The 240,578-nt window shown below is 44.1% G+C and overlaps 1 protein-coding gene and 1 pseudogene across 4 annotated transcripts; one reads left to right on the top strand and one right to left on the bottom strand.

The window, feature by feature from the left end:
• Positions 1-7,376: 7,376 nt before the first annotated feature.
• On the bottom strand, positions 7,377-156,828 carry BCAR3 (BCAR3 adaptor protein, NSP family member). Of its 4 annotated transcripts, none has more exons than XM_023558398.2 (12): positions 156,749-156,828; positions 126,500-126,827; positions 94,688-94,727; positions 38,512-38,640; positions 35,363-35,805; positions 31,245-31,348; positions 29,504-30,156; positions 22,820-22,935; positions 16,837-17,008; positions 13,968-14,079; positions 13,473-13,685; positions 7,379-9,245 (listed from the first exon to the last, which is right to left on the bottom strand). In XM_023558398.2, the coding sequence occupies exons 2-12, from the start codon at positions 126,814-126,816 to the stop codon at positions 9,067-9,069; spliced, it is 2,478 nt and encodes an 825-aa protein (XP_023414166.1). In that variant the 5' UTR covers positions 126,817-126,827; positions 156,749-156,828; the 3' UTR covers positions 7,379-9,066. The 4 variants fall into 4 exon arrangements, with proteins under 4 accessions (XP_023414167.1, XP_023414166.1, XP_010596399.1 ...); XM_010598097.3 differs by lacking the exon at positions 156,749-156,828 and adding an exon at positions 135,725-135,863; XM_003418457.4 differs by lacking the exon at positions 156,749-156,828 and adding an exon at positions 135,395-135,499 and having other exon boundaries at positions 7,380-9,245.
• A 35,141-nt stretch (positions 156,829-191,969) lies between these two features.
• On the top strand, positions 191,970-200,154 carry LOC100656814 (GTP-binding protein SAR1b-like; annotated as a pseudogene).
• Positions 200,155-240,578: the final 40,424 nt, after the last annotated feature.

Below are 240,578 nucleotides of genomic sequence, written 5' to 3'. Positions count from 1 at the left end.
GTGTATTTCAAACAAACAAAGCCCATACCAGTTGTTGCGCGGTCGACCCTGACTCCTGGCAGCCCCGGGTGTGCCGGAGTAGAACTGTGCCGTGTAATAGCTGGAATCTGTTGGAAGTAGATGACCAGGCCTTTCTTCTGAGTGGACTCCAACCTCCAACCTTTCGGTTAGTAGCCGAATGCTTACTCTTTGCACCACCCAGGGACTCCTAGAAAATGTAAGAGGTGCCAAAGATGAGGGAATGGGCAAACACAGTTTGAAGCGTAAATTCTGGGAAGTTTTAAAATACTAGATAATTTTGTCAGCATTTAGGGGAAAGTGTAATGGGGGGACCTCTGGGTCCCTAAGAATGACTCATGGAAAATTAGCCTCATTCCTATTTTTAGATATAAAGTGAGAACTCTGTAGACATAATTAATGTCTTGACTTCATCATGATTTCAATATGTGACAAAATTTCCTATTTTTTTGAGTAAAATGGTGACAGCATTGTCGTGGAGAATTAGGGCTTGCAACAAGCTGATTTGGTAAGCCCAGAATGTCAACCCAGAGGAGAGTTTCTTGTGGAGACCTTCAGGGCTCTGACCTCAGCCTTTTTCTTTTAAATAATGATTTAACTTAGGTAAAAACTAGCAGGCATGCTGCTAGTCAGTTGTAGTTGATATTCTATAATTTTCTCCTTAGGTTAAAAAGTAATTACATAGTTGACAAAGACCTTGTTATATGAGAAGAGCTGGGTTTGTTTTAGGTAATATTCAGTAAGTATAACAAAATACTTACACAATTATAAACTATAATAAACAAATTTATCATCCAATTTAAGAAATAGAAAATTACCATTTCCCTCTCCTCCAAAGGTAAGCATTATCCTTATATTTATTATTTTGTTTTCTTTGTAGTTCTACCACATGGGTAAATTTTCCTAATCCTAATTAACTTGTTTTTGAACTCTGTAAAGTTGGTGTCATACTCTGCATGGGCAGGGCTGATATCAGCCATCACACACTGATATTACCACATTGTTAGTTGCCGTCAAGTCGATTCCGACTCCTGGCAACTCCACGTGTGCAGGGTAGAACAGCTCCATAGGGCTTTCAAGGCTGTGACCTTTCGGAAGCAGAATGCCAGGTCTGTTTACTGAAGTGCCTCTGGGCAGGTTTGAACTACTAACCTTTTGGCTAGTAGTTGAGTGCTTAACCATTTGTGCCCTCCAGGGACTCTGATATTGCCATATTGAATGTTAAATATTGAAAGATTTCCATACTTTTTGGTGAATAAAACCAAAACCAAACCCCTTGCTCTCCAGTTGATTCCAACTCAAAGCAACCCTATAGGACAGAGTAGAACTGCCCCATAGGGTTTTTCCATGGAGCAGCTAGTGAATTCAAACTGCAGACCTTTTGGTTAGCAACAAAGCTCTAAACCACTTCGCCACTAGGACTCTGGTTGGTAACTGGTAGTAAATAGGGTTTATCTCAAACCACACTTGACACTTTGTGATACCAATTTCTAGTTTGGACAGTGGGAACAAAGCTAAAAGGCTTAATGTAGATTTACAATTATTTCAGGTAATGGGGAGTCTTCTCTAGTGTCATGAGCCCTTGGGTTGGAGAACGGCCTGGACAACCAAGCTGGGGAAGATCTCCGTTCATCCCACAAAGAAATGCCCAAACCTTGGTCAAGGAGAGAAGAGAGGCCTAAACTGGGGAGACTGGAAGAGAGCACGTGGGTAGACAAAGGTGTTTGGGGCATAGGCCGTCATGATGCAGTAATGGCTCCTTAGATGGTTTTTTAAAGTTTTGCTTCATTTGACAACTTACTCTGTAATGGGGAGTGGCCTGCCTTGTGCATTGTGAGGTGTGAGGAGGACCCAACTGGGACTCCGTTTAATACTCAAGTGTGTGCTTTCTAGGATGTGACAGCGCAACTGCTCTGTTCTCTCCCCGCCTCCCTTTGCTGGTCTCCAGACAAGAGAATCACATTACCTTCCCTTTCCTCCTCCATGAGTCTACCATTCCCCGCACTTCCCTGCGTAGAGTAGACCAAGCCACACTGTCTCGGGTCAGCAAGAGCCCTGGCACACTTTCCCCATTTCTTTTTATTCTTCTTCCTTTCCCCTTCTGCTTTTGTCCTGCATCATAACTGACATCAACCAATCACCGTCTTACTGATCAGTGCTGGTTGTTACTGGCTTATGTGGGGGACACAGTCTTGGGTGTGGAGTGAGACAGACCAAAAATACAACTCCCAGTTCTGGCAACCAAGATCAGCAGTCTCCACTTATCTCACTCCCTTTTTGTCCCTTTCTCCATTCTCTTTAACTGGGAGCACCTGCTTCTGGCTCTTGGCATATAGCCAGCACCCAGATGGTGCTATGCTTTCTGATGAGGGGAAGAGAGGTGAGATGGGAATCAGCTGCATGACTCCTCTCTTCAGGTGTCAGGCAGGGTATTAGTAAGCAAATGACTATCAACTTTATGGGAAAAGTCACTGGAAGAGTTTATGAAATAGTGGAGGCATCAATTAGCTGGTGATAGCGATGTGTAGGGTAATGCTATTCAGCTATATGCATCCCCTCCCTAATGGAATCAGTTTTGCTCTTCCCCCAAGCATGCTGGGGATGAATTCCGGATGGACTTGGGCTAAGGTACCAGGCTGGGAGTGGCATGACTGGGCCAGTGGCCAGCGCCGAGAAATGCCTTAGCAACAAGAAGGAAAACATCTGGGCCTGGACGTGAAGTCCCTGGGAACACTGACTACCCAAGGATGTGGGAGAAGAACAATGAGCCTCGGGCCCAGCTGGAATGGCGTATAAGCTTGGGTCCCTTGCTAGGTGGTTGCGGGAAATACTCTAGCTGGACACCACTGGAGAGCAGCTGCTTGCCCGTGTCAGTAAGTTTCCCTGAATGCATGAATCTGGAAAGGGCTACATGCCAGCTCTTCGGATTATCGGCCAGGAGGCACAGTGAGGGTCTTTGCTTGCCGGGGCTGTCCCCCGACACCATGTCAAACAAAAGATTACGCCAAACCAACCATTTGTTTAAACGAATGACTTGAAACTATTGATGATTGGTCAAAGATTTATGCTATACTTATCACTTGGTTTATCAGCTTCATTATGTAGTTCATTAAAAGAATAAAAAGTATTATTTCGCTTGTTTTGCATATTGGCTTATATGTTAATTTATTAGTACCATCTCACTTGTTAAATATTTTAAATATTGCATGGTATCCTCTGAGACTTGGATTTTTTCACTCAACGTTGTTTCTTAGGTTCAAATGCATAATTCTCCTTTTACTGTGTATAGTGTTCCATCATATAGATATGCACAGTTTATCCATCCTCCTATCAATGGGCTGGATGTTCGGCCGTTTCAGGACGTAGCATATGATCAAGAGCTGCTGGTGCTAAAGGAAGAAGTCCAAGCTGCACTGAAGGCAATGGCGAAAAACAAGGCTCCGAGAATTGACGGAATAGCAATTGAGATGCTTGAGCAAACAGATGTAGCCCTGAAAGTACTCACTTATCTATGTCAAGACATTTAGAAGACAGCTCCCTGGCCAACTGACTGGAAGAGATCCATATTCATTCCCATTCCAAAGAAAGGCAATCAAGCAATGTGGGAATTATTGAACAATATCACTGATATCACATACTAGCAAAATTTTGCTGAAGATAATTAAAAAATGGCTGCCACCATACATTGACAGAGACCTGTGAGATTTAGAAGATGATGTGGAATGCGGGATATTGCTGATGTCGGGTGGAACTTAGCCAAAAGCTGAAAACACTGGAAAGATATTTACCTGTGTTTTATCGAATACATGAAGGCATTGAAATATGTGGACCATAACAAGTTATGGATAACATTTCGAAGAGTGGGAATTCCAGAACACTTAATTGTGCCCTGGCATAACCTATACATAGATAAGAGGCAGTTCAAAAAGAACAAGGGAATACTGTGTGGTTTAGAATTGGAAAAAGTATGTGGCAGTGTTGTGTTCTTTCACCTTATTCAATCTGTAGGCTGAACGAATAATCCAAGAAACTGGGCTGTATGGAGAGAAACTTGGCATCAGGATTGGGTAAAGACTCATTAACAACCTGAGATATGCAGATAGCACAACTTTGCTTGAAAGACAACTTGAAGCACTTAATGATGAAGATAAAAGACTACAGCCTACAGTATGGATTACATCTGAACATAAAAATCCTTACAACTGGGCCAGTAAACATCATCATGGTAAATGGTGAAGAGATTGAAGTCAAGGATTTCATTTTACTTGGATCCATAATTAATGCCCATGGGAGCAGCAGTCAAAAAAATCAAACCACTCATTGCATTGGGCAAATCTGCTGCAAAAGACCTCCATCAAGTGTTAAAAAACAAAGATGTCACTTTGATGACAAAGGTGTGCCTGACCCACGCCATGGTGTTTTCAATCACTTCATATGCATGTGAAAGCTGGACAATGAAAAAGGAAGATCGAAGAAAAATTGATGCATTCCAATTATGATGTTGGTGAAGAATATTGAATATACACAATGGACTGCCAGAAGAATGATCAAATCTGTCTTGGAGGAAGTACAGCCAGAATGCTCCTTAGAAGCGAGGATGGTGAGATTTCATCTCACGTATTTGGACATGTCATCAGGAGGGACCAGTCACTGGAGAAGGATATCATGCTTGGTAAAGTAGTTTGTCAGCGGAAAAGAGGAAGACCTTCAACGAGATGGATTGACACGGTAGCTGCAACAATGAGCTCAAACATAGTAGTGATTGTGAGGATGGCACAGGAACGGGCAATGTTTAGTTCTGGTATACATGAGGTCAATATGAGTTGGAGTTGACTTGATGGCACCTATCGACAACCTGGAACCCCGCTGGTGCAGTGGTTAAGAGCTATGGCTACTAGCCAAAAGGTTGGCATTTCCAATCTACCAGCTGCTCCGTGGAAACTGTTCTACTCTGTCCTTTAGGGTCACTATGAGTCGGGATTGACTCAACAGCAATGGGTTTCGGGTTTTTAGCCACAATCTGTTGATGAGCATTTGGACTGTTCCCAGCATTTTGCAGATATAAACAATGCTGCTATGAACATCTATGTGTGTGTTTTTGATACAAGTTTCTCTAAGATCTGTACCTAGGAGTGGAATTGCTAGGTTGTAGGATATAATCATGGAAACCCTGGTGGCATAGTGGTTAAGTGCTACAGCTGCTAACCAAGAGGTCAGCAGTTCAAATCCACCAGGCGCTCCTCGGAAACTATGGGGCAGTTCTACTCTGTCCTTTAGGGTCGCTGTGAGTTGGAATCGACTCGACGGCAACGGGTATGGTACAGGTAGGTTGTAATCATACTCAGTTTTAAAAAATAATACCACATCCTACTCCCTCCCCGCAAAGTGATTGTAACATAAAAACCAAACCTCTTGGCGTCGGGTCGATTCCGACTCATAGCCGACACTATAGGACACAGTAGAACTGCCCCATAGGGTTTCCAAGGAGCCGCTGGTGGATTCGAACTGCTGACCTTTTGGCTACCAGCTGAGCTCTTAACCACTGCTGACCTTTTGGCTACCAGCTGAGCTCTTAACCACTGTGCCACCAGGGCTCTGTAACATTTATACACTCCTACAAACTGGATAGGATTATTCGTCGTCTGTATTCAGGCTAACAGTCTTAATTTGCTTTTCTCTGATTATTGATGAATTTGAGCATCTTTCCATATTTACCATTTGTGTTTCCTCGACTGTGAAAAGCATATTTATACCTTTAACCTGTGTTTTTTTATCTTTTGATTGTTTTTTCATCTTTGTTCATGGGAATTCTTTATTAAGGATGCTAATTGTATTAGTCATCTCTTGCTGTGTAACAAATTACGTAAAAATTTAGCAGCTTAAAACAGCAATCCAGGATTCCAGCAGTGCCTCAGCATCTCTAACGAGGTTGCAGTCAAGCTGTTGGCCAGGATTGCAGGCATCTCAAGGCTTGGGTAGGGCTAGGGAGTCCACTTCCAAGCTCATTCATGTGATTGTTGGCATCCCTCAGTTCCTCGCGGCATGTTGGCCAGAGGCTTCATTTCCTTGTTACGTGGCTCCCCATAGAAATGCTCACAACATGACGTGGAGCCCTGGTGGCGCAGTGGTTAAGAGCTTGGCTGCTAACCAAAAGGTTGGCAGTTCATATCCACCAGATGCTCCTTGGAAACCCTAGTTCTACCCTGTCCTGTAGGGTTGCCGTGAGTTGGAATGGACTCGACGGCAACGGGTTTGGTTTTTGGTTTGAACGTAACATACCACTTCTTCTGCCATATGCTCTTGGTCACATAGACCAACCCTGGCACATTGTGGGAGAAAACTGTGTACTGGTGTGGATACCAGGTAGAAGGGAACATTGGGGGCCATATTTGAGGCTTCTTACCACACTAATCTTTTATCAGTTTTATGTGTTCATAACGTCTACCCTGGGCGATGCCAACAGTTAATGTGCTCGGCTGCTCGTTGAAAGGTTGGACGTTGGAGTCCACCCAGAGGCTTTTCAGAAGAAAGGCTTCTCTGGCAATCTGATCTGAAAAATCAGCCCTTGAAAGCCCTATGGAGCACAGTTCTACTCTCTCACAACATGGGGGGTCACCGGGAGTCAGAATTGACTAGTAAAAAAAAAAGTGGCAACTGGAAATACCTGTTTTTTTGCTTATGATGTTATTTTAATGTAGATTGGTCAGCCTTTCAGAATTAGTGCCTTTTTTGCCTAGTTTAAGAAATTCTTCCCTGATTCAAAGTCAGAAAGACATTCTGTATTTTCTTCTAAAACTGTTAAGGTTTTGTCTTTTACTTGTAATTTCTTAATTCATCTAGATTTTACTTGGTATATGAGGCAAGGAACACTTTTTTTCTTTCATTTCTCAGCAGTTGTTCAAGAATCATGTATTAAAAAGTCATCCTTTCCCCACTGATCAGCAATGCCATTTCTGTCATGTCAAATTTCTAATGACAGTTTCTTAATGATGGAGCTTAATAATGAGCTTTTATATGTGGTAGAACAGATCCCACCCTCCAATCTTTTATTTTCCTAAAATGGTCTTGAATATTCTTAGCTATGGAAAACCTGGTGGCGTAATGGTTAAGTGCTACAGCTGCTAACTAAAAGGTCAGCAGCTCGAGACCCCTAGGCGCTCCTTGGAAACTCTACGGGGCAGTTCTGTGTCCTATAAGGTTGCTCTGAGTCGTAATCGACTTGACGGCAGTGGGTTTGGTTTGGGTTTGGATTCGGATTCTTAGCTATATAGGTTTTTGAAAAAGCTTATCAGGTTACGTGAAAACTCTTGTTAGGATTTTGATTGGAACTGCATTGCTTTAAAAAAACTTTTTTAATTTATTATAAAATGCACATTCGGAATAATGCATAATGTGCAGCTTAAGTGATTAGAAAGTCAACACCCAAGGCAGGAAATAAAGCATTGCCAACACCCCAGAAGCTGCCACATTGCTGTTCAAAATCACACCCTTTTCCCTCCCTTTACTCTCCTCTTTATGGACTCTCAATCTGTCTTTATGCTTTAACTGTGTTTCTTGTAAACAGCATAAGGTTGTTTTGTTTTAAATCTAGTTGACCATCTCTTTTTATATATATATAGTTTTAAGTGAAATTTTACAAATCGTTAGTCTCTCATACAAAAATTTATATACACCTTGCCGTGTACTCCTGGCTGCTCTCCCCCTAATGAGACGGTATACTCCTCTCCACCCTGTATTCCCCGTGTCCATTCAGCCAGCTTCTGTTCCCCTCTGCCTTCTTATCTCCCCTCCAGACAGGAGCTGCCAACATAGTCTCATGTGTCTACTTGAGCCAAGAAGCACACTCCTCACCAGTATCATTTTCTATCTTATGGTCCAGTCCAATCCCTGTCTGAAGAGTTGGCTTTGGGAATGGTTCCTGCCTTGGGCTAACAGAAGGTCTGGGTTCCATGACCTCTGGGGTCCTTCTAGTCTCAGTCAGACCATTAAGTCTGGTCTTTTTATGAGAATTTAAGGTCTATATCCCACTGTACACCTGCTCCATCAGGTTTTCTCTGTTGTGCTCCCAGTCATGGCAGTCATTGGTTATAGCTGGGCACCATCTAGTTTTTCTGGTCTCAGGCCGGTGTCTCTGATTTATGTGGCCCTTTCTGTCTCTTGGGCTCAAAATACCTTGTGTCTTTGCTGTTCTTCATTCTCCTTTGCTCCAGGTGGGTTGAGTCCAGTCGGACCATCTCTTATTTTTAACTGGCAGTTTCAGTCATTTACATTTAGACTGATTATTGGTAAGTTTGGACTTATTTCTGGCATCTTACTTTGTGTTATTTGTCCCACTTTGCTTTTTTCTTTAGACGAGATTATCTTCACCAAAGTTTGTAATTGCCAGAACTGGAGTTTGAATCCATCCAGGTCTTCTGAAACCAACTCTACTTTGTCTCACCATTCACTCTCTACCAAGCCAGAAACCTTGAATTTTTGATACCACTTTATTAATTTTGGTTTATCCTCAGAATAAGGTGTCTAGGGAAGAGGCGAGGAGGTAGAATTACTGTACTGGGATAAGGTGATTAATATTAAAGAGGCTGCATACAATCATTTCACAAAAAGGTATATTTTCATTCATGACTATTTACATTTTTCATATTTAAAGAATATCATACAACTGATACCTTCTGAAATGTGTCATGCTTTAAAAAAAACTCTTCTTTTTACACTTATCTGACATGGAATCAAAAACTAAAAATGGTCAAATACAGTGATAATAGAAAGAAACCAGCCAACACAGCTAGGTCTCCTCTTAAAATTTGCCAATCAATATTAGCAATAGTTACCTTCATAATAAATTATCATTTATTTAAAAATCAGTAGTAATTTTAAACAATTCATAAATAAGTGTGTTCTGTGCAATTTACATGTTTAATATCCTGTGGATACTAAAAGCTTGTATATTGTCAGATTTATGCTTTATGACTTTATCAAATGATAAGCTTTCCCAAAGAAGAAACTGGAGAAGCTTGAAAGAATATCCTAAGGTTCTCTGGAGGTTTGTCAGGGCTCCGCCTGCTTTACAGGAGGGGGTTCCAGTTTACGTGAGAGCGCAGTTAAAATCTGGTTGAATTTCTCATATCTCTCTGTCTGATTGACTTGTGCACCTTTGCTGCCCCATAACAATCTCATTTGAAATTCAGTCTTGAAGATTTCACTCATTTCTTCATCTGGCTGAAAACCTAATAAGGAAAAAAAAAAAAAGTACAGTTTCTGCCAAAACATTGTGTTAGAAACAACCAAAATCTCACTCATTTCAAGTAGGATCAAAATGAACTTCATCTCTCAGAACTTTAAAAACGCCCCCAAAGAAAAAATAGAGGGTCTCTTCTACGTAAGGGAGGACAGAGCCTACCCTCAAGGACCTGAGCACCTTCAGAGAAGGAATAACAAATTCACTAAAACAAGACAGAATGAACTGTTGTGTGGACAAGCCACATGCTGTGGGAAGAAATGTCCATAGTATCTTTTTTCTTTTTTTTATAGCTTTATTGATGTATAATTTTCATGCCATATGATTCACCCGTTTTAACTGTACAGTTCGATGTGTTCCAGTGAATTTATACAGTCATACAACCATCACTACTACCTGTTTTAGTTTTAGAACACTTCCGTCACCTTAGAAGCTTCCCTGGTACCTCATTGCAGTCAATCCCGGTTCCTACCTCAGACCCCAGCCAGTCACTGATAATGCCGTCGTCATTTTGCCTTCTCTAGAAATTTCACATACCTGGACTTGAACAATATGTACTTTTTTGGGTCTGGCTTTTTTAATTTAGCATGATGTTTTTGAGATTATTCTCTATCGTTGCTTGTTACCAGTCATTCATTCCTTTTTATTGTAGAGTAGTATTCCGTTATATGGACATACCGCATTTTGTTTATCCATTCACCAGCTGAGGCATATTTGGATTGTTTCCAGTTTCTGGCGGTTATAAATAATGTTGCTGTGAACATGCGTGTACAAGTATTTGTGTGGACACGTGTTTTCATTTCTCTAGGAGTGGAATTACTGGGTCATATGGTAAATATGGAGACCTGGTGGCACAGTGGATAAGAGCTGGGCTGCAAACGAAGAGGTCGGCAGTGTGAATCCACCAGCCACACCTTGGAAACCCTAGGGGCAGTTCTACTCTGTCCTGTAGGGTCACTATGCGTTGGAATTTGACTCGATGGCAATGGGTTTAGTTTTGGGGTTTTTTGGTATGGTAAATGTAAGGGGCTCTGGTGGGACAGTAGGTAAGCTCTCAGGTCAGTGGTTTGAACCCACTAGCTGCTCCGTGGGAGGAAGATGTGACAGTCCGCTTCCATAAAGATTAAAAAAACTAAAATTTACAGCCGTGGAAACCCTATGAGGCAGTTCTACTCTGTCCTGTAGGGTCACTATGAGTCAGAATCAACTCGACAGCAATAGCTTTATGGTAAAATATGTTTAACTTTTAAAGAAACTGTTGTCAAGATGGCTGTACCACCGCTGTATTCCCACCAGCAACATCTGAAGATTACAATTCTGTACATGCCACCAGCACTTAGTATTGCCATTCTTTTTAACTGTAGTGATTGTATAGTGGTATCGCACTGTGGTTTATTTTACATTTTCCTAATAACTAATAGGAGCCCTGGTGGCACAGTGGTTAAGTGCTCAGCTGCTAACTGAATAGTCGGTTGTTCGAACCCACCAGCCGCTCCACGGGAGAAGATCTCCCATAAAGATTTACAGCCTTGGAAACCCTACAGGGCAATTCTCTGTCCTATAGGGTTGCTATGAGTTGAAATCAACTAAGGGCAATGGGTAATGACTCATAATGTTGAATGTCTTTCGCTGTATTATTTGTGTACCTATTCTAATGTGGAAACCCTGGTGGCGTAGTGGTTAAGTGCTACGGCTGCTAACCAAAGGGTCGGCAGTTTGGATTCGCGAGGCGCTCCTTGGAAACTCTATGGGGCAGTTCTACTCTGTCCTGTAGGGTCACTATGAGTCGGAATCGACTCGACGGCACTGGGTTCACTGGGTATTCTAATGTGTCCATGCAAAGATTTCGTTTATTCAAACTTTGTTCTCTCATTATTGAGTTGTAAGAGTTCTATATATATTCTGGATACAAGTCCTTTATCAGATACATGTTTAGCAAATATTTTCGTCTGTGGCTTGCCTTTATATTTTCTTAAGCAAAAATTTTTCACTTTATCAATTTTTTCTGTTGTTTCATGCTTTTTTGTGTCCCAAGAAATCTTTGCCTAACCCATGGATACAAAAAATTTCTCCTAAGTTATAGAAGCTTTACACTTTAGCTCTTATGTTTTGAGTCTGTGATCCATTTTGGATTAATTATTGGGTATGGTATGAGGTAAGGATCAATATTCCTTTTTTGCAGTTGGATATTCAGTAGTTCAGCACCATTTGTTGAACGACTATCCAATGAATTAATTACCTTGGTACCTTTGTTGGGAATCAGTTGACAGCCATATGTGTGGATCTGTTTTTCAACTCTGTTCTGTTCCGTCTAAGAAAAGATCTAGTCTACTTAAGGCCAGGAATGCTCAGGCAAGTCTGTTAAGAAGAGGAAACCTCTAGCCAAAGAGCTATAAGGAGTTGTGGTTCTCATCGTTTATTATTTCTGGAGTAGCCTTCTCTGTCATTAAATGTATCCCCACTACTGGATCATAGGATCTTGGTGGCAGACAGGACATTAGAAGCCTCTTAGTCCATCCTTCCTAGTATGACAGAATATCCTTGACAGAGAAGCAGCCAGAGGCCAAATGATGACTTCCATTCAGTCAGGTAACATGCTTACAACCCTTGCCCTGGGCTGGGTGCTGGGGATATGCTGGTAAATTAAGCAGATCTCTGCCCTTACTGGGTCACAGTCACTTCCAGCAATGGAAACTTGCTATATAAACTTGTAGCAGGATTGACTGAGAAATACCATTAGATTCGTCTAAAGAATAGCGTAGAGCACACTTCTCTCAAAAGCCAGCCTAATATATTGGCTTATGTAACATCCAGTGTAATAAACTGGCTTTACATAAGTAGGTATTCTAATATCTGTTGAATTGAATTCTGTGCTGTCATTGGCTGAGTCCCCACTGCCAACCCTGGAGAGCTTTTCTGAGGGAAAAACTGAAACAGGTATGTGGTGCTCAAGCCTACTCCAGCAGACACAGTACCAGTTGTTCCAGTCTCTACATTCTGGTTCTGATGCAACAGCATTCTTTTGGGGGTGAAATGATTAGGCCCCTCCTGCCCCATATAGTTCTACCCCGCCCCATATAGTTGACTTCGTGGGTCAAACTGTGGGCCCTTGAAGAATTTTAAAAATTATATAACCAGGAAGAGAAAACAGCCCTGAAGACTGCCTTGGTACAGCATTCCTTCTCGCACTTGCTTCCTGACTGGTCTTGCCTGCAAGCCTTCGGCCCTTCAGACCGTCACACAGATACCAGAGTAATTTACGTTAAATCTGACCATGTGATGCCTTCCCTCAAAACCCTTCACTGGATTTTCCTCAGCCACTGTCTTTGATGGAAAGATCCTTCTCATGCTGCATCCACCTCCTTCTTCAGCCTACTCGGCCATTTCTTGTCACACTTTACATTGAGTCCAAACCCAGATACTTGAGGTTCCCCATTTTTTCCCAAGCTCTTACCTCAATGCCTTTGCTCCTAGTGTACCCTCTGACTGAAATCCCCATCTCTAGTTTTCTGGCTACCCATCTTTTGTCCTTTACCAATCAATGGAGGTGCTCTCCTAGGAAGTTGTTTCCAGGTGCTTCCCTGCATCTCTCACCAGATGTTTTGTTTCCTAAGTGCTCCCATGGTCCACTGCACGTACCACAATGTGCTGAAGTGTCCATTTTATTTCATTCCATTGCCTGTAAGCACCTTGAGGACATTCATCTAACACGGTGCTGGGCACATACTAGGGCTGCGATAAATGTTTATCAAGCTGAGGGAGCTGCTTTCGTTACCATAGTACTTGTGGCCACTGTATACAACACTTTGCCCAGCACTTCCCAGGGAGCTCACTCCCCATTGTTACAGGGGAGAGAACAGGGATGCAGGGAAATGAAGCCTAGATAAAACTCCAACTTCTAGTGTTGGCCCATCCCCTTTCTAGTAGGGCTTATCAGAGATACCAACAATACACAAGCTGACCAGTTTTCTTGACCCTTCCTCTCGTTTATTCTACACCACTGGCACAGCAGAAGACATAGAAGAAAGGAAAAACAGGAGATTGGAGTCTGTTAGGAATTAGGAGGAAGCAATGGATCAGTCACATAGGAAATGGAACACCCAGGCCTTAACCTTTCCTACTTGGTCTTTTTCTAAATGAGGACATCCATGCTCTTTTATTCCTTCAATTCGCTTCAATTATAACATAAACAGCAGCTTAAAAAAACAGCCCTTACCTTCCAGGATCTTCTCAGCATTCATCCGGTAGGTGTCCGCAGCCTCCACCATGAGTCGGGCTGTTACCAAATGGTTCAGCATGATCTCACAGCTTTGGTCATTTTTTTCCCACATGTCAGTTCCTTCGAAAGTGACAGCCTGCCGCTCCATTAAGGTCACAAGAGGCATCAGCAATGGGACTGATATGTTGTTTGGGGGAACACATGTGGATTCTGAAAAACAAACAGGAGGGAAGTTTTCCCTACCATATTTTTCCTCAAAGTTAAGCACAGAATGAGGCAATTGGCAGCCAGTGTCTTGTTTTAGCCACTGCAAACCTGCAGCGAACAGTGCAGAGAAAAGGCTTGGTGACCTGTCAGCAATCCTGCAGACAAGCCCGGGCCTCCTCACATGCCCAGCCAAATGCTTTACTCAAACCAGAACAGACACGACCTAACGCACTTAACAGGCCAGCGGGCAGCCGCCGGGGCTGTGCGCGCTGCCCCGCCGCTCACCTCGGCCTTCGTGCAGGAGTTTGCTGAAGGGCTTCAGCTGTTTCTCGTAGAGGATGGCGGTTTGGGTGTACTGGTGCCGCAGGGCGGTCCATGTTTTTTCTAACCTTGTGATCTGGAAGAAAGCAAGCTGTTACCATTTTTGGAAAAGGTTCTTTTCAAAATTGCCTTTTTGCTTAAATTTTGGAATAAGTGAGAAATGGACATAGTGAAATAATGTCAAAGAAGTTCAAGGAGTGTACAGAGAAAAACTCATGTCAAACCCTGCCCCCGCCACCATCCCTTTAACGGCCCATCTCAGAGACAACTCCGCTCATCAGCTTCTCACACGTGTGTATCTGTACACACACACACACATCTTTTGAAAATAAACACCACATTACTTCTTGGAACAGCACTGTTCCTTACTTGGAAATCGTTCCATTTAGTACATATAGAACAGCCTCATTTTGTTAACTGTCTGCATGGTGTTCCACTTTATGGATAAACCATAATTTAGTCTTCTATAGGTTTTTTATAGACAAGAGTTTTACACATATTTTGCTATTACAAAATTACCACAGTAAAGATTTTTGCCAGTGTGTTCATGTGTGGAAATATCTGGAGGATGCATTTCCAGAAGGGGCACCGCTGGATCAAAGGGCACATGTCCTTTAAATGCTGATGGGAATTGCCAGCTGTCCTCCCTAGAGGCTGTTCTGATGTAAGAATGTAGGCATGTAATGTAGAGCAGGTTAATGTTACTTGTAAGTAATGTCTGTGCCACATAGAAGATTGCCCAGACCCCATGATGCCACTCCTCATTCCTTTTCATTTCTTTTGGGACAATTTAGTCAACATCAGTATACTCAGCTGACTGTGACTGCCATGAGATACATGATGCCCCCCTCACACCATAAAACCAGCAAGCCTAAGTGTCTTATGTTCTCTACATGAAATAAGGGAGGGAAAAAGAGCACTAATATTCACTTGGCACCAGGTACTTCACACGAGGAATCTCATTTAATCCTCACAAAAGCCCCATTTTACAGAGGAGAGGGGAAAAAAACTCAGGGAAATTAGGCAACTTGCCCAAGGTTTCACAGGTGTTAAGTGGTAGAGCTGAGATTCATTTCCTGGGCCTCTAGGAGCTCCCCATGTACACCAAGAGGAAGGTGAGAAGGGGTTCACACTTGCAGACTTGCTGGGAGGAAAGGCTGTGGCAGGTCTTCTCTGGCCACCCACCGTGGTGCCCTCTTTCCCCAGCCTCCTGCTCCTTTCCCTCTCTGCCCCTACAGCTTCCTCTTTTCTGAAAGAAGCCCTTGTTCCTCAAAGCAGAGAGAAGAAGGAGGCCCATGTGGCAATAGTATATGTGCAGGTTTGGATGATGACGTCTGGAAGGGACACGAATCTCACCTTGGGTTTCCCCTGCCAGCCTTCCAGTTCTGCCCACTTCCCTCCCGTAGCAGCGCCCTGGCTCATTCAGGCCCTGAATGTCCTGGAGGACTCTAGAAGAGTCTGAGGCTGCTAGAGGGAGCTGCCAGTGAAGGCGCATGAAGGTGGTTTGGAATAAGTCCTTAACCACTGAGTGCGATGTCACGGACGGCAGCCACAAAATGATCCCACAAACCATTTCCCTTTACTGCTCAGGAAGCTCTGGGCTGGAGGGCTACGTAGTCAGCTTCGCCTGCTAGCTCAGCTCTCAGTGTGACAGCCGGTTTGGGATAATAGGAAATAAACACGGTGCAAATTAGAAATACCTGAATAAAATATTATGACTCCTGAATAGCCTATTATAGCAGAAATCAGTATATCATGAAAATATTTGTGAATTTATAGGTTGCTGATTTCAAATACTGGTCCTACAGAATTCCAGTACACCTAAAGATTTAGAAAGCTATAGCTCTTGAGATATATGTTAATTGGAATTGACCCCCCCCCAAAAATTCCTGTTATAATTGGAATTGACCTCTCCCCTAAAAGCCGTGAAGCCGTTCAGCTTCTCATGTTTAAGGTGATCTTGCTTTAATGCAGGAAAATTGTGTTCCCACCATGTTGTGACACGATGTCTTCCCAGTGGCAAAGGTAGATTATCAGCAAAGGCCTGGCAGGATTTTGGGTACAATCTGGGGCTATGAAACTGCCAAGCTCAATGACCGGTGTTTTTGGAGTTACTGGTTGCAGATTCAGCTGCAAGACCATAACCTTGTCCTCAAGTCCTCAAAGCCCCTAGGGCTTGGGAGAACGGAAAGAGAGAGCCCACTGTGAGCAACGAGAAAACAGGAAGGACTTCTGTGAGGCCCATTTGATTTCAAATGCATGTTTTCATGTTCGATGCCCACCCTGTCAAAGCAGATAAATTTAAAAGTCTGACTTCAGAAACTCTAATAAAAAAAATTAGGGGGTTATGTGTCAGGTGGGCCTGGAATCGGAATATTTTTTTACCATGAGAGTCTGTTTTAGGTGACCCATATGTTAAGAAATACCTCCCTAGGGATTCTCAGAAGCTCTCTCCATGTCTCTGATTCCCAGACATTCCCCTAAGCTGCCCACATGCCTGGTGATCCAGCCTCTTGGGCAACACACTTTACCCTGATGCATCATGCTGATTGGTTCTTTGGGGGCATCGATATTCTTGAGGATGACTCCTCTTCCTAGACATCACAGAGCAAGCGTGGGCCACCGGCAACTATCCACTGAAAACAAAGCCAGAATACTCAGGACGCTGCGCTCAGTTGCCCCCTAATCTAAGCAGCGCTCGTTGAGATTCAATTTACCTTTTGAGATGGACTGAAACAGTTTGTGATTTGATACACAGGGGCTCAAAAACCTCTTTACAGAACAATAACTATGCACAGGCCTGTGGGGCCACACAAAGCAAGTGGTCTCGTACCTGTGGCATTTCCAAGGCCTTCATGATGGCTGAGAAGGAATAGAGGTCCCCCATGGAGTCTTTCAGTTCCACTGCCACCTGGATGATCCTGTTGAGAGTGGCTGCTCGGTCTTCCAAAGTGCCCGTGCAGCCCAGAATGTCCACTGCAATGCCAATCGCCATGGTGTTGTGTCTGAGAGGGAGGAGATCAGCGGTCAGGCCCAGGGCCAACGGGTCTTAGAGAAAAGTAAACCAAAGGCCAAACTGACCACAAAAAGGGCTGACTTTGCACTATTTGCTGCTATCACTATGAAATGTGCCAGCAGGTAGAAGGTTTGGATAGCTGGTCTCAGCAGAGAGACTGTCCCCACCAGGCTGGCTGCAGCAGGACCTCAGAGACAGTGCCATGTACGGGCAGAAAGAACACGACAGGGCCAAGTTCAGGCCTAGACTTGGGGGCATGAGGACCCTCCTGGGATGAAGCTGCTCAGGGTGCATGTGGTTCCTTGCACCCCTGCCATGAGCGGTCCAAGGAGACACCAGACCACCCCTCCCGCCCCCGCCAACACACACATACCGGGAATCCTTTGGGAGGCCCTGGGCCACTCCATTGAACCCCCTGGCCTGGGGAATGATGGGGCAGGAAAATGAGAGGAGATGCCTGACCCAGGAAGACGACAGGGCATGGCATGGGAACAAAGGAAGGAAAGAGAAGATGAGGATGGGGTGTCTCCGCCTGGTCAAGAGGCTAAAAGGTGAATGGAGATGCAGACAAAGACTGAATAGCTGACCAGCCAGAATGCGCCTATAGGGCCAGACCCTAATAAAATCTAAATCTCATTTCTAACAATCTGCCCTTTTCTCCTCTTGAACTACATGGGTCAACTTCTTAGACCCAGGACAGGAAGCAGGGTGATCTTTACATGACAACAGGACCAATATTAATGGGGTCGGAGAGTAGTCTCCTTTGTTGGTGGCTGACAGCACAGACCAGGGAGTTTGCTGCACTGGCCAGGATCATCTCCAGGAAATTTCTTCCAGGCCGTGGTACAAGTGCTACAGGCGAAGCCCCAATTCATAGCTATGGTTACTAAAATACAACATGCTCTGTGGCCACATTGTCATGAAAGTTCAAGCTAAGGATGTTCTCCACTCCAAAGTGTGTTGTGGTCTCTATCCTGGAGCAAAGGGCAGCAGTGATTCAACCAGTGCCTAGCATTACTTGTTTTTCTGTTTGTTAAATGAGTAATGAGCATTATTGCCTGCTGTCTCTGAGAGTGTTTGTATATGTTTGTATGTATGTATGGTGCTTACACTGTGACCGTAGGCTGTTACTTAACTGCCTCACTCCTCAAGCTTCTTCATCTGTAAAATGGGATCAAGGGTGGTTGTGAGAAATAAGAGATTGTGTGGGTTTGTAAAAACAAAGTGCCTGGTACTGGCAGGCACCTAGTAAATCGTAGTTTTATGTACATGTCTCTCCCTCTATATCTTGCTTAATTTTGCCTGTTGGTCTTCTTAAGCCTGTCTTTTCCTTTTCCTGATTTCTTATCTTTCTCAATTAGTCATAATAACAGACTTAAGGCGTGAGTGTGTGTTTTGGCCTAACATATTTTTTTTAAATAATTTCTATTTTGCTTTAAGTGAAAGTTTACGAATCAAGTCAGTCTCTCACATGTAAACTTATATGTATATATATATACACACACACACCTTACTACATACTCCCATTTACTCTCCCCCTCATAAGTCAGCCTGCTCCCTCCTTCCAGTCTCTCCTTTCGTGACCATTTCACCAGTTTCTAACCCCCTCTACCCTCCCATCTCCCCTCCAGACAGGAGATGCCAACATAGTCTCAAGTGTCCACCTGATGCAAGTAGCTCACTCCTCATCAGCATCTGTCTCCAACCCATTGTCCAGTCCAATCCATGTCTGCTGAGTTGGCTTCGGAAATGGTTCCTGTCCTGGGCCAACAGAAGGTTTGGGGACCATGAGCGCCGGGATTCTTCTAGTCTTAGCCAGAACATTAAGTCTGGTCTTTTTATGAGAATTTGGGGTCTGCATCCCACTGTTCTCCTGCTCCCTCAGGGGTTCTCTGTCGTGCTCCCTCTCAGGGCAGTCATCGGTGGTGGCCAGGCACCATCTAGTTCTTCTGGTCTCAGGATGATGTAGTCTCTAGTTCATGTGGCCCTTTCTGTCTCTTGGGCTCATAATTACCTTGTGTCCTTTTGTGTTCTTCATTCTCCTTTGATCCAGGTGGTTTGAGACCAATTGATGCATCTTAGATGGCCGCTTGTTAGCATTTAAGACCCCAGACGCCACACTTCAAAGTGGGATGCAGAATGTTTTCTTAATAGATTTTATTTTGTCAATTGACTTAGATGTCCCCTGAAGCCATAGTCCCCAAACCCCCGCCCTTGCTCCGCTGACCTTCGAAGCATTCAGTTTATTCAGGAAACACTTCTTTGCTTTTGGTCCAGTCCAGCTGTGCTGACCTCCCCTGTATTGACTGTTGTCCTTCCCTTCACCTAAAGTAGTTCTTATCTACTATCTAATCAGTAAATTACCCTCTCCCACCCTCTCTCCCTACCCCCTCTGGTAACCACAAAAGAATGTGTTCTTCTCAGTTTAAACTATTTCTCAAGATCTTATAATAGTGGTCTTATACAATATTTGTCCTTTTGCATCTGACTAATTTCACTCAGCATAATGCCTTCCAGGTTCCTCCATGTTATGAAATGTTTACAGATTCATCATTGTTCTTTATCGATGTGTAGTATTCCATTGTGTGAATATACCATAATTTATTTATCCATTCATCCGTTGATGGACACCTTGGTTGCTTCCAGCTTTTTGCTATTATAAACAGTGCTGCAATAAACATGGGTGTGCATATATCTGTTCGTGTAAAGGCTCTTATTTCTCTAGGATATATTCCGAGGAGTGGGATTTCTGGGTCATATGGTAGTTCTGTTTCTAGCTTTTTAAGGAAATGCCAGATCAATTTCCAAAGTGGTTGTACCACTTTACATTCCCACCAGCAGTGTAGAAGAGTTCCAATCTCTCCGCAGCCTCTCCAACATTTATTATTTTGTGTTTTTTGGATTAATGCCAGCCTTGTTGGAGTGAGATGGAATCTCATCATAGTTTTAATTTGCATTTATCTAATTGGCCTAACATATTTTTATCTGTTGTATTTACTGAAGAGTTTTGTCACCTGTTTTCCAAATGCTAACACTGAATGAAACATTTTAGATATCTCTTTTTAAAGCAATCGACTGCTAATCGAAAGGTCGGTGGTTCAAAACCTCCATGGGAGAAAGATGTGGCAGTCTGCTTCGGTAAAGATTTACAGCCTTGGAAACCCTATGGGGTCACTATGAGTCGGAATCAACTTGACGGCATTGGGTTTGGCTTTTTGGTTTTGTTTAACTAAAAGTAAACTAACTTCCCATGTTTCATTCAACTGATTCATTCACTACTGAGAGTTCTTTTTCTATGTTTTAGTGGCCCTGTAGGCTCACTTTGAGTCAGAATTGACTTGATGACAACGGGTTAGTGGTCCTTAATAAATGACAGGTTCTCCTTCTTTAAAACCTGGTATTATGTCAGTGGTTAATGGGTAAGTCTATCCATTCATTCCAGCAGCCTTTGCCTAAGGCTCCTGTGTGCACCACAGTGGGGTGGCAAGTCTTTGGAGTGAGCTTGCTCCAGCGGCCACACATGGGTGGCACGCCAGTGCTAGTGGACGCCTCCAGCTCAGTGTGCTTAGAACGGGCAAGGTGGTATGTTAAGAATAAAGGTGGTTCGTATCTGACTTGTCAACATAAGAAGGTGATGTCCATTTGACACTTCAGGACCCCTACAACCTTGAACTTTATTTAGTAGACACACTGTAATCAATAAAACCACCACCCAGATTCTAGTAGGTAGATCCCACAAGCCAGCCTTGGGTGGGAGACAAGCTAAGGAGCCAGATCCTAGCCAAGCAGCAATCAGGAGAAGGAAGAAGCAGCTGCTGATAGGAGTGACAGCCAAGAGAGAAGCCCCAGGCCTTCAGTCTGAGCTTAGAACACCTGCCCCAGCATACCTAGTGATGCTGATAACTTAAGCTTTGGCCTGGAACTTAGGGAGTTTTCAGGCTGAAGGGTATGTTATGGCATGAAGAATGGGGAAGTGTGAGCTCATCTCTGTGGAAACCATGACCGCTCAGCCCAGACACCAACAGGGGAAGTTATGGGAGCTGAGAAACCAGGCCCCTGGGACATGAGGAGGCAGGGGATGCCTGGAGAGAATCTAAAAAAGTCTCATCAGTAAGAGGAAGAAAATTCAGAAGTGGGACCTCCTATGATTCCCCAAAGGCATTAAACAGCAAATGTGCCTGAACGGAAGTCCCAGAGTGGTGCAAATGGTTAACGTGCTAGGCTGCTAACCAAAAGGTTAGCCGTTGGAACCCACCCAGAGGCTCCTCAGAAGACAGGCCTGGCGACCTGCTTCCCAAAGGTCACAGCCTTAAAACCCCTATGGAGCAGTTCTACTCTGTACACATGGGATCGTCATAAGTTGGAATCGACTCAATGACAAGTGGCAACGGGCGCCTGAACAACCATCAGCATGGTTGCTTCTTAACCTTCCTCCTCCCAGAAGTCTTCAGTTCAGCAGTCTGGGTGCTTTCTATGGGATGCATCTGTGGCTTTGAAGCCACAGCAACAGTGGCATTGGAGTCGTTTTACCAAAATCTGCTTTATCACCAACTAACCTCAAAAGCAGCTGCATCACATCCCACGCCCCACCCCCACCCCCAGTGCTATTTGAAACACCATGTTTACTTTCCAGGGGCTGACATCCTAAGACCGAGATATCCATCAGCCGTATGTGGCTATTCAAACGAAGTAGTAAAATAAAAAATTCAGTTCTCAGTTACATTAGCCACATTTCAAGTGCTCAGTAGCCACATGTGGCTAGTGGCTACCATAATGGCCAATACAGGTAACATTTTCAGCCATCACAGAAATTGCATTGGACAGTGCTGTCACCTAGGACATTCTGGAAAGCCATGGGCGGGCAGTCATGGCAACTGGAAAATTGTTGGAAAAAAAAAAAAACTTCAGATAACAAGGTAACCCGTTGTCATTGAGTCAATTCCGACTCATAGCAACCCTACAGGACACAGTAGAACTGGCCCATAGGGTATCCAAGGAGCGGCTGGTGAATTTGAACTGCCGACCTTTCGATTAGCAGCCATAGCTCTTAACCACTGCACCACCATGGCTCCAGATAACAAGGTAGTCTTGTGCAAATCAACTGTCATTTTTTGGTGTGTCAGAAAGGCCAGCTTTGGTGGTAGTATGAGACTTTAGTGCATACTTTTTTCCTTAAAAACATGCCTCACCGTGTCTTATTTCACACCTGTGTGTTTTAATAGACAGCGAATGTCCTAGCTATTCAGGAGAAGAGGGTGGGGGCCAAGTACACGAGAGCACCCTACAGGCAAAGCCACCCCTGGCCTCGACTCCCCCATGTGTCCAACCCTCAAAGAAAACATTCGGACCCTGTCCTTCCCCCACCTTCCCACAAACTCTGGCTTAATTCCTAAAGCAATCTTAAACTCCAAAGGGACAAAGCCGTTGTAGCTCAAGAACTCAGAGTGTCCATCTGTCTGCCGAACCCCCTGCTCCTGCCCCAGACTCACAGAATTTGTGACTTCTGTTCACACGGGCAAATCATGCCCGGCCTCAGATGATGGTTGTTCTCTTCATCCAGCCCCTCTTAGAGCAGGGACAGAAACGTGTTCTTTGTTCCCTGCCTTCCTCTGCGGAGTCTCTTTGTACATCTCCAGGAATTCTCTGGCTAATGCTTCTGGGAAAACTACCCTTGAGTGACGTGCCGGTGGCTTCTGGGGCCAGGCTGGTTCTGTGCCTCTCTCCCCCTCTGAAGCCTGCTGCTCTGCGAAGCCTGCCACGAGCTGAGAGGGTCTGGAATGCAGGCGACAGGAATGCTCACCTTTCAATTATGTCCAGGCGCAGCTGGTGTCCAAATGGCAAGGTAATGAGTTCCAGCCCTGAGCTCACGCCCATGTTCCTCTGCATCTCTTCAGAGACCTCGAGTATCCTAGCAACCTGTCAGGAACAAAAGTTCAAATATATTGTTCAGGAAGTGGGCTTGCTGCAGCCACTAATTTAGCACGTGAAAAGAAGTATACTAAACTGGAACAGTGTGGATACCCTTTACTTGCTGCATTTATTTTTTAGAGTAATGGCATCTGCAAAAGCTGTTTTTATATGACAGTTGGGGGATTTTAATACACACACTGAAATAGAAAACCCAGGGTTAAAAAGGAAGATTGGGGAGGGGAAGCTTCTAAATTAGTCTACAGACCCTGCAGATTTGGTGTTTCTGCTCAGCCAGAGAACAGCTGAGTTCTTCCAGCCTTTGTCTAACACAGGCTGGATCCTGCTGCCACGTTTTGTTGCCAACAGCAGGGCTGCATGTGTGCGGAGCCCAACGATCCCCTGTGGTGGAAAAGCAGAAATGAGTCCAAGCTTTCCTCTCCTGTGGGCTTCGCCATTCATGTTCTCACTTAACAGCCACGGCTGGCTGCTATTACCCGTAATTACGCCTCTCCTGGGCTCAGTGAATACGCCAGGCGTATGGAAACTATTAAAAACGTATACAGTGATTTGAAAGCCGAGCTCTCAAACACAAACACACTCTTCTGAGAGGTTTTCCTTAAAGAAAATCTTTTGTTTGTTTGTTTCTCTCCCCATCTTATTATGTCTCACCCCATTCCATTCTAGTTTGTAATCACAGTTTACGGGAATCAGGTTAGTTGACAATTTATAGCTACAACTGAATGTGCATTTCTGAAACGGTACTAAAGATGCCTCTAGAGACCCTGATGTAATGCGACTAGCAGATACAAGGGCCCAACCAACACATGGAGGACATGGGACAATTTTGCTCCTTAACCTGCTGGAGTTGTCCTCCTGACTGTAATTATTTCTGGTGTGTGAGCAGTCCAGATGTCTTCGTAATGGGCCACAAAAATCTGGAAGTTTAGATGGTATTATTAACCCTGACCCTTAACTTCTGCAGTTAAGCAAAGGAACCACTGTCAGCCCTGGGGGAACAGGCATGTGGGAATTAGCTATCCAGTGGCAGACCCCAGAACAGGATGTGGAATTCATACTGTGGTCTCAGCTATGCTCTCTGGGCCTCAGTTTCCCCTTCTCTAACACAACTGCTAAGTTCACCTTTTTTCACGGACTTTGCAAAGGATCAAACAACCATAAGAATTCCAAAAGCCATTTGAAAACACCAGTTGTGAATCAGAGGCCATGTGGAAGGGAGGAAGATTCTGGCCCAACCTCAGGAAATTGGTTTACACCTTGTCTGTGGCAAGGCAGCCCGGGGCAGGCCATCCACACCTCCCCTGTTTAGACAGCTGCCCTCTGTCAGAGACTCCAAACCCAGTACCTCTGCGGGGCGTCCTTCAATCAAGGCACTCTTGTATGCCGAGACTGGAAGGCTCTTCATTCATTCAGCTTTGCTCTGGAAGCACTAGCAGACATTCCATGCTCCCTGCTCTGAGAGAGAGGCCGCTCTGTTTTTCTTCAGTGTAGACAACAGTCACCCTGGTCACTTTTCTGGGGCATTACCAGCGCTGACACCTGCGTGCTTCAGGACTGAGCTACAGAACAAGGGGGCCCTGAGATCACACTGCAGGGCCTGGATTAGGTCCCCGGGAAAATGCCCGAGGTCATGGGGCTCACAGACCTGGAGGAAGGACTAACACAGAGCATTCCTATGAGCTGGAGCCAGCAGGGCAGCATAACTGCCCTGTGATGAAGCCTTCCAGCCTCCCTCTGCCCACCAAACATTAGTCGTCCTAGCTCTGGAGTATTTCTGGAATCTGCCCATTCTTCCCCATTCCACTTCCTTGGGGGCTGTTGCAAGGGAAGCCTTGATAGAGGTCTGGTTGGTCCCTGGTCACTCTCCCTGCAGGTCCCAAGGGGCCTTCTAAAACATAGGGAAATGGCCTGGCCCCACTCACTGTCTCTCCCACCCTCCTACCACGCTGTCTCCCTCACTGAACATAAAGTGCTTTTTTGTTGTTGTTGTTGTTGAGAATATACACATCAAAACATACACAAATTCAACAGTTTCTACATGTACAATTCAGCGACACTGATTACATCCTTTGAGTTGTACAATCATTCTCACCTTCCTTTTCTGAGTTGTTTTTCCACTGTTAACATAAACTTACTGCCCACTAGGGTTCCTATCTAACTTTTGAGTTGCTGTTGCCAATTTGAGACTGTAAAGTGTTTTGAAGGCAGAACCTGGCCCCAGCCTGCAAGCTGGGATTTAAAAACACTGAAGGAGAGAACCATCAGCCTTCCCCTACCCTTGCCCTATCCCCATCATCTCTCCACAGAATGAAGTGCCTCTGTTAAACCAATCCCTCCCGCCATGGTTTCTGACATGCAGTTGCACGCTGCCTGGAAGATGCTTTCTGCATACTTCATCCAGTCAGCTCCAACTCAGCCTTCAAAACTCATCTTACATATGCCATCCCAAACCCATGGAGGCCCTGCCTCAAAGGCCCAACAGCTCCCGTGCTTTCCCAGCTAAGCATTTTCCCCGGGACTGTGGTCCCCATTCCTGACTCACTACCCACTCCACTGGAGCCTTCCCCTACCAGGCAGGCAGCGCCTCCAGGGCAGAGACATGGCCTGGCCTGGCCCACAGGGTGCACTCAATCAAGGCTAGATACAATACACTAATCAACATTTACATACATAAACATCTGGCCAGGCACAGTGCTGAGGGCTTTACCTGCATCATCTCATTCAATTCTCAGAACCACTTCAGGGAACCGGTATTGTTAACCCAGTTTTATAATAACATGGGGAGAGAAAGACCTGGAAAGGAAGGTAGCTTTCTCAAGCCCTCGTAGCCTTATGGTAGGCAGGGTTCACACTCAGGCAGTTCAAACCCAGAGGCTGAGCTCTTAACCACTGGGCTGGCTCCTAGCTATGAGCGAAGAAAAGTAGCTTAGAGAATGGATGTGTACTCTGGGAATTGGGTGAGGGAAGCCAGGGCATTGCTCATTTGTAAATACTCACTGGACATTCCACCCCAGCCCTGACCCTAGCCAGTCCCTTGGGTGGGATAGGGGGGAGGGCTGGACCCTGTACTGGGCAGTAGCCCAACACTACCCACTGTCCCAGTGGCCTTTTTGGGTATCAGCCCTGGGCTCCCAAAGGGTTCTGTCTGAGCTGCTGCTGTACTGGGGGTGGGGAACAACCACTCTTGTTTTATTTCCCTCTTAGAAAAGCTGGTTGTTAGCAACGTCCTAAAGCCAGCGGTTCCAGGAAGAAAGTAAGGAAATGGTGGTGGACTGGAGAGAGGAGGAGGGAAGACTGAACACAGCCCTGCCCTTGGGGTCTCGGGGAGGCAGAGTCCAGCTGCTCCTACTCCAGGCTCTGCCTTTATGCCTGGGGGCTCCGAGTGCAGCCCCTCTCCCTGGGGTTCTCCAGAGCAGCAAGAGGACTGGCTGCAGGTCTTTGAGTTGAGAAGAGACTAGGGCTCTGGCTTCGTGGCTGCCAAAGGAGGTGGGAAGGTTCCAGACTGTCCTGCCAAGAGTGGGCAGGCATCTTACCTCCTCCTAACGCCAGAAGGAAGAATGATAGGGGCACCTCTGCAAGCCTCCCAGGAATTACACTGTTTTATAAACCTGGGCCCACGTTTCTACGATGGGCATCTGATGGTGAGAGCCCAGGCAGGTTCATGCTAGACTAGACTCTCACTCCTGGCCTGCTGGCTTGGTTCTTTCTCAGATCCAAGGCCCAGCATGATTTAATCCCTGGAAGAGAAATCCTCAATCCTCTCACCGCCCAAGCAGGTTTAGCTCACTGTAAAGTGAGGTAAGGATTTAACCACGGCAAGTTATCTGACCACCTGTGAGCCCTGCCCAAGGACGCCCAGCTGATCACATGGATGAGCCCTTCTTCCAGTGCATCCCCTTACCCAATAAGCAAGGTATGTGCAGACCCAATTGTGCCTTCCCACCAATCTGCAGTACACAATTTCACTGGTCTCCCACCACATAAAAACAAAACTAAAATTGCCGTTGAGCCAACTCTGACTTATAGCAACCCAATAGGACAGAGTAGAACTGCCCCATATGGTTTCCAAAGAGCACCTGGTGGATTCGAACTGCTAACCTTTTGGTTAGCAGCCATAGCTCTTAACCACTACGCCACCAGGGTTTCCAATCTACCTCCCTACATCCCTGGAAGAATCTTTTTAACATGTTGTCATCATGTGACTCCCTGCTTTAAATGTTTTGATGAAGAATTGGTTTTAACTCACAAGATATAGAAAGCCTTGACTCAGTGGGTGTAATAATAAGGACATTTATCATCTCACCCCACAAGTAACCTGGGGGAGATGGCTCCTGGGAGGCCAATTCAGTGGCTCAGTGGCTACAAGAAGCCCAAGCTCTTCTCAGGTCAGATCCCTTCAGGGCTGCAAGGTGGCTGCTGCATCCAGACACCACACGCCCAGCAGAAGAGACACTCCTTCCCTCTGTGTGTCTTTATAGGAATGAGAAGTTGTTCCCAGGACCCCCAGCTGACTTGTCCTCAAGATTCTCGGGCAAGAATTGAGCTGGTGCTCCTTCCTTCATCACTGGCAAGGGGACAGGATTTCCATAATTGCCTCTAAGAAGCGCAGAGCCACGGGGAGGATGAATCTCCTGATTTTAAAAAAAGGGGCTCTGGCCCTGAAACTATTGCCCTGAGATAATCTTTAAACCTTAAACCAAAATATCCTCTGAAGTCTTCTTAAAACCAGACAATAGTTTTTAGCTTAACTAGTAACAAAATTGTGGTGAAACCCATGTGAAATTGCTCACTAGAGATTAGCAAGTATGGACCTTGCTCAGTGCAAGCCAGCTGCACACCGTGTTTACTGGTTAATCCGCCCCTGCCCTTCCCTGATTCTCTTCTGGGGACCTACCTGGCAGAGGAGCAACAGCCCTCATCACCACCTCCCCCACCCCCTGCAGGCATGGACCAGATAAGCTGCCTAAGTGGTCCCTAGTAGTCCCTCAAGTTCTTGTTCTCAGGACACCTGGCAACTGTCTGATCTTCTAGGCTCAAGACTGTTTTGGGGAGGCCTCCATGCCCCCTCCCTGTGAACCCTTGATTCCCTAGGGACCTCCCTGGGGGAGTGCTCAAAGACTGGACTTCCTGCCACGATTCATGACCTAGGAAGGAAAACCCATTTCCTGAGCAAGCCCTGACCTTTGGAGCTAATTGACTTAACCGAGCTAAAGATGAAAAAGTTTTAAATCTCACTAAGGCCTGATCTGAGCCCTGGCGGCACAATGGTTAAGCACTCAGCTACTAACCAAAAGGTCGGTGTTTCAAACCTACCAGCTGCTCCTCAGGAGAAAAGACCTGGCGATCTGCTCCAATAACGATTACAGCCTATGGGACAGTTCTCTGCAATACAGGCTCCCTATGAGCCAGAACTGACTCAGTGGCACCCAGCAAGGCCTGATTTTTCATTCAAAAGCCTCTACCAAGCCCACTCTGCCTGAGATGCCAGTGATCAAGAATTATCCCTCTGAATGGTGAGGCTGCCTGGGAGCCACCTATGAACAAAAGCCATCCTCATCTAAATGAAATGCTTCCTATCAAAAATGATGGTGATGTAAACATGTATTTATTTAGTTGCATGGAAAGATAGTTCAACGAAAGACTTGGTGTTGGGAACCGTATGTACAAGTCTGGTGCCATTTCTGCACATACATATGCAATTATTTACATGTATCAATACAGGAAACCCTGGTGGTATAGTGGTTAAGAGCTACGGCTGCTAAACAAAAGGTTGGCAGTTCGAATCCACCAGCCACTCCTTAGAAACCCTACGGGGCAGTTCTACTCTGTCCTATAGGGTCGCTATGAGTCGGAATAGACTTGATGGCAACAGGTTACAGTTACTGTTATTTGTAATACATGTAACATTGTTTGCATACAACAAAATGTAAACCTAGTTATCATCAGCAAAGTGGTTTTGTGTGATTTTAATTTTTTCCTTTTCTTTGAATCTGTATTTTATGATTTTCTAAATTGAATAAGTATTCTTTATTTTAAAAAATCAAGATAACTTTAAAAAATGCTTATTTATACCAGAGATCATTTTGATAGCAATATAAATAAATATAAAATAATGAAATTAAAAATAAACCAGGCTCCACTACTCCAGAAACGACATTTTCACCTACAATCTGCTGTCCTTTAGACTCAGCTTTACCTGTTCTGATGGCCAGAGGGGAATTTTTAAACTAGCACCAAGTAGAAGAGGAAGGATTCTGCAGCTACTCCTGACACCAGTGGGTGTGTGTGGGTGTGTGTGTCTGTGTGTGTGTACCTGTGTGTATGTGTGTGAAGCAGGTGTGCCCTCTGCCCAAGGTGAATTTCACAAGCTTCCTGCCTGGGTGAAGGTTGTCCTGGCCTGTGGTTCCCACCTCTTAAATAAATCCCACACCCATGTTATCTTCAGATTTTTCCTATGAGCAAAGTACTCAAAGGGTAAGGCTGAGTGAGGCCCAGACAGATCCCTCTTCCAGCCTTTCCAAAGCCAGAGCAAAACCATGGCTGCCCCTGCATTTACCTTGCAGTCCATCTGCAGCACGTGCTGGGCGATCACCTTGGGGTCGCGGTTGCTGAACAGCTCTTTTACACGTTTCAGCATTGCTGTTTCCAGGGGCTTATTCTCAGGAGGAAGGAGCTTCGACTCAAAGTCGTTAGGCCTGAACGAGGAGTCAGTCTCCAGGATGGGCTTCACAAACTCGCCCTTGTCCTCCTGTCCCTTGTCCGTCTGTGCTGCCAGTGGCTCCCAAGGTCTTGCCCCATCATCGTCATCAAGGATCAAGTAGCTGATGCCAGAGTTCCGGGGACCCAGGGCGCCATTCTGCCTGGCTGCCAGCAGCTCCACGTAGCTGCCCTGGGCACATGAGGGCAGTCTTGCTGCCGTGTCGCAGGCTGTAGCAAAGGCTGGGTTCAGTTCACAGTAGTGGGCCTCGGGGTTGAGCCAAGTGGATGGGGATGGCGGAGCCTTGAGGAAGGGTACTTTGCAAGGCTTAGGGGGTGGCTTGGGGCACAGCTGGCTGTCTGAGCCCCTCAGTGCCTCCCCTACCCTAGCATCCGAGGAGACCCTCCGAACCAGTGCCGGGCTAAGGGTGGGTTCGCTGCCCGTCCTGAACACGGGTGAGTTTGGGCATGGGCTTGTGTCCACACCTGCGGACTGAGGGGGCAGCTTACAGCCTGTGAAAGACGAGAGGGGCAGAAACAGCTCAGTTGTGTGGAGGACACAAAACAAACAAAACTAGAGTGACAGGCCCTCAGCCCTCAATACTGCCTTTGCACTTTCACACCTAAAAGAAAATTCTTAGTATGATTTCCCCACTCCCAATCTAGAGCAATTGAGAGGTTCGAGTGGGTCCCACTCCACTTCTGGGGCGGCTTCAAATCCCAGTGACTGCCGGAAGCTGGGCTGTAACATCATCCTATGGTCACTGAAGGCTGACACAGTCAGAACAGAAAAAGACATGGCTTAGAGCATAGTGAATAATCTCATCTTGCCCAAAGAAACACAAGTGTTGAGGCAGATATTGTAAAAGGCCCTGAGTCACTTTCAAAGCCAGGACTGATCCCAGCCAGCTTTAAAGAGACAGCGAGAGGCAGAGAAGGGAGAAAAGGACATTGAGATAATCCATATAGATGTCCAGCAGTAGTTTACAAAGAGGCACCAGGAAACTACTTTGTGGTCCCCAGCAAGGTCAGTTATAAAAATAATGAAACACCCTCACTGCCCTACTAATATAATCGCTTCCCAGATGTTCCCTGCACCACACCGCCACCACTCTCCTACCGTGAGAGGAGAATGGAGAGAAGGGGGGTAGGGGTCTCTCTAGCCGGCTGCTCTGCCTGGAGCCCCACCCTCTGCCCAGGAAGGGGGCTATGAAAGTGGGCTCATTGGTCACGACGACCAGTTAGCAAATGGGCGTGGAATCGGAAAATGTAGGTTCAAATGCTGGCTCAGCCACTTACCAGCTGGGTGCCTTTGAACAAGTGACTTAATCTCCCTGTACCTCAGTTTCCTCAGCTATGAAACGGGGATAACAACGCCCACCTTGAAGCCTTGTTTTGAGGATTAGCTGTTAGCATACACAAAGCATCCACCTCAGTGCTTCGCATCTGGAAGTGCCTCTACAAAACCCTTGCCCTCCAGCCTGCAGATGTAGAACCGGATACCACTTTTAAATTAGCTGACTAGATGGAGCAGAGAAAGAGTGTGGAGGAAACCAGGGTCACACTGTCCTCCTCCTCCCCGAAAACCCCTAAAGACATACCAATGGGCAGGTAACTTTCCGACTGGTGGGCTTTGAGGGATAAGGCTCTTTTGTCCTGCATGTGGTCGAGGCAGGCTGGCTGGCTACCGCTCTTCTCTTTATTCCTGAAGCAAAAGACAAACGGAGCAGAGACTTGTCATTAAATCATAAAGCTTTTAGGCAGCGTCACGGAAAGTTAAAAACATTGCTCAGGATGAGAGTGCTACAGCATACCCTAACCATAAAGGAATGTCTGCTGGAGGAGGAAATGACTGACGGAGGCGATTAATAACAGGATTGAGCCGTGGGCTCCATCTCCGATTCCCCGTGACCAATCGCATTTAGCCTCAGGATGCCTCCTCTGAGCCTTTCCATCCTGTCCAACAGAGCTGGGTAAAAATTTCCCTATACTCTCAGGAAAATCTGATGAACTGGAATGTGTACTTTTAACGGAGCCTAAAATTACTTACAGACCCCAGAGGAATGACTTGTTTAACTAACATGAGTTTCCCACAATGGCTTCACAGTGTCATAGTTGTCCTACTCAGCGAAGAAACTGTGGGGAAATTTCCATTTCACTGCAAATCTCAGCATTGCCCAAGTAAGCTACAGGATCACCCCAGGAAGCTGACATACCCATACTCCAGGCTGCACTTGGGGGGACCCACAGGAAGCCTCCTGCTGAGCTGGGAAAAGGAAAGACCTAGCACCATCACTAAGCGGTAACTGAGACACAGTGCACAGTCTTCAGAGGAACAGGTGGGCCGTAACTTCTGACACATTCGCTATTATTCCTTGTATTCCCTTCCAGTTCAAACTGGAGTGTCTCTAGCTAGCACCAAGCAGCACAATCTCCCTTTTGCTAGAGGAGAAAGCACTGCCCCAGCAAAGGTGTCAAGAACTTTAACTCCCACAAGCTTAAAACATTCTTATGTTACAGAAATCGGGAAGTTCTTTCCTACCTTTGCAAGCATCAAAGGGGAAAAAAAACCTCCCAGCAACAGAGAAATTCCAGTAAACCCTTCAGAGATAAGGCAGGACAGAGGGCAAATTCCAAAAGGAAATGGCTTCTGAGAGGCGATATTTAAGCAGTGATCAGCACAGGCGGTCAGAATCCACGGGCCCAGAACTGCCGGGCCTGGAATGCAACCTGGCTGAGCGCGCACACCTGGGCAGGGGCAGCCTCCACCAGCCAGCCAATCAGCGGGCCCGACGTCAGGGCGGCGGCGGCCAAGTGCCCCGAGGCCCGGAGCTTACGTGAGGGAGCCACCGAAGGGCTGCGGGGCAGGGCGACGGGCCATTGGGGCAGTCGTTCTCCTTGAGCCCACCTCTCCCCCACGCTCAGACATTTCTGGGCTGCCTGCCTGTGCTAAGTAGTGACAGGGCTCAGAAGGCTCTGTTTTGCAAAGGGCTGCAAGAAAAGTGGCTCTGTTAGGCCTGTTTCCTCGACTCTCTCGGTGTTTCATTCCGTATCTTAAAAAAAAAAAAAAAAAAAATTTTTTTTTTCCTTTCTTTTAAACCAGGGTCGCTGAAGGCAGTATTCTGCCGCCTTGCTGAAATATGCCCTGGCTCTGAAATTCATGTCCTTAACTCCCGGCTTTGACAGTTGAGCAGCCAACCCTCACTTCCCAAAGAAACAGAAGGTTCCCTTTTATATTTTTAAGTCCAATATACCTCAAGTCTAGTCTTAGTACTATGAAAGGGAGAATTTCTAAATATCAGTTCTTGCCTCCCTTCCTGCAACTGTCCTGAGTCTAACACTCTACTACCCTCCAGATAATAAGTTATTATTATCATTAACGTTTACCTAGTGATAAGGAGCCCTGGTGGTGCAGTGGTTAAGAGTTCGGCTGCTAACCAAAAGATTGGCAGTTCGAATCCATCAGCTGCTTCTTGGAAACCCTATGGGACAGTTCTACTGTGTCCTATAGGGTTGCTAGGAGTCTGAATCCACTAGACGGCAATGGGTTTGGTTTTTTGGTGTTTTATGTAGTTCCTGGCCCAAGCGGTGCAGTGGTTAACAGCTTGCTGCTAATCAAAAGGTCAGCAGTTCATATTCACCAGCCACTCTTTGGAAACCCTATGGGGCAGCTCTACTCTGTCCTATAAGGTTGTTCTGAGTCTGAACCCACTAGACGGCAATGGGTTTTGGTGCTTATGGAGTTCCTGGCTGGGATGCCTCGGAAGAAAGGTCTGGCAATTTTTTTTCCAAAAAATAAGCCATTGAAAAACCCTGTGGAGCATAGTTCTACTCTGACACACATGAGGTGGCAGAACTTACTATGTGCTGGTGCTGTTCTAGGGCTTTGGCATAACTTACCTCATTTAACCCTCTCATCTTTATAGACGAAGAGACTGAGGTACAGAGAAGTTAAGTCTCTTGCCCATGGACAAACAGCTGGTCAGTGGTGGAGCCTGGATTTGAGCCCAGGCAGCCTGGGTCCACAGCAAATACTGATCAAAACGTACCAGAGCCTTACAGGTAGCGCACAGACAAACAATTTGTGCTACTCATAGAGCTTTGTATTTTGCTTCTGAATTTTTATCATCTAGAAACTACAGGTCATGACATTTCTTCCCAGTCCCAAAAAGAAAAGCAGTGAGTAGAGTAAACATGTTGGTTTAAGTGTATAAGCCTAGAAGCTGGGGAGCCGAAGAAGGGGAGCTGGGGTCCTCCCAAACCTGTTGACATCAAGTCTATTCTGACTCATGGAGTCCCCATATGGTAGAAAGTAGAACTGCGCTCCATAGGGCTTTCTTGGCTATAATCCTCACAAAAGCAGATCTCTAGGTCTTTCTCCCGTGGCACTGATGAGTGGGTTCAAACCTCCAACCTTTAGATTAGTAGTCCACACTAAGTGTTTACATCACCCAGGGACATCTAACCAATTGCTGAACAGTTGATTCCGACTCATGCTGACCCGTGTATGTCAGAGTAGAACTGTGCTCCGTAGGATTTCCAATAGCTGATTTTCCAAAAGTAGATTGCCAAGTCTTTCCTCAAAAGTGTTTCTGGGTGTCCTCAAAACCACCAACCTTTCAATTAGCAGCAAGCATGTTAACTGTTGGCACCACCCAGGGACTACCCATGAAAGGCAGGTCCTATAAAAATTCAGGGCATCGTCACTGATATTCAACAGCAGGATGAGGGCTCTTAACTCTGTGATGTTGTAAAGCCCTGGTTTTCCTCCCAGTTCTCTGTGCCCTTTTCTCTCACATTCCTCAAGGTTCACACTGCTTCTGTCAGGCTCTCTACATCTTCTATCTTAGAAATACCATCTGTTTTCATGACTCAACCTTTCCATGAAGACCAAGCCCGAATCCAAGCTTTAGTCCTAAATCCCTCCTGAACCCCAAAACTGTTTGCTGGACACTGGCTCTCACCAAGGCCACAGTTGTATCTCAGATGAAACCACTCATTTTTCCTGTTAAGTCCACCCGCTCCTGGACACCCCTGTGGGCCCCTGTTTTCCCTTCCCGAACCGTCCTAGTATGCAGAATGCTGCTGGGAAGCCTTGTTTCCAGAATCTCGTGACCCTCCCTCCTCTCTCCTCTCCAAGCCTGGGCCCCTGGGACTCACTAGCTGGCTTTCCTGCCTCCTCTCTCTCTCCTTGCTCCTCTTGCACATTGTTGTTCATTTCTCTGGACACCACGCTCACTAGGTCAAGTCTCTGTGGCTTCCTCAGACCCCTACACCTGGCATTAAGGCTGCTATGATCAGGGTCATCAGGCCAGGGTTACCTGTCCCCTCCCACTCCCTTATACCCAATTTATTCACTGCAAGCTCCTTTACCTTTCTGCACACTTATGCTCATGCCGTGCCCCCCGCCTGGAACGCCCTCCCCTTTGCAGCTTCTATCCAAATTTTCCCCAGCCTTCAGACCGCTCATTCTCACCTCCTTCACAAAGTCTCTCCAGCCATCTGGCCTCCCCCTTCCTCAGCTCCTGCACCATTTATTTTTTGCACAACTCAATCACAAACTGATCGTGCACTGCCTCACTGGACAGAACTGAACTCTTTGCCTTTTAATCAGTATCTTTTCTTGTTTCCCTGTTCTCGGGTGAGATCTTCACCTGCCAAACTAAACTTGGGCATCCTCACAGGGTCCCTCACGGTCCCAACAGCAAGGCTGACCCACCTGAGGAGGTTTCCCCTGCCCAAGCTCTGCTCTCGGGCAGGTACACCGCCCATGGTGAGGCTCAGCCTCTTGGCCACCTCCAGCCGTCCCTCGGCGAGGCTGCCTTCGTGAGCCCGGCCCGGGGAGGTACCATAGTGCTCTTCCAGGCACCGCAGGGGCACCGTCCTGTTGATGGGCTGGAAGATGATGGCTCCACTCTGCTGGGAGATGGGCCGGCGGTTGCCCACGTAGCAGCGCACCAGGCCGGGGATGGAGTCAAAGCTCTCCATCTCAAACTGGTACTGCACGCGGCTGTAGGCCTCACTGAGCCGCAGGACCGTCCGGATGATTTTGAAGTGCTGAGCGAGGTTCTTCCACTGGCAGGTCAGGACGAAGTTTCCGGGGCTGGATAGAGAGTCACGGACCAGGAAGTCACCATCTCGCTGCACGAGGTTTTCTGACACCTTGGGGACAAAACAGCGAGCTGGGAGTCAGAAGGACAAGCTTACGCTCACTCCGTTTACCAAGTTGTATTGCTGCCCACTTTTCTAGAACAACAAGGCAATGCTCTCACAGCTCTTCTTCAATTGGCTCTATTTTCTCAACTGTCAAATTCTTAGAAGATCCAATCATTCACGCAAGAACTATTTACTGACCACCTACTATGTGCCAGGTAGTCTTTTAAGCACTGGGGATGCTAGGGTCCCTACCCTCATGGAGCTTCTGTTTCTAGTGAAGCACTTCTATTTGAATAAGAATAAATAAGCAAAATGTATGGAATACCAGATGCTGTAGAGTTAAGGAAAAAGTAAGTTGGGAAGGAGATAGGAAGTGCTTGGGAGGGGGGTGGGGACTGTCTTTTAAACAGGGTGGTCAGGGAGAGTGTCACGAGAAGAGGACATTCACGCAAAGACCTGAAGGAACTAAGGTGGCAGAAATGAGTCATGTGTGCCTGGTGGTTCTGATCTTCCCTCTCCAGCACGTGGAGTAAGGAGAAGGAGGGTGTTTGCTGGATTCTATAGGTCATCCTCAGAACCCACCCCTAAGACCTCCCTCTCGAGGCCTGGCTGATGGGGAACAGGGATGCCACACACAGGGGAGACCAGGTACTGTACGTGGATCAGAGATTCCTGTGTGGATTCTGACCACACTGCTCACTCTCTGGAGGGCCTGGAACAAAGTCAGTCAGGCTCCCTCCTCTCACAGAGTTATTGTCAGGATTATGCAGCATAATATATGCAAAACACCTAGTACAGTGTCTGGAACACAGTCAAAAACAAACCAAATCCATTACCGTCAAAAATAGTTGACTATGATGATGGTGATGTTTACAGTCTAAGGAGAATCTATACTGTGGTGTAGCACGGTTGTTATGTAGCCAGACTACCTGGGTTGGCATGCTGGCCCCACTGTGTGACTTTGGACAAATTATGTAATCTCTTTGTGGCTCAGATACATCATCTGTAAAGTGGGGATAATAATATTACATATAGTGTAGCTAGAAGGACTTAAAGGAGTGAAGTGTTAGCTATAGCTATGATTATTACAATCTCCAGTTATACATTCCAAAATGCTGTGTAGATAAAAATGTACACCAATGGCAAATGGTAAAAAAAAAATTTTATGATCATGGTAATGAAAAACAATCAGTCTTATAAACTTTGACAAGTTTTCAAGACATTCCAGCATTCGATCAATAGTATATGACTCTGTTACCTTAGGATGGTATGTCACCATGGTTGTTTTAAAATTGTGTCTTTGCCTGAAAATATGTTTTCGCTCAGAAATTCCATTTTCTTGGAATTTAGCCTGAGGAAGTAAGTACAGGTATGAACACAGTAGTTATCTTAAAGGATGGCGGTTAAGGTGTTAGAAGCCTCCCAAATGCCCAGGAATTAATTGTGGTATGTGAGTTCTACAGGCACACATACAACATAGAGTACTGTAGAGGAGTAATTTTTAACAGGAAAAAATTCTCAGGATGTGAAGAAAATTCCCATTAAGGGAAGAAAATGGTCTACAAAAACAGATCAGGCAGTGAACATATTTAAATCTCCCTGAACTGTATATGTGAAGGTTGTCGAAATGGTAAATGTTTTGCTACCTATATATTTACCACAATAGAAAAAAAGGTGCGGGGGGGGCGGGAGAATACGCAATATGATTTCATAATTGATTTAGAGAAGTCTGGGAGGATATATATCAAAATATTCATCATGGTTATCTCTGGGAGGGAGAATTAGGGGTTCGGGTTTACTTTTCTTCTTTCGTGCTCTCTATAATTTCCACGATAAATTTCAAGCTTAAAAAAACAAGGCCAGAATAAAAATGATGTCTTCAACAATGCTGAGAAGTCTGCCACTGTAAACATCTTTTATACTATGAAGTCCTTCCTCCACCCCACACACCCTTTCCTATCATGTTGTGCTGGGTTAATGATTGGCTAAATCAGGTTTACAATAAAGCCCTAGGTAATTCTATATCTCAATTCTTTGGGCTTGCTCTATTTTCAATTTCTAATACTATTAAAAGAATTATAAAAAAAAAATTATTCACGGAAATGAGCCAAATGACAATTACGCAATGTACATTCTAGGCCAGGAGTCTGTGGTCACTGATATAATTCCCTCTTCTTCCCCATCCCTGGATCTGGGGTCAGGTAGGGAAGGGATGGAGAGAGTAAATAAATTGTTGGCCTCACTAGGGCAAAGGCAACTTTGTTGTTCTGTGCCATCTGCCCCTGTGATACCCCCTCTTCACCTGAAATTAAGCCACTCCCTTAAAAAGCAAGCTGGCTCCTGCAGGTATAAGGCTGTAGGCTGCTGGCCAAGGGTTCCATTATCTGAACGCAGCTCTGGCCTCCTGTTTCTTCAGGTTACCAACCCTGTAGCTGCCACCTCCTGTGACTCAGTTTAGGGGCACAGTGACACTTGCTTGTCCTTCAGCCACTTAACGAGTGTGTGGAAATGTACTTTAGATTCCTGACCTTAGCTCTTCCCATGGTCTCCTTAGAGACGAGCCTAAGTGAAGTCACTGCAGGCCACTTTGCAGTGTTTGTTACTGGATAAACACAGGCTCGCTCCCACGTGGCCTGGGAGTGTGATCCGTAGTGTCCTCAACCTAGGCGTTGCCAGAAGAGTGTGGGCGCTGGAGGGGAGGAGAGCAGGTACCTGTCGGGGGATGCGGCCGTGGTACCAGGCGTGGCTGCGCAGGTCCTCGCTGCTCAACAGCAGCTCCTCCTCCAGCTCTTTCTTCAGCCTCTCAGGGGTCCTGTCCATGGCATGCCTCTCCTTGGAGAACTGCAATAAAGAGTTAACAGTGACCTCACCCTGCCAGGCCAGGCCAGGCTGTGCCAGCCAGTGGAGACAACTGCCTGCCTCGCTGGTTGACTGCTATGCTAATCAAACCGGTATAGACTGGAAGCCGTATCCAGGTAGGGGAGCCTGGATAATGATTACAATTCGCAGTGAACTTTCATTTCTCTGGCTGCAAGTGTGTAATAAAATTTCCACCAGTGCATGGGGATGATGATAGGAGAGATGGCTGAGCTGTTCCTTTTATCATTCTACTCAGGTAGCAGTCACAAACACAGGGATACACCAATGTGCGTTGCAGCAGTATTCACAATAGCCACACGGTAGAAACAACACATCAGCAGATGAACGGGTCAACACAATGTGGTATATCCAAAGAATGGAATAGTATTCAGCAATTAAAAAGGACTAAAAGTCTGATACATGCTATGAAATGGATGAGCTTTGAAAACATTATGCTGAGAGAGACAAAGGGGCAAACACCGTACGATCTCACTTACGTGAAACAGCTACGACAGGCAAATGCACACAGACAGAAAGTAGATTAGTGGTTAGCGGAGACTGAAGCGGGGGCAACGGGGGGTTACTGTTTAAGGAGTGCAGAGCTTCTGTCTGGGGCGATGAAAAAGTTTTGGAAATAAGATAGTGGTGATGGCTGCAGGGTATGGTGAAAATGGAGCTAATGGCATTGAATTGTACACTTAAAAATGTCAAGATTTCTCTTGTATATATTTTACCACAATAAAATTAAAAACAAAGACAAAAAGCCATGGGGGTGCTGGGCAAGGCGGTGGGGGGGGAGGTGGGGGGCAGCCACAGAGAGATATCTGGGGCTGTGAGGCACGTCTCTCAGACCGGACTGCTCTCTCCCCAGGAAGAGCTTCCTCATTCTTGGTCAGAATCGTCCTAGCGTGGGGCTGGGAAGGACGGCAGTCCCTGCCAGGCCTTCAGTTCTAGGCTTCTAGGGCGGTGCTGCCCAAAGTGCCGGCCCTGGGCTGGTGGTGAAGGCCCTGAATTCTTCACTGCTGGCAAATTCAAGTACTGGAGCCGGGTTAGCCTTTAGAAACTTTTGGAGCAATGTGACAGAGTGATTTCACCTCTCTTGAACCTAAAAACAGAAATCTGAGTCGATACTTACGAATGTCTTTCTCATTTCATTTTTCTAACATTTCATTTTTATGACTGATCGGGAATTTAAACTTAAAACAGAAAAGTGGTCCTTCATCTCAACTAGTTTGAGAACCCTTGGTCTAGGGCATTGCATGGTGGCCAGGGCTGGGAGTTCTGGGTGGGCAATGTTGTCTCCAGGTTTAATTTAGAACCTACACCCACTTACAACATGTGAACTGAACTGGGACACCAGCCCACTTCCCAGCCAAATCAGGCTCAGGAGCAGCTCACTGAGGGTCGCATGAATGAGAGCAGGAAGAGGCCCTGACCCTGAGTTGTCCCTGTGTTTTCCCAGGTCCCTCACCTGGTCCTCCAAAAGCCTGTAGGAACAACAAAATTATTCCTCATCATACTGCTTTGTACCTCAGCAAGAATAGAGCCCCCAATCCTTCTCCACCAAAGAAAATGAAAATAAACTTGGGATTTTACCACTGGATTCTTATCCTCTAGACTCTCTGTGCACGTTGGCTGAAAGGGGTGCAGGGACCACTTTCAAGGTGGGGCTCTGGGTACTAGTTATTACTTCTCCCCCTCCTCCTCCCACTCCTCTTCTCCACACTGCCTCATACACGGCAAGCACTTCAGAAGTGTCAGCGGAGCTGAATTCAGATCAAAGAGACACTGATGTTGACTGCCCAGGATGCTTGGCTTGGACAGCAATGCTTGCCACTGTCTGCACGGATGGTTAATTACATACAGGTACATCTGAAGGCAGCCCTTGGGAAAGACTTGAGTATGGAATGTTGATTGTCAACTGGCCACCTTTATTGTTGGTTTATCGTTAGTCTTGCCTTCTGCTAGACTGTAAGTTCCACGAGAGCAGAAACCCATCTGCTTTCTTCACCACTGCCCTGGAGCAACGCCTGCACTTACCAGGCACTCACTGTTTACTGAACGAACAAATACCCTGAGATGAGAAGCGTCTATGACTTTTCTTAGGTATTAAGATCCTCCTCGTCTCTCTCTAATGAACAGAACCCCTACTTTTAGCTGGGCATGTTGCCCTACAGCTCTAAGACTACATTCCTCTTACAGGGTGATGTGGTCACATGGCTAAGTTCTGGCCAGGGATGGGTAAACAGCAGCGTTGGTGAGACTTTTGAGGTAAGATGTGATGGCGGGAGCCCCAACACCATCCTGGGCCATGAGGGTGAAGGCCATACCCCAGCAGTGGTGGAGAAGTGACTGGAAGGAGCCCACAGAGCCAGCGCTCTGGCCCTGGATTGCCTGGCTCCAGGTTTTCTATGTGATCTGCCATCTTGTTTAAGCCTGTTATTTTGGACGTTCCTGTGTCTGAATCGACTCCAGGGCAATGGCTGTCAGAAGCAGCTGACCTAAATCCTATTTGATATTGCAGCACCCTATTCCCTGTTTAAGGAGCCCTGGTGTTGCAGTGGTTAGGTGCTCGGCTGCTAACTGAAAGATTGGTAGTTTGAACCCACCCGGCTTCTTGGTGAAAGAAAAGATCTTTCCCCATAAAGATTACAGTCTAGAAAACCATATGGGGCAGCTCTGTTTTGTCACACTGGATTGCTATGAGTTGGAATCGACTTGATAGCACTCAGCATCATTCTGTGTTTAGTCACTCTGATGGTTTAGTCTGTCTGCCTCGTCTAAATCCCTTGTGCTGCAAGCTGGGCCCACTTCTTGGTTTGAGTTCTGAAAACCTGGAGATCAGAAGATCCTGTCTTCTGACTAGTCCTTCACTGAGATTTTATTCACTCATATCCAAAAAGCTATTCCGTATTTACCTTTTCATTTTTCTTCCTGCCTGAGGTAATTTAAGACACCCCAATACCCAGGCCACCTCTCCCAATCTCTCTCTCTTTCTTTCTCTCTCTCTCTCTCTCTCACACACACACACACACACACACGTGCTCTCTTGCTCTCTTAGCATCTCTCATGAACAGCAAGGTTTTTAGCATTTTATATGTAACAATCTCACCCCAAATTTTGAGCTAGTACTCTTTTATACTTGTTATCAAAAATATAAAATCAGCCACATTGTTATTTCTGTCCTAACTCCTTAAAGGAAAAATCCACAATTACTGCTCTTTCCCCTGTAGACCCTGCAGATCTGTAAGGTAGTACCTAGAGAGAAGAGAAAAGGAGATTATTAAGACTAACTCTCTCAAACAGTTTGGGATGGAAGACCAGACTTCAAAAAATGTGCCCTTAAGCTCTGGCATAATTTGTGAAAGGTTAGGAGGTCACGGAATTGCCTAGACTTGTATTAGAGAGGTGGATGGGAAAGGAGAGGAAGAGGAGGGAGAGAGAGAGGTGGGAGGGAGGGGAAGACAGAGAGAGAAAGTGCAAGTGAGCAAGCAATGGCAAAGGGCTTTTCATTTGAGGCCTGCGAGGGCTGGCTCTAATATATTAAAAAGAGACAGGTTTGGTGCCGCGCAGATGACGGCAGCAATGCCCCCCAAACAACTGAAGAAAGCCATTCAGAAAGGTCACTCACATGTGGTCACCCTCATGATTAAACAGGGGTTATTTTGGGAGTTAATGCATTCCAGAACTTTCACTTACTGTTTTTAACCCCACATATAAATACAACTTTTATATATATATTTTTATAGCTGCTTATATTTTAGGAAACCCTGGTCTTGCCAACTGACTCTGCCACTTAGCTTGGTACTTTGATGGGCTGTAAATTCCAAGGTTAGTGAGGTGCAACTGTACAAGAAATTTTGGCAAAATGCATCCGTTTGTATTTTCGAGAGCATTGGCACTGATACCTCTGCTCCCTGGGGACCAGAAATAAGATTCCCGCTTCACAGGAACGGTCACATTGCTGCCACACTTGGCAGAATTCTGTTGGCTTCCCCTAAACAACCTGAATTTTTTGTAACAGTGCACCCTTCAGCTTCTCTGCCACCACCTGGAAGGAATTTGCTTTTTCCCTGAAATGCAAATATTTCAGTCATGGCCCTGCCTCCTTTTCAATTTAAGGTAACACACCAATACTTCTACCCTTGGCAACAGTTTCATCACATTTGTGTGGTTATCAGTGTCCTCTGAAATTCTGATTAATTCTACCAATATCCTATAACTCCCACTACTGCCCTTCCTTTTTGTTGTTTGTTGCCACTGAGTCGATTCCAACTCATGAGGACCCTGTGTATGCAGAGTAGACCTGCTCCGTGGGGTTTTCAAGGCTGCGACCTTTTGGAAGCAGATCACCAGGCCTGTCTTCTGAGGTGCCTCTGATGGGTTGGAACTGCCAACCTTTTGGCTAGTGGTGGAGCGCTTAACCATTTGCACCATCTAGGGACGCCCTGCCTTTCCTTAGACTATAACATTTTTGGGGGAAAAGACAAGTATTTACTCACACAATATTCACATGCACTGCTATATGCATTGGCCAGAATCAAGCATGAGAAGAGACAGAGTAAGGTGTCGGGTCCTAGGACTCAAAAAGCAAATGATCTTGGGAAAATAAAGAGGACACAAGAACTTCACCCAAATCTATTCCAGTTCCTATAGCCTTTTTGTCCTAACTCCTGTTTTCTAACTCTTTCACGTTTGTCTGTGTAGAACCAGTCTCTGTCAAGTCGATTCCAACTCAGGGTTGACTCCACATGTGTCAGAGTAGAGCTCTGCTCCATCGGTTTTCAATGGCTGATTTTTCAGCAGTAGGTTGCCAGGCCTTTTTTCCTAGGTGCCTCTGGGTGGACTTGAACCTGCAGTCTTTCAGTAAGCAGCCAAGCACGTCAACCATTTGTACCACCCAGGGATTCCTGACTATGAGAACATCTTCTGAATTCAGTGTACCTCAAAGCCTGGCCAGACCCAAGTCATCCTCAATCCTGAAATCCCAACAGCATCTCTGTCTTGTTAGTATGAGACTGTGGGCACTGTAACAGCCCAGAGCAAGTCACACAACTATGTTTACAATTAGCCCTTTGGATTTTATGTTCTTCAACTGCCAGTCAGAAAGAGATAGCAAGAAAACTCACAATCAATCTCTCACAAACGCTATGTTAACAATGACTACGCTATAGTAATAGGGCTTTTTCTCCAAGAAGCTCAAATTCTCTATTAGCCCCTGAAGTGGAACCTCATTTCTAGAAGGCAAGTCTGATTCCTTGTTTTCCGAGCATCTTCTCTGGAGGTTTTTGTCTGGAGGAGTGAAGGTGTCAGCTAGAGAAGGGGTAGGAGAGGCAGGGCTGGTCTTTAGCTGCCCTTGCCTGGGTGCCAGCCATCCTGAGCTCCACCCAACTCAGCAGCCATGGGTTCAACCTCAGCAGGAAGGGAGGCTGCTCCGCTTAGGATCAAGAAGCATCTGGGTCTTTGCTAGCTTCATTCCAGGGACTAAATCCTTCCATGGGGACCACGAGAGAATGCTGCAGCAGGGCCCAATCCATACATTCTACCCCAAGGCTTGCCTGAATGTGACCCATTGAAATTTTTAGAGCAGTCCTTTTTTGTGGGGGGAGAGGGGCTGGCCTGACAATGGCCAACAACAACCTTCCCTCCCTTCCTTTCTCTCCTGCTCCAGGTATATTTTTTACTTAATTTATGCACATGCACCCTTTTTTTTAACCACCCCTTCCCCAGAGACTGGAGGAATCCCCGAGATTATGGCCCCTGGATACCCTGCTAAGTCAGAACTGAAGCCACTCCCAAAGTCCACCTTTCAGCCAAAGATTAGACAGGCCTATAGGATCACTATGAGTCGGAATTGACTCCACCGCACTGGGTGTATAAAACAAACAATAACACACGTGAGGAAAGTGCTTCTTAGTTCTCGCAAGTATTTGAGACCAAGTGGGCGACACCTGCCCAAAAGTAAAGCAGAGAAGGCAGGAAGGGACAGGAATCCTGGACGAATGGACACGGGGAGCCCGGGACACAAAGGGAAAGGAGAGAGTGCTGACACATGGCAGGGACTGCAACCAATGTCAATTTGTGCAGAAAATTTTGAATGAGAAACGAATTCATGCTGTAAACTTTCACCTAAAGCACAATAAAATTATTAACTAAATAAATAAAATAAATTACGCGCCTTGCCTGCACCTAAGGTTGGGTCACGAGGCCAGGACTGGTCTTAGCTTGCTGAGGCCGGCCCAAAAACCATGACTATCATTCTGAATCTGGAAAAAACATCTCTCACGAGGCCGGCAAGTCCAGTCTTGACAGGCCGGAATAGCCCGAGCCTGGGATATGGCTGGAAATCACATCCTGGAGGCACAGAGCCAACTCCGCAGATGTGCTGCAAACCTCGATTAACAAGGAAACCCACACTTGAACAGCTCTCTGAGGAAGAAAAAGCCATGGCAGCCGGGAAGGAACAAAGCGCAGAGTCTTGGGAGCATTAGCGCTTGCATTTTAAATCAGGGACAATGGAGGCCTGGCCTCGCAGGCAGGACAGCTCTGTTCCTGAGTAAGGAGGAGGAGGGAGGGTGTGCACGGAGGCATCTGTTGGACACCCCCCCAGCCCCCCTCCACCCCGAGGCTGCAAACACTCATTTGCATGGAGAAGACAGTTGAGATGATAAAAAGAGATGGCATCAGCATTATAATTAATATTTATTTTACTCCGTCCCTGCCTCTAAGAAAAGCTTCCCAGCTCCCACAGAATTTTAAATTGTGCAAATGGCCAGGAAAGGCAATGACCCCAGGCCCAGGAGATACTAATTCATGACCAAGCAATTTGCCAAGCACCGGTTGGGGCTGGGCTCAGGGGATAAAGGTCTCTTGTCCTCACCCTCAAGGAAGGCACAGTCTTAGTTGGAAGACCACACACAAAGGAGCAGCTTAATGCATCCCAGTGGTTAAGAGCTCAGGCTCCTAACCAAAAGGTAGGCAGGCAGTTTGAATCTACCACCTGCTTCTTGGAAACACTATGGGGCAGTCCTACTCTGTTCTTTAGGGTCACTATGAGTCGGAATCGACTTGACGGCAATGGGTTTGGTTTTGGTTTTGGGCTCTGGAGGCTGGCCCCTGGCTGGCGCAAATGGTTAACAGCTCACTAGTCACCGAAAGGTTAGCAGTTAGCAACCACCCAGGGGCACCTTGGAAGAAAGGCCTAGCAATCTGGCTTCTGAAAGATCATAACTTTGGAAGTCCTATGGAGCAGTTCTACACTGCAAATATGGGATTGCCATGAGTCGAAATCAACTCGATGGCAACTGGTTTGGTTTTGGTTTTGCAGCTCTAGAGACAGACTGCCTGCAGCAGGATCTTATCACAGCCCCTCCCAGCCTTGGATAAGTTTCTCTACCTCCTTGTTCCTTGGTTTCCTCCTGTGTCAAAATGAGGATCAAAACAAAACCCACTTTCATGCTAAGACATGGATGACCCTTGAGAATGTAATACTAAGTGAAATAAGCCAGGCATAAAGGACAACCATTGTATGATTCCATGAAATATCAGAATAGGCACATGTGCAGAGACAGCGAGTAAGGGCTGGGAGTGGGGGTGGGTGAGGAGTTATTGTCACTGAGGACACAGTTTCTGTTTGAGGGGGACAAAAAATTCTGGAACTAGATAGTGGTGATGGTTACACAATATTGTAAATGTAATTAATAGCACTGAATTGTACGCTTAAAAATGGTTAAAATGGCAAATCCTATGTTAAATATTTATTTTTTTCTTCTTTTTTTTTTTTAAGGAGCCCTGGTGGTGCAATGGTCAAGCTTATGCGCTTGGCTACAACTGAAAGGTTGGTAGTTTGAACCCACTCAGCAGCTCTGCTGGAGAAGAACCTGAGGGATCTGCTCCCATAAAGATTCCAAACCCCCATTGCCATCTAGTCAATTCCGACAGCATAGCGGCCCTATAGGACAGAGTCTATTGCCCCATAGGGTTTCCAAGTAGTGGCTGGTGGATTCGAACTGCTGACCTTTTGGTTGGCAGCTGTAACTCTCACTCACTGTAGCAGCAGGGCTCCTGGTGCCATGGCAGGGATGTTTATATTTACCAGAAGTGGCTTCTGAGCTCGGACATCAATATGGATAAACTGACCTCATCTTTCTAAACTCTGCACTTCTTCCCTTTCCCCGTCATTGGCATCTCCTCTGCCTTCATTCATTACCCAGTTAGAACCCTCGGAATTATCTTCAACTGATCAATAAATCCTTGATTTTACCCCCTAACCAACACCCCCCACCCCATTCTAACCCCCACTGACTCTGCTCTATTCCATCTTCCCACTTCTTACTGTCTACAGGAGCCTTCTCATGGTTTCCCTACCTTCACCTCTGGCCTGCCACCTACAATGCCACCAGACTGAATGAATCCCTCCTAAGCTCAGAGACTGTGTCAGGGGGTGCCTCAGCTAAGGCTGGCATGACAGCCAGAGTCTCTGTGCACAGTGGTGGGCTTTTCATGTCTAGATTTCACTCTCCCCAGGCTCAGACCTGGTCATGGAGGGGTGCAGAACCCCCATCCTGGCCTCTACTCTGGGACCGCTGGACTTTTAACACACTCCTTGCAGCCCCACCGAGTGGAACACTGGCCATACGCTGAAAATGCATACACACTGGGCTCTAGCTCTGAATTCAGAGGAGGCCTGGATCATGGGGGATTGTGGGTGGCCATATGTGAGGTCTCCAGGGTCTCCAGAAATAACTGGCAGGGGCTTGGTGGGAGAGACAGGCCAGCATTCTGCAGGTGTGGTCCCTTAGCAGATGTGGGGCATTAGAGTTTTCAGACCTCATATGTGTTCACATGCTGGTGATGCCTGGGGAGATACTGGTCATGCTCTCATGGGCTCACAGACACCTACAGATATAGGTGCCCAAAGCCTTCATGAGGCCTGCAATGGCCCTGAGCTACTTTCCTAACATGCCTGACGCTCCGCTAGCAGCCCTGCAGCTCCAGTCACAGGGACCTTCCACTGCTCCTTGTACACACTGTCCTGCATGTCCCTGCCTCCCAGCCTCCTGTCGAGGGGCCCCAGCACAGTGACATGCCCGGAGAAGTGCCCACTGCCCAGCCCAACTACAGATCAACAGGGAGTCTTGACAGGACTGGCAGGGGCCTTGATGGCCAGCTAAGCAAGTTTGATTTTATCTGAGGGCGTGGAGAATCCACCTGACTGAAGCAGTGGAGCGGCAGGGTCTGCTGGGCATAAGCTCTTTGAGACAGAGGTCCTGCCTTATTTTCCTTTGTCTCCCAGAGCCTTGTCCCATCCTGGCACACAGCAGGTACCCGGTGAACACTTAATGACAAGAAACAAGCTTACCTGCTTGCCTTCCATTTGGCAGCTTGCTCATCACCAGGTGGGGAAAAGAGAAGAGAGTGTGGGGGATGGCCATGAACAGGAGAGCTTGGGCACGTTTCCAGACATCTCTGAACCCACTTCTGTATTCACCAAGAGGGCTTACAGTTTCTACCTCACAGGACTAAATGACCAGGTGCATAGAAAGCACCTGGCACTGTACTTGGTACATGGTAGGTACTCACTTTAGAAAATACAGAATTTTAACCCTTTTCCAAAAATGACTATTAGAAACAAAACTGGAAAGTTACTTCACTAAAGAATTAACAACAACAATAACAAAAAAGAATTATATAACCCATCAGAAGGTTTTAGAGATATCTGGCCTTTGATAATTTAGTTCTGATGAAATAAACAAAGCCAGAAGTTGGGACAACCAATTTCTACTTAGACACGGGTTTATTTTGCTTATTTCAGTTTAAAGCCGGCAGTTCTTGAGGTTTTGAGTAGTCCTAAATGGCTCTGTCTATGCAGGGTGAATCTGACTATTTGTCAAAAGGCACGTTTTTACCTGGTGGCAAGCATTCTGTATGCATATACCTCAATATTAACGATTACACACACTTAGCTCTAGCTGGCTCGCGTATCCACAAGTACACAGGGGACAGAGTGACAGAGGGGGACTGCAAGAAATTTTTGTGTTTTGCACAAGGCTGAGAGGTACCTGTACATAGATCACATCTCCTTTGTCTTTATATCTTCAGGGCCTTGGATACTTAAGTCATACTGGTTTCCTAGGGCTTCTGTAACAAATGACCACCAACTATATGACTTAAAACAACATAGATTATTGTTTCACAGTTCTGGAGGCTGGTAGGCTGAATTCAGGGTGTCAGCACAGCCATGTTCTCTCCAAAGCAGCTAGGGGAAGACTCTTCCTTGCCTCTTCCAGCTTCCGGTAGCCCCAGGCATTCCTTGGCTTGTGGCAGCAGCACTCTAATCTTTGCCTTTGTTGACACATGGCCATCTTTTCTGTGTCTGTGTTTTTCTCTTTTTATAAGGTCACCAGTTGTATTGGATCAGGGCCCATCCTACTCTAGTCCTGCCTCATTTTAACTAAACTAATTACACGTGCAAACACCCTATTTCCAAATAAAGACACATTCACAGATGCGGAGGGTGTTAGGACTTCAACATGTCTTTGGGAGGACACAATTCAACCCATAAGAGTTATCAAAACATTTTTTGTTGCATTTCAAAAACTGAGATGATTTTTCTAGTTATTCATTCATTCTATGATCGGAGTTGGCAATTACCTTGCTCAAAATAAAGAAGAAAAAGGAGGAAGGAAATGTGTGCATGTGAAGAAGGGGTTGAGAGGGGGGGAAGGGGAGGGGAGGAGAGGAGAGGGAAAAGGAAAGGAGAAAGGATGGAGAGTGAGCCAGCGAACACGCATCTGGGCTATTTCATCCTAGCTCAGACTGTCGGGCCACAACACCCAGAGCTCCAGCAAGGCTCTCAAACAAACACGTCCTTTCTTCTGCCCTGGAACCGTTTATTAGATTGAAGGAGGAGCCAACAACAGTCCAGACCTCTCATCAAGTTTTACCAAGCAATTCCACAGGACAGCTTTCTCTAGAAATCTCATCCAGAAATTATGATCACGAACAAAATTATAAGTCTGGCTGGAGCTGTGGATCCTCACGTAAAATTGGTTTGATTTCTGAGCTCACATAAGCTTTTCTGATTCACATAAGCTCAGGACTGGAAACCCCGCAGGGTTGTGCCCTGAACTGCCACCAGGTGGCCCAAAACAACTGGCCCCTTGCCAATGTGGGGCAACACAAGGGCCCAGACCCTCATTTCAAATCCACTGAACTGGCAAGACCTGCGATGGCCATCGCAATCCATAATAAATATTGTGAACATATAAAATAAAGAATTTGTACCCAAGAGAGCATACTTTTGAAAACTACTACATAAAGCATGCTGAAGCGTCATTAAGGTGTCCCTACACCAGAGAACACCCCGAATCCATCTAAAACTGAGGGTTTTTTGAGACTTTGGATACTTATAATGAGACTTACAAGAAATCCCTGAGTTACACTGAATTTCAAGCAGTAGAACAGTTTACAACCAAATTCCGATGTATATCAAGGACTTTTAGAGAACCAATTGGTATTTATATCATTGAAGACCCAAATAAATTGATCATAAACCCAAAGCAAGAATAAATCCCAATTGTTTCTGCCACTCTGAACCCTGCCCGTAGGCCAACATAAATAAATAAATAAATAAAATAAAATCCGGTTCTCCGTAAGTTACAAGGTCAGCAATTTTTAGAACAAGCCCTCGGATGTTTTAAGCTGAGGGGAACAGAAGGAATAGGGGTAGTGTTATCAGTTATCATACTGACTTCTCTTTCACCTTTTCTGGACACTAGCAAGGCTTGCCTAAAAATATTTTATTATAATCCAAAGATAAATGAAAAAAGGTTTGAATTCACCAATCCTATATTGGTCATAGTGGCACAGTGGTTAAGAGCTCAGCTGCTTACCAAACGGTCAGCAGTTCAAAACCACCAGTCACTCCTTGGGAACCCTATGGGGCAGTTCTACTCTGTCCTATAGGGTGGCTATGAGTCAGGACCAACTCGACGGTACCTAACAACAGCACATTTTCCTCATGGGGGTGCTAGGCTAGATGAAGTACAGTTTCTTACACTAATAACTGTGTTTAATGCCAAAGTCTTTACTTAAATAAACAATTTACTTTGTAAATAAGAGCCCAAAGAGAAAAAAAAAATCATATTCAAGTTTTATATCTCCTATTTGGTATACACAACCAAATGGGGGCATGAGCAATTAGACATTTCTGCTGGCCCAGCTGGGGCACCACTGGGCACACAGCAGGATGACCAGTGAGTCCAGGATGTGGATGTACAATGGCACTACATCTAAGGAGGTGCCTTTCATACAGAGCCATCATAGATATACGTATTGATTACAACAGCTGTCCGGTAGATGGCAATAAAGTGTCCTAAGGAAAGGGTATGTTATTCTAATTCACACAAAGGCACTCTGTGGGCTAGCAGTGAGGCCCTGAGTGTGTCCTAAGGGCCTCTTTGCCTTTTAGGGGTTGGGCTCTTGACAAATGAGGATCTTCAGGCCTCACTAGGCCTCTTGTGTCTGAGCCTGCCCCTTTAAATCCTTACGTTAAAGCAGCCATTGTGGGCACCTTCTTAACCCATACATACTTCACCAGGTTCGCCAAAGTTCTGCAGAAACAATCAGGTGGATTCAAAATATAAGAGTTTGATATTCACTGGCACATTGTGATTTTGATTAAGCCCAAGGTCTTAATGAGTGCCTGCTGTGCCACTCTGCCCACCCCTCTAGAGCTGAGGGGAGACCAGACATGGTATAAGAAGGAAACTCTATGCCCTTGACTGAGATGACAACTTCTTTGAGAAGATGAAACATCTGAAGAGAATGCATAGCAATAAACGAGAAGAATACTGCTAAAGCTCTCAGTGTTCTTACCTCATCCGAGGTCAGCGAGGGCTTCTGGCCTCTTCTGAGAAAGGCATCAGTAGCAAAGGCATTTCATAAAATCTCAGTTAAGTTTTTGCCTTCTAGAACACGTCAATTAATTTGATGTTAATGTTAAATACCTTGACGATATAAATTGATCTTTTCCAAATCCTACAAAGAATCTCATGTGCGGCGAAGATTCTGCAGATGGGTCTCGATGCCGTCCTGCCATCTGATAATCAGACCTGTATAATCTATCACACTGCACCGGATTCTCGCTCCAGGACCATTAAAAACTGATCCACCGTTTGCTGTTAAATTAAGATGCTTCATTTTCCTACTGTATGTGACTTTCCTTTTCACAGACAAATGATACAGGAGCCACTGGACCCAGTGCAGACAGGAAAGTACCACTGAAACTTCAGAGAGCCCAAACCTAGAGACTGTATTTTAAGTCTTATCAAACTCTTATCAAAAGAGCCTCAGAAACCATGAGTAGGAAACGTGAAGAGGATATCTGTGGAACTCCTTGCATATAACAAGGTCCTGAGAAATTCCCATTAAAATCTGCTCTCTGTGTGTGCGAATGGAAAAGACTGATTTAATTTTAATTTGTGCAGACTGCAGCCTTAAAGCAGAGCTCCCTCTAAGCAGGCTGCGGTAACTTAATCCTACTTGCCAAACTAATTACATGAGAATCATTCTGATCAGTACCCACAGCTCCCTTTGATGTTCAACTCTTGCTACCTTTTATCCCCAGTCATTCTCTGGGCAAGGTCTCCTTCACACATTCCCATCCCGCTGGATCATGAAGCGATTGCTTTTGAAGCTCAGTTTTATTTTGATGGAACACCAAGGAACTGAAAATGATTTCTTACTGAAGGAGTCTGATTTTGGTTTGAAAATTCTGGAAGAAATTCTAAGCTTGACAGAATGCAGCACATCCAGCACTAACAGCGTGGCTTCTTTCTTGCACAAAGGTTAGTTACCTCCATGCTGGAGGAATTGCCTAATGTACTCATTATGCCATGAGATCTCCTTCCATCCTGACTTGGCCCCAGCGGGTTTGTCTGTTATGTTTCTTAACCTCTTGAACAAGCATTATTTACCCAAAGACTCACTCAGTGCTCAGCTCCAAGGGGTCTCACCATTCCTTGTTAATAGTAAACTGAAACCCAGTGAGATTTTCACTGGGCCATTTTTTAACATCTTGTCCTGCTGCAAGTCCCCAGTGGGGATCTTTCTTCTAGATCAAATTTAGATGATGACTGCCTGGAGCAGCCTGCAGAGGAGCAGACATCTAAATCACCCTCACGAGGCAGCCCTGCATTTTGATTCCTCCCAGCTGGAAATCGGAAGTGGCACACTTATGATGCAGGCCTGAGGTCACTGGATGCACTGAATCATTTACTGGGCTGGTGAAGTGACGGGCTTCCAAATAAAAGCTAAGCATCCGTTTGACACATGAAAACTCTCTAAACGGCCTTGTACCCTTTAACCATGTCCTCGAGCAAATTCTCTCTCACACAGGATTGGCACACGGGTTAAACGAGATAATGCAAGTGAAATACTAATCACTGGGTCTGGCGGCAAGACTACCCTCAGGAGTGTTTTGTTAACATCTATGGAGAATGAAAAAGCAGCCCCTGCCCTGGTGAAGGGAGACCCTAATAAAAAGATTTGAAGGCTATGGCTGACCAAACTCCAGAAGGCAAGGAGGTCCAAGCCTGAAATCTTTACTGCTGGTGACTCAATCTTGTTTATTCAACATCTTAATTCAAATTATGAGTGATTTGGAATACAGCTGCTCACCAAAATAGGCACCCTATTTGCTCTTCAATTAGAATATCAGAGTCAACTAAATTCAAATATTATTATTTTCTTAAGTCTTCTTGGATGAATGAGACACTACTGAGTCAATAAAATGCATGGTGGTTGAAAAAACAGTAGGAAATGTGTCTGGAAAGGAAAATGAGATATGCCAAATGCAGAGAGGAAAAACCAAGATGCAGAAAGCCTTCCATCCAGGGGTGTGGAATAAATGACTTTCTAAATTCTCTCTCTCCAAAATAGTACTGTGACTAACAACTGTCTTAGAAATCTGCTCTGGGACAAAGTGCCTCCTATGCCAGTGCTAGTGCATAGTAAGCTCTCAGTAAAAATTAAATGATTCATCACAGAGTGGGTTTTGGCCAAGTATCAACTCCACCACTTTCAATGTACAACTCACATGACACTTTAAAGGTATATTCCCCCAGGGGAGTGCAAAGCTCTTGACACCCACATATTTCATTTAACAAGCTCCTAAAAATCCCCACAAACACCATGCTAGTTGCCATGGGAAGAAACAGACAACTGGGAGCTGAGCTTAGAGGGACAAGGCACCCCCAACACAGTCCAACTCAGATCTCATGAGCCTGTAAAATGTTGCTAGAAGTTAAATAGGTAGTAAGAATATTTATATCTCTAGAGAAAACATGACCAAAGCCCAGTACTTCCATGATTTGCTCAGACTTATGGAATTAGGGATTGACTGAATAGTAGAATCCAAGTCTCCCAAAGTATGGAAAGAACTAGAAATGTTTAGCCTGTACAGAAAAGACTTAAAGGGAACATGAAGTCTGTGCTGAAATATCTGAAGGCTTGGGCTGTTATTGTCCTAAGATGGCGGGTGAAATATTCTTGGTTCAGCTCCCTAGGGAAACTAATCCAGACTCCTTCCTGTCCTATTTCTAGGTGTCCATTCATACCAACGATTTTGACCTCAAAATAGACATGCTCACAATTCGGAGAGAAAAAAAATGCATCTGAAGGGGTATTATGCCCAATTAACTACAGAACAAGGTAGAAATTGCAGGTGCATAGATTTTGACTCAAAACAAGGAGAGACTTTCTAGCAATTAGAGTTGTTAAAATATGGGAATGCATTGCCTTGGACCCAGCACATTTCGCACCTCTAGAAATGTCAAATAGAAGGGTAATGACCTCCTAATAAAGGAGGCAGAAGAAGCTATTGCAGAATTACAAGCAATAGATGATGAGGTCTGAATTAGTGCAGTGGCGGTAGAGATGGGAAGGAAGGAGCAGATGAGAGAAATGTTCAGGAGGAAAAATCATGACGAATTAGTAACTGATAAGACATGGAAGAGGGATGGGGGGAGAGGCATGGGAGCTCCTGGAAGTTGGATCATATAGTATTTGTGCTTTTGTGACTTACTTATTTCACTCAGCATGGTGTTTTCAAGGTTCATTCATGTTGTAGCGTGTGCCAGGACATCATTTCTCTTTATGGTCGAATAGTATTCCAACAACCAATAGAAACATGAGAGATGAGCAGGTTTGCGGAAGAAAATGCAGAGTCAGAGGTGTCTGTGGGCCATCGGGATGGAGTTGCTCACCAGGCCATGGGGTCCAGGTGCTGTGGAGAAGTGTTGGACTGGAGATACAATTTGGGAACCTCAGTACAGACAGGGTGTCCTATCTCACTGCCACTTACAGATAGTATACAGCATGAAAAGAGGGCTGAGGGATGCTGGCTCTTAAGAGAAAGGCTAGAAAGAGGAACGCAAGAAGACAAGGCAGGACTGGTCAGAAAGGATCCAGGAGAAGAAGTAGAATGAAGTGTTCTTGAGGTTGAGAGAACCTCAGCAGAGAGTACAATAAACTCAGAGTTGGAGAGCAAGGACTGAACTTGGTGATACGGCAAGTCCATATGCATGTAATAAAGGGGCTTCAGGGTAAATGGGAAGTGAGGAATTAGAAATGGTGTTAGCTAGCTGTCGGGTGGAGGAAGACAGGCACTGGGGGGAAGACATAGAAATTAGGATTTTTTTAGTGTGGGAAGATTGGAGTATGTTTATAAGCTAAGAGGAAAGTGCTGGTAGAGGGATATTGAAGATCCCAGGGAGAAGAGTGGTCAATGGGGCCGAGTCCTGGAGGAGGTGGGCGGTCATGGGCACAGATGGCAGGACTGACCGTGGTCAGTCAGAGGGACATTCATTGTCGGAGGCTGGAGGAAGGAAGCAAGGATCAGAGTGGATGTTAGATATAAACTGTTGCGTGTGGGGGCAGGGAGCGGGGGATGGATAGAGATCATGCCTGGTGGCCTTAGCTACACTGTGAGGTAAAAAACAAGATCTTATTATGAGTGTAAAAAAAGGACTGAGCAAGAAGAGAAGGTGGAGGGAGGAAGCTGGAAGGGAGCAGGGCAAGGACAAGCAGAAGAGCTGATGGAGGCTTCAGGGCCCAGCTAAAGACACAGGCCAGGAGTTAGGACAGAAACTGTTTATGCTTCTCAAACTCATCCTACACACAAAGGGGACAACCCCAAGCCTTCATCTGCCTCCCCATCCAAACCGTTCACTGGTTCCTCACTGCACCCGGAAAAAGCCCCATCGCTTCCTAGCACAGAGGTTGTGTTCTGCTCCCCGACTGGTCCCAACTCCTTCCACGCCTCAACTTCAGCCTGAAGTTCCCCCGTGTAGGATGCTTTTTCTTCCCCTATGTCTTTTCTGTCCTCTGCCCCTTCAGGAGATACGCAGGTGTTACCTCCTCCAGGAAGCTCCCTGACCCTGGGGCAGGGCTAGATACCCTAACCTGGGGACTTCACGACATGCTGTGTGTGCTTCCTACACTGACCCTACTATATACCACACAGACAGCTGCTTGTATGTCTGTCCCTCCACTGACTCGGACATGGGGGCTCCTTCAGGACAGGGGCAGGGCTTTCACCTTGGTATTCCCAGGACTTGGTATGCCCTCCACACACATGCTGAGAGGGACGTTAGATCAATCCCATCTTACTAAGAATCTACGTTTCTACTTGTCACTTCTTTCTGGTTTTTCTCCCATTTTTTTTCAGGGGGGGTATTTAGGAGGGCTTGCATCTTTTTTTTTAATTGAGCTAAAAATACATATAACAAAATTTTTGCCAGTTCAACAATTTTTATACATACAATTCAGTGACATTAAATTCATCATGGTGCACAACTATCATTACTATCCTTTTCCAAAAAAGTCTACCACTAACAGCAGAAACTCAGCGCCCTGTAAGCAAGCAACAACTCCCCCTTGCCCCTCTCCCTCCCACCCCGGTTACCACTAGTAGGCTTTGGTCTCTATACATTCGCCTGTTTCATATAAATGGGATCATATAGTATTTGTGCTTTTGTGACTCACTTATTTCACTCAGCGTGGTGTTTTCAAGGTTCATTCATGTTGTAGTGTGTACCAGGACATCACTTCTCTTTATGGTCGAGTAGTATTCCATTGTGTGTATAGACTGCACCATGTTTACCTACTCATCTGTTGATGGATATTTAGTTTGTTTCCATCTTTTGGCTAATGTGCATAGTGCTGCAATGAACCTTGGTGTACAGGTTTCTGTTTGCATTCGGTATAATTGCTTTTGTAAAAGCACACACATATCTAGAGTGGGCACCCCGGGTCTCCTCTGCTGTCCCTGGGACACCCAAAATACCCATCAGCTAAAAGGCCCCAGGGCTGTCCCTGATGACATCTTTAAGCAGGTGAGAGAAGCCCAGGTCCTCCATATCTTGCTGACCCCTCACACTGGCTGGAGCAGAAGACCTCTAGAGCCAAGTGATCCGACACCCCAGCGGTCCTCCCAGTGGTGGGCACAGGCCCATCTCTGCAATCCTGGAGGTGCTAAACTCACTAACAGAACTCTCCCAAGACCCCAGTCCTGTCTCTGCTTCCCACTCTTGTCTCTCCAAAAAAAACAAGGCTTGGGCCGGCATTCAAGCTCCAGGGAATGCTGAGGAGGGGGCTCTGGGACACGGCTTCCATCAAGTCAGTGTCCTTCCCAGATCCCCGGGCTGAAACCTGATTCCACTCCTCACCCCCCCACCCCCGACCCCTACTCTTGGATGCGTAGGTGCTCTAATGAAAAGCTGCCCTGGGTTTTTTTTTTTTTGGAAGTGGGAAAGATAAATGAGCAACTAGCAGCCACCACAAGGAGGGGCTGAGTCACTCGGAAAGACATTTCTCAGTGGTCTTGCACGGCTCATGCTGAAGGTGCATCCACCCTGCTGACAAAGGCAGCTCAGGCCATCCCCAGTGAGTGGTTATGTCACTAGCGGCCAAGCTGTTGGAAGGGCAGACTATTGGACCAGCCACAGGGAAGACAAGCAGGACCTCCACCTACCACGCACCCCAACGTAGAAAGGCAGGTTCATATGAAACCAAGTTCCAGGGAGCCAACCCTCTGAGGCAGATACGCCACCCCAGGCTGTAATGTGGATTCAGAGAGGCTCAAAATAGTTTTTTGGAGGGGCAAGCAAAATGATTCAAAACTAAACAGAAAAACAACTACCACAACAGCAACAAAAACAATTTAAAATCTCCCTACTACAGAGCAATCGATGGCTGCAAATACATCAAATATATGTTTGGGAAAGCAGATGCCTAAAATCCACTGCCTTCTAACCCTGGCTTCTTGTTGACAAGATCACTGCCTCTGGACTGAATGACCCTGCTTAGCTAGGACTCACAGATTCATTTATCCAGGGACCCTATACACAAACAGAAACCTGCACACCAATGTTCATTGCAGCACGACGCACAGTAGCCAAAAGATGGAAACAACCTAAATATCCACCAACAGATAAATAGGTAAATACGGTGCTTTCAGAAAGACAGCTTTTCTGCAGGTGCAATGTAATCCTGTCTCTTATGTTCTCTTGCAGTTACCTGACAGGCCACATCTGGCCTTCTTCAGGAGTAGCCAATGGTAGAGCAGCAGGGTTCATTTCCCTTTTCCCTGTCCACAAAACAGGCATCAAAAACAGAAAAAAATGAGGGACCAGAAGAGGTGGGAGATTGCCCCCAGAAACCTGGTCTATTGTGCTTTTTGTCAAATTCCTTCTGTAGTTTGTTAAGGACCTAACAGTCTGCTCCATGCTGACTCACTAGCCCCTTCCCAGGCTGGTTCTTCTCTCACACACTGGCTGTTCTACATCCCTCTGCCTTTGTGCAAGCTCCTCCCTCTACTCAGAATGCTCCCCTCTTCCTCTTTTCTGGGTAACTTCCACTAATTCTTCCATACTCAGCACAGGGTCTACCTGCCTGCCCCAGGAGGCCTTCCCTAATCATCCCTGCTCCTACCCAGTCCACATCAGGCATGTGCCTCTGGGGATCCATTGTTGTTGTTAGGTGCTGTCCAGTCAGTTCTGACTCATAGCGACCCCACGTACAACAGAATGAAACACTGCCTGGTCCTGCGCCATCCTCACTACCGTTGCTATGTTTCAGCCCATTGTTACAGCCACTGTGTCAATCCATCTCCTTGAGGGTCTTCCTCTTTTTCACTGACCCTGTACTTTGCCAAGCATGATGTCCTTCTCCAGGGACTGATACCTTCTGATAACATGTGCAAAGTACGTAAGATAAAGTCTTGCCATCCTCGCTTCTAAGGAGCATTCTGGTTGTACTTCTTCCAAGACAGATTTGTTTGTGCTTCTGGCAGTCCATGGTATAGTCAATATTCTTTGCCAACACCACAGTTCAAAAGCATAATTCTTTTTCCGTCTTCCTTATTCATTGTCCAGCTTTCACATGCATATGAGACAATTGAAAAAAATCATGGCTTGGATCAAGTGCATCTTAGTCCTCAACATGACATCTTTGCTTTTGAACACTTGAAGGAGATTTTTTGCAGGAGATTTGCCCAATGCAATGCACTATTTGATTTTTTGACTGCTGCTTCCATGGGCATTGATTGTAGATCCAAGTAAAACAAAAGTCTTGACAACTTCAATCTTTTCTCTGTTTATTATGATGTTGCTTACTGGTCCTGTTGTAAGGATTTTTGTTTTCTTTACGTTGAGGTGTAATCCATACTGAAGCTGTAGTCTTTGATCTTCATCAGTAAGTGCTTCAAGTCCTCTTCACTTTCAGCTAGCAAGTTTCTGTCATCAGCATAACACAGGTCGTTAATGAGTCTTCCTCCAATTCTGATGCTCCATTCTTCTTCATATAGCCCAGCTTCTAGGATTATTTGCTCAGCATCATACAGATTGAAGAAGTATGGTGAAAAGATACAACCCTGTTACACATCCTTCCTGACTTTAAACTGCGTGGTATCCCCTTATTCTGTTTGAACTAGTGCCTCTTGTTTTACGTACAGGTTCTGCATAAGCACAATTAAGTATTCTGGAATTCCCATTCGTAGCAATGTTATCCATAATTTGTTATGATCCACACAGGTGAATGCCTTTGCATAATCAATAAAACAGATAAACATTTTTCTGGTATTCTCTGTTTCAGCCAAGATCTGTCTGACATCAGCAGTGATATACCTGGTTCCCTGCCCTATTCTGAATCCAGCTTGAATTTATTGCAGTTCCCTGTCAATGTACTGCTGCAACAATTTTTTAATTATCTTCAGCATGTGACATTAATGATATTGTTTGATAATTTCCACATTCTGTTGGATCACCTTTCTTTGGTATGGGCACACATATGGATCTCTTCCAATCAGTTGGCCAGGTAGCTGTCTTCCAAATTTCTTGGCATAAATGAGTGAGAGTTTCCAGTGTTGCAAACATTTGTTGAAACATCTCAACTGGTATTTTCTCAATTCCTGGAGCCTTGTTTTTTTGCCAACGCCTTCAATGCAGCTAGGATTTCTTCCTTTCATATTATTGGTTCTTAATCATGTGCTACTTCCTGAGATGGATGAACGCCGACCGATTCTTTTTGGTAGAGTGACTGTGTATTCCTTCCATCTTCTTTTCTTCTGTTGTTTAATATGTTGACCATGAAATCCTTCAATATGGCAACTCAGGGCTTGAATTTTTTCTTCAGTTCTTTCAGGTTCAGAAATGCCAAGCATGTTCTTCCCTTTGGCTTTCTAACTCCAAGTCTTTGCACATTTCATTGTAAGAGTTAACTCTGTTTTCACGAGCCGACATTCATTTTTTGATGTGGCATGACTTAAAGTAGAAGAAACAGCTCTAAACATCCATTAGTAATTGGAAATGTGGAATATACGAAGTGTGAATCTAGGAAAATTGTAAGTGGTCAAAAATGAAATGGAATGTTTGAAGATCAGAATCTTATGCATCAGTGAGCTGAAATGAACTGGTATTGGCCATTTTGAATCAGACAATCATATGGTTTAACTGTGCCAGGAATTACAAATTGAAGAGGAATGGCATCACATTCATTGTCAAAAAGAACATTTCAAGATCTCTCCTGAAGTACAACACTGTCAGTGAGGGAATAATATCCATATGCTTATAAGAAAGACCAGTTAATATGACTATTATTCAAATTTATGCACCAACCAGTAATGTCAAAGATGAAGAAACTAAAGATTGTTATCAATTTCTACAGTCTGAAATTGATCAAACATGCAACCAAGAAGCATTGATCATAACTGGTGATTGGAACACAAAAGTTGGAAACATAGAAGAAGGATCAATCAGTAGCTGGAAAATATGGTCTTGGTGATAAAAATGGCACTGGAGATCGCGTGACAGAATTTTGCAAGCCCAATGACTTATTCATTGGAAATACCTTCTTAAACAACATAAACAGCAATTACATGTGTGGACCTCGCCAGATGGAATACACAGGAATCAAATCAACTACATCTGTGGAAAGAGATGATGAAGAAGCTCAATATCATCAGTCAGAACAAGGCCAGGAGCCCAGCTGCAGAACAGACCATCAATTGCACTTATGCAAGTTCAAGATGAAGCTTAAGAAAATTAAAGCAAGCCCACGAGAGCCAAAGCACAACCTTGAGTATATCCCACCTGAATTTAGAGACCATCTCAAGAATAGATTTGATACACTGAACATTAATGACCAAAGACCAGACGAGTTGTAGGATGACATCAAGGACATAATACATGTAGAAAGCAAAAAGTCATGAAAAAGACAAGAATTAAAAAAAGATCTAAATGGATGTCAGAAGAGACTCTGAAATTTGCTCTTAAACGTAAAGTAGCTAAAGCAAATGAAAGAAATAATAAAGTAAAAGAGCTGAACAGGAGATTTTAAAGGGTGGGGATCCATACGGCCCTCTAAAATAACAAAGCAGGTGCTGTCGAGTTGATTCTGACTCATGGCAACTCCGTGTGTGTCAGAGTAGAACTGTGCTCCATAGGGTTTTCAATGGCTGATTTTTTGGAAGTAGCCGGACCAGCCTCTCTTCTGAGGTGCCTCTGAGTGGACTTGAACCTCCAGTCTTACAGTTAGCAGCCACGCATGTTAACTATTTGCACCACCTAAGGACTCCATTTTTCAGAACGGTTGTTGTTGGATGCCGTTGATTCAGTTCCGACTCATAGTGACCCCACCATGACAGAGTAGAACTGCCCCATAGGGTTTCCTTGGCTGTAATCTTTAAGGAAGCAAATTGCCAGGTCTTTCTCCTGTGGAGCTGCTGGGTGGGTTTGAACCACCAATCTTTTGGTTAACAGCTGAGCACTTAACTGTCGTGTAACCAGGGCTCCTACCCTTTACAATAGTACCACCAAATCATTAACAAATGATGTTTTCTTTCAGTCAGTTGATAAATATCTATAGAATGTCCACTAAGTATGGCACTGCAGTGGATTTCCCAACTAGATTATAAGCTCCTAGAGGATAGGGACTGGGTCTTATTCACTGGGCCCCCAGCACTTGGCAAAGGCCTAGCACACACTAGGTACCTCAATCAATGACTGCTAAGTTGAACTAAGGATGTAATCAGGCTGAAGGTCAATCTACCTCAAATAGGGAGGCCTGGCTGGTGGGATAATATCCTAACTCCTCAGCCTGGACCCCAAAGTCCTTCATTATTTTTTTGACTGTGTCACCCCTAAACCTCCTTGTGAACCTGCTGCTCTGATCAGGTGTGAGTCTCAGTGCTTCTGTGAATTAACCATCTTTTCTACCTCTGAGCTATTGGGTCTGTTGTTCCCTCAGGCTGGAATGCCTTCCCCACACCATCCCCTCCTTTGTGCACTCAAATCCTGAGTTACAAAAAAAAAGAAAATTAAAACAGGGTTATGTGTCTACAAAGGAGCCCTGGTGGCACAGTGGTTAAGTGTTCAGCTGCTAACTGAAAGGTCAGCTGTTCAAACGCACTAATCGCTCTGTGGGAGAAAGATGTGGCAGTCTACTTCTGTAAAGAGTACAGCCTTGGAAACCCTATAGTGCAGTTCTATTCTACTCTATAGGATAGTTCTGAGTAGGTATCAACTTGACGGCAGCAGGTTTGGACCTATCTACCAGACCCTAAAAACTGAGGCTCACTCTATTCTCTTCCAGCTGAATTGCAAAATAAAGTATTAGCATATGCACTATCATTTTGCTTCATTTTTCATTCGTCTTAACATGGCAGAGTAGAAAGACCATTGGGTTTGAGGCTAGAAAATTTTATTTCTACTCCTGATCCCCCACTAAATGACTCTGGGCAGGTTGTTTTTCTGAGGTTTAGTTTCTCCTCTGTGAAAGGAGCCAACTATTGCCCTGTTCAATTCATAGAACTAGTTTTGAGACACAAATGAGATAACATATGAAGGAACTCAGGTATTAGAAAGCCTGCAAGTGGAATGAAAAGATACTATGATCTAATGTTCTTGTGGCAAGCCCTTTGAAGGCAGGAACCCTGCCTCGGTTGTGATTTATTCCCTCCCGCAACCTACCAGAGTGCTTGCACACGAATAGGGCTACACCTGACATACAGGGTCTCTCAAACGTGAATGCGCTTTACTAATGATACGGATCTTAAATGTCTTCATTGAAACTCTCTTCTGTCAGGCATAAACAAAATACCCTTTCCTTTTCTCAACCTGTAAAAAGATCCAGGGGTCTTTTGGGAAATAATTGCCTAATGTGAACCCCCCTCAGGATGTTAAGGTCATGACCCTGAATGTGGCCGGAACATCTCATCTTTGGCCACAACTCCACGAGGGCCAGCTGCCTACGCACACCCTTGATCCTCCTCTCCATTCTCAGCCTCTCATTTAATTCCTTCCCAGGACAATTGTATACAGGTCCACACAAGAACAATTAAATCCAAGTCCACTGAGGCCTCTAAATATATCTAGATTCTGCAAGACCTCTGCAAATAAAATCTTATTCCCTGTAAGCACCAGTGTGATTGGTCTCCTATGTAACAAAGGAGCTTTTATATTTTTAGTTTTCTTCCCATACAACAAACACTATTAATAACATTCTACTTTCTCCAGAGATGATATGGATTAGACCAAATGGAAAGTTACCATGGCTACCACAGTGTTATTTTTGGCATGAGAAATACACGCCAAGTGAAGCCACATACATGGTCAAGAAGTGGAGCTTTGTTTCCGCTTTGCTATCAGGCAATCAATCCCAATTTAATTTTGAAACTCTAATTGCAACAGAAACTAATTATGAGCAGCAAGACCTGAAACCCCCTAATTAAAGTGGAAGTCAATAAAGCGATACAGCACTATCATTGGGGCAACCTCAACAGGATGAGGCACTAAGCAAAAGCAGATTTCTTTCCCAGGTAATTAGCTAAGCAAAGCAAGACAGGGAAACCCAGCTGGAGGGTACAAGTGGGAAACCCTGAGTTGGGGACTGAAGGCTTCAGTTTCCGGTGAACTGATCATGTCCTCTTCTGCTCTACAAAGACTGTAACAAACTGGGGGTGGGGTAGGAACCCTGGTTGGAGGGGAGGGTGGTTCTACTAAAAGTCAACCACCCGGAGTGGCCATGGTGGGGAGATCGCTGAGGGACCTTGGTGGCATTGAGGAGGAATAAACTGAAGGATGGCTGGTTGAGACTAATCTCATATGTTGGCATTGTGTGACTCATAGTGATCTCATGTGACAGAAGAGAACTGCCCCATAGGGTTTTCTAGGCTGTAATGTTTACAGGCGCAGATTGCCAGGTCCTTCTACTGCGGAGCTGCTGAGTAGGTTTGAACCGCCAATCTTTTGGTTAGCAGCTGAGCGCTTAACTGTTGCGCCACCAGGCTCCTTCCCATATGTTACTGTGGCCCTTTCTGTTCAGGCCTTGGGGGCGGAACTGCACAGGCACAGAGGTACCCAGAGTCTGATTCTTCAGATCCAGATAGGTACAGGATGTTTCCTCACATACCAAATGCTGAGCTGCACTTTTCTGACTTAGCACAAGTTGGCGTACAGAAGGGTTCCTATTACAGTGAAAACGTACTGCCAATCCCTGAAGTGCATGACTCCCTTTGGGACCGCCTGGTCTATCTTTGACAGCTTTAAAATACTATTAATGGCATGACTTCATCTGACCTACGATAGAACGATCCATTTTTAGGCCAGAAACCACATGGTCCTCACATCACCCCCAGTGGGCTGGAGGATAGAAAGGGGATCTTAAGTCAGGGAGGGAACAATTTAACTGATGATTGGTTACTCGTTCTCCAAATTTCTTGACGAAGAGACAAAAAGGAACACTACAGAATGGTTAGGAAGCCACATTTCTAATGACAACAGGGCAGAGAGTCAGAGGCAAATATTCAGTGTATATTTTTCTACAGAGAGGTCTTTCTCCGACTCATAGCGACCCTACTGGACAAAGCAGAACTGCTCCATAGGGTTTCTAAGGAGCGGCTGGTGGATTCAAACTACCGACTTTTTGGTTAGCAGCTGAGCTCGTAACCACTGTGCCACCAGGGCTCCTTTCTCCCTTTAACATGCAATTTTCTTGAGAGTTTTAAGGTATTATTAAAAAGCAAGAAGCAGAACACCATAACCTTTTTGTAGCTTTTTCTGTGGCAGTGAACAAATCAGCCCCTCCAGAGAAAGTCAACTCATCAGGGTATGAAGAACTCTTTGAGGGCTTTCAGACTCCTGTTTCCCATGAAGTTACTAAGGTCCAGTCACACTGGGGCTGACAGGATTTTTCTGAGGCCCACAAGCCCCCACATCAATGACAGCCTGTATTAATCTTAGTTCTAAGTGTGTCACAGGCAGGCCACATGGAACACAGGCCCTGACTCGAATTAGCCAAATGAAGTTCTCTGGACGCTCTCATCAAAATAGTGTATTAACATATTACGCAAAACCTTTGGCATTAACATTTTGTAACAAAGGTTAAAATGGGAGCGGTAAAGAAAAAGACAGTTCTGAACCTTGAAATATTTCGGAAGCTGGTTATGATTTGAAAGGCAAGATTTTGTTGTTTCTGAACATTGCTGACATATAATGGGCCAGGAGGTCAAGTAGAAAAGAGGTCTCAACCTCCTTACATCCAACACAAGCGAGAGAGAAAGAGACAGTGACAGTGAGAGAAAGAAGAAAAATAGCTCCATCTTGTTGAGCTACTTGGGCATAAAATTGCAGCCCAAGGAGACAGAAAGTGCCCTGAAAAACAGCTTCATCCCAAAACCCAGACAGGGAGCCCTGGTCCGTGCTCTGCGTTCCACTCCCAGGGAAGGAGACGGCTAGGGGGCTTATGAAGATCCATCAGTCAAAGAAAGCACGGCTGTTTTTATAGTCAGCAAGTGGCAAACTTTTTTCCAGTGTTAATTAGAAAAGGAACGCTTTCAAGGCCCCCAAAAGAATTATGGGTGTATCTTATCTCAAAACCACACCTACCTTGACTCCAATGAAAGACTTGCGGTGATAGAAGCAGCACAGGGCTGCCGAGAGGGCGTGGAAAGCATTGCATTCCTTAGGCATCTTTAATCGTCCTTCCCCGGGACCACACACTTTCCTTAGGGTTAAAAGAAAGGAGGCTTAGGGCGTTAGAGCCTCAGTCCTGCCCGCAGTCGCCGGGCTGGGAGGGAGCCGGCTCTTTCTCCCAGGCCAGTCTGGGACTTTTCCCCTCAGCTCAAGCCAACACGATGCACTCACTCAATTCTGGCAGGCTGGTGTCCAGCCTGCCATACACACGGGTGCCAGAAATTCTCATGTGACCAGCCTTGCTTTCTGATGAAATTCTAACCCCTCTCAGCAGAGGCTCTGGGCTTTAGCTGTCCCCTCAGTTTAGAGACTGAGCAGAAATCATTAACCCCCCAGGCGGCCTTTCCTTCTCAGGGTTGAAGCACACCATGCAATCTGCTCCGAGTGGCTTTGACTGTTTGCCGGTCACCCCAGCACCTGGCAGATTACGGAAGCAGGGGGAGTTGTGCACATCACACCAGCTTGCTACGGGACAGAGACTCCTTTGAGGAAAGGAGGTGGCCTAAAAGTGACCAGGGCGTGACTCTCCCTAGGAGCACTCCTGAAGAAGCCCTAAGGATGCAGGCACAACCTCTACCCCCACTCTCTCACGCCCACCTCCAGAGCTGTTTATTTTTAATTAGGATGCTTCTGGCAGTCAGTTTGCAGCTGATAACGTTGGCACAGCCATCTCTACTGGCAAAGCAACATTGCCTTTTGGTGTTTAATTAGCAAGTCTGTCAGCAAACACTCTGAACGCCCGTTCCCTCCCCACCTGGCCCTACAGTCTGTTGGGAGGCTGTGTACCCTCTTCTGACTCAGCTGTTTGTCCCACTCCCCTGTCACTTTAAATACTTCACTGTAATTACCCATCTTCACTGTAATTACCCACTCTGCCTAACCAAGATCTAGCGCACAAACCTTCAGTCCACTGCAGCCACGCATGGTCTTTCTAGATTCCCCTGCGGTAAGAGGCCTTTACCCCTACCAAGAGGCCCCAATACCTTTATTTAGGGGAAGGTAATTGCTTTTCTTCTTTCATTCCAGTTACGGTGGATACACAACAATTCTGTTTTTTTATCAAACCCAGATTTTTGCCTGTAGCTCTTCCCTTCCTACAGTTCCAAATATTAACTCGCTGTGGCTTCAGCCACTCAAAAATGGAATGTGTCCCAAAGTCTTCTAAAACCTCACACAGGCAGAAACTTGCAACTGGGAAGAAACAGAACCTATTCAGTCCAGAAAGGAATAACACCAGATGAGGCCTGAGGGAGGTATGAGAAATATCCAACAGGATTAGTGTCAAATCCTTGGGAGACCTTGGCCTTTCGATTAGGTCAAGTCAGCTTGAAAAATAGGAAATTGTTCAATGTCCAGTGAGAAGTTCTGTGCTCAGATGAGGGGCTTAGGGGCCACGGATTTCCCATCCACCGGAAGGGGCAGAAACTCAGCCTAATAAACACGTTGGGAGTGGGGATGAAGCTACAAAGGATCTACTGCCACAGGAACAGATGGGAGAACTGGCATTCTTTCTCCTCCTTCCACTGGTTTTCTCCTCACTCCTCCTCCACCTAAATTCATAATTTTAGGAGGTCAGATTTGTAGTCTTGGGCACCAGGAGAGGACCTGGAAGCAAGCACGAAAGGTGGTAGAGCTCAAAGCGTTTTTGAGCTGGAAGAGCCCTTGGAGATGATCCAGCTCGTGGGTCAATACTGTCCTCCAAGGTCCATGTACGGGGTCCATGGGAAACTTTTCTTTGTTTGCCTTCATTTCCTTTATATGGGATTCAAAGGGTACATCCACATGAACAGCCCTAAGTTCATATGGTTTCAGCAGCTTATGACTCACCAAGCAGGCCAAGAGCCACCAGGTAAGGGGCCTCATTTTCACCTATTTGGCAGGAAATAACAAGCTCCTTCAGTCCCTGATGGTGCAAATGGTTAACAAGCTTGGCTGCTAACCAAAAGGTTGGAGGTTCAAGTCCACCCAGAGGCACCTGAGAAGAAAGGCCTGGCGGAAAAAAAAATGAGCCATCAAAGACTCTATGAAGCACAGCTTTACTCTGACACACATGGGGTCACCATGAATCGGAAATGGCTCAATGGCAACTGGTTTAACAAGCTCCTCTAAGCTAAAAAAAAAAAAAACTCCCCAAGAGTCTAGAAAAACATCATCCCAGGCCCAGGGAAGGAAGGGAAGCATTTTATTAAATTCTGCACAGAAATTCAAACCAAACTAACCCCACTGCTGTCAAGTCGATTCGGACTCATAGCAACCCTGTAGGACAGAGTAGAACTGCCCTTTGAAGGTTTCCAAGGCTGTAAATCTTTGTGGAAACACACTGCCACATCTTTCTCCCATGGAGTGTCTGGTGTCTGGTGGGTTTGAAATGCTGACCTTCTGGTTAGGGGCCAAGCACTTTAACCACTGCACCACCAGGGTTTAGTCAGCCCAAGGCCTCTGAATTCCCGATGCCTTCTCCCCAGAAATCGTGAATGAAATGCATTCCTGAAAGTAAATATGCAAATAACTCAGACATGTAAATTACATAGAATTATGTAGTCAACTGCTCCAAAGTCAGGGCAAAAGCAAAACAAAAAGACATTCAGGTCACTGTTGAATCACAGCTCTTGTCACCTGAGGCTTTCCCTGTTTACTCTAAAAAATGCCTCCAAAATCCCCAAGAATTTGTTCCCTCAGGACTAAAGAATGGACTAATCTTATTAGGTAACTGTTTCTTAAGCATCTTTTATTTTTGTTGCATGCTGAAAGAAATTTCTGAAGGAGCACTCAAAAGTTTTAATCAATTTTCTCCTGAGACAGCCAAGGAGAGAGACTAAAATAGCGTGCTGTTATTGCAAGCAAAGATGATAATGGCATGAATTTGCAAAGTGCCCTTCACTTGTTATGCTTTTAAATGCATCCTACCCACACTGATCAATTCCCTCACATTCTCCCCACAATTATTATTCTATTCTAGTTACATGGAGGACCAAAACAGCGTGTCACTCAGCAGAGGACAAAGGACCAGGGGCTCCTGCCTTTGATTGCAAAACCCATTATCTGATCACGTGGGAACAAAATCATGCTGTGGGCCCAAATAAGAGGTTTTTTTTTCTTTCAAGTTTTATAATTAAACCTGTTACACAGCCCCCATGGAAAGGCTGTGACTTGGGCAGGGGTCACATTTTGATGATTTGGTACATGTGATTTAGGACCAATCAAATTTGGATTCAGGCTTTCCTAAATACCACGCCCTTCTGGGGACAGGGATCAGTGTTTCCAATGCAATCTCAAGAAGCCCTGGTGGTGCAATGATTAAATGCTCCGCTGCTAACCTAAAGGTGGGCAGTTCGAACCAACCCAGCGGTTTCACGGGAGAAAAGACCTGGTGATCTGCTTCCGTAAAGATTATAGCCTAGAAAACCCTTTGGGGCAGTTCTCCTCTGTCAGGGGCGCTGTGAATCGGAATCGACTCCAAGGTACCCAACAACAGGGCAATCCCAGGAACTGGAAGGAGTGAGAGGCGGAGGGGGCAGCACTGAGCTCATGAAAAGGTCCTGCTGGGTGCTCTCCAGCGACCCCCTCTGGCCATCTGAGGGGATTGCTTCTTCCACCTGTGAAAAAATCCATGGCAATCAGTTGAACCCTTGAAGGAAATTCCCATAGCCCCGGGTCAAATATGTTGGCCATTCCACCTGGTGGTGCGGGGGAGGACAGTTAAAGCAGGCGGGAGGAAGACCCCCTGCACAGGCGTTGGCCTCAATGCCAGTTTTTCCTTTTTCCTTGGGCAGCCCTAATGCTAACCCGTTCTACCGAGTAACCATAGAAACAGGAGCCGCCTGTCAGCCATTTTCACAGGGACATGCTTCCTTTCAGCAGCAGCCCCTCTGCTGAGAGGTGTAGAAAGAGAGCACCGAGCCCCTTTCCCAAAAGTGCCATATACCCACTGACATGGCATGGTTGGGGGGCATGGGGAGAAAGATATGCCTACCAGGTATCTGCTTTTCACTGCTTCAGGACAGCCAGGGAAACCATGCCGCCGGTACCCTCAACTCTGCTCACCAAAGCCACCCCAGAATCAAGACATCAACCTTGCAGGCACTGAGCCACTCGGGGTCATCAAGCAGTCCTGCAGGCAATGACACTGCCGGGGGGTGGGGGCAGGCTTTGAATCAGAGGGCACTAGTCCAAGGCTGCAAGGTCTGGCTCGTCCTCGTAGCCACAGTGAAGAGACTGTCAGGGGGTGAATACCAGGCATCATGATCAGCACACAGCCACCCCCGAGATTCTTCATCCCCCAGAATGCTCGTTCCTTCCTGGCTTTTGGTCTCCACTAAACCCCAGTGATCTGACTCTCGGTAAACAAAAGGCAGCTTTAACGAACTAGGGAGTAAGGCTGATGATGTTGTTGCTGTTAGCTGCTGTCGAGGTGGCCCCTGACTAATGGTGAACCCACCGGCAACGCAAGGAACATGGCTCAGTCTTGTGCCATCCCCCTGATCGGACCACTGTGATCCACGGCTGAGTTCTGGAAGCAGATCGCCAGGCCTTTCTTCCTAGTCTGGCTTAGTCTAGAAAATCTGCTGAAATCTGTTCAAGCATCACAGCAACCAGATCTCTTGCATGGAAGAGGAGAATTTTGCCACTGCCCCCATTGCCCCAGGAACTAGGGAAAGACTAAATTCATATCTGGACTCGCTCAGTCGGGCACCAGCCTCGTATGACAGCGAAGACCTAAATATCTGAGGACACCCGCTGCAGGCTCAGAGCCTTGAAGAGCAACGTGGCAAGTGCCTGGGAAGCTCTGGGCAGAGGAAAAAGAAGGATGAGGTTTCTCAGCAACCCTGCTTCCCCAGGCACCTGCCCGGTCCCTGCATGATCCTGAACCCAGTAAACCAGGAGGCGCAATGGCAGGTGAGAAGCTCATGTATCTCCAAGCACACACCTCACATAAAAAGCAGCAGGGCTCAAGGAGGAAGAGCTGAGAAACCATCAAAGAAAGCAGGAGAAGATTTCAGGGGAGAGGTCACCTCCTCTTCACGCCAGACTGAGCAGCTACAGAAGCTGCCAAAGACAGTGCAACACATTTTCCTATATGCAAATTTGATTTATTTCCTGCTCCAGAAGGAATGCAAACTGGACTCCAGGCTGATTTGTGTAGTGCTGTAGACAAGACGTTCACTTGCACTGGCGAACACAGAGGCTGCATTTAGGAGGGTTTGCTGCACAGATCTCAGTCTGACAGTTTCCCCCAAATTCCTCAAGGGGATGAAAGAGTATGGCTGTTAAATGGTCTCTGTCCGGAAGGGATATCGATCTGCCCAGCACAGAAACAAAGAGACTAAGTGTTGCCTTCACAAACAGACTTCACTCCACTGAGCCTTACATCCCCCTCCCCTACAAGTTCCTGTCTCTCGCAGCAGCTATTAAAATCAGACAGTTGAATAAGGTGGCACAAAATCTGGGGAGCACCTGGTCCTGATTTTTCTTTCTCATATTATTACATACATTCTGCCCCACGCACACCGCACCACTGCTGCCTTATTTCCTGGATTCACCCCAGAATTCCTAAATTATAGAAGCTCCATTCTCTGTTTTTAGCAGTAGGGGGTAATTAAAAGAACACGCACAGGGCATAATTGCAACCTCTCAGACAGATTCAGACTTTCCGGCAGTCTCAACCTTCTTTCGGGATTCTGTGAAAACCACGGACTCACCTCACAGAACAAAAAGCACATCCTTGTAATGTTTTACATATAATCTCAGGAGATTTCTGTATCGCCTGAAGCCCATCTATACACCTCTGGGAGTCTTATGTATCTGTTACGGGTGGAACTGTGTCCCCCCCACCAAAAGATATATTGAAGTCCTATCCCTGGTACCTGTGATTGTGACCTTATTTGGAAACAGCATCTCTGTAGATGTAATTAGTGAACGTAAGGTCACACTGGAGTGGGTGGACTCTAATCCAATATGACTGCTTATCCTTATCAAAAGAGGGGAAAATTCACAGAGACACAAAGACACATAAGGAGACAGACTTAGAGTTAAGCTGCCACAGGCCGAGAAATGCCTAGGACTACGAGAGGCTGGAAGAGCCAAAGAAGGATTCTCCCCTAGAGCCTTCAGAGAGAGCCGACACCTTGATTTCAGACTTCTAGTCTCCACAGTTATGAGAGGATAAATTTCTGTTTCAAGCCTCCCAGCTTGTGGTACTTTGTTTCAGCAGCCTCAGGAAAGTAATATACTATCTAAGATGGTTCGCCATCCACCTGCCAGCTTTTCTTCTATACTCACCAGTGCAGGCAGTGTAATAATTTCTCTTGTCATCTTTGCTACTAGTTTTTCTTTGCTGTATGCTTTTCTCCTTCCCCTTTCTTTCACTTTTGGTAAGTAGGGGCTAGGTAAACAACTAATAGGCATGGACCACAAAGCCCCTCAGAGGCCTCTCCGTGCTGCAGAAATGGGTCAAGGGGCACTACAAGGCCAGACAGCTATGCTGTCTCCCATCTCCACTGCCACTCCCCCATCTCACAAGCACTTCTGCAAAATGACATCTTCCAAAACTGGGCTGGGAGGCAGATCTCTGCATGTCTCCAAAGTGGTTTGGGAACACAACCTAGGAGGTAGGAGAGTAGAGGACAACCAGAATAGGTCCAAGTCTCCACGATGCCACTAACTGGCAGGGTGACCTTAGGAAAGTTCTTAACCTCTCCGAGCCTTCATTTCTGCCTCACGCTTACCAGGTTTTGAGGATTACGTGAGCTAACACATAAGAAACCTAGTGCCGGACATGCAGTAGGCACTCAGCAAACGTGAGCAGGGACAACACACCCTCTCCCTGCACCTGCAGGCTCACGTGCCCAGCCACAGCCTAAATGTCAGAGGAAGGTCTGGCCTGCAGGAGCCATGCTTCCACAACGGGAGTGTGGATAGCCGCTGACCGCTGACCACTGACCAGCTCCCAGCTGGTACTTACGGGGCTCTTGAACCTTGAAAGCAGTGAGAAGTTTAAAAATTTTTTTCTTAAGCTTTATGCTTTAAAACAGCATATTAAAACCACACACACGGTTTTAGTCACACTTGTTCAGCTGTCTCAGATGATTTTCTACTCCAGAGTCCTTGTCATTTTAGGAGCTGTTTGTTTTAACAGGCAGCATGTGTGTCTACTGCACCTGCCCACCTGGCCCTCACCCAGGGGACTCCTGAGGTCCATCCACAGTACCAAGTTCTCATGTCACCACGTATTGTCCCAGCCCATCTGCCTGGGGATCTGGGAGGCCTGCCACACAGATCTGAGCTGCACCCCTCCTTTTCTATTGCCCCCATACCCAGCTGGCTGCAAAACTGGGCTATAGCCTCTGTTCTGATTGGATGTCCTGCAGCCCCTCCCCTTGCCTAGCCCTCCAGGCCCCTGCCCTGGGGCCGGATCTTCCACGTGTGTCTAGATTCCCCAGAGAAACGTGTCCGGCGTGCCTGACTCCATTATTCTTCACTGGCCCATTATTACTGGGTACCCTGGTACCAGCCATTTCTAGAATTAGAGCCATGCCTGGCACAGCCCCTTGGATCCTGTGTCTGCTCTGCCCAGCTGCCCTCTCCGGTGCTGCCTTCTGTCTGGACCTCCTCCTCTCTTGCCCCTAATGGCAGGAATCCACCAGAGTTACAGAGTTACAGCGCATTTTTCCATAGCCGCCCCGCCCCCATCTCCCACTGTGCCTGCCTAGAAAGGCTGCCAAGTGTCTGAGTGGATGAACAAGCCTGCAAGGAATGCCCAAGGAGGCAGAGGCCCAGGGGTGGAAGAAAGAGCCAGCACCAGCAGAGGGGTGGAGTCAGGACTAACTCTACCATTCTAGCCTTGAAAGCTGACCCAAGTAAAACAGAAAAGTGATTTTATTAATCCCTGTGTATCTGTTTTCCAGCAAACTCCAGACACCTAAAAACTAAATATTTCATTTGGAAAATATCCTTTTTTCACAGTCATAGACTGCTTATGGGCATTATCTTCTGAGTGACATATTGGATGATTCAGCACCTGAAAAAGAGCTACGAGAATCAGTCCAGACCAGGGGTTCATAACTTGGACATGGGGCGGGGCTTCCATGAGCCGCTGGGATTGTAGATATATTGTATATATAAATGTATATAAACCCTTGTGCAAGTATCTGTTCATGGAAGAGGCAGGTCCAAAGCTTTTACCCAGTTTTCAAAGACTTCTTGTTAGCACATGATTTCTACTCGTGGCAACACCGTGTGTGCAGGGTAGAACCGTTCCGTAGGGTTTTCAAGGCTGTGACCTTTCAGAAGCAGATTGCCAGGCCTGTCTCAAAGATCAAAAAACCTGCAGCGGCTCTTAGAGGTGTCTTCCCGATGGTCTTACTCGGTCTTTATAGTAGACAGAGAAAGGAGGCAAATACTCTGTTTGTCATGGATGCCACTAAGGACTTACAAAGCACTTGGCTACAAGAAGCCCTGCGGGGTGCAACGGTTAAGCACTCAGCTCTAACCAAAAAGTCGGTGGTTGGAACTCACCCAGTGGCTCCGAGGGACAAAGACCTGGTGATTTGCTCCCTTAAAGATTATGGTCTAGAAAACCCTATGGTGCAGTTCTACTCTGTCACATATGGTTACTATGAGTAAAAATCAACTCGACGGCATCTATTAACAACAACCTTGGATAAGAAGTCTCTGGGTAATACACTCAGTTAATGGGCTTGGCTGCTTACCAAAAGGTTAGCAGTTTGAGTCCACCCAGAGGCACCCTGGAAGAAAGGCCTGGCAATCTGCTTCTGAAAAATCAGCCATTGAAAACCCTATGGAGCACAGCTCTACTCTGACACGCACAGCGTCACCGTAAGTCAGAATCAACTCAAAGGCAACTGATTTTTACCTTGGATAAGATCAGGCCTTTTCAGGGCTGTGGCTGGTGAAAAGAAGAAATACATAGCCTTGAGGCAAACAGTTTCACCTTTCCTTACAGTCGTTTTAGTGGCTTTAAACACCTGTGAGAGGAAGGGAACCACTTCTCCCAGCTGGTAGAAGGGCCTTGTTTGCGCACAATAATTAGTAAATGCGTAAGAGTGACAACTTTTACCCTCAGCTCCTCCTCCCCAACCGGAGACTTCAGGGGTGTGTCCCGAGGAGACTGCAGTAAATCACCACAATCTCTTCCCCTCTCAACCTCACCCCATGAGCAAGGTACCCCACAGCCAGCATTTAGACAGTACATTACAGAGAACTTTGACCACATTGTCTCATTTAATACACGAGCAAACAGGTATTATTATCTTCGTTTCTTTCACATGTCAGATCAAACTGTTCTTAGAGTGAATAATTAAAACAATGAATCAGAAGGGCTGGCCCTGTTGGATGTGATCATGGAACCATGGAGAACACCTGGTTGCCAGGAGTACCTTATCTTGTGCAAATCCAAAAGGTAGCATCGTGGCTGTTGCAACAACCCCCTCCCTCCAACCTAGTGACAGATATTCTTGGCAACAGAGACAGAAAGTCTGGTCTGAAAAATCCCAGCCCGTTCATAACTGATGCGAAAGGGTAGGGGGGTACAGATGGGCGCTGAGGCCAGAATCTGGGAAGAACCAGGAATCGGCAAAGCCGTATTGCACATGGTGTTGACTGGCGGGCAAGGGGAGAGCCCTTGTCATACATGATGTCATGAACTGTTCCTGTTTCTCCATAGGAAGAGGCTGACTCTGATGGCTGTGTTACATGGAAAGGACAGTATTGGTCACCAGCCAGTTTCTTCACTTCCTAAGGCAGTCAGCTGCCATACACAATGCTGCCTGTGGAAGTGACATCCAGAAGATAAGCCTTTGCCCAAGGTAAGGACGATGGATTCCTTTTGCCAGTGGTTCAAAGGACAATGCAATGCCTGGCCTTGCAGCGTGTACCCAAAGAGGTGGGAGGGCTGGATGGGGAAAGGGGGAGATACTAGGGAGAGCAGCAGGAACCCACAGGGATTATTCTCCAGGAATACCAGGTCTCAGGGTTGGACCAGGTCCCAAGGCCAAGCTGTAAATCACAGGGGGCTCCACAGCCCCTCTGGAGTCTCCCCACCTATAACTTGTCTGTAATGGCAATGGATCTGACAATTAAACTGGGAGGCAGTGGATATCCAGCACATATAAACCATGAAGGAGACAAACTAGAGAAAGACGGGTTTAAGGGTTGAAAAGATTAAAAACAAAAACCCAGCATTCACGTGCCAACTTTCAGATATGTATCCTGAATGGCACAGTTAAACACTCAACTACTAACTGAAAGTTTGGCAGCTCGAACCCACCCAGAGGTGCCTCGGAAGACAGGCCTGGTGATCTGCCTCTGAAAAGTCACAGCCTTGAAAACCCTATGGAGCAGTTCTACTCTGCACACATGGGGTCACATCAGGCCACCAAGAGTCACAGGTGACTTGATGGCAACTAACAACAATAACCAACCTTGGGTAACCTTGGGTAGACAGAGGAAATTAGAAATATAACCTAATGTACTTCTGATTCCTGAAAATTCTGAAGGAAAAATGATGTAAGTAGCATGTGGTGGTTATTTTATTTAAAAGCTTTACTAGATAGCATGTATGTTCATATATGTAATGGACATGTGAGCCAATCAAAATACTGACCACTGAATAGCCCAGGAGCAGACACGTGACCTAAGTCAGGCCAATCAGAGTCCTTCCCTGGAATTTTTCAAACTAGAGCTAATAGGAGAGGTCTCCTTTTCCCCTTGGACCATATACTTTAAGATTATAAGCCTAGCGCAGACTACTACCATGTGCTCCTAATGCATGAAAAAGCTGTTCTGAGAGAATGCAGCCAACACGATGAGAGAAGCAGATGTGAGAGACTGAGAGTCCTAAAGATGTTTTCCTTCTTGGAAACAGCCATCAACTCAGGTGACTCCACTCCTACCTTTCCCAGCAGTGTAAGATTAGGTAAAATTTGAGATTGAAAAGTAACACAACATATTGGGCTCTTTTATACACGTAAGATGTGTTCCTTGTACCTGAGAAATTCTAAAACAAGAGCCAACGTAAACTGATGCAACACGAAAACATGTATAATATGCGCCCATTCATAATAGAGCTGTATACTCATGTTTCAGTGATGGGTGAAAATTAATTGTGTTTCACAACCTATTTATTGCAGGGAAGTTCCATGAAAGAACTGAATTATCTTGAGTTTTCAAGGGTACAATAGACACGAGTTTGCCTCAAGGAAAAAGGAGAAGAAATCATGAAGTCGGAATGTCCTATGCCATTGAGTGTAGGTGCGACTTTTGCTTCCACACCCAGCACTCCTCCCAGGCTATGGGAACCCACTAACAAACAGTTCATTCAGCCCTGCTTACCCAAGCAACAGTGCCATCCTAAACTCCTGGAGGACATTTCCGAAAGGCTATTCTGTTATGTGGAAAGCCATAGATAGAACCTGATTCAGAGGACTGGCGAGATAGTCCCTTAATGAGGGCAGGTGAGATTTAACCAGGCAGGATTACCTATTGAGGAAACTCTCATTATTTCTTTCCAGAACAAAAAAAAATTGTGCCATCCCCAAATTATGTTCAGGTCTTCCCAAATTTGCTCCTTAGATAGTCCTTAGTTGGACACAGTCTAAAGGAGCTTAGAAACACCAGTTCTCACTGTACGTAGCCCCATAAGGACTCTTCTTCCATTGTTATTGATCTATTTACCCTAGTGAGGATCCTAGCTCTAATCCTGCCTTCCAGTATTCTGCTATCCAAACATCCATTAAAATGACCCATGTCTTTGTCTGTCAGCCCTGGGACCCATGTTGGAGTCATCTTCATCACCCCAGTGCCCAGCTCAATGCCTGAATGTGATAGGGGCCCTGTGAACGTTTGCAGAAACACGGAGATTCTCCATCTGAGTTCCACAAACACCTAGGAAATTAGAAGTACAATAAGTCTGCATGTATATTTCTAGGGGGAGAAGTCGTAGTTCATATTTGCAGAAGGGTAGGGACCCCTCCTAAAAAAAGTTCAGGACCACAGAGGCATGAGGCATGACATGCCGCATTAAGGTTACACTCCTCTTTGGGGTCACCAGCCTTGCCACCCCTTGACTAGATTGAGCTGGTTCCAGCTTCAGTTCTAAGGATCGTCTCACTTTCCCAAGCAGTGAACCACCTGGGAAGCCAAATGGGGAGAGGCTCACAGAATGCAGGAATTCCCAATTCACACCACTTACGGTCTGCTTAAGTAATCCTGAGATGCTCTGCAAAGCAGGAGGCAACATGACATGACCCTATTCTGCCCAAGCTCTTTCCAGAGAAGACCACGAGAAGATAGAGGAAGCTGGGGAATGATGGGCTCAGCAGGATCACACAGTCCTCTTTGGGAAACGCCCACCTGAGCCTGGGAAAAAGAAAAACCCAACTGCAGTCTGGTGGCCACAGGAAACAGTCCATCAGCTTCGTCATTTCTTCTGCACAAAAAGCTCTTTTGAGAGCATGAATGGGGGCTTTATAAAGTACATTCTCATCCACAGGCTAATAAATATGTGAAATGGCCTCTGAGACCAGGTTTCTGCAGCCTGGACACTGAGGTCATTCAAGAAACAATTAGATGCCATCTGGAGAGAGCCGGGACTCGAAAGGAAATTGCCTGGAAGGGCCAACAGCATGTTCTCATTCCCAGGGCCTGACACATCCTTATCTTCATTCACATAAAGGCCGGGATGGAGCTCCCCAGCTACTCCACACTGGGAGCACAGAACGAGTAATTAATGAAACCTGAATAATCAGGAGAACGTTCACTTTCAGCCTGCCCCAAGTAAATTTGTCCCTTAAATAAATCTCTCTCTTGACTGCAATTTAACATCCAAACAGCATCTTTGCCATAATCCAGGCCTTGGACTCACCAAGCCTTGGGGTTTTCACGGTTTTAATAGAAAGCAATTAGAGCAGAACGACAACTGATTCTGGTCCAGCTCTTCACAGTATATAAAGAGCAACAACTCAATTACATTAAATAGAGTTAGTATTTATTGAGGTTTCGCAACCCACCGGACTGTATAGTTCCCCAAGCAAGAGCCCTTTCTTCTAAGGCAGATTCTCAATCTTTTTCTGATTTTTAAATAAAAATTTAATGACTTTTCTATATTAATAATCAGTATCTTCAAAGGCAAAAATACAGTTACTGGGCAAGCTGGGTTAAAAAAAGATCTTAGCTGGAAAAAAACATGCATTTAGATAAACGGGGTGATTATTTGTGTTCTATGTGTTTCCACAGCTTTATTAAGGCTCATAAGTCACAGGAGAAAGACCCGGAGATCTGCTCCCATAAAAATTATAGCCTAGAAGACCCTATGGGGCAGTTCTACTGTCACATGGGGTTGCCATGAGTCCAAATCAACTCAATGGCTCCCAATAACAACAAAGTAGCATAACCCTCTAGCACAGCAGTGCCCAAAGAAGGTTCTGAGGTTCCACAAGGGTGCCGGACACTTTTCAGGGGGTCTGCGAAGTCAAAATTATTTTCACAATAATATTGAGACATCTTTTGCCTTTTCTCCTGGGTTGACATTCGCACTCATGGTCAATGATGGGTAAAACTGCCAGTGCCTTAGCACAAAGCATGGCAGGGACACCAAATGGCAATAGTAGTTGTATTTTTCTCTGCCATGCATTCACAGTAAAAGATAAATAAATAAATAATCCGGTTCCACTTAAAAATGTGCTTGGTGAAGCAGTAAGAATTCCTAATTTTATTCAATCTTGACCTTTGAGTATAAACCAAACCAAAACCAAACCCACTGCCGTCGAGCCAATTCCGACTCATAGCAACCCTATAGGACAGAGTAGAACTGCCCCATAGAGTTTACAAGGAGCGCCTGGCGGATATGAACTGCCAACCTCTTGGTTAGCAGCCGTAGCACTTAGCTACTACGCCACTAGGGTTTCTGACCTTTGAGTATAGGTCTCCTTAATATTCTGGGTGATGAAATGGGACATAGGTATACAGAGCTTGAGCTGCATACCCAAGCGCTGTGGTTGTCTTAGGGAAAAGCTGAACTAGCTACTTTTTCCCGGAACGCCATTTTCACTTGAAAGAATGTCTGACAAATGATGGTTATTCAGACTTCATTATCTGGCAGATATTTTCTCGAAAATGAACGAAGTAAGTCTGTCACTTTGAGGAAAACAACTGACAGTATTCATTGCCAATGACAAAAGCCGAGCTTTTCAAGGAAAAATTAGACTTCTGGGAAACCTGTATTCACCACCATGAATTTGACACATTCCCAGTACTTTGAAAACTTTTTTTTTGAGGAGACTGGTGGTGATATTAGCGAATTTGAGTTTTTGATATTGTATAGTGAACTATCTTAACATTTGGGAGATCTGTGTAACTCAGTACACTGGTATTTTTCAAATGATGGTACAAAATCATGCATGAATCTGTTCAAATTGCAAGGCAGATCAATGCATTGCAAGGTGCTAAAGCAAGAAAAGTTCATGGATACAGTTTCAGGTTCCATCCTGCAATTCACCTTAAAGAATTACTACCTTTGGAATTTTTAGTATCTAAGAATATCTATAAATATCTGAAAAGGTGATGAACATACTCCTCCCTTTTTGAACTAGATTATCTCTGTGAGGCCAGATTTTCTTCAGACTTCAACCAAAACGACATACTACCATAGACTGAATGCAGAAGCAGGTCAGAGAAACCAGCTGTCTTCTAAAGAGATTTGGAAAAATAAAACAGCCTACTCCTCTCACAAAATTTTGTTTTGTATTGGAAAATGATTATTTTTACAGAGATATGTTATTTATGTTTGCATATAATGCACTTAACCCTTTGCCCTTGAGTCGATTCTGACTCATAGAGACCCTGTAGGACAGAACAGAACTGCCCCATAGGGTTCCCAAGGCTGTAGTCTTTACAGGAGCAGACTGCCACCTCTTTCTCCCAAGGAGCCGCTGGGTGGGTTCGAATCATCGACCTTTTGGTTAGCAGCTGAGTGCATAACCACTATACCACCAGGGCTTCTTTATGAGTTTATGATTGTTTTCTTTTTTTAAAGTGAATTAAATAAACATTATAAAAAAATTCTACATTTTAATTTCTAATACAGTAAATACCCATAGCTATAATTCATATAAATAATTCCCTTTCCGGTCCTCAGTAATTTTTAAGAGTGTAAAGTGTTCTGAGGAAACCCTGGTAGCGTAGTGGTTAAGTGCCACGGCTGCTAACCAAAGGGTCAGTAGTTCGAATCCACCAGGCCTCCTTGGAAACTCTATGGGGTAGTTCTACTCTGTCCTACAGGGTCGCTATGAGTCGGAATCAACTCGATGGCACTGGGTTTGGTTGGTTTTTGAAAGGGTTCTGAGGCCAGAGTGTGAGAACTTCTGCTTTAATATATCTAAGCCACTTATTTTACATAATTTTGATTGAGACACCAGTTTTCGGCATCTTACCTATGGAGTAGACTAAGGTATACAAATAGAGGGATGTTTTTATTTTTAGAGTCCCTGGGTAGTGCAAATGGTTAACACTCTTGGCTGCTGACTGAAAGGTTGGAGGTTCGAGTCTACCCAGAGGTGCCTCAGAAGAAAGGCCTGGCATTCTACTTCTGAAAAATCAGCCATTGAAAACCCTACAGAGCACAATTATATTCTGACACACATGGGGTCATCATGAGTCAGGGCTGACTCAACGGAGACTGATTTCTCAACAAGTAGCTCTCTAGAGTAAATAAAGCGGCTGTAACAATGGGTTCAAACATAGCAACGATTGTGAGGATGGCACAGGACCAGGTCGTGTACACAGGGTCGCTATGAGTCGGAACTGACTTGATGGCACCTAACAACAACAACATAGTAAAAACAATAATGCTTCTTGGAGAAAATTTGGAAAGTGAAAAAATTAGGAAAGAATGGGGGAAAAATACACCTAATTGTCAAGAAGTTTTATTTTGTCCTATTACCCAACACTCAATCATCCTACTCCTAGGTGTTTATCTTACAGACATTCTTGCATAAATGCACACTAAGCTGTCTCAGTTGACAGCAACTCCATCGTTTCAGTATCGTGCTTGACTCCTTTTTTCTCCTAACCCACATCCAATCCATTGGGAAATCCTGATGGCTCTCTCTACCTTCATATTACATATGCAAAATCCTCCTTCCTCACCACCTCTACTGCCATCACAATATCTGAAGCACCACCATCCTTCATCTGGACAACCACAATGGCCTCCCTGCCCCTTGCCCCTTGCAGTCTGTTAACAACATGCTGGCCAAAGTGATCCTGAGATGGCTCTCCCTGTCTCTCAGTAACATTAACGTCCTTACTCTGGCATACAAGGCCCTAGGCAATCTGCCCCCTTATCCTTTTCACTACTCTCTCACATCAGCTTCTCCTACCCTCACTCATGTCCACTCCCTTCAGTCCCTCTGGCCTCCTTGCTGTTGTCTATGCTGCTTCCTCTTCCCCTAGACATTGCACACAGCTCACCCCTTCACTCAAAAGTCACCTTCTTGGTGAGGTCTTCCCTGGCTACCCTACCTAAAATTTAATACCTCCTTTCCCCAACATTTCATAGCTCCTTGCTCTGATGTATGTTTTCTGCTTAGCATTCATCTTTATCTAACATTGACTAACTAGATTTAGCTGGTTGTCTTTCCTACTGTTTCCCCTTGTCCTAGTTATCTAATGTGGCTATAACACACAATTCAATCCATGACAAATGACTATCCAGTATTTCATTGTATGAAATAATATATTTAACCTCCATGATGTGAATGAGGCAGGATTAGAGGCAGTTCTGTTAATGAGGCAGGACTCAATCTACAGGATTAGGTTGTATTTTGAGTCAATCTCTTTTGAGATATAAAAGAGAGAATCAAGCAGAGAGGAGAGGGACCTCACACCACCAAGAAAGAAGCACCGGGAGCACAGCATGACCTTTGGACCTGGGGTCCCTGCGCTGAGAAGCTCCTAGACCAGGGGAAGCTTGATGACAAGAACTTTCCCCCAAAGCCAACAAAGACAGAAAGCCTTACTCTGGAGCTGGCGCCCTGAATTTGGACTTCTACCCTCCAAGACTGTGAAAGAAAAAATTGGTTAAAGACATCCAGTTATGGTATTTCCATTATAGCAGCACTAGATAACTGAGATATCGTTCAAAAGAAGGAGGCGGAGCCACATAGTTATTATGGAACAATAAAAAAATGGAACAATGGCCAATGAAAAAAGCAATTTGCAAAGCAGTAGGTAGTGACATATTATTTTGGCAGTAAGTAAATAACTCTTCCTAAATTCTGCCTCCTTGATCTCTTAACAGCTTGACCATCTTCTCAGAACTTCCAAAAAATATGTGAAGCTTCCTCACTCTTTTCCCATCCAAGAAATATGACAGTACCTACTGCTTCCCCCTAAGACTCCCCTGCTGCTCTCTTCTGCTGCAGTCAGCCCAGGCGCACTCTCTCCCTTGTCAGTCTCTATTATACTGGTATCAGTGTTCAGCCACACTTAATACTGGCTTCCTGCCTGCCAAGCAGGAGCCCCTGGGTGGTGCAGATAGTTAATACACTCAGCTGCTAAGCACAAGGTTGAAGGCTCGAGTTCACCTGGAGGTAGGTGCTGCAGAAGAAAGGCCTGGCAATTTACCTCTGACAAATCAGCCACTGAAAAGCCTATGTTCTACTCCGACAATAGGAGGTGTCTGCATGAGTCAGAGTTGACTTGATGGCAACCGGTTTTTTCTGCTAGGCTACCATTTTTTTCTGCTGTCAAATCAGAGTTCGAGTACAATTTCTTCCAAGGAAATGCCTTGACTACTGTAGGTAAAAATTCAGACCAAATGCCAACCCCTGCCACCTCAAAATCTACATACAGTGTCACAGCATTTTAGAGCTTTTCATCCAAGAACATTAGACCAAAAATTCTAATATTAAAATAATTTATCTAATAGAATTTAATCACCTGTCATATAGCCAATGAAAAGCACTTGCCTGTTTATATATTGTAAACAAAACCCTTCATTCTGAAGCTGTAAATATAATGCCACGGCACAATATCATGCTTAATATCTGAAAACCGAATTGTAGCTAGATGCTGCATTGTTGTGACGTTTGATTACCACTAGAGGACAGAGCTTAACAGCAAACAGCTCCAACGCTAAAAATCCCTGCCTCCCATTTTGATGCTGAACAGTTCCTGGGACTCTATCGCTGATAACAAGGTCTCCTTAGGAGTAGACTTGTCTGAGCCATAGAAGTTGGCAGAACTACACTTTAAAAAAAAAAAAGTGTACATCATTCCTGAGGTTCACCCTTCAGCCAAAGATTAGAGAGGCCCATAAAACAAAACCAGACTAAATGGACATATCAGCCCAGGGGCAAGGACGAGAAGGCAGGAGGGGACAGGAAAGCTGGTAATGGGGAACCCAAATTGGAGAAGGGGAGTGTTCACATGTCGTGGAGTTGGCAACCAATGTCACAAAACAATATATGTATTAATTGTTTAATGGGAAACTAGTTTGCTCTATAAAACTTCGTCTAAAGTACAATACAAAAATTAAAAAAAAAAGAAAACTCAAGTACAAAAAAAAAAAAATAGTGTACACCTCTGCCTAAATATGCAAGTGCTTAAGGCAACAACAGTGAGCCCATAGTTTTTTCCCTGTACCAGACTGGCAAGAGAAAGTAGAGTGAGGTTAGGTATGGGAACCTCTTTAGTGTCCTGACAGAACACTGAAGTATTTCTGGAAATTTTTTTAGAAAGACATCTCAGTGTCATTTGCTTTGTGAAACAGAAGACTCTTTGGAACAATCTTGTCCCCCATTCCCTTAATTTAAAGGCTCTTAGCACTTGGTTAGAGCCCTGGTGGCACAGCAGTTAAGAGCTTGGCTGCTAACCAAAAGGTCAGCAGTTCAAATCTACCAGCTGCTCCTTGGAAACCCTATGGGGCAGTTCTACTCTGTCCTATAGGGTCGCTGTGAGTTGGAATCAACTGGATGGCAACAGGTTTTTTTTTTTTTGGTTTTAGCACCTGGTTGGAGTCCCTTAGTTGGGCAAACTGTTAACATGCTTGGCTGCTAACTGAAAGGTTGGAGGTTTGAAGTGCCTTGGAAGAAAGGCCTGCCAATCTGTCTCTGAAAAACCTCCGCAGCAGTTCTACTCTGACACACGTGAGGTTGCCACGAGTTGGCATTGACTTGACAGCAACTAGTGCTGGTAGCATCTGGTTGCAATGTGGTCTTCAGTCATCACGAAATAACTATCAAGTATCTCTAGTAACAGCAGTAAGCAAGAAAAGACCCTTAGCCTCAGAACCGCATCCTAGTGGGGAAAAGTTTTTTAAAAAAGTAAACAAAATTTGAGATAAGTGCTATGAAGATAAATACAGGGTTTTGAGATAGTGACTGGCAGAGGCTGCTGTTAGCAGTGAGGTCAGGAGAGGTCTCTCTGAGGCACTGCAATCTGAGCCAAGATGAACCAACCATGTAGACAGCTGGAGTAATCCCAAAACAAAAAAAACACACTTGTTGCCATCGAGTCGATTCCCACTCATAGTGACCCTATAGGACAGAGTAGAACTGCCCTGTAGGGTTTCCAAGGAGTGGCTGATGGGTTCTCAAACCTCACCTCAGTCTACCTTCTCTTGCCAACCTGATACAGGGAAAGAACTATGGGCTCACTGTTGTCACCTTAAATGCCTGCATATCTAGGCAGAGGCGTACACTGTTTTTTAAAAAGTGTAGTTCTGGCAACCTCTATGGTTCAGACAAGTCTACTCCTAAGGAGACCTTGTTATCAGCTAGAGTCCAAGTAACTGTTCAGCATCAAAATGGGAGGCAGGGATTTTTTGCGTTGGAACTGTTTCCGGTTAAGCTCTGTCCTCTAGCCAAGCTCTTAACTACTGCGTCACCAGGGCACCATAAAATTGGTATTTATTAAGGGCTAACTATGTGCCAGGCACTGTGCTAAGCACTTCACATCTATTAACTCCTTTAATCCCCACAGTCTCCAATCTACTGTTAAGGAAATTGGGCTCCAGGGAATTTCAGTAACTTGCCCAAGGTCACACAACCAAAAAATGGCTAAGATGAGGCTTTGTAACCCAAAGACTGGCTCCAGCACCCACCCAGCTGTACTGCCCCAAAAGAACCTTCCAGGCTAAGGGAAAGGCAAGGACCCAAGGGCAGTAAAGGAAGGCAGTGTGGTGACGTGTAGTGACTAAGGGGCTCGGCAGGAGATGAGGTTACAGGTAGACGAGCCATAACGGGAGTGCTTTGACATTTGAGTGTGGAGCCGAGTCTAGTTAGAAGCCATAGCTTCCATTTTTGTTTCCGTGTTTGTTTTCCAGTCTCTCTGCTGCCTCTCATACTGTTTGGGGCCTCAGAAAAGTTCTCTTCACTGAGCCAGGGAGGATGGTGCCTTGGTTTCAAGGCTGAAGCCTGAAGCACAGAATATGCACGTGAATCTGGCCTTATTCCATTCACAGGCCCAACTGGACTCCCTTAGAACACCTCCAGAGGGCAGCTCCAGGGCTTGAACTTGTCTCCCACTGTCAAGTTCAGCAGGCCCTGGACTCAAGGGGTCTGGGGATTAATTCACTTCACTTTTACTTGGGACACTGAGAAAACTCACCTCAGGCTGCAGTGGCAGAGCAATATCTGGCCTGAGGAGTTATGTAGACAAGTTATACAGGCAAGAGCAGTCAGGATCCAAGTCCTTGTGCTGTCCCAACACACCTGTTCGTCCAGCAGAAAAGAAGATGCCAAATGTGACGTCATCAGCAGAAAGAGGCTTTTCAGACCAGACACGTCTACACCACAAGATGCCAAGATGTTTCTAAATCATGCATAGCGTTGCAACAGCATTATCTCTGTGATTATGCAATATCGCAAAACTTGCATAAGGACTCACTGTTTCGTCATCAGGTGAGATAAAGTTGATGTCAGTGACAGTGGTACAAGGTTCCATCATGCAAGCATCACAATGAGAAGACAGAATTTTCTGTTGAGAGCCTACTACCCATTATTGGGGAAGCAAATCAGGAACAGTGTAGGTCTAGAAGTTGTAGTTATTAGCTGCCATTGAATTGGCCCCAACTCCTGTTGACCCCATGTGGCTGTAATCTTTATTGAAACAGGACACCAGGCCTTTTTCCACAGCGCTACTTGTTGCATTTGAACTTCGGTTAGCAACCGATTCCAAACCACTTGTGCCACCCAGACTCCTTAGGTCTACAAGAGGGGCCAGAGAACCTTTTCTGGAAAGGACCAGAGAGTAAATATTTTAGGCTTTGCATGCTGTCATTACTCAACTTGGCTGTCGTAGCCAGAAAGCAGTCATGGATAATACGCAAATAAATGAGTGTAGCTGTCTGCCAATAAAACTTTATTTATGGACATTGAAATTTGAATTTCATATAATTTCCACGTGTCATGAAATGTTACTCTGCTTCCTCCTGGGTTTTTAGAAACCATTTAAAAATATAAGACCCATTTTTAGCTTGTGGGTCAGATTTGATCCAGGGCTGCATTTTGCTGAGCTACCAGGTCTAAATACATCTCCAAATGTTCATGAATTAACTTAATGTCATTGTGGTAACAAGGTTTCTAATTGGAAACCTCCTTTCCTCCCTAAAATATTTACTGACATCTGGTAAGATGCCAGGCACTCACAGGCACTCTGGAACTGTCCCAGCTTCCCGTCCCTCACCGCCTCTGTTTACGTCCTGCCAGCATCTGTCAACTCGCCTAATAAAATGGCTCTTAATTCTGTCTCTAAAAGGCCTCCAGCACCTGCCCAACCTTCCACTTCCACTCCCACTGTCTTAGGTCAGGCCATTGATAACACTTTCCTCCTGCTCGAGCTGACTCAACTGAACAATTCCTAACCCACGGTATAGGCTTTAAAATATCTGTTAAATGAGCTCATGAAGTGAAAAAACAAAACAGTCTGTAAGTCCAGCACTCTTCGTCTGATCAGAGGTCTGGCTTCACTGTGTGGCCCATCTCAAAACCAAAAATATCCTCTACGGAGGTGGCAGCACCTAGGGGCTAAAATAAGATAAAGTTTTTGTTTACTACTTTAAAGTCAGGCTCGTTGAGGTATAACGTGCACAGAATAAGATTCACTTTTTTTAGGGTACAGTTCTATGAGCTTTGACAAACACTTACTATTGGATAACCATCACCAAAATCAAGGTATAGAACATTTCCTTTATCCCTTAAAGTTTCCTCCTGCCCCTTTGCAGTTGATCCCTCTCCTAACCCCTTTATAGCCATTATCTGCTCTGCCTTTTCTAGAATGTCAAACAAATGTAATTATAGAGTATGCAGCCTTTGGAGGCTATCTATTTTCACTCAGCTTACTGCATCTGAGAGTCGTCCATGTTGTTGGAGTATCAGTAAGTCTTTTCATTTTCACTGCTGAGTAGTAGTCCATTGTGTGGGTGAAGGTCACTTGGGTCCTTTCCAGTTTTTATCAATAAAGTCATTACACATATTCACATACAGATTTTTGCATGGACATGTTTTTATAAGGTTTTACTTTTTATAACTAGCTACACTTTCACAGGCCTGAAGGATAAGATTCCATTGAACCAGGGACGGTCCTTTCATTCCTAGCCTGCTGTCTTCCCACCCTGCCCCAGCCATGTTTTTATCGTAGTAACATTAAACCTCCCAAGAATAATTGCAGAGAATGCTTTTGGGGTGGAGTGAGAGAAGCTGGATGGGGGCTCCTCTGACCGCGAGCCCCAGAGTGAGCTAGGGCTGTTTCACATTCACCGCTGGTACTGTTTGATCTCTGGTCCCACGGGGGACAGAGCTGGCTCTGTGGATGTGCACACTCAGGCAAAAATCTGCAGAGCCAGCCAATTGGGCCATTATTTGGTTCGTATAACTTGTTAAAATCTCACGGAATGTACAACGTGCCATTGTTTTTATAAGTCCCTTTCATGACATTGTTAGCTGGCTAGTTCAGAGCAGACTGGCCTGTTTTCCCTGCTGGAAGAAAAGACTTCCCTCAAGGCAGCTATTTAACCGTGACCATGACTGCAGCCATCTTGAGCACAAAGGGGAGTTGAAGTCATGCTGCCCCTTCACCCACTGAGGACTCTGGCAGCTGGGCCACTTATTCTTGGTGCTGGAATTCGCATAATTACTCCTTTTTTAATTTGCTGGGTGACTTAATGTATCCACAGCCAACTGCAGGAAATGGCCTTATTGAGATCTGAGCCTTGAGCAGTCTATAATAGGTCTATATAAGATCCTCTCAGAAAGAGCATTTTCAGAGCATTAACCCCATAAAAAGGAGCCCTGGTGGTGCAACGGTTAAATACTCAGCTGTTAATGAAAAGGTTGGCAGTTCAAGCCCACCCAGTGCCTCTTCAGGAGAAAGACCTGGTACTCTGCTCCTGTAAAAATTACAGCCAAGAAAACCCTATGAGACAGTTCGACTCTGTCCCGCGGGGTTGCTGTCAGTCAAAATCGACTTGACAGCACCCAACAACAACCCCGTAAAGGACGGGTTTCTGAGTCTCTCTGGGCTCGTAAGTTTTCATCGGCACCCTGGAGAAAGAAGTAGTTGAGGGTTCTGGTTTCACTTGGGCTCAGAAACTGGAAATTTCTCACAAGTGGTTCTAGCAAGAATCCACCAAGTGCTGACTACAAATAAAAGAGGATGTTGGTTTCCTAGGAAGCTGGCCAGGAACAAAGAGCTGCATTTTGTCTTGACACTTCCTTACTAGGGTCGTCTGGAGAGCAGGCCTTTGTCCACGGGGCGGGCACTGCACTGTTTACAGCCTAGCCATTAAAAAGTGCTTGCCTACTCTAGGCTAAAAAAAAAATCGCCAAGCCGATTTTCTTTTCTCCTCTATAATTTCCAATTTATCTTTCTTGAGAACAATTTATTTTAAAATGAAAAATCTATAATAAGCATCTCCTCTAAAAGAAAAATCATTCAGCTCTCCCCTTGTCAATCACCTCCTCCCCTCAAAAAAATATACTTTTAAATCTTTCATAGAAAGGAGGCTCTTCACTAAAATGGTGTAGGGCTTATGTGTGAAGAACCTTCAGCCCCAAAGGAAGGTAGGCATAAAGAGGAAGTTGGTACGAAATAGTAATATAAATTTATAAAACTGTGGGGGAGGGGACACATGGAGCGAGCAACACCCAAAGCTTAAAGAAGTAGCTCTAGGAAAAAATGAAAATAAAAGTAGGTTTCATAGGTTCAAGAAGGGTCACAGAAAAATGAAAGCATAATGAATAATAATAGTAACTGTAGGAGTATTGGCAATAAACCTCCAATCATTTGAGGTAATATAATGGGTGGGTGATTATTATCTGCCAGGTCCTTATTCTTAATATCTGAGATACAAACTGAAATGCCACTCTGATTCCAATAAATATGGCAATTTTATGATCAAGAGTGATAGAATAATTAAGAGCTCCTTCAGCGCACAGTGAATCCTAAAAATGTTAAACTAGAAGGGATCCTAATTGTGGGGAAGATGGAACCCAGAGAGGGAAGGTGATGAGCTCAGGTCACACAGCTACTCAGAGCCAGAGCGTGGACCAGGCTCAGCTCCCTTATTCTTAGGGATTCTTAGGGGTTGGATAATTTGGAGTTGCCTATTGGAATGCTATCTGGAAGGAGTAACTACACTGTCGTTATTGTTTGCCATTGAGTCGATTCCGACTCATAATGACCCCATGTGACAGAGTAGAAACCGCCCCATATGGTTTTCTAGGCTGTAATCTTTATGGGAGCAGATTGCCAGGTCTTTCTCCCGTGGAGCCACTGTGTGTATTCAAACCATCAACCTTTCAGTTAGTGCCCAAGCCAATTAACAGCCAAGTGTTAACCGTTGCACCCCCAGGGCTCTCTAGTTAACACACCAAAATATTATAATTTATTAATATTTCAGTGCAATTTTTTTGTCAAATTTTCTAGGCAGTTACTTGACACAGGTCCAAGAAACTGAACACAGAATAAATGTGCTTTAATGGGGAAAAACAAGGCAAAACCAAATGGTGGGCCATAAACAGAACAGCCCAAAACATAAACTCTACTTCACAATTTTGCCTTGGGCTGTTGCCTCTGAAAGCTATTTTCTCCTATTAAAAAAGAAACATTGGTTTTATCTAGGGTAAGGAATGCTAGGTACGCAGAGGAAAATTCTGGAGCTGCACACCACTAACCCAAGTCCTGAAGGACATGTTAAACGGTGGGAAGAAGGTGAAAATCGGTGTGGACATTTCTGCTTTCCAAGCTGGAAGAATGGTTTCTTTCAGAGAAGGTAAATCAATTATATGTGATTACATAAAAGCACCTTACGAGTATAGGAAATAGTTAAAATCAGACCTTCGAGATGATCATGTTTTGACTTACAGTGGGAAAAAAAAAATTGTGGGGGAGGGAGAGAGTCAGGAAAAAAAGGAAAACGTACGAAAAAAAAGAAAAAGAAAACCCCCCCTCTCTAAAAACCAGAATTAGAGATAGTGAGGAACGAGATTCTCAAACCCCCAGGCTACTTTGGGATCTGCTCTAACTTTCCTATCACATCCAAACATCAAATTCAGCATTCAGGTCTTTGGTGGTGTTGGGAGGTCCCACCAAGAGGCAAGACTGCTGGGTGAGTTAAAAGAAACACCAAGGAGCCCTGGGACTTCCCACCATCACCCGATTTCCCTTTATCCCAGGCACAGAAGAGCTACTCGTTGCTAGGCAACCACAAACTGGTCCCCTTTCACACCATATTAATCCACCGCAATACAAACTGCACCTAGTATTAGGAGGACGCAGAATACAAACTGGGCTGAACGGAATTTTGTATTCATTCTCTACTCAGCTCCCACCTCCCACAATGCGGCGCTCCCAGCTTCCCTCTAGTTATGGGTCAGCCTCAAGGCCCTGGGCCCCCCAGACCCAAGGATGCAGGAGGCAGTCCCACATGCCTGTCTCCCCACACTTCTCTTCTGGCCGAGCACTGTGAAAACAGGTAAAGATTGTTAAAGTCTCCACTGGAGGAGAGAGCAGCATTGAAAGGGAGACCTAGGCCTCGAGCCCTTAACAGGGTCAGGACTGCTGTCTGTCTGTAGGCCACAACAGTGTGCTTTCTATGCCACACGAGTCTCAGTGGTCAGGCTGTCCCCCATCTTGGGGTCATAGTAAATCCCTAAAAATCTGGCATCTTGACTCTTCTTTTTTGAGGCTGATCCATCTGACTCTACCAGGAGGGCCGCTCATGACATGAGATACTTCACAGACTCTCTGCTTTTCTCCGTGCCCAGGTGGCATTAAGTATACAAGGGAATTGTAGGGAAGAAACAGCTCAAAGTCAGGGGGCCAAACTGCATCCCACTTCATCCGACAACACTCTCACCTCCCCTCAATTATAGAGATCTTTAGACATGGACTCCTCAGCTTGGCTTGAGAAGGAACTAAGTCTACGAATGGACCATGTTGACCCAAGAAGATTGTTATGTGGGTCTGCTGGGACCTTTAGGTCAAAGGCCTCCTATGGACATGTTTTCAAAGCTTTAGTGCCCACAGCCAAACCATACCCATTGCTGTTGAGTCAATTTCCACTCATAGCGACCCTATAAGACAGAGTAGAACTGCCCTACCAGGTTTCCAAAGCTTTAATCTTCATGGAAGCAGACTGCCACATCTTTCTCCTGCAGAGTGGCTGGTGGGTTTGAACTGCTCACTTTTCGGTTAGTAGCTGAGCATTTAACGATCGTACCACCAGGGCTCCTTTAGTGCCCATAGAGGCAAATAAAAATGCCCCACGGTAATAAACAGACCCCTATTCCATCCCACCAAACCAAGGGCCAAGTTCAGAATTATCTAAATTATTGCATCTCGTTCATGAATATCGATGGACATAAGCTGAATTGTATTGACTAAGACAAGACATTGGGGTTACTGGTGGCTTCTATTTATCTGGGATCTCCCTGCCTCCCCTGAGCAGTGAGATTCTATGGAACTGCTCCTTGGTTGCTCACAAGTTACTCCTTTTCAAGGACTTGTTGAGGTGTTCTGAAAGTTACTCTTTTCTTCTAATCTTGTCTGAATCTGGTCAGAACTTTATAAATGGTGCCTCTGTGTCCTCTGACCTACAGAGGGAGGAAATGCCTAAATTCTGGGGGAAAGCATGGGCACAGAGGAAAGCGACAGGTTTAAATAATCTGAAACTGGGATGCTGCCCTTGGAATAAGGACGGTGGGATATGGATCCTAGGAGGTAAGCACCTTAAATCCTAATGCATGCCATGATTTCTTCCAAATATTCATAACACATGTTGGAACAAATCCAAGAAACAAAGTGTGACAAGGTCTTCAGGTCTCTCTTCTGTAGGAGATGAGCAGCTTGAATTACAGTACTCAGTAAAATAAAATAAAATAACACACACACACACACACACCCAAAAATAAGGGCAGAGGGAAGAAGAGAAAAGCATCTTTCTTTCTACTCAGAAGGGAAATATTGTTTAGAATCACTGAATGTTTAGAAGCACTGAATGTCATCCCTATTTGGAAAGTAACACATTACTACTGTCGTCCCAGATCAGCCACTGAATAAGAGCGTGGCTGTTGAAAAGGAAAAAGTAGCTCACAAAACCTCCAGGATCCAGTCCTCATCTACCATTCCAAAATCCAAAAACCTCTGGAACTGAAATTTATTATTGTTTTTTTATTTTTGTTATTAAACTCACTTGGCAATGAGACAAACCCAACCTCATTTGACTTGAACTGAAATAAAGTTATTAAAAGTCTATTTATACTAATTAGTGTGAATATTCCTATATTTCACTGTGGAAATAATAAGTTTGATTATGGGTTCTGATCCCAGGCCATTATTATTATTATTATTTGTTATTAAACTCATGTGGCAGTAAGACAAACCCAACATCGTTTGGTGACTTGAACTGAAATAAAGTTATTCACAGTCTATTTATACTAATTAGTGTGACTATTCTTACATTTCAATGCAGAAATAATGAGTTTGATTATGGGTTCTGATTCCAAGCCTCTTTGGAGGCTCGCCATATTACCTTTCTAAAAAAATTCTGAACTTTAAAACACACTGGCCCCAAGTGGAAAACCCTGGTGCTGTAGTGGTTAAAAGCTACAGCTGCTAATCAAAAAGTCAGCAGTTCAAATCCGCCCGGCGCTCCTTGGAAACTCTATGGGGCAGTTCTACTCTGTCCTTTAGGGTCGCTATGAGTCAGAATCGACTTGATGGCAGTGGGTTTTTTTTTTTTTTTTTAGCCCCAAGGGTTTCAGACAAGGAGAAAAGATTGTAGACATGAACTAGGAATGACGTAAGATCCCACAAAGGTTACCAAAGGCCTTAGAGAGTCAAATTACGTCTCAGTTATTTCAGACAATCTAAGCAGCTTCTATATAAGCCAGACTGCAGCATGATTTGGCAACACTGTGTTAGAAACGGGAAATGTATTACACAGGCTCATGACTACATGCTGAGTCCTGGTTTCCTACCTTCACATACTCCAGAGTTGGGTCCAGAAGATGCTGATCCCTGAGAAGAGAAAATACAAATATGAGAAAAAGTGAGAACAATGCTTTACACTGAATAAAGTGTGTCCAACCTTATCTGCTCCTTATTTATAATACCCACAGCAGGCAGATAGGAAGCTAGAAGAGACTCAGGTTCTTTTCATGGTGTGTGTGAGGCAGTGGAGGGACATCTCCATGACCTCAGTGTAGAATTGCCATATGCTTTTCTGTCAAATTCAGAATGTTAGAATATTTATATGTGGTAATTCTAGGGTCATCCAAACATGAAAAACTAGGCTAAGAGTCTAAAGCAAAAGGTTCTGAGAAGGACAGAGGTGAGTGAGGCAGGAATGGGAGTTCTAACATGCAGCACATTCTTAGATCGTCTGGGGTAATCCTCACACAACCCCACCAGGCAGCAGGGTCATGCCTACTTTGACACTAAGAAACCAGGGGCTCACGTAGCGGAGCGGCTGCCAAGGTTGCCCAGGATGGAGTCTTATATCCAGCTCCACTTCTAACCTACATCTTTCTCTGTTTGAATCCACCAGCCGCTCCTTGGAAACCCTATGGGGCAGTCCTACTCTGTCCTATAGGGTCGCTAGGGGTCGGAATCGACTTGACGGCAATGATTTTTTTTTGTTTATTTACTACCCACTCACTCCTAGTGTAAACCTGAGCAATTCATCCTGATCTTCTCTGATGCCAGAGTGTTTTGTTGTTGTTGGTTTTGTTCCCATCTAATACACGCTATGGAGCACTGGTGGCACAGTGGTTAAATGCTATGGCTGCTAACCAAAAAGGTCGGCCGTTCAAATTCACCAGCTGCTCCTTGGAAACGCTTTGGGGCAGTTCTACTCTGTCCTTTAGGGTTGCTATGAGTTGGAATTGACTCAACAGCAATGGGTTTAATATATGCCATAGGGGGTCCCTGGGTGGCACAGTTAAACATCAACTACTAGCCAAAAGATCGGTGGTTCAAATCCACCCAGGAGACAGGCCTGGCAACCTGCTTCTGAGAAGTCACAGCCTTGAAAACCCTATGAAACAGTTCTACTCTGCACGCTTGGGGTCGCCATGAGTTGGAATTAACTGGACAGCAACTCACAACAACTACAACAACATTAGAGGTCTATCGTAGTATGTTAGAATTAATTAGACAATGAAAAATAAACAGCAGCAGAAGACACTGAGGAGGGTGACTTATTACGGAAGGTGGAAAGAGGATCTGACTAAGGCAATGACAAAAAGAGAGGAAGGTGGGATTTGAGAGCTAATGTTTTCAGTGCCTAAACGGGTTAACGTGAGTCCCGCCCCCTCACCCCAACACAGAGTGTGAAAAGATAGTTGGTGTCAAGGTTTAAATTTCAAAAAATCAACACATCATCATGGCGAGAAGCAATGGTTGTAGAAGGACAGAACAGCTCCGGAGCCTGAAGGGGAGTCTTAGTGTATCTACTGAAAGAAAGTGTCCATTAGAAAGGAGAGGGTCCCCATCAGCAACCAGAAAAGGTAGAAGTCACCTCCAGATGGGTGCACTAAACTCCCAGAGAAGCGTCCCCGGCAGGCTTGGGCACTTCTCTGGAGAGAGCTCAGGAGACGTAAGACTATGGCATTACTCCACTGAGCTGTGTGAGAGCAGCAAGGCCAAGGCCTAGGGCCCAGGGTGTGCCCATCCACAGTTCAGGGCACCACCACACTTGGGATGGACATGGAGCCTTGAAGTGGCAGGCTCATTTCACTCATTTTTGAGAAAATACCTGCCAAATGTCAATATCGAATAACTGTAGTCGGTCTGTCAGTTGTTCTTTCAAGCAAAAATGATGTATTATGAAAAAAGTGGCTAGTTCAGACTGCGATTCAAACAATAGCACAAGAGCTTTTCCTCCCAGATGACCATCTTACTTCCTATGCAGCAGTACTTTATACCTATCTCGCATTTCATCAAAAATATTAAAAAGATGTTTATCCAAGGGGTTGAAATTTAATAAAATGAAAACATTTTTTACTAGCCTGTGAGTGGCCATCTAGGATACTCCACTGGTCTCACCCCTTCGGGAGCAAGGAAGAATGAAGAAAACTAAAGATACAAGGGAAAGATTAGTCCAAAGGACTAATGGGCCGCATCTACCACGGTCTCCACCAGACTGAGTCCAGTACAACTAGATGGTGCCCAGCTACCACCACTGACTACTCTGACAGGGATCACAACTGAGGATCCCAGACAGAGTTCGAGAAAAATGTAGAACAAAATTCTAACTCAAAAAGAAAGACCAGACTTTCTGGCCTGAGAGAGACTGGGGAAGCCCTGAGCGTATGGTACCTGGACACCCTTTCAGCTCAGTGGTGAAGTCACTCCTGAGGTTCACCCCTCAGCCTAAGACTGGACAGGCCCATAAAAGAAAACGAGACTAAAGGGGCGCACCAGTCCAGGGTCAGGGACTGGAAGGCAGGAGGGAACAGGAAAGCTGGTAGTAGGGAACCCAGGGTTGAAATGGGAGAATGTTGACATGCCATGGGGTTGTTAACCAATGTCACAGAACAACGTGTGTAGTGTTTAATGAGAAACTAGTTTGTTCTGTAAACCTTCATCTAAAGTACAATAATAAAAAAAAAAAAAACAGTAAAAACAAACATTTTTTACTGTTTCAAAGACATTCTTAGGTGAAACTGATGTATTTTTTTTTTCATTGGGCATGCATGCAAGTGAAGAACACAATGACTACTAGAATGGTTTGGTGGCACTGCCTTGCTTTGCCCTGAAGCACCAGCAATTTTATCCACCATTGCTTCTGCGCCATCGGTGTAAATGTCAACACAATAAAAAAGGCAAATAACATCTCAGTATCATTACGAAAATAGGTTAGAACTTACAGATACCCTGTCAGGGTCTCAGGGAATCCTAGGAGTCCATGGACCACACATCAAAAACCACTGTTATAAATAAATAAATACACATATATTGGCTGCAAGCTCAAATATTTATACCAATAGAAGTGCAACCAAGACTACCAACAAATAACCAGTTGTCGTTAGGTCGATTCTGACTCACAGCAGCCCCATGTGTGTCAGAGTAGAATTGTACTCCATAGGGTCATCAATGGCTGATTTTTTCAGAAGTAGATAGCCAGACTTTTCTTCCAAGGCACCTCTGGGTAGACGCAAATCTCTAACCTTTCAGCTAACAGCTGAGTGTTTGCACCATCCAAGGATTGTGCCAAGGATCTAGAAACCCCTTTTTCCACGGTGTTGACCGTTTTTCTTTGATTCTCCCTGATGAGTCGTCTATGCAACAAGGCTACAGTATTTTACACAGGTGTGCTTCCTCTTTGTCCTTTGAAATCCTTCCTGTTGTTAAATGATCCAATACATTATCATTTCCTCACTCCCTGCAACTTGTTCTCTCTTTACTTTCATCTTTCTTAATAGCATTTTCAACACCTCTAACACGTGTCACACCACACCTATCACACTCAATGGGTCTGTTAATGTTCTAAGGACTCCTTAAAGTCAGGCACAAACTCGGAAACTACCATGTAAGCATCACAACAGCCAAGACAAAACCATTCACCATACCCTCCAAGGTACAGCTTTGTCCTTCCTACTTACATTCAAATTAAAAGTTCCTAAGTTAAAAGGCTTCAATGTTTCTCATTCTGAATTAATAAACTGGCATTCTAATTAAACATAAAAAAGGACCTCAGACAAATACCTTAAAGGTATTATAAAGGTACCATAGCTGAGCAAGGAGCTCTGGTGGCTCAACAGCTAAGTGTTTGGTTGCTAATGCAAAGGTCAACAGTTTGAATCCACCCAGCAGCTCCTTGGGAGAAAGACCTGGCAATCTGCTTTCCTAAAGACTATAGCCAAGAAAACCCCATGGGGTAGTACTGCTCTGTCACATGGGGTCACTATGAGTTGGAATTGACTCGAAGGTACCCAACAACAACAACCATAGCTGAACAATGAAACCCACCTGTTCTCCCAGAAGCCAGGAATATATCTGTTGTTGTTGTTAGGTGCCGTTAAGTCAATTTCAACTCATAGAAACCCCATGTGACAGACTAGAACTGCTCCATAGGGTTTCCTAGGTTGTAATCTTTACCTGAACAGATCACCAGGTCTTTCTCCCACGGAGCCGCTAGGTGGGTTCTAACAGCCAATCTTTTGGTTAGCAGCGAAGTGCTTAAATGTTGTGCCCCCAGAGCACTTTAAGAATCATCTATGTAATATAAACTATTTCTTTCTAGAATTGCACTGTCCAACAGGATAGTCATTAGCCACATGCGACTATGTAAATTAAAACTAAATAAAAATTTAAAATTCAGTTTCTGTGTTGTACTAGTCACACTTCAAGTGCTCAGTAGCTACATGTGGCTAGTGACCACCATATTCGACAATATGATTATAGAATATTTCCATCACTGCAAAGGGTCCTGGACTAAGAGGGACAGAGACAGCTCAGTGCCTCCTGGTTTCCATCTCTTCTGCTAAGTGTGTTGTGGCAGAGGATCAAATAGGAGCGTAGACTTCACCCCAGGGTGGGTGTGGACATCTTAGAAGAATACCCCAGGTTCCTGGGCGCTGGGTCTCTGGGCAGGAGAGCAGGGTGGTAGGAGAACACAGGCCAGCCTGGCCTCGAGGTGAATCCCAGCTTGGCTCTCTAAGACAGGAGGTCTCATCTCTGAGGGAGGATGCTGCTAACTGAAGCCAGGAAGCACCTCAGACACAGGGCCCAGCCTGGCCAATGTTAGCTATCCCGGGCCCTCCCAAGACGGTTTGAGCGATTTAAGTGCATTTCTAGAGAAAGGGAGAGAGGAGTATTTCAGCTTTCAAAAAGTGAAAGAAAAAGGATTTTATAACCTGCAAGTCTGGTGAAAAAGGCAAATCATAGGCAAAATTTTACTAAAATAATGATGTGGCAAGCATTTTTCAAAAACAGGGAGTTAAAAATCACAAATCCTGACATTTCCTTTTGTAATATGATGACTAGACCAGTAGATTTGAGAAATGCTATAAGTAAATTGTATCTGGGTTCAGCAAGGAGGTTATAGCTGCATGACCAAACAAGTTATAGGAAATTCAAGTTATTTAATAGGTAGATTAGTATCCAACTGAACAACCACCACTGTATTGCCACCCTCCTGTCTCCAAAAAGACCCCCAAAACGCTGATGACCTAGAAAGGTTCCAACAGGTAAGGCAGAAGGCTCCATCCCAGCCCCCATTCTATTCATACTATTATGATGATTTGAATGAAAACGTTGATGGTACAGTGATCAAACTCACAGATGAATAAAACCCAGAGGGTCTAGTTAATCTAACAGGCCCCCAGGCGGAGGGGTTGTGAGCACATTCTACGAAGCCACAGTGTAACTCAAATACTGCCTCTACCACTTATTACTGTGTAAACCTTGATGGGATGCAGTTCACCATGTGAACACAATCTCTCTGTGCCTCAATTTTGTCATCTGTAAAATGGGGATAATAGCATGTGCATCATAGGATTGTGTGGAGGCTGAATAAATTATCAAAAAATTTAAAACAGCACCTGGCTCCCTGAGACTATGGCCCCCAGATACTCTGCTGCTAACTCAGAACTGAAACCACTCTCGGAGTCAACTTTTCTGACAAGGATTAGACAGGCCTGTAAAACAAACAATAACACACATGAGAAAAGTGCTTCTTAGTTCAAATATATGAGACCAAATGGGCAACTCCTGCGCAAAAGCAAGACGAGAAGGCAGGAAGGGACAGGAACTGGGCAGATGGACACAGGGAACCAGGGATGGAAAGAGGGAAAGTGCTGTCACATTGTGGAAATTGCAACCAATGTCATGAAACATGTGTATAAATTTTTCAATGAGAAACTAACTTGAGCTGTAAACTTTCACCTAAAGCACAATAAAAAAAATAATAAAGTGCTTATTAAGCTCTCAACTGCTAAAAAAATTAAAAAAAAAAAATACCTGGCATACGGTAAGCACTGTAAGTGTACGTACTAAGAGCTGTGTGAGCATGTGTTAAATGACATTATTTGGGCATTTCCCCCACCCCCAAATACTTTAGGTGATGGGCAAAATCTAATCAGATGAAATGGAACAGGAATAAATTTTGAACTTTCAATGAAAAAATCCCACTTGTGCAAGTAGAAGACAGGAGAGATGAGAAACACTTGGGAACTCTAGCTGACCAAGTGCAATAGTGAACATGCTGGTGGGATCTTAGGTTCCCTGGTGGTGCAAAAGGGTAAGCACTCAAGTGCTACCTGAGAGGTTGGTGGTTCAAACCCACCCAGAGGCACCTAGGAAGACAGCCCTGGCAATCTGCTTCTGAAAGTTCAGAGCCTTGAAAACCCTATGGAGCAGTCCTGCTCTGCACACATGGGATTGCCATGAGTTGGAAATGACACAACAATTAACAACAACAGTGTGATCTTAGGTTGCATTCATAGATTAAAACCCAGAACAAAAGGAGGTAAGAGCCACTTGTCAGAGCATAATAAATAAAACATTGGCACACCAGGCCTGCCCAGAAAGCCAGCAGCCAGGGTCAAAACCACATAAGGTGTAGAAGAACTGAAATGAAGAACATTTAGCCTGGAGAGGAGTGGACTCGGGGAGAAAGGGGACACAGAGCATTTGTTGTCCAACTGCTTAGGGTTTCTGTGTGGAAGAAAGATCTGATTTATTCTATTTAGGTGGGTTAGGGGATGGCAGGCAGAACTAGGGTCTGTGGGGAGGAAGATTTTAACCTCACTGAAGCACTTTTCAACAACTAACACCATCTTATAATGGGATGAACCTCCCTGAAGTGGTGGTCAACTTCCATCACAAGACAGATATGAAGGTTGATGGTCATTTGTCAGATACAAAAGCTGGAAGGTCCTCTGTCCAGGATATGAGGGTAGACACTTCTTTTCTTTTTTCTTGTTTTTGACATTTATCTTGTGCTACAGTGATTTCCATAAGTTGGAAGATTTAATCCTCACAACCCTTTGGAGATGGCATTATCTCCAGTTCACAGATGACAGAAGAGGACACCTAGCTAGGAAGAGGAGAAGCTGGGATTTGAACCACGTCCTCTGACTAACGATATTATACTACATCTCCAGAACCTAGCCAAGTGCCAACACATTATCAGGCCCTCAATAAATACTGGCTAAAGGATGGAACTGGATGTACAGTTGATCGTTCAACCCTGAGGCTCTGAAAAGGTACCAAAAAGTTGCCAAGTAATTGTCTCCCACCCTCGCCTCAGGCAGCTCTTCTGCCTGATTCCTAACTCTCCTGCCTCACCTACCCCCTCTCCCCCAACTCCCACTTTTTCTTTTGGAAGGTGAAGCCAAGAGATGCCACAGGATGTTTAGGAAAGCAGAGCAAATCTCCCAAGCCCTTGTCACCATTGATCTAGGCCTATGTGGAAGAAATCAGGGCCAGGGCCTCCCCACGTTCACATGTTAACTACCCAGAGGAGACACTCTCTGGAAGGGAGAAGAGAAAAAGTAATGCAGGCAAACCACCTGGAGACGCTCCTGAGGAGATACTGGGAGATTCCCACAGGGTTATTTCGCTTTAAAAGGCCTTGAGAGTGGAGAAATGGAGAAAACTAAAGTCTGCTATTGACCCCACCCCCAAATGAACTCTGCAAGGTCTGCTAAGGGAACCTTGTTTGTTTCCAGTTACAAGAGCAAACGGGAAATCTAAGTGTTCTAAAATTCTAGTTTCAGTATTCTAAGGGGCAAAAAAAAAAAAAAAAAAATTTTTTTTTTTTAAGGGGCTCCCTAGTGTATCTTCATATTCCTCTTGTCCCTTTTTAAAGAGGCAAGGGAAAGAATACAGAGAGAGCAAAACCAAAGGTCCCAGGTGGTACAAATGGTTTGCTCCTGGTTACTAACCTAAAGGTTGGCAGTTTGAACCCACCAGCAGAACCACGGAAGAAAGTCCTGACAATTTGCTCCCGTAAAGACTGACCTACTCTGTAATACACGGGGTTGCCATCCGTCAGAATCAACTCTATAGCAATTTTTCTAAAAATATAAAATCAAGTTAGCGTGTGCATTACAAATCCGAAAGCTTTAAAAATCACTGCCCTTTGTAAACGTTCTCTTGAAGCTTAATAAAAGTTAATAATAATAATAATAATAAACACTGCCTTGCACGGAATTAAAATTATATTTAAATGCAGAAGTGTCGAGTCTCCTTCTTGCTCAGCCAGCTACCCTATCCCAACAAGCCCGAAAGAAGACTTTCTTAATGTACAAACTCCCTTCCTGGTGGGCTAGAAAACACAGCAATTGGCCCTGTCGCCCCAGCTTCTAATTTGAAATGGAATATCTAATTATTCATACAAGACTGTGCAGCAAACAGTCCTTGAACCATAGATTTACATTCTCTAAGACAGATCACTAGAAAATAAACAGAGGAACTTGGCAATATAAAAGAAAGAGGCTTTTTAAATAGTTTGTTTGGCTTATGCCCATTACGAATCCCCACCTTGCGAGTCCTTGATGTTGTATGTGTCTGTATTCACAACTGGAGGCCTGGCCCCTCCTCTCAGGCAGGCTGCCCAGCATCAAGTGGTCAACAGTTTGCATGGAGGCAGCGGGGTGAAACCGGACTCCCCTGTTATTTTGTTTTAAGCTTGTTAGTTTTAAGTAACATCACTGTGTCCACTCTGGTTAATTCATTCTTCCCAATGTTCCGCTTTCTTAAGCTCATACTGAGGGATGTTTAGTTGAAAACATCATAGAAATGATACATTTACTCTTTTAGTTTGTTTCTCCTCAGTAACCAGATTAATAATTTCCTCCCTCTTAAAAGGACACTCGATCTGTTAAGTTTTGCTATTTTGAGTGAAGGGGTTCTCCATCTTGGATACACAAGCAAAATTTCACTAACAGAGGCCTTCTTTTCTATGTGGTTGGAATACAGATGGGGAAGGAAGCATCCTGGTGTCTGCCTCAAATTACAGAATTTTAAATCAGTGAGGGTTTACTTCTTCAAATATTATAGAATAAATTAATGGTTAACAGTGCTGCCAAACAAATGTCTTTTTGGAAATAACATAAAAAGGAATCTTTTGTAATAAGATCATTATTTCATGCAATGGAGAAATGTGAGAAACTAGATCCAACGACTCCAGACTAAGTAGGACAAAATTCCCTTTAAACTTCATGCACACTAGCAATTTGCAGGGTTGGCCCACCTCCTTTGTGCCCATGGAGTGGAGTTTGTATTCAGGTTCACTGTATTGTGTATTTATTTACATATGTGTCTCACCCTCTAGACAGTGAACTCCCCAAAAGTAGTGATTGTGTCTACTTCATCCTAGCATCTTCTATAGTTCTTGCCTTCATCCCAAGAACATTATCAATTATCTGCAATATGCCATGCACTAGGCTAGACCCTGAGTAGCACAGTTAAGTCTCAACTACTAGCCGAAAGGTTGAGTGACGGTTTGAACCTCAACTAATAGTGGAAAGGTGCCTCGGAAGACAGGCCTGGCAATCTGCTTCCAAAAGGTCACAGCCTTGAAAACCCTATGAAGCAGTTCTACTCTGCACATATGGGGTTGCTATGAATCAGAATCAACTCGATGGTAACTAACAACAACAGACTAGACAATGAAAATATAGGAACCAAAGACAATGTTCCTGCTCCCAAAGAGGTCTCAAGCAAGTGGGGAAGACAGATCAACAGGTCCAACACAACTCAAGTCTGTGAGAAAGTGTCAGTGGGAGAGAAAGAAACCATGGAGGTGACTTTCAGGCAACAGCTGAACTAAGTTGTGAGGGCTGAATAGGGACTTTCCTGGTGAAGAAGCTGGGGTTTGGTGGTCATTAAAAATGTTCCAGGCAGCGAGAGAAGCATGCGCAAAGACATGGCAGGATGAGACAGCACAATACATTTGGGGAACTGTGAGCAGTTGAGGAGTTAATACCACCCTAGTCCAGTCTGCTCTCCTCACAGCCGCCAGGGTGATCTTACTCAGATCACATCAGTTCCCTGCTCAAAATCCTCTAAGAGCTCCCATCTCATCAGAACGAAACCCCGAAGTCCTCACCGTGGCCTACAAGGTCCTCATGCGTGTGGCCTCAGCCAGCTCTCCAGCCTCACTGTAGTGGGCAGAATTCTAAAGATCTGAAAATTCTCATTCCCTGCTTAGTCCATCAAACACTAATCTACACTGCTGTGAAAGGATGTTTTGAATGTAATTAAAGATCCTAACCTAGTAACCATTAAGATATAGAGATTATCTGGGTGGGCCTGACTTGAAGCATGAGGGGGGTTCAACATAAGGTGAGATGTTATGAGTGCTTGTGAGAAGGCCCATGGCAAGGGACTGGGAATGCCTCTAGAAGGTGACAGCCGCCCTGGCTGACAGCCAGGAAATGGGGACCTCAGTCCTGCAACCACAAGGAACTGAATTCTGCCGACAACCTGAGGGGTTTAGGAGCAAATTCTTCCCCAGAGCCTGAGTTGGGAACGCAGCTGGCCAACACCCTGAGTGTAAGACTCTGAACAGAGAACCCAGTTGAGCCATTCTGGACACTTCTGACCTATGTAAACTGTGAGGTAATAAATGGGTGCTGTTTTAAGCCGCTAAATTTGTAGTAATTTGTTACGCAGCAAAAGAAAGCTAATGCACTTTTTGACTATTCCATTCATTCCACCCCAGCCACAATGGCTTTTCGTTCTGTTGCTCAAACGTGCCAAGGGTGTTCTTGCTCCAGTGCCTTGGCATTTACTGCTCCATTGCTGTGAGGTAAAGAATTTAACTTTACCCAAAGGATTTGGGCTTTGTTCTTGGTTCCTGAGAGATAACCTCTAAAACCTTGGAATTTCCCCAGTGACTGAAGTGTTTTTGCTAATTAGGTGACTTAGGTGAGGGCTTGCCAGGCCAGAAAGGCCACCAGGTGATATCAGCTGGGGAGGGGGGATGATTCAATCAGTCGTGCCTACGTAATGAGGCCCCAGTAAAGGCTCTGGACACAGGAGTTCCATGGGCTTCCTGGTTGGTGAGAGACTTCGATGCACACAGGAGGATAGCATGTTCCTTTTTGGGACATGAAAGCTCCACATTGGAAAGCTTCCCAGACCTCGCTGTATGTGTCTCTTCATTCATATCCTTTGTACTATGATAAAACTGCAATTGTAAGTATAGCATTTTCCTGAGTTCTATGAGTTGTTCTAGCCAATCATTGAACCTAAGGGAGTAGTGGGAGCCAGCAGGTCAGAATTGAGGGGGGCTGAGGTGCCCTGAGCTTATGGCTGGTACCCTGAGAGTTGAGGGGATCCCCGAATTTGTAGCAAGCAGGTCAGAAAGTGAGGGGGGCCAGGGATCCCTGAGCTTACAGCTGGTATCCTGAGAGTCTACAGGGTTTCCAAATTTGTAGCCAGCAAGTCAGAAGTGAGGAGGGCCTTAGGGACCCCCAAGCTTGCAGCTGGTGTCTGAGGTCTTGAGCAGACTCAGCAGTCTGGAGGACTGTGTCCTTTAACTTTTGAGCACTGACCTAGCTCCAGGTGGTCAGGGGAAAAAGTGCTGCCTGTGCAGCTCATGCTGGAACAGAAGTGGAACAGCAGGGAACAGAATTGGTAACTTGATGTCATTTTTCCAAGCAGTTGCCTAAAATATTCTTTCCCTAAATACTCACAGGCTCACTCCCTCAAACATGGGCGGATTATCCAATAGGCAAGGTAAGCACGGTACTTACCTTCGTTACCAGATCATCTATAATGAATAATTCCACATTTTTTCACCACATCAAAGATTCTGCTTCTAGGTATGGCTGGCATCTGTCTCTCTACTAACCCCACAGCACCTTCCTACAGAATCAAGGCCTCTTTTAAACTTTACAAGCCCTAACAGGGACGCATGATCCAGTGAGCAAGGTAAACATGGGCTTACTTGTGCGTACTTACTCATCTGTAGTGAACAGTTCTCCTGGAATAGAATCCTCTGAGGATAAAGCTTTGTCTGCTTTTGTCATCTCAGTATCCCCAGTGCTTTGCACATAGCAGCTGCCCAATAACTATTTGTAAATTAACGAATAAGAGAACAACTGACAAAAGCATAAGATTGTGGGGAGAGGGGCAGCAGGAATGGTGAAGTATTGGGAGATGAGGGTGAAGAGGAGGCAGGCCCAGATTATCAGGGGCTTGGATGCATGTAAACACGTTTAGATTTTATCTTCACCACCTTTAAACTTTATCATGAAAACAATGAACCAGACCAGAAGGAAAACCAAAGGAACTGGTAAACATGCAAGGAACTTTAACCAGCACTGACGGTATAAACAATATGAATATCTAATCTGTGGAGCTGAAAAAGAAAAAGAAATAAAATATGGGGCAATAAAGGTGTACAAGCCAGGAGGAAGGTGACCAGAGTTTGTGTTCAAAGGTCCTTGCATTGTTCAGAAAGAGGTAAAGATATCGTTTACTTTGTATTTTATAAAGTAATGCAAACGTATTTCAAAAGTACTCACTAAATGAATAGGAATAGAGCAGATATTACAAAAACAACAACAATCAATCCAAATCAAGGCAATTAAAAAAAATTTTTAAAGTGTACGAATAGTACAGAAATACAGAATAAAATGCAACGATAAACCCAAATATATTACTACACACAGTAACTGTAACTAGCTTAAACTCACAATCACAAGGCAGATTTTCAGAATGTTGGATACAGTACATGTAGGATATGGTAAAGGCGGTATTTTGAGGGAAATGTATGGCCCAATGCTTATTTCAGAAAAGAGATTAAAGATTAATTAAGTATCCAATTTAAGTTACGAAAAGAGAACAAGCATAAAGAGAACAATGGAGGTGAAGTTGGAACATAATTAAATTAAAAAGAAAAACAAAAAAACAACGATATAACAGGAGAACAATAAATAAATGCCTGGTTCTTTGGAAAGCCTAATAAAATAGATAAACCTCTGGCATATATAATACAGAAGGAAAAAAGAGAAAGGACAAAAGAATATAGAAATGAAAGGGGGAAACAATTCACGGATACAAGAGAGCATTGTAAGAGAATACTATGAACATCTTTATTCCAGTAAAATCCAAAGTTTAGGAAGAAATGAATAAATTCCTAGAAAGTAGCAACAAAGCAGAATAATCCTGTGACCATTAAAAAACTTGAATTAGTAGTTAAATATCCCTACTCCCCACCCCACACACACACAAAACAGGCCTGGATGGTTTTACTAGCAAGTTTTACAAAACTTTGGCATTATTCGTTACTTTGAAAATATATAAACTCAGAGACTAGACAAAGAGGATATTATAATTTTGATACCCAAAGCAAAGACAGTAAAAGAAAGGAAAATTATAGGCCAATCTCACACACGAATAATAAAATATTACACATGAATAGAGATGAAAAATTCTAAACAAAATATTGACAAACCAAATTCACTTAAAAAAAAAAAAACCTCATGATCAAATTAAGTTTATTCCAAGAATGTATGGTCAGTTTAACATAAGAAAATCTGTTAATATAATTCACTCCATTAACATATTGAAGGAGAAAAATCATTTGAGCATCTAACTAATGGAAAAAATACATTTGAAAAAATTCATCTTTTCATGATGGGAGTGGAGGCTAACACTTGGCAAACTAGAAACAGAAGAGAACTTCCTTAACTTGACAAAAACCTCAGCAAACGGCATTCTTAATAGCAGGTGAAGTATTAGAAACATTACTAAAATAAATATACCAATTAATCAGAAGACAAGAATGTCCATTATTATTGCTTCTGTTCACGACTGTTCTGGAGGTCCTAGTCAATACGGTTAAATAAGCAAAAGAAATAAAAGGTATAAGGACGAGAAAGGGAGAACAAAACTGTTAGGATTCGCAAACGATGATTGTCCACGTAGAACACACAAAAGGCTCTATGCACAAATTGTCAAAGCTTATAAGGAAGTTCAGCAAGATTCCTGGATATGAAAACACTACCCAAAAATCTTAGATTATTATTGAGGGCAGGGACTAGAAGGCCTGTATGTCTGTGATGGATTTCTTCCTTTACAGGCTGTGATTCCTAGATTCCTTTATTCATCACGGATGAACTCATTCCTAGAACACTGAACTGAAATGCAATACAAAATGACTTAAAACGAGTGTGACTAGACACTTAGACTAGTAGAGTATATTCTGTGTACCTGAAGCAGTGGAGTCGAGGAGGAACAAACACTGCAGCGTTGGGGTTTATCGTTCTTAACCAACCCATGCACTACAGCATGTCACACGATCAAGAAAGGTGAACGCAACAGCCAGGAGAAACTCTGTTCTCCACTCACAGCTTTGTAGCTTCAGTCTCTTTGGGTGTGGATACGGCCTCCAAATATCTAGAGCCTTCACTCCTCATTCTGGAGGCCGTGCATTAACTGGACCTCTCCAGCATGAAGCTCCAGTGGAGGTAGGTGGATAAGGAAAAGGAAGAGACAGCAACAGGCTAATAAATTTACTAAGATTTTGGGTCCACTGGACAATATTCCTTACAAGGCCACATATTCTATTAGGCAAAATTAATATATGGGGCAGCCTAGCACTCTTATTTTATGTTAGATGATACTCATGGTTCTAAGGCCTTGCCCATCTCACCAGCCTCATCTCCTCACCTTGCTCCTTCTTATTAGGTGCTGTCAAGTCGGTTCCCACTCACAGTGATCCTATGTACAACAGAATGAAACACTGTCCGGTCCTGTGCCATCCTCACAATTGTTATGCTTGAGCCCATTGTTGCAGCTACCATGTAAATCCATCTTGTTGAGGGTCTTCCTGATTCTCACTGACCCTCTACTTTACCAAGCATGATGTCCTTCTCCAGGGACTGACCCCTCCTGACAACATGTCCAAAGTATGTAAGATGCACTCTCTCCATCCTTGCTTCTAAGGAGCATTCTGGTTGTACTTCTTCCAGGACAGATGTGTTTGTTCTTTTGGCAGCCCATGGTATATTCAATATTCTTCGTCAATACCACAATTCAAAGGCATTAATTCTTCTTCGGTCTTCCTTATTCATCATACAGATTTCACATGCATATGAGGAAATTGAAAACACCATGGCTTGGGTCAGGCATATCTTATTCCCCAAGTGACATCTTTGCTTTTTTTAGCACTTGTAAGATTAAAAGGTCTTTTGCAGCAGATTTGCCCAATGCAATGTGTCGTTTGATTTCTTGACTGCTGCTTCCATGGCTGTTGATTGTGGATCCAAGTAAAATGAAATCCTTGACAACTTCAATCTTTTCTCTGTTTATCATGATGTTGCTTATTGGTCCAATTGTAAGGATTTTTGTTTTCTGTATGTTGAGGTGTAATCCATACTGAAGGCTGTGGTCTTTGATCTTCATCAGTAAGTACTTTAAGTCCTCTTCACTTTCAGCAAGCAAGGTCGTGTCATCTGCATAACACAGGTTGATAATGAGTCCTTCTCCAACACTGACGCCCCATTCTTCTTCACAGAGTCCAGCTTCTTGGATTATTTGCTCAGCATACAGGCTGAATATATATGGTGAAAGGATAAACTGTCAAGCACACCTTTCCTGACATTAAACCATGCAGTATCCCCTTGTTCTGTTCATATGACTGCCTCTTGATCTACGTACGGGCTCCTCATGAGCACAATTAAGTGTTCTGGAATTCCCATTCTTCGCAATGTTATCCATAGTTTGTTATGATCCACACAGTCGAATGCCTTTGCATAGTCAAAACACAGAGGTAAACATCTTCTGGTATCCTCTGCTCTCAGCCAGGATCCCTCTGATGTCAGCAGCAATACCCCTAGTTCCACAGCCTCTTGTGAATAGAGCTTGAATTTGTGGCAGTTCCCTGTTGATGTACTGCTGCAGCCGCTTTTGACAGATCTTCAGCAAAATTTTACTTGTGTGCGATATTAATGACATTGTTCAATAATTTCCATATTCAGTTGGATCACTGTTCTTTGGAATAGGCATAAATATGGGTCTCTTTCAATCCGACGGCAACGGGTTTTTTTTTTTTTTCCAGTTGGTTGGCCCACTAGCTGCTTTCCAAATTTCTTGGCATAGACAAGTGAGAACTTCCAACACTGCATCTGTTTGTTGAAACATCTTAATTGGTATTCCATCAATTCCTAAGGCCTTCTGTACAGTTTGGACTTCTTCCTTCAGTATCATCAGTTCCTGATCATATGCTACCTCCTGAACTGGTTGAACATGGAACAATTTTTTTGTATAGTGACTCTGTGTATTCCTTCCATCTTCTTTTGATGCTTCCTGCATCATTTCATATCTTCCTTGTAGAATCCTTCAATATTGCAACTTGAGGCTTGAAGTTTTTCTTCAGTTCTTTCAGCTTGAGAAATCCAGAGTGTGTTCTTCCCTTTTGGTTTTCTAATTCCAGCCTTCGTACATGTCATTATAATATACTTTGCCTTCTCGTGCCACCTTTTGAAATCTTCTGTTCAGCTCTTTTGCTTCATTATTTCTTCCATTTGCTTCGGTACTTGACGTTGAAAAAGCAAGTTTCGGGGTCTCTTCTGATACCCATATTGGTCTTTTCTTTCTTTCTTGTCTTTTTAATACCTCTTGCTTTCTTCAGGTATGATGTCCTTGATGTCATTCCACAACCTGTCTGGTCTTTAGTCATTAGCATTCAATGCGTCAAATCTATTCTTATGGTCTCTACATTCAGGTGGGATATCCTCAAGGTCATACTTTGGCTCTGGTGGACTTGTTCTAATTTTCTTCAGCTTCGACTTGAACTTGAATATGAGCAATTGATGGTCTGTTCCACAGCCAGTCCCTGGCCTTGTTCTGACTGATGATATTGAGCTCCTCCGTTGTCTCTTTCTACAGATGTAGATTCCTGTGTATTCCATCTGGTGAGGTCCATGCATATAGTCACCGTTTATGTTGTTGAAGAAAGGTATTTGTAATGAAGAAGTCGTTGGTCTTGCAAAATTCTGTCATGAAATCTCTGGCATCATTTCTATCACTAAGGACATATTTTCCAACTACCAATCCTTCTTCTTTGTTTCCAACTTTTGAATTCCAATCACTAGTAATTATCAATACATCCTGATTGCATGTCTGATCAATTTCAGACTGCAAAAGTTGGTAAAATTCTTCAATTTCTTCATCTTTGGCCTTAGTTTTGATGTGTAAAACTTGAGTAACGGTCATATTAACTGGTTTTCCTTGTATGCATATGGATATTATCCTATCACTGACAGTATTATACTTCAGGCTAGATCTTGAAATGTTCTTTTTGACGATGAATGCAATGTCATTCCTCTTCAAGTTGTCATTCCTGGCATAGTAAACCATATGACTGTCTGATTCAAAATGATCAATACATCAGCTCACTAATGCCTAGGATATTGATGTTTATAAGGTCCATTTCATTTTTGACGATTTCCAATATTCCTAGATTCATGCTTCATACATTCCATGTTCCGATTATTAATGAATACTTGCAGCTGTTTCTTCTCATTTGGAGTCATGCCACATCAGCAAATGAAGGTCCCCAAAGCTTGACTCCATCCATGTCATTAAGGTTGACTCTACATTGAGGAGGCAACTCTTCCCCAGTCGTCTTTTGAGTGCCTTTCGATATGAGGGGCTCATCTTGTGGCACTTTATCAAACAGTGTTCCACTGATATTCACAAGGTTTTCACTGGACAATTCTTTCCAGAAGTAGACCCCCAGGTCCTTCTTCCTAGTCTGTTTTAGTTTGGAAGCTCAGCTGAAACCTGTCCGCCGTGAGCGACCCTGCTGGTATTTGAATACCAGTGGCACAGCTTCCAGCATCACAGCAACATGCAAGCCCCCACAGTACGACAAACTGACAGACGGGTAAACGACCTTGCTCCTTATACTCCAACAAACCCAGACAATTTGGAATTCCCTGAACCAATAGGCCTGGAGCCCCCATCTTCGTACCAATCATTCCTACTCTCTTTGTCCTCTGTCTGCCCCCGCCTCCACTCCCCCCCCCCCCCGACCGCCCCAAACACACACACTTGCAATTCACAGTATTAATAATATCTCTTCAGGGAATCTTTTCCATTCATAAAAGTCTGTGACAGCAAATAATTATAATTCAATATAATATGTGTATTTACATCTGCCTCCCTTACTGGACTATGAGCTTACTGAGAATAGAGCCCATATTTTATTTACCTTTGTACCCTCAGGACACTGTTGCTCAATACATATTGACTGGAATGAACGAATGAACGTGTGTGTGTGCATGCACACACGTATGTGTGTGTTTATTCTCCACTGTGTAGAAGACCTAGACCCCAACCCTTCCCTCCCGCCACACTCCATAGGTTGCACCAAGGGAAGAATAACATTGGAGGAAGAGAAGGAAGGGAGAGAACATGAGAGGAATGTTCCTGGACTCATGAGCCTCCTCATTAGCCACAGGCCTGTGACTTAACTGTGATGACCTCACAGAACTCCCTCAGCAATGGAGCCCCACTGAGACCAGATGTTTTCAAAGTGACAGTGCATGGCTGGCTGCTCCTGTTGAAGATGAATCTCTCTGGACATGTTTAAAATGCCAGGAAGGAAGCTAATCAGGGAGATAACCAAGAGAACAAAGAAAGTTTACCACAGGGTCATTTCCATCTGTTTATGGGGAAATGAGAAGAAATTGATGCTTAATATAGGCCTGGTGAGCGAAGAGATGACATTTCCCAGGAAAATGGCTAGTGTGTGGTTAGATTAACAGATTCTTTACTGATTTTGGGGAATCACATTTGAGCCCCAGTAAAGAGTTGCTTTCTCACTCTTGTTGTGAGGTGTCCTTGAATCGATTCTGACGCATAGCAACCCCATGTGACAAAGTAGAACTGCCCCATAGGGTTTTGCCGGCTGTAATGTTTATGGAAGCAGATCTCCAGGTCTTCTTCCCACAGAGCCACTGGGTGGGTTTGAACCACCAATCTTTTGGTTAGTGGGGACATATTTTGTGTACAAACCAATTGCCAATGAGTCAATTCCAACGCATGGCAACCTCACACGTGCCAGAATAGAACTGTGCTCCAGAGGGTTTTCAATGGCTGATTTTTTCAGAAGTAGATCACCACATCTTTCTTTTGAGGTGCCTCTGGGTAGACTTGAACCTCCAACCTTTTGGTTAGCAGCCAATCTCGATAACTGTTTGTACCACCCAGGGACTCCATTGTGTGTATAGCCTTTGCTTATTTAAAAAGACATAGCTTTAAACACAAAGAACTACAACACTTCTAGATGTGTAGTTAAGAAAATATTTTTGTTTCATCACCTTGCAAAATAAATGAGTGAGAATCACTTGTCCACATCTCACAATCTATCTACTGGGCTTATTCCTTAAAGTATGCTTCACTAGCAGTTGACAGGATTCTCCTCCTGGGGTCAACACACAACTTGAAAAGTTCCTTTACACTAATACAAAAGAGCCTTAAGAGTGCCCCTAACGATTAAACCAACTTTTCTGCTTTAGAGCAGAAGAGAGGACTAGACAGAAGCTCACCGCTCTGCAGTGGGGGGAATTCGTCTTCCATTTCTGATGCCTAGAGCTAAAAACAATTCACCAGATGTGATCTGAGCAGCCAAGGATGATCACCTGCCTTGGTCTGAATATTAAACTTCAATTGATGCTCCTAAAATCACATTAGCTTCTCTGACAGCCATAGCATGCCATTGACTCATTTGTAGGTCCCAGTTATGCAAATCCCAGAATATTTTTCATGTGTGGCTGTTAAACCAAATCCAATATTTTTACTTTGTAATGAGTGTTTCGGACTCTAGTGAACATCATTGTGTCTCTATATAAGGTTTAGTCCGGTTAGATCTGGTCTGTTGTTTGAAAATGCCAAGGTTTTGTTTTGGATGCCATTTCTGTCGTTCTGACATAGTTATTCCTCCAAGATTCATGTCATCTACAAATGTGATGTGCATGCAATATCATTATTTAAGTGATTTAAAAAAAAAAAAAAGACCAGAATGGGGCTAAGGACACAGCCTACAGCATGTTTCATGTACCATCATCTAGCACTATCACCAAGTCTGAATCTCTCACAAAGATATCACAAAAGGCTGACATCTGTATACACACCTTCTCAGCATCCTTCTCATCTATTGTTGTTGTTGCTGTTGGTCAAGTCAATTCTGACTCATGGTGACCCCGTGTGTTGCAGAGTAGAACTGCTCCATAGGGTTTTCACAGCTGTGACCTTTCGGAAACAGATCTCCAGGCCTGTCTCCTGAGGGGCCTCTGGGTAGGTTCTAATCGCCAACCTTTTGGCTAGTAGTTTGCGCCACTCAGGGATTCTCTTCTCATCTACAATCCAAGCAATCCCAGGAAGGAAGGTTAACTTGGTATGATTTTCTTTTAGCAAAGCCCTGCTAGCTCCTAATGCTTGCTGCTTCTTTTACCAAATATTCAAAGGTCATTATTCTAATAATCTATTTTAGGGTATTTCTTGAGGTCGATGTCAAACTCATCATTTTGCAGATTTATCTCCCTAGTTTCTTTTTTTGAAAACTGGAATATTTCTCTATCTGCATCTTTCCTATAGCTCTTGGTTATCCAATGATTCCTCCAATGGTCCAGCACTGATTTGATAATCTCAGCCTCAAGCTCCCTCAGTCTTCTTGGACTTTGGTGCCATTAGAGCCCCTCGTACAATGACCTCATCTACTCCAGGCCTGCAATCCTCTTCCTCACACTTTCCCTACCCTTTCCAATCAGAGGAGTCATTGCCGTGTCAGAAAAAATGCAAGCCGAACAGAAGCTCAGCAGTTTGATTTCTCTCACATCCCCCCTCTCTTTGGCAGTATTGTTCCAAACATAACTTCTGAAAGCCCTTTTTGCTGCCCCTAGCATTTTTCGCAAGCCTCTGCTCACTCTGCACTCTGTTTCTTCTGCAACTCAGTGCCACTCTCTGATATGGCCCCAGGTTGCATGGCCAAGCTCTTCCTGGGTCTGGGTCTAAAGGCCAGGACAACACAGAGGAGGTGGAGGCACAGAGCAAGCAGGTCCTGAGGAAAGGGTTACATAGAAGGTACAACCTCCAGACACCAAGTCAAAGAGAAAACATAATCTTATACCTGGAAAGATGTTGAGAACAGAGGTCAAGAAAAGCAGACTTGTTTATTGAACTAGTGAAGTGACACACAAAGGAGTGTACTGTGGATGGGCAGCTAGCTCAGCTGCAAAGAAGATGGAGGGAACAGGTGCTCATGAGGTCAAGTGGCTCACAATGGGCCTCCCTTTCTTCTAAGGCCATGTGCTCCTTAAATGGACAGAGATCCCATCCTCTCTGTCCTTGAGGCCCTAGCACAAAGCCTGATACAGAGTAGACGTGCAACATACTTGGGAATGAACAAATAAAAATGGCCCTGGCTCATCTTGCCACATTGGGGGAATTCTTTAATCAAGTCAGTCCAGGCTGGAGACAGCCTTTTACACACATTCTTAAGCAGAAGAGCTACCTGGATGGTCATATTCCTCTTCCTCATTCAGAACTGTGGTCAGAGAATTGTTTTTGTCCTGAGCTGTGTTTCCCTTTTGGAGCTTCAAGCTACTGGGACTATCTTCATCATTTCTCTCAACTTTGGGAATCTTTATTCTCACAGTCCAGAGTAGACTCGCGGTCTAACACACACTTCCCTCCCTTAGATTCTGTGCAGGAACCTAAGGCTGGTTACTTCTAAAACTCCTGCTTCTTTCACTTCAACAGCCAATTCCCAATTCTCTGAGTCAGTTTCTATCTTCACTGAAAAGAAAGCGATGCCTGATTAATTTGTTCATGACATATATTAAAAGAACGGCAATTAAGCTGCCTCCTCAGGCAGTTTCTCTAGTCGTGTTAAAACAGCACTGTCTAAACATCTTGCATGTTACAGAATGGTGAGTCTACAGAAGAATACGAAACTAATACCGAGTACCGCTGGTTGACAAAAGCTGACCCAGTCATAGGGTTAACCTATGCTCAGCAGAATTCAAGTAACAGCAATCAGCAAAAAGCTGTTGTTGAATTTTCTGAACTTGGCAGCAGTCAGTCAAACTGAATAGAATAAGAACAAGAAAAACTGTATCAAGGCCAGTATGTCTCTTGGCAGGCACAGAGGGCCTGGCTTCAGTGAAGCATCAGGCTTCAGGCTGTCTGAGCCCAAACACAGCACTTTTGATAAAAGCAGATGCTTTGTTTGGCTGGTATCTATCTGCCTTTCCTCCACTCCCACCAGCACCACCAACCCTCCCTGTCGTCCCCAGCCATTCCCCACCTCCTCCTAAAGGATTGTGTTTATAAAAGTTTTGCCTCAACGAATTTAAAGGCAGAATAAAAGTGCTGTGGTTTTGAGATAATGTCCTAAAGGCCCCATAAAGCATGCTTTTCACTCAGTCTACCAGATATAGGGGAGTCCCTTGGTGGCAGAAACAGTTAAGGGCTCAGCTGCTAACCAAAAGGTTGGCAGTTCGAGTCCACCCACCCAAAGGAGCCTCAGAAGAAAGGCCTGGTGATCTGCTTCTAAAAAATTAGTGATTATAAACCCTGTGGAGGACCAGATACAGAACACACGCCCTTGACTTACCTTCCCATCCTCAAGATGGCTGCCCATTTGAAAAGCAGCCATCTCCCATCAAGCAAAAGCCTGATTGCCAACTGCAGCCATCTGTGTACCTCCTCTGTCTACAGAGTCGTCAGTGGACTTCTGGGTTACATTAGAGAAAGGACCACAGGAGCAGAATCATAATGGGTTCAGAGCTGCTGACATAGGCCCACAGGGAAGGTGGCCCTGGGGACGTGTCTACTTTAATCAAACCAAAAGTGTTTTATAGAAAAGAAACAAGTGATGAAAAAATGTTCTTTGTGTTACTGCATGCTTAAAAGATTAGATCTTTTCCTATTGAATTTTGTCTCTCATCTATAAAAAAGAAACCAACCCCATTCAGCTCTTGCCTCATTTCTCTGCTCCCTTCAAATCAAACTCAGCCTCCTCTACTTGACTCCTGGGGATGGACTATGCTTGATTCCAGGGTCCCTTTCCTTTGCTTTTTATGGGGATCTCATCCTTGACAATCACATCCATTTTCATTTCTTTAAGCTCCTTTTCTATCCAGACTCCGAACTTCATAACTTTTAGCCTAGACTGTCCAGAGCTGTAGGCTCATAATACAATGGCTTGACTAACATTGCCACTTAACACATCTCAGACTTAACCAGTAACCAATTGCTGTCGAGTTGACTCTGAAACGTGGTGACCCTATGTGTGTCAGGGTAGAGCTATGCTCCATGGGGTTTTCAGTGGCTGATTTTTGGAAGTAGATCACCAGGCCTTTCTTCCATGGTGCCTCTGGGTGAACTCGAACCTCCAAACTTTTGGTTAGCAGCCAAGCACGTTAACCATTTGCACCACTCAGGGACTATCTCAATTTAGGACAGCAAAACAGAAGTTTCTGTTCTCTGGAATCTGCCATGTTGTTGTTGTTAGGTGCCACTGAGTCAATTTTAACTCATAATGACCCCACTTGACAGAGTATAACTGTCCCAGAGGGATTTTCTTGACTGTACTCTTTGCAGAAGCAGATCTCCAAGTCTTTCTCTTGTGGAGCTGCTGGGTGGGTTTGAGCTACCAACCTTTCGGTTAGTAGCCGAGCACTTAACCAAGGCTCCTTACAAGCTACCATACCCCCCACCTCAAAAGAAACAAACAAAGCCCTGTTTCCCTCCCATCTCAGTAAATGGCTCCACCCCATATACTCCATAGCATAAATCATGCATGACTGTCCCTCACGGCTCCCCTCCCATGCAACACTCAGTAAGTCCGGTAGACTCTATCTGCGAAATATTTCCTGGATCCACCCACTATCTCTCCTCTGGTACCACCGTCATGTGGACCTCTATCCTGTTCCCTGGACTTCTGCAACAGCCTCCTGCCTGGCCACCTCTCCTTCTTCTTCCCCACCAACCAGTTCTCCACTGAGAGACCAAGCCATCCTCTAAAACACTGAATCAGATCATGCCATTCTCTTGCTTAAAACCCTTTAAGAATTTCCCTCTGTCCTTTGGAGAAAACCTAAACTCCTTACCAAGGTCTAGACCAGCACTGTCCAATAGAAATATAATGTAAGCCACCTATGTCATTTAAAATCTTCCAGTAGCCAAATTTTTAAAAAGCAAAATGAAACAGTAAAATTAATCTTAATAACATATAATCATTTCAACACATAATCCACATAAAACTTATTAACGAGATCTTTTGTATGCTTTTGGTTGTTGGTTTTATTTTGATTTGTGACTTAGGAGACCCTATGTGCTACAGAGTAGAACTACTCTGTAGGGTTTTCTTGGCTGTAATCTTTACAGAAGCAGGTCACCAGGTCTGTTTTATCTGCGGCGCCACTGAGTGCATTCAGTACCCCCATCTTTTGGTTACCAGCTGAGTGCAAACATTTGTACCACCCAGGGACCTTTTTACATGCTTTTTAAACCTTCAAAATCTGATATATGTTTTACACTTGAGCACATCTCAATTTGGACCAGCCATGTTTCAAGTGCTCGATAAGCCCCTGTGGCTGGTGGCCTCCATGTGGACAGCCCAGGTCTGGAGGTCCTTGCGTGGATCTTGGCCACTGCTGACTTCTAACAACCTCTTCCCAAAGCCACTCTCTCCCTCCCTCTACTTGGGCTACATGGAGGCTCTTCTCAGTGCCTGGAAAACACCTTCATTGCCTTCAATTAAGCCTTTACAGACTTCTCATGCTGGCTTCTCATCCTTCAAGTCTCGGCTCAAATACTCCCTCCCCGAGAGGCGTTCCCAACTAAGTAACTCAGGGCCCCTGATGTTGCATCCTCACTCCCCTTCACCTTGTAGTTACGTATCTGTCAATGGGTTTATCTGATTGCCAGAAACTAGGAGCTCCTTAAGGACAGGACCCACATCTATTTCATTCTCTATGGGCACTTGGTATCCAGCACAATGCTTGGCACAAAACAAGCTTAATAAATACTAGTCGAAAGAATAAGCTGTGAAGACACTGATGTTAATAAAAACGTAGACAATCAGTCAAGGGCTCAGGGCCAGTCACTGCAGACAGGCTCTGTTCTGTGTTTCAGTACAATGGTGTGCTAAGACTTTGGTGCACTGTGTGGCTGTCTACCTGCAACTGTGAGCACTGGCCACGACGCACTGCTGCAGGGCAGCTTAGAGCAGACCCAGAGTGAGGGATTCTAGCCAGACTCCATCAACACGTGGGAAAATTTCTCCCACGTTAGCTGCAGGCATTGAACATGATCTCAGGTTACACACGAGGATTAGGAGCCTCCCAGCTCCAGCCTTAAAGGAGAAAGGAAGGAAGGACCAGATGGGAATTGAGAACAGGTACGTGACCTGCCCAGCCAGACATCCAGAACCGTGCATCAGGCTCAAGTGTGAATGTCCGAGAGCTGACGTGTAGTGGAGCCCTTGTATTTAGTGACAACAATAAAAAGCTGTGAACAACAGGCTGGCTCAGTCCCTCTGGCTCCAGGTCCCTGCTCCCACCCACCCAGTCCAGACCCCAGTGTCCTGAAGACAATCTCCTTCCAATCAACAATAGCGACTACAACTTCTCTAGCTTGTATCTTCTGGCCAGGCTGGGCTTGCTCCCAAACCCACATGTGATAAGAACATGAATGATAATTTGTGATCGCATAGCACCTCCTGTTTACAAACGTGCATTTACATATACTGAGGGGTAGATGTCTCTATCTCTGAGTCTCTGGCACAGCCAAGAGTTAGGTCTCTGACTCTCAGAATACTAAAAAAGCCTGACCTTTCCCAAACAGCATGCGGGAGGCCTGAAAAAACATGATTTAAAGCAGGCCTGTCTTGGAGGGCTGGGCCAGAGAAGATGTTGAGCAGCTCCACTCAACAAGGACTGCTTTGTGTAATACTCTGATGATTTTCTCGGTAGTGGTTTGCAAGCAGTTAGAAAAAAAAAAAATTCCTTTAGTTTTCCCCAAAAGAACAGCTGAGAATGCAGAGATTGCAGGCTTTAGGTTGAAATCATCCTTGGCAGTAGAGGATTTGGGACTACCATCAGGCATCTCCCATTCTCCAGGCTTCCTCAGCCCAGGGGCAGCACTCAATGCCTGGCAGCAGCCAAGCTCACCTCTGACCCAGCTGCTCCTGGCCTTGGCACCAGGGGCCACTGGGCCTCGACATGCACCAGACCTCAGAAGGCACTAACCCATCCACAACAGCTGCACTCAAACACCAAGGAGCATTTAAAAATGTTAATAAAACTCAATTTAAGACTTGAAAAAAATAAAAAGCCTCTGGCCTTTTACTTTCTAGAGACATCCTTGAATTCAGGCTGTTAAAAGTCATTGCCACTCTGTCAAACCAATAAATGTACCTTCTATTAAATACTAAATTCTATTAAATAGATTTGTAAAAATATTCTGAATCCAACTTTCCCTTGGTGCACATAAAATTCCAATTTGCAGACAGCAGACATGTTCACGTACAAACAAACCACAGATGTTTGTGTGTGGATCTTCGCATTCTAGATCCTTCCAATTAACTCTGAGCTAACGGCTGACTTATTTGTATGTCTGGGAAAACATCTAGCTTTGTTAAGAAGAAAGCAGTGGTTGTAGAACTTGGCAGTTCTGAAGAGGAACAACTGAAACAGTTTTTCAGATGAAACTGTTGACACAGCCCAGAGTTAGTCTCCAATCAGTGTTTTAGATTAAAGTCTGCATAGATCCTGTGCCTTACAGCTTTGCCTCAATTCTGAAGATCTGATACTGTGACATGGTAGTTATTGCCTGGGTAAATGTACTGGATTTTAACTTGAGGTAATTCTACAGGTTTTCTGGCCACCATCAGTTAAAACATTTGTGACTAGTCAGTCAGCTCCACTCATGCAAAGGAATAAAACACCACATTGTCTGCCACATGCTGCCACAGCACAAGGGGCAGAAGGGATTAGGTGCTCGGCAGCTGTTCCCAGGAATGTGTGTCTCCCCGGGCCCAGCACCGATCCCTCAGCTATACCCGCACCACAGACATCTTGGCAGGAACTGGTTCCTTCTCAGCCCAAGGAAGCTCCCAGATCCAAATAAAAATCTATCGTTGAAAACAAACGAATCAAAGGAACATCAGCCGAAGAGGAAATCCTGTCTGCAAGCTTCTCAGAGAAACCTTGCTCCACTGCAGAACAAAGGCTCCTTCTGTGATATCAAGCAGCATGCTTAAGAGCTCCCTGGCTTCTGGTTTAAGCCACCTTTCAAAACCACACGTACATCCAAGGGCAGCCAAGACAACAACACAGCCAAGAGATATGGCCTCTGAATGAGGAGACCACACCCCCTTCCAGGTCTGCCTTCCCGACTCTTAGCAGCCTGGGCTCCATTCTCCCCAAGGGCGGGGTGGAAGTGCTCAAGGCTCTGGGTTCACACTCTAGGTACTGACCTCTTCCGTGCAAGAAGACAGCTCAGAGGATGCCCACAGTTGGTACCAATATAATTGGGAGGCTGTAGAGCACAGTGTCTGGGGAAGAGGGCACTACAGTACTTCTCTGGGTTTTAATCCCACCTCGGTCAACTTCTAGAGTGTGATCTTAGGTCCTCAACATCCCTGAACCCACTTTCTCAACTGCAAATGATTGCAATGATGATGATGCTCATGATGAATCAGCTATCTCTCTCATGGTTATGATATGCAAAGAAGATAATGTATGAAGAAATCCTTTAAGATATTTTAAAACTATAAAAGGTGAGAAATATTAATAATTCATGGGGATATGACACATGTGGATATAACAGCTAAATAATGCATATTTTTAGGTCAAAGGGCAGACTTCCTGTGCTTTGCCTGGGGCCTCTCACAGGGTAGATATTCAACTAATATCTAAGTATAGTAAAGGTGGCTTTTTGATGATTAATCAGGTAAATATATCTTGGGAGGAAATGGCAATCTTGCAACTTAGAGGATTTCACAAGATTAGGAGGTTTTTTTTTAGGAGGTACTTGTCTGGAGGGCTTCCCTCAGTGTGTAACAAGGGCATACAGGAAAAGAGGGTCTGGGCTCTCCAAGATGGCCCCATTGACCATTGCCACAACATCAAACACGATGAAATGGAAGGTTTCCAGTCTTGACATCTGAGCAAGTCACTGTCAATAGAAATTAAACCCTTAAATTCACTATGAAAAGGAAAAAGTAAGGCCAAAATAATTTACCTGAAATAAACCCTAAAAAGTTAATAATCTTGTTAAATGGAGGCTTAACCAGTCCTTAGGTCCCTGGGGACAGAGATCCAAAGCCACAACTTCAAGAGGCACATGGCTTCCAGCTCACAAGTGTGGGTCAGCTGAGGAAGTGGGTGGTGTTTTCACAGCTCCTGTAAGCTGTAATCAATGAATTAGGAACAGAAACTCTACTTCTTTCTCGCTGTATTTCTGATGTAGCACCTTAGGCAAAACCCCTATCCCTGGAGACTTGGGTCCTCATACGTATTGTTTGTCGTAAGCTTTACAGAGGTATAAATTTTATTTGTGTATACCGTGGCTTGTCCCAAAAAGGAACTGAGGTAGCTCATAATCTTATTTGGAATACTTAAAAGAAAAAGAAGACTAAAAGGTACTTTGAACTCCTGAAAGCTGGGAACGCCTTAAGAAACTTTTTAAAAATGTGTTAAGAAAATGACCCATTGCCGTTGAGTCAATTCCAAGTCATAAAATATATTAACATATGAGACTAGGGGGAAATAGGATTTTATGATCCTTTGACACACAACTGTACGCTTCCTCATGCAACAGAATTTTTGAAGGATCGCATTTGTTACTTCCTGTATTCGTCTTTAACAATATAATGTTCTAAGTTAAGGGGGAAAAAAAGATGTGAATTTGGATTAATGTAGCCCTGAATCATAAACAAATCTAAACCAGCAGCGCTTATTAAGTCTTCCAGAGCCTGGACTTCAAACTCGGAACTTGTGCCCACTTTCCGATAAGATCTTTTACAGAGACCTGACCTCTGTCCAAGTCAGTTTTCAAATCAAAAAGCTTTGAACTTCTGGCAGGTTGTCAGCCAGGAGCTTGGGTGTTTATCAAGAACTTCCTCAAGATAGGAAGGAGGACTCTGTTGCCCCTTCCCCACCCCCGAGTTTCCTCTTATAAGAGTTGGCACCTAGCCAGGACCTCAGAATTTCAAGGAACTGTCTTCATCTGGTACGTGGGAGATTCCTAGCTCCGTATGTTGTTGTTGGTTGTCATCAGGTTAGTTCTGACTCATGACCCCATGCGTGCAAAGTAGAACTGCCCCATAGGATTTTCAAGGCTGTGACCTTTCAGAACCAGATTGCCAGGCCTGTCTTCTGAAGCACCTCTGGATGAATTTTGAATAGTAGTAAAGCGCTTAACCATTTGCACCAATGAGATATGACTCAATATAGAGCTCAATATAGAGTTTAAGTTTATAGAGAAAAAGTGGCCCACAATAAGCAAGATTGGTTCTGACTCCACATCGGGCAGCCTGGCTTTTCTGGCTGGCTGGAAGTTATTTTTCATATTGTCGCCTCATATCCTTCCCAAGGGGGAGCAATGATGGCTCATTATCTGCATCTTGGCATATTAAGTTCCAATGGGTGGTATTACACCGTCAGGTATGCACCTCAGTATCTACCTGTTTCATCAGCAGGCAGCCGGCTCTCTCGCTGAGCTCAGAGGTCACTCACCTAGATTTTGTGGAGAAGGTCCAGGCATATCTTGGGGATCCTTCAAGTCCAGTGTCGGGAACATTTCAGGGCTCCCCAGCACTTTCTACAGAGAACATCTGGGCCTCCCCTGAATTTTCTTCTTATATTATTGCAATTATGCAACTGAAAGTCATTCCAAACACTTGTCTGCCTAGCTCCCCACCAACATCTCTGCTTGTTACACTCTGCCACAGGCCATACCGACTTCCTGCAGGTTTCTCAAACATGCCAAACTCGTTCCTGCTTTAGGTCCTTTGCACGTGTGCTCCCTACGCCTGGAAGAGTTTTCTGCTGGGCTTTTCCATGACTGCCTTCTCTCGTTATGCAAATCTTAGCTTACATACATCTCCTCAGAGACCTGTCCACTCTATCAAAACAGATACACACCCTTAATAAATCTCCAGCATGTCACTTCTTTTCCTCTGTAGCTCTTACTGCAACCTGCAATTGTCTTATGTATTTACTCACATTTAGTATCTGGGCTCCTCACTAGAACATTAGCTCTGGGAGGACATTACTTCAGATGCTCCCCTGCGACCCTGTTAGTTCACATATTTCTTGCCCTATAAAAGGGTGAAAGCAGATGATGAGAGTGATTTGGCTGCTAGAGTGTCTTCAGTGCTGAACCGGCCCTCTGGTTATTATGCTCAGAGGACAAGGCAGAATTTTCCTACTGAAGGCCTGGTGTTTATAAAATCAATGTACTAATTAACATCAGAGCTCAATATATAGACATGGAACAAATAAATCAGCCAGGATCAAAGTGGCTGTCTTTGCTACAGGGGTTAGACAAAAAGAGAGACAGCCAGAAGATACAACAGAAGAAACTGTCCCATTACTTGCCTGATAGCATCACAGGTTACTGATCTTCCCCAACAGGAAAGGGAGTGCAGTTGCCAAACCAGCTCTAACAAGCAGAACCCAATCACAGCCGGGTCAATTACAAACCCAGAGAAGCACTTACAACCATAGCGCTTATTTACCCTGAGCCCTGGCTGACTGGTGGGAAAAATCAATTCTTGTCCTAAGGTATTCTGGAGTTGACCTGATAATGCACACACAATTTTATTTCAGCATGTTGACAACTAAATCCAAGTAGATGCAGGGCCTAATTTATAGACACACTGGTATCTCTAAGGAATTGCATAGCTGTTGTTCAGAATCCGATGTTATGATAAAAACACAGTAGGCGCCCTCCCCCCTCTTACCCCTTTCCTCGATTTTAGTTACCCTAGGTCAACCGCAGTCAGAAACTATTAAATGAGTAGCGTGACGAAATCTCATGCCGTGCTGCTCAGTCCCACCCGGGCACCACATTCACATGACTTTTAGTATAATATATTGTTATAATTGTTCTACTATATTATTAATTGTTGTTAATCTCTTACTATACCTAATTTATAAACTAAACTTTATCATAGTATGTTGTATGTTTAGGACAAAACATAGTAAATCTAGGGTATATACTAGGTACTATCCAGGTACATTTTTTTTTTTTTTTTTTATCCAGGTACATAGTGTATACTAGGTACTGTCCCTAGTTTCAGGCATCCACAGGGGTCTTAGAACATATCTCTCTTGGATAAGGGGTGACTACTACACGTACATACATACATACAGGTATTTGTGCTTTCTTTTGGAGAGATTTAATGATCTAGAAAGTTGTGTTTAAAAATACCCTCAAATATTTGATGACATTAAGAAATGGTAAATTTTTTGGGGTGTTATACTGGTATGTGGTTTTATATATATATATATATATATACACATTTTAAAATAAGAGTCTTTATTGTTGAAAGGCACATATCAAAATATTTACAGATAAAATGATGTCTGAGATTTGTTTCAAAATAATACCACAGGAGGCGAAGTGAGTGGGAGTACAGATAAAACAGGACTGGCCAGGAGTTGATACTGTCAAAGGGCCCATGGGGGTTAATTAAACCACTTGCCCTACTTCATGTATGTTTAACACTTTCCATAATAAAAAGACTTATTAAAATAGCCTCTAAGACAGGTCATTTTCACTTGTGAAATTAAAGAAGTTACCTGAAGGTGAAGGTTTCGCCCTTCCAGCCTTGCAGTGGGTTCTCCTGGATGACGTCCTGGGTCAGAGGCAAGTTCTGCCAGGGGGATTTGCAGTGAGGGAGGGTACCCATGTGACTGAAGTTATCATAGGACCTTATGGGAGGAGGACCTTTTTTCTTCCGTGGAAGGGTGCCGTGTATAGACACGTCTTGATAGGCATCAGTGTGGTGTTCAACGAGCGATGACTTGCTGCTCAGAAGGTCCATGGATGAGGCCAGGGGGAACTGGTGATTCACAGGCACGTTTCTGGGAAGGCTTGCAAATTTTCCTGCAGCCATAATTCTCAACTCTAAGGAGAAAAAAGCAAAGGTGTAAATCTAAGTTCATTGCAAGACTCAACTTCCTATTTATAAAAGGAAATGGAAAGATATCACACAATAAAAGAAAATATTCATAAAAAGACAAATGCTATCTAATAGCATTGCTTGTTTGTTGTTGTTTAGTTGCACAATGGAAAGAAATGTTTCCATTGGTCCTGCACAATCCAATAATCAGTTGCTGATTGGACCGTTGTGATCCATAGGGTTTTCATTGGCTGATTTTCGCAAGTAAATTGCCAGGCCTTTCTTCAGGATGAACAGTCCTGAAATCTGTTCATCATCATAGCAACATGCAAGCCTCTATTGACAGATCGGTGGCAGCTGCACGTGAGGTGCCTTGGCCAGGAATTGAACCAGGGTCTCCAGCATGGAAAGTGAGAATTCTACCACTGAACCACCACTCCTCCCCAAATGGCATCACTAGTGGAATTTAATAAGAATGGGAACTTTTTGTATTTCTAAGTTCACTCTATCTCCCTCTTTTTATGATCCCACAAAGGAATTCTCCTGGGTTGGCAGCAGAACCTCCACTGGAAAAGAGCGAACAAATTCCAGAGTCATCAGGGACACATGAGCCATTTTATTACTCCAGACAACAAAAGTTGATAGAAAAGCACAACTAGCTCACAAACAACAAAAAAGGTGACTGAGGAAAGACTCAAGGAATCAGTAATAAATACATTAGAGAAAATGTTATAAACACATTGGATAATTAGTCCACGTATTTCCACCACCCTGCAAATGATAACAACAGGCGAAGATTATCAGAATTCTTTAGCTGCTGCTGGAAGGTCTTCAGCACCAGGGCAGCCCTTCAGTTGTGCTACCCAGGGGGACAGGGAAGAATTTGTCTGGCCAAGGCCTGGTGCTTATAAATAAATCAATGTTGTCTAATTAATGCAGATGGGCGGGGGTCAGGGGTCAGGAGGTGGGCCACTCCTCCATACATCAGCGAGCTCAGCTGCACAGGAAGGCCATTGAGGGGTAGGGGCTGCATGTACACTGTCCCCCAGAGGGGTCGGGAATCTGCCTGCCACCAGCAGGGTTAAGCAATGCCCATGGGTGCCTATAGTCTGAGAAGAGCAGGAAGGGAAGAGAAAGAAGAAAAGGGAAAAAAAGGAGCGGGCATGCAAAGAGGAAAATGGTACATGAGGTCATGTGTAAAAGCAGTTCAAACAACTGTTCTCCGCCCCCCCCCAAAAAAAAAACCCAAACCTGTTGCCGTCAAGTCAATTCTGACTCATAGCAACCCTACAGGACAGAGTAGAACTGCCCCACAGGGTTTCCAAGGAGCAGCTGGTGGATTCAAACTGCCGGCTTTTTGTTAGCGGTCGAGCTCTTATCCACTGTGCCACCAGGGCTCCAGAACTGTAGGGCTTAGCTATGCTACTGTGTTGTCCGGACCAAAGTCTGACACCAAGTCTGGCGTGGTACAGACACTGGGTCCTTACGTCTTTAGGGACGTAAGGACCTAAATTTTTATTCAGGCTCCTGTTTCTCGTTACCTTAAAGAAGTCTTATATCATTTGGCTTAGGTGAAAAGCATGGTTTGTACCCAGACTTGGTATCAGACTCTGGTCCGGACAACACAGCAGCATAGCCAAGCCCTTCCCCAGGGCTGCGACGAGAACACCTGTTTGCTCCTAAAACCATCCTCAAGCCCTCCCGCAGGCCCCGTTCCTCAGAAACCACCCTTTCCAAAGCATTAGTTAGGAAACAGCTTTGGTTGAAAATCATCATTTAATAGCACTACAGCGGTTACCAACAACTGCAGATTCCATTTTGCAAAGGAACTAGGAACTTGGGACAATCAAGAACATAGCCCTCCAGAAGCTATTAGAAACTGGGATAAAGACAGCAGAGTATGCAAAGGAACCACTCGACAACAAAAACACACATGATCTACCACTTCCATGTGCAACAGAGAAAAGCACACAAGTGCTGGGGGCTGGGTGGGCTGAGACCCTTCACTTGAGACATATAATCCTAGCCTTGTCCTCAGTTCTTTGCCATGCCTGGTAATTCTGGGGCTTGTCTGCTCCATGTCTAACTGGGACCACACAGAAAGCCTGGATCATAGTGGGTGCAAAACAATAGGACTGTGAGCCCCCGTGTGGGTCCCTCCCAGCTCTGGCCAGTACCTGGCACACTGTCAGCACTGGTTCAGTGTTAATCATTGTTCTTAAAAAAGAAACCAAACTCCCTAACCCTCCCTTCCTGATCACCAGTGACGTAAACCTACATGATTCCTCTACCCTACACACACACACACACACACACACACCACTGCTGTGAACTCTTAACTGTTCATATTATTAGCACCTTTTTTCTTCATAGACAGGCCTAGATCATTTCAAAGAAACTGGGGAGGCTCAGAGCTCCCCTGCAGAACTTCTTTCTGTGCAAAGGCCCACATTGTTGACCAAGTCTATTTCCAGGCTAGTATGATGCGTTGTCATGAGTCAGAATCAACTTGAAGGCAACTGGTTTGTTTTTTGTTTTTTAAAGGATGGGCAAAAGTTACCTTAGCTCCAGCGTTCTCAACAGCTTGATTCCTCTCTGTTTATGCAAGACCTATCTAAATTTCGAGATTGAGCCTGAGTGCTCTAGAATGCACTTTGGCTCAATCTTGAAATGTTGAGCCAACTTCAGCAAGTCACCCATGCCTCAGTTTATTCTCTGATAACCAGGGATGTCAACCTCTCCCTTTCTGACTTCAATTCAACAAGCATTTAAACGCCTACTACATATAAGGTACTGAGAGACACAAAGATGCCTAAGCCCCAATTCCTGACTATTCACTCTAAGAGAAGAGAAAATAATATAACTCATGAATAGAGACCTTTCACATGCTGGAAGCAAGAACAATGAATTTTGACAGGACTCGAGGGGCTTTCAGAGAGGGCTACACTGGAAATGAAGCATTTTGAAAGGTTGAAATCGTAGGGAAAAGTCTTCCAAGAGGATGCTGTAAGAGCAAATGCACAAAGGCATGAAAGCGCCCCCACAGGTTCAGGAAACTGTGAGTGTGGTATGGCTTGAGTGGAGAAGGTGTAGACGCATTTCCTAGAAGAAATTTAGGGCCAGACCGTGAAGTCTTAGGAGTCGTTAAGTGGCGGAAATGGTTAAACATTCAACTACTAACTACAAGGTTAATGGTTGGAATGCATCAGAAATGCCTCATAAGAAAGGTCTGGTGATCTGCTTCTGAAAGATCACAGCCTTGAAAATCCCAGGGAATAGTTCTACTCTGCAACACATGGGGTCACTATGAGTTGGAATCGACTAGATGGCAACTGGCTTGGTTTGGTTCATGAAGTCTTGGATGTCCTGCCAAGGTGAATGGACTGGGAAGAGCTAGGGAAGAGCTAGAAGAGGAAGAATCCCATCTGTGCCCAGAGAGATAGCTAGGGTCACCCTCGGGAGGAGGTCAGTTGAGCTAATGGCAACAACCAGTGAGGAATAATGAGGAACTCTGACCGAGGCAAGGGAAAGGAGAGACAGAATGGAAAGACATCTAGAGCTCAAGACCTGTGATGAGAAGGGAGGAGCCGACAGCCATGGGAGGATGCTGCCGTGCTGTGACATGCTAAGCCATTGAGTGTGAGGTACCAGTGGGACAGTTTGGTCCAAGAAGATGTCAGATATTGGTATGTACAGTTAGGAGCAAGGGCAGGATGTAGATTTTTAAGTCATCAATATAAAGGGAATATTTAAACCAGAGAGTGGATCCTTTAGCTTGCTATTATCAGGATCAAATAACAGATGTGAAAGTACCTTTTAAACTGTCAAGAACCACGCATATCCGTGAATTATATCCCTCCTCTGTCTCTCACCATGGCTGCTTCAAAGAATGAGTTCTGCAAGCGTAAAGCAGTGGTTCTCAACCTGGCTTCATATGAGAATCATCTGGGAAGCTTTTAAAATCCTGGTGTCCAAGCTGTAGCCCAGACCAATGACATCAGAATCTCTGTCGGTAGGACCCAGGCATCAGTCTGTTTAAAGCTCCCCAGTATGGTCCAGTGTGGCGCTAGGGTTGAGAACCATTGCATTAGAGAGGCTCTTTGGTACACAGCAACTTGCATTCAGATTTGTTTTTCCTGGATGACAGAATCAAATGGTGATGCGGAGGTATCATTCATTCAACTGAAGCATCCATTCATTCTTGTACTCAACACATTCATTCACTCTGGGCAGAGGGCTTAGACAGGGAGGATGGCCAGTACTGTGTCAGGTGTAGGTGACATACTGTCAAACAAGACAGAGTAGTCTCTGTCTTCATGGGGTCAATACTCCTTTGAGGAAGCAGGCAACAAGCAATGACCATAAATGTTGGTGGTTCTCAGAGATATGGGAGCACACAGAGTGAGGACCAGGGTCTAGATAATCTAACAGCCAAGGAAAAACTTCTCTGGGGAAGGAATACTGATCTGAAGGATGTGAAGCAGAGTTTAATAACTGGAAGGAAGGGATCATCCATGATGAAGGTTCTAGGTGGTTCTCAGCTGCAGACAAATTCAAATTATGAGTCTCCTGCCTCCCAGGCTGGGCTCTCTTCTACAACATGCTGCCTCCAACTTGGGAGCTTTTCCCCATTAAAATACAGCCTGGCCCTGTATCTAGTAACCTAGAAATTCTGGCTCAAGTCTGGATCCTGTGTCAAGCTTGAATCAGTCCAATGGTGGGGTAAGGTGGCCCAGGCAAGAGACATAACTTCAAAAAATAAACAAATAAAAAGTGGGATGGAGGATGGAAAGGGCGGGTGCAGCTCTACTTGGAAGGGACTCATTTGCAATTTTGGGGGTCAGTCTATTTCCAACTTTAGCTGTGTTTTCTATTCCCAGACTCCAGGAACCTGGATGAAATCCAAGGCATGGAAGTATATTTTGTATAGTTGGAATTAGGTTCATGGTAAATACTTCCCATTCTGACAGTGAAGCCACTTACCTCATGTGAACACTAGGCAGAATCTCAAAGTGTTATGGATACCTAGATGGGGTCTCAGAGAATCAAGCTCCTTTGTTTTCCCAGATAAGGAAAATAAGTGTTCATTCATTCAGTATATATTCTCTGAGGGTGTACTCTATAAGTATATTAGGATGTATATACTAGACAAGGTCCTGCTGTCATGGAGCCTACATTCTCATGAGGGAGTCCAAGCAACACCAAGAAAAATAAACTAGGTAATATCTGAGTAATAAGTGCTCTGAAGAATTTAAAAACAGGATAAAATGATAGGACATACTGGTTAGGAGTAGCAGGCTACTTTCGATTAGGGTCATCCAGGAAGACCTCTCTGAGAATTGAAAAAAGATAAGGAGCTGGCTAAGAGAAGATCTGACGGAAGTTCCAGCAAATGCCAAAGCCTTGAAATGGGGACAAATGATTGGAACAGCACGGTGGGGCCCAGGTCTCTTGTCTCTCACTCCCCTCTTTTCTCTACTTGGAGATGTTTTTGCCTCGATGTCCCTAGTCATTACATACTTCTTATGTGCCATTTATAAAGGAGCCCTAGTAGTATAATAGTTAAGGGCGCAGCTGCTAAGCAACACGTTGGCAGCTTGAACCCACCCAGTGGCTCCAGAGAAAAGACTTAGCAATCTGCTCCCGTAAAGATTAAAAAATCCATGGGGCAGTTCTACTCTGTCACATGGGGTCACTATGAGTCCAAATCAACTTACAGCACCTAACAACAACATGTGCCATTTGACTTTTTTTAAATCAAATATGGTATGACTCAGACTTTGGAGTCAGACATTTATAGGTTCAAATCCCATCCTATCTGACCGATGGACTAAAAACTCTGCCACTTATTTACTGACCAGGGAGGCACAAGTTACTCAATCTCTCTGACAGCCACTTTTCACCTGTGAAAACGGGTTAGCCTCTATTTCACAGGGTTGTTGTAAAAATTAAATGTGTTGGTTTATGTAAAGCCCTTGGCATACAGCAAACCCCTGCTCCCCACCTCCCTCAAAAAAAAAAAAAAACAAAACAATGGCTGGTGAATTGATTCCTACTCATAGCAACCCTATAGGACAGAGTAGAACTGCCTCATAGGATTTCCTAGGCCTTAATCTTTACAGAAGCAGGCTGCTACATCCTTCTCAGCTGAGCAACTCGTGGGTTCGAACCTGCTGACCTTTTGCTTAGCAGCAGAGCACTTTAACCACTGTGCTACAGCACCCAGACCCAGTGCCATCAAGTCGATTCCTACAGCAAGCACTCAATAAATAGCAGGCCTCCTCTCAGCAGGGCAGGGATCGTGTCTGTCTTGCTGACTTTATCCCTCTAATGGTGACAGTTCACAAAGGATGCCATGGTCCTGGGGAAGACTGTAGCCAGAAAAGATGAGGTGGAAAGCATTTTAACCTAGAGCAATAGATGTAAAACACACCAAGCCAAGGAGGATGTAGACAAAGACACAGACAGACAGACACACACACAGGGGCACACCAAGTGAGCCCATATGCAGTCCTTAAAAGAAAAGCCCAGGTGGCCAACACCTCTCTCTACTGCGTAGATAAACAGACACAGTGTCCTGACACGGACACTAGGGCTAGATCTTAAAGTACGTACAAAGGTCAATGACTCTATATCTTGATATGAAAATATGAGACCCATTTGAATGTTCAAAGAGCTGAAATCTCAATCAGGGACAAGTGAGAGCCTGACAAACTTCCAACATCTTTGCTCCTCTTGACCCTGGTCAGCTGCTGTGTTTTGAAATGCTTGTGAATAGCAGCCCAGCTCAATTGCTTTACGAGGATGTCTTAGAGAAGCTGACAATCACATGCAAGTCGATAGGCAGCCAACTTGGTTTGAATTTTTATTTCAGATTGGATAATTTCAAGGAAAGCTCATAGATGGTTATCTGAGGTAAGCTTTAAGAACTTTGTATCATATTTTAAACTCTGGAAATGTAACTCTTTTGACTGCCCCAGTATGACTAGAGCAGAGAATTACAATTTGGATCTGTAGCTGTGAAGCTTCTCTGCAGTCAGACAGAGAAAGGAGACAGAACAACCGCACACACAGAATTAGCTTATCCACTTAGAGTGAAGTTTTGCTTGGGTTTGGGAGTTAAGAATATCCCTTTATTTTCGAAGTAAGCTTATGAAGTCTAGCCAAATGATTAAAGTATGAACAATTCTTTCATGGATTGTATTTCAAAAAACACAGCACAGGATTTACACGATAAGGTTCCTAAGATTAGCATCCGTCTGACAACCAGTATTTTCTATATGAACAGGAGATTGGGATTTTGGTTAGTCAGCCTGGAAAAGTCAGGCTTCTCAGCAGCAGTTCAGAGAGCTGGAGTCAGGGCGGTGAGAGAGGCCTTGGAATAGCGAGCTGTTTATACGCAGTACGCCCCCTTGCACACTCGCATACAACCGCTTTGCCTGCAGCGTCCCCATTATTAATTAGGCAGCGGCTTTCCACCCCAGACCCCCGCTCTGCTGGGCCCCGCCCCCAGCTCTGAGGCCTCCCTCTACCTCCTGGATCTCGCCCTAGTTCCTGGCAACACCGAGGGAGATTATCGGCTCCTACACTGACCTTCCCTCGCCCAGTGCACTTTTCTTCCCCCTTTTTTTGAGAGATCTGCGTAAAGTTGGGAGATAAGAGCCAACACTTAAAAGCGTCTTTGAATGCGCGGCTCCTACGTTCCATCTCAGCCGATAGGGCTAATGGGTCTTTCCCTTTTGCACCTTGCTTCAAGTTTTCCACTCCTCAAAACCCCCAACCATGACACGCTGCCCCACGGAACACGCACCCTCGCCAGCTGCTACGGAGCCACTTGACCTCCGTCCGACCAATGTCCACACCGATAAAATTGTTTTAAAGAGGTGGCCGCCTCGGCAGCCTAAGTAAGGAAAGACGGGCTGAGATCCGAAACTCTTTCCTGCAGCGCCCACCGTCCCTCCCTTCCCCGACAGAGAGGGAGCGACACAATCAACTATTCATTCTTTCTCAACAAAGGGAGAGACGGAGGGGGGTGTTGTCAACAGTTACAAGGCAGGCTCCTTCTCTTTCCTTGCAAACTTTCCAAGAGATTAGTTGAGAAACTCGCCTCCTCCAAGTCCTGGGCTTCCAGCAGAGCCCTCTTGGCTGGCGCGCCTCCCAGGCTCCGGCGGCCTCCGGGCAGAGGGGGAGGACGGGGAGGGCGGCCGGCCGAGCCTGGACGGGCAGGGGTCGGAGGAGGCAGCGCCGGGGAGACACCGCTGGAGAGCAAATGAGCTGAGGCGCTCGTCGCAAATGGCTGAGCGCCTCCCGTCGCGGGGCACGTCCCGGGACTCGGAGCCCATTCGGAGGGCCCCGAGGGCGCAAGCCGGGTCTCCACTCCAGTCACCCCTGTCCCCAAAACGCCAACTCTGCGGGCGGCGGCAGTGGGGCGCCGACCCCTCCCCAGAGCCCAACTTTCGCCAACAAACTTCTCGGCTTGCCCTCACCGGGGGTGGGAGAGGCCGAGGCGCCTCTGGAGGCACAGCCCCCCAGGCAAAGCGGGGCGCTCAGGTTGCGGGCTGCGGGGACTCACCTCCGGGCGCCGCACTTGGCGCCGAGCTCTCCGCAAGGACTCAGAGGCGCCCAGCGCCGCCCGCGCTGCGGCTGCCCGGGGAGCAGGAGCTGCTCATGGCCCGCGGGGCGCGCCCGCCGAGAAGCCCGCCCGCAGCTCGCCTGTGCGCGCGGCGGCTCGGCGCCGGCTTGGGCTCGGCTCCCGGCTCCGGTAGCTGCAGGCGCGGCTCTGAGCCGGCGGCGCGCACTCGGGCCCTCAACTGGTGATTTGCAGCCTCGCGGCCCCACCCCGACGAGCCGATTTGCGCGGCCTTTCGGAACCCCCAGCGATATTTACATTCGGTGACCTCACCTTGCCCTCTTCTGCTGGGAGCTTAGAGTTTGGCTCTCTTCATATCTTCTCTAGAAGCCAGCCCTCAAGTGCAGATTGACCACCTCCTCGCTGTGTCCCTCGCAAGGGACAACCTCGCCTAATCCACTCCTCCCCCTTCCCCGTGTTATTTAATTACCCAGCAGATCTGCTTTGCTCCTCTGTGGACACCTGGCTGGCTTTCAGTTTAAAAGGGCTTTGATGGGACAAAGACCCAGGTAACAACAAATGACCAAGCCATGGGAACAGGCCAATCAATCATATCGACCTGGACATATTTAAAGCAAAGTGCTAGGTGGAGGCGGCACTTCAGTACTAAATAGTTGGGTGGAGTGAAAAATTGGAGCAAACTGGAGGACTTACATTACAGATATTAAAAACGATTATAAAGATATAGAAATAGTAATTGGCAACAAGGATAGACAAACTGACAAACGGAATAGAGCCTAGAAACAGATCTACAATATATGGTAACTTGATTTATGTCCAAGGTGCCGCTGTGTTGGTGGGGGTATTAGAGGTGGGGTGGGGAAGGGATGATCTGTTTTTGTTTTTTGGGGGGCGGGGGGAGGATGATGCTGGATCAACTAAATATCCACATGGAGAAAAAAGAATCTTGAATTCTACTTGACATTGTACCCCCCCCATCAATTCCAGATGTATTTCAGATCCAAATGTAAAAGGCAAAATAATAAAATTATTTGAAGAAAAAATCAGAAAATATCTTCATGACCTTGGGGGTAGGGAAAGGCTTCTTAAATACAAATGTATTTAATGTGCGTGGAGTCGACTTTCGACTCATAGTTATCCCATGTGATGCAGTAGAACTACCCCGTAGGGTTTTCTAGGCTGTAATCTTTATGGGAGCAGATTTCCAGGTCTTTTTTGGTGGGTTGGAAACTCCCTCCTTTGGTTAGCAATGGAATACTTAATCATTGCATCACCAGGGCTCCTAAACGCTAACTATAGAGGGACAAATAATCATTGAACATTAAAATTAAGAATTCCTGTTCATCAAAAGACACCATTAGTTCATCAAAAGACACCACAGAGTGAGAGAAGATATTTGCAATGCATATATCTGGAAAAGGACTTATTTACACAAAATATAAAGAACATCTACAAATCAAGAAAGAGGCTGAAAATAGGCAAAATATTTTGACAGGCATTTCTCAAAAAAGCCAATAGATACATGAACAGATTCTCAACTTTTTTTTTTAATTTTTATTGTGATTAAAGTGAAAGTTTACAAATCATGTTAATCTCTCATGCCAAAATTTATATACACCTTGCTATATACTCCTAACTGCTCTCCGCCTAATGAGACAGCACACTCCTTCCTTCCACTCTCAATTGATTCTCAACTTTTTAATCATCACAAAAATGCACATTAAAATCACAATGTGACCTCAGTTCATACTCACTAGAATGGCTAAAATTAAAAGGACTGACCCATAAACCCATTACCTTTGAGTCGATTTCAACTCACAGTGACCTTATAAAATGGAGTAGAATTGCCCCACAGGGTTTCCAGAGTGGCTGGTGTATTTGAACTGCTCACCTTTTGGTTAGCACCCAGGTACTTACCCACTGTACCACGAGGGTTCCTAATCAAGGTGAACCTTGTATAAATCACTTTAGAAACCTGTTTGGCATTGCCTGCTAAAGCTAAATTAACAGATATCCTGTACTCAGCAATTACATTCCTAGGTTTACACCCAGCAGAAATGTATGCATATGCATATTTTCAACTAAAATATGTTAAAAAATGTTTATAGCATCTCTCTTTATAACAGCTAAAAAAAAAAAAAAAAAACCCAAATGTCCGTCAACAGGAGAGTGGATAAACTCTGTTGTATTCATACAATGGATACTACACTGTAATAAGATGAGTGAATGAATGAACTACGTCAACAGTAAACAAGAGGGATAAATCTTACAAATATGATGTTGAGTGAAAGCCAGGCACAAATGAGTACACACTATATGATTCCATTTATGTAAGCTTAAAAAACAGTCAAAACATATCTACGACGTTAAAAGTGAAGGTGGTGGTTATTTTGAAGGGTAGGTCACCATGGAAAGGGAGCCCAGAGGGGGCTTCTTGGTGTTGGTAATATTGTTTCTTGATCCAGGTGCTAGTTTGTTTGTTGTGTTCATTTTTTAAAAATTCATTGACTTGTGCACTGCTCTGCATGTATGTTTTACTCTAATAAGAACGTTTTTAAAACTGTGCCAAGTTGAGCATATTTTATATCATTTTCATCCCTCTAAGAGAGAGCTGTTAGCAAGTCTGTAAGATTCTAAGTGCACCACCCTTGAGAATGAGTTTCTACATTTCCTTTACGGGTGTTTTGTGAGCTGGTCCTTACCCCCCCTATCTCACTGGAAGCACAAATCTTTGATTTTTTCTGGATTTTTCCAAAGTGTTTAGTGCAGTGAATGTCAAACAGACCAACTGGTATATTTCTAAATGAAAGTATCAAAAATAAGTTTATTGCCCTTCCTCAGCTCCAAAGTGGTACTGAGAACAACGGTAAAACTTACTTTGGTTTTTGCTGATTTTCAAAATTCCCTGAGCAAAATTTCTACTATGTGGCACTTCATGGGGAGGTAGCAATAAAGAAAGACTGGGAAACAACTCATACTCAGAGTGACCTTGGCCAAGTCACTCATCCTCTGGGTCCCTCAGTTTCCTCATGAGTGAATAATGGATAAATAAAGTGAATAAATATCTACCTCATAGGGTTACTGCAGGAATTGAAGAAATAATGAATGTGAAAGTGCCTAGCACTTTGTAGGTATTGTTAACTATTAGGAGAATTGATGGCACATTCCATCATTCATCTGCACAATGTCTTTGAGATAGGAGGCATCTCTACCCCCATTTTATATGGGAGGTAACTGAGACTCAGAAGGTTAAGTAACTTCAACCATAAATCCATTCTACAAATATTTGTTGCTTGCCTACTATATGCCAAGATTCATCGCTAGTGAGTAGTAGAATCAGAATTTGAATTTTAACTTCAAGTTTAGTATATTCCCATCACACCACAACTCCTTTCACCTTTGTATCCCTAGTGTGTAGCCCACAGGTGGTGTTCAATGGTAATGGATGAGTAATAAGAGTATTTTAAAAACAATATATTAATTAGGTAATATGCACACGGTTCCCAAATCTTATATATACTTTATTAAATTTTATTTATATATAAACATATATATAAAGTGATATACAGTAAAAAGCCCGTTCCACTCTTCTATCTCCCCTCTGCGCAGTCTCCCTCCCACTACAGATAACCACTGCTATTGATATCTACTATGCCCACCAGACATTCTCTACACACGTGAGTGCATGTGTGTTCTTACCCTCCACGCCTATACAAAAAGTAATATGCAATAGCCACCATTCTGCACCTTGCATTTTTTTCACTTAACAATGTATCTTGGAGATTTTTTCATATTAGTAGAGAGAGAGACCTTCTTCATTCTTTTTTTGTGTAGTATTCTTTTGAAGAGTTGCACCCTAATTTTTCCAACCAGTGCCCTATTGATGGACATTTAGGTTGTTTCCAGTGCTTTCATATTATAAACAATACTGCAACGAGTAATTTGTACATATGTCACTTGCATGTGCAAGTATATTGTACAATAAATTTCCAGAGGTAAAATTGCTGGACCAAAGGGTATGTACTTTTGTAAATTTAATAAGTAATGCCACTTGCTTTCCAGAGGGATTGTACCAATCTATGCTCTCCCAGCAGAATAAGAAAATGCCCATTTCTCCATGGCCTGGCCAGAAGGTGTTTTTAAACTTTGGACTTTTTATCAACCTGTTAAGTAAAAATTGGATTTTAGTGTAGTTTTAATTTGTATTTTTCTTATAATAAGTGAAGTTGCTCATCTTTCATAAGTTTAGTAGACTTCTTTTTTTTAGTTTGTATTTCCATATTTCTATTAGTTTGCAGGTCTTTTTCTTAATCAATTTTTTAGGATCCCTTTCCATATTAGAAAGATTGGTCCTTTGTGGTATGAGCTGCAAATATTTTTTAATAATTATATTTAAAGAAAAGAGGTGATATATGCAAAGCAATGTTATTTTAGGATGTTCATTCTGGAAGCAGTGTAGAGTGAATTAGGGAAGTGAGAGCAAGGTGGGGACATTGACTAGATGGCTATGGCAATAGTCTGTTGTCACATGACGAGGGCTTTAACTATGCTAGTGGCATGGGAATGAAAGCAAAGGACCAAAGTTACTACTAAGAAATAATTGTCAAGAGTTAAAAATTAGCAATGACAGCAATTACAACAATAACTATAATAGGTTTAGGAGTAGCTACATGGTCCAATACTATGCTAAGTGCTTAACACACTTTAAGCCATGAACTGGTACTATTTCCCCCATTTTACAATGAGAGAGTGAGTTTCAGCAGTTTAGTAGCTAACCCAAAGTCACACAACTAGTAAGTGGCAGGAGCCAGGGTAACTCCAGATCTATTTGATTAGGTCCAGCTGCCCAGTGGGGTGAAGAAAGAGAAAGATCAAAGGTCTGCAGTCTAAGTGCCTGAGTAATGCTTGACTTGAGGACAGATGTAGAAGAAGCCAGAGAAACAGCTGCCTCTGGCTGGAGAATGACATGCCCAGGTTTAGGTACACTGTTTTTCAAAACTCCTTCATGTACATGATCACTCTCACACAATGACTCTGTGAGTCAAAGGTGTTGGTATTATTCCCATTTTACTGATTAGAAGACTGAGGTACCGTGAAATTAAATAACCAATCACAGCTTCTCTGAGAAACCTTCTCTGATGCCCAGAATAGGTCAGGTTCTCTGGTTATATGCATCTTACAGTCCCCTTTTCCTCCTGAAATTTTTCATCTTCCAATAGGCCTGCATTATGGCTGCATACTCACTGTCATATTGGCTACCAAATTCATTGTATGACCAGTATGGCTTGATAGATCGTCAGTAAATGCTTACTGAATGAATGAGTGAGTGAATGAAAAAGAGTCAAGGTTCTTGTTAGCACTGGTTCATTTTCTATACAAGGTGCATCTTGTAACTTGTTCGTTGGACTTGATTATCTACATTTGAACTGTCCTTTCCAAGAATTGCCTTCATGACTAAAATCTGGACCTTTGTTCCTCATCAACTTCCTTAATTGGATTATCAATTTTCCATTAATTAGCTTCTTATTTTATCTAACAATCAGAAGAAAATACCTCAAAATATATCTGGATAATTATGGGATTACAGGTGATAGTAATACCCTTATTTATACAGCCCTAGTTTTCAAAGTTTTTAAAAAACATGAAGTATGTGTTCTTTTATTAGTTAAAATGTTACTTAAAAAACAAATTCGAGAATAGTTGCTGAGGCTGTTTTATGTACAACCAAGTACCTCATGGGATTTGGTTCCTTGGTTTGCAGATTTAGGGTCATGGTTTCATGAGACATCCCAGTTAATTGGCCTAATAACATGTTTAGTGCCTCTGTTCTACGTTCTTGTTCAATGTGTAGTGCCTGGGGTCTTAAAAGCTTGCAAGCAGCCATCCAAGTCACAATAATTGGTCTCTATTCTTCTGGAACAACAGATGAAGAAGGAGAGTCAGGGATAGGAAGAGGATATGGAATACATGGCTAATTGCCTCCGTAAACAACTGCCTCCTTTGCCATAAGACCAGAAGAACTGGCTGGTGCCTGGCTATCATTACTAAACGTTTTGATCAAAGATTTCAAAGAAGAATCCAAATCAAAGGGGGGAAAACGAAGAACAGGATTTCAAATTCTCATGGACTCTAAAACTTCTGGAGCCGTGGAGTCTGAATGAACCCCTGGAACTATTGCCCTGAGGTAACCTTTAAACCAAAAAATATCCCCTGAAATCATCTTAAAACCGAAGAGTAGCTTAACTAGTAAAAAATGTCTGCCTTAAGCATTATGCTCTTTTAAGAACTACCTATATGGGATCAAAGTGACAACAGCGACTTGAAAGATTAGATAAGAACCTTAGAAAGCAGTGAGTTTATGTAAATGAGGATGGAACAACTCAGCAAAGGAGGGTGAGAACGGTCCTATAACTTGAAAAATGCAATCAATGTCACTAAATTGTACACGTAGAAACTGTTGAATTGTGTTTGTTTTGGTGTATATATTCCCAACAACAACAAAATAAATAAAATTTAGAAAAAAAATTCAAAGCAACAAAAGAAAAAATAGATAAATTGCAATTCATCAAAATTAAAAAAAAAAAACTTTTGTGCATCAAAGGACTTTATTAAGAAAGCAAAAACACAACCTACAGAACAGAAGGAAATATTTGGAAAGCATATACTGATAAGGGTTTAATATCTAGACTATATTAAGAACTACAACTTAACAACAAAAAGACAAATAACCGAATCAGAAAATAAGAAAAGAATTTCAATAGAATTCCAAAGAAGCTACTATACAAATAGCCAACAAACACATGAAAAGATACTCAAAGCCATTAGTTATTAGAGAAATGCAAATCAAAATGACAATGAAATACTACTTCCCACCTGTTAGGGTGGTTATTATAAAAAAAAAATTAGAACCCATTACTGGTCGAAATGTAAATGGTACAGCCACTATGGAAAACACTTTTGACAGTTCCTCAAAAAGTTAAACATAGAATTACCAAATGACCCACCAATTCCACTCCTAGGTATAAAAAAAAAAAAATTATACCCCCAAAATTGAAAGCAGAGACTCAAGCAGATACTGTCTTAGTTATCTAGTGCTGCTAAAACAGAAATACCACAAGTAGATGGCTTTAGCAAACAGAAGTTTATTTTCTCACAATTTAGGAGGCTAGAACTCTGAATTCAGACTGCCTGTCCTGTAGGGTCTCTGAGTTGGAATCGACTCGACGGCACTGGGTTTGGTGTGGTCTCTAGGGGAAGGCTTTCTCTGTCAGCTCGGTGGGAAAGTCCTTGTCTCTTCAGAGCTTCTACTCCTAGGCAATCTTCACGTGGATTTGAATCTCTCTTTCCCCATCTCTGCTTCTTTCCCTTGTTTAATCTCTTTTGTATCTCAAAAGAGATTGACTCAATATGCACCTTACACTAATCCTGCCTCATTAACATAACAAAGACAATCCCTTCCCAAATGGGATTATAACCACAGGCATAGAGGTTAGAATTTACAACACACATTTTTGGAGGACACATTTCAATCTGTAACACTAAGGTATTTATGGCAGCACTATCTGTAATTTTTTAAAAAGTGTTGTTGTAATTAGGTGCCCTTCAATTGGCTCTGAATCATAGCCACCCTACGTACAGTGAAACACCGCCCAGTCCTGCGCTATCCTCACAATCGTTGGTATGCTTGAGCCCATTGTTGCAGCCACTGTTGTCAGTCCATCTTGTTGAGGGTCGCCCTCTTTTTCAATGGCCCTCCATTTTACCAACCATGATGTCCTTCTCCAGGGACTGGTCCCTCCTGATAAGATGTCCAAAGCACATGTTCACTTCCAAGGAGCACTCTGGCTGTACTTCTTCCAAGACAGATTTGTTCTTTCTTCTGGAGGTCCATGGTTTATTCAATATTCTTCACCAACACCATAATTCAAATGCCTCAGCTCTTCTTTAGTCTTCCTTATGCATTGTCCAGCTTTCACATGCATATGAAGCAATTGAAAATACCATGGCTTAGGTCAAGTACACCTTAGTTCTCAAAGGTGGATCTTTGCTTTTTAATACTTTAAAGAGATCTTTTGCAGCAGATTTGCCCAATGCAATGTGTCGTTTGATTTCTTGAATGCTGCTTCCATGTGTGTTCATTGTGGATCCAAGTAAAACAAAATCCTTAACAACTTCAATCTTCTATCCATTTATCATGATGTTGCTTATTGGTCCAGTTGCGAGGATTTTTGTTTTCTTTATATTAAGGTGTAATCCATACTGAAGGCTGTGGTTTTGATCTTCATCAGTAAGTGCTTCAAGTCCTCTTCATTTTCATCAAGCAAGGTTGTGTCATCTGCATAACGCAGGTTGTTAACGCGTCTTCCTCCAAGCCTGATGCCCCGTTCTTCTTCATATAGTCCAGCTTCTCGGATTATTTGCTCATCATACAGATTGAATAGGTATGGTGAAAGAATACAACCCTGATGCACACCTTTCCTGACTTTAAACCACACAGTATCCCCTTGTTCTGTTCGAATGACTGTCTCTTGGTCTAAGTACAGGCTCCTCATGAGCACAATTAAGTGTTCTGGAATTCTCATTCTTCACTAAGTTTTCCATAATTTTATTATGATCCACATGGTGGAATGCCTTTGCATAGTCGATAAAACACTAGTAAACATCTTTCTGGTATTCTGTGCTTTCAGCCAAGATCCATCTGACATCAGCAATGATATCCCTGGTTCCACGTCCTCTTCTGAATCTGGCTTGAATTTGTGGCAATTCCACGTCAATGTACTGCTGCAACTGTTTTTGAATTGTCTTCAGCATAATTTTACTTGCATATGCTAGTAACAATATTGTTCAATAATTTCCACATTCTGTTGGATCACCTTTCTTTGGAACAGGCGCGTATATGGATCTCTTCTAGCTGGTTGGCTGGGTAGCTGTCTTCCAAAGTGGAAACAACCTAAATGTTCATCTTTAGAGAGATGATTAAGTTACAGCACAACTATACTATGGTGCACAGTATTAAGTGAGAAAAGCAAGTTGCCCCATTTATCTGAAAATAATAAGTTCTGTATTCTTGCATGTGTATGTGAGACTTCATGTCCACATCTATAAAAAGTCTGGAAGAATTTCTCCCAGTAAAGCTGCTTGAGAAGTGAAATTGTCAGGTGAGGGAGAGGGGACTTTCGTTTTTCTTTCTGGTTATTCTAAATTATTTGATTTTTTTCAATGAGCACCGATTACTCTTACAATTAAGAATAATTGACATAGGGTTTACGGTTTGCCCTGTTCTAAGAACTTTTTGTGTATTAACTCATTTAATTCTGACAATAATCCCATGAAACGGTACTATTGTTGTCCCCTTTTACTGATGAGGACTGAGGACACGGCCTCTGCCCAGGTCATACAACAAGTACATGCAGTAAAGGAGCCGAGATCTGAACCCAGGCCCCCTGGCTCCAAACTCCATGCCTCGAAAAAATTAAATACACAAATAGCACTGCTTTTAAAGTCAGACACATCTGCATTGGAATCCTAGTGTTTGTTAACTAGCTGAATGACTCTTGCAAGTTGCTTATTTCTGGGTCAATTTACCTACCTGTAAAGTGGAGATAATAGTCACATACCTCATGACAACAGTGAGAACTGAACAAAATATGCTGTCAGGCTCACCAAAATATGCTGGTGAGCACCTAGTTAGTGTAGACTGTTTGCTTTATTTAGATTATATCAACCAAAAAAAAAAAAAAACCTAAAGTCATGGCTGTCAAATCGATTCCGACTCATAGCGACCTCATAGGACAGAGAAGAACTGCACTATAGGGTTTCCAAGGTTGTAATCTTTATGCAAGCAGATTGCCGCATCTTTCTCACTCAGAGTGGCGGTTGGGTTCAAACCACTGATGTTTTAGTTAGCAGCTGAGCACTTTAACCATTGTGCCACCAGGGCTCCTTTTTTAGATGATAATAACCCATTACCATTGAGTCGATTCCAACTCATAGTGACTTTATAGGACAGAGTAGAACTGCTCCAAAGGTTTTTCAAGGAGCTGCTGGCAAATTCAAACTGCTGACCTTTTGATTAGCAGCTGAGCTCTCAACCACTGCACCACCAGGGCTTCTAAACCAAAAAAGCCAAACCCGCTGCTGTAGAGCTGATTCCGACTCGTAGGCACTCTATAGCACAGAGTAGAACTGCCCCATAGAGTTTCCAGGGAGCACCTGGTGGATTTGAACTGCCTACATTTTGGTTAGCAACTGTAGCACTTAACCACTATGCCACCAGGGTTTCCTAGGTGCTAATAGTAGGGTAGTAATTGAGTCGAATCAACTCTAGGGCAATAGGTTTGTTTTAATTTAATAGTCCCATTGAAGGAAATGTTGAATTAATTCACATGCTGCTGTTGCTGAGCGGGAAGGGAGGAGGGTAACAGCTGGGACATTCATGAGCTAAACTGATTCACTGAAAAATGTGACAACCCCCCAACCTGTGTGGTCCACACAGCACAGGGTCAGGTTACCCTGTCCCTTTCTCTCTGCTGTTTATGGTGCTTATCTTTACAGCAGTAATCACTCTACCAAACAGGACACAATCCATCTTGGAGGAGGCAGGTGGCCTCACCAGACAGGTGGCTGCTGGATATGGTGGGAGGGTCCAAAGTAGAGCTTGGTCATTGCTTCCCTGACCAGCAGCCTCCTGCCTGCGCCTGACTCCTTCCTCACTTTCTGCTCAAGGGCACAGGGCATGAGGCAGGGGCCACGGAAAGAGTGCTCACTTGTGAAATTCTGACTGTGCATCCTGTTTTTTTAGGCTCAAAGAATTTCTGTGAGGTTGAGGCCTTTACCCTAATTCTCCAGAGAGAAGAGGTGGCAACCAGAAACGGATAGGAAAGACCTGGCATTCTTAGCCTTCTCCCCAACAAGATAAGAATGTTGTACAACTCATTACCGTGTGAGAACCGGGGGGTGTGCAATCCCAGGACACGAGGTATGATCCCATGCCTTTTTCTTTCACTCAAGAAACTCTAAAACACTGAAAGCTGGGGTTCATTATATTGTTCTCTCTACTTTTGTGTATGCTTGAAAAATGCCATGATAGAAGTTAAAATACATATAATGCACATGTACATGCAAGTGAGTGAATGTGGTGTTATGACGGGACAGTGCTCTCTAAATACCATAGTTTATTTTTAAATAAATTTTTTACAACCCGTGCTACTGCATTATTACTAACCAAGTATGTACCACATAGCTCACAACTGATGGCAATATCCCAGTGAGAGGGCAACTGGGACAGCAAGCTGGAGAGCTGGGAGAGACCATCAACTTGTTTCTTTCCTCTCTGGTTCCTTCCTCACAGGAGCTCCCCTCCCCCAACACCACACACACACACACACACACACACACACGGCCGGTGTGGGGCTCTCCTCCAGTGGTGATCATTTGGAATTGCTTTCAGTGACAACTGTTGATAGCTCCAAAGTTTCAAAATAGTAAAAACACAGTCAAGCACAAGGAGTCCTACCCCAGGACCTTGGTGTAGGTGTGGCTCCCAACTCAGAGCACCAAAGGTTCTGGGGGAGGAGTCACATCCCTAATTTAAATAATAACAGCTATTTACCAGCACTGGCCTAAAAGCTTTTACACACTTCTCATTTAATCCGTTTAGCAATCCAGAGAGGTGGGAGTTATTAAACTCATTTTACAGAGGAGGAAATGGAGGCACAAAGAGGCAGAATAACCAGCCCAGTTCACATAGCTAGGACGTGGAAGCGCCTAGACTGGACTCTCTGACCCCACTGCCCTACATTGCGTCCCAGTGTGAATCCCTGTTCCCCAGAGTGAGCAGCAAAGTTTGGGGTACATTGCTTGAGCATGGCATGGGATGGCAATTAGGCTTAAAAAAAAGCAAGTACACTGGGATAAGGTAACACCTATCACCGTGCCTGACACTTGGTAGGTATTCGATAGATTGTTGTGAACTGAACTTTTGAGCAGTTTCAGACGTGGGGTGGGGGAGGTGGGGATCTCTAGCTGGATGGGCAACCACATTCTGGGCCTCCACATACATTTGAATTTCCTCTGCGGGAGGAAACCACATAGGCAGTTCACAGGTGTGAGCCTCAAAGTCCCAGCACCCATACCCCAGCCCCGGGTCCTCGAGCTCCTTCCTTCCCCAAATGTGGTCTGTACACCGGTAGCCTCGCCATCACCCCATCACCCATCACCCGGGGGCTTGTCAGAGATGCTGAATCTCAGCCCCACCCCAGACAGACTGACTCAGAACCTGCATTTTAATAAGCCTTTCAGGCGACTCCTGTGAGAGGCGCTATCCGGGCTCAGCAACGCCCCCTCAGAAGGCGGGGCATGTGCCAGTCATCACCACCTGGGCAGCATGGGGGAAATTCCTTCTTCCTGTTCTAGGCTTAAGGGAAAGCGCTTCTAGGGGGCTAAAAACACAGTGCTGCCCTAACCTCCTCCCCCACTGTGCCCTTCATAGGACCATTCGCATGGGTGTGGGAGGTGGACTTCTTGGTCGTCAGCATTTCCAGGAAGTGTGAGCCCCTCAAGTGATCCCATGTGACCTGCCTGTCTCAGGATTCAGTAGCTCAGAGAGCGCGAGGGGAGCCCATCCTCGCAGTGTGACCAGGCAGTGACACACAGGCCATACGGAAGGAAATTACTGAATAATCTTCACATATTTTGAGGTGACTCATACTGGCCTTTCTTGTGCACTGCCTACAAGAAGATAAATCGTGTGGTTTCCCAGTTCAGAGTATACAGTTAAGGAACACTTTGAGAAAGTCCCCCAAAATACCAGGTGCTGGGGACAGCAGGTCAGGTGATCCCTAACCTTGAAGCACTTTATACAGAAATAATGTCATACTGTCACCATCTTTGGTAACAAAATTAAAATAAAGGACAGGTAAGGTGTCTCTGTAAATGAGTCAACGGCAGCTGCAGGGCTCCTTTTTCCATTCGCTCTGGGCTCTCAGTGCAGAGTGTAGCCAACGGTGAACGTAATGGCTATGCCCGTTGCTCCAGCATGGACTATTGACACTCTTCATGCTTTGCCTGTTTAATCCTCCCAGCAGCTCCTCGAGGTAGGTATAAAAGCTTAGTTGTGAGACAATCACCCTGAGATACTATTTAAATCTTAAAGTGAAACTATTCCCTGAGGTCACCTTTTAGTAAAATAACAGATTGGCACACAAAATAAAGGATATTACCCGTGAGTATGGTTCTCCAGTAAAACACCATCTATTTGAGACCAAAAGGTCAACAATCACTCTAAAGCAAAGGCGGGAAGATAAGGGGGCATGGAAACTAGAGTACTGGAAAGGGAACAACCAGAATGTAATTGATACATTATGAAAAATGTAACTAATGTCACTGAACAATTTGTGTAGAAATTGTCAAATGGGAACCTAATTTGCTGTATAAACTTTCACCGAAAACACAATAACACACATGTCGAGAATGTGTCAGAGTCATAATTAGAATACAGATTTGACAGAGATCCTAAAACTCCTGTCTTTCCTTCTGTACCTGGTTGCTTCAACCTTACCCAGCTCTTTATGGAATTTCAGGTGAGGGTAGTACACAAAGAGTAGCGTAGTGGCTGGGCAGGGCTTTCTCGGTGCCTCTAAATCACAAAACACCAGGGGCTATTGACTCTACTTGTTAGTCTGGTCCTAGCTCCAGGATCCTGAGATGTCCTATGTAAATGCCCAAGGGATGAAAAGAAGGAAATCCCCCAGACTGGGAGGATCATCTAAGTCCTTGGAGTTGGGGAGATGGTGTAAGCTCCCCCTTAGAATGGCCTCTTAACTTTTTACTGGATTCAGTAACTTAATAAATCACCTCTGCATCTGAGACTGAGGCAATAGGTACTGACCATTTGCTCTTGGGACCCACCAGGGTGAGAGCCAAACAACAAAGACACAGACAGAGATTGGAGTTATGCTGCCACAAACTATGGAATGCCTGAGGCTACCAGAAGCTGGGTGAGATAAGGAAGGATCTTCCCCTAAAGCCTTCAGAGAGAGCAAGACCCTGCCAACACCCTGAATTCAGGCTCCTAGCCTCCAGAGACAATAAATTTCTGTTGTTTAAAGCCACCTAGTTTGTAGTATTTTGTTATGGCTGCCCTAGGAAAGGGAGCCCTAGGCTGCTAACCAAAAGGTTGGCGGTTCAAACCCACCAGCCGCTCCATGAGAGAAAGATGTGGTAGTCTGCTTCTGATTTACAGCTTCGTAAACCCTATGTGGGAAGTTCTATTCTATAGCTTCACTATGAGTCAGAATCTACTCAATGGCAGTGGGTTTGACATTTTGGTTTTGCCCTAGGAAACTAATAAAGCCCCTTTCTCCACCCTTACTCCTTCTTGATTCCGGTATTCTCAAACTTGCATGATCTTAAGAATCGCCTGGGAGAACTTGTTGGAGTAAGGATTGGAGAGATCCAAACGGAGGCCTGGAGTCTCCGTGTTTAACAAGAGATCCATGTGGCCTTGTAATCAAGCACATTTGGGAAACACAGGACTGTACTCTGCCTGCTGTCATCCACTGATAGTCCTAATTTACCTTGGAGCTGGCGATAGCCCCTATGCCACCCATTCCTGTCCTTGTTCTGTATGATTTCATTCTTGTGGACAACATCTCCAATGTTCCAGCCTCAAAGTAAATTGACTTCCCAACCCCGGTGACCTGTACCTGTGTTCAACTTTACCTAACTACTCCCCTGCCCCATCTAGACCTTGTCATCACCTGGGAAGACCCCACCTCTGACATGTTATACACGATTGGCCCCTTTCTGCTTACTTTCTCCTCATCTACCTACATTCTTGCTCCCCCAGCACCTGGTCCCTTAGTATTGACTTCCTTTGATGCATCCACATCTTCCTGGTCTATCAGTTCCCACCTGAGCTGTCTTCTCCCTTCCCTGCCCATTTGGAACCCATTGTTAATCATATGAGCTAGATTGTTGCCAGTCTGAACCCTGATTCTTCTGCTGTACTTGATCAGCAAATCTTAGATTAATTCACCCCGCCTTCACTTTCCTGATACCTGGGGAACTGAAACCCGAGTTCTTCAGAGAAATGCCACAACCTGCAGGCTCAGTACACCACAAACCCATGCTCTTCAACCTTGGCTGAGCCGCACTTCAACTGGAAGACCGAGGGCATGAGACCATCAGACTTCAACTCCCCACCTTCTTTCTACCTGCAATAGGATCGACATCACACTTACCCCTCCACCTGTCCCTCCAGTCTCAGAGAATCCTCTCATTTTCCTGTCGTTCAGTACGAACACATCCAACTATACTCTTGAAGCCATTCATCCCATTCTCTACCTTACTCTATCAATTACCCTCTTTCTCTTTACTGTATCTTTAACCTCTTCCACTTGGCCATCTGTTCCAACTCAACCTATGAAACTGCCCAAGATTCTCTAGCCCTAAACATCTTGCTTTATATTGTGCTCTCTTCTATCTATTAGGAAAACCTGGTGGCGTAGTGGTTAAGAGCTACAGCTGCTAACCAGAAGGTCGGCAGTTCATATCCACCAGGCACTCCTTGAAAACCCTATGGGGCAGTTCTACTCTGTCCTTCAGGGTTGTTATGAGTCAGAATTGACTCAACGGCAACGGGGGCGGGGGGGGGGGTTGGTTTTTCTATCATCTGCCAACCTATTTCTCTTCTTCCTTTCACCAAATGTTCTGCAATTCCTCTGCCCCAGCCCCTCCACTGACATTGTTCTCCCTGAGGTTGCTAATAACTTGCATGATCCAATAGACACAGTTCAGACCTTGAGTTACTTGACCTTTCTGCTACATTTGACATTGTTGATGCATCCCTTCCTCCTTCATGACTCTCTGCTCCCTTGACCTTTGAGACATCATTTTCTCCTGACTCTCCTATCTCTCTGATAGTTTCCTGTCTGTCTTCTGGTGGGTTCCCCTTTCTCCAACCACCTTGAGAATGGATGTATCTAGGCCCTCAGCTTGGCCCATACACACTTCATAGTGTTAATACAACCTGCTTTTTGAACTTTAGTTGTTACATACAACTCGTCTGCTAAATGTTGATGATGCCATCGACAACTCAAAATTAGCACATTCCACACCTAATTCACCCCAAAGCCAGCTCCTTCTTCTCTTGTATTTCCATCAGGATGGTACTGCCACCCAACTGGTTGCCCAAGCTGGAACCCTGGGAGCGATCCTGGATCCCAGTCTCTTTCCACCACCTTCCCCCACACATATACATACATAGCCAATCAATCACCAAGTCCTGGGGACTTTATCCCTAAATAGCCCCCGAGTTCACCCCCTCCTCTCCTTTCCTTACTCTAGTGCAGGTGCTCATCCTCCCCACCTGGACTCTCCATAGCCTCCCTCCTGGTCTCCCCCTCTCCCATACAGCCCTTCTCCAATCTGTCTTCTACTCAGCCACCTGAGTGGTGTTTCTAAAACACAAGTCTGATCCCATCGATCCAACACTTACAGCCCTTTGAGAGCTTCTTGTCAAACAGAAGTTGAAGTCCAGACTTCTTAACTTGACTCCCCCAAACTACCCACTTTATTCCATGCCTCCATGTCATCATTCAGTGTTTTCTCCTCTTTACCTGACCAACTCACATCCCTCCTTCCTCCCTTATCCCAAGTTCTCCATAACCTCTTCTCTGGCTCCATCTGCCTGGGTTGTGTTCTTCGAAAGTGTTCCTATAACACCCTGCTCTGCTTTCTGCTCTTACTCTGACCAGATTATATTGGTAAATTCAGCTATTAACTGTAGAAAGGGAGAAAGTTTGAGGATTGTTTTACAGGCTTACAGCCTCCCCCACCCCTGGCTGATACCACAGTAACTGAGAGCTGGCTCTTCCTTGCACCTGTGAATTTGTCTGGAGCCAACTCTCCCCTTCTCTGCCTCTGAGAGTGAAGCCCAAGGACCACCCAGGAATTAGTCTACCTTTATCTCTGCTTCTCAGAGGGAGTGGCCTCCTGGCTATTGGCAAAGCTACCAGAAACTTGCTTGGCCTTCAACCATCTGCTTCTAAACCAGTGGTCTAGCTATTCTGACAGGGACTGTGGGTTTAAAAAGGGGGTGAGATGGAATCGTAAAATGCCACGTTCTCGGACTAACCTGAGCCCTAAGGGCCAGGTTGCTGGCAAGGCAATATTGTATTGTCATGTTCAGAGTTGGAGGGAGGTGCTGATCAGCAAACCTGCCCACCTCAGGAATCCTGAGATGTCAGAGCAGATCTTCAGAGGGGCTGTTTACAAGCCAACCCACCAGCCCTAGGAAGAGAGGTGAAGAGACTTTGAGACTGAGGCTATAGTCCCCAGGATTCTGGGGAGCACTCTTTTGAATTGAGTGGAGGGTGATGTCGCCCCCAGCCTCTGCAGGAGCTCCCTGGATAAGCAGGGCATCCACCTACTGTAGGAGACAGGTAGGCCTGCACCTCAGCCTGGCTTGCTGAATGAAGTCAGAGAGAATACTGCTGAATTGGACTCTGTGGGGCTCTTCAAATGTCCTCTGACCCAGTCCTAGTGGAAATGGGTCACAAGCCCAAAGAAAGGACTGGAAAAGCTGACAGTGCCAGGCAATCTTTTGCAAACTCTTAAAAGCCGGCCCTGCTAATAAGAAGACAAACTTTTTCTGCAGTGTTGAGAGTGGACCAGTCAGGCTTGCAGTCGAAGCAGGAGGAACAAGGTCAGAGGAGGCAGCATCAGAAGTACAAGGGCCAATCCAGAGCATTAAAGCAGAGAATGGAAAACAGGGCTGCTGTGTACAGTTGTGCAGACTGTTCACTGCACAAGGTTGCCCAGCCAATGGAGCAAACAGGGGCTTAAATCCAGCCTGTGTACCTAACAGACAAGCCATGTGTCATAGTGCAGAGGCTGTGTTTGCTGGGAAAAGGGTGTGCCTGTTTCAGCCCATTGAGGTGCTGCTTATGTTTGCACCCTACTTCTCCCTGTCACCCCCTTCACCACCACCCTACTCCCTCCCACCCCATCCCCAGTCATCCAAAGCCTCTGTAGCCAGAGGAAAGGAGGCTGGTATATTCATGACCATGTCCACAGCCACCTAAACCCTGATGACCCGTTCCCACCTGGTAACCACCACCATGCTTAGCTGTTGGTAGAGACCTCAGCCAGAGAGTTAAGTGACTGGTCTGTGGCTAAATGCCAATTGAGAAGGAGCTGTTGAGATTTCCCCCCTTTGTTTCTTTTCTATTTATAGCTTCACCTTAACAGCATCCTCTCCTGGTGACAGCCCACAAGTCTCAACCTGCCAAGGTAACCTCTAGGAAGATTATAGCCTTCTCACTGAGAGGCAACAGCACACATGCAGGGATCTAAGGATCACCTCTCACCTCTTTGGCTTGGTAGAGAAGGTGGACAGGCAAGCTGAGGACCCTCTTAGTAGCAGGTGTGTGGGGAGGGCATACGTGTGGAAACTAATTTTCCTGAGCCTTTATTTGTGCTGTGCATACATGAACATATTTAATACTCCAACAACTCTGCAAAGTAAGTAGAGTCATGCGCTGCATACTGTCTGTTCAAGCAATGTCTGACAGAGTATACATCCATGGTCCCATAAGGTTATTACAGAGATCAGAAATCCCGACTGGAGAACAGGACATAATGGACGTACCAGCTTCCTGCAAGCCACAGGTATATCTCATGTCTCTTGTATAAAGGCAGTCCCCTGGTAATGAACTAGATCCGTTCCTAAATCTGTCTTTAAGTCGAATTTGTAGGTAAGTAGGAACAGGTACACATGGTTTTTATTTAGCGTCCATTAGTCAAATGTTTGTCTTAGTACAAAGCATATATTTTACCTTTCTATGCATATATAAAACACATGAGCATCACAAAGTAGTGCATCCATTCGTTATTATGAGCCATTGTATTTAACTCAAATTTTTAATTCAATAGGTTTTATGGCTGTCTATTTTTAATTGCGAGCTGACCATAAGTCAGACATTCATAACTCAGGGACTGCCAGTAATATGGTGTTCACCCAACACCCAAATCACATAACGTCTTATTTCACAGAACGTATTGTGGATGTTAAGCAACCCATGACTATATCACTATCTCTGGTTTACAGATGAGGAAACTGAACCTCAGAGAGACTAACCAGCCCTAGCCAGCTAGTAAGCAGTAAGAACCCGATTTGAATTCCCCTGTCTGCCTGGTTCTGACACATGGGGTTTTTTAACCCAGACTGTGTCACCTGCAAAGTATTTCCCTTGGGGAGAGAGAAACTCAAATAGTGAAAAGGACATAAAAAACTTGAGGATTTTTGCTTTAGTAATTGAAGTCAATCTCCCTACCATCTTCTCCCTTCCTGTTCATACTTCGAGGAGACTTCCTTGGAGTCCCTGCTGGGGGGCGGTGTAGGTGGGACTTCACTCCTTGGCCTCCCCGCCCCCCAGCCCTTTTATACAGGTGAAATCATCAAATTAGAGCTCTACCTTGTGAGAGGGAGATGGAGTGGGCAGAGGAGATCATGAGCTAACTACCTGTGGCCCTCCACAGATCTTTCTCTTCCTTTTGTTTTTAAAAATGCCAGAGCAAAAGAACATTTTTTCCCTCCGGCCAGCTTCTCAGCCCACTGCTCAACCAAAGCATCAACCCCCAGAAAATGACTGCCAAGGCCTTATTGCCAAGTTTAATTCCTAAAATGTGAGAGCTGGAAGGGTTGTAAATAACAATAGCTAAAGGTTGGGGGTTCAAACTCACCAGCCACCACATGGGAGAAAGACGTGGCAGTCTGCTTCCATAAGGAGTACAGCCTTGGGAAACCTATGGGGCGGCTCTACTCTGTCCCAAAAGATCACTATGAGTCGGAATCGACTCGATGACAACAAGTTTGGGTATTTTGGGTTTTAATGTTTGCTGAGTGTTATGTAATAGCCAAGGGCTGTTCCCGAGCATCACATATAGACCTGTTTAATCTTCACACACACAGTACAGATGAGGAAACTGAGACCCAGAAATATTTCCTAACTTACCCAGAATCTCTCAGCTCAGATGCAGGGAGCTTGGAATCTAAACAGACAGCCTGACTCCCAGCCACCATGCTGCCCTGTCTCTGAAAGATTTTCTCTCCTTGCTGCCCCCGCTCCATTTACAGGTGAAGAAACGAGCCCAAAAAGGTGAGAGACTTGCCTGGCTAGCCAAGGGTTGTTGTTATTAGGTGCCATCAGATCGATTTTTGACTCATAGAGTAGAACCGCCCCATAGGGTTTTCTGGGCTATGATCTTTACCGAAGCAGTTTGCCCGGTCTTTCTTCCATGGAGCCACTAGGCGGGTTGAAACTGCAAACCTTCTGGTTAGCATCCGAGTTCTTAACTGTTGTGCAATCAAGGCTCCTTCAGTCATGAGTAGGGCCAGGAGAAGATGTTGGTTCTCCTGACTTGGACCCTAGCTCTTTCCACCACGCCTGGGCGTACACCGAAGGGTTCAAAACAAAAAACCAAACAAGTTGCTGTTGAGCCAATTCCAACTCATGGTCACCTCATGTGTTGCAGAGTAGAACTGCTCCACGGGGTTTTCATGGCTATAAACTTTTAGAAGCAGATCACCAGGCCTTTCTGTCAAGGTGCCTCTGGGTGAGTTCAAAGTCCCAAACTTTTTCAGTTAGCAGCCGAGTACTTAGCCGTTTGCACCACCCAGGGACCCCAAGAATCCAGGAGTGTGCTAATTGCATTTCACTCCACTCAGATTTTAGATCCCATTCAATGTTTCCAACTAGAACATTCTTAAACACCTATTTTTCTGGATGTACCACTGTCAGACATACTACTTTACACAGATGAAATCATCTTGAGGTGCTATTTTGTACTTGAGAAACTTGAATGGACTCATGGAAGGCTAAATATAGATTCCACTAGATTCTTTGCTTCTCCCGTCCTTGGCAGATGGACACAAACAGAAGCCAGGAGGGGCAATGGCACCTCACACATCCAGTAGTCCTTGAGCACGACTCTAAACACTCCCTGCAAGGTCAGCAAATATTTTGATAACCTTTCCCCTACAGGATTCTCCGGTGGAGTACAAGCAGACACAGTTGGGAGTGATCTTTCAGCAGAATTCCACAGGAAGGAACATTCCGTTAGTACAGGGGATTTTGATTCTCAGCCCTTTTGAGCAAGGAAGCAGATTGCTCTTCCGTCATGGAGGGCAGGGGCTGCCCAGAGTTGTCTGCTGTGCCCTTCAGCGCCTAGTACAAGCAATTATGTGGTCAGCACTCAGTGGACACTGATAAGTGAGAGGCAGATGGTTAAAAGGTTAAAGGTTGAAAGGACAGGCTTCAGAGTCAGTCAAACCTGAGTTTGAGGGCTGGGTCTGCTGCTTGAAGCTGTGTGACCTTGGGCAAATTCCTTCACCTCCCTGGTCCTCAGTTTTCCACTGTAAAATGGAGAGCACTCACCTCGTGGACTGACCCTAGGGGATTAGACACAATTACGTCAGGAAACATAGAACACAGGGCCAGGTCCTGAATAACTATAAACACTGTTGCTATTGTGAGGTCCTCCACTTTTCTCAAAACAGCCCGTGGGCTGGTTCTTATCCATCACTGGTTCCCTTTACTGAGTTTCCCTTACACAGCCTGAGGCCCCTCTCCTAATTCAAAATGCCCCTTGGAAATGGAGGAAGAAGCCTGAGTGACCAGCTGCCCGATTGGCCACAAGCTCTACCCACTGGCACAGAAGTCAGAAGCAGGGGCCTATGTATGGAGAATAGCACTTATGACAATTAATTTTAAATTGCTGAATGATCTCTCACAGCTGGCCCATAGAAACCGCTCGTTAGCGCCCCTCGGGCACGTGCCCTACCTGCCATGCCTTAGCTCTGCTCCTGTGGGCAGAGGCCCATCAGGCAGCAAGAGCGCCAAGGAGACTGCCTCCCCCACACATCAGTCCACTGGGGCAGGAAAAGCCCAGGGATTCCTGGTGTGGTACATTTCCTCACAAAAGCATATTGTTTTTAAAAAGATAAAGTCAGATAATGAACATTTATAAAAAGGAAAAACAATATAAAGCCATTAGGCCAAAAACCACACTGTACAGACTGGGCAGCCTGCAGGCCTGGTGGATCACAGGAGGCCTGTTTATACCACCCTCTTGCCCCTACCTCTTGCTCACTTTCTAACGGCCCCCTCCCCATCCCAGACCTCTTTCTGAAGGTGGTTTTGTCTCCATTTTCACATCTGACAGGCCTTGCAGGGCTCGGAGGATTGCCCTGGGACCCGACATTCTTTTCTGGTGACTCACAGGTCAGGCAGTGGGCATCTGAGGCAGAAGAGCACTTCCTGTGAACATCCACCCAATACCTGTCTGCTCTGAGACCACCTGAGTCACCCACAGGGCAGGGCGGGACCTGGATGTGGCTACAGGCAGGGACCAGGAACAGAGAAGGGGCTTGGTGAATGTTGCTAAAGAACGCAGGCCACCCGGGAACCTGTGGCTTGGGGTGGAGCAAGGAGTGGACACACCGCTCCTGGTGCTTTATCCACCAAAGAAACCTAAGGGACCAATCCCATCCATACTTTAGGAGTGAAATTCTCAGGGTGCAAAATCTTGTAGCCAACACACATACCCTTGCAAACACCCAGCCCCCATGCATCCCCACACCAGTGTAACAGATACCTGCCTGAAGCCCTACCCCAGCTAATACTTCCTTTACAGAGTACAAGAATCCAGTTTGACATTACAGGAAGAAAATGTGTGTGTGTTGTGTAAGTATGTGGATGTGGCGGGGAGGTGGTGGGGAATGCTCATGTAGGGAGGGACAATGTTGACAAGAAATCCAAGAACACGGGTCAGAAAGGAGTCTTAAAAACAGCCGCAGTCCCACTGTCTCCTCTCTGTGTCCCCAGTTATCAGCTCAGGCCCAGGGTCAGGAGAGGCCACGGCCAGCTTTGTACAGCAAGCTGAGCCCGGTTCCCAGACCCTGCAACCTGGGTTTCAGTAATGGAAGCACTTGGCTTTGGTGAGCAGTCCCTGGTCACTGGGCACGGAGGTCTCTCATGGTGGTGAGAACAGTGGCTCCTGTCCCTGATTTGACTCTCCTGCTCTAGTCACAGAGCAATCTTGGAGGCAGCAATGAAGCCAAAACACTTCATTAAAACTGGAGGTCAGATAACAGCACAGCCCTGCTTGGAAACCACACTGGTCAGTGGCATGTAGCCCACAGTGGTGAACGAGACAGTCCTAACCCTTCCAGGAGCAGCCGGGCATTGTGTTTCAGTGAGCGTTGCTTCAGTTACCCCCACAGGAACAAGTGTGCTTGCTCCCACCTGTTTTTAATTTCAAGAACACTGCAAGCCCCTCAGGAATACTCGTGTTCTGATTACAGTCCAATTGGCGGCTACCCATGAACTTCAGATGCTTCAGACTTGATCCCCAGTCAGCCTGGAGCTGTGGTCTGCTGGAGGCAGACGAACAGGCCCAGAAGACCCACGGAGTGATCCTGCTGTCTGTGGCACAGGGCCAGATGCCAGGCTGGGCACCAGACAGAGAGAACACAGGTGTGTCCTGCCTTTGCACAAAGACAGTCTGCTCAAAACCAAAAACAAAACCAAACCCATTGCCGTCAAGTCAATTCCGACTCACAGCGACCCTATAGGACAGAGTAGAACTGCCCCATAGAGCTTCCAAGGAGCGCCTGGCGGATTTGAACTGCCAACCCTTTGGTTAGCAGCCGTAGCACTTAACCACTATGCCACCAGGGTTTCTAGGCTGCTCAAAAGCTCTGTGGAAATGGACTTTTGTTCTACTCAAGTTTTAAATTGTCAGATGGGATGAAACTTCTTGCTGTCGAATCAATTCTGACTCATAGCGACCCTATAGGACAGAGTAGAGCTGCCCCATAAGGTTGCCAAGGAGCGGCTGGTGGATTCCAACTGCCAGCCTTTTGGTGAGCAACAGTAGCTCTCAATCACTGCACCACCAGGGCTCCATAGGATTATATATACATTCCACGTGGGAGGGATCTCATTCGGAGAAACAAGGACTACATCCATAAAACAAGAAAACCACTTTTCTAAATAATTGGCTTTTAAAGGTCAGCTTTGTGTGTGTATGTTAGGGGTTTTAAGAAGTGAAACACCTCCTCAGGTTTTCCAATTATATATGCACATAATGAGAATATATATCACACTCCAGGGTCGCTGCGAGTCAGAATCCACTCAATGGCAATTTTTTTTTTATGGGTTATGTCATGCTTTACAGTTTACACAGTGCTGTTATATGCCCATCTGTTTGCTCAACAAATCTTAATGAGCACCTACAAAGCCCCTTATGCTTTCCTAGGCATAGGGGACACAGTGATGAATAAGACAGGTGAGATCCCGGCTTCCACTGAGCTCACTCTCTGCGGAAAATGGAACCCAAACAAATAGACACAAGAATAAACAAGGAAGTTCAGGGAGTGATAAGTGCTATGAAGGACATAAAGTCAGGTAGCAAGCTCAACCTGCGCTGGTTTTAGCAGCTCACTGGTGGCCACAGCCACACATGGTTATTGTATTAAAATTAAAATATTCAGTTATTCAGTTTGCACTAATCACATTTCGGGTGCTCAACAGCCACACGTGGCTAGTGGCTACTGTAATGGACAGCTCAGATAGAGAACATTTCCATCATCACAGGAATTTCTATAGGACACCAATGGGCTAGAGAGTGACTTAAGGCTAATTTGGATTGGGTGGTCAGAGAAGGCCTCTGTGAGGAGGTCCCTTGAGTTAAGACCTGAAAATGATATGGTATCACACAGATCTGGAGTAGAAGGGTGTTGGGTGAATACTGTATTACTGGCACTATAGGGCAAAGGGCCAAATGTAGGCGTGAGTTTGGCAAATTTGAGGAACAGAAAGAAAGTTGGTGTGACAGTGTAATGAGCTGGGGTGGGGAGAGGTGCAGTACAATGAGGTCAAAAGTAATAACAAAAATAGCCGATAGCTGTTGAGTGCATACTGTAGGCCAGAGATCTATGTCGTTAGCTTCGGTCCAGTTGGCCTCCAATTCATAGTGACCCCGTGCATAACTGAGCCATTGCCACAATCAGTTTCGGATCAGACCATTGTGATCCATAGAGTTTTCACTGGCTGATTTTCAGAAGTAGATTGTCAGGCCTTTCTGCCTAGTCTGTCTTAGTCTGGAAGCTCTGCTGAAACTGGTTCAGCATCATGGCAACATGCAAGCCTCCACCGGCAGATGAGCAGTGGCTGTGTATGAGGTACGTTGGCTGGAAATTGCAGCCAGGTCTGTTGCATGGGAGGCTAGAATTCCACCACTGAACCACCACTGCCTCGTTAGAATCCATGAGGTAAACGCTGTTATCTTTTTTTTACAGATGAGAACACGGAGACTCAAAGTGAAGACTCTTGGCCACACTCACACAGCTAGTGACGGGCAGAGCTAGGAGTTCCACTGGGCAGCACGGGCGTGGGACCCTTGGCCACAGCCCTGTACTGCCCCTCCAAAGAGAGAGGGACTGGGTCATGAAGGAACCCTATTTGCACGTGATAGGAAGTCATAGCAAGTTTTTAAGCAGGAGAGCGACCATTACATTTTTGAGTGATCAATCTGTTCACCGTGTGGGAAAAGAATGTATTCTCGCTCATCAATCCAGGCAACACCACTACTGTGGCTCAGACTAGGATACCAGCAGTTCTTTGTTTTTATTTTTTAAAGCCGATCCAACATTGTGCTTTTTGGCTTTCATAGTTTACTTATCTCAAGGACTTTGGCAGATAAAACAGTGTATCTTTTCTTTCCTAAAAAAAAATACATATTCCTAAGCATTTGCTCCAAAATTCAATAGGAACAGCCCAGCAATCATTTCGCTGTAGGAAAGTTAGTTTCTGCCAAGTCTTACCTAAGTCTGTCTAAAGCGTCTTTACTGTATTCTTCAGATTGTTACCAAATTAGGCCAATGATCTCCCTAAACTGGGAAGCCTGACTTGAGTTGGCACAGGCTCCACCCAGGACTAATTTGCAGCTAGGAGAAGGGGGCGAAGTCTTAGTTCTAGTGGGAACCCAAGGTGTGGGGTTCATGGTGGAAGAGAGCTTCATGGACTGCTCAGTATTTGAGCGTCCTGATCTTGAGCATTTAGAGGGGCAGGTATTAGGACTGTACTGATAGTGATGACTTCCCAGCCCGATTTACCCTGTGACATTGGATGTGGTGTCTGTGTAGTCAAGGTTCCCCTGTCAATGAAGAAATAACAGACCGCCCAGGGAGAGGTGCAGGAGTGGTGCTGTATATAAATCTACTCCCAGCTCCTGCAAGCAACTGCCAAAGGTAAATACACTGCACTGAGGTGCTCGAATAAAATACAACTTCTAACCCCTTCCAGCCCTTAGTGCTCTCCCTCATCAAATTCCAATAGTTTCTTCAGGTTTTCTCTTCCCAGCGGGAGGAGGGGCAGGATGGCTCAAAGCTTGTTTCCTTCTCAGCCACAGCTACCTTCTGAGACCCAGAATGCGGTGGCCTGTTTGGGAGTTAAGGTTCAAGCTAACATCACAACTCTGGGATGTTCCCGCACCTGACACCCTTTTCCCCTGGTGTCATGTGACGGGTCATTTAAACTCTCTGTGGCTTGATTTGCTCCTCACTAAAAAATGGGGATTGTAATTGCTAACCGTTGTTCTACCTCCTGGCACTACGATGAGAATGAAGTAAGGTAATGTATGTAAAACACTCACAGCAGTTATTATAGTGAGCTTAGGATAGATACCACATTACCATAGGAAAGGAGGTGGCCAGACCCGAAGCCTCATCTCAAGACTATGATGAATAATGATCCTGGGAGACAATTACCCTCCAGCCTCTGCAGGTTAGTCAGAGGATTCTAAAAAGCTCCAGGTCCTGGCCCAGAAATCACCTGGTAGGTTGACTCAACACCACTCTACGGCCCTGGCCGCAGTTTCTGCTGGCTCAGCATCGCCAGACCTCTTCCTACCTTGCCTCTCCTCACCTCCCGAAGCCTGCTTGTGTCAGAAGCAGCAGCTCCGACAGCAGAATCCAAAGGAAAGGCGTTTTCAGCTTGGTCTGAGGAAGTTAAGGAAGCTTCCTGGGCTAACACCGCCCATCCACACCCAGAGGCTTCTTTCCCTGTTGTCTTAACAGCTAATGATTTGATTGTAAATAACAGTGACTCACAAGACATCAGTTCGCTTATTTGCCAGGGCAGTCTTATGTAGATGAAGCCATTCTCTCAGGTAAAGGAAGGTCTTTCCTCTTCAACAGAGGTGTTGTTATTGTTATTGGGTGCCAACCAGGCAATCTTCTGACTCATAGAAACTCCATGTGACAGGGAAAAACTGCCCTTAGGATATTCTTGACTGTGAGCTTTACGGAAGCAGCTTGTCCAGCTTTTCTCCCATGGAACCACTGGGTTCAAAACTCCAACCTTTTGGTTAGCATCCAAGTGCTTAAAAACTGTACCACAAAGACTCTTTTCAGTAGACCAAAAAAAAAAAAAAAACCCCAAACTCATCGCCATCAAGGCAATTCCAACTTACAGTGACAGAGTAGAACTGCCCCGTAGGGTTTCCAAGGAGTGCCTGGTGGATTCAAACTGCCAACCTTTTCGTTAGCAGCCGAACTCTTAACCACTACTCTACCAGGGTTTCCAATAGAGGTAACCTGAAACCCAAACCCATGTCATCGAGCTGATTCCAACTCATAGCAACCCTATAGGACAGAGAACAATTGCCCCATAGGGTTTCCAAGGCATGGTTGGTGGATTTGAACTGCCAACCTTTTGGTTAGCAGATGAGCTCTTAACCACTGTACCACCAAAAAAAGGACTCCTTCAATAGAGGTAGAAGGAAGCAATTAGGAGTCTGGATTTGAATCTGGCTCTACCACTTACAAAGTGGTATAACCTTGGACAGTTATTTAACCTCATCTACATAATGGGGATAATAACAGCACTTACTTTATAGAGTTATTATGAGGATTAAATGAGTTAATATCAATACAAAGTTTAGAGCTATGCCTGGCACATAGTAAGTAGAATTGTTTGATAAATAAATGTCCAATAATGGTGAATGGGTTAGTATATAAAATCTATATAATGGAGTACTATCTAGTCATTAAAATCTCTACTATAGAAAAATAAACCAGTGGTTGATTCCAACTCATGGCAATCTCATGTGTCTAGTGACATGGAAATACTGTTCATGATCTATTACTAAGTGAAACAATAGACTCTAAAGCAAATTGCAAGATATGCCATTGTTATTGAAAAAAACTATATATTAAAATACTGAAAGTATATACACCAAAAAGGCTTTATTCTCTTTTCTCAAATTCCTGAATTCCGATGTGTTACTTTAGTACTAAAAATAAATAAATATCTCTGAAAAGTATCAAATATAGTGTTGTTAACTGCCATTGAGTCAGCCCCCAACTCATGGTGACCCCATGCACAACAGGATCAGGCTGTTTTCAATGGCTCATTTTTGGAAGTAGATCTCCAGGCCTTTTTTCCTAATCTGTCTTAGTTTGGAAGCTCCACTAAAACCTGTTCAGCATCCTAGCAACACACAGTTCCCCACTGACAGACAGGTGGTAGCTGCACATGAGGTGAGGTGTCGAGGAACCGAACCAGGGTCTCTGGCCTAAAGGTGAAAATTGTACCACTGAACCACCACTGCCCTTATCAAATACAGTAAATAATTCAGAGTAAATGATGATGTTTTAAAATAATGCTAATAATAACAATGACCCAGGCCCTGAGGGGCCCCAAGCTTAGGCTAAGGTGGAGAGGTGACCAGCACTGCACGCTTTAGTGATTATCCAGATGTTATCACCAAAAAGAAAAATATATGTATTAAATGCTTATATGGATATTACATACTATCTTCCTTTTGCAAATACCCAAAAGCTAACCACACCAAGAGTCGGAGTTAAACCTTACCTAAACAACAGGTGACATACGTACGTAAAATAAACGAATAAGCTAATGGCAGTGTGTAAGAGCAACGAATTAAGTGTGTTTTGTAAGGTGGTGAGTGAAAGGGGAGTCACGAAAGTTACGTGTGGAGACAGGATGGGGCGGGGTGGGGGAGCATTCTTCCAGCCACTGAGTCAGAGGTTTCAAGAAGGAAATGGAACCTCAAGGGCTTCTAAAATAAAGGAAGGAGATAAGTATCTTTTGCGGCTCATTTGTGTAGAACTTGAATGTGAAAAAGAGTAAGTCAAGAACTACCCTCTGAACCATGACTTTCAGTAACGGGCCGAATTCTCTACTCTGTCACCAAGCCACTTCTCACTGCGCTCCTGAGTCTTAAAAACAACTAAGATTCTAAACACACTGCCCTAGACTCTGCTGGGACTAATGTTAAATTGAACTCTTTGTATGTCAAAGAATAGGCAGAGAATGAATCCAAAAAAAACCCTCTCAATCTCACTTCCAAGGTGCCTCCTTTGGCTTTGCCTGTTTCTTCCCTTTAACGGTCATATTGTTGTTGTGTGCCCTCAAGTCGATGCCGACTCACAGGGAGGGACTCTGTAAGACACAGTAGAACTACCCCCGTAGGGTTTCCTAGGCAGTAAACTTTATGGCAGCAGATTGCCAGGTCTTTGCTCTCACAGAGCTTCCGGTGGGTTCGAACTGCTGACTTTAGGTTAGCAGCTGCGTGCTTAACCACTGAACCACTAGGGTGCCTTTAACAGTCCTAGCTTCATGAATACCCTTTTCCATAACCCAACCAACAGTAGATTTTTTGCAAGTTGTCATCTTTTCATCTCCATACCATTAGCTCATAAATTCTCTCCTCAGCTTTTTCTTGCCTGCAGAAGATGTGAAGAGCTTTGGAAGAAAAAACAAAGTAATAGCAAATTCTGAAATTGTGGTGGCCCCGTGAAACTTTTGACTGACAGCAACTGGTTTCAATTCCCCCTTTAATCTTTTCAAATGTCACCACCATGAAGTGCCGCGTTTGATATGCACATGAAATAGACTATCAGAGTAATCCCCCAAACACCTGTTGGAGTTGCTTGTTTCTTTTCAAACAACGGTGGGATTCTGGGAGCTGCCTGTGCCCTATCTGTGATGGCTGTGCCCAGGGAGTATAGGCAGGAGGAGTTTGGCAAGCTGTCTTATTTTTCAGTGAGAGTTGGCAGTGATTAAAACATCCAGATGTTTTCTGCTAATTCTTGTGGGGATCAGCTTCTAAACTTTAGGTTTGCAAAAACAGAAGTCACAAATCTTGTATCAGAACTGATTGCACATTTGAGGAAGGTAATAAAAAAGAATTCCCTAGGAGAAGTACTGTAATAACCAGAGAAGTTCACATTCTGTTTAGAGAACAGAGGGGCTGGGAGCTCTGATGAAGTTGGAATTTTTTCCTCCCAAGATCCTCTGGTTCAATGCCACAGGAGAAGAAAGGGGGGGAGGATGGGAGGGTGAGGGGTGGTCCACAGGCTTCCGGAGCCTAGCACTCTTAACAGCTCTGGCACATTCGAGAACACAAGATCTTCCTGGAGGTTGGTATGTTTCCTTCATTCTTTCAGCAGAACAAGCTTTCTGGCTTTCTGGCCCCAAGAGTTAAGCCACACTGATTTACAGCCATATTTCTTTTTCTTCCTTCCCATCCCTCCCTGGCCTGTGGTTTGTTCAAAGCGCATTGAAGGGAAAGAGAGGCCAATGAGTCTGCCCAACTGGGAAGTGGTTTTGAGCAAGCGCTGACATTCTAACACACACTTTGTCTTCAAAATTACTCCCTTGTGCTTCAGTGGAGCAGGACTGTGGTCTGTACAGGTATTTGCCAGTGGTTTCCAGGACACAGAGCCTTCTCTCTCATTGTAGGTGACCCTGTGTAATATGTTTTGAACTATTAGCATTAGATTAGGATTGACAGTGGGGTATGCTCAACAGGCAGCCTTCTGTTCAATTCTTCATTAGAACAACAAGAAAGAGGGAGGGACTATCTCCTGGACTAGAGATGGGAAGAGAAAAAGAAGGGCTGTTTAGATGGGTGGTGCAAACAATTAAGCATTCAACTGCTAACAGAAAAGTCGGTGATTTGAATCCACTCAGATGTGCCTCGGAAGAAAGATCTGGCAATCAACTTCCAAACGATCAACCGCTGAGAACCCTATGGAGCACAGTTCTACTCTGACACACATGGGGTTGCCATGAGTCAGAATCAACTTGACAGCAAGTTTTTTTTTTTTTTTTCTTTTTTGGTTTAGGTGGCAAAGATGTGTTTTTGAAAAAAATTCCATTTATGATTTATGGAGTGTAGAGTGGGGAAAAAACTCTATCTGATCAACTCCACCCTCCTCTGTAAAGACTAAGGTTTTGCTCTTATAACATTCTCATGGTGGAATCTAGTTCCTTGATGGGGCATCATGTAATTCTTTCACATCTCTATCTCATATATGCAATATATTAAAAAATATATACTATCATTCTATAGTCAATTCACAAAATGAATGGCCTGTTCCATGCTGTGTTGTCTTTGCTTTTCCTCTGCAATGTCACTTGGGGGAATACTCCTATCTTTAGACTCTTTTTCACTTTAGAGGGAAAAGGCTAGGCCAGGCTTGAGCAAATTTATAAGGGAATGAAATAAAGGTCTAGTGCCCCAGTATCTGTAAAAAGGTATAAAACCATCCTTGGCGGGACTGGACGTGGGAAGGTGAGAGAATGGGAACCAAAAAGGCCGACAGAGAGGTGGACTCCTTCACTGCACCTCTGCCCCTGGTTTCTGTCTTTGTGCCTGCTGGGGGGACCAGTCCTGGCAAGTCCCATGGATGCACCCACCTGCAGCTGGAGAAGCCTTATCCCTGCTGGGCTAGAATTTTGCTACCTTTTTCTTGCCCCTTCCCTTGCAGACCTGGAAAGGTACTTTTGAGTAGGGAGAACTAAAACCTCAAAGACATTAATTTGGAACACTGGCAAGGAGAGATTTTATCACCAGGTAGAATCAGAAACTTGAGCTCTGCCTCCCAGACAAACACAGCTCCAGCATTCAAGCTACCAATCTCACCACTCTTCCCTACAGGATGGCTGTTAGGAATTGTTTCCTAAAGAATTCCCTAAAACCACCCAGTGAGCCTGTGACCAGCAGGCCCAGCACCTGGTGGCAATTCAGATCCCTCAGACTGTTAACTAGCTCTGTGCTAGCTACTCCCCCAATCCCACCTGTTCTACTCGGAAACTTTTTATTTTCCATCTAACTGACCAGCCCATTCCTTGAACCCTTAATGCGCGCTGTTTCATGATTCAGTTTCTCAGGCTTTCTGTACACCAGCGTCTCTAAGGGCCTCCTTTTCCCCTGATGACTCTAACTCCCTTGAAGTGCCCATTTTCTCAGTCTTCCTTCTTGTGGCATCTGACTGATGCTGGTGACTGCCCCCTCTTTCCTTCTCAGTCTTTGTTCCTCCCTTGCCTCCCCTGACACAGCACTTCTCCCTGTTCAGCCATCTTCCCTTTTCCTTTGCTGATTCCTTGTCCTTCCTGGGAGCCCTGGTGGCCAAGTGGTTAAGCCCTTGGCTGCTAGCTGAAAGGTTGGCAGTTGGAACCCATCAGTAGCTCTGCAGGACAAAGATGTGGCAGTCTGCTTCTGTAAAGATTTACAACCTTGGAAACTCTGTGGGGGCAGTTCTACTGTGTCCTATAGTGTTGCTGTGAGTCGGAATCGATTTGACAGCAACGGGTTTTGTTTTTTTGTCCTTCCCTGCCACTCTCCACAGCCAGCCCTCTGTTCTTAGCCCTTTTCTCACAGTCTTTCTTTACTCTTTCCCTCTGCTGCCCACCCATCGCCCCACCGCATCACTGACCCCCAGAGGACCTGGATGAGTGTCATTGGGAGATGAGCCCTGACGGAGGACAGCTGAGTTGGTTTCTAAAGGATTTTCCCAGATCTAATAGTTACAACACATGGTTAAGGTCAAAGAAGGACAATACTCTTTAGAATTGCATTGCTGCCTTCTCACTGTCTAAGGTTCTGAGCTCCCTTGGATCCTCTAACTTTGGCCCCCGAATGACCTGGCTTCTCATTACTCCTAAAGACAAACCCCTTATTAAGGCCCATAAGGCCATGCCCAAGAGGTCTATCCCCTCACCTGCCTTTCAGCCTCATATGGTGCCACGTTTGCCCTCTAAACTCTACCACATTGGTCTGCTTTCAGTTTCTCAAGTGTTCTAAGTCACTTCCCTCCTTACGACCTTTAACCTGGAGCACTCCATCTCCTCCCCCAGCCTTATCTGGGGAACTCCTTTTGTTAGTTGTCTATTACTGTGTGTCAAATTACCCCGAAGCTTAGCAGTTTAAAACAACAAGCGTTTTCTATCTCACAGTTTCTTTGGATTAAGAATCTAGGAGCAGTTTAGCTGGATGGTTCTGATTCTGGGCCTCTGGAGAGGTTACATTCAAGCTGTCAGCCAGGGCTTCAGTCATCAGGAGCTGGAGGATTCACTTCCAAGCTCACTCACGTGGGTGGTGACAGATACCTCAGTTCCTTGCCGTGTGGTCTCCCCATAGGCTGCCTGAGTGTCTTTATGACAAGGCGGCTTGCTTCTCCCAGAATGAATAAAAAAAATAGAGAGCCCAAAATAGAAGCTGCAGTCTTTTAACCCAATCTCGGAAGGGACGTATCATCTCTTCTGCTGTATGCGATTGGTCAAACAGACCAACCCTGGTACAGTGTGCGAGGGGACTACACATGATGTGAATACCAGGAGGTGGGAACCATGGAGGCCATCTTGGGAGGCTGACTACCACATTTCTACTTCCCTTTCAGATCCCTGCTTAATTATCTCTTCCTTTCCTTTATTATATGTTTGTAGAATTTTGTAATTAAAGTTTGTCTCCTCCATTAATCTCTAAGTTTCTTGAGAACTGATGTCTTTTGCTCATGTATCAGTTAGCTTTTGCTGTGAAACAAACCAACTGAGACCTCAGCGGCTTAAAATAGCTTCCATTTATAATTTCTCAAAGGAGCCCTGGTGGTGCAATCGTTAAGCGCTTGGCTGCTAGAACCAAAAGGCTGGCATTTTGAAACCACCCAGCGTCTCTGCTGGAGATAGATCTAGTGATCTGCTTCTGTAAAGATTACAGCCAAGAAAACCCTATAAAAAAAAAATAGGGCAGTTCTATTCTGTCACACGGGGTCTTATGAGTCAGAATTGACTTGACAGCACACACAAGAAAAATTCTTTTTCATGGGTCTACTGCTGACCTGGACCATGCTCAGCTGCTTTGGCTGAGCTCGCTCCTGTGTTTGCCTCCTGTTATTGATTTAGCTGAAACTGACTGGTCTAAAATGGCCTCACTTATATGTCTGTCAGGTGGCTGGCCATTGGCTGTGACAATGAAAGTGACTGGGCCGTGTGTCTCCTATCATCCAGCAGTTTAGCTTGGGCATGTTCACATGGCAGCCACAAGGTTTCAAGAGTGAGAACTGAAAGATGCAAGAAGTCTCTTGAGGCCAAGATTTGGAACAGGTACAATGAGCTTCCACCACATTTTACTGGCCGAAACAAGTCACAAGGCCAGCGCATATTCAAAAGGTAGAGAAATAGCCTCAACCTTTTAATGGTGGGAGCTGCAAAGTCACACTGCAAAGGGGTGTGGATATAGGGAAATGGGAAATGCAGCCATTTTTGTAAATCAGCTACCCAATACACAGCACATCGTAGTATCTCCAGAGCCTAACATAGTGTCTGGCACAAAGTAGGAACTCAATAAATAGAATATTTGTTGAATGAATGAATTTGAACATTTTACCTTTGATTGTCCTTATTTTGTTCTTGGTTCATCTCTCTCACTGCTATGTAAGCATCGGGAGAACAAGGACAGGGATCCTGTCTTATGTTTGTGACCACACAAAATGGATATGGCATTGGACTCCAGTAGGTGACGAATAAATGTAATGACATCTCTTTTCAAGCTCTGGCTGCACATCTCTATTGCTTTGATTTCCTCAAAGCTTAAAGGCTTCCACAGCAGACTTGTGTAGACTTTGCTATCCAACAGACTTGGGCTTGGGTCCTGTATCTGTTGTGTGGCCACCACCAGCTGCGTGATCTTGGGTAAGTTCCTTCACTCTACTGAGCCCTAGTTTCTTCTTCCACGAAACAGAGGTGCCTACCTCAGAACTATTGGAGGGTTTAAGTGCAATTGCATGTGTGAAGTGCTGAACACCGGTGGCCAGGGCTGAATAATTGTCATTCCCTCCCCTTTACCCTAATGTGCTGCATCACCTTTACATCTGGCCACTCCAGCCCCAGCCCTGGCTCACCCAGCCTGCCCCAGGAAAGCCACATGTCTTGAATGCAATCATTGGCATAAACATGAGCACAGCTAAACTCCAGTTAGCAGTATAATTCCTATGGCCACAGATGGGCAGGAAGACTGCTGATCTTGTATGACTTTTGCCACCACCTGGCTCGGCTTCCCTAATCCTGAGGCCAGAGGGTCCTTCCTTGTGCTCTTCATGTTTCTGGTGGTCCAGCAGCCTTCTGTTGCTCTATCCTACTGACCCATTTGCCCTCCAACCATCAGCAAAGTGCTCACTGCCCAGGCCCACTTTTTAATCCTCTTAAAAAAAATTGCCATTGAATCGATTCCAACTCATGGCGGTCTAATGTGTGTCAGAATAGAACTGTGCTTTATAGAGTTTTCAAGACCTCCAGGCCTTTACTCTGAGGTCGACCTAGGTAGACTAGAACCTCCAACCTTTTAGTTAGCATCTGAGTGTGTTAGGAACTCAAGACATTTCTTCTTCCCAGTTCTGTAGTCTTATCTCTATGTTCTGCTCTTTTCTTCTTTATACCTTTCCTACCCCCTTCTTTACTATTTTGTACCCTTTTCCATATGTCAGGCAGCATGCTAAGCACTTTACACTAATTTTTTCATTAATTCTCATATCAATTCTATGGTGTAGGAATTATTATTACTGATGAAGAGACTGAGGCTTGTAGAGTTTGTATAACTTGCCCAAGGTCACACACTTGGTAGGTGGTAGAACCAGTACTAAATACATGGTCTGGTCCCAAAGCTTGGACACTCTCTCCCATTTTATACAGCGTTTTCTCTTATTGTCTTAGTTTTGCTTCCTGTGGCAACTTCCTGATAGAATGTTCCTTCTCTTCTGTACAGGACTGTCTAGATGTTATCAGAGTTTTCTTCAGAATTACCACTTTCCTCCTCAGCTCTTCATTCTCCTTTCTCTTTAGGGCAGTGAAGTTTAATAGAACTTTCTGCAATGATGGAAATGTTCTCTGTGCTGCCCAATATGGTAGCCACTAGATACATGTAACTTTTGAACACTTGAAATGTGGCCAGGATGATTGAGGAACTGAATTTTAAACTTTATTTAATTTAAATTTAAATAGCTGCATGTGACTAGTGGCTACTGTATTGAACATACAACTCTAGGCTCTCATCTTTGTTCAGTTTATAATTTGAAGGGGAATAAGGGAATGATAGGTGGGGAGAGAAGAAACCTGAGGAAGTCGCAGAACTATAGTTTCACGAATATTGACCTACGACTAAGATTCTCATAAGGCAAAATCTTTTAATGACGTCCACATTCCTGGTTCAAGATTCTTTCCTGGACCTCTGCCTTCCAATCACCAATTTCCTGGTAAGATCAACCAGAATGCAAGTTCCCCAGAAGGTCAGCCTTCCCAAGCAGCATGTACATTGAAATGTGTTCATTTGGGTTGTAGAGAGAAAGTGTGAGAAATCACTGAATTAAGATTTTACAATCCTGTAGAACTTCTGTAGAGCTTCTCCTAGTCAAGTTTTCTGGAAATGCTGACTTAAAAACCCACAAACAGTAGTTCCAGAAACTGAAAAGTCATTTTTTGTGTTGAGTCAAGATAGCCTCCAGTACTTTTAAACAAAGAGGTCTCAGAAGTGCTTACTTGCTGAATTTGATTCTAGCGAGCCTTCAAAAATTGACAAATTTCTATTGGAAAAATTTGTGCAGTGATGGAAGAAAAAATTTCTTCTTTTGCTCATTGATTCATCCAGCTACCCATCCATCTACCCACAAATATTTTCAAAGTTAAAAAATACAGGTGGGAAAGGGAAGGTGAAAAAAAATTAGAAAGACAATTTTTTATATATTCAACTTCTTTTTTAATTTTGAAAGAAAATAGATAGATTTCATGCTGGTAACCTAAAGGGCATATGGCATTGAGTCTCTGCTCTTAGTACCTCCTGCTTACTTAAAGATTACAGCCAAGAAAACCCTATGGGGCAGTTCAGTTCTGTCACATAGGGTCACTATGAGTTGGAATCTACTCAATGGCACCCAACAAAAACAACAAAAAAAATCAAGTGTCTATTATCGGTTTATTAGATATTGTTAAGTCCCTTTAATGTGCCAACTGTCCATTTAGTTATTGTCACCAGAACTTTGAGATTATAACAACACTTTGAACATGCTTTTATTATGGAATTTACCTCAATGAACTGCAATTTATCTATTCACATGCCTATTTCTCTCTCTACTTTGGGGATCCTTGAGGGCTAAGACACCATCTTATTGGCTATGTGTCCTTGGTCCCTAGAACACTGCCTGGCACATAGTGGAAACTCAATAAACTTTCCTTCCCTATAAGAAACTGCCTGGTGCATGGTGGGTGCTTATTAAATGTTCCGTGAAGGAACACAGAACCACAGAAACGTGATACTTAGCTAGATCCTCCCTGATCCATGCTACCCAGCAGTCTGTTTCCAACATGGGAGTCCTTTAGGACATACACTTCAAAATCTCCAAGGAATCTGGACAACTTGCTCTAAGATCAGCCTTCCATGGAGTCATCGAATCCCTCCCTGTATTAGTTATACTTTCAGCCTTCAGTGTTTTACAGGGTAAGAAATTCTTTAAGCGTACTAATCACAAGCAGGACCTTCTTTCTTTTTCTTTTTTTGCCTATCTCCTGAAACTTCATTAAGTTCAAAGGCAATCCAATATTTGGTGATGGTTTAAAGAGTATAATAATCTTATCCACAACTTCCACAGTTTTATAAACTTCTGTTATATCCATTTTTGTCTCGTACCTTTACAGATCAGGATATATTCTTGAGAAAATTCTTTTTATATGAAAGCTGTCTACCCCGTCTGTCATTTTTACATACTCTTCTCTTGGCAACTCTCATAAGGTCCAGTGACAAAAACTATACAAAACATTCATTCATTTATTTGAACACTCGTTCAACAAATATTTATCACATGGCCTACTATGTACCAGACACTGCAATTTCGTATGGAGTTAAGACTGAATACAGTAATAAACCAGAAATGGCTCCTTGTTCTTACCTCCCTGCTATCCTCCCTTGCTCGACTTTTAGAGCAAATATTGATGTTTGGCAATCCTTCACCCTTCTTTTCTTTCCTTTGTTCTTTCTTCAAACTGTTGATTATTTCTTAGAGATGTTTTCTTTGCCTCTCACATATTGTGTCTTTTTTGCCTGATTGGATTGTAAACTCATCAAGGGAAAGATGAAGAAAACAAAGCAAATCCCAAATGCCCTTGGGATTTTCACCTACTCTGTGGAATAGGGAGCCCTGGTGATGCAGTGGTTAAGAGCTCTCCTGCTAACTAAAAGGCTGGCAGTTCATATCCACCAGCTTCTCCTTGGAAACCCTACGGGGCAGTTCTACTCTGTCCTATACGGTTGCTACGAGTCAGAATCTTCTCGAGGGCACTGGGTTCGGTTTTTGGTCTGTGGAATAGGCAGGACCTTTTATTCTAAAGGTGAGGAAGCTAAGATTAAATAAATTGCCTCAGATCTCTCAGCTGGTTGGTGGTGGGGCTGGTATTCTCACTAGACTGCAGGGCTCTAAAGCTGCCAGACTTGCCATCACACCAATCTGCCTTCTTGAGTGTCAAGCCGGTGGCTCACATTTACTTGAATACCCCAGAGAGCTGAGCTCAGAGCTCGCTGATAGCAAATACTCAAAAACTATTTATGGACTTAACTTTATTTAAATAAATACAGATGGTGTGGCTGATCCAGACCAATTCACATGACAGTACTACTTCTCTCACATTATGGACAGATGGTAGCTCTTCAGAAGAAATTTAAAGACCTGGGGTGTTGTGACTCATTCTTTCTTCCTCTCCCTAGCCACCAGGGATAAAAGCAACAGGCTTGGCCTTGACTGTGCACCTTTTAGATTCCCGTCAGAACAAGCTGCAAAGCTTAATGCAGCTGGGTAACGCTCAGCCAACTTGCAATTATTTATGGTGACAGGGAGCAAGAATGGCATCTGCCAAGTATCTTGACATCCGCCAACACTGCCAAGTTTCCCTTGGGCCAAGAATGTCAGCGTCTTTCTCTACCAAGAGGACAACTGTTTCACCTCCAGCAGAGAAGCCAGTAGGCAGTGGAACACAGAGAAAGCCCCAGGGCCTGGAGAAGGGCAAGGAGCAGGGGCCAGGAGAGGCCACAGAAGGAACCAGGACTTAGCTCTACTGGTAGTTTGACAAACTATGGTGACAAAGGCTATTTAAATGCTTCTTTGGTAGTAAAAACAATTATGAAGATAGATCTGCACATTCTTGCATCCAAATCCTGAAATAGCATAGAACTGACATAATAGTACCGGCTAGAAGGTCAGTAGAACTGGATTTAGTTCCAGCTCTGCCACTAATTTTGTTTCTAAAATGCAAATTTCTCCTGTTTAAAAATCTTCGCAAGCTTAATCACCTACAAAATAAATAGGTTAGCCTATAAGATCAGTGTGATGGTTAATGTCATATGTCAACTTGGCTAGGCTACGATTCTCACTATTATATAATTATCCTCCATTTTTTGATCTGATGTAAGGGGGGTTTACTTCAATGTATGGCCTACCTCCAGTATATATGGATGTTCTGGCAAAGTTTCACTTGCTTTGGATTCTGCATCCAACTTGTCATCTTCTGACCTCCAGTTCTTGGAATGTGAGCCAGCGGCCTTCTGCCTGACCTGCCAATTCTGGGTTCGTCAGCCGCTGCAACCATGTGAGTCAGGAGAAGCCCCAGCCTGACACCTGACCCACGGATTTGGCACTTGCCATCCTCCACAACTGCATGAGTCATTTCCTCGAAATAAATCTTGCTCTCTCTATACATACACATAAATGTATATATATACATACACACATACTCATATATATATATACACATATATACCTGAAAACCCTTGTGGCATCATGGTTAAGTGTTCGGCTGCTAACCAAAATGTTGGCAGTTTGAATCCACCAAGTGACCCTTGGAAACTCTGTGGAGCAGTTCTACTCTGTCCTACCTGTCCTATAGGGTCACTATGGGTTGGAATCGACTCAATGGCAACCAGTTTGGTTTGGGTTTTATATACATACACACACACACACACTTCACAGGTTTTCTCCTCTAGAGAACCCAGTCTAAGACAACCAGTGATTCTGCATACTTGTCTTAGCATGGACTCCCCCAAGAACAGACCCTTAGATTAGATAAGGACTGGGTGCAAGGAGTTTATTTGGGGGGTGATCCCCCGAGCATGGTAAAGCAGTAGAGACATGAGAGACGGGGAAGGGAGGAAAACTAATAAAGGGTACATTATGAGCTGGCTAAGGAGCCCTGGTGGTGCAATGGTTAAGTGCTTGGCTGCTACCCAAAATGTTGGCAGTTTGAACCCACCCAGTGGCTCCTCAAGAGAAAGACCAGGCCACCTGCTCCTGTGAAGATTACAGCCTAGGAAACTGTATGGGGCAGTTCTACTCCTTCACATGGGGTTGCTATGAGTTGGAATCTTCTTGATCACACATAACAAGAATAACAACAATGAGCTGTTTACCACTGTGGGAGACTTGGAATCAATCTCCTTGGGTGCTCTGAGAGACTGTACAGAAAACACCTCAGAATTATCCTACCAAGGGCAAGGAAGCTGGAGGATTTGTCCACCAACCCTCTTCCTCATTAGTTTAGAGTTGACTTGACAGTGTTAATTCCTCTGCCCTTCCAGTCAGCTTCCTGCAAAGGCTGGACACACTGTCATGACTCGATGTTGCACCCAGCAGGGAGGTGCAGGTGCTTGAGGTACAAAGCCATGGATGGGCTGGGTAGACACAAAAATGGTCACAATATTTTGTTCTCCTGGGACAGATCACCTTTTAAGACCAAGCTTATAAATCACCAACTCAGTGAAAACCTTCCCTAGATCCTGCCCATCCTGAGGTATAATTAATTACTTCCTCCTCTTAGCTCCCAGGAAAATTCACACATACTTCACACATTGGCACCTATCTACTAGAATTGGGACCTAACACAAATTACTGTCACTTGGTTCTATTTGTCATGGTCTCCCCTAAAACACCCAAGAAATAGCTCCAGAATCAAGAAAAAAATGGCACTATTTTGAAAGAGCCTTACAGGGTGATCAGGGTTCCTCAGATTTTGTCGGTTTTAGCACTGAAGATCTCACATCTTAGAAAACCCTCTGTCCTAGGAAAACTTGGTACAATTGTTCACCCTACTACATGAGGTAATACCAGCTATTGTAGGGATTAACTCATGATGTAAACAAACTTATAAACGGAACAGTCTTAGTTTCTGAGCGCTGCTATAACAGAAATACCACAAGTGGGTGTTTTTAGCAGGCAGAAATTTATTCTCTCACAGTTTAGGAGGCTGGAAGCCTGAATTCTGGGTGCTGGCTCTAGGCGAAGGCTTTCTCTGCCAGTTCTGGGGCAACGTCCTTGTCTCTTTTCAGCTTCTGTTCCTCTGTTCCTTGGAGATTCTCATGTGGCATGTATCTTTCCCTCCATTTGTGCTGCCTTCTCTAAGCCTGACCTGCTCTTTTTGTTATCTCAAATGTGATTGGTTTAAGACAGACTCTGCACTAATATTGCCTCATTAACATAACAAAGGAAACCCTATACCTAAATGGGAATAGTTCTACAAGTATGTTGTTGTTAGGTGCCGTAACAGCATGTGACAGAGTAGAACTGCCCCATAGGGTTTTCTAGGCTGTAATCTTTACGGGAGCAGATTGTCTAGAGGAGTTAGCATTTACAACACATATTTTTGGAGGACAGAATTTAATCCATAACAGTAAATTTGTTTTGAGGAAATCCTATATATAAAATGTAGACTTTATAAAAAACAAAACAAGTCAGACCTTTCAAAATAGGCAAGATGGGAACATTTACCATTAAAAAAAAATCTAATTCATAATGTTTTACTGCCTTTTTCTTTTAAATAACATCTCTCCTAGTCTGCTTAGAACATAACACATGAGCTTGCAAGAGTTTCATTTATACTCAGTCATTCAGAGCAAACATACCACTCAAGTTAAAACCCAGGGTAGATACATGGTCACACCACAACAGCGTCACACCTGAATTAGAAACAGGCTGTGCCACAGTCATTTCCAACTTAATTTTTGGAACTTAGAGTGCATTTTCCCATGGAGATAATCTTATAAAATCTTTTAGGCCTAGTCATCCTTTCTAATTTTTTTTTTTTTTTTAAATTGGGAAATGTCTTCCAAATGCCAACTTTGACACCCCTAGGCCCCAACTGTATGCCAGGGCCAGTGGAACTTCTGTCCTTGGTGGAGAAGGGCCTTTCTCCTCCCTCATTTCTTGAACAGACTTGACTGAGGGTGGGAAGAGAGCTCCATTCAGGAGAGCTTTAGGGCAGCGATGCAGCAGGTAGGGGGCATGAAGGTCCAATGGAAACTCAAATTGACTCAGGCATATATTTTAGGGTCTGGTCTTTTCTTGTTTGGGTAACGTGTTTTCTTTATTTTTTAATATTTCCAAGTATATAAAGACTTCCATTTAAAACTGCCCAGTTTCACTAGTTCTTTAAACAAAACAAAGCAAAACAAAATATAATGGATTTAAATATATTCCTGTATACTTGTAGCAGAAGTGGATTTCCAGCAAAGGGATGAGGAAAAGTTTCCTGTGGGACATGTCATTTGACATGAGTCTGGTAAGATAAATTGGATCTGGGCAGGTAGAAAAGGGGGAAGATACAAGCACTTTTCTAGCTTTTGTTACATATGACTTGACATGTGATAGAAAGACTGACGTCTCTGGGTACCAGGGTTGAGATGAGCCTGTAAAAGGCACTGAGGTGAGCAAGAGCGGGGCCTGGCGGTAAGGAGGGGGGTCCAGTGTGAGGAGGGATGCTGGGAAGGGATGCAAGAGCATGATGGGGAGAGCATGGGTTCTGGGGTCAAGCTGGAATCCTGGCTCTACCTCCTCTGAGCTGTGGTCTTAGGCAAGTTACTTCACACCTCTGAGTTTCTGTTTCCTCAGCTATAAAATGGAATAGTAACTACACCAAGGGGTTGCCATAAAGATTAAATTAAGTGAAAGTGAAATCACGTATGGAAAGTCCCTGTACAATGCCTGACATAAAGTTAATGCTCAAAAAATTATTCTAGTAAAATGCCTTTTCATTTGGACTGGGATCAGAAGTGCATTAGGAGAGATGGCAATTGAGTTCAGGGTTTCTTGGTTTCTCTCTCTCTCTGCTTTTTCCCCTGTAAAATTGTTTATGGGCAAGAGGAAAGCCTCCAAATAAACCCCACCTTCCTTATGTCCAGGTTGTCATAGCACTCAGTTTTCACTACTCTGGAAGGCCCGAGCGAGGCACCCCCAGCCCCCTCTGCAGTTAGAAAATAGTTGATGTTTCACAAGTCAGAACAGTTAGGTACAGTTCATATCTACTGTCCGTCAAATGTTTGTCTCAGTATATAGTGTACCTTGCTATGAATAAAAAACATTAAATATTTCCAGGTACACTAAAATATTTTTAACATAATAATACAGTGATAATAATATTTTGATGTGAGTCACAAAGTAGTGCCCATTTGTTATTACAAACCATCCTATGTACCTCAAATTTTTAATGTAATAGACTTATTGGGGGTTGGTTCGTAACAACCGGTAAGTCAGACATTCATAACCTGGGGACTGCCTATAATAAATACCTCTATTTAAATTTTCAACTCAAGAATGTAGGCATATAACCAGCTTAATCAACTAAGTGGTAGTGATGAATGCCGATTTGCAGTGGGAAAATACTGTATATAAAATATTCATCTAAATCGGACATTTAGGTGGGTAACCAACAAGTGTCTCATGATGTTTATGTTTAGGGCTAATCCTGAGGGATGGTAACTCTCTTATCCCTCTGGTAGGAGGAATTAGATCCCTTGATGCATGCAGATTGGAAATATTCAATTATTATTTATGCAAAGTTGAATTTTATAATCTCCCTGGGCTCCTATTCCTGTGGAAGGCCTCTGCTTCTCCTGTCAGATTCTCTCCCAGCTTCACAAGGTTTTAGAATGTTCTGGACTGCCTGGGGCCACAGCTCTGTGGATATGAAGCTCCCCCTCCACATCGTGTCTCTGGATAAGGATTTCCTTCAGCGACTTTAGAGAAAAGTGTCAGGAATAATGAAGGCGAGTTGAGGTTGTGAGACACAGTAGAAAGAACATGCACTCTGGAGGTCCAGTATCACCTTTCCTTCTCTGTGTGCCCTTGAACATGTCTTAACTTCAAAGTTTGTTTCTTCATCTGTGTAAGGCGAAATACACTGCTCTTGCAGGGCTGTAGATGAAGAGGCCCATAGTAATACTCAGTCTGTGTGGCCTCCCTCCATGCCCCTGCTTCCTTAGGTGGAAGTGCCCTTTACACAGGCAGTCACCACACCCGACCACAGCCCCTGATGGACAACAACAGTTAGGGCAGAGCTGAGGGAACTGTCTGCCCCGGTTCCTGTACCTCCACAGGCCGAGAACATAAAACTCCTACCTGCCTTTCTCCATTTCTATTAAAGGAACTCAGAATCACTTTTGTTAAAACAAATGAATAACAACAACAACAACAAGTAGAAGAGGACATTGTTGTTGTCGTTAAGTCGGCTCCGACTCTTGGTGACCCCATGGGTAACAGAACGAACATTGCCCAGTCCTGCACCATCTTCAACATGGCTGGTAAGTTTGAGCTCACTGTTGCAGCTGTTGTGTTGATCCATCTTGTGGAGTGTTTCCCTCATATTTGCTGACCATTTACTTTACCAAACATGATGTCGTTTTCTAGCAATTGGTCTTTCAGAAGAAGAATTGATGTGATGTTGCCAAAGAATATTGAATATACTGTGGACTGCCAAAAGAATGAACAAATCAGTCTCAGGAAGAAATACGACCAGAATATTTTTTAGAAGCAAGGGTGGTGAGACTTTGACTCGTTTATTTTGGACATGTCATAAGAAAGACCAGTTGCAACTGGCTACCACCACTGACTGCTCCGACAGGGATCACAGATTAAAACAAGGTCTAACTCACAGATTAAAACAATCCCTTTTACCCTGAACACCCTTTTAACTCAGTACTGAAGTCATTCCTGAGGTTCACCCTTCAGCCAAAGATTACACTGTCCCATAAAACAAGCAATAATACATGTAGCTCAACCATGTAAATGAGACTAAATGGGCACACCAGCCCAGGGGCAAGAACGAGACGGCAGGAGGGGACAGGAAAGATGGTAACAGGGAACCCAAGATCGAGGAGCAGACAGCGTTGACATGTCGTAGGATTAGCAACCTGTGTCACAAAACAATGTGTGTATTGTTTAATGAGAAACTAATTTGCTCTGTAAACCTTTATCTAAAATACAATAAAAAAGAAAAGAAAGACCAATCACTAGAAAAGGACATTAAAATCCGTTGCCGTCGAGTCAATTCCAAGAAAAGGACATTAGTGAGGAGCAAAAGGAACACACTCCACCCAACACCACACACACCAGTTCCAGGGACCTGGTCCTTGAGCTTCTTTTGTCTTTGTCTTACTTATGAGGAGAAGAAAAGAATGAAGACATGTGCTGAACTCCCAGTGTTCCACACCTTTCCCTGTGCTCTTGTGGGGCTCACCTGCCCAGCCACTCACCTACTGGAGGTGCAGGTGGGGATGACTGGAGGGGGTACCAAGCTGGGTGCTGAGCAGAGAGCATCATGATGGTGGGCAGTTGGAATAAACCTGAGCCAGCTTCCTGGGCACTGTTGTCTGGGGCAACGCTGACCCCCTAGAGCAGTGCTCAGATAGCTGCTGTTGGCAGTGGGTGGAATGGGCAGCTCTGGGCATCTTGGAAGTCCAGGGATGCCTCAGGCTGGAAAAATGTCACAGGCATTTGGGTGGGGCAGGAAGGAAGGGTAGGGAAGGCTCCTCTGACGCCACCATGGTAGAGGCCAGCAGTGTGTGGAACCATGGTTACTCAGCTCCTGCCATGCCCTGCAGACTGAAGCCCAGGGCCTACTGACTCAGAATCCTTGCAAATGGACCAGGATGCCCTATTTAGCATTTTGAGCCCGGTGTGAAGAAAGGGGCCTGGAATACAGCAATGGTTGGCACATACTGTTCCCTCTGCCTGAAAAAGCCCTCTCTACTTTCTCTGCCCAGATGAATCCCAGTAGCCTTTAAGATCTAACTGAAATGTTCCTTCCCCTGGAAGCCCTCCTTGATTTCTCACAGACAGCATTCCTCTATAAGAGCATATGTGACCTTATATTGTGATTCTCCCTTTACATGGCATTGAACTCTTACTAATGGTCCAGGACCCAGGGGCCCAGAAACCTTGAGAACAGAGTTGGGGGGGTCTTAATAAGTGTTTGTTGAGTATAATGGCTAATACCTAAGCCAAGTCTTCTATGTATGTTCCAAGAAGGAGAAATACCACTCATCAGGCCCATTCTAGCGACTCCATTTACGAACTGGGTGCATCTCTCTCACAGATTCCAATGCTGCAGGGGTTAGCACTCTGCTACTAACCGAAAAGCCAGCACCAGCCACACCTCGGGAGAGAGATGTCGCAGTCTGCTTCTGTAAAGATTACAGCCTTGGAAACCCTATGAGGCAGCTCTACTCTGTCCCATACGGTCGCTATGAGGTTTGATTGACTCAACAACACATAACAGCAACCACGGTCACATAGAGAGGAGGCAGCCTCTGGAGCAAGGATTCTTTGGGTTCAAACTCTGTCTCTACTACCTACTGGCTGTGTGGCTCTGGGCAATTCACTTAACCTCTCTGGCATTCATTTCCTCCTCTGAAAAATGAAGATAACGAAAGTGCCTACCTCAGGAACTTGTTGCGAGCACTAAAGGAATTACTGAGTGTGAGCACCTGGAGCAGTGTCCGGCATGTAGCAATCACTCGATAGTGTTAGCTGTTAATGTCATTTGCCCTGTCTTCTCAGGTCACAGAAGCAGAGCTCCAAACTGTTTCAGGGACTCCCGAATGCTCTGTGGACAGACAGTGTGCTGGGGATGGCCATTACTGCGTTCCCCACAGGCTCAGGCCAGGGCCAGTGGTGGTGATGGGCCTGAGGGAATGCCATCAGCCATTCCCTATGCACTTGTTGAATCTCCCCCAAACTCTGCACTCTGATTAGGGACTCCAAGCAAAGGCTGCCTGCATCTCAGGCCTGCCTTTCTGGTGTTGGCTTCCTGGCCTTTGCTGCTGCCTCAGGGACAGGCTATTTTAGGTAGCAGTCAAAATAAAACTGAGATTAACCCAGAATTCTTGGCAGTCAGACAATACCATAATTATGTGCTTTTTAACTTCAGAAATCAAGCAGCCGAAGCTGACCAGCCGAGCCTGCGGGGTGCTCTGGGAGTAATAAGGCCTCTGTGCTGCGCTTGGTCACCTTTGCAGCCGTGAGAGACCTGGCAGGCTCTCAGGACGCTGTGTCTTCTCTGGGGGCCATATTATCTGAACAATAATACGACCTGCTTTTACATAGACACTGGCAGGCTGGAAGGGTAACTTATTATTCTCCATATCATAAATCCTTTTCGAAGAAGTCCTAGTCCCAGGGACTGGTGGGCCGCGAAGGAACAGAGGAGGCCTGTGTTCCAGGGCTGGATTTTCAGAGCAGGAAATCACCCAGAGGAATGTGCTGGCTCTTTGGTTGCCGACCAGGGACTCAGACCCTCCAATCAGGCAAACAGGCCCCTTCTTCTTTGCCTGGAGCTGCTAAGGGGGAGGGGAGGGAATTAGTCACACACAAGAGTGACAGGATTAGGCCCCAGAGAGTAAAACCCTTCACTCCAGCCCAGAAAGGGGAAAAAAGAATGGGAGATTCAAATAGATGGGGGTTGAGATGATGTCGATAAAGGTCACCGCTTGAAGAACAAAGAGCAGCCGAGATTAGAAGCTCAGGCAGATCTCTAAACTCCCAGGCAAGACTTTGGAATGCCTGGAAAAGAGAAAGGAGCCAACAGACTAGCTCCAGGGGCAGCCCCAGAGGTATGGAAAAACACAAACCGAAAACCAAACCTGTTGCTGTCGAATGGTTTCTGACTCATAGTGACCCCACAGGACAGAGTAGAACTGCCCTGCAGGGTTTCCAAGGAGCATGTGGTGGATTCGAACTGCCAACCTTTTGGTTAGCAGCCAAACACAATTTTCCCTCAAATGCAGACTTGGCCCTTGGAATAAAGTGTTTCTGGAAGCATAATCCTTGTAGCAAGAGTTTTACATATTAGCCAGCGAAAATTGACCTTGCCAGGGAGATTCAAAATAGGAAAATACACCCCAGTGCCCTCCAGCCAAGCTGCCCTATTGGCATGGAGGCAGACAGACATCGTGGGTGGTGACAGGCCTCCTTCACTGCTTTAGGGAAAGGCCACCTGGGCATGGGCACCTGGCACATCAAGGGAATGAGTGTGTGGATGGTCCTGCTGCTCCCCGCCCTCCCCACTGGAACACAAAGGGCTTTGGCTGTTCACTGTAGTTGGGGATTGCTCTTCTTTATGCCTTCTGAAGCCCTTCATTTACCCTTCAACCCCCACGGTCCTGAGGCTTAGTCTTTTTACCAGCTCTCTGGGAAGGGTGCTTGGGAGGAGTGCATGTCTTTAAGGATGGATTCTGGCTTCCTGTTTGGTTTTAATTTGTTTGATTTTTTTTTTTTTTTTCCCCAAAAGCCTGAAATGTCTTCCTCTGCCACAAGACAGCCCTGAGAGGTTGCTTGTGGGGACTGGACAAATCTCATGCCAGAGCTAGGACCCTGAGTTTGATCTAAGAGGCAGGAAAAGGGAAAAAAGGCTGAGTGGTTAAGTTGTGAATGGGCAAGGAGTTTTAAATAGATGGGATTGGAATGCAGCCCCCTCCACTTTTCCTTGTATAGGTTTCTGCACCAGAAGGGCTGCCCAGCTCTTATTTTCCCATCCTGTGTGGTCTGTAATTGGGAGGAGACCTCACATTCCAACGTGAAAGGGAAGCCCCTCCACCAACTCCCTCTGGGCACTTCATGGCAGCTCCTTTGTCCCAGAGGACCTGGAAGAAATAGATCGACCCTCTGTCCAGAAGGAAGGAACTTTGGACAGCAGGCTGGGTGGTGACAAAGCAACTACCAAGGCTGGGGACTTGTCCCATTGGTCTACACCAGTGTTTGGGAGCAGCCAAAGTGGAAATAAAGGAAGCCCACAGAGGAGAGCAGAAGCCACTCCAGTTAGGACTGATGGTGGCTGGGGCTCCATATCCAGCCTCCAGGGTTGGTGACATTCAAAAAGTCAGGGTACGACAACAACAACAACAATAGAGCAACTGCTGAGCCTGCTTACGTACAACCAAACACCTCACGGGATTTGGTTCCTTAGTTTGAAGGTTTAGGGTCATGGTTTCATGGGACATCCCAGTTAACTGTCCTAATATCATACTTAGTGCTTCTGTTCTATCTCCCAATTCATTGCGCAGTGCCTGAGGTCTTAAAAGCTTGCAAGTGGTCATCCCAGGGACTGCAATTGATCTCTATTCACCTACAGCAACAAAGGAAGAAGGAGAGTCAGGAATAGGAGGAGGAAATGGAATGTGTGGCTAATTGCCTCCATGAACAGCTGTACCCTTTGCCATGAGACCAGGACAACTGGATGGTGCCCAGCTACCACTACTGAGTGTTTTGATCAAAGATTCTATAGAAAAATCCTGATCACAATGAGGGAAAATGCAGAACAGAATTTCAAGTTTTCGTAGAATCCAGACTGTCTGGAAGTCTAGATAAACCCCTGAAACTGTCACCATTGAGATCATCTTTAAACCTTAAGCCAAAAATATTCCCTAAAAAAAAAAAAAATTCCCTAAAGCCTTCTTTAAATCAAACAATAATTTACAGTAATTAGCAAAGAATATCTGCCTTGAGCATTGTGCTCTTTTAAGAACTATCTATATGAGATGCAATTGACAGCAGCAACTTGAAAGATTAGACAGAAAACTTAGAGAGTTGTGAATTTATGTTAACAGTGGAGGAATAATTCAGAAAAGGAAGGTGAGAACAGTGTACAACTGGAAGAATGTAATTAACGTCACTGAATTGTACCTGTAGAAATAGTTGAATTGGTGTATGTTCTGCTGCGTACATTTCCTTATATATATATGTATATAATTTTATTGTGCTTTAAGTGAAAGTTTACAGTGCAAGTTAGTTTCTCATTCAAAAATTTATACACCAATTTTTTTGCAACATTGGTTGCAATCCCTGCAATGTGACAGCACTCCCCCCGTTCCATTCCAAGTTACCTATGTCCATTTGCCCAGTTTTCCTGTCCCTTCCTGCCTTCCTGTCCTGCTTTTGGACAGGTGTTACGTTTTTGGTCTAGTATACTTGATTGATCTAAGAAGCATGCTCTTCACGTGTGTTATTGTTTGTTTTATAGACCTGTCTAATCATTGTCTGAAAAGTGGGCTTTGGGAGTGCCTTGTGTACATGTTCAACAATAACAAAAATAAATAATTTTTAAAAATAGGGAAAAAAAAAGTCAGGGCATGCCATCAGTCTGGTCCCATTGAACTGAATGTACTGAGGGCTGCATCTACTACTGGCCTAAAATGCTCTTCCGGGGCTGCTCCCATCTGAGTGCAGTGTCTTGGGCCGATCTATGCACAGGAGCCCTCGTCTGCTGGGGTGTTTAGTAACTCCCAAGAGATAGACCCCACCCAATTTGTATGTGTAAGCAGTACCCACAGAGTTTAGAAACTTGCCTTAAATTCTTTCTGGTACAAGGGAGTTTATCAACCTATCACATTTCAGATAATGCCTGCCTCCTGCCAGCACAGTGGGGCTGCGTCTCCAAGGTGGCTGGTCATCCAGTCTGTGAAACCCCAGGTGCCCTTCTGCCACTCAGCCTGGACATCAGAAGGCTGACCTCTCTCCTCTCCTGTGGGTTTTTCTGGAGGTGGGCCCCTCCCCTGGGATGGGCGGCAGGAGAGAGAGGTGCCAGTGGGGTGACGGAAAGTGTGATGAAATCCCCCCTCTGATTCCCACTCCCAACCACAGTACCTCTCCTCCCCTTGACCTGCCGTCTGTATCTGCATAGGACAGGGCTCGGGGAGGGGTCCTCAAGAGTTTCTCCCCATATCTACACATTCACAAATATCTCTGAGAAGAGTGAGCCCCTGAACTGTTATTAGCTGATACCCTAGAAAGCAACTGACTGAAAGGTCTGAGGTAACAGAGAAGTGAGGGAGCCTCTCTAAGGCACACTTTGTTCAAATACCACCCCTCAGAGCCCCAGTTACTTCAACCCACTTCTCCTTACCCTGCACTACTAGTCTTATTTCTCTCTCACTCACTGACTTCTAACATACTACGTGGTTTACCTCTAGATGTTCATTGCCTGTCTCCCAATGTAAGTTCCATAAGGGCAGAGACTTTTGTCTTTTTTGTCCACTGATACATTCCAAGCACATAGGACAGGTCCTGCCACCTAACAAGCACTTAAAAATACGTGTTGAATGAATGAAATTAATGTCATATGTGGATGTATTATGGTATGTGAAATATTATAAGGTTAAAACCAGTTGCTGTCGAGTAGACTCTGACTCATGGTATCCATGTGTGTCAGAGGAGGACTGCGCTCCATAGGGTTTTCAATGGCTGATTTTTTGGAAGTAGATTGCTGGGCTTTTCTTCCAAGGTGCTTCTGGGTGGGCTTGAACCTCCAACCTTTTGGTTAGCAGCAGAGCACTTACTCGTTTCCACCACCCGTGGGATATTATAAGATTACCAGAACTAAAACACGATGCCATCCAGTTGATTCTGACTCTAGGCGACCACAGGTGTTACACAGTGGAATTGCTCCATAGGGTTTTCTTGGCTGTAACCTTCACAGAAGCAGATCTCCAGGCCTTTCTTTCATGCTGCTGGGTGGGTTTGAACTGCCAGCTGTTTAGGTTAGTAGTTAAGTGCAAACCGTTTGCGTCACCCAGGGACTCTGTTATAAGGTCCCCAAACACCCACCGCCATCAAGTCTATTCCAACTCATAGCAACCCTATAGAACAGAATAGAACTGCCCCGTAGGGTTTTTAAGGCTGTAATCTGTACAGAAGCAGACTGCCACACCTTTCTCCCACAGAGCAACTGGCGGGTTCGAACCACCGACCTTTTGATTAGCAGGCAACTGCTTAACCACTGTGTCACCAGGGATCCTTTATTATAAGGTTAAAAAAAAAAAAAAAATAGACCAAACCCACTGCGGTCAAGTCAATTCCAACTCACAATGACCCTATAGGACAGAGTAGAATTGCCCCACAGGGCTTCCAAGACTATAAATCTTTACGGAAGCAAACTGCACATGTGGCCTTCAAAACTAAGCATAGGTAGGACCTGTGATGGTCTTAAAGTGGTCCAGCCTGATTTGTGCTTCCTTTGCTGGTCCCTACTTCTGCCCTGGGTTGGCCTCCTTGCTCTGCCTCAGGGGAGAGCTCAGCCTTTGGGTACCAGCCCTCTGCTCCCCTCCTCTGCAGTCCATTTTTTCTGTCTTATGCCCTGACATCAAAGAAGACTGATGCTTACAGCCAGGCTTCGTGGACTGACAACCTGTGCAGACACACAGGACCCTGCGCTCAGAAGGGCTCACACTCAATTTAATGCTCCGCTGTTGCCATCTTCAAATTTTTAATAATTTTATCTTTGAACTTGTGTTTGTAATTGAATTCTGATGGGAGAATGGAACATGTGTCAGCAGAGGAGATACACTCAGTATTGTGTTGCCTGTTCTTTGCTGCCCCATTCATGTATAATATTCGCTGTGGCCCACGAGTACAGAATTCTGGTAGACCCACAATGAGCAGGCATTTGTGAGGCTCAAGGTAAGTACAAGGTTAGCGTGTTACATCTACAACTGATGGGGGGTGGGGGGCAAGCTGACAGCTTTTGCAGGCCATGTTCTTCCTGCAAGCCAGAACTTGCTTCAAACACAGCAAGAGAACACAGTGGTGTTCTAAGAAACACAAATGACCAAAAACTCCTGTCGTACTCTTTCTAGTACTCTCGTTATTTTCCCCTATTAGCTAACCACTTCTGCTGAAAATGGAAACCCTGATGGTGTAGTGGTTAACAGCTATGGCTGCTAACCAAGAGGTTGGCAGTTGGAATCCATCAGGCACTCTTTGGAAACCCTGTGGAGCAGTTATACTCTGTCCTACAGGGTCGCTAAGAGTCAGAATCGACTAACTGCAATGGGTTTGTCTGTTTGGTTTTATGCTGAAGACGATAGAAGGAAATGGAAGGATAACAGCAAGTTTTTCCTTTCAGTTTCTTCCTTACTCATCAGTAAGATAGTGTTGATACAACCTGTGTGTATCGAGAAGCAAAATAAAAACCGCTGAGTTAGCGTTGTTCAGTGTTTTCACGATTCTGCTAAGAACAAAATGCACGTAAAAAAAAAATGCAGTACAAGCTACAAAACACAAATTGTGGGATTTCAGCAGTTCTGCATATGAGTTAGATGCTCTTTATTTGCATTTAAAATAAGCATTTTGCAATATAAAAATGGCTGGTAAAATCCATGCCAATAGTTTACATTTACTTAGAAAGACATTACATAGCAATAAACACCATGACGCTGTAGAGAAAGCTGGTAGTAAAGGAAAATCTGCATATTTTAGTATTTTTAATGGTTCTTTTTTCTGCTTTTTGAACAAAGAGACCCACATTTCCATTTTTTACTGGGTTCTGCAAATTACATCACCAGCTCTGCTTACAGCATTGTGCTCTTCAGCAGAAGAATTTTTCTACCCCAGCATCAATACCATTTTGTCTTAATTATACAGCTTTAAAACAAGTCTTGATATCTGGTAGGCAATTTCCTCTTCCTTATTCTTCTTCTTCAAGAGTTCTTGGCTATTCTTGAAACTATATTCCATCTAAATTTTAAAATATCTATCAGTTAAGATATTTTAAACTCTTTTGAGATTTTGATGGGAATTGCATTGACTGTAGATAAGAACTTGTGTTTTTATAATATTGGCTTTTCCTCTCAACAAACACAGATTATTTCTTTTTTTAAAATATTTTGTTGTGTTTTAGGTGAAAATTTACACAGCAAATTAGGTTCCTGTTCAACACTATTTATACAAATCATTCTGTGACATTGGTTACATTTTTCACTTCAGCATTCTCATTGTTTCCATTCTGTTTGTTCTGTTTCCATTAATCTAACTTCCCTGCCCCTCTTTACCTTCTCATCTTTGCTTTAAGGTAGATGTTGACTGTTTGGTCTCATATAGTTGATTATTTAAGGCAGGACAGTACTCTTGGGTGATATTGTTTATTTTATAAGCCAATCTGTTATTTGGCCACAGATAATTTCTTGATTTTTTAAAGGTCTTCTTTAGTACCTTTCAAGGAGCACTGGTGGCGCAATGTTTAAATGCTCGGTTGCAAACCAAAAGGTTGACAGTTTGAAACTACCAGCCCCTCTGCAGGAGAGTAGAACTGGTGATCTTCTCCCATAAAGATTATGGCCTGGGACACTCTACGGGGTAGTTCTACTTTGTCATATAGGGTCACTATGAGTTGGAATCAACTTGATGGCACACAACAACAACATTAGTACTTTTCAATAAAGTTATGATTTTCTCTACATAGCTCTCTTCCTTTTGATCATCATCTGGGTTGTGTCTTACAATTCATGGTATCTTACAGTTATAATTGGCAGCCCTTCCCCCCTGCCCCTCCTTAGGATGCATAAAGTAATGATGCATCCTATCACTGATGATGTTTTAGATTCAATGAAATACAATACTTTTGTTGCTTTGCAGATGGTATCTTTACCAAAAAAAAAAAAAAAATTGAGTTTTCTGTCTGTGGGTGATGGTATTCCTCCCAAAATTTATGCTGAAGTGCTAACCTCTGCTGTTTGTGCATATAACCTTGCTTGGCAATAGAGTCTTTAAAGATGTTATCAGGTAACATGAGGTCATACTGGAGTAAGGTGGGTCCTAATCCATTCTGAGTGGTGTCCCATAAAAGAGAAGAGACATAGAGAGACAGATAGAGGAAACGCAGCAATATGCAGAAAACTTTTTACCGAAGAACACCTGGGACTACCAGAAACTGGGAGAGACAAGAAAGGATCTTCCTCTAGAGCCTTCAGAGAACATGACCCTGCCAGTTTCCTGAATTTTGACCACTAGCCTCCAGAACTGTGAGATAATAAATTTCTGTTCTTAAAAGCCACCCAATTTGTGGTGCTTCGTTATGACAGCCCTAGGAAATGAACACATTTAGTAATTAGAAACACAGCTGATTTTTGTATATTGATTTTGTATCCAGCTACCTTGCAAAATTCTTATTTTTCTAATTATCATCTGTTGTTGCTCTTTGTACCAACTATTTGTACATGATGCCTTTGTTTCCTCAGGTGTTTGATAATCTTTAATTGTGAGTTCATATGTGCTTACACTTAATTTGTAGGAATCCTATCAGCCTAAACTTGGGGTGCTCTCCTTCAGAGATAATTTATATTTGTTGTTGTTAATTCCCATGGAGTTGAGTCCGACTCATAGAGAGCCCATGAGTGCAGAATAGAACTGCTCTAGAGCACTTTCAAGACTGTGAACTTTCAGAAGCAGATTGTCAGGGCTGTCTTCCCAGGTGCTTCTGTGTGGGTTCAAACAGCCAGCCTTTCCACTACTAATTAAGCGCTTAGTCATTTGCACCACCCAAGCTTTGTTTAAACCCAAGATGATGCCACTGATCTGGGACCACTTAAGCCTCTTGAGAAGTCCTGGATTTAATGTGGCAACCTCACCTTGCTTTTAGCGAAAGGCAGATACTCCCAGGCGTGGATTCTGCATTGGCACTTATCCTCAGGGCAACATTCTCTCTTGGCTGTTTACTGATTGACCCAGTAATGGTTTCAACTCCCAGCTTTTGAGAAAGATGGAACAGAACTTAGAGATTTACCACACTTCTTGTAAGTCCAGTAGTGCGATTAAAAGTATGCTTTATTCAAGAGTGCAGGGTCCAGTAGTTTTGTAATGGAAGGGTCCTTCAGCGTATCTGTGGTCATTACCTCTTGTCCTCCACCCCGAGGGCAGGTACATTTAGTTTACCCAGATTGCACACTCTAGGCCAAGCTACCACCTTAAAAAACTTACTATTACAAAAGTAATACATGGTGCACTGTACAAAATTTGGAATAAACAAAAAAGCACAAAGAAGAAAATTTAAATCATATATAAATCCCACCCCCACCCTGGAATATAACAACTTTAAAATTTCAATATATATCTAAAACCATACCTACTGTAGGTCAAGTTCCTAAGGAAACAGATTCTGAGACAGGTATGTGTGTAGGTGGTTTATGGGGTGGAGGGAGCTCTCATAAACAATACCTGTATGAGGGAAGTGGAAGTGGGTGGGGGGCAATTGATTGTGATACACCCCTAACAGAGGACTCAGCCCATCCTACAGTGGCCCTGAAGCTGGGATGGACCTTCAGAGTTGACTCACACTGGGATCTTGTAGCCAGGCCTTGGAACCTCTGTAACAACCAGTCACTGGTTGTGGGCAATCTCATCAAAGGAGGTATAATCTAGGAAGTGGAATCTCCCTTCAGAGGAGAGTGATGCCTGGAGAGGGTCTTGGCCCACACCACTCCTAGCATCTGGAGAAATGAGAGCTTCAGTTCTGAAATGAGGAACTGAGAGTATACCAGCATGGATAAAAATATCCTTCCAGTCTTTTCTATGCTTCTCTTTAGTATACATTTTCACTTTTAGGATTTACTTTCTAAAACAGTTGAACTTTACATATGTTTATATATAAATTTAGCTGCATATTTAAGGTATAAATCTATTGTCAATAACATCACTAGATTTTATACATTAAATTCTACAGAATAAGTTCACTTTAAGAAAGTAGAACTACTCTATATGACTAAATTATCATGTGATTTTTTTCCAGGAAACAGATTTTTTTTTTTTTTTCTATATATACCTCTTGACTCCAGACATACTGGCCTTCTCTCTGTTCCTCCAGCTGTCTCCCTTGGCGCTAGTTTATCTTTAACACATGCTGTTTCCTCTGCCTGGAGAACTTTTCTCCCTACAACCCCTTACCGCCACCCACCACACACCTGGCTAACTCCTACTCATCCTTCATGTCTCAGCTGAAGCCTCACTTTCACAGAAAGACCTTTGCTGACCCCCCTAAAATTGGCTCCTCCATGGCACCTTGAACTTCCTTTTTAATCGTCATCACACTTGTGATCACTGCTTCATTGTACCTATCACTGCTGACAGCGGGTGTGCATAGATAGTTGTTGAACTGAAGGCAATCCAGCCCTGTAGTAGTTCAGAGCCCTTCTGCAACATCTGAGTCTTACCTCTGTACCTATATCGATCACGGGGTAAAATGCTGCGCATTGGTGGACACTCACTAAATGTTTTTGCATGACTCAGTGATTTTACATGGTGGTAACATTTTTATATGCATATGTCCTGCACTCTGCATGTCCAAACTGCTTCCCTTAATACCAAGGAACTTAAAACTCCCAGGGTATGGCCCTACGAGATGCTCTATGTGGGGTCTGTGGTACCAAAAAAAAAAAAATTTTTTTTTTTTTTTTTTTGCCCCTGCAAAATCCACACATCCAGCACCACTGGCCTTCCAGTAAGTGCTGAAGGGAATGTCTGGCTTGCTTTAGAAACATCTCTGGGATTCCCATACAAAAGAATTCCAATCAATATATCAAAATTCTCCCTCCTCCAGGTGGTAGAGCTTAAGTCCTTCCCTTACCTCCCTTGAGTGTGGGCTTGCTTCCAAAGAGTGCAGTATGGAAAAAAAGTGGGAAGAGTAACTTTACAGTGGACGAACCCAGAAAACACTACTCAGCCAGGTAATCTGTGTTAATATCGTCAGTGATAAGTCATACTGATGAGAATGACACTTCACCTCTGTGGTTTTCCTCTCTAAAACTTATAACCCTAATCTAACTGCAGAAAAAGCATTAGATAAATGCAAATTGAGGGACATTCTACAAAATATCTGACCAGTACTCTTCAAAATTGTCAAGGTCATCAAAACATGGAAAGTCAGAAACTGTCACAGGCCAGGGAGGCTGTTATGAATTGGATTGTGCTTCCCCAATATTTATGTTAAAGCACTAACCTCTGGTATTTGTGAATGTGACCTTATTTGGAAATTGGATCTTTGAAGATGTTATCAGTTAACATGAGGTCATATTGGAGTAGGGTGGGCCCTAATCCAATCTGAGTGGTGGTCTTATAAAGAGAAGAGGCACAGAGGGATGACAGCCATGTAACAATTGAGTGATGCTGCAGCTGCAAGCCAAGGAACACCTGTGCTACCGGAAGCCAAGTAAGACAAGAAAGGATCTTCCTCTAGGCCCTTAGGAGAGAACATGGCTCTGCTGATACCTTGAATTATATAGTCTACTAGCCTCCAGAAAGAAGCCCTGGTGGAATGGTGGTTAAGCTCTTGGCTGCTAACCAGGAGGTTGGTGGTTCGAACTCACCAACCACTCACTCCAGGGGAGAAAGATTTGGCAATCAGCTTGATAAGGATTTATAGCCTTGGAAACTCTATGGGGCAGTTCTACTCTATTCTAGGAGTAGAATTAATCTGTCACTGTGAGTTGAAATTGACATGACAGCAACAGGTTTGGTTGAGTTGGTTTAGCCTCTAGAAGTATGAGACAATAAATTTCTGTTCTTATAAGCCACCACTTTGGGGTACTTTGCTATGGCAGCCCTAGAGAACCAACACAGAGGCTGAGGAGACACGACAATTAAATGGGATGTGGATCCTGGATGGGATCCTGAAACAGAAAACACATTAGGGAAAAACTAGTGAAACTCGAACAAAGTGTGAAATTTAGTTAATGCTAATGTACCAGCATTGGTTTCTTAGGTGTGACAAATGCTATTTAGTCATGTAAGCTGTGACCAATATGGGAGCCTGGGTGAACGGTACACAGGAACTCTCTGTGCTATCGTTGCAACTTTTCTATAAATCTAGAAATATTCTATTAGAAAAAAAAATATTTGGGAACAGCACAACAACTCTATGCCAGGGGAAAGCTGCTGAGCCAGCTGAGCCCTCTGGTCAAAGCAGAGACTGTGAGTGGGGGGTGGGTCTGGAAAGGAAGGAGGTGCAAGGTCGGGGCTCAGCTATAAAAACATATTCTAAACTGGCATGAAAACATCAGTGGGAAGCCTGTGTCTTATGTAAATAAATAGTAGATATTAACATAAAATAAAATAATTACCCATGCCACCTGAATCCAAGCAACTTTCTCTCCCTTTGACACAGTATATGGCTGAGAGATTCCACAAGGAGGTTCAAAACCCCACATTTCACAACTGCTTTAGTTTGGATCAAGTCTCAACAGCATTTTCACCCGGCATCTCCTCACAAGCAGGCCTATTCAGAACTGAGTATGCCCCAAGGCCCCGGCGAATCAAATCCATGACTCGGGTGAGGGAGCAGGGGCCCGGAGGGGCTGGCTCCTCTGAGGCTTGAGCCTTTGAGGCCTTCCTTTCCCTGCCCCACCTCGTCTGGGAAAAAGAAGGAAAGCAGTGAGGGCCCCAGCCCAGACCCCAAGGTGGCCCACAATGGAGAGAGTCCTGGTTGAGGCTCTGAAGTGGGCCTGGCAGGCAAAGCCGTCAAACAAGGCAGAAGAGAAAGCCTCCCATCAGGTGACTTATTATTATTAACAGGGCCAGCAGAGACTTTATGCTCCAGGGAAAGTAGGAGAGAGACAGAAAGCGAATGACATATCCGGGGGAAAGAAAGAGGTTCACAGCATTGGCTTCAGACTGTGGAGTCAAAATTAGCAGGACTGATGGCATGGGACAGGGCCCTTGAGGTAAAACCTGTTCCTAGACAACACATTCAATACCAGAGGACGCTTTGTGAGACCAACAACAACACGGGGCAAAAAGTTGGCAGTAAGAGGTGGGGGTAGGTGGAAGGAAATAGAGATCTCCTCGCCTCCCATCCTCTGACTTCTCCAGGCAGCAACTTCAGAATCTCAGTATCTCAATACCTACAAAAAAAACAAAAACCAAACCCGTTGCCGTCAAGTCGATTCCGACCCATAGCAGCCCTATAAGGCAGAGTACGACTGCCCCAGAGGGTTTTGCAAGGAGTGGCTGGTGGGTTCCAACTGCTGACCTTTTGGTTAGCAGCTGAGCTCTTAACCACTGCGCCACCAGGGCTCGCAATATTTTCCACGCCCTGCCAAATGGTGCCTCCTTCCCTTTCTTCTCTGCCTTGACAAATATCAGCTAAATGCAGACAATAGCTGCAGAGGGAGAAGGGTTTGTGCTATGTCCAAAGCCTTCTGTTAGCGGGTTACTATCTGAGGCCCCAGCGAAGCAGTGAATCAAAATAAAGAATTGGGACCAATGCGGCATTGAATCAGGTCTTCTAGCGGAAAGGAGTTCAGGAATGTGGGATTCTTACTAGACTCTGGTTCCGGGCTGCTTGTAAACGATCTCTGCTGATGTTTGGGGTGATGAAAAAGTTTCAGAAACAGATGGTGGTAATGGTTGCATAACATTATAAATGTAATTAATGCCATTGAACTGCACAGTTAAAAATGGTTAAAATGGGGCAGGCTTCGAGCTGTGCTGTTCAGACTTGGAGGGTGTAGCGCAGACACCAAGCTGGGGATTGAGTTCTCTCCAGTCGCAGACTCTCTAAGATTTGGATATGACCTTCGTATTTCACTGGATTTATAGTGGTTTCAGCAGTGTGCTACAGTTTTTAGGATTATATAAGAAAAGTGGTAAATTGGAATTTCTTGGATTGGATAACGCGGGAAAAACACCACCACTACACTCGCTACAAAATGACAGACTTGGATAGCGTGTTCCAACGTTATACCCCTCTTCAGAAGAACTGGCCATTGCTGGTATGACTTTTACAACTTTTGATCTGGATGGACATGTTCAAGCCTAAAGAATGTGGAAAAACTACCTTCCTGCTATCAATGGCAGCATACTTCTGATGGATTGTGCGGACCACGAAAGGCTGTTAGACTCAAAAGAGGACCTTGTTCACTAATGACAGATGTGCCTATCCGATCTTGAGAATAAGACTGACAATTATCACTGAAGAAAGATTACGAGAGATGTTTGCTTTATATAGTTAGACAACAGGAAAGGGCAATGTATCTCTGAAAGAACTAAATGCCCGACCTTTAGGAGTCTTCGTGTGCAGTGTGCCCAAAGGGCAAGGCCACGAAGAAGGCTTCCACTGGATAGCACAATACATCAATCAGCACCAACCTGCATGGGTTCTGGGTCTCACCATTCAGGCCTGCTCAGGGATTTGATCACTCAGCATACATAACTTGAATTCATAGACTTTTGTTGGTTATAAAACAGATGTTTTTTAGATTATTAATATTTTCTCAACTTAATTTGAGTGAAAATTGAAAACTGATTCAAGTAAGTTTGAACATCACAATGTTAGCTCTCTACTTTCATAAAAGTAATTAATTTTTATGGTTTATAAGCTGACATTACCCACAGCACCGTTTTGAAGAGCATCTTTCCAGCAGTACATTTGAAGCACTTTTTAGCAACATAGAACTACAACTATAAACCATATTTAAAAACTCATCATGTTACATTTTTTAATGTACTTTTTTGGAACTTGTTTTAAAATTTTAGATTATATGTCCACCTATCTTAAGTGTATAGTTAATAATTAGTTTATTGATGATTGCATGGTGCCTTACAGTTTTCAATAATTTTTTTTTAATGCAAACGTCATGCAATAAGACAAACTCTGATGTTTGGCAATAAATAGATAAATAGTTAAAACGGCAAATTTAGTTATGTGTATTTTGCCACACATACACACAAAAGTTCCTGACAAATAAGCACACTGAAAATCCCAAATATTCACTTTCCAAACCCTACCCCCTCTCAAGGCAGTTATGGCTCCTCCCCAGGCTCTAAGTCTGATCTGAAAATTTGTACCCTACTCAGGCCCTTCTAAAGACAAGTTCCCTGCAAGCACAAACACACCAACCATGACACCCACAGGAAAGATCTCAGGCTTAGCATGTTGGTGTGGAAGAGGCGTGGGTTTTCCTTACTCCCTTCCTCCAGCCTCACAGACAGTGTGGGCAGGACTGTTGAGAAGGGGCTAAGGACGAAACAGCGACTGGGGACAGGAACAGGAGGATGGTGTTCAGGAAGAAGGCTGGTGTGGGATAAGGCTGGGCCTAGAGAGGGACTCAGTGGTGCAAATGGTTAATATACTCAACTGCTAACCAAAAGGTTGGAGGTTCAAGATCACCTAGGGGTCCTCAGAAGCAAGGTCTAGTGACCTACTTCCAAAAAATCAGCCATTGAAGACCCTATTGGACACAGTTCTACTCTGACACACATGGGGTTGCCACGAGTCAGAGTCGAGTCAACAGTAACTGGTAGAGGGGGACACGCTGGGTTTTACTGGGGCCTCGGACAGGACCTCATTGTGGCAGCCTCGGCGGAGCTGCCCTGCAGCATCTCTCTGCCAGCCTCACTGGGGGGTGATGAACATTAATAACCCTGCCTTAAGGAGCTTTGAACTCCTCAGATGAAAGCCACAGTGCAAATAAACATAGACCAGTGCAGTTTCCTCCACCCAGTGACTTCACCAGGAATGGGTGGTGCCTGTTTTTGTGCATGTGTGTGTGTGTGCACGTGTGTGTATGTGAGTGTGCATCATGCATACATATATAACATGCACGTGTGTACACATGTGTGTGTTCACACATGTACACACAGGTGTGTGTGAGTGTGTGTGTGTGTGTTTTACCCTTTTTCAGAGGTTTTCATTTGCTCAGAGCCATTGGCACATTCATTTATCTAATTCTTTTTTAAAAAATTTACTGTACTTTAGATGAAGGTTTACAGAGCAAACTAGTTTCTCATTAAACAATCAATACGTGCATTGTTATGTGACATTGGTTGCCAACCCCACGACATGTCAACACTGCCCTCTTCTTGACCTTGGACTCCCCATTGCCAGCTTTCAGGGCCTAGTATAGTTTAAATATTACTCAGACATCTTTTTTCCTTCCAAGCATTAGGCCACATAGTCATAATAACCCATTGCCATTGAGTAGACAAGTCAATTTGAAAAACAGAACCTAAAACCGAAGTCCAGCCTCTGAGCAATAGAAACCAGTGGCTTCTCGTGAGCAATTTGGCCTTCTCTCATTTCTTCAGGGAGAGTTGGAACAACTGCGTCTTTATCGGAGGAGAAAGTTCCTGGCTGCTGGACAAACAGGCTGGCCGTCTCTCTCAGCTGGCAGAGAGGATAAAGACAGATAACAATAATACACATTTTAAATTACATGGCATCTTTGGGTGTAGTTCAAAGTGTTTGACATACCACACCCAATAGATATTTCCAATATTTGGGAGGTATATAAGAGGTGGACATTGTGAACCCACTTCTGAGACAAGAAAGCTGAGGGCCAGAAAAATAAGGTGTTCTGTATACTTTCCAGTAAACCAGTTGCTGTCAAGTTGCTACTGACTCATGGTGATTTCATGTGTGTCATAGCTGAACTGTACCCCATAGGGTTTTCAATGGTTGATTTTTCAGAAGTAGATCAACAGGGCTTTCTTCTGAGGTCACTCTGGGTGAACTCAAACCTCCAACCTGTCAGTTAGCAGCTGAGTGTGGTAACTGTTTGCACCACCCAGGGACTCCTGTCTATATTCTAAGGCTGTATTTTTTTCAAAGTTGGGTCTATAAACCCCTCAGAAGTCCTAGAATGTATCCTAGGGTAATTTTTTATAGTTCCCTATAAAAATTTTTAATTAAAAAAAAATCCATTTTGATGCTAATCCAAAAAATTAAACATTTTATAACATTTGCCTGATACCCCCAGGGTTAAGTGTGCCCTGAAACTTCACATCAGCTCAGTCATCTAGAGTGCCTGCATTTATCTTTTAATGTGTTCCTCAAATTGGAGTCATTGTTGCTGGGTGCTGTTGAGTTGATTTCAACTCATAGTGACCCCGTGTGATAGAGTAGAACTGCCTCATAGGATTTTCTAGGCTGTTTTTTTTTTTTAATAGGAGCAGATCCCCCAGGTCTTTCTCCCAAAGAGCCACTGGGTGGGTTTGAACCGCTGACCTTTCGATTAGCAGCCAAGTGCTTAACCATTGCGCCACCAGGGTTCCTTTCAAACTGGGGTGCATGGACGTATTTCTAGTGTTTGTTGGATTCCCTACTTTGGGAAACACTGCCCTGTGACACCAGCATTACTGTGGGCTTCTCCACATGGCATGCTTGAACCGTGGGCACGAGCTAGAAGGATACAGTGGAGCTGCACTAGGGCTGCCTCCCGCAGTCACAGAAGCTGGAGGGATGGCACACGAGGGCATGATCTGGCCGGGGCTGGCCTCCGAGGGGGTGAGGTGGGGTGAGTTGGGGTGAGTGGAGGCATGATGTTCCAGGCAGTGGTGATGCTTGTAAACAGGTAGTGGCAGCCTTACAGCTCTGCAAAGCCCAGGGGCCAGCCATCATGGGCAGAGGCTGTGACATCCAGGCAGGGTGGGGCCCCGGTGAAATGGGCAGAGGCAGCTGGAGTTCCAGCAGAACTCAGGGCAAATCAGGACGCCAAGGCAAGGACTCTGAGTTCTTATTGTGTTCACCTAGAGGGCCTGCAGAAGAGTGGGCCTTCTGATACCAGGTTTAAAGCATCCCAGGAGCTTTCTGTGTGAAACATTTTCCCCATGGCTAGCTCCTACTCATTGTCTTGGTTTGCTAGTGCTGCCGTAACAGAAATACCACAAGTGGGTGGCTTTAAAGAACAGAAATTTATTTTCTCAGAGTTCTGAAGGCTAAAAGTCCAAATCAGTGTCTCAGCTGTGTCAATTCCTTCTGTGAGTCTTTCTCCTAGTTTCTGCTGTCTGCCAGTGATCTTTGGCATTTTTTGGTGTTCTTGGACTCTGTCTTCCCCTTGTGTGCATCTCTGTGTCTAGTCTGCTCTTCGTAACTCAGAAATGATTAGGTTTAGAACCCACCCTACTTTGGTATGACCTCATTAACACATACACACACACAAAACCCTATTTCTAAATAGAATCATATTTATGGAGGGGCTAGATTTTAGCACATATTTTTGGGGGAGGCACAATTCAATCTATAACACTCACCTTTCAGTTATCACATTAAATGTCAGTTCCTCCCTGACCCCAGACTAGATTAGCACCTCATACTACCTTGGACTTCCCTTTTTGATCTTCTTCCACTTGTGATTAGCTGTTCAAGGTTTGTTTTCATAACTGGACTGAAAGCTCCCTGAGGACAGGGCTGTCTCTATCTCATTCACTGCTGTATTCCCCAGCACTAGGTACATGGTAAAGGCTAAGTAAATATTTTTTTCCTTTTTTTAAAAATTGTACTTTAAATGAAGGTTTACAGAACAAACTGGTCTCTCATTAAACAGTTATTACACATATTGTCTTACGACATTGGTTAACAACCCCATGATATGTCAACATCCTCCCTTCTCAACCTTGGGTTCCCTATTACCAGCTCTCCTGTTCCCTCCCTTCCAGTCCTTGCCCTGGACTGGTGTGCCCCTTCAGTCTTGTTTTGTTTTATGGGCCTGTCCAATCTTTGACTGAAGGATGAACCTTGAGAGTGACTTGATTACTGAGCTAAAAGGGTATCTGGGGGCTCAGTAAATATTTGTTGGTGAAATAAGAACAATGTGAATTCTAGGCCCTCCAGGTTTGGAGGATCTGAGACTCTGGCGTACCCTCTGTCCTGGTCAGTGTCCAGTGCTAAAAGCTGAGAAGCTGCCTTCTATAGACATGTTCTTTCATATGCTGAACTGCTACCAGAAGCCAGAATTGTAGGACGATTTTGTCATCATCCCAGGTGACGCTCCTGTTCTGACTAACCTGGTTAGGCTCTTCTTCTCCCAGCCCACACGTGCATGCCCCTCAAAGCTGTGAGCGCCCTCGCAGCTGGCCACACAGGGCCATTTTAAGACCTTCACGGGCATCAGGCACTTTTACTTTTGGAGACTACATCCCATATCCAAAATTATTAAAAGACACTCTCATCCCACACAAAAGATAACACACATAACTATGTAAGAGTTGAATTCACCTGCAGTTGACTAGCTGGCATGGTAATTACATTTTGTAGACATTTAGTTAAACATTTATCAATTTAGATTTTGCAGTTTTTTGTTTGCTTTTTTAGAAAGGTGCTTATCAAAAAATTTTGTAGGTGCATGAGAAGCTCAATAGATAGCACCTTTATTACTGGATAAAGTTGTCCTGGGAGGGTATTCTGAGACAGAAAAGAAGATTCTTTGGCCCAAGATAGTTGAGTTCTCTGACTTGAACCACCACACAAGCTCCCAGTATTCGCTGGTAGCAGCCACACTGCCTTATGAGACAGATACATCTACACGAAGCACAGCAGCTGTGGATTCAGTAGGCAGAACACAGGAAGACCATTCCTGCTGCCAGAATTATGGGCTGCGTCTGCGAGTGGGTGGGATCAAACATGTGGTGAGCGGTAGCTCCTAAATAAGGCATTTGGAATGCAAAAAAAAATCCAGTCAGGCTAGTCCTTGCAGACCAACCAGAGTGATAAAACTGGGAGAATTTGGGAGAGAAAGTGGCAAGAAGAGGTGGGAAGAAAGACGAGCTAATAGTATAATTATTGAGTTAAATTAAGAAACCAACCAGTAACTAGTTGCCATCGAAATGACTCTGACTCACGGCGACCACATATGTGTCAGAGTAGAACTGTGCTCTGTAGGGCTTTCAATGGCTGAGTTTGGGGAAGTAGATTGCTGGGCCTTTCTTCCAAAGTATCTCTGGGGGGACTCTAATCACCAGCCTTTTTGGATAGCAGCCAAGTACATTAAACTGTTTGTACACCCAGGGACTTCAAATTAAGAAAAAGCTCACAAAATTCAATTTCAACATCCTAGATTGAGAATCCAATTTTATGAAATGAGGAGTGGTGATGAGGAGTTTATTATAAAATATGTCAGGTATTACACTAAGCCCTGTAGAAAGGTTGGTGTCCTCATGCAGTTCATGCGTGTAGACAGAAATACACGGGGTTACCTAGCACAGTATCATAGCGTGAACAAAGAACCAAGGCAATAATTACAGGGGAATGGACCAGGAATAGTAATGAATGGGACCTAAGGGAGCCCAGTAAGATTTCACAGAGATAACGGCTTTTTAAATTGGATCTTGAAGGATGAAAGGAATTTTTCTGGTTGATAAAACCCAAACCAAACCCACTGCCATCGAGTCAACTCTGACTCATAGCTACCCTATAGGACGGAGTAGAACTGCCCCGTAGAGTTTCCAAGGAGCGCCTGGCGGATTCAATCGCCGACCTTTTGGTTAGCAGCTGTAGCACTTAACCACTACGCCACCAGTTGATAAAAGGAAGGAGCAAATCCCTTGAAAAGGAGGCAAAATGAGCAAAGCTATACAAGTAAAGCATAATAATAGCTAACTTTCATTGAGTGATTTCTATGTGCCAAGTTCCGATCCAAGTGCTTCACAGTTGTTAGCTGCTGATGAGCCAGCCCCTGACTCATGGAGACCCCATGCACAATGAATTGGGTCATCGTGATCTATTGGCTTTTCATTGGCTGATTTTTAGAAGTAGATTGGTAGGACTTTCTTCCTACTCGGTCTTAGTCTGGAAGCGCCACTGAAGCCTGTTCAACAACATACAGTTAGAAGTCTTTAATTCCTTCTAACAACCTTATGGTAAGAATGTCATCCAACTTTATGGATGAGAAAACTGAGTCATAGGGAGGTTAAGTAATTGCCCAATCAGGCTCCAGAGCCCTGATCCTTAACCATCTCATTGTGACCTACACAGGTGTGGGAGGAGAGGTGAGGGGTCCAGGTGGCTGCATACAGGCTTATTGACCGGGGTTGGAAAATTGGATGATGACACTGAAAATAGAAATGGGACCAGACTGTGAGGATTCTTAAATGCCATGTTAGGATTTTGGATTTTATCCTATAGACCTTTCTCAAAGTGTGGTCTATGGACTATCTGCGTCAGAATCATCTTGATCTTGTTGAAATGCAGACTCCTGGGCCTTGCTCCGCACCTACTGATTCAGAATCTCTGGGGCCCTGTAATCTGAATTTTATAAAGCTCCCCAGGTGATCCTTCTGCACACTAAAGTTTGAGAACCATCACTGTAGGCCATGTGGGTATGTGACCATTTTCAAGTTGGGGAGTGCTGTGGTCAGATTTGCTTCTCAGAAAGCAAATTTTTGAGCAATGAATGGATGAGCTGGAGACAGGAAATTCTTGAAGCAGGAAGATCACCCTTGTGGGTGTCTGGATCAGAGAAATAGTGGTATGAGAGGCATTTCAGTGGCAGATACATAAGAATTTAGGGATTAGATTGGAGAGAGTGAGGTATGAACAATTAATTATTCAAAAGTTTCTGGCTTGAGTGGCCAATGGTGAAATAGTCCAGTAATAGAGCATAGACTTGGATTTAGAAGACCTGTGTTCAAATTCAGTCTCTGGCACATGCCCATAGTAGGATCATGGCACCTCAGTTTTCTCATCTGCAAAATCGGGACAATATTTCTCACCTCATAGGGCTGTTGTGAGGATTAAATGACATACTATAAAGAAATGTGCACATTCCTGACATTCAATACTTTTCATGCTTATTTCCAAAAAGGGAGATTAAAAATGAAACTACATTGAGGAGGAGAACTTGTCTATCAAGCACCTCCAATACCCAACCACAGTCTGAACCCACTGAGCCCACTGTGCCAGCCAGTGATTGAGCTACGCTGGTGCTCCATCCTCCGCCCACTGCTGGTCTCAGCGCCAAGGATGAGCTGAGCTGGAAAGGAATGTGCTGTGGCCAAGGGAGCTGGCTTCAGGTCAGGGAGGCGCCTCTGCCTGGCACTGGTGTCTTCCAGAGCAGTTAACGGCTTTTCCGACGGCATGCCTGTGGAGTCTGTCACAGAGGGCTGGGCAGGGCAGGGTGGACCAACAGCCAAGTCCATGACAGGCTGCTGGAAGACGATGCTGGAAGAAGCATTGGGTCTGGGAGCGTGTATAGCCGTGGAGAAGCTAAAATACAGGGCATCAGGGTAAATTTGAATTTCAGATAAACAAAGAATAATTTTTTGTGTAAGTATTACCCGGGACATACATACAACAAATAACACTTTAGTATAATTACGTCCCATGTAATACTTATACTAAAAATTATTCGTTGTTTATCTGAAATTCAAATTTAACTGGACGCCCTGTGTTTTTATTTGCTAAATCTGGCAACTCTAGAAAGAATTGTCCAGGTGCACAAGGGTTAACAGGGCCAGAAAACAGGAACCACGGGAGAAGGAGGGCGGTGAAGTCTTCACCTCAGTTCTCTGAAGATGACGTGTTTCCCTGACCCCACCCAGGCAACTAAACCTGGCACTACCTCTGTTGTCGTTAGGTGCCCTTGAATTGACTCATAGTGTGGGAAACCCTGGTGGCATAGTGGTTAAGTGCTACAGCTGCGAACCAAAAGGTCAGCAGTTCAAATCCACCAGGCGCTCCTTGGTAAACCCTGTAGGGCTGCTATGAGTCAGAACTGACTCGAGGGCAGTGGGTTTGGTTTGGATGTCATGTGACAAAGTAGAACCGCTCCATAGCGTTTTCGAAGCTGATCTTTTCAGAAGCAGATTACCAGGTCTCACTCCCATGGAGCTGGAGCCACTGGGTGGGTTTGAACCAATAACCTTTAGGCTAGCAGCCAACTACTTAACCATTGTACCACCACGGCCTGGAATTCCAACTTTGACTTGACTGTCACATACTGAACTTCTTGCTCCCTCACTGCTGTATGTGTTAATCTCCAAGATTTTGGCTCCCTGGTTGCTAGCTGTACAACTGTGTGATGCACTTCCCTTCCTCTGGGAATGAGTCCTATCCTGATCCACATGACCACGTGGGAACTGCCACACCCTTACATGACCCCTGCTACAGTTAAGAGGATGCATCTAAGCCACAGAGAAGCCTAGGAGATGAGAATGCAGTTCTACTCAAAAAAAAAAAAAAAAAAGTTCTATTAACTAATGATTAAAACCAGGCAAATGTTCCCCCAAGACTATGCCCCTGGATACCCTTCTAACTCAGAACTAAAGCCACTTCAAAGTTCACCTTTCAGCCCAAGATTAGACAGGCCTATAAAACAATAACACACGTGAGGAACATGCTTCTTAGATCAGTCAAGTATTCAAGACCAAAAAGTCAACACCTGCCCAAAAGCAAAGATTAAGAACTCAGGAAGGGACAGGATAGACACAGGGAACCCGAGTGGAAAAAGGGAGAGCGCTGACACATTTTGGCAATTATAACCAATGTTACAAAGCAATTTACGTGTACATTTTTGAATAAGAAACTAATTTGTTCTGTAAACTTTCACCTAAAGCACAATACAGTTTTAAAAAAGAAAACAAAAAAAAAAAGGTATTAATGAGTGAATTGCCTAAATATTCATATCTCCTGAATTCATGATCTTGTATATTTTTATAATCAGTAATGATTGATTAAAACCTTTGTTTTGATTTTCTAATAAGTTTTTGTAATCTTTAAAAAATAAAAAATGACTGAAAATGTACATACTGTGTAATCTTTGACTTGGTTAACCTTGCCTGTGGAAATTCAGCCTCCTAAACCCTAAGGTGGAGCCCTGGTAGCACAGTGGTTAAGACCTTAGCTGCTAACCAAAAAGTCGGCAGTTCAAATCCACCAGGCGCTCCTTGGAAACTATGGGACAGCTCTACTCGGCCCTATAGGGGCTATAAGTCAGAATCGACTCAAAGGCAATGGGGTTTTTTTTTTTTTTTAATCCTAAGACAACCCTATTGTCACAACAGATGAACCCTAAGCTGCTAACTAAAATTTTGGCAGTTCGAACCCACCCAGTGATTCTGAGAGAGAAAGACCTGGCGAGCTGCTTCCGTAAAGATTACAGCCTAGGCAGTTCAACTCTGTCACATGGGGTTGCTGTGAGTCAAAATTGACTCATCACACCTACCAACAACAGATCCTAAGATAGATTACCTGAGTGGTGCAAACAGTTAACATGCTCAGTGGCTAAATAAAGGTTGGAGGTTCAAATCCACCCAGAGGCACCTTTGGAAGAAACGACAGTGATCTACTTCTGAAAAATCAGCCATTGAAAGCCCTATGGAGCACAGTCTACTCTGCTACATATAGGGTTGCCATGAGTCGGCATCAACTTGATGGCAAGTGGTTAAATCCGTTTCCAGCTCATAGCGACCATATAGGACAGAATCGAACTGCCCCATGGAGTTTCCAAGGAACGGGCAGTGGATTCGAACTGCCGACCTTTTGGTTAACAGCTGAGCTCACCAGGGCTCCAGTCCCGGCAAATGGTTTAGTCCCTGCACTTTCGTTTTGCACTGGGCCCCGCAAATTACATAGCCAGTCCTGCCCTTAGGGTATGCGAGCATAGCACTGGGAAGAAGAAAAGAGCTTCTGAAATGCCGCCTTGTAACAAACGTAAACTTGTGAAGTGCTGACAAGAAATCACAAATAGGAATTTTGATTCTGGGAGAAAAGTTGAATCAAATCAGACGGGTATCTTCTCATCCAGAAGGCTGCTCATTGTAACATAAAAAGCTGACAACAGCTGCCAGATGTGACATGTCAGGCCTAGGACAGTTATTTTGTCCAGAAAGAAGTTCTTTCCCACAGACCCAGGCGTAAATAGCACAAACCCAAAGGTCATGCTATAGAGAGAGAGCCTTCCGGCCTTGGCCACAAACTGGGGCTGTCCATTTTAGTCTCACAGAGAATAGCCATTAAACCCTCAGCCAGAAGCCCCTCACCCCCGCCCCCAGCCTGCCAGGGCTGGAGCTGCTCTCACCCAAAGATGGACGTGATCAGTGGGCTCCTGAAGGATCCTGGGACTTCCCATGAACTGCAGGGGGACCACAGCCAGAAGGGGGTCCTTGGGCTTCTCCCCTCTGCTCCCTCAGTGTTCTTTCCCTTCCTTTGTCTTCCTGCCCAGCCCCTCCCCTTCCTGTCCCCCAAACCCTGCTGCATCTGGATTCCCACCAGATCAGTCCCTCCGAGGAGCAGAGGTCAAGCAGGGGATGGCCTTTCCCATCCTTTTTGTTCTAGTCCAGTGGCCTGGTCTAATATCTCTGCTCTCTTAGGTGATAGGCATTAGAGGCAGGCTGCCAACCCAAGGGACTGATTGGAAAATTCAGTAGGGCTGGCTTTTGTTTATTTCTAATAGGAAGTTAGGAATTACCCTGGAGCACTGGCTGTGTTTCCAGCTGACAGCTTTGTGTTCAGCCCTGGGATAAAAGCACTCCTGCTGATTTCCACATCCTCTGCCACCGGCTTTATTGATAACAGCCACAGATGATGACGCTTAGATCTTGGCCTTCTGCCTGCTTGTCTCTGCTCTAGATTTCTTGCTTGGCTGATATCAAGTGACTAGCACCCAAATCTGCCAGACGCCTTCAGAAAATATGCTCACCAGAGCCAGAGATGTAATTCAAGATGCTGGTATATGCAGGAAGTTCTAACTCCTGTCAGTTGTTGTTGGTGGTGGTGTTTGTGCCCCACACCCCCTGCAACATCCCAATGACAGCAATGGCAGGGGAGCTAGACTAAGATACCAGCTTGCAACTTGGGAAGAACAAGTGAATAGTAATAGATGAGAGTCTAGGACAGTGCCTGAAACCTCCAAGAAGGCGTGGCAGTGCAATACTATGCTCATGGACTCAGGTCAGCCTGCCTGGATGTGAAGCCTCCTTCTGACACTTAATAGTTCTATGACCAACAGAAAGTTACCTAACCTCTCTGTGCCTCAGTTTCCTCATCAGTAAGATGGGAGTAATAAAAACACTTCATAAGGTTGCTATGACAATTAAATGAGTTAATATTCATCAAGCACTTAGAACAATGCCTGGCACATAGCAGGTGCTCAGTAAGTGTCAGCTATCATTTTATTTTATTCTTACAATAAGGCTTCAGGGAATGCATATTAACAGAAAAAAAAAAAAACTGGCTTCACAGACATTAAATAACTTGTCCAAATAACACAAAGAGATGGTAGGTGATGTAGCCCTGACTTAAACCAGAGCCCGTGTATCTATCTAACCTTTAAGATGTCCTGTTGCTTGACAACAGCAACTCGGAAGATTAGATAGGAACGTTAGGGGCAGTGAGTTTATGTTAGTGGGGGAAGAACAACTCAGAAAAGGAGATGAGAATGGTTACATGTCTTGAAGATTGTAATCTATGTCACTGAATTGTACATGCAGAAACTTGCGGTATGTTTTTACTGTATGTATTCTCAATATATACACATTTTGCTGTGTATATTCTCTTCATATAGAAGCTGGACTATATGAAGAAAAATGGGGCATCAGGATTGGAGGAAGACTCATTAACAACCTCCAATATGCAGACGACACAGCCTTGCTTGCTGAAAGGGAAGAAGACTTGAAGCATTTACTGATGAAAATCAAAGACTACAGCCTTCAGTATGGATTATACCTCAAAGTAAACAAAAATCCTCACAACTGGGCCAGCAAGCAACATCTTGATAAATGGAGAAAAGAATGAATTTATGGAGGATTTCATTTTACTTAGATCCACAATCAACACTCATGGAAGCAGTAGTCAGATATCAAACGACGCATTGCATTGGGCAAATCTGCTGCAAAAGATCTCTTTAAGGTGTTCAAAAGCAAAGATGTCACCTTGAAGACTAAGGTGCGCCTGAACCAAGCCACGATACTTTGAATCACCTCATATGCATGCGAAAGCTGCCCAATGAATAAGGAAGACCGAAAAAGAATTGACACCTTTAAATTGTGGTGTTGACTAAGAACATCGAACATACCATGCACTGTCAAAAGAATGAACAAATCTGTCTAGGAGGAAGTAAGACCAGAATGCTCTGTAGAAGCAAGGATGGCGAGACCACGTCTCACATAGTTTGGACATTATGCTTGGTAAAGTAGAGGGTCAGCGAAAAAGAGAAGACCCTCAACAACATGGATTGACAAAGTGGCTGCAACAGTGGGCTCAAGCATAATAACAAGTGTGAGGACCGCGCAGGACTGGGCGGTGTTTCGTTCTGTTGTACATAGGATTGCTATGAGTTGGAACCGATTTGATGGCACCTAACAACAATGACGACACATTCTCAGCAGCAACAACAAAATAAAACATTAAGAAGGAAAAAAAGACATCCTTTTGAGTTTATTCACGGCACTGGAAAGGGGAGAAGGGTGGTGCAGGGTGTTATGAGTCAAGACATCTCTTTGGTAGAATCCTTTGCAAACCAGGAAATTGCAGCAGCAGAAAAAAATGAAGGCGAGAGCCATTAAGATTGTGGGATTCTTCCCTCCTGCTATAATCCAAGGAGCTTTTTAGAACGAAATTTTAGCAAACAGAGAATTCAAAATTTGCCACCAAAACCTGACCTTTCATAATCTTAGGGAGAAAGTGAGGGCTAGGGTTTAAGATTCAAAACAAGAAGCACTCTTGATAGTGGTTGACAGGTACTAATGGTTTCTAATAATCTCCCAAACCTTGGTTAAGTGTTCCTCACAAGGGCTGTACTCCCAGGGGACCCTAGTAAGCTTCTCTCCATCTGTCAGGTTCCATTTTCTCTAATTGGCTTGAGCGCCTAGGCCTGCTTAAGTGGAATTTACACCTATTTACCACAGTCTTGGAAACCCTGGTGGCATAAAGGTTAAGAGCTATGGCTGCTAACCAAAATGTTAGCAGTTTGAATCCACCAGGCGCTCCTTGGAAACTGTATGGGGCAGTTCTACTCTTTCCTATAGGGTTGCTATGAGTTGGAATCAACTCAACCCCAATGGGTTCGGTTTTTCTTTCCTTTTTTTTTTTTTTACCACAGTCTTCCATATGTGGATTCCACCCATTATAAACAGATTCCATTCTTGTTGTCTTTTTAGTCAAAGAAACTCTTCTCCAGGCTGAATTAGACTGGAATAAAATCCCTGGCACTAAAAATCTCTTGTGTTTAAAAACACTGACAAGACCATCCTACGTTTCTGCTGAAGTACCTTATTTTGTAAATTGAAACAGGGAGCTTTTTTGGTAAACCTACTATTTAGAAAACAAACAAACAACAAAACCCACATAGAACTATTTCAGAAATGCTGCCACACAGAAAAGAGATCCTCTTGCCAAAATGCCACCATATAAAGAAAGCAATTGAAGAAAAGGGCACTTGTTGAAATTCCACCTCCTTCATAGCGAGTAGAATTGGAAAGAAGATGAATATTCTGCTTAACTCCATAAAACTCCTCAAACCACCCCTTTAAAAAAAATCTAATTACAGAATATTTGTTGAGTAAACTATCAATTTCCTTTATAGAACGATAATAAAAAAAAATTGCCTAGTTTTTGGAATAAGAATGAATTTGGGCATAGCCCTAAATTGAAAATAGTCAAAAGATTACTGAGTTGGATAACAAAAAACCTGTGTTATTCACACAGCTTTTATATTCATTATTTATTACTGTATAACAATTTGCGCTTAAACAACAACAATCATTTATCTCTCACAATTTCCATGGGTCAGAAATTTTGGTTCTGGTTCAGAGTCTCTCATAATGTTGTAGAGAGATGTCAATGATGGCTGTCTTTGTCTGAAGGCTTATCTGTGGCTGCAGGGTCTGCTCCCAAGGCCATTTGGTGGATAAGTCGGTGCTGGCTGTTGGCAGGAGGCCTCAGCTCCTCCTTACATGGGCCTTGCTACATGCTGCTTGAGTTCTGCAAGGCATGGGGGATGCCTTTCCTCAGCATGATCTAAGAGATTGAGATGAAACATGTAGTGCCATTTGTGACCTCCACTGTGACCCCTACCGTACTCTATTATCCATCCCTCAATCAGTGCAGGAGGCAACTACACAAATGGCATGAATATCAGGAAGCAAGACTCTTTGGGGGCCATTTTGGAAGTTGGTAGTGCCTATAACGCTGTTCAATTCCAGGAAACCTGCAATCTTCCAGTTTGTGCCAAGTATTCCTTTGTTATTTTCCCATAACACTCAGTTTCATTCATCCTCCTACTAACGGCTTCTGCTTTCAGCTATATTGTTGTTAGGTGCTGTCGAGCCTGTTCCAACTCATAACAACCACATGTAAAACAGAACAAAGCACTGCCCAGTCCTGCGCCATCCTCACAATTGTTGCTGTGTTTGAGCCCATTGTTGTAGCCACTGTGTCAATCCATCTCTTCAAGGGTCTTCTTTTTCAATGACCCTCCGCCTTATCAACCATGATGTCCCCCTCCAGCGACTGGTCCCTTCTGATAACATGTCCAAAATATGAGAGATGAAATCTCACCATCTTTGCTTCCAAGGAGCACTCTGGCTTACTTCTTCCAAAACAGATTTATTTGTTCTTCTGGCAGTCCTACAGTATATTCGATATTCTTTGCAAGCACCATAATTCAAAGGCATCAGTCTTTCTTTGGTCTTGCTTATCCATTGTCCAACCTTCACATGCATGTGAGGCAATTGAAAATACCATGGCTTCAGTCAGGCACACCTAGGTCCTCAAAGTGACATCTTTGCTTTTCAACACTTTAAAGAGGTCTTTTGCAGCAAATTTACCCAATCCAATACGTCAGTTATTTCTTGACTACTGCTTCCATGGGCATTGATTGTGGGTCCAAGTAAAATGAACTCCTTGACAACTTCAATATTTTCTCCATTTATCATAATGTTGCTTATTGGTCCAGTTGTGAGGATTTTTGTTTTTTTATGTTGAGGTATAATCCATACTGAAGCCTGGAGTCTTTGATCTTGATCAGTAAATGCTTCAAGTCTTCTTCCCTTTCAGCAAGCAAGGTTATGTCATCTGCATATCACAGGTTGTTAATGAGTCTTCCTCCATGTAGTCCAGTTTCTTGGATTATTTGCTCAGCATACAGATTGAATAGGTATGGTGAAAGAATTCAGTCCTGATGCACACTTTTCCTGATTTTAAACCACAAAATATCATCTTGTTCTGTTCTCTTAGTCTATGTACAGGTTCTTCATAAGCACAATTAACTGTTCTGGAATTCCCATTCTTTGCAATGCTATTCATAATTTATTATGATTAACATAGTCAAATGCCTTTGCATAGTCAATAAAACACAGGTAAACACCTTTCTGGTCTCTCTTTCAGCCAAGAACCATTTCACATCAGCAATGATATCCCTTGTTCCATGTCCTCTTCTAAATCTGGCTTGAAATTCCAGCAGTTCCCTGTTGATGTACTGTTGCAACCAGTTTTCAATTATCTTCAGCAAAATTTTACTTGCATGTGGTATTAGTGATATTGTTTGATAATTTCCACATTCTGTTGGATCACCTTTCTTTACAATGGGCACAAATATGGATCTCTTCCTGTTGCCTGGCCAGGTAGCTGTCTTCCAAATTTCTTGGCATAGACAAGTGAGTGCTTCCAATGTTGCATCTGTTTGTTGAAACATCTCAGTTGGCATTCCATCAATTTTTGGAGCCTTGTTTTTCCCCAATGCCTTCAGTGCAGCTTGGACTACTTTCTTTGATACCATCCGTTCTTGATCATATGCTACCTCTTGAAATGGGTGAACATTGGCCAATTTTTTTTTTTTGGTACAGTGACTCTGTGTATTCCTTTCATCTTCTTTTGATGCTTCCTGAATTGTTCAATATTTTGTCCATAAAATTCTTCAAAATTGCAACTTGAGGCTTGAATTTTTTCTTCAGTTCTTTCTGCTTGAGAAATATCAAGTGTGTTCTTCCCTTTTGGTTTTCTAACTCCAGGTCTTTGCACTTTTCATCATAATACTTTACTTTGTCTCCTTGGGCCACATTTTAAAATATTCTGTTCAGCTCTTTTACTTCATCATTTCCTCCATTCACTCTAGCTACTCTCCTATGTTCAAGACCGAGTTTCAGAGTCTCTTCTGACATCCATTTTGATCTCTTCTGCCTTTTTGATGACCTTTTGCTTTCTTCATGTATGATGTCCTTGATTTCATCCCACAACTTATCTAATTTTCAGTCCTTAGTGTTCAATGTATCAAATGTATTCTTGAGATGGTCTCCAAATTCAGTTGGGATATGCTCAAAGTCATATTTTGGTTCTCATGGACTTGTTTTAATTTTCTTCTGCTTCAACTTGAACTTGCATTTGAGCAGTTGATGGTCTGTTCTGCAGGTGACTCTTGGCCTCGTTCTAACCGAAGATATTGAGCTTTTCCATAGTCTCTTTCTACAGATGTAGTTGATTTGATTCCTGTGTTTTCCATTCAGTGAGGGCCACATGTATAGTCACCGTTTATGTTGTTGAAAAAAGGTATTTGCAATGAAGACATTGTTGGGCTTGAATAATTCTATCATGTGATCTCTGGCGTCGTTTCTATCACCAAGGCCATATTTTCCAACTACAGATCCATCTTCTTTGTTTCCAATTTTTGCATTCCTATCACCAATAATTATCAATGCATCTTGATCGCATGTTTGATCGATTTCAGACCACAGAAGTTGGTAAAAATCTTCAATTTCTTCATCTTTGGCCTTAGTGGTTATTGTGTAAATTTGAATAATAGTTGTATTGATTGATCTTCCTTGTAGGCATATGGATATTATCCTACCGTTGACAGTGTTGTACTTCAGGATAGATCTTGAAATGTTCTTTTCGACAATGAATGTGATGCCATTCCTCTTTAATTTGTCATTCCTGGCATAGTACACCATGTGATTGTCTAATTCGAAATAGCCAATACTAGTCCATTTCAACTCACTAATGCCTAGGAGATTGATCTTTATTTCTTCCGTTTCATTTCTGACAACATCTAATTTTCCTAGATTCATACTTTGTACTTTCCTCATTCTGATTATTAATGGATGTTTGCACTTGTTTCTTCTTATTTTGAGTAATCCCACATCAGCAAATCAAATTCCCAAAAGCTTTACTCCATCCATGTCATTAAGGTCAACTCTACTTTGAGGAGACAGCTCTTTCCCAGTCATCTTTTGAGTGCCTTCCACCCTGATGGGCTCATCTTCTGACACTATATCAGACAATGTTCTGCTGCTATTCATAGGGTTTTCACTGGCCAATTTTTTCTGAAGTAAACTGCCAGGTCCTTCTTCCTAGTCTGTCTTAGTCTGGGAGCTCCACTGAAACCTGTCCACTATGGGTGAGCCTGCTGGTATTTGAAATTATCCATGGCATAGCTTCCAGTATCACATCAACTTGCAAGCCACCACAGTATGACAAACAGACAGATGTGTGGGTCTTTCAGCTATAGATGGATAAAATTAGAGCCTAATAACACTGGAACAATCACCCATTCCAATTTCAAATGCCTCTTCAGATAGTATAATGAAATGATCTATGCATTCCTTTCCCTACCAGACTGTAAGCTCCTTGAGGACAGGGACCATTTTTAAGTATTCCCAGTGCTGAGCATAAAGCTTGTAATGTAGAATGCACCATGAATGCTGACTGAAGTGAATGCTACTTACCTTAGATAAATCATTTTCTTTTGATGGACCTCAGTTTTCTAGTTTGTATTGGACTTGATGATTTTTAAACCATTGGCCTATTTAACACGTGAAGAGCCTTTTTTCCTGGTGGAATGTGGTAATGTAGCATGCTAGCTCTTTGTCTTAGTTATCTAGTTTTGCTATAATAGAAAAACCGCAGATGGGTGGCTTTAACAAACAGAAGTTTATTCTCTCACAGTCTGGGAGGCTAGAAGTCCTAAAACAGGGCACTAGCTCCAGCGGAAGCCTTTCTCTCTCTGTCAGTTCTGGAGGAAGGTCCTTGTCATCAATCTTCCCCTGGTCTAGGAGCTTCTCAATTCAGGGACTCTGGGTCCAAAGATATGCTCCACTCCAAGTTCTTCTTTCTTGGTGGCATGAGGTCCCTCTCTATTTTGCTTGATCCTCTCTTTTATATCTCAAAAGAGATTGACTCAAGATACAACCTAATCCTGCAGATTAATTTCTGCTTCATTAACATAATAAAAACCTAAACCAACCCCACTGCCGTTGAGTCAATTCTGATTTACAGAGACCCTATAGGACAGAGTAGAACTGCCCCATAGGGTTTCCAAAGAGCGGCTGGTGGATTTGAACTGCAAACTTTTGGGCTAGCAGCTGAGCTCTTAACCACTGTGCCACCAGGGCTCCACCATTTACTTCATGGAGGTTAGGATTTATAACACATAGAAAAATCACATCAGATCATAAATTGGTGGAGAACTACACAACACTGGGAGTCATGTCCTACCCAAGTTGATACACATTTCGGGGGACACAATTCAATTCATAAACTCTTCATCTTTTCCTGGAAGCATCTCCTTTTGGCTTGGAATTTAGGGAACCCACAGACCAATGCACCGTGAAAGTGTAGACTGCTTATAGTAGGCCCTTCAAAAACAGAATTGTCATCCAAGGGTTCTGTTCTTGAGCAAGACTAATTCAAGAAGTGCCCCAGTTGTGGGAAGGAAAAAGGGAAGGGAGATTGACAATTCAAAACAAAGAGACTCCTTTACTCTGCGAATTAATCTGATCATTATTTCCCTTCTAGAAAATTCCTTTGTCCCTCTACTGCCGACAGAGCAAAGCTCAAATTCTTTACCCTGCATTCAGGGTTCCAAATCACCTTCCTCTTCACAAAACCCTTGCTCCAGGCATAGTCCATTGCGACTGTACCCTGCCCAAGGCTGGTTTTTTTTTTTTTTTCAATTCTGGATAATCTTTTACTTAGATGTGGTCTCTGCCAAGCAAAACCTAGGCCATCACTCTCCAAAGATCCCTCACACTAAGTATAAGTTGTTTTCAAAGATCTTTCAAACTGTGAATGAGTTGTTTTGGAAGTTGAACTCCCAAGAGACACTTGAAATTAAAACTATCCCAAGGTGCATTTAAAAAAAAAACAAAACAAAACAAAAACTAAACCATTATGTCATGTGATTTTTCTTAAAACATTTCATCTAATAGGGAATGGGAAATAGACTATAAGTTAATTAACTGTGCCTTCTCTAGGTTTTATTTGATATACCAAATCATGCTAGAGAGGAAATTGTGCCCAGGGAAAAGACGGATCTAAGGTGACCCTTCTGGATCGGTGGGCTTATAACCCATGCTGAGGCTGACAGTCCTGTAAACAGCCCCAAATGCTTCGTAAATCTCCCATACCACAGCTCAATTTCCACAGCTCTGGAGCACACACCCTCTGCTTTGGAAGATACATTAAAATAAACTCATTTAGACTAATATCCAATAAACCCCTTTCACTGCTAGAAGATGATCACAAGGGGGAAATTGCTGATATTGCTTTTCTCAAGGCAGTGGTCTAATGCCAGCTCCATGCAGGTGGTATTTTCCCAGGTTAACTCCTTTGTTTGGAAAATGTGAGGACTTTGCTGACAGAATTAAGTCACCCAGGAAGTACAAATAAACCCATTCTTAGCATATTACTGCTAAATACACTGACCTCATTGTTTGCCTATAATATGAACAGTTATTTATTTAATGCATCTCTTTGTATAAAGATTGTAAATTGGTCTATGTGCCTGTTGTCTCTCTGTCTACATTACTGTTGTCTGTTTCTTAAAAAGGTGGGTTAAGGCTTAATGATGGCAACAGTACAATATCACATAAAAGGTACTGGGAGAGGCGATAAGATGCAGCGAAAGAGGTGGTGGAAAGTGCAGAGAAAACCCATGGATCTAACCTAGCCAGGCATGGTTAGCCTGGGTTCTGAGAGACAGCAGGTTGGATGCAACAACAAAGCCCCCACATCCATGTTGTACATTGCAGTGTACCCAGGGCGTTTACATCCACAATCTTGTTTCACTCTCACAATGGCCCTGTTAAGTAGGCATTCTTATCTCCACTTTACAAATTAGAAAAGTCAATGCTCAGAGTATGATGAAGGCTTTAGTTATGTTAGAACTTAGTGGCAAAATCATTTATTCCCAATGGAGTTCAGTTGCAGAGCCAGCCTTAGGCAAAGTATGAAATTGGTGAAGTTCCTCTATATCAGTCCCGACTTCCCCCTCAGGACACACTCTACCTGTTGGTGTCAAGTCAGCTCAAACTCGTGCAACCCCACGTGTGCCAGGGTAGAATTGTGCTCCATAGCATTTTCAATGACTGATTTTTTTGAAAGTAGATTTCCAGGCCTTTCTTCTGAGGCACCACTGAGTGGACTTGGATCTCCAACGTTTTGGTTAGCAGCCATATGCACTAACCAACCAGGGACTCCAGGACACACTATAACAAGGGTTATTGTTGTGTTAGTTGTTGTTGAGTCAGCTCCAAGTCATGGAGACTTTATTTATAACAGAATGAAACACTGCCCCATCCTGTTCATTCTCACAATTGTTGGTATGTTTGAACCCATTGTTGTAGCTAAATACCCACAAAACTAGCCTACTACAGGGGTAGTTGTATAGAAAACCGCATGCTTCTTCAACAGTAGCGCTTTAGCATTAGTAACTGTCATGGATTGAATTGCGTCCCCCAAAAATATGTGTCAACTTTGTTAGGCCATGATTCCCAGTATTGTATGATTGTCCACCATTTTGTCATCTGATGCGATTTTTCTATGTGTAGTAAATCCTACCTCTACGATGTTAATGAGGTGGGATAGGCGGCAGTTGTGTTGGTGAGGCAGAGCTCGATCTACAAGATTGGATTGTGTCTTGAGGCAATCTCTTTTCAGATATAAGAGAGAAAAGGGAGTAGAGAGACAGGAGGACCTCATATCACCAGGAAAGCAGCACCGGAGGCAAAGCATCTCCCTTGGACCCAGGGTTCCTGCACGGAGAAGCTCCTAGACCAGGGGAAGATTGATGAGAAGGACCTTCCTCCAGAGCCGAAAGAGAGAGAAAGCCTTCTCCTGGAGCTGACGCCCTGAATTTGGACTTCCAGCCTACTGGACTGTGAGAAAATGAATTTCTCTTTGTTAGAGCCATCCATTTGTGGTATTTCTATTATAGCAGCACTAGATGACTAAGACTGCAACAAACGAGGATAATAGAGAATCTGGGACCCTTCCTTGGACCTCTTGTATCATGGTGCACAGGCCAGCCACCCTCACTGCATGCTAAAGAGGCCAGCCTCCTGTGCACACAGGAACCAGAGTCCTGCTCCGAGGTGGGCAAGACAGGGTTGGAAAGAGATCCCATGAGAAAGCGGAAGGCACTCTGGGGCTTCCCTCCATGCTCTTTCTTGGGTGCTTCTCATGAAACCTTCATTTCCCCATTGTAGCTGTTAGTTGCCATTGAATTGATTTCTACTCACAGCGACCCCATGTGTGCAGAGTAGAACTGCTTCATAAGGTTTTCAAGGCTGTGACCTTTCAGAAGCAGATCACCAGATCTGAGGCGCCTCTGGGTGGGTTCAAACCACCAACCTTTTGGCTAGTGGTTGAGCACTAGCTGGGGGTCCCCCCACTGTGTAGCTGATCATAAGGCCAGATGCCCGTCATCTTGTTCCTGCAGAAACTCCGCTCTTCCAGACCTCCCTCACTGACGTGATTTATTGCTTTCATTAAACATGATGTTCAGCCAAATTCAATGGGTTTCATGTCTTCCCCACAAGGAAATCCCCTTAGAAAGCAAACTGACAGAAGAAAGAGACTACAAATGAAAGAAATTTGCCCAAGCTGTGCAGTTATTCTTTCCCCTTCCAAGTCTTCTCTGACTTTACTTTGAGCTGGGCCAAGACCAAAAGCCATTTCTTTTTAACTTAATTACCACCAGGGAACCATAGCTAGAAATCAGGCACGCACATGTGTGCCCACCACAGCAGGTACACCCTTGTGGGATGGCTGGAGTCAAGCTCGGTGAGTCAGAGATCTCACTGGTGACAACAACTCTCATTTCCAAAAACAAACAGACCCTTTCAGAGAGCCAGTGATGAAACGTCCCCAGGTGATGCCTACCATGGGTGGCAGAAGCCAAATCACCAAGTAACCTGCTGGTTCTGTCAGGGGACGGTAAGTGCAGTAGAAGAGGGGGGATGCAGCAGGCTTGTCTGTGCGTAAGGGGCTTGGCAGTTGGATTCTGCCTCTGCATCCTTCCGAGGAATTAGGCACTTTGAAGACAGATTATTTCACCCTTCAGCAAATGAACAGAGCCTTTGTCAACAGTGGGAGCAGGGCGGCCCACCGCTCAGGGGCTTCCAGAACTTGCTTTCATAGGCTCTTCTGGTTATTCAGAGTCACCAAACATTGGCTTCTTGGGCTGAAATGTTTCATGCAAATCAAAGGTGGGTGAGGAAGATGCATTTCTCTCTCTCCCACTCCATCCACCATCTTTTTTCTCCTGAATCTACTCCCTCCACCCTCAGCACAATCAAAAAACACACCATAGTCTCTTATTACTTGTTAGGCAGAAAAAAGGAGTCCTAGATTCTCATCTTGTCTCTTCCAAATGTTCATAACTGTGTGTGTGTAGGGGTTGGGGGGTGGGGAGGAACTTTCTGCCTTTCTCAACTTGTTCTTTGGTATTCCCATCTAAAAAGCAAGGCTCTTTACAAATTATACTCCTGGGCATATTTCTGAGGGTGTGTTATTATACAAGTGAAAGTATTTGGAACTCTCCAGAAGAAAGAAGCTTTTATTCAGTAATACAAAGTATCTGCAGGAGTCTAGAGGTTAGTTAAGAAACCTGGTGGTACAGTGGTTAAGCACTTGGCTACTAACCAAAATGTTGTTGGCTTGAACTCACCAGCCACTCTGCAAGAGAAAGATGTGGCAAGCTACTTCCATAAAGATTACAGACAGGCTGTTCTACTCTGTCCAACAGGGTTGGTATGAGCCGGAATCGACTGGATGGCAGTGGGTTTGGATTGGTTTGGTTTAGAGGTTCGTTGGAGGTCTTTGGGGTGAGAGAAGGCTGCAGTTTTGGAGAGGTCTGGCGGTTTCCTTAGGCTCTACCTGAGAAGAGGTGGCTGAGGACCAGGCCCTGGATGTGTAAATGTGCGGGTGTGGGAAGGATGTTGAAAGCATCCAACTTGCTGCGTCTCCCAGGATGGACACAGACAAGAGTGGGCAGCCTCCGCCACCAGCGGGGTGCCATTCTCGTCCAGAAGCTGGAGAGGGAAGCACCAGGCTGAGAGGCCAAAAGGTCATACTCAATTCAATTCTCCCACTCTCCACCTACAGCCCCATCTCTCCTTTCAGGACGCCTTTTGCAGTGATCATTTGGAAGCGTTACATATTTTAATCTCTAAAGAAGGAGAGCTTCATGGGTAGTTTAGAATATTAAAAAGAACACTAATACCTTTTGCTGAACACAGATACTTTCTCAGAACGACAGAAAGGGAGAGGCCGATACTAAATTTGTTCTCCCCACAGCCTGTGGGCATCCTCAGGGAACAAGGGGTTGGCCTAGTACGGGTATCTATGAACGTGCTCGAGGTGCTCCAGGCTCAGAAACCCAAATCCATACCCTCCCATCTGAGCCACTCCTTAGTTTCGACTTTTTCTTTGTTTTTCCCTTCCCATTCAAAGGTCTTGAAAAAGTAGCCTATACTCTCTGTCTTCCTGAACACAACTTTCACACAGCTAAGCCCTCTGTACTCTGGCTTTCACTCCCATTTGTCCCTGAAAATGCTTGACCACAGGTTACTGGCCACTCTTAATTGTCAAATCCAATGACTCTTCAGTCCTGCTCAAAACCCTCTCTTCCTGAGGCTCCTGCACCCTGCTATTCCTCTGATTCTCCTCTTAGCTTTTAGTTTTTCCTTCTAGTTTGTCTTTGTTAACTCTTTCCCCTTTGTTTGCCCCCTTACGTATTGGCTTTCCCCAGGGTTCTGGTCTTGGTCTACTTTGTTTTCCTCATTCTTCATATTTTAGAGTATGTTTGTCATTCTTTATGGTTGACCAGCCTTTATTTCCTGTGTTGAATTTTCCACCTTTAGAGTTTAGATGGCAAACTGAGATAGTCTGGATCTTCACTTTCCTAGCTTCCCTTGCAGCTCAGGTGCAGGCATGTGACCTGGGCTTTGCCAATTAGATGCACCTGAAATCCGCCTTTGACTCGGAAGCCAGACTCAAAAAGGCATGCATACTGGGCTTCACTCTGGCAAGGACAGATGCTGCTATGTCCAGGTTCTACGAGTAGAGTCCAGTGCCCAGGCTGGTGGAGGTCAGTGTACAAGCTGTGGTGTATGTGCCCAATGTTGCTGTGGTCAGTACAGGGACCACCCCCTACCTCCCACACAGATTCTTCTCTTATATTCCCATTCTTGAGTAACAGTGTCACATCATCACATTTCCAGGCCTTGGTGTCCCCTTCGCCCCAGCCAGTCACCCCATGTCATTAACTGAACCTCCTAAATAGCTCTTTAGCTTACCTCCTCCTCTGTCCCCCAGCACCACTACAGTTGTTCAGGGTCTCATTGGGTCTCACCACCACTATCACAACAACCTTCTAATGGCCTCATCTCTTTGCCTCATCTCCTTTGATCCAATTTGCACCACTGCCCGATTGGTCTTTCCCAAACGTGAATGTGATGTTGTAGTTCCCCTACTTAAAACCATTCAGTAGCTTCCTATTGCTTTTCAGCATGACACCCAGGTCCATCTCCTGCCGCTGCCTCAGCCACATGTAACTGTTTGTGGATTCCTGCACATGCCACACTAATTTACACCTTTAGGCTTTTGTTCCCTATGATCCTAGAGATCCTTGCCTTCATGGAGCACATAGCCAGCTGAACTCACACTGTTTAGGGCTGGTCTGCTTGCGTGGGCTCTGCACTGTCTTCTGAATTCCACTCCAGTTCCCAGCTGGTCCACACACTTCCTCACCCCCCACTGGCTAGCTTCCACCATCCATCCCTACTCCCAACTCACAGAGGCTACATCCCAATTGTACCCTTTCCTCCACTTGGCTTGATCCTCTTGATCTATAATTCTCTCGTCCACCGGTCCCCAAGAACTGTTTCCCTCTAGAAACCCTTGGTGCTGTGCCTGACTCTACCTCGGATCAGACTCTTGATTATTATTGCCAGTCCAGACTGGACTTGAGCTGTCCACACTCAATGATCCTGTGATTTGAACTTCTGCCGCTCCTGTAGAGGGAAGTAGGCCCTTTGATTGCGATCCTTCTCAATCTCCCATCCCCACCCTGCTGTCCACTTCCACCTCCCCTTCCCACGGGGTCACTCCATGCCTGCTATTTATGACACTTCCCTCTTCTACCATGACTTTCTATGCCCGGCAAATGTTTATTCTTCAGGTGGTGCAAAGGTCATCTTCTCTGAGAAGCTCTCCCCATCCCCTCTTTGCCCACACATTCTCTTCGGGATATGCTTATATCTTCATTAGAATGCACCCAATTCTACTGTAGTTCTGTCTTTCCCACTAGACAGTAAGCTCAATGAGATTAGGGTTGTGTCTTAGGGCATTATGGTGTCCCTTGTACCCAGCCCCATATGTGGCACAGAGCAGGATTCTTATAAGTACAGGCAATGAAAGAAGAAAACCCAAATCTCATGTTGAGTTCATAGCCCTCAAATTAGTCACCTTTCCAACTTTCCCATTTCTATTAATGGCACACAAATATTTATGCAAAGAATGAGGTAGAGAACAATGGTGTTCTTCTAGTCCTAGATTCTAAACCTTAGCCATTTCCCACTTCTCTTCCCTTCACAAAGTGGTGTGCTGGCAAATGTTTAACAACTGACTCTCTGAAAAAAGTAAAGTCTTGTTTTGTATTTTTGGCCAATTTCTGTGATGTAAATACTCTCTCCACAGCTGACTTTAAGCTACTAACATGATGTTATTGAATGTGGAAATAGGAAAAGATGTGTATAATTGGCTCTTAAGAGCCAACTCCAGCACACCATTGCCTTCACATTTAATCAGTCCCAAATCCTGTTTATCCTCCCTTAATTCTTCCAACATCTAACTCTTCTTCATCACTTTGTGCCAGAGTGGTTGCATCCACCCTTCCTTCCATACCACACTCTTCCTCTAGAGGAATCTTTCTTTTCAGTGTTACAGTTTTTCATTATTAAATGAAATTTTTTAATTCATTGTTAGTAAATGCAGAGGCATTCCGACATTAGTGCTGTCCATAAGCACCGATTCAGCCAGAAAGGACAGCAAGTGCCATCTTTTGCTCTAGCCAGGGCCTGGTAACTTCACAGTGCTTTCTTTAGTTTGACTGGCCTTCTCCATCCTGTTTGGTTTATTCCTCATCATAGATTGAATTGTGTCCCCTCAAAATTTATGTTGAAGTCCTAACCTCTGGTACTTGTGAATATGTCTGGTTTTGGTATTAGGGTAATAACGGTCACTTCTTTGGAGTTCCTGGGTGGTACAGTTAACATGCTTAGCTACTAACTGAAACTTTGAAGGTTCAAGCCCACCCATAGGCACCTCAGGAGAAAGGCCTGACAATTTACTTCCAAAAAATCAACCATTGAAAAGCCTATGAAGAATAGTTCTGTTCTGACACACTTGGGGTTGTCGTGAGTCAGAATCAATTCAGTGGCAACTGATTATGTTTGGAAATAGGGTCTTTGAAGATGTTAACATTAGTTAAGTTAACATGAAGTCATACCAGAACAGGATGGGTCCTAATCCCATCTGAGTGGCTTCTTTATAAAAGAGAAGAGACACAGAGACATAGACAGAGGGGGACAAGAGGTATGTGAAGATGCATCTGCATGCCAAAGAATGCCTAGGGCTACGGAAGTTGACAGAGACAGGAAACAATCTTCCCCTAGAGACTTTGGTGAGAACATTGCCCTGCCAACACCATGAATTCAGACTACTAGCCTTCAAAACTGTAAGACAATAAATGTTTGTTGTCTAAAGCCACTCACTTTGTGGTATTTTGTCATGGCAGCTCTAGGAAATTAATACATTCCTGATGATCTCTGAGTCATTAATAATCCTATTTTCCTGGTGACAGTCTTTTGACTCATAGCAAATACCAGGCTTGTTTTCCAAAGAAAAATAAACACGGAGTTTTTTAAATACAGATAGTCCCCAACTTAAGATGGGTTCCATTTCCATGACTCTGTCATAAGTCAGTTCTGATGCAAATCAAAAACCCTTTTTTTTAAGTTTTCATTATTATTGCCTTTTACTATCAGTATCTTTATGAATCTGATCTTTGAACATCTGCAAGTGAACATTTGAGAAATTACATTGATGTACCAAAAAAAAAAACAAAACCCAAAATTAGATGGTGGTAAGTGCGGTTCACCATAACCCAAATACATTGTAAGTCAGGGATGACCTGTACTTCTTATCGTCAGTAATATGTACACATACAATGTTGCAGTGCATAATTTGTTGATATTATCATTCTCAGATGTTCACTTGCAAATGTTCAAAAATCAGATTTATAATGATACTGACAATAGAAGGCAATAATAATGAAAATAAAAAAAAAAAGAAGAGGTATTCAGCTTACATCAGAACCAATTTACGATGAAGTTGTGGGGACATAGCCCCATCATAAGTCGGGGACTGCTTGTACAAAAAACAAAGCAATTTTAAGTGTGGTCTGTCGTAACTTGAATCCGTCTTAAGTCAGGGACTACCTGTAGTTAAACAATCTGCTGGACGTTAACTTGCATGTTTTACTGTGTTCTAAGCTGGTGTGTGTGTAGGATAAATAGCCTGACTATGTTCTTCATCAGTACAGTTCTATAGGAGGCAGAGAAGATGAAGACATTGGCCAATCAACTCTAAGGAAATGTTGATCATTGGTAATAAATTATGTCAAGACTATATCTCTTTCAAGACTAGCTATAGTGACCCCATAGTGTGCTCATTCATAAATGTTCGCATGTCTAGGAGCACATCACTAACACTAAATGTAGAAAATCTGGGAAATAGGAAGAAAAAAAGAAAAGGAAGTGTTTCTACTCCCCTAAGAAAAACACTTTGGCATGTTGGTGTAGTTGATTCTACAAATGAGGCTTTGATGGCCATCTTTGGGCAAGCTAGTTTTCCATATTTAAGGTTATTTCTTTATATCCATGAATTCTCAGAATAACTAAGTCCAACTTAATATTTTAAAACTATTTCATATCACTTTTGTGCTTCAGTGACCGTACCATTTTCTGCCCAGAGATCAAAGCCTCATGTAACCAGTCTCACTTCTATCTCAACCTTCTTCCACTTTATTTCCCCATGAGAACCATCCACAACAGCCAGCTGGTCTACAGCCTCCTGCATGCTGCATGTTGGTCCTGTGGCTCTGGTCTAGGTCCTTGGGTTCCTTAAATGCCTGCTTTTCTCAGATTGCCCATCTCTTCCTCCTCCTTCAAGATCCAGTTCAAGTATTCTCCTGGGGAAAACTTCCCTTAAAAAGGCTGCCAGATGGCTTCACCACTGAATTCTACATTTAAAGAAGAATTAATATTAATTCTTCATAAACTTTTCCAAAAAAATAGAAGAGAAAGGAACCTTCTCAACTCATTCTATGAAACCAGTATTACCCTGATACCAAAACCAGACAAAGACATCATAAGAAGGGAAAACTACAGACCAGTGTCTTTTATGAATATGAGTGCAAAAATCCTCAATAAAATACTGGTAAACCAAATCCCATAACATATGAAAAGAATTATACACCATGACCAAGTGGCATTTATCCCAGAACACAAAGTTGGTTTAATATCTGAAAATCCATTAATGCGGTATATCATATCAAAACCCAAAACCACTGCTGTCGAGTCAATTCAACCCTATAGGACAGAGTAGAACTGCCCCAAAGGGCTTCCAAGGAGCACCTGGTGGATTTGAACTGCTGACCTTTTGGTTAGCAGCCGTAGCTCTTAACCAGTATGCCTTCAGGGTTTCCATATCATATCAACAGAATAAAACAAAACAAAACAAAAATCACATGATCATTTTCATAGGTGCAGAAAAAGCATTTGACAAAAGCCACCCTATCATGATAAAAATACTCAACAAACTAAGAATAGAAGGGAACTTCCCCCACATGATAAAGGACATCTACAAAAAAATGCACATTTAGCATCATACTTAATGGTGAAAGACTGTATGCTTTTCTCCTAGGGTCAGGAACAAGACGAGGATATCCACTCTCACCATGTCTGTTCAACATTGTACTGGAGGTTCTAGCCAGGGCAATTACCCAAGCCAGGGCAATTAGGCAAGAAAAAGAAATATTTTGATCAGCCTGAGCCCAGAAGAACTAGATAATGCCTGGCTACCACCACCAACCTCTGACAGGGATCACAATAGAGGGTTCCAGAGAGAGTGGGAAAGAAATGTAAAACAAAATTCATATTCACAAAAAAAAACCAGACTTACTGGTCTGACAGAGACTGGAAGAACCCCTGAGACTATGGCCCCTGGACACCCTGCTAACTCAGAACTGAAGCCACTCCTGAAGTCCACCTTTCAGCCAAAGATTAGACAGGCCTGTAAAACAAACAATAACACACACGAGAAACATGCTTCTTAGTTCAGTCAAGTATGTGAGACCAAAAAGTCAACACCTGCCTAAAAGCAAAGATTAAGAAGGCAGAAAGAAAAGGAAACCTGGAAACAGGGAATCTGAGGTAGAAAGGGGGAGAGGGTTGACACATCGTGAGGATTACAACCAATATCACAAAACAATTTGTCCATAAATTTTTAAATGACAAACTACTTTTTGCACTATAAACTTTCACTTAAAGCACAATTTAAAAAAAAAAAACATTTAGATCGGAAAGGAAGACGGAAAACTACCTCTATTTTCAGATAACATGATCTTGAATGCAGAAAATCCTAAAGAATCTACTAAAAAAGCTATTAGAACTCATAAATAAGTTCAACAAAGTTGTGAAATACAAGATCAACATATAAAAATCAATTTATTTCTGTATATTTTAATGCACAATCTGAAAATGAAATTAAGAAAAAAATTTCATTTAAAATAGCCTCAAAAAGAATAAAATACAAAGAAATTTAACAAATGAAGTAATATACATATACTGTGAAAACTACAAAATGTTGTTAAAAGAAATTAGAGAAGATCTAAATAGTTGGAAAAACATTCCATGTTCAAGGATCGGAAGACTTAACACTGCTAAGATGGCATTCTTTGGGGACAAACTGATCTACAGATTTAACTCAACCCCTACCAGAATCCCAGATGACTTCTTTGTAGAAATTGACAAGCTGATTCCAACACTCATATGGAATTGTAAGGGACTCAGAATAGTCAAAACAATTTTGAAAAAGAACAAAGTAGGAGGACTCATACTTCCCGATTTCAAAACTTACTACAAAAAGACTATAATTAAGACAGTGTGGTACTGGCACAAAATAGACATATAGATTAATGGAATTGAATTTAGAGTCCAGAAATAAACTCATATATGTATGGTCAACTTATTTTTGACAAAGGTGCCAAGGCCATTCAATGGGGGAAAGATAAGTTGTTTTAACATTTGAAACAACTGGATATCCACACGCAAAAGAATAAAGTTAGACCCTTATCTCACAGCATATATAAACATTACCTCAAAATAGATCAAAGGCCTAAACGTAACAGCTAGAACTCTAAAACTCTTAGAAGAATACATAGGAGTAAATCTTCATGACCTTGAATTTGGCAAAGAATTCTTAGCTATGACACAAAAAGCACAAATGACAAAAGAAAAAAATTGAACATCATCAAAATTAAAAACTTATCTGCTTCAAAGGAAACCACCAAGAAGTGAAAGGGACAGCTCACATAATGGGAAAAAAATATTTGCAAATATCAGCCATATATATCTGTTTAGGATGTATAAAGATGCTTACAACTCAACAATAAAAAGACAACCCAATTAAAAAATGGGCAAAGGATCTGAATAGATATTTCTCTAAGGAAGATATACAAATGGCTAATAAGCACATGAAAAGATGCTTGCTATCATTAGTCATCAGGGAAATGGAAATCAAACCCACTAGGAAGGCTAGAGCCAAAAAGTTAGATAATAACAAGTGTTGGCAAGGATGTGGAGAAGTCAGAACTCTCATACACTGGTAGTAGGAATGTGAAATGGTGCAGTTGCTTAGGTAAATAATCTGGCAGTTCCTCAGATGAATAAACATACAAGTTACCATACGTCTCAGTAACTCAACTCCTAGGTATACATCCAAGAGAAATAAAAACATACATCCACATGTATCCAAAAACTTGTACATGAATATTATGGCAGTATTATTCATAATGGCTGAAAGGTGGAAACAACCCAAGTGTCCATCAACTGATAAATGAATAAATAAAATGTGGCATATCCATACAACAGGATATTACTTAGCCATAAGAAGGGATGAAGTACTGATACATGCTACAACGTGGATGAGCCTTAAAAAACATGATACTAAGTGAAAGAAGACAGTCACAAAAGATCACATATTATATGATTCCATTCATATGAAAGTCTGGAATCGGGAAATCTTAAGAGACAGAAAGTAGTTTAGTGGTTGTCAGGGCTAAGGGGGGAGGGGCTCAAAGAAGGTATGGGGGGTGATAGCTAAAGGGTACAGGGTTTCTTTCTTTGTGTGTGTGTGTGTGCACGCTCGCGTGCGCTTTAGGTGAGTTTACAGAGCAAATTCAAATTAGTTTCTCTTTAAACAATTAATACACATATGGTTTTGTGACATTGGCTGCCAACCCCGTGATGTGTCAACACTCTCCCCTTCTCGACTTTGGGTTCCCCATTTCCATTTGTCCAGCCTTCCTGTCCCCTCCTGCCTTCTCATCCTTGCCCTGGACTGGTGCACCCATTTAGTCTTGTTGAGCTACATGTATTATCGTTTGTTTTATGGGCCTGTTTCATCTTTGGCTGAAGGGTAGGCTTCAGGAGTGACTACAGTACTGAGTGAAAAGGGTGTCTGTGGGACATACTCTCGGTGTTACTCCAGTCTCCATCACGCCAGCAAGTGTGGTCTTGTTTTGTGAGTTAGAATTTTGTTCTACATTTTTCTCCAACTCTGTCCAGGACCCTCTATTGTGATCCCTGTCAGTGGTGGTAGCCAGGCACCGTCTAGTTGTGCTGGACTCAGTCTGGTGGAGGCTGTGGTAGTTGTGGCCCATTTGTCCTTCAGACTAATCTTTCCCTTGTATCTTTGGTTTTCTTCATTCTCCCATGCTCCAGACAGGGTGGAATCAGTAGACATATCTTAGATGGCTGCTCACAAGCTTTTAAGGCCCCAGGCGCTACTCACCAAAGTAGGATGTAGCATATTTTCTTTGTAAACTATGTTATACCAATTGAGCTTGATATCCCCGAGACCATGGTCGCCAGCCCTCAGGGACTCAGTCCCTCAGGGAGTTTGGATGGCTCTATGAAGCTTCCATGACCTTGCCTTGATCAAGCTGTGCTGGCTTCCCCAGTATTGTGTACTGTCCTACCCATCACCAAAGTTACCACTTATCTATTATCCGGTTAGTGTTTTTTCCTCCCCACCCCTCCCATCCCTCATAACCATTAAAGATTGTTTCTTTCTGTGTGTAAACCTTTTCATGAGTTTTTTTGATAGTGGTCTCATACGGTATTTGTCCTTCTGTGATTGACTTATTTCACGTAGCATAACACCCTCCAGATTCATACATGTTGTAAGATGTTTCGTGGGTTCCCGTTGTTCTTTATTGTTGTGTGGTATTCTGTTGTGCGTTTATGTACCATAATTTGTTGATCCATTCATCTGTTGATGGACACTTAGGTTCTTTCCATTTTTTTGTTATTGTGAACAACACTGCAATGAACATGGGTGTGCATGTGTCTATTCATGTGACAGCTCTTATTTCTCCTCAGAGTGGGATTGCTGGATCATATGGTACTTCTATTTCTAGCTTTTTAAGGAAGCTCTGTATCGTTTTCCAAAACGGTTATGTCATTCTGCATTCCCGTCAGCAGTGTATAAGAGTTCCAATTTCCCCACAGCCTCTCCCATATTTGTTCTTTTCTTTTTTTTTTTTTTGATACATGCCAGTAATGTCAGTGTGAGATGGTATCTCACTGTAGTTTCGATTTGCATTTCTCTAATTGCTAGTAATCACAAGCATCACCTCATGTGTTTGTTAGCCACCTGAATGTCTTCTTTCGTGAAGTGTCTTTTCATATTCTTTGCCACATTTTAATTGGATGGGGGTTTCTTTTTGAGGTGATGAAAACATTCTAAAATTAATTGTTATCATGTTTGCACAGCTCTATGAATATACTTAAAACCATTGAATTGTATGCTTTAAATGGGTGAATTATATGGGATTTATTTTCCAATTAAACTGTTGTTTTTGTTTTTAATTTTTATTGAGCTTCAAGTGAACATTTACAAATCAAGTCAGTCTGTCACATATAAGTTTATATACACCTTACTCTATACTCCCACTTTCTCTCCCCCTAATGAGTCCAGTCTCTCCTTTCGTGACAATTTTGCCAGCTTCCAACTCTCTCTATCCTCCCATCCCCCCTCCAGACAGGAGATGCCAACACAGTCTCAAGTGTCCACCTGATACAAACAGCTCACTCTTCATCAGCATCTCTCCTACCCACTGTCCAGTCCCTTCCATGTCTGATGAGTTGTCTTTGGGAATGGTTCCTGTCCTGGGCCAACAGAAGGTTTGGGGACTGAGACTGCCGGGATTCCTCTAGTCTCAGTCAGACCATTAAGTATGGTCTTTTTGTGAGAATTTGGGGTCTGCATCCCACTGATCTCCTGCTCCCTCAGGGGTTCTCTGTTGTGCTCCCTGTCAGGGCAGTCATCAGTTGTGGCCGGGCACCAACTAGTTCTTCTGGTCTCAGGATGATGTAAGTCTCTGGTTCCTGTGGCCCTTTCTGTCTCTTGGGCTCATAGTTATCGTGTGACCTTGGTGTTCTTCATTCTCCTTTGATCCAGGTGGGTTGAGACCAATTGATGCATCTTAGATGGCCGCTTGTTAGTATTTAAGACCCCAGACGCCACATTTCAAAGTGGGAATTATTTTGCCAATTGACTTAGAAGTCAAAGAATTATTTTGCCAATTGACTTAGAAGTCCCCTTAAACCATGGTCCCCAAACCCCCGCCCTTGCTCCGCTGACCTTTGAAGCATTCAGTTTATCCTGGAAACTTCTTTGCTTTTGGTCCAGTCCAGTTGAGCTGACCTTCCATGTATTGAGTATTGTCCTTCCCTTCACCTAAAGTGGTTCTTATCTACTAACTAATCAGTAAAAAACCCTCTCCCTCCCTCCCTCCCTTCCCCCCTTGTAATCACAAAAGTATGTGCTCTTCTCAGTTTATACTATTTCTCAAGATCTTATAATAGTGGTCTTATACAATACTTGTCCTTTTGCCTCTGACTAATTTTGCTCAGCATAATGCCTTCCGGGTTCCTCCATGTTATGAAATGTTTCACAGATTCATCACTGTTCTTTATCGATGTGTAGTATTCCATTGCGTGAATATACCGCAATTTATTTAACCATTCGTCCGTTGATGGACACCTTGGTTGACTCCAGCTTTTTGCTATTATTGTAAACAGAGCTGCAATAAACATGGGTGTGCATATATCTGTTTGTGTGAAGGCTCTTACTTCTCTAGGGTATATTCCAAGGAGTGGGGTTTCTAGGTTGTATGGTAGTTCTATTTCTAACTGTTTAAGATAACGCCAGATAGATTTCCAAAGTGGATGTACCATTTTACATTCCCACCAGCAGTGTATAAAAGTTCCAATCTCTCCGCAGCCTCTCCAACATTTATTATTTTGTGTTTTTTGGATTAATGACAGCCTTGTTGGAGTGAGATGGAATCTCATCGTAGTTTTAATTTGCATTTCTCTAATGGCTAATGATCGAGAGCATTTTCTCATGTATCTGTTAGCTGCCTGAATATCTTCTTTAGTGAAGTGTGTGTTCATATCCTTTGCCCACTTCTTGATTGGCTTGTTTGTCTTTTTGTGGTTGAGTTTGAACAGAATCATGTAGATTTTAGAGATCAGGCACTGGTCGGAGATGTCATAGCTGAAAATTCTTTCCCAGTCTGTAGGTGGTCTTTTTACTCTTTTGGTGAAGTCTTTAGATGAGCATAGGTGTTTGATTTTTAGGAGCTCCCAGTTATCCGGTTTCTCTTTGCCATTTTTGGTAATGTTTTGTATTCTGTTTATGCCTTGTAGTAGGGCTCCTAACGTTGTCCCTATTTTTTCTTCCATGATCTTTATCGTTTTAGCCTTTATGTTTAGGTCTTTGATCCACTTGGAGTTAGTTTTTGTGCATGGTGTGAGGTATGGGTCCTGTTTCATTTTTTTGCAGATGGATATCCAGTTATGCCAGCACCATTTGTTAAAAAGACTATCTTTTCCCCAATTAACTGACACTGGGCCTTTGTCAAATATCAGCTGCTCATATGTGGATGGATTTATATCTGGGTTCTCAATTCTGTTCCATTGGTCTATGTGCCTGTTGTTGTACCAGTACCAGGCTGTTTTGACTACTGTGGCTGTATAATAGGTTCTGAAATCAGGTAGAGTAATGCTTTACTTATCCGAGGCTTCTTTCCCTTCCATACGAAGTTGGTGATTTGTTTCTCCACCACATTAAAAAATGACATTGGAATTTGGATTGGAAGTGCATTGTATGTATAGATGGCTTTTGGTAGAATAGACGTTTTTACTATGTTAAGTCTTCCTATCCATAAGCAAGGTATGTTTTTCCATTTAAGTAGGTCCTTTTTAGTTTCTTGTAGTAGTACTTTGTAGTTTTCTTTGTATAGGTCTTTTATATCTTTGGTAAGATTTATTCCTAAGTATTTTATCTTCTTGGGGGCTACTGTGAATGGTATTGATTTGGTTATTTCCTCTTTGATGGTCTTTTTGTTGACGTAGAGGAATCCAAGTGATTTTTGTATGTTTATCTTATAACCTGAGACTCTGCCAAACTCTTCTATCAGTTTCAGTAGTTTTCTGGAGGATTCCTTAGGGTTTTCTGTGTATAAGATCATGTCATCTGCAAATAGAGATAATTTTACTTCCTCCTTGCCAATCCGGATGCCCTTTATTTCTTCATCTAGCCTAATTGCTCTGGCTAGGACCTCTAGCACAATGTTGAATAAGAGCAGTGATAAAGGGCATCCTGTTTTTTTTTTTTTTAAGGCTGCCAAATTTGGGATTAGCATCACACAGGGAAAATAGCATCTGACTTGGAGACTCTAGATTAACATCTACAAGATAACTGAGATAAAAGTCACTTACTCTCTTTGTTCTTGTTGCTGTTGTTAGGTGCCATCAAGTTGATTCTGACTCATAGTGATCCCCTGTGCAACAGAACGAAACACTGCCTGATCCTGCGCCATCCTCACAATTGTTGATATCCTTGAGCCCATTGTTACAGCCACTGTGTCAATCTGTCTTGTTGGGGATTTTCCTCTTTTCCAGTGACCCTCTACTTTGCCAAGCATGGTGTCCTTCTCCAGGGACTGATCCCTCCTGATGACACGTCCAAAGTGCGTGAGACATAGTCTTGCCATTCTTGCTTCAAAGGAGACTCTGGTTGTACTTCTTCCAAGACAGGTTGTTTGTTCTTTTGGCAGTCCATGGTATAGTCAATATTCTTTGCCAACGCAATTCAAAGGTGTCAATTCTTCTTGCATCTTCTTTATCCAACGTCCAGCTTTCACATGTATATGAGGCTATTGAAAACACCACAGCTTGGGTCAGGCACACCTTAGTCTTCAAAGTGACATCTTTGCTTTTTAATGCTTTAAAGGGGTCTTTTGCAGCAGATTTGCCCAATGCAATGCATCTTTTCATTTCTTGACTGCTGCTTCCATGCATGTTGATCATAAAAAAAAAAAAAAAAAAAATTTAGTTGATCATAGATTCAAGTAAAAGGAAATCCTTGACAACTTCAATCTTTTCTCCGTTTATCATGATGTTGCTTATTGGACCTGTTGTGAGGATTTTTTTTCCCTTTATGTTGAGGTACAATCCATACTGAAGGCTGTGTGTGGTCTTTGATCTTCATCAGTTTAAGTGCTTCATGTCCTCTCCCCTTTTAGCAAGCAATTTTGTGTCATCTGCATAACACAGGTTGTTAATGAGTCTTCCTCCAATCCTGATGCTGCATTCTCTCTCGGAGGAACACTTATTCTCAGTTTCCTCACTTAAAAAATAAGAGCTGTGAGACTGGCTCAGGCTACCTACAAGGTTGTTGTCAGGATTAAATAAGTAATGTGAAATCCTTTAAAAACTTCACATATACTGGGCATTAATGTTATTTCCCTCTTCATCAATTCTCCTTTTGTTCTTATTTTCTGTGCCACACAATTAATAGCACTTGATATACTGACCATTTATTCTTCAATAATATCACACAACACAACCTGGGATTATATTCTAGTTTGATAGAATGTTGTATATGATTCTGGCTGGTTCCTCTGACCTATGTGTGTGTCTCAGCCCTCTTGCTAAGTTGGGATGTACAGAGTAGGAACTGTGTCTCACACTTCTCTTGTTCCCTACAACATCCAGCACGATGCTGGACATGAGGAAGGTGCTGAATAAACACCACGTGGGTGCTTTGTAGCCTCCCCACCATTCTATGCCAGCTTAACTTCCTTCTTAAAAAGTTGAAATTATCATTCCTTTTAGAACCACAAGATGATCTGCATTAACTACGGGTGATGTATGTCTTAAAGGTACGCTACTGTGTCCTTCAACCAGAAAAGTGATGGCGTGTGGTGGTGGTGATTTTGCGCTAATCCCTCACTATGGCTTCCAGAGCCGCTGGAGAAGAACATGCTTAGTTTTAAGTTTTAGTCAGTATTCCCGCGTGGGTCTCCTTCTTATCATCCTTCCTCCAGTTTTTTTTTTTTTTTAATATATAAATCATGAATAAAATAAAAGGAAACAAGTTCTTTTGATGCAGTCCTCAAAGTGGACATTTCAACAGGTAAAATCAGTTGCCATGGAGTCAATTCTGACTCATGGTGATCTAATGCGTGTGAGAGTAGAACTGTGCTTCACAGGGTTTTCAGTGGCTGACTTTTCAGAAGCCAGCCTTTCTTCTAAGGTGCTTCTAGGTGGACACAAACCTCCAACCTTCCAGTTAACAGCTGAGCACATTAACGGTTTGCACCACCCAGGGACTCCAAAATTTTCTAAAATCAGATTTTTTTAACAGTTACTAGAAAACTATGTGATATAGGTTGGCCCCATTTTGAGAAAATCCAATTTCTAGAAACTCATATATACAAAATTGAGATTCGGAAGTAAATTTTTACAGAAGGCTTTTTTACTAGGAAATCCCTTATTCTCACATTACCCATGAGTCAATTTAAAATAGGTTTACTATATATAGATGTTTAATTTTCACTCACCAAATCAGGAAGTTGAGTATTGTGTAAATCAGTTGCACCTGCACAAACTTTGTAATTTGATACTCTTAAAAACCTTCATCCTTAGTACCTACTCCATGAGTAATCTGCTTAAAGGTGATCTTGATTTTCACTTTTCCTGCTTTGGTTGAAATGTTTCACCTTAAAGATATGTGATAAATGGGAATTTCCTCATTTTAATATGTGCACCATAATTGTTCTTAGCCAAAGGTATTGTACTCTAATTGGGTAAAGATTAGCCTTTCAGCTTTCCTTTGATACTAGGCACTCAACCACGGAATCTAAAATTAGTCAGTTGACTTCAGAATCCAGGTGAGAGCTAAGTGGAAGCAATTCATTTGGCTCCACTAAAAGTCATAGAAGTTGTTAAAACAGTAAATACAGGTCTGGTCAAGCTTCTTCACTAAAGTCAACTTTTCAGGACTGACTCCTGCTAGGAACGGGAAACCACCACATTTCAGAGCTGAGAGGACAACTCATGAACTTTTGATCCTACCATATCCATTGCTGTCGAGTTGATTCCAACTCGTAGCAATCCTATTGGACAGAGTGGAACTGCCCCATAGGGTTTCCAAGGCTGTAATCTTTATGGAAGCAGACTGCCACGTCTTTCTTCAGGAGAGTGGCTGGTGGGTTCAAACCGTTGCAGAGGGCACTGCGCCACCAGGGCTCCTTCTTGATCCTACAGCTTAGGAGAATGAAGTGAGTGGCCTCCCTGAGCTTGTTTCCAAGACCACAAAATGAGTCATATAACCTGCCCTGCCTACCTCTCAAAGGCATTGTGAGGATTAAGTAAATGGGCTTTTTCAACCGTAAAGCACTCTGTAAGCAGCAGCCAACAAAAGGAACATGTTGCCATCAAGTCCATTCCAAATCATAGCGACCCTACAGAACTGCCCTATAGGGTTTCCACGAAGCTGCCTGTGGGTTTGAGCTGCCAACCTTTTTGTTAGCAGCCATAGTTCTTAACCACTTTGCTACCAGGGCTCTGATTCTGTAAGCACAAGGCATTCTTATTTTCTACAGTCACTGTGGCAGTTTTAAATATGTCTGCAAATTCTTTAACCCTCCTCCCATCCAGAAATGCTCTCTCTTTGGGTAGGCAGCCGACAGCTTTAGAGACTTGCTTCTAATCAATAGAACTCAGCAAACTTAAGTTCTAAGGCTGGGTCAGAGAGGACAATTCTGCTTCTGCCTGGATCTCTTAGGACGCTGGCTCTGGGAGAAACCAGGACCATGTAAGGAGTCTACCTGTCCTGAGACTGCCCTGCTGTGAGGCAATCATGGGGAGAGGCCACCTGCAGGGCCCCTGGTCAGCAGTCCTAATCTTTGAGTCTCTCCTAGTCCAGGTGCCATAGATGTGAGTGAATGAGCCCTCAGATGGCTCTAGCCTCCAACGCTGAAGATATTCTCAGCCTTTGAATCTTCTTAGTTGATGCCCCAGACATCATGGAACAGAGACAAGAGCCATTCCTGCTGTGTCCTTTCTGAATTCCTGCCTCACAGAACCTGTGAACATAATAAAATGGTTGTTTTGTTTTGTTTTGCCACGAAAATTGTGCTGTCCATTATGCAGCCATGCCGACGGGAATAGTTGCTCTGGCTAATGATGAGCACAATGCCCACAGACACAGCAGCACGCACTGTGCTTACTTACTCCGTGCTCTTACTCTAGGGTGAGGCTTCACCTCATGTGGCACAGCTCACTTTATCCTGACCAGAGCTCTGTGAGGAAGTCATTATTTTCCCATCACACAATGAGGAAACCAATGGTCAGAGGCGCTAGTGACTTACTCAGGTTTCACAGACAGCAAGTGCAAGAGCCAGGACTGAAACCCGTGTCTGGCAAAGCGTACACCTAAACTATAACTGACTCCCTCCACATAGCAGGTGACAGCCAGGACTGTCAGCACGAACTTTTCAATCCCAAGTCCAAGGACCTTTCCCTTATATCCTCAGTCTGTTTCCTCTGGTTCCTCTCTCTTTTTTCACTTGGTACCCACAATTCTCCTCGTCTAAGAGATGGATGGAATGTAACCTCTATATTTCTCTGACCTGGCCAACTTTCAAGCTGGCCTGGTATCATCAGGGATGTTCGCAAACATTTTGTCTGTCCCTAAGGCTGAAAAAGGAGCCCCTGGATGGAGCAAATGGTTAAGTGCTTAACTACTAACTGGACGGTTGGCAGTTCAAATCCACTCAGAGGCTTCTCAGGAGATCTGCTTCTAAAAGGTCACAGCCATTGAAGACCCCACGGACAAAATTTCTACTCTGCAGAACATGGGGTTGCCTTGAGTTGGAATTGACTCAATGGCAAATGATTTGGGCTTTTTTGAGGGGGAGGGGGTGGACAGAAAGCTAAAACAGCCACATGGCTTTACCCTAGAAGCCCTCCTTTGCCTCAGAGGCCTTGGCCAAGCCTGTCAGAATCTATCAGAGCCTCTGAGCTACAGGGAGAACATATCAAATAATTCACAAGCAACTCATTCACACATCCTAATCTCCAAACATGCTGTGTGACCCATTTGCTCTTGGTCCCCGGAGTCATTAGCCCACCTGTGACAAATTATCTAGAATGTTTCCCACAGGCGGTGCTCTCAGCCAGCTCTTATATGATGCCAGCTTCTAGACTGCTCCTATGTGTGGGAATGGTGCCCACACCAGGCTGCTGCCCTGGCAAGACCTCCCCAGCCTGAAAGGAAAAGCCCATGCCAGCTTTGGCCTTGACAGCCACGGATGCCCTGAATCTGCAGATCCACCTAGAGAAAAGCATGTGCCTTTGAGCGTCTCTGTGAACTGCACTCAAAATGTACCTCTTCACCATGTACTTAAAAGTCTATTTTGGCTTTTCACATTTACTCTCTGAGTGGTATCACCTGCATAGTCAGCTCTCCCAGCTCTCACCAAGCCCCAACCTCAGGCACTCCTTGCTGGCAAGAGGCCACCCTCTTCAAAGGCAGACATGAAAGAAACTAGGCACTAACTCTTCCACTTAAAACTGTCACTACCCGAGAGTGTGAAGGAAAGAAACTGGCTCGTTCAAGCTGTGACATCCCCACTGGAGTCTATTTCTTGTCCTCTATCACGTGACTAAGGAGCTCTGGTGGCACTACAGTTAAACACTCGGCTGCTATTCGAAAGATTAGTGGTTGGAACCCACCCAGAGGCTTCACAGGAGAAAGGCCTGGTGATCTGCTCCCATAAAGATTGCAGCCTAGAAACCCTATGGGACAGTTCTACTGTGTCCTATAGGGTCACTATGAGTCAAAAATTGACTTGACAGCACCTAACCAAAACAAGGAAACCCTGGTGGCATGGTGGTTAAGAGCTACAGCTGCTAACCAAAAGGTTGGCAGTTCAAATCCACCAGTTGCTCCTTAAAAACCCAATGGGGCAGTTCTACTCTACCCTATTTTTTGGTTGTAGCCCTCCCATAGTCAAAGAAACGAACCTTTTTGTTTGTTAACGCTGAGCCTTGGCTCAAGATTTGAAGGCTGGATGGAATTCTGTTCCATCCTTGCAAACATTTGGAGAACTGCTCAGTCAGCCTTGGAGGTGGGGAAGTGGGAACACACCTGTGTGCTCCTGTATGCCTACAGCTTTGGTCTTGTCAACGCAGGAAGCATTGAGAACATAACTCTAAATCTCAGCCCTCTTTGTTCCCTGAACACAAAGGGCAAGATCCCAAGTAATCAGATGAAGTTATGGCTATCAGTGGGAAGGCTTTCCATTTCTACAGCATTCAATCTTTCCTGAAGGCTTGCTTGGCATCATTTGACCAGCATACAATACATCTCAGAGGTGAAATTTTGCCAGATTTTTTTATCACTATTATGCAGGCCAGGCATTGGAAATGCACAAAGAGATACAGGAGTGTGTGTGTGTGTGTGTGTGTGTGTGTGTAGTAGAAGAGAGAACATATTTAATCACTTACAATTATCTAAAATGCCCTCTAGTGACAGGGACTTTTGTACTGTGTTGGTTTTCATTTCATGTCCCATCTCAGGGTTATCTAAAGTCACGCTGACTCCAGGGTCAGACCAAAACAGAGTGGGAATCCCCACAGGCAGGAGCCAGCCTGCAGCCGAAGTTCATCTGCCCTTGACAAATAAGAGAGGGGAGAATTTATCCCCTGTCAGGTGGGCTGCGTGTCTCTCCTGTCTAGACTACAGCCTCTGACAATTTGCGTGGATTGTGAAGAACTGTCAACAGCACAGACAAAATGCACAGCACTGATCATCAGAATTTTAAAGCTATGTGCAACCTTAAGGGACCAAATCAAGGTGCTTGTTAATTGCATTAGTGGTCCAGGATTGATTCTTTTCCCCTTGCGTGTCAGTGCCGTTGGTAGCATGGATTCTTCCTGTTCTAGAAAATAACGGCTGGCCCAGCATCACCCAAAGGCTGTTCTTGGGGTGCTCACTCTCATTCAACTCCCAAGCCACTCTATCTCTGCAATACCAACCAC

This window comes from Loxodonta africana, chromosome 3 (genome assembly GCF_030014295.1).
Source record: "Loxodonta africana isolate mLoxAfr1 chromosome 3, mLoxAfr1.hap2, whole genome shotgun sequence".
NCBI classification, from domain to species: domain Eukaryota; kingdom Metazoa; phylum Chordata; class Mammalia; order Proboscidea; family Elephantidae; genus Loxodonta; species Loxodonta africana.
The sequence above is the reverse complement of the archived record's forward strand: the minus strand, read 5'-3'. Positions and strand labels throughout refer to the sequence as shown.

Bases quoted from the DNA above. Each gene is read 5' to 3' on its own strand.
- BCAR3 (XM_023558398.2), bottom strand. From the start codon at position 126,816: ATGGCTGCAGGAAAATTTGCAAGCCTTCCCAGAAACGTGCCTGTGAAT. The intron at 22,936-29,503 runs GTAAATGCAGGG...TGTTCCTGACAG, and splicing joins TGCTGCAGATGGACTGCAAG to GTTGCTAGGATACTCGAGGT. The intron at 14,080-16,836 runs GTACGAGACCAC...GCTTTCTTCCAG, and splicing joins AGGCCTTGGAAATGCCACAG to ATCACAAGGTTAGAAAAAAC.